Source organism: Lepisosteus oculatus, chromosome 20 (genome assembly GCF_040954835.1).
Source record: "Lepisosteus oculatus isolate fLepOcu1 chromosome 20, fLepOcu1.hap2, whole genome shotgun sequence".
NCBI lineage: Eukaryota > Metazoa > Chordata > Actinopteri > Semionotiformes > Lepisosteidae > Lepisosteus > Lepisosteus oculatus.
In genome coordinates this window covers 16019563-16225741 of record NC_090715.1, presented here as the reverse complement: position 1 = coordinate 16225741, position 206179 = coordinate 16019563, and the positions used below count along the sequence as shown (strand labels likewise).

The following is a 206179-nucleotide window of genomic DNA, read 5'->3' as shown; positions in this document are numbered from 1 at the left end:
GAATGCACACGTTATGTATTAGACAGAGGCAACACCAGTCTTCAAGGTCTGTTCTGGTTGTACAGCAGCTGCTTCAGACCAAGAAAAAAAAACATTTCATGGTACAAGTTATCTAAATAAGTAGTTAATTAAGAAATTAGGATTGGAGTTATAATTAAAATGAGAAGACCCTCTAGCTCTGAGCTACCCTTCTTAATATATCTCTACTGCAATATACTGCATAATGCTTTTATTAACTAGCTAAATACATCAAATGTGAATTAACTGCCGGTTGTTAAAATGCAAATACTTTGAGGACTTGTCATTGAGGCTACTGTTAGAATACACATGTACTGTGTTCAAGTGGGGAGCTGTCAGCTGCAAAGGAACTAGGAAAGCTTCATTCCACACTGGGAAATAGAAAAGAAAAACGACTGGGCTGTGGAGTTGAGCCGTCTTCAGGCTTATGATGTAGCGATGTAGTTTGCTACATATTGAAATGAGCCCCGAGTAACTAGTTTCTCAGAACAGCGGACGTATATTTAAGCGAGAGCTAAATTGTCTCAGTATGTCTGTTATTTATGTCCAAGGTGGGGCCATCTGCTTCCTCTGCTGGCGTTAGTGGCCCCTCCTCCACCGCGGCAGCGTTTCCCAGCCCTGCTCCTGGAGAACCTGTCTCTGCTGGTCTTCACTCTCCAGTGCTGCCCGAGGGCTTCCCGGAGCCGCCCGCGCAGATCCACCTTGATTGCTCCGTCCCGAGTGTCAGAAATACCCAACTTATAGAGGGAACAAGGTGGGGCAGGAGAAGAGAAAAAGAAGGAGAAATGAGTGCCGCTGGAGGGTCTTCCCCTTGCGGGGGTCTGCTCGCCCCTCCGGCCGGTGCCCGGTCGCGAAGGCAACGCGTCGCCCTTCCTGCAGGGCTCCGCCTCCACACTGGACACGCCCCGGCACAGGGCCACACTTTTTTTTTTAATGTGACCCCTAAAAAAATCTGAATTCGATGGACTTGTTACTAAGATCTCGGGCAGAACGAACAGCAGAAGACACGGTGGTCCTCCGGGAGCAGAGATGGAAGCCATTACAGAATTCACTTCTCCACCACGCTGTCATAATGCAGCTCTTTGAACAGGTATCCAACTTCAGCAGTATCCTGTGCAGGCATACACTTGAAATGGAAGGGTACAAATGCACCTGTCAACATTTAAAACAAATTAATATATTCAATATCCAGTCATTCTCTAACCGCTGTATCCTGCCCAGGGCTGCGGAAAAGCCGAAGCCTATCCCAGCAAGCACCCGGCGCAAGGGGAGGTGCACCTTGTACAAGACTGCAGTCTATCACATACAGTATATATCAAATATAAATTTAAAAAGCTAATTACAACTCCTAGAAGGTTGCGCTACGGTACACTCAGGTGTCCGGTTAATTGCATCTGCTTGTACGCGTGAAACGGTTTACTTCTCTTCTGGATCTGATAGATTGCTCCCCAACACATTAATTATTTTCCTCTTTTTTCACTCTATTATGTATTCTAATTTTTAGCTGCTTCCATTATAAGTAGCTAGTTGTTGCACCAGTTTGCAAGATTGAATCTGATAACACTTAATGAAAAACGGTACAATGAGAGACAGGCTTGTCCCGGCTGCCTATCGACTCTAGGTTCTTCTTATTTTAAAAGAAGGCATGTTTAGCGGACACATTTCACCGTCGAAAAAAAGTTAACGTGTATTTATTTCTACGGCAAATCTTTATAGGTATCTCAAATAACAGGCCAATCTATGAGCTCGAGCTGAGATCCGTTGAAAAGTCAGAAGTCTCGGGTCTGCTATCTCACCGTTCATTAGCTCTTGATGTGTGCAAACAAGAGGTCATCAGCCGCGCAAGAGTGGACGAGATTGTACAGATTCACTACCAGCTTCAGTGACGGTAGCTGTGCCGCCTCCGAATCGGCTCTGAACAGGTGACCCAGGCCAGCCTGCCAGAGATGGTTTCACATCGAAACTGCTGCGTTCCCGGTCTGAAAAAGACGAAGACGGCAGGGCCTGAATCTGAAACAGCGATATGCTCATTTATTCTTTCACTTTCATTCTACCCCAAAAAAAAGTATTTCACGCTAAGCAACTTTGTGTAATTATTGTATTTCCCCTCATTAAGAAGACTGCCTCACAGCGATGCTGTTTTTGAGCTGGGGGGAGTCGAGAGTGGCGCTCCTCATGTGTGGGACTCTTGAACGGAGGGAATTGCACAGCAAGCCCAGTAACACTGGCAGCGCGACGAGACAGTCGGGACGCCCCGTTTCCTCTCTGCAAAGTGCGGTTCGGTTAAATGTTTTGAATTTGATTTTAAGAGAGGGTCGGAGGGAACATTTGTACGAGCATGTGTGTGTGTAGGGGAACGGGGAAATAAGGATGTAGAAATAAATAAATAAACGAGCCTCTCAAGGACGTCATATCTTAATTAAAAATGACAGCTTTAATTAAAATGTAATCATTTTATTCGTTTTCTAATTAAAACGGAGGCAGCTGATAGTTTGTCTCATTAACTTCAAAGAGTGCAGCAACTCGGCTGCTGGTTTTATCAGGAAGGATAATAGCTGAGGAATTCTCTGAGCAGAACCGCGGAGGAGGAGAGTGAGGGTTTTATCAGCCGGAGCTCAGCTTCCCAGCAGCGCAGTACAGTTGGACTGTGAGAGACCGGGTTGTTCTTTCCCTCTCCCTCAGTGGCGGTGGCAATAGCGAGTCTTTTATTCTGCCACAGCGACACAGGAAACAGCATCCGAAACTTTATGACTTCCTTTACCATGGTAATGAAACAAGACTTAAAATAGCATAGAATAATCTGTGACTGAACAACCTAACTGTGAGTAAAGGGGTGGTTACAGTTTTAAAAAAATGTCATATGGACAGCAGCCATATCACCTTGCAGCTCACCACTGGCAGCCCACTGAAGCTCAGCAGGTGTGAGCCTGGTCAGTACCTGGATAGGAGACTCCTGGGAAAGCTAAGTTTTCTGCTGGAAGAGGTGTCTGCGGGGCCATCTAGGTGGGGCCAGTAGGGGGTGCTCACCCTGCAGTCTGTGTGGATCCTAATGCCCCAGTATAGTGATGGAGACACTATACTGTAAAAAGCTTGTGTCCTCTGGATGAAACATTAAACTGAAGTCCTGACTCTCTGTGGTCATTAAGTGTACCAGGGTGTTTCTTGAAAAGAGAAGGGGTGCTACCCTGGTGTCCTGACCTTTATCAGTCATGGCCTCCTAATGATCCCCATCCCTGAAATGGCTTCATCACTCTGTACTCTACTGAGAGCTGGTGTGTGAGGAGTGTTCTGGCGCACTCTGGCTGCCGTCAGATCATCTAGGTGGGGCTGCGCACTGGTGGTGGTGGAGAATCCCCATTCCCTGTAAAGCGCTTTGAGTGGAGCGTAGGTAATTATTATTATTATTATTTACAAAAGAAGTAGCTATCCAGGGAGCTTACCACATACAGTTCTGAATCAGGCTTTTGAGAAAACCCAAGCTGTGTGGAACAGCTCACAGACAGTTCCAAAGACTAATTGCTAGATCATGAGCACTAGGTTGAGTACCCAGCCACTGCTGGTCCGTGACAAACAGATCCCAAGTGCATCTGAATGAGGAACAAATCCAGTAGCAGACAGCTGGAGCTAATCTTATACAATAAAAGTCTCCACTCGGGACAAATCTGCTCTCTAACCTACAGCTAAACTGAAGGGAACTTTTCTCCCTTCACCAAAGAAACACGAGACAATACAACAAGGGAAGGGTTTCTTTTGTGTAGTGAACACCACAAAAAGGAACAGAAACGTTTCCACAATATACCAACACAGCCTCCTTTCCTAAACTGAAATTTGGCCTCTGCAGATCTAAAAATATCTGGATATCTGTTTCTTGAGGAGCAGCGCTGGACGTGTGGCCCATATAAGACACGACGAATGAAGCTTAATTCCATGCTGAAACGTCAGGAGAAGAAACACAACGTTTCTGCTGTTGAGTCTTCTTCAGGGATCGCCTCATTCCGCTCTGTGTTTCGTCTTGCCCCTCGCCCCTAACCTTCGCTCGCTCGTTTGCAGCCAACACGTGCTGATGCAGCATTTGAACCTGAGTGAGATCATTCCCACTGTGACTGTCCAGGCACGAAAGAGAGATGGATGAAGGTACATCAATACTCTTGTGCAGCAGTCATTCACACCACCTATCGGCTCACAGTTTCCATCTTTCACACAGGTCTCCCCTCATCACACACCTCTCACTCACAGAGGGGACTAATGTAACTGTGTGCAGCCTCCTGTACCTCAGTCTAGGCCTGAGCAGCTACAGCCTACTCTAGCATCTCTGGATCCTTGATACAGCCCTGTCATCTAACAGCAGGGCAGCTAGATTTGATATCCAAGATTTGTCAGTGTTTGGTGCGATGTGACATTTACCATGTTTGTTTTCTTTTCCAAAAAATGTACAAAGGCTTTAAAATATCTTTAATATTTCAGATAATATAAGAGTTACGTCAGTATCAATGAGATAAGGCAGCAGGCTGGCACCTTGTTTAGCATTGCTGCCCCTCTGAACTGGGGCCCTGGGTTCAATTCTGGACCTGGGGTGCTGTCTGTGTGGAGTTTTCATGTTCTGCCTGTATTCCTGTGGGTTTTACTCCGGGTGCTCCGGTTTCCTCCTGCCGTTCTAGGACATACTGGGGGGTTCAAGTAATTAGCCTCTGAGAGGTGTGTGTGTCTGCCTGGTCTGTGATGGACTGGAGTCCTGTCCAGGCTGTACCACACCTCGTGGCCCTTGCTTGCTGGGATCGGCTCTGGCTCATCCGCGACCTGGAATCGGATGAAGTGGTTAGAAAACGGGATGTATGGATGGTTCACTCACAAAATAATAATCAAAAGTCATCCTAAAATCTGAATTACGTCGGGCACGTGTGCAATTGGAAAGAAACTATTCCAGACTGCATGTTCATTGTGGTAGCCTGTATTGACAGAAATATCAGGCCACAGATGAGCTGCAGTCCGGAATAATAAGAGCTCTGTCCTGCAGGGATGGATGATTGCACGGCTTTGTGTTAAAGGGGGGGGGGTACGGCTGGGAGGGGGCTGATCAAAATCCTCTGTGGGGTTAGGGGGAGTCTGGAGGGGCCCGGGGCAGTTCTGTCATCTCCCAGCAGGGGGCAGCACTAGGATGAACAGAAGAGCTGCAGGCTGGCTCTGCCTGGTTCAGACAGCCTGCACCACAGGTGGTGTCTTTCAAAGACCTGCTCTGGCTCTGAAGTCACCCACAATCAGGCCTCGGGCCCCCAGCAGCACACATGCATTGTCAGTGCAAGAAGCACCCCAGAAGAGAGCTGGCTCTTCTTTTCTTCTTTGTTGATCCCAGGAGGAAGGTATTAAAATGCTTGACTTGGTTAGTCATTAGTTTTAAGTGAGTCCTCTTCAGACGAGAAGACCTTGGTCTGTAAAAAGAAACATGTCTACACTGATATTCAACTTACTTTTCCTAAAAAGTCTGCAAACTCTAGTTGATCTTTCCTAATTATATGATGTAGAAATTTACATGGGAGATTTTTCAAATTGCTCCAGAGGTAAGGTTTCCAAAAGGCATTCCAAAACGTTGAGTGCACAATGGAGGTCACAGGGAAGTAGTAGAAATAAAAGCTATATTCTGTTCTTTGTTTCGGACCAGGTGCCTTGTCAAATTACGTGGCGTTTGTTTTGGTGTTGCTGCTGGAGAATATTGCTGTTTCTTTTCTGAGAATGTTAAAGAATAAACTCTGAGACTGTAAGGGCAGGACTCCTGCACCATGTCCACCTCAGCAGCACACAAACCCGGAAAGTGTGGCTGTCAGCTTCTTTTTCCAGCACCAAGCCAGAATCAATTGGCTGCAAGCATGATTATTAGGATGGGATCTGTGGGAGATTAAAGAGCCCTTTGTTTTATTGAAGTGATACTCCCTTCAATTTGGATATAACACACGAGACAATGCTGAAAATCGAAGGGGTGTGCTGCTCATTTCAAATACTGATCATCAGGCAGGCAGCTGTGTCCACTCTGTATCTGACCTATTTAAATGTCGCCTCCCTGTTTAAAACTGTACATCCATCCATTTTCTTACTGCTGTATTCAATGCAGGGTCACAGGGATCAAAGCAATGGGACACACACTCACACACTACAGCACATGAAGTGTGTCTTAGAACTGCAGGAGGAAACCAGAGCACGTGCAGTAAACCCACAGGAACACAGGCAGAACATGCAAACTCCACACAGTCAGCACCCCAGGACCAGAATTGAACCCAGGGCCCCAGCACTGCAAGGCAGCAATACGCCACTGTGCCAGCCAGCTGTGGTCCAATAAAGAGGATATGCAGACCTGCAGTAGGCAGTGAAAATAGTTCATTATTTGTGGACACTCACAACAGAGGCATAAGCTCTTCTAGACCATGAGGGAAATGGAAAAACGCAACACAGGATATTGCTTAAACAATCAATTAAAATGATGTTGTCACAGCAACAAGCACAATCATTAACTCATACCTCTGGCAGTCTGTAAACAATATTTTCTCAAATTTATAATTGTGACCATGAGGAATCTCTTTGTTTTTTACAAAGATGTCAAAAGAGAATATTTTCCTTGTGTATCTGCAGAAATTTATTTTTTGGTCTACGTCCTGGGCACTATACAGGACATAAAGGTATTTGAATAGAAACATCATAAATTACTATGTGTTTTATATTCAGAAATACATTCAACTTTTGTGTGTGTGCCTTTTTTAAAGAGAGTGAAACCTTTGGTGGAACAGAAAGAAATGATTTTTTTTACATCTCAGGAGAAGATAATTACTTTTTAATGGCAGCAGCAAATTGGACTGATAAGGAGCCAAATTTTTTTCCACCCACTTTGGAAAACAATTTTCCCGCTGATTATATTAGAGGGCTGAGGGTCTGTCCTCTAATGAGATAGCGGCGGTGTCCTTCTGAAGGAAAATCTGAATGCAGGATCAGATAATTAAGGCACGACTGAGAATTAAACCTATTTTGTTTTTTAAGGCTAAGCCCCTGCTTCACTGTTACCTCTGTTTCAATTTCATAATTAAAAAAAACATTAACTACAGAGATAGTTCATCTACAGAGATATTGCTATGTGAATGTAGGTACTTATTCTGTATTTATTACTTTAAAAGCTTTGAGGAAAGAAGGATTTAAAAGATTGCTGGGAACAACATTCAACATTCCCGAAGAAGAAGGCCCTCTTGCCCACTTACAGCTGTGGCTCACCTGAACCGTGTTCCAGAGCAGGAAGAAAGGTACCTCTGTGACGTTCTCTAGCAGGTGTTTCAAATTTCAGGTAGGTAACTCCAAGGTCTTTGACTGCCTCAAGGGCTGGGCTCATCATGCTCAACAGCGCTCAGGTTGCCACATTTGTGAAACTGGTGTTGGGAGCCTATGAGTGTCACCTCATCTCATCTCTTTGCTACCAAAATCTGTGTACCTGAGTCTCAATATCGGACAGGTGTCTTTATAGCGCAGACAGTAGCGGTAGTCGCTGATCTGGTGTAAATAAGTATCATCAGCACAGCAGTAAAACCCAAGTGCGTTAGGGTAAATAATCTCCCCAAGAGGCATTGTACCACATATGACCAATAGCAGGAGGTCCCAGCAGAGACCTCTGTGGAACACCCCGAGTATGTGGGATGGCAACAGATTTACAACTGTGAAGATTTATTAATTGGCTCCTAGTAGCCTAAGCAAGCAAGAAAGACAGGCACCAGTGATCTCTGGGTAGTGTCCTCTATAACCCAGTAGGATGCTGTGATTGACAGTATCAGAAGCTGCACTTCTTCCAAAAGAAGAAGAATATCCAGGTGCCCAGAGTGAGAAGTCATCATTAACTACTTTAACAAGGGCTGTTCGGCGCTGTGTCTCTCTGTAAGCACCAACTGAGTCAGTTCAAAGAGCTCATTAGGTGCAAGATGAGATTGTAATTGAGCTGCCAGTGCCTGTTCCAGACTTTCAGTGAGGAAAGGGAAATTGGAAATAGGACACTAGTTGTCAAGTACTTGGGGGTCTAGACTTTGTATTCCTCACACAGGAGGGATAGCAGCCGCCCTTAAGAAGGGAATTTTAATTTATGAGACCAGATTTCAGGGACTCTGATGAGGTTATTATAAAAACAAAGAGCAGATACGCTGGCATTGAGCAGAGGCATAGGAATAGGAGAGTTCTGAAACTTAAGGAGGCATCACTATAATGAATAAATAGTGAATTGTACACAAAACTGAGTTATCTCTTTGCTATATTGAATATTAAATATTCAATATTAAATTGCATCTCCCTGCACACAGCAGAGAGTACTCAAGGTATTACAATTTATGGCAAACGAAAGATAAGCAGCAACAACTTCTAGTGGAAATGGTCACTCAGATAAAAAGGTATGACCGGTGTATCAGTCCCCACAATTCTTGTTTGATCTGATCCTGGACTCCACTGCCTGCTGGTTAGCTAACACTCTGGTTCTGGAAAGGTATCGGCCTCTGTCAGCCAGCTTCTCCTCAGTCTGAATTCACTTGTGTCAGAGTTGATACCACATATGGCAATAGCAGCCTGAGCCCAGCATCTAAAGCTTCAATGTGCAGCTGAATTTGGATGCTGCGTTTGGAGATAACTGGACCCCTTCACACAATGTGTATGCCAAAAAAAGAAAGAAAGTGGCTATGATAATGTATGAGCTTTGAGTTTCCGGCGAAGCATGTGCAATTGTGATGTGCAGCAGTGCAGTTAAAGTGAAGATTAATATGTCAGGCTGGAGTAATACCTCTGTGGACGTGTGCCGGTGTGTCTGCGGCTCTGCTGGCATGAAGCTGGGGCCGTCAGCAGGGAGACGGGCTGGCTGGCTGGCTGCTGACAGCCCCTGCCATTGGAACTGATTTCCCTGCTGATGAGGATGGATGTCTCCCGAGCAGGAGGGTGATATTCCGTTTGCACCCAGCGTCCCCTCCCTGCTCCGCTCCGCTCCCCGCCCTCGCTCTTCGACTGGCCTTCCCAAGAACTCCGTTCGGTTTCCCCGGATAGATTTCCCCCGGAGATAACTCGCTGAAATAAGTAACGGCCACAGATTCATCCCCAGCAGTGCACCAGCGGCACCTGAATATCTTAGGCGCCATCTGGAGTTCTGCCTCAGAGTGTGTGTGAGGTTGGGGATCGACTGGGTTTATTGTAAGAGCTGAGGCAGGACGAGAGTTAGGCTCGATTAGTGTGATTAACTTCAGGATGAAGAAACAGTACATGTTATTCCTCTGATGATCTGGAAGTTATAACAATAACAAATTGCATTTACTATAGATAACGCTATAATACTGCTTATTATACTACTGCCCTGTCTCTCTCACACCTGAAGAAGGCTCCACGGCCGAAATGTTGTGTTCTCTTTCTTCTTTTTTTCAGCATGGAATAAACCTATTGCTTTTTCCTTTGCAGCCTACGCATGCTGACGCAGCTCCCCACCTGAACTACTACAAGCTACAGACTGGATGGGATGCCAGTCCACCACAGGGCAGACACACTCACACCAGGGCCAGTTGTCCCAGAAGCCAATTAACCTACCACTACTGTATCTCTTTTGAACGTGGCAGGAAACCTATAAAAACGCCGGGAAAACATTCAAACTCCACACAGTCAGCACCCCCGGTCTGGAATCAAACCCAGGGCCCCAGTGCTACAAGGCAGCAATGCTGAGCACTGCAACACTGCGCTGCAAAATGGCGAGCCACTGAATCCATTAACATGGGGCTTGGATTGATTTGGATGATTGGAGCACCTTCAATAAAGAATTCAGGTTTCAGACGCCAGCTGCTCTTAATGCTACACTGTGTTGTTTAAGAATTCCTAGTGGAAGATCACTTGAGATTGTTGACTGCTGTTTACAATGATGTCAAAAGATAAAGGGGTCACCTGAACACTTGCATAGGTCATTCACAGGAGTTTTAGATCGCTTTACCTCCACCTGTGCCTGGTTCTGACATTTTAGCTGTGCCTTATTTGGAAACAGAGAGAGTGAACACGTTTTGCTACAAAGAAAATGCGAGTCGTTCTGTTTCGATTTCTCCCTCCTTTGCGGGTTGAACTAAACGTTTTGATTTTCGTCTTCTTTTGAAATCCCGTGTCGGCCCTGTGTCGAATTGGCGAAAACTTTTAATTGTGCGCCGCGGCGGAGAGACGGGATCGAGGGGATCTGTTTATTTTTAATTAAGAAGGAAAACGAGGCCGTGTTCTTCCTGCTGGTTTTGTGTGCAAGGGTTTTCAATAGCTCTAATTTTCGTTTGTTTTTGGTTGCTCACCTGTGAACTAACAAACCGGCTTAATTCGTGTTTTAGCAGTCCTGTCGCGGCGCCGCCAGGTGATTAGTGATTAGCGGTGTTTGTCTCCGCGGTCTATTTTTAGAGTGTCGCTTCAAACAGTCAGGGTAATTACAGCGACTATCATGGCTCTTTCAGAAGATGAGATGGGGTTTATTAATAATACTTTCTTAATTGATTTTCTTTGATTTTACAGCCACGTTACTCACTTTCCAAGAGCTTCGCCGAAACAAAGCAGAATGCCACCTAACATCTCCTCTGCTAACCGTTATTAATGTGGCCTCCCGGGGGCTCGGAATCCACCTAATTGAAAAAGATGGCGAAAAGGACATAAAGCGTATTTGTAGGCAGCTATGGCGTAAAGACGCGCACGGCTCTCGTCTGAACCATCTGATCCGCCACAAACTTGTCCATAATCTGCATTCCCCGCTCCCCAAGGCCACCAACGCGGTAAATAACCTGTCCCAACCAAAATGTACGGGCACTCGTATGAAAATTAATTTTCACGTAAAATCTTTCACGGACCACTCGCGCGTATCACCCACGGCTGCCGAGAGGAGCCCTCTGCACGCAGCCGCACTCGCGCAGCGCGTTTGAAACCCCAGGTACTGCTCCACGCCGGCATGGTCCGCTTTCCACGAGTGTAGGATCCCCGGAATTACAGGACACTGTAAAACGTAAGGAAACTCTTTAAGATTGTACGACTTGTTAACTTCATGATGTGGATTTCCGCGTTACGTGTGCGTCTTTTTCCACAGTAGACTTTGATTGGCATTCCTGAAGAACAATCCATTGTGCTAATGGGAGCAGGGCAAGGAGAAATATTTTAAAAGCTGCAAGAGGGGGTATTGTCTCAGTACGCTGAGCTCGGCCGCACTGCCGGCGGCGTGGGACGCCTGTGCTCTGGGTCGTGGACGGCTGTCCCACTCCTCGTCCAGCGTGTTCGAGTCTCTGCTAATGGAAGTCGAAAGATCACATTTGAATACCGCAGTTTTGTTTTTACATTTTCCCCTGCTTATCCGTTAAACGTTCGAGTCGAAAATAATGTAAGTTCTGCTAAAATATGACACAAAGTAGTTTTTCCCCACAGTATCATATCTTGGGTGTTCAGCGGGAAATGAAATACGCTTTTTGACAATAAAAAACAGTCTGCGTTTAACACCTATACAGCATATTTTTCGATGAGCAGACTGTTTTTCTAGTTTTTTGGAATGCAGTGCTGTAGGATGCAGTGTTATTTTACTAAGAATTTGGATTTATTTTGTATGTGTGTTCGCTAATGTGCTACAAAGTTATTAAATTCACAAGATACTGAAAACTGTATCGTGCAATGCTTTAACAGAAGAAAAGCTTTTCTTCTAAAATGACTTCAAATGACTGGTCACCCAGTGTCACGTGACTCGCTGTGGGCTGGGGCAGCGTCCCTGTTGTTTACTCCGATTTCTTGAGTCCTCAACGCTTCGAAAAAGTTTGTTTTTGAGGGAGTAGTGAGAAATTCAAGTAGGGAAAACTATGAACCTTTAACCCATTTTCATCAGTGTGACTCAACAATGCGTCATGTCGGGGAAATTAATTTTGCAGTCAATTAGGAGGCAGATTAATTTCATACTCTACCTCCTTACTTTTACTATTTTCATGCAAGGTTAGGAATTTTGCAATACGAAAAAAAACAGTTTTTATTTTAGAGGGGCTCCTTTGTTTACTAAGAGCGAGTGAAGGCTGTTAAAATGCTCCTCCCTGTTTCTTCTCATTGCTTATAGATTTCTTTAAATTTGCAATGAATTGCTCCTCTGACTTATTAGAGCATTGTTGCACTGCTTTCTAAGCAAACAGGTTGCCAGTTTCAAACCATCCCCAGTAGTGCCCAGTCCTTCTGCAGGCCCCTGCTGGCTTTCAGTGAAATCCAGGTCCTCAGATCCCATCACTGAGCTGCTCTGCCTCTGCCTGGCCTGCAGTTTTCTCTCGAGATGCTTCTCTTCCTGTTCTGGCTGGGAGAGCCCTCAGCACAGACTGGATTGGATTTCTGTGACGCTCAGGGCTGGATTCCTTCGGCTGCGAGACTCGGCAAGACACTCGGTTCTAAAGCAAATCCAGCAGCACGGTTCCCCTTCCTCACCCCCCTCTCTTGCTTCGGTGGCTCCCTCCCTGCTTGCATTTCGTACAATGGGAGGGCCCTGTACCCCCCCTCTGCAGCTGAGAGATGGTACGCCCTGCTGGTACAGTCTTCAGAGCACTGTCATTGATTCAGTAGTAATAGAGCAGTGTGCTCTCTGGGGTAGTTGCTCTCCGTGTGTGTGTGTGTGATAGCGGAAGAGAAAGGAGAGAGAGAGAGAAAGCAGGAGTGAGACTCCAGTTGCCTCCTGTCTCTAGCTCGAGGTGTCTCCAGCTGTCTCTAGTGCTTCCATCCCTGCTATGACCCTGTTCAAGAGTGAACATCGCAGCCCGAGATGTGAGTATAACATGGTCTCTGCCTCTCTCTCTGTCTCCCGTCATTGTCTCAGTGGATCAAAGCAGCATGGCAGCAGGCACCCCCGGGAAAGCAGTGCCTGACCGGTGGCAGCGCAGCGGGCTGGAAGAGTTCAGCAGTCAGAGAGGGGATGACCGCTCCCCTGCTGTTTACTCACCTCACGCTCGTGCAGCGTGCTTTTGGGAAGCAGACAGTCTGCTGTGGTCATGCAGGCAGGGTGGGAGGGAGGGATCGGGGGTGCATGGGGAGGGTTCAGAGCTCTTAAGTGTCCGATCGCTTTCTCAGTCGCGGGAATCTGTCATTGTCTGGCTGAGTAACCGTGCACCTGACACGGAGGGCAGGGAGCTGTGCAGGAAGAGTGCAGCTCTCTGGAGCGAGGTCAGACCCACACAGCCCAGGCGCCTGGGAGAAGGTAGTTTTAGACCTGATGGAGTTGGCCGTGTAGTGGCGTAAGATGGTCCTGGATTTTTTTAAGTGGAAACTGGTACTCGCCCAATTACTAAATGCTGTAGCATTTCAGCTGTCACTCTTTGCCTGTTGCCTGAGACAGGGCAAAACTCTTGTGAGCAGCTGGTGCTGGTGATGCTTTTTTCCCCATTCTCTTCAGCTGTGCAGACAGACAGAGGAATGCACCTTGATCCCTTAATAAAAGAAGACAAGTCTTTCCTGTCAGGTTTGTAGCAGCTGAGTTACCTGCCTGTGATCCCAGCAGTGTGCTTTCTCAGTGTGCCAGGCAGTGTGACAGTTCACAGTCCCCTAAGAAGGCAGAGGCTGTGATTTGCTGTCTTCCACTGTTTCAAATACAGCACTATACTCTCTATACTCTGTGTAAAATGTGACTCACCTGTGCTGGTCACTTGTACGAACATATGGGGTTTTGCAGGTGAATGATTTGAATCCGTAACACAAGGGAGATGTTTTCTCACTTTACCTATTCGTTTTTCCTCTTTTCACATACCTAATTTCAGACATATGGTCAGCATCACAAGAAATTTTCCATGAAGAGAATACTTTAGCTATCTTCTCAGCAACTAAGGATTGCTGAATAGTTTTACCGTCTTTACAATGGGAGAAATACTATAAAATAGTTAAACAATTGCTTTAATACCAACTGCTTTGCGGGGTTTTGAAAATCAAACTGCATTCGCAAATTTCTTTTGCCAATTTGGATTTTTCAAGGTCTTTCATTTCTGTCAAGAAACGTTGTCGTAGTTTGAGGTGAACAGTAGGGTGAATACTGTGATCACGAGGCTTGGAGCATTCTTTGCGATTAGAAATGTTTTTAGTGAGTATTTTAAGAACCTGGGGGATCTGAAAAGAATCCAAGTAAAGGTTTATCGTATGAACCAAAATAATAAATATGAAATATTGTAACTTGTATGAAGAATTCCAGGGAAGGTGAGAAACTTTCACCTTTTGTGGATCAAGCTGAATGCGGATACACGTTCCGCCCTACACTCTTCTCTCTTGCTCAGTCTCAGGCCTCTTCCAGTCAACACTAGTGAACTGCACTGTAGTTTCGTGATAAACAGTAAATTGCCAGTGGGTGTTGGTGGGAGCTGCGGTGCTCATTTCCCTGACAAAGCAAGTCTGATCCTCATCTGGCCATTCAAAGATGAAAGGCGATGGAATTAAGCTACTAACCTGGGCTGCTGATAATCTGAAATGGGCAGGCTGTGCAGTGGAGGTGATTGACACTCGTGTATTCGCTGTCCGTCTGAGTGGTGCTTAGTGAAGCCTTATGAAATCCCAAGTTGTTCTCTCAGTAATAGTCCTGTGCTACATAAGAACCGCGGCAGTCCATTCTCTGTAAGAATATTCCCGTTGAAATAACGTTTAATTCTTCTTGGCTATTATTGTTGCCACTCAGTGAATGCAATTTCCCTTCCCTCTACAACCGGTACTGCTGGGAAACAGGCTTGGAACAGCCCCATATTTTAAATGTCTAGCTATGCTGTTGGAGACTGCAAATGTTATGTGCTACACGGCATTTTCCAGTTGGCAGAAAAGAATGTCACACGGCTAGTAACTCATCTCCATACGAGATAGAAGCACTGACAAAGTCTGTGCACTGACCAAAATCCCTGCCAATGGATTTCAGTGGGAATCGCAGCAGACTGGCTTTGTCTGTCCAAGGAATGGGAGAACAGCATGCTGCATGGGGAAAGACTGTTTGGAATTTCTCTGGAATTATTCTGGCCAAAGTAAGATTCCGAGATTAGCTTTTATTACTTCCATGAAAGGTATTTTTTATATACATGTTATCGCTAACAACTCTTGTTGTTAAGGGAAGAGCAACCACACCTCCCCATCTTAATGTCCGTAGTCATCTAGGTATTAAAAGGCAGTTTCGCTGCTGACAGTTGGAGGTGAATGGGCTGGACTACTCCTCAAGTGATGCATGGTTTATTCTGTGAGCAAGCTCCGCTCATGCTTGTGTGTGGCCCGACAACGATATTGATCTCGGCCGATGGAGTATTGGAAACCTCCGTGCTGCAAACAGATGGTTGTTATTCATAAAACCCCCCTACCGAAAGGACAACAAGCATTCTGACAGCAGCTTGCTTTCACAGAAAGGCAGCCCGCTCCGTCGCCGCAGCGGGACTCCAGTGTGGATTGGCTGGACAGGCCCTGCTTGCGGTGCAGTATTGTCACAGCCCCTGTTTGGATGTCCACCTGACAGCTTTGTGGAGAATGAACCATTCAGATCTAGCAAGGCTTTGGTCTTCAAAGTTTTACATTACCGGCATTCTTCTAACCTTTATGCAGTTGGATGTAATACAAAATGGTATCAGATCTCGTCAGATATTTAACTAATAATCAACATCAGTTATGTCCCAGGAAAACTTTAAGTAACGTACCAAACAAGTTACTTCTGCACCTTTTTGGCACAAGGAGGAACTACAGAGACGTACTTCACTGCCTCTCTGCTGAGGCGGTCTGCTCACATATTGTACATTGCTCCATGTTCTGAAACACAGTGCTGTGGAACAGAGGTCAAGCCCTTTGCTTTGCACAGATGTTGCTTTGAGAAATGTCTTAAAACACTGAAGTTCACAATTTTGTGCTGAATTTAGAATTTGTATTTTTCTTCCGATCATGTCAATTAATTTATTTTGTTACCGAGATTTATTTACTGAAATTGGGACTGCAGTTCCCCTTTAAATTTGAGTCGCATTAAACAGAGATTGAGGTGTTTTCTAGTGTTTCTCTTCCATTGTTGAAAACCAGACCACATGTCTTAAACAGCTCGATTTTTATAACACAGCACGTTTTTCTCCTTTTTGATAGAACTGTGTATTATGTGGATATTTCAGTAGAAAAAAGCACCGACAATAGGGTTTAACAGGAGTGTCGCACTGCTGTGATTCTTGCGTTAATGACAAGGTTGTGCATGGCAGAAATCAATTATTACTGGTTACGCAACAATTCAGTGAGATGTCAAATGCCCCTTTGTTCCTTTTGCAGGTACTTTGACTAGCTGTTTAGGATTAGTCGGATATCATACTTCTTTGCAAAAACATCCTAACTGGAATCGGCCTACATCGGTAATCTGCTCCACGCCACCATTACCTAAATGTCAGGTTGCAGCCAGCAAGGAGCATAAAGACATAGTGGGAGAAAACAGCAGGCCCCTGGGTCTTGTTAAGATGATGTGCGAAAGCAGTAATAGTCTTGAAAAGCTCAAGTCAACTGCCAGGCTTGTTCAGCCTGACACCACTAAGTGTCATTTAGGTGATTAAAAACAGCAGCTTAAGTTGCAGATTGTTTTATTGGCACTGCTATGGAGTCAGGTCGTTTATCAGAATTCCCTCGATCTTGCTGATTAGGATTCACGTCTGTCCCCGGCATTATAGTAACTAATTTGCCCAAGGCCTTGTTTCTTTTTGTAACGGACATTATTCCTTAGCTGTGCTCTGGACCCTCTGATGAGAGAATCTGCCTGCAAACACGACACAGTGACCCCCAGCAATTAGGACCTGTCTGCCCTCAGCCAATTACACGTTTCAGACGAGTCCTAATTGCGTGTGGTATCTGTTGGAGACTTTTCATTAGAGCTTCCTCCACTGGAAGCTTATAGTTCTGCATTTCCCCATTAAATGAAAGACTCAAGTTCTTCCTACTGAATGAGTCAACCTCTAAATTAGCTCCTTGGCATGTCCAGATCAGCTAGAGACATAACAGCAGTCCCAGGAACACAGTGGCGTGCTTCCAGATGAGACATCCCAGCTGGGCTGTTCCTTTCCGTACCTTACTCAGTCAGATTAACTGCAGATTCTGACTTTCGTGTAGCTTCATTTTTTCCTCAAAGTGGAGGAAAGTTCAAACCTCTTCTGTGGTGTGGGACACACTGACACTCAACGCAGGGCAAAAGAATAGCTCATTACCCCACTTACAATGTACAAGATGTTTTTTCTCTTAAATTGCCCTACCTTTATCACACAAAGAGCTGCTTCCTGCAGTGAAGAAACTGGATCTTCTAATTCTAATTCTTTCTTGATGAGAAACTCTCTTCACTTAATGCAGGATTGCAAAAGTAAAAAGCCGACGTGCTAGATATGACAGGACCAGTCACCCAAAAGCTTTGAGACTTTGAGACGGACTTGGGTCTGAGGTGCGAGCAAGGCTGCTGGGGACCTGCAGACGAGAGCCCATTTCGGAAGCTTTTGTCTGAATTATGTGCCTTAGGCACAGTTTTGTTGTCATGGAAAAATAAGTTCCTGCTAGGCAGCAACACTGATGTCCAAGGATCTTTGGCATATCTAGTGCTTTCCCTTGTCTTTAGTTCCTGGCTCTGTATCTGTCCTGCCACTGAGCACTCCATTTAGGAAATACTTAGTTTATGATACCAGCACATCATCAGGTATTGATTCTAGTGGGAAGAACGTGATCTGTTGACTTCATGTAGCAGTGTCCAACAGGGTTGCGTTTATATGCAGAGGTTGCTGCCTCTGATAGAGTTTTTCTTAGCTTGACAGGGCTGACGGATCAATCTGTCTGTCACACGCTTTCCCAGAAATCAATAGCTCTTCCGCTGCATCTGTCAGGGGGGCCCGACGGCTCTCTTCCTCTGGGGGGGGGTTTGTCTGTGGCTCTCTCGCCCTGAAGGCAGCCGCCGCTGTCGTGAGGAAGTCCTGCAAATCTCCCGACACCCTGGCTGTGCGGCTGCTGCTCAGGTGACTAGCAACTTCCGAGCATCATAATTACCTCTCGTTCAGAGAATGCGGCGGGGGATCCAGCCGAGAAGCTCATTCGCATGCAAAAAGCGGGCCTTTAGTTTAGAGTCTCAGTCACTGGAAGGGAGGTGAACAGGTTCGTGGATAACACAAGGGGAACGAAGAGGCACTGCGGTCAGAGCAATCTGAGCTCACTGTGGGCCTGTGGTCAGAGCCGAGACCCCCGGAGACGGGCAGTGAGGGCCTGTGGTCAGAGCCGAGACCCCCGGAGACGGGCAGTGAGGGCCTGTGGTCAGAGCCGAGACCCCCGGAGACGGGCAGTGAGGGCCTGTGGTCTATTGGCCAGAAGTGAACTAGCAGGGGTGAAAAAAGTCTATTTCTGTCTCCAGCCGATCTGTATTTCTGCTGTTCTGTAGTTAGACAAAGCCCCCCTGTTGACCTCATCTCTTCTTTGACTGTGCGGCGCAGTGGTGCTCCAGCATCATAATGAATTTCCAAGGCGCAGAGCAGTTGTCGGGCAGATGCCGCGGTTAATGAAAATCCACAAATGTGAGAAGGAGAGAAACTTGGGCCAAGACTGCGAGTGAGAGGCAGGATTTGATATGGAAGCCCAGCCCCAGCTGGTGCTCCAGAGGGATGGGCGAGGGTCAGGCCGGCGCGGACAGCAGGTGTGTGCGTGAGGAGGCTCGTTAGGGAACGGAGAAGCAGAACGGTGTGGGGGTGAAGAGGAGGGGGAGGGAGCAGGAAATGTTGGGCTTTTCAAGGGTTGTGGAGAACTGATAAATGGGAGTGGAAAGCAATTAATTTCCTGCTGGCAGATGGAGGGCAATTAGATAGGAAAGCACTTCGTTTATCTGTCCCTTTTGTCCCTCAGCATCTCAGTGGCTCAGAGAAGGGTCAAGCTGTCTCTGGCAGTCGGGGCCCCTGTCTGTCTCCTCTCTCCAGGCTGGGGGGCTGCCTGGCCCTCAGGTGACGTGAAGGAGACCGCGGCCTGGCAGGCTGTGTGGCACGAGTCTTGCACGAGTCTCTGTCTCCGACAGAGAGCACAGCTTCGTGCAGTCCGGCCCCAAAGGGGATCAAAATGTTTTTGGCCACCTCAAACTGACGTAGCTGTGAGCTTGATTAATGGCCTCCTGAGCCTATTGGTGATACGCTTTAGTTTCTGTCTCTGTTGTGATGGAGCTGGCAGATGTATTCTCCCCCTTTTAAACACTTTGTCCACCTTGCTGAGGTACAGGTGTCTACGCATTTTTAAAGTGTTGCTTGATTGATCTCAAACCGGACATCTTTATGGTTGAAAGGAGTTACGTCAGCAAGAACTGCAATGAAAACCCAAAGGCGAAAATATATTGATGGCAAAGGCATTCATCCTCCTGAGCACTTCTGGCAGTAATTAATCTGAGTCTTTTTCCAGACGTTTCTACCGACTTTGCACACCAGAATGTCCGTTCTTTTGAAAGACAATGTATCCGAGGTATTGACAGCTGTTTGGAGTAATTTGTTCATTTCTGAAAATGGGGACATATTAACTATATAACTTTAAAGTGAACAATTTCACTATATTTCTTAATCATTTTAGAAAGTGTACTTACCCATCAGGTTACCAAAGGTAAGATGAGACAAAAAGTTTCATTCTGGGGGGATTGTGAATTTATTATTTGAAACTGGGGACCCAAATTCGTGTTGGCTTGTACTTAGTACTGTAGCTACTGTTCACTACAGAGAAGAGACCGGCCTTCCCAGTGCTGCACTGACTTCTTTCTTTTCCAGATATAAGCATGGCCGGGGAGCTGAAGTCTAGCCGTTCCAGGGCGGGGCCGAAGAGGCCAGGCCGCACAGTGTACGGGTGAGTACAGGACCTGTTTTGTTGGCTCGGGGGGTAATGGTGGTAGATACCTCGCTAAACACCACAGGTCACCATGTTCCCTCGGCCACTTTTCTCTTGTTTTGTCTCTGAGAGGAACATGAAAGGTTCACAGTGCTGAACTGTCCGCTGTCTTCAGTCACTCTTCTCCTTCTCCTCCTGCTTTTGAGTCATTCATTTCTGGCCACTGGAGCAGCCTCTCAGCCCGGCTGGTTGAAACGGCTCTCTAAATCGTATATTAACTCCTCAAGTCTCTGCTGTGCTTCCCCCAGGATCACCAAGCGCACAGTTCCTCCCACACAGCCGCTCAGAATAAATGCAGGCACACTGTTTTATCCGTGGGCTCAGAAAGGGTTTAAATGTTTCCTCTCGTCCGCTGTTCCTGCCTCGGCTCTGACTGGCAGAGCTGCTGCCCTCCTCCTCTCTATGGGTAGAGGCCATCGTGTCTCCCCTCTCCAGAGTCTCTGACCCGGGGCTCTGGGGGCACTGCCTCAGTCTGAGGTGTGCGGAGCGCCAGCGATGGGCGCCTGTGTGTGGCCGCTCGTCTCTGCGTTTGATTGTATGCAAGACGCTGAGGTCATTCGACAGCTAAGGGCGGCTGTGCTGAAGCTCAGCAGCCATTTAACATTTGCAGAAGGTCAGAGCTCAGGGGAGGTGAGAGCTGGAGGAGTCAAGGCTAATTATAGTATCCCGAGCTCGTGTTCAGACAGGGAGGGGGCAGTGGGGAGAACTGGGCACGGCTCCTCGGCAGGCTCCGTTTTCCAGAATTCGGAAGATGTGTTTTCAAAACACGGATGAAGACGGCACAAGTATTGCAGAACTCACCCGAAATAACTCTGATTTTATCTTGGTATCAGAGGCCCAGAAATAGCCACAGGATGACCTCTCCTCACCATGTGTTTATTCTAAAAACAGCATGATGAATCAGATTGCTCCACATATTTAGAGTGCTTCCAATAACTATTTAACTCATTTTTTTTTATTATTTAAGAGCTTACGTTTGTAGTTTAATACTTTGTATCTGTACTTTTAGACTTCATCGTGCAGTGCATGACCTCTTAATACGGTCTTTGCACCAAAATGAAGCTTTTGTTGTGGGTTAATGGATGTTTGTAAAGCCACTTCAAGAGCATACAAAAACAAAAGGCTACTCAATGCCTCTATGGCTGTATGATATTCAAGATGAATCAAGATTTCTTTCCTTCCTCTTGTTACATTATCCTCTAGTGTGCTCACACTACACCTGCGCTGTATGTGCTGCAGGTAGACTGCACGACCTGTACCACACAGGCAGCAAGCACCCACAGTGAAAGGAATGGAGGAATTGTGCTGGCCTTACTGCCTGTATGTTAATTAGCAGTGCTTACTATGAGACTTCCCAGCTAACAAGATAAAGACTTGGCACACATTTCTTATCCGTGTGATGTTTTGTACCTCATCTCCCCTCTGACACCTCTTGACCTTGAGCAGAGTGTGTCTTATACGTGCAGCTGGAGAGCTGGCCGTGGAGTATCTGAGACGACACTATAGTGACAAAAGTGCTGGACTGGGCTGTCCCCCACCTTTTTAGAACAGGAAATGGGCCGTCAGTCTGTCCTGTTAGGACAGGAAATGTGGAGGAAGACCCTTTTTCCTTGGGATGTCCTGTTTTTTTTTGTATTATCTATTTAGTTTGGTAAGGGTTATTATTTACAGATGCTTTCACCTAAAACATTTTATGCTACCATCCTAAAACACAGAATCAGCTCTTTAAACGAGAACTGTGCAAAGTCACAGAAATGTAACGTGCTTGTAAAATGCAAGAGATTACAAAATGCAAGAGGTTATGTTGCACAAGATGCAGTGTAGAAGAGGTAATATACACAAAAAAAAGGCAAAAAATATCTCGTATGCGAGTAGAGTAAAATAGGACAAAAGTATGTGCAGATCAACACAATAGTCAGTAGGAACAAAGTAGACAAGTGGACTATGGGATTTACAAGTATATTCTAAACTTTTGTGGTATCTTGCCAGGAAACGTTTTCCTATGCACCTAAGATCTAGTTTCATCCTGACTATACCTAACCGTATAAGAATTCCTTTGTTTACTGTGCTGTGCAAAGCCGTCAGTGCACCATGCCAGCACAAATTCTTTACCGTGGTAATCACAGGGGCTCAGCTGTTGTGACGGTTGAGGTGACAATCGCTTGGTTTGCATATCCTGGATGCCGTCCAGGAGCTGGGGCTGTCTGTCCCAGCTGGGGATTACAGCACAAGGATCACTGCTGATTTATGGGGAAACAGCAAAAAATGCCAGGGCCAAGGTCTCTCCCCCCTCTGTATGGGAGTTTGGATGAGTGATGAAAGGCCAGGTGAGAAGACAGAAAGCCTCCTCTTCCTGCACGCTTTGTACAAACCATTTAACTTGTGTAAACTGTCATATAGGGCAAGTACATTTCAATCACCCTCTTCGCTATCCAACGCCAGTAATGATGTGATCTGCTGTGTTCAGTACAGAGCAAAGCAGGGAAGGGTTGGGGCTGCGTAATTGAAAAATGAAAGGTTACCCTATACTGTTTGTTCTGAAATCACACAGCTTCTGCGGTGACAAGGCTATAACTGTTTTTAAAAAATGAAACCACGTGGCAGACATGTGGGTCTCAGATCCCACAGTCCAGCACAATGGTGAAGATACTCCTTTTTAAATAAGGTCTCGGGTGTAATGAGATGTTGAAGACTGAATCATCACTGTCGGAGACAAAGACAGCTTTTAGCAAAAGACTTAAAAGTGAGAAAACATTTCATTTTTCATTCGAGTATATAAAAGGTTCCCCACTCAGAAGTGAAAGAAAACAAAGCTGAGCGAGCCTCTAGATTGTGAAAAAGTGAAGTCTAGTGTTCCTGCAGCTCTTTTCTGTGGTGCAGGTGGAGGCCTGAGTCAGGCAGGGAGTGCTGGACCAGAGCGCCGATATATAAGTCATGGAACTGTGCATCCTGGGAGGTATAAAATGTAAGAAGCTGAAATAAAATAGGGGGAAATGTTTATATTGCAAATCATTACGGAATAAAACAGTGAAGAGTGAAGAGCATCTGCTGAGCACATCAGCGGGAACGTTGTTTGTGTCCATGAATATCTGCTGTGCCTAACAGTTTGGCTCGACTGTGTTCCAGCTGTTTGGGTCCTGAAGAGACCGTTGTGGCTGCAGTGGGCTGATGAGCACACCTGCTTCCCTGTGGAAAGCCCTGAGGCTTCTGCTTTCTATCTGGCCATTGGGCAGGGTGGAATTCTCTGACTGATATAAGCTGCAAATTATACATGTGAAAGATGGTTGTATAAGCTTTCTCCCACTTGCAATTTATTTTACAGCCACATTTGAGTGGTAACATCTCGCAGTCTTGGGAGAAAGCCAGGGCACTAGGGCCATTGGACATTATATTACTCTGTGCCGAAACTGTCAAACATCTTTTCCTCCAGCACATTTACGATCATTTTTTTTTCTCTGTGTGTGCTCCATGATTGTGCTATTCTGTCATCTGCTGTATTACTGTGAGGGAGGCGGTAGGGCAGTAAAGTTCCAGGGCTGGAATAATAGCAAAGGTCCATCTGGTGTGCCTGAATGTGGCCAGGCTTCTGGAGTGGGAGAGTTCTCATCTGCAGCGTCTCGGACCCAAACAGCCATGCAGCTCTGGAGCCCAGAGGTGAGGCAGCACCTAAGAGGACCTGGAGAGGAGACTCTTAACTCTGAAGTAGTCCAGCGGGATGGCGATCAGAGAGCATCTTTTCAAACCAGCTCCCCTTGATTAAATGAAGTGGCACTCTGCATAGATCACTGTTAGTTTTAAATAGATTGAACTCTGAAGCACGTAAGACTTGTCTGATTGACGTAGTAATGATCAAGCATTTAATCATTAAAGGTTCCACTTTTGTAAGGTCAAAGCATTTGGTGGTATTATGCTGTTACACTGAGTGTTAAATCGGGCTTTAATATTCAGTTAACCCGTAATCCGAAGTACTACTGAATGTAGATCAAAGGCCAGTGGCTATGCAATGTAAGTGATATCTGAACACTGTGATGGAAGGTTGAACGCACCTCATGCTCTCTTTCTTTTGTTGTTTACACTTTGATGGGGAAAAATGAAACACCTCAATCTACACTACACAGCCTTTAGATGTGTGGTGTAATTTGCCAGTTTCTGGGTTAAATGAAGATGCATTAAATCCATAATTAAAAGACAGAATATAGAGGTTGCCCCCAAAAGCTATGAACAGCAGTAAGTAATTAAACAGGAAATGAAAATGGAAATGAAAGGAGATTTCCTAGCATAATCACGGGCTGCCACATTTTGGAAGAGAGCTCACACACAGGGACGTTTTCTGGTAATTTAGATTTCTCGCAACATTCAGTTTGTGTCTTGGTGTGAATCCCAGCCTAGGCCTGGATTCAATCAAAATGCAAGGACTTGTCCATAAAATGCAAATGATAAACCTGGTGTTCGATGTTCGATGTGTGGTAGGAGTAAGACGCCATTAGGCAAGCAAAAATGTGCCATCCAGTGCTGAGCTTTTAATATGCAGCTGGAAAATGGGATGGAGGTTCTGATGTGATCCTTGCACAAGTAAATCTGTTATTTTCAGTAATTGTAATACCTTCCATTACCTTCCCTTGAAGATATTGATGTGGACTTATCTGCCGTGCTCTGCAGGGTGCTGTTGCAGTACAAGGCCTGCTAAAACAATAGTTTTTTATAGTATATTATGCTTCACCAGGCAGGGGCTGTTTTTTGCGATTGCATGGCAGGATGATCCGTTATTACTTAAAAAAGGCAGACTGTCTGCAAGCACTGGTGGACTGGTGGAGGTTAAGAGAACAAGATGGGAAATCCAGCCCTGAAAGCATACTGAATCCTTACTAACTCAGAGTCAGACATCCCAGAGTCAGGAATGAGAAAAGTCCATAGCACACTAGTGTACAGAGGTATTTCAGGCTCGGGATCAAGTCGGATCGGAGGGTTGGGGTTCAAATCCCTGGCAGGACATTGATTAAAGCACCCCACTCAGGTTGCTCCAGGAAATAGCTCCTCACTATAGACAGATAACACTCCCAGTCATCATTGGAAAAGCATTTGTCCTCAGTTGTTATATCTAACTGCAGAAAGGATCCAATTAGGTATTTGTCTTTTGGCAGAGGTCCTAGCTTGTGCTGGCCTCTTGGCTGTCAAACCTCAGCAGTTTATAGCCCCTCGTGTCCTGTATAAGGAGAATCAAAGCAGATCGAGATATTTAGTTGTAGTGTGAAAAGTACTGATTTGAGTAAAAGTATTGTGAAGTTACTTGGATAAATGTAATTCGTTAAAGGTACAATTTCTTGAAAATATTTAAAGCAGCTAATCTTAACATAACTCAAATAGAAGACGTAATAATAATAATAATAATAATAATAATAATAAACTTTATTTTATATAGCGCCTTTAAAGGTGGCTTCTCAAAGCGCTTTACAGGATGACAATAACAATAAATAAGAAGACTACAACAATAAATAAGAAAATTTCACAAGACAGGACACAATTATAATTACAACAATACAACAATAACAATAGAGGAGACCGTGGAAGATGGTATTAAGAAGAGCAGAGGGGTGAAGAATGGAAGCAGTTAAGTAAAGGCTTTTCTGAAAAGGAGGGTTTTGAGTCTGGATTTGAAGGAGTTTAGAGAAGGTGACTCTCTAATATCCTTGGGCAAGGAGTTCCAGAGCTTGGGGGCATAGCAGGAGAAGGCCCTGTCGCCCATACAATGTAGACGGGCTTGGGGGACAGTAAGGAGGGCAGAATTTGAAGAGCGGAGGTTGCGAGGTGGGGAGTAGGGCGATAAAAGTTCAGACAGGTATTGAGGTGCCAAGCCATGTAAAGCCTTGTAGGTGAGCATGAGGATTTTAAAGTCTACGCGGAATTTGACCGGAAGCCAGTGCAAGGACTCCAGGATAGGAGTAATGTGAACACTTGCACTAGATCTGGTCAGGATTCTGGCTGCTGAATTTTGGACATACTGCAGCTTGTTCAGAGTAGATTTAGATACCCCAGGGAGCAGAGCATTGCAGTAGTCAATTCGAGAGAATACAAATATGTTGATCAGCTTTTCAGCCACAGTTAATGATAGCATAGGGCGTAGTCTTGCGATATTTCTAAGGTGAAAAAAAGATGTTTTGACAGTATGCTGTACATGTGGGTCGAATGTTAAGCCAGCAGCCATATCACCCTGCAACTCACAACTGGCAACCCACTGAAGCTAAGCAGGTGTGAGCCTGGTCAGTACCTGGATGGGAGACCTCCTGGGAAAAACTAAGGTTGCTGCTGGAAGAGGTGTTAGTGGGGCCAGCAGGGGGCGCTCACCCTGTGGTCCATGTGGGTCCTAATGCCCCAGTATAGTGATGGGGACACTATACTGTAAACAGGCGCCGTCCTTCGGATGAGACGTAAAACCGAGGTCCTGACTCTCTGTGGTCATTAAAAATCCCAGGGCTCTTCTCGAAAAGAGTAGGGGTGTAACCCCGGTGTCCTGGCCAAATTTCCAATTGGCCCTTACTAATCATGGCCTCCTAATAATCCCCCTCTATGAATTGGCTTCATTACTCTGCTCTCCTCCCCACTGATAGCTGATGTGTGGTGAGCGTTCTGGCGCACTATGGCTGCCGTCGCATCATCCAGGTGGATGCTGCACATTGGTGGTGGTGGAGGGGAGTCCCCATTACCTGTAAAGCGCTTTGAGTGGAGTGTCCAGAAAAGCGCTATATAAGTGTAAGCAATTATTATTATTATTATAACCCCAAAGTTTTTCAATTTTGATTGGAGCTCAAGTACAGAGCCATCTACAGACAGGGATGCTAATAAAACTAGCATCCCTTAAATTTTATACACATATATTTCTATATATACTGCATATTGAAATCTCACAGGTTAGGGATACAAATTTCAGTCACATCTTTTTTCCATTAAAACGCATCAATCTCCAAACAAGTTCTTGGATCAAATTTACAGACGTCAGCTCTTTTGAGAATGCTTGTAAGCTGTGTTGGTGTATTTTGTGTGCTTTTGTGCAAGGCAATGTAATTACAGCTATTGTGTTCTGTGTCAAACGCCCTGATGCTCGTGCTATCAGGCTTTTGATATTTAAACACATTTCCGGATTAAGTAGTTACTTTGAAATGGTAAAATGAAGGAGGGGGTGGGGGTGGTGAAGTACAGGAAACTGCACTTGTGATGAGGTTACAAGTTAATTCTGATGGTCTTGTCAAATAGATACGAACATCCCGCCTCATCGCGGCCAGACCGACCATTACAACCATGAAGACTTAAATCCAAGTTAAATATTTATGAAACAAGATGACTGAGAATTGTTAACTAGAGAGGGTGTGTGAAGAGTGTATTTTATCCCCTGTGTACGTAATACTAACTGGGACGTTTACCTTTCCCTGCTTTTATCTTATCTGTATGTAGACGCTGATGCCTGTGCTGATGGAGTCATTCCTCCCCCCTTTTCTTATTTTGCGATGCTATCAGGAAAAGAGCAGTGCGGGGTGCAGCTCGCCACAGGCACGAGCGATCCATCTCAAATTGATCTAACAACTCCCTCCTTCCAGGCATTAAAAATCAATCTCAAATTGATCTCCCTGCCAGGGGTCGGGGAAAACTAGCAGCGGACCTTATCAAAAAATATTGCAGCATTCGGCGAATGTGACAGGGAAACTTATCAGAGAGGCACTGTTGAAATCGGTGTGGGTGCCCTGGGCGGGCCAGCAGGGCCTGTGCTCTGCTGCGATCTGCAGCCCTGGTCCCACAGCCAGGCCACATCTGTCTTGACGTGCCTCGCTGCCGTGGAGGGGCTCCGGTCTGGAAACGCAAACAGACTCTTTCAAGATCCTAATGTTCGTTCTCAGGAGCCTTATTACTGTAACTGCTTTCTGCAAACTCGCCCAGGAAGCCTTGTTAAAGTGGTGCCTGTGAGAGGGGAAGGAAGGAGCACTCAGTAGTTGAAAGGCCAGTGTTGGTATACCTCTCTGCTTGAAGAAGGCAGAAATGTGCTGTGCCTTGTGGACCTTACAGATGCTTTTCATCCATTCTATAAACTGTTATGACTTCAGGGCTTGTTATAGAAAAGCCTGGAGTTAAAGCTATTTCTTAGCACAGCAATAGCTTTATAGCAATAGCTAGAAAGATAAAAAACACCACATGTATTGAAAAATAAAGAAATATATATACTCACACGACGACATTGTCACGACAGGATGAACTTACAGGAATGAGTGCCAGGGCAGGTCCCAGGACCTGACTAATGTGGAGCCATGCAGTTAGGTTGCAATCAGTGGGTAAAGACCGAGTTCTGTAGCAACTAATCACTCCTGCCTAGAACAGTAGACTTGGACCTCTCCATGGAGTGGTTTTTCTTTGATACACAAGAATTTTTCTTTGATGCACGAGAACCAGTGTATCATTCTGCACTCCTGCAACACTTGCTGACATCCATCAGGATGGCCGACAAAAAACATAACTCATCTCTAATGGCTCCACTGCTGTTGAGTCCTTCTGAGGTGCTGTTCCAACACAAAAATGGCACAAAGGCCTTGTTCTCTTGATAAGCATGGAATATTGGTTCACTTCTGTGCTTTTCCTTCTTTTTCACTAGGCTTGACATCCAACATGTTAAATCACAACACCTGAGCCCAATCAACTCTCTGCCAGCTCTCTGCCTAATGAGCTGATTTAGGGCTTAAGCAGCAGTCAAAGTCATTCTGTGTATCACACTCATTCTGTTGCTCCAAATAGCACCATAAAATTTCAAAATCTGCATGCATTATTTTTCTAAAACTATACATAGGGGTATACATTTATTTGGTTCTCAGTATATCTTCTATCTTAACAAAGAAAGAGACCAATGTTTTGTTTAGTTTCAGATATTCATTAGGATGTCAAAGCATGAAGTTCAACAATCACACAAAGATAATTGCCCATAATTAGAAATGGCTGATCTAAATAAACTTACTCCAATGAAGCATAAAAACATTGCATCATGTGTATCTCTAAATGCATGGCATTGTTTTATAAAAAAAAAACAAATACTGTCATGATGAATACTCACCATTGCAAAACCTAGCAACGCTAGGTGTGAACATGAGCAGGAGGACCTACTGTACAAGCTGTGCCAGACAGGAAGAGCTCCTGTACTTGTTCAGAGGGACTGGCTGTACTGTACAGGAGGTTGAAGACTCGATGCAGTAGGACAGGGTGCTGAGCTGTGTATCTTCGGGACATATGTACCATAGATTCAGCTTCTCCTTTCCTATCCAGTGCATAGCTGCTCGTAATCCAGAGTTCAGTGAAGTGCGAACGCAGTTTCTGTGCGTCAGCATTCAGTGGGACAGGAGACTGCTATGGGTTGCTTTTGAAAAGCTGTGAAATCAGCAAGATTACTATAAAGAGTCAAACTGTGGTATGCAGGCTTTTTATGGGGATCTGAGATGACCACAATTCCAGCATGCAACACAGTCCTCATCATTAGCTTGTTTTGGAATAGCCATGACCAAGACTCTCCGGAGCATTTCTTACTGACCTGTGACAGTGATGGAGATTTGCACTTGTAGCGGAGCTGGTCTGGGCACGGTGACGTCATCGCCCTCCCTGCGCGTAGCAGGGACCTCAGCCGCCTGGGCCGAGGGAGGTCTCCTTTAGCTCGTGGGGCTGGTTCCCTGGTGCGTTGCGCCGGAGACCCGGGTTCGCACCCAGGTGTTGTGGGACGAACCGGCGGGGTGGAGCTGCTATATATATAACTGCTGCTATAGTTCTCTGTTGCATTAGCACAGTGATATAAATGATATAGAAGAAGCTTTGCTGGCCTTTGTTGGAAGAGTTTATTTCTTTTGTAAAAGAGGTTAAGAGTCCTGCAGATGAGATATAAAGCTGAAATCATGACTAGGTAGCCCATTGAGCACTTCATAATCTCTGTGTTATTTAGGATAAAGCATCATTGATTCATCACTATGAAGATGATTGTTATAGTATGTAGGGGAATTAAATGTATAATATTCTGGCAAAACAATTTATCTGGCAAAATATTTTTTCTAGAGAAAGTTAAATGGCCTCAAAATCTCCTTCCAAGCCATATAAAATGCTAAAGGTGTAGAAAAATATCCTGGTTCCAAAGACAGAAACACGCTGTATAAATACATTGGCTTCACTAGGTACTCACACGGTTGATATAATCTCAAACCAGAGTGCAATTGCTGCTGATTTATTTGCTCTATTTATTTTTATTATTTGGCTGATGCTTTTATCAAAGCGACATATAGAGGTTTATTGTTGAGCAGTGTTTGTACGCGTTGTATGAATTTCATTTTTGGTACCGGTGGGTATTGCTGAGTTTGCGGGAAGTAGCTCGCTCGTGACTCTGCGTGACTCGGGAGTCCAGAGCCGTAAGCTCTACTCCACGGTTCGGTGCAAATCGAACCCCACAGCCCTCTCATCCCTGCCCTGGCGCTTGCATGCCTGCTTTCCCCGAGTGAGGGCTGGGCGGGAGCCTGTTTCTGGATTTCGCTGGCATAGGGAGCAGCTGAATGGAAATCTGCAGTCGGAATGAGCTCCAGCTCGGCGCAGAGTCCCACCTGTTTTCAGATTTCCTTAATCTGCATACATTTTCCGCGGTTGTTCTCGAAAGGTCAGGGAACGAGGGGACTGACCTTTTCGGAGTGTCGGCCCGCGTATCGAGCCTGACAGCTGGGCTATGCCATTAAAATACAAGGTGTGATTAACTTTCACTCGGCCCTTATTGATCCTGGCCCTCTCTTCCTCCCCACCGTTTCCCTTCCTCTCACACCTCATAAAGCACCCTTCCACTCTGCCTGACTGGGCCTCCCTCCCAGGGCTGGGGCTTACCTCCTCACTCCATTAAACCCCATTTACTACCTTGAAGACCTGAGCTGCCTGCTAACAAACACGAGCCGGCCTCTCGGGAGGCACAGTACCTGCTACAGTATGTGCTTGTCCAAAACAAGAAGAACGGTAAGGTGCTCTGCAGTAGTAAAAGGAGAGCGGTGCTGGAGCAGCTCAGGGTGAACAGGGTCATCGTGGTGTAGCAGAGAGACGTGCTGACAAACTTGAAGCCATGAGGAATCACACACATGGAGCAAGATAGACTTGCATAAGGAAGCACTAGCTGAAATCCCATCACTTATCTCAGCTCACTCCTTTTTTTCCCCAACATGAAACATGTAGTTTCCTGCATGGACTGTGTGTTTCTCTTAACTGCAATGTTGAACTGAAATTGTTTTGTTTTTTTCCCCATGGTTGCTTTTCCGGAAGAAGGGGCTTCATCTCTTCATTGGCATTGTTTCTTTGGTCTTGCTCTGCTCTCTGAGCCAGTGAGTCAGGGGTCTGGATAACAATTCAGAATGAAAGATGCTGCTCTTTTTTTCCATGCGATCGGGATGTTTCTCTTGAATTTTGAAATGCGCCGCTCAAGGAGCTTCTCCTTTTAAAACGGAGAAGCTCCCTTCCCTTGTAAATTTCCCCATGGGCAAGGCGCACTTCCCAATAGTTTTGCAAAGCATCCACTTGGTCTCGACTCCGATCTGATTGTGACTCTCGCCTCTGTTTCACAATTCCCTTGCCAGTTCCGTTATGAGCATCATAGCTTGGAGACCGAAGAAGAGGAGAAGTTAGAGGTACCGCTTTCCTCTAGTGCTCTGTGCCTCTGGCCGCTGGGGTGCTGGAGGGCCGGATCGGGCTGCAGACCTGTGTCTGTGCGAGTGCCCTAGTGGGGGAGTGGCGTCCCTGCTGACCGAGCCGCGCCGCATGCTCGCGGGCAGGGATGCGAGAGGAGGGCGGTGGATGAGGGCCGTGGTGTGGATCACATGGTGCTGTGTGAGCTGAGGGGGGGAGGGGGGTCCAGGCCTTTATTGAACTCTCCCTGTGGAGGCCACAGGCCGGCTCTGGAGGCGGCTGAGCAAATATCAGGCCTGTCAATCGCAGACACACCCCAGCTCCCCCTCCAGAGACTGCCCTGAGCCACACACGGCTCTTCCTCCGCAGCACTGGGTTTTCCCCTTCTTTCTCTTGATCTTAAAGGGGAGGATCAGCAGGTGGAAGAGACTGGACAACGGCTAACTCTGCGTTTTCTTTTAGCGAAGAGAGAATCCACAATGTGTATTGTGTACCGCAGCCCAGCTCCAAATCTAGTGTTTTATTACAGTGTGACATGGTAGAAAAATCGTTAAAAATCATTGCTTTATTAGCTTCAGAAAACACAAAGGATAGAATTCATTGAAATTCAGAGCCAGTTTAACTTTCAGCCAGGATATATTTATATATAGAGTGTATAAAGAACTACTTATAACATAATTATGGGAAATTCAGGTAGGGTCTATAAACTCCGTAGTGAATGTCACTGATATTCACAGTTAATTATTCACTCATGCACGGTTCAAAATTAAACCCTGCTTTATTACTAACTCTTATAGAAAATGTCTCCTCAGCCTGTGGTCCATATTAATCTAGTATTAAATATATCAGAAAATATTTACACTTGGTTTCATATTAGTTTGGCCAAAGCAAGTTTGTAAAATTGGTTTTAGATCTATTATTTCTGTCAAGATTGAACAGTTTACCATGTTCTCATAAAAGCACTGTAGCACAGGCTTACTCTGAATTTCAGGAGCAGATATCTGTGACGGTATTAGTTTTTAATCCCAGCTTTTTAGGACTTCTGTCGCAGGCTTCTGACAAATACTGAGGGGAAGGGATTAAAGGTGCATTGTTAACAGCAGTCACAGGAATCTTCGGTTTATGAAAATGATTAGTAACCTGAGAATATGCAACCCTGTTTTCCCATTTGTCCCTTTCTAAAGCCACCTGCCTTTTCAAACTTTTAATTAAAAACAGACCTGGTGAGAGGTAGATTAAAGATTATTTTTCAGCAAGAGGTTCCTATTTGCAGGGTCCCTGATTTTATTAAGTATATGGTATTCATCTTTTGGGGTCCTGCATGAGGAACACTGATCATATTACAGACACACACTGTCAATAACAGGTTTCAATATCTCATATTAATTGCATAGGATGCTTGATGCTGGGGAGCCCAGTATTTCATTAATAGTTTTTAATTGTCAGCAGACAATTCAATGCAGAGTGCATGTGTGGTCTGGATCCAGAAAACTGTACCTCTTTAAGGTCAAACGATTCCCTATAGGAAAGGTAAGAATATCGATATGAGTCAGTTTCTATGTGTGGTCTTATAGCACCTCTTCCCTGCAGCAGATCGTGAGATCATCTCAGCTGCAGTGGAATTTGAATATGCTGGGCACTGGAGTGCGAATGGCGATCATCTCGGAATAGAAAGACATTGTTAGGACTCGGATGGAGTCACTTTTGCTCCGGCCTGTTCTATCAGCAAGTAAATGCCTTTGTAGTGCTTCACTAATGACATACTGTACTCTGCAACAGCTCAGGCTGGAGCAGCAGTGAGGTCCTCTACATTCACAGGACTTTTCTCTGCAGCGACACGCCTGCCTGTAGATCTCAAGACAAGCGAATTCGCATGTTTGGAAATCCCTTTACAAATGGCAAAACAGTGCACAACATTTTGCAGAAGCATAACAGAACATAAAGAGAGATGGAAATTGGGGGGAAGATTAGTATTAATTATCCAGTATGGTGCAGCAATTTGACTGTTACTGGGGTAGAAAAATCTGACTTAAGTCTATCCGTCCATTTTTTAACCACTTGATCCAATTCTGGGTCGCAGGAGAGCCAGAGCTCATCCCAGCAAGCAATAGGTGCAAGGTGGGGTACACCCTTCATGGGGGACCAGTCCATCACAGGGCACCCACTCACCCACCAGGACCAGTTTTCTCAGTATGACTTTGGACTGTGGGAAGAAAATGGAACATCCAGAGAAAACCCTTTGAGAGCATGCAAACCCCAAGACCCCAGGACTGCGAGGCACCAATGCTAACCACTGTGCCACCTCTCTGCTCAAACTGTTATGCAACCTTCTGCACATACCATATATATCTGCACATAATTCGTGCATTCTCACATTGGAACCACTTGTCTGGGCAGTTATCTCTCGTACACCTGAACTTGTACTTCACAGAGATCTGTCTCCACTTCAACACACAAAAAGTCTTCAAATGTCCTTCAGGACCAATAAATCATATCTGTCCCCTGACTCAAAGAATTAACTACACATTTCATCAATACAGTCTTGAATTTAGACACAAATGGTTGAGCATGGAGTATTTTCATTACTGAAGAAGACTGAAAATAGTAAATGTTTCAAAACCTTGAATAAGTCCATGAAATTGCACATACAAAAAAGGTTAGGTTTCAGAATGGAGAGAAATTAATATGTTCACAGCTGTTTAAAAACACACTCTATCTTAGGGTTTAGAATAGACTCACAGTTTGCTTCCCCTGCATTGGCTGTGATTTACTGTATAATGTCACCTGAATCTCCAATAAAATGCACTGGGTTCCTCATAAAGTCTCACAATTACGAGCTGGTGTGGAGTGTACTACTGCAAGCTGATGCATATTTCATACCAGTTCAGTATGAGATTCAATGTGGGGGGGATGCTACTTCATGCATTGTAATAAGTATCATTAATTTAAAATGGAGCTACTTTTTCTCTGAGAATTTCAGCCGACCTCGCTGAGCACCAGAAGGGAACAGTGGGGTTTGGATCCTGTAAAAGAAGTGGGGCGAGACTGTGTGAAATTGTTCCTCCCAAGAAACGACTGCTCAACGTGTGCGGACGTTTAGAGTTTGTTTACTGTGTGCTATATCGCTGTAAACCCGGTAATTATGCTGCTGTCTATGGGAAGCCTAGACTCAGAAAACGCCAGAGAGCTCTTATCCAATTTATCCTCTCAGCAGGGATAATGTACTACAGTGCTCCAATCCAGTCTCCTTCAGCACTGACATTTGGTGGGGCTGAAGTTCCGCGACCAAGCCTGCTAAAATTATCCTTAAAGAAATGGATTTCGAAAGCTGTGCGGTAGACATTTCGGCTTTGCGCGGATTTTTTTTTTTTAAATAATAATTTCCTTTTGTTTCTTTTTGAAATGTCTGTCCAGTAAGTTGTGCCTCTGTCACGCCCCCTTCCCGATGCCCCCAGATACGGCGGAGGCTGGAGGAAATTCAGGTCCTCCTCCCGCTCCTTGCCGTATGCTAGGAGGCAAACCAGCCGGCCCTTTTCCAAGGAGCGTTCGCTTTTATTAATCCAAATCGGAGGCAGCCACTAAATACCTGTCATCTCCTCCCCGGCGTTTATTGTTTCAAATCGCTGCTTCAGAAGGTCAGGCGCCTGTTGGAGAGGACGCCTGGTGCCGGAGCTGCCGCGTTGCTGCTGTTTGAACGAGGCCGTCTTCTGTTGGGTATTTCAGCCTAAATTGCGTTTCCAAAATACTCTGGGGTCTGGGAGCCTGGCTAATCCCGTGTTCAGGGTTTTGAGTTTTTCCCCGGACCTATTTGATCGTAATTTTCCCAGCTTTAAATTTCCCCTTTTTGTGCTCTACTCGCATTTTGTATTTACATTTCCGTCCGCTATGCCTCGGCCGGGCTGTGTATATACCGCATCCACAAAACAGGGAGCAGCTGAAGGTTCATTCGACGTGGATAGTGAAGGACACAAACGCAACGTTTCGGCTCAGCAGCCTTCTTCAGGCGGCTCAACGACCGAAGCGTAGCGTTTCCTCTTCTGCAGCCTAGGCGTGCTGACAGCAGTTCGCTTCGAGCGCCTCTAGAGAGGAGACGTTTTAAAACAATTCCCCGACTGCCTGCGGAGAAAGTGGCTGTATGTCATTGACATATGGACAGGGCTGAGCAGTGGCCTCAAGTGATGTACTGCGTTTGATATGAGACGCCAGACTATTGTCTTTCGGCGCAACACCGCTAATACCGAAGAGCTGAGCAGCAGAGCCTGCTGTCCGGCCGAGCACTGATGACCGTCAGCCACGGTCCGCGTCTCCGGACGCTCCTCACTGCAAGTCCGTGCTTGTACCGATAACCTCACAACCTCACAACCTCAACTGTCTGTAGCAACTCCTAGAGGGAGGCATCCCCGGCACTGACCTACCCGTGCTCGCCAGTTTTTCAGGTGTTCTTGCAGCCCTTCTGTGTAGTCCAGTATTAGCTTTAGGAATAAAATAGCTCAGCTGTTAATTTCTTCACGTGGGTTTTCAATCTCGACTGAGACAATATCTTACGGTGTTTTTTTTATAGACATCTGTGCCTTCGGTGCTGGATAAAAAATGGTAAAGATTTCATAGGGCACATCACCTGTCCGAATTTACACAGATATTCAAATTTGCGACATCTGTAAGCAGGCCTCTTCTCTGCCTTCTTACATGCATTTCTAATTTCGTTAGCCTCTTGCGTTCGGTGCATTGATCACTTGAATGTGATGCAGTGCACCTATGGGGTTGTACAGGAAATAACGTCTCTATAGGAAAATAGCAATTTTAAAAATAGGAATTTGAGTGTTGCAAAAGAAATGACTGAGTAATAATTCAAAAACGTGTCCTCTTGCACACATCTCTAACTTGACAGTCTGTCCTGATTAGCCTGTGAAGGAGAAACTCAGCAGGCATCTTGCTAAAACCATCTACTGAGCATTTTAATTTACCAGGGTCTTAGTTTTATGTGACTTTATTCCTGCATTTTGTATTTTATTTTTCGTTTCATGAAATTCAGCTGAATGTGCAGAATGCTTCAGTTCATGCTGATAATACCCTTTAGAGATGTGTGGATGGGAATGAATATTAGTCTCAACACCTCCAGTTTCAATTACAGTAAGAACTGTAGTATCAAATATACCAACTTGAAGTTATGAGATGGAATACAAGTTATTCTTGTTACAATCTTCTTCCCTATCTCACCTTGTCCTGTTTTTCAGTGAAGGTACCTCAACTTAAGAAAATAAAGGTGTTAAATTTAATTTTTTCACACGTCAGAATCAGATATTGCATATTTGAAAACTCTGCTGTATCTACAGAAAAAAAAATCTGTTTTTCCTGAGTGCTGATAATAACTGTAGTTCACTTGTAGTTGCAGCATGGAGAAATAGAAAATGGAAATGCCATTTAACGGTGGTTACAATTTTTGTTAAAGGCTTGTTTTGAAGACCAAAATGTAAAAACTCTTAAAAGCTATCAAAGTGATACACAACTCTGAAAAAACAACCACCGGAACAGGAAGATTTTGTTATAGCGATGAGTGGACTCATGTAACCTGGGCAGCTCTATAATTCTTTTTCTTTTATGTGTTTTGGAGATGCTCCCCAGCACGTGAACAATGCTCTTATTGTCTCCGAGCTCTGGCCTGCTCTGCTTGCTTTCGTCATTGTTGGCTTTCTTCAGAGGCTGATACATATTCCGAGGGCAGAAGACACTTCGAAGTTTAATGCATTTAATTGCCTGTCTTTTAAAGGCCTGATAGTATGCATGCCTTTGCATTCACGTGATAAAATTATATGAATCACCAAAGCAGCAAATTCTGTCATTATCTTTTTCCCAGACACAAGGTGGGTGAGCTGGGCTCGGGTGATGTAACTTATCCGTCATTTATTAAAAAGCTGCTTATTTGGTTGGGGTTGTGTCATCCTGGAGTCTAAACCAGAATTACAGGGAGCAGGGCAGGACTACACCACAGATAGGTCTCCAGGCCTCTGAAAGGCACACACACACACACACACACACACAAGGTCTCCAGGTTCACGCACTCTATACAGCACATCAGCAGTGTTTTAGATCTAGGGTCAGGGTTAAAATGAGTTTGTGGGGAAGGATTGGTGTAACAGTGAAGTGCAGTGGAGTGTCTTTGTGTACAGTATGTTGGTGTAGGTGAAACTTAACGTCTACTGCCTTATGTTCACATAAAGTGTAATGAATTTTATATTAATCTTAATGATTGCAATTCTGTCTGCTTGTGGTTAAATAGATTTCAAGATTTCAAGCCAAGGGAAGCTCCTCTTGTCAGTTTTTTCCCAAGTTTCCCAAGTCACTCCTCCGTTGTCAGGCCTCAGGCCCCAGTCTTTCATGGGAAAACCAGAATTAATGCAGAACAAAAGCAAAGTTATCTTAAGCAGACTCAGCACCTAACTTTCTACAAATTCCTGCTTGGTAAGTTAAGGCTAGTCCGTGTGGTTTGTATAACTCTAAATGCTGTTTTCTCTTACCGCAGTAAAGAACCCTATAAGACCAAGTAAGTAAATAACCTTATGAAGGATTAAATACATCTCCCACTTTGAAATATGGCAGCGTTTAGGTCCCCTGGTGTTCCAGTCAATGAGACTGTGGCCGGTGAACTTAGGTAAACTGTTTGGTATTATGGGTCTGTCTGTGCAACACGATCAACGCATCTCTCAGTCTATAAAACACAATCAATCGTCGCGTCTCTCAGACCGGCAGCGGAGATCAATGAAAAAGAGGCGGGAGGGGAAACGGGCGTCACGCGTGCTGTGTGTTCCCCGCGCGTCGCTGGGGTCGGACTCGTCTTCCTGTCCCGAAGGACGGTCTCTAAGCGCTGTGAACCCCGGTGCCCTTAGCTGATGTGAGCGAGGCGCTAGCCGCTTCTCTCCGCAGCTCAGGGTGATAATGGATTTCCGAGGATGTGTGCTGGCTCAGCACTGCGTGCGTGAGCGGAAAGGGCTGGATGTGTCCATTTACCTTTCTAATTTATTTTGAGCTCTAATCTCCCTCTCTCCGAAATGAGCCTGCCTACCAGACTCAGGCCTGATGTGGAATAGCAGTGGATCAAGCTGAATGTTTCTGGTAAACGTTTGGATAGGTTTGGTATATTACAAGCCCCTTTGACGTGACTTAAGAAAAGAGAGTTTTCTTTCGGCTGTAGTGTACTGCTCGTGTTTTCTCAGGCGTTTGTAATGCTCAAATCCCAGTGCTGTAAGCCATTTATTTCCTGTTTCTGAGCACGTGAATTGTAGCTGATCTACGATGAAATTTAGGATTTCTTAACCCATGCTTCATCTCAAGCAGCGTCATTTAATATTAGTGAAGGCTGTTGTTCAAGGAAGTCAGGCGATCCAGAGGTTGAAGGAAGCAGTTTGCTATCAGGCTGAAGTCCAAGCCCAGCTCTTGATTTCTAATTTGATACCTAGAACAGGTTAACTGAACCTCTTCCTCTGTCCTTCGGGTCAATTCGGGAGGGTTCAGTACACAGAACCATCGAGAATAGTCAAATTCGCATCTAAAGCCCTATACCACCACACGATGTACTGCAGCATGTAGTCTGTATGGTTAACAGGCACAAGTAACACCTCCTTATGAGATAATTCAAGTACTAATGCATTGGCTTCAAGTCAATTATAATAACATTAATCTCTGAACAACTGAACAACAGTTAACACAAACTAATAGTAATCATCCTTAAAACTGCCAGAGAGCCCGTACAGTCGTCTCCAGTCTGTCATTCCTCACTCTGCTGACACAGGACCTGGAGTGTGCGTTGCAATAGTGAAACAAGCCCACGCTGAGCTGCGGGGGTGGGCAGAGGGTAACTGGGCAGCGGAGAGGGAGAGGCTCACTCACTCGCTGGATTCGTCTCACCAGTCTGTTGCGCCACTGACTTGAAAGTTGCTGTTAACGACCTTTGGCTCGGTTTCATCCCGCCCTGCTCTCCTTACATCCAAGACTCCGTCTGCACCGAAAGAGGCGCTGCAGAGGCAGGTTCTGATGCGTACTTCGCTCCCCTTAGTGTGAGTCAGGCAGACAGGGACACACGTGTTCAGTCCTATTCCGTCTGAATATCCGCCAGGATGGGAGAGGACATCGGAGAGTAGTTTTTAGTTTGGACTGTTTTGAGGTGCCTGGGGAGCTGTGATTCTTGCTGCTCCTTGTCCCTGGCCTCCTTGTTCTCTCATCCCCAGGCTCTGTGTGGAAGAGGGCCAGGAAGGGGCAGATTTCAGTAGCAGGCAAGCTCAAGCCAGCTCACGAGGCTCCTGAGGGAGCTGATGAAGAGGCCACAGTGGATGAGAGCTGGGACTCCCCCTGCAGGGGGCAGGGGGGTGGAAATAGTACAGCTCTGTCAGTCCCACACCGTTCTGCTCCGGTCCTTCCACCCGGGATCAGGCCAGGATTCACTCAGGAACTACTCCCCTGTTCTGCCTTGGTCCCTGTCTTCCCCCTGCCAGCTCCCTGCTTCGCTACAAACAATGTGCGCCCTGCCCTGGATTTAAAGTATCACACGGCTCTAGTTCATCAGCTGCTTGTGCTGCCTGTGACGCAGAGCTCTTTTCACTATAAATATCATATATATTTTTGAAAATATACGGTCTATCAAGGTGGCACAGTGGTGCAGTGGTCAACATTTCTGCCTCGCAGTGCTGGGGTCCTGGGTTCAATCCAGTCCTGGGGTGCTGTCTGTGTGGAGTTTGTATGTTCTTTTCGTGTTTGTGTGGGTTTTTTTTCTGGGTGCTCCGGTTTCCTTCCACAGTCCAAAGACCTGCTGGATGGTTAATTGGCTTCTGAGAAAACTGACCCTGGTGTGAGTGTGTGTGTTTGCATGCCCTGTGATGGACTGGCATCCGGGGTGTACCCTGCCTTGTGCCTACTATCTGCTGGGAAAGGCTCTGTTGACCACGAAGTGGTCAGCAAAGGCAAAGGAAGCAGCTCCTTCATTTGGTTATCCTATATTCTACAGTGTAATGACTTCAGTTCGTCTTCGAAAAAAAATTGGATGCAGAGGTTTTCGAGAGAGTGAATTGAACTGAACTCTGAACCTCATTGATCTGGGTTGTACGTTCGGAGCAGTGATCCGGACTGTGGGCTCGTGACCAGAAAGTTGTGGGTTTAAATCCCAAAGGGATTCTGTGCTGTTGTATCTTTGCACAAGATTCTGTACTCCAGTTGCTCCAGTAAAATGCCCAGTATCTTATAAGTGGCAGCAAATGCAAGTTGAATATTGTCAGCCAAATAGTTAAAATCGACATGAATGGGCTGGTGGAACTACTGTATACTGTATGTACAGCTTGTGCCACTCATGGGTAAGATGGAGAAGTAATTGAGGTCTGTAGCATCTTGAAAGGCATGCACAAGTGTAAATGCTTTTTAATGCACCCAGGAATTAATCCAAGGCTTAGGGAAAAGAGTTCAGGATTTTTCAAGGGCTTAGTCATCTTGTTGGTTACACTCCCCAATGATCTTCCAGTGCTTTGTCCTTCATGCTCAACCCTGGGCTTATTCTCAAGAAAGAAAAGCTTTTGACGCATCGTGAAATAAAAACCCTGCTCATTCATAGCTCAAAATCCGGAGAAATAAGAATAGGGTTTGCAACTGACCAGAAATGAACTGGCACTGAAGGAAGGTTCTGACTTCTGTCTCATTTTACAAAAGAACAGAGACTTTGAAATTTAAGTGAGAACCCAGCTTCTCTATGTTTTCTGCATGTCAAGGAAGAAGATGAATAGGTTGTTTTTTTACCAGCCTCACTCAAAGACTTGCACTGTGATGGATGAGAATGGCAGATTACTGATTGCCAAAATGAAACCACTTTGCTCCCAGTTTTATACAGAAAGGATTCTTTGCATTATTCCATGAAAATCCCAGCTTGGAATACTAGACAAGCTCGTCTTGGGACCTGGCCTGGATACAGTTTTTGTGTTATGAAGACTTAAGTCTCTATTTTAAACTGTGGGCGAGCTGCCCATTCTGCTGTCAATGAATTAAATGGGCAATTTGCCCACAGTCGAAAATCAGGCCCTTATTTTTTACTTCTGACTATGAGTGAGATTAAGATGCATGGCTCTCTTTCACCTTGACAGGTGGTTGCAGACAGTCTGCCAGTTTTCATCCACATTATTCCCACAGCACAAGTCACAGGGCACCTGTTACTGACTTTCATCTTCAATATACAGGATCCAACATCTTCTTGAGTAGCCAAATTGCCATTATTTTGCAACTACAAACAAATATATTCTTCTTTATTCTTCTCTTTTGTGGCAAATGCTTTTTTATATGTAGTGTATGTGTACTCCAATATAAACGTGAGGGTGTTGGTATTAGAGTGTGGAGCAGTGGTGAGGGCTCTTGACTTGTTTCTGGAAGGCTGAGGGTTCAAATCTCAGGTGAGAGTAAAAGACCCAGCTGTGCAAATGGGTCCAGATCATCTGCTTTTGATCAGATTTGATTAATACCAAGTAAAAGCATCAGTGGCACCTGACTTGAATCCAGTCTCGATATTTTGAAAGTTAAATATTTGAAGTGATGTATTCCACAGCACCCTTAGTGAGATCAAGGAGATCTTTCACTGAGGTACTCAAGAAAAAGGGAAGATAAAGTAAAATAAAATATTTTCTCCAGAAGAAAGTAACAACCCTGCGAGAGATTAGGAACGACATTAAATTGAAGATGTTCGTATTATGCTAGCATATGTTAATGCCATTGATAAATGAATGAATATTAGTCACCTATGGATCTGTTCCCATACTGAGGTGAAACAGCAGCTTTCTATATGAAATTGCTGTCTTGCTAAAGTTGGTTGTGCTGAATCTCACTGGCGTGGGGCTGGTTCTCCTGTCTTCAGGGTGGGGATGTGAGCTGTGCCAACGCTTGCCAGGCGCTTTACGCTGTCCCTGTCCCTGTCCCTGTCCCTGTCCCTGTCCTGAGTGTTTGAGCTGGGCTGGACGGCCGCATGCCCACCTGCTCTGTGCCTCTGTGCAATAACAGCACAACTCAACCAACGGGCTCCTCTGAGACATGCATTTGCAAAAATCAGAAGGTTCAGCAAAAACCAGAAAAAACAGCCATGTAATAGTTTTGAAGTGGCCCTTTAGAAAAAAAAGGAAAACTATTAAACCTCTGTGTTGCTGCAGGCAGTGGCAGTTGTTTTAATGGAATGTGCTGCCTATTTAAATTGATGTGGACCAGCCTCTTGATCAATGCTGTAGGCAGGGTAGCATCTAATTTAATATCGTAATCATAGTCTGGTTGTGCAAAACACCAGCACAAAAAGGCTCCCTTCATCATAGTAAACTGTATCAATAGACCCCGGACACAGCTGAGCAGCGCAGTATTAATTTTAGTGCTGATTGCTGCTCTTTGTTCTTCATGGAGGAGAACGGAAGCACAGCCCTGAAAATATTTCACATCCCTGTCCTGGTGTATCCTGGTGTCTTCTGTTTTTTGTTCTGAGCTCAATGTTCTGAATCATTGAGTCTAACTGATCCCTGTAATTGAACTTCCTACTTGATCAAACCTTTCTGACCTCTTTCTGCACTTGGGGCTGTGTTTCAAAAAGACTGTGCTGCTGCTGCGCTGGCATCTAAGTAGAGGTGGGAATGACACGATATCAGACATCCCAACTAAATAGCGCTACAATCACTTATATTCCGTGCACCTGAAAGAACGATGTGATATGCAGAAATAAGTTCCAGATTCTTAAGAGCTTGTAATAGTCTTAATCTGCTAGAAATAAATTAGCCTAATTGATTAAGAGCTCTAATACAATGAAAACTGGAAGACATAGAGGTAGTCTAGGACAAGGCTATGGAGAATAAAATTACCTGTGTGAAGTTTTGCTGCCTTGTCTTCAGTCAGTCAAAAGCAGGCCTTTGGATTATGTCGTGTTTCATATAGACTGGTGGTTTCATTCTCTAGTTGTTCACTGCAATGCGAGGACTACAGTGTTGGAAGAGTCAGTGTTGCTTAGTCTTGAACAAAAAAGGTCATGGGTATTCAAAATCCTCCAAAGTACAGAAAAGTCAACCCCAGAGTCAGTTAAACATGAGCCAAAGGACATGACTGGGGAATAAGCAGAAACTCATTCAGGACTGAGAAAAGCATTTCTTTTCACAAAGGCTTATAGCTGATCACTTAGCTAACAGCCACCAAACAAGTAAGATCCCATTTGTAACCTTTCTTATGTTTCTTGTGTTTTTAAAAGCACACCAGGCTACATGAGACAGTGAGGTATTTAGAAATTAAAATAGATAACTATCATGGGAGATGACAGTGTCGACTGCAGTCAGATGGAATATTTTAGTGGCCTCGAGACATCGTGTTATATGAGAATTGCTCAGTAACAGAATTCCTAGGAGCACTTGTTTCATTTCAGGTAATCCCTCTGAAAAGCATGGAAATTTAAAATTGAAGTTTATGGAGCATGTAAACATCTCAGTATTTAAATGGTGTTTTTATTTTATAGCATTTCTTTTTATGTTATTTTTTCATATTTTTGCTCTTTTTGTTTTATCGGCACATCGGGGTGAATTGACTGACTCTTTGGTGCCATATTCCCTTCTGCTCCAACAGCTCTGCTCCGTTAGGAATTACAGCATTGTGTTCTGCTAATGGCCCAGTGTGTGTGTGTGTGTGTGTGTGTTCTACACCCCTTCTGTGTGTGCCATCAGCCCCACTCCTTGTGTAGTGTCTTCTACACTAACTCCTGTGCGTGTGTGTGTCTTCGCCAGCCCCACTCCTTCTTGTTTGAACGATGAGCAGAGACATGTGTGCTTGTCCATAGGCATTGATTTGACTGGACTAGTTTGAATTGCTTGAAAATGGGCCCAGTAATTTGAAGTATTTGAAAAGACAATGGACGAGACCCGTCGGGAGTGTGCTGGTACAGTACATGCTTGTGTCTCTGGGCAGCCTGGTCTGTGGTGAGGGCGGTGGAGTCTGAGGCCACCGCCTCCTGGGCTGTGCGCCCCATGGTGGTGTGGGGTGTGGCGGTGTGGGAGTGTACTCACAGGGCAGGGGCTGAAGTGTGCCCGTGGCTGGGAATATGTATGCATCTTATTGTGTGCATGTGTGTGTCTATGTGACTGTCAGCGGTTGTAATTCAGCATTAATCTCACTCCCTTCGATTTGAGAACAGCTGAAGTGGCAGGAAATCAAATTTCCAGCCCATTAACCCCCGTCACGGTGCGCGAGCCTGATTTATTACATTGCAGCGCAGTTTTGAGTGTGAACATTATCTCAGAATAAATCAATCTGTAGCAGGGAAAGGATGGGGGCAGGGGGCTGGCGGGGGGTGCGTGCGTGCGGAGAGACGGGGGCTGTTTGTTCGTGAGGCGGAGAAAGACTGACCCTGCCGTGAATGAGGGGCAGGGAGCAGGGGTCAGCTGGGAAACGAGCGGACGGCCCTCCGAGCGGCCGACCTTCGCTCTCCAGAGAGAGAGCGCGGCCGTGCAGAGGGAGGGCTCGCAGGCTCTGTGTAATGGTTTTGGAAATAACTGCGCCATTTCACCTTCGAGGCCTCTGCTCAGCCAGATGAAAAATATACTAGCCTGGCAAAAAATATATATATCTGGAAAGGCATTGCTCATTATAAGTAATAGCTTTTTTTTTTACAAAGGTGCGCTATATTTTTGCTACATTGTGTTGTTCATTTTGTTTCCCTTTATGGGCTGACCAGTGCAGTGAAACTGGAGCAGAATGAAACTGCCCTCATTGCAGCTGGTTAAGTTACAGACTTCAATTCTGACGTGATCTTAAAGCATTCTGAGGATTCAGGGTATAATCATTCCGTGGATGATGAAGAGCCTCTTTCAAAGGGTTTTAAAGCTAAAATAAATTGACCGCTCCAAAATGCAGATGTTTTTAGAAGGAAGGCACAATCCTGATTGCGATGGCGATATTATTTAAGCAGCATATGATGTCTGAAAAGAAATAAAAAATGATTTCTGTTTTTGTTTGGAGTTTAATTGGTAATCAACGGCACTGAGTAGCTATAAGACATCCATTCCTTTGAAGGCTTCATCACACGAAGATCAATAATAATGCCTAACGAGCATCATTACACTGATGAAGATAAATGCATGTTGCAGATTTTACATCCAGGGTTCCGGACAGCTCACCAAGCACTTGTGCATCACAGATTCTTTCTGTGAATTGATATGTATTTCATAATTATGTATTGTAAGGGGGTTCCAGTAACTGGGTGGCATGGCGGTGTAGTGGTCAGCACTGCCACCTCGCAGCGCCGGGGCCCTGGGTTCTGTTACAGGGGTGCTGTCTGTGTGGAGTTTGCATGTTCTGCTCATGTTCCTGTGGGTTTACTCCAGGAGCTCTGGTTTCCTCCCACAGTCCAAAGACACGCTTCTGGGAAAATTGGCTCTGGTGTGTGTGTCGGTGTCTGTGTGTGCCCTGCGATGGACCAGCGTCCTGTCCAGGATATGGCCTGTCTGGCACCTACTGCTGGCCAGTACAGGCTCCAGCTCCCCTGTGACCATGAACTGGATGAAGTGGTTAGAAAATGGATGGATGGATTCCAGCAAATCTGACTGCTAGTACTAAAAGTGGATTATACCCTGTTTTAGTTAGAGAGTGCCTGTGAAGTTAAAGTCAAGGGCCGTTTTAGTTTTGATTCGTATTATTAATTTAAAGTATTCTTCTGTTTAAGTTATACTATATGCTTTTAAATTGCTCTTCTACTGATGTAGTGCTGAGCAGCCTTAAGTGGCACTGGGAAGTTTACGGCTTGCACTGGCTTGTAAAACAGATCTATTGTGCTTTTAGCCCATAAAATGTGCTCTTAAGCCACATTTATATATTCAGGACACGGTTCTTTCTCCTAGAGATAGATCGTCCCTTCATTTGATCGTCCTTTCATTTAACACTGATATAATTACAAAGTGGAACTGCTGGTTTTAGAATTTCGGCATCTGAGGAAACAGTTTGGAACTGCTGAGTCCAGTTACCTTCCATTCTGTATTGATGGATTGGAAGGGAAATGTTTTGATCTGTTTGACTGGCTGGATAACGAAGCACTGAAACAAACCATTACAAATGTATTTTCTTCTTCCGAGTGTCCACTGACGGACTGCGGCTCTGGCTTTGTGAGCGTGCTCTGTAGACCGCCAGAGAGAGGTCAAGAGGTTGGGGGTCGGGGGTCAGGGCTGGGCGGAACAGCCCGGTCAGCTGCTCTGTCCTGCCTGCCTCCCTGCCTGCAGCGGCAGCACAGCCGAAAGCCTGGCTGCACCCCTCCGCCAGCCCCCTCCGAGACCTGCGGGAATGAAGTGATTTATAATGAGCCGTGTCTAATGGATTGCCCTCGCACAAGCGGAATTATGGAAAAAATTTAATTAGCCTTTAGCGACCCCGCTGTCCGATGCAGGCCGTGTGTGGATCCTGCACAATCGCCACATCTCTCCCCGGGAGGTGTGGAGGGGGAGGGGTAGTGTGTGTGTGTGTGTGTGTGTGTGTGTGTGTGTGTGTGTGTGTGTGTGGGGGGAGGCGGTCATGTTGGGGTGACAGCTCCCTGGCCCCCCAGCCCCCCACTGACACCCGCTAGCATGTCATGGAGGTAATTAGAATTTAAATCAGCAGCAGTTGTTATAGCAAAACCCTGACATTCCCATTAGAGAGGCTCTGGGATGCTTCTAGGTGCAGTCAGCGTGGGCCATGAAACAGTCCTTCATCACCTGCTCCGTCCGCACGTCTGGAGGGGAGTATCTGTGGAGTCCAAAAGCCGACAGCCCAGGCTGCTGGGTACCGGAGCCAGGAATTGATGCCTGTCTAGGAGCTGGAGATCCTTCATTTGAAGATGTTTATGAGGAAAATGGTCTCTGCCTGGTTGCTGGTATCAGACATTCTCTGCAGCCATTCTCCATTTCAGACTTAATGGCACATTTCTGCCTCCATCAGACCTGTCACCACAAGCACCGTTCCTGTCCAGCTCTGTCACCAGTAATGCACGTTATCCACACGACTTTTACCTCCTAAGTGTATGCAAAATATCACTTTGCTGCTCTTTCCTGAGAGCTTCGCAAAGTATTATTATTTTCTTTCATTTTGGCTAAAGACTCTTGTGGAAATACTAAACCAGCTATTTGCAGAGTGGACTGGAGAGGCTTCTGCTGCTTGTTGAGTTCAGTCCGAACCAAGCTAATGGATAGGTGTGCGCTCACAAACAAAGAACGTATCTCAAAGCGCCGCGCTGAGTAGAAAGTTGAGGTGAGGAAGAACACTCCATGAGGACAAGGTCAGCAATCAGGTGCTGTGTGTGCAGTTGTAATGATTGTAAAGCTCAAACTGCACTCACAATCATAAAAGAAGAACAGATTAGAAAGTGTTATAATGGTCTTGTCCACAGCGTTTCTCAAAAGATGGGGTTTGATTACTAGCAAGTGTGGTGATTTTACTGCTGTATAATTACTGCACTTTGTGCCGTTACAGTTACAGTGCTTTTCACAGCTGGACATGTTTTAGGAAACTAAGGAAGGAAACAAACAAAGGGTTTTTAGGAAGTTTATGTCTACAGTTCTACACTAGTTTTTCCGTTTGCATTCTTATGAAGTAACTTTCTTGTGGTTCTTTGCTGTATTTTAGAAGTCAAAATAATTGCTAAAAAATGGCAGCAAGATAAAAGGGCGACTTTAACTGGCACCTTTGATGCAAAGAGCAAGAGAAGAAAGCAGAATTGATTTGCATGGAAGGATTGAAGGTGTGACCAGACATTTTGGTTTCTGCTCATCGCAAGCTGTGCTTCTTTAAGCCTGCAAGCTAAGCTTTGCTTTTAAAGACAGAGCAACTCAGAAAAAGGATGGATGTGCTCTGGGCAGTAAAAGAAAATAGATTTTGTTCTGTCTTTCCTGCTGCAAACCTGCTCCAGCCTCTACTCACACACTGGTCCGGTTTATGAAACGCTTGCCATTAAATGAATTTTATTTCTTCAAAACCAAGATTGCATTTTTCATCTCCCTGAGCAAATAAAACCATTATTCAAGAGCTAATCTGCCTCAGTGACTTATCATGACATGTTTACAGAACATGTAGCCATCCCAGAGGCGGTAGGGCGAAACTGGGCGATCGGTCCCCTCAGTCTCTCTTCAGATGTCACTGCGAGGGTTTGTAACATGCCAACTTGTTTGAATTCTCCAGCCACCGCAAGGACCAAGGAAATCTTCACAGACCAAGGAAATCTGACCAAGGGACATTCCACCCCTGTTTTTACTGTCACTTGGTAGATTTTTGTTTTTTCTGCACAAAAAACAGGGTAAATCATACCCTTTCCTTCCATGGTGGGAGTACCACCTCCATTTTATTTTTTTTTATACAACAGGAATTGTATTTGATGGGTTTCAATTAGTTACAACCGCAAAACGCACTGACAGGCGTCAATTTATGCATCTGTTGCGCAATGATGAGAATTTTCATCCACTGCTCTGCAAATTGCGCTTATGAACCCCATGTTTCTAGCAATATTCCATGACAGTTGCTGTGCTTTGCTTTCTTGTGTGATTTTAACACAAAGAAGCAACTTTCCGTTGAGTAAAAACAAAAAGCACTGTCTCTTTTCTCTGCCTGCGCTGCTGTGCAGTGGGGCTGCTGGTTCATGTCACCCAGATCGGCTAGTACTTCAGGGATACAGTGAGTTTGTGAAACATCTTGGAATTCCATTGGGATGGAGAGAGTGACTGGCATATAAATGCATGGACCTTTTATTATTTTATCTCCCTTTAACATTTCTCGCAGTTGCACTGAGAAAAAAATAGCCCATATCTGCAACACATGAGGTCTACAGTGAGCTTTCTCTGACTGCTGGTGAAAGGCACAGTGGGGTTGCTGCGCTGTGGTGCTCGACGCGACATTCCCAGAAGTCCCAGACAACACGTGGTGCACAGCGTGTGCTGCTCTCGGGGCTCCGTCAGGATGGGGGTGCCGACACTGCGGGAACACAATACGATTGAGCTCTGCAGGGTGGGGGTCTGGGGCTCACACAGCTTGGCAGCCCGCGTGTTAACAGCCGATGTCAGGCTGCCCTTTATAGCCTCTCTGGTGCCCTTCTATTATGTGGAGTTTCTAATTCAGGACACAGATATTTAAGTTATTCTAACTGTATCGGAGCCATCCACACCCCCTGCAGCAGTCCCACTGTGAATGCCAACCATACCCTGGCACTACCCAGCAGATCTGAGTGAGAAGCTTCGAACATGAAGCATGGTGCCCAGTTTGTCATTCTGGGTACCGCAGTCTGAGCCTTCTATGACCTCACTCTCAGGGGCCCAACTCAACAGAACAAGAGGCTTCTTCAGATCAAATGGTTATTTTTGGGATTTCTTATTAAACAACTAACTAGACAACCGAAGAGGGACAAGAGCCAAACTGCTTTTTATAATCTCATGAAATGGATTTTATTAACTTGTTCTTCATTTTCCTCTTAATAGTTCACACTTGGATCAAGTTCAATCGGACGGGTCGAGGCAATTCATCCTTCCTGTGCGACTTGATTGCACATGCCCAGCACAATCTCTTGCCAGTTGCAGGAGCTGTGATCTGAGCTGTGAAAACCGTTCCTACTGGTGTCTCCATTGTAGGTGACAGTGCTTTGACCTGAACAATGTGTATCAGTGGCCTAAACAGTTCATTTGGCCCCAACTGTTCCCAGGTTTGCAATATGTGATCGGTAGCATTTCAAATGCATGTTTCAAGCAGATGCATAAACACGTTTCTATATATTTTGCTGTTAATACTATGAATAGCATAGTAGTAATAGCACAGTGTAGTAGCTTGGTGCATAGTGAATGCGAAACCACCATATCGACATACCTCATTTAAACACTTGTGTTTTCCCTGATTATTTTTTCCATTAGTAGGAGTAAGGCTTGAACATCCTCACAGCTCCTTCCCAGGCCCTCTCAGCTTGCTGTATTCCAGTCTGGCGACTTTTCTTCATTAGCAAGCCTTCACACTTCCCCTCCATGCTCAGCACTCTGACGACAGTTATCCAGTGTACCGCTGTACCGCTGTCTCACTGCCACATTCGATTCTTCTGATGGCAGGGCCACAAAGAGGTGCACACAGACTGAATGTCAAGGGCAGATTAGATTGAAGGGTCCTGCTCTGCATGGCTGCCCACTGGCCTGATTCTAATCCTGTACCTGGGAGCAGGCAAGCTGCACAGACAAATTAGCCTCAAACTGCTGCAAACTAGTAAACTGGATCTGTTTAACTGTGGACAGTTGCTGCATTACAGGAGGCGCAGAATAAATGGGTGGAGACCTGCATCTGCTACTTAGTTGAATGTCTCCCTGTCCTTTATAAATTGTCATTGTTCTTAGCTGGAAAGGAGTTTAAAGGTTCATGCTTCTCTTGTAAAATTCAAATACAGAAACCTATCTAAACTATTCACCTTCTTTCAATGATGCCCCATTTTGCTGAACTGCAAATAATGTATGCACATTTTGTTAAAGTGAATATTTTAAATCAAAACTTGAATGTTCAAACTGAACTTCTTTATGGGTGAAAGAAGTTAAATGTCTGCAAAACCTACGGAAAGAATCAAAAAACTAAAATATGCTGATTGCCTGTGTATTCACCCCCTGTGCTATGGCAAACCTAAATTAGTTCGAGTGAACAAAATTACTTTGACAAGTCTCACCATCAGTCAAATGGCCTCTGGCTGTGTGCAATATCGGTGCGTCATGTGATTTCAGAATAAATACACCTGTCTTTGAAAGGTCCCTCAGTGAATTTCAAGCAAAGATTCAACCATGAAGGGGCGGTCAAGACAACTTAGAGATAAAGCTGTAGAAAGTCACGGATCAGGAACAGGGCATTAAAAACTTAAAAGTCTGTGAATATCCCTTTAAGCATGGTGATGTGCATTTTTAACAAGTCACTCAACAAAGCTGGTCTTTATGGTAGAGTGGCAAACCCACCTGAAACACCACATGGAGTCTGTAACAAAGTCCTGATGTGATTCCTATTGAGAGTCTTCAGCATAACTTGAACATTTTAGTCCATCACAGGGAAGACAGACACAAAAACGTACACAGACATGCATGCACTTGCATCTAGGGACAATTTTCCCGTAAGCCAGTTAACATACCAGTAGGTTTTTGGATTATGGGAGCAAATCCGAGAACCTGGAGGAAACGCACGCAAACCTGGGGAGAACATACAAACTCCAAACAGACAGCACCCTACATATGGGCTTGAAACTAGGGCCACAGCACTGCTAACCACTGCCCCTGCTACTGTCTACTGTATACATACCAGTGTCCCAGCACTGCAGCAACGTCCACGTGGCAGGTTGACAATCACACTAAACCCTCCCTGATCCTGTCTGAGCTCAGTACTGTGTACAGGGAGGTGCTACAGGTTGAGGAAAGAAATGCTGCCGGTGGGGATTCTGCAGGGCTCCGCTCTCTTCCTGCTGGGGAGTCACTGGAAAGGGCATGGCTCTCGGCCGCACTTGACTCCTGCTTGAGGGAAACAAGCAGAGAGGAAAGAAGTGGTGAGGTCTGCACAGTGAGAGGCAAAGTGATGGATTGCTTAGCCCTCCGAGCTGTGAAAACCTCAAATTGGATGCTACGCAAGGAGGGGTCTCTTTGTCAGGATCTTTTACAGCCCGCTTGAAATTGCAAATGAAACGATTTCTTCCAATGGCCAGCATCCTGGAAGATTGTCTTACGTGTGTGTGGCTCATTTTACCATCTGTGCCATGTTTTCTGACTGTTTTCTGGTCTCATTGATTTTTCTGAGAGTTAGTCCAGCTGCGAAAATGACAAGATGTTCGTGTTTTGAGAAGACCTCTGGTTGGTTTTGGTAGTTCTGGGGGGGGAGGAAAGGAAATGAAAACGGCCCAAGTCTGCAGTCTGTAAGTGCAAGAGGTTTCAGGAGTGTTGTTGTTATTCCTTGTTTTAGTGTGGTAGAATGCACTCCAGAAGCTATACTGTATCTCTAAAACTGTATCTCTAACTGTACTGTATCTCTAAAAATCCAAACCACATGGCACTATGTAGCAGAGACAATGGTACATTTTATTGTTGTGGGACTTTACTATGTGTCAGGAACTTACTATGTATTTATTCCTCCTCCTTGCACCTGAAGCCTTAAATAATGATAGCACTTAACTTCTTTGTACTTCAGTCTTGTCTCCTTACTGCACCTGACAGCCATCCCAAAAAGCCACATGACTGCACAATTTTAACTGAAGAATGCGCTCAGTGGGAAAAAAAATGCTCCCTTCAAAACACACTTCGACGTCAGAACCCCGTCGCTCTGACAGAAAGTGTGCAATTTCATCACCATGGAGAACAGCCTCTTCTCATGTGGTGGCTAATTTGTGGCAGAAAGGTGCACACTGCAGGCACACCTCAGAGCACGGGCACACTGTTAGAGACATGAGGGACATTAGAAGCTCTTTTAGCGGCCTTCTAAGACTTGTTTCACTCACAACCTGGCAGACTCCTTAAAAGAAAATGTGTGCGTGTTTTCACACCTACATTCTTAGGCCTGTGCATAATTACAATGTCTCCCTGTCTTTCAGCTAAGATAGAGCTTTCCACTAGGTTGCTTACACGGCAGTTATCAGTCTGTGAGCAGGAACAACACAGCGCAGCAATGCACACTGTGTTAATCGGCATGCACAATAAATTAGCAATAAAATAACAGGAAACTATATGTTAACTGCTTTAAATCTGTAATCTCTTCTACTTATCTACCAGTTGGCCTTATTCATGCCAGATCAGCAGTTCCAAAACACTGCATCCAGCTCTGACACAGTAATGCTAAAAACATGTGGTTTGAGCCCTGGTGGCCCAGATTATTCCCAAGTGCTTTTTAATAAACACCCCACCGGTAGCTGTTAGCATGTACCCAGGGGCTACAGCAAGGTAACATTCTACAGAGGCATTTGGGATTGAAGAATCTGTCCCGTCCTCATCTGGCTGGATGTGTGTGTACAGCCAAGTGAATAGATAAGTGATAAGTCAGTATGCGCGTGTGATCAGTGATGGTTTTGGCAGGCAGGGTTTGAATGCAAAAGGAAGAATTCCTTCCTCTCGGTCCCACACTGACACCTGTCATCTCTCTGCCCAGCCCTTTCTCTTCCTCTGCTGACAGCGATCCTGTTCTTTTCCCCACAGATCTGACTTTGATCTGGACTACGACTGCTACCACGATGACTTCTATGACAGGTACTGTCTATCACTTTACACACCAAATATTTTCTCTTAGCAAAGCCTTTTATAAATGGAGGGGGGTTAAAATGTCAAGAAAAAAAGCAGCAATCATCATCTGCTTGTCTTTTAGGACGGCATTGTGCTATGGTAATTAGCACCACTAACTGAGTTCTAGCCTGGGCTGGTGGATCTTTTTTGTGGAGTTTACATGATCTTCCTGTGTCTACATTGGCTTATCACACAGATTTGCCATGATATTCCCATGGTAAAGTGTAGTAAACCACAAATTCAAGGTGCAACATTGTGAAACGTGTCAATATCCTGAGGTAAAATAATCACAGAAGAATCCCACAGGCATTCATATCTACGAACACCTCTGTTTTCTTGGTAATATTTAAAAACATACAGGTGTTACTGATTCTCTTTACAGTGGTGTCAAGTCCTGATTTTCAGCTGTTATGCCAACCATAAAAAACAATGGTCAAAGATCATTTCGGCATGTTACACGGAGGAAGGAATGAAAGACTGTAAAATTGCTCTGTCAGTTCAACAGATTTAAATTCTTTTGTGTGATTGCCCGAAGTGCAGAAGAATGAATTTCCTTTAAGAAACTGTCAGTATAATCTCCGCAGCGGAATTCTTTTCAAAGACGACTTTGCAGGCTCCTTGGCTTCGCTGGAATATCTGAAGGTCAAACAGCTTGGCAAATCAGGAAGGCGGCTGTGCGCAGGGCTCACATCTTCTAATTGTGTGATTGTGCTGAAGGAGGATGTTAGTTGCATGTAAGAGCTAATGTGATTCATTGAATTTCTCTGTTCACCTCTAATTGCACGTTTCTTCAAAAGCTTGCCAGAGCCTCCATATGGCACCTTTCCTGCATTTTTGGGCAATTCAGCCCTATAACTGCTGTGTCAGGCTGCTCGGTACAATTGTAAGACAGGATTTCAAATGCTTTTAGATGGGCTACAAAAAGCTTCAAAGCGCGGACATCTGATTTTCTGAAATCACTCGCTCACATAAGGGGATTCATTTTCCACACACAAAGAGGCACAGAGGCAGGCTAATAGCACATTGATTAGGATTGATTAAAAGGGACTGGGAGGTGAGCAGTGTGAGTTTTTAAAAGCACTGAAGGTCAGGGGAGGAGACAGTGGGGACTGGTGTTGGCAGCTGAGCTCCAAGGGAGTGTAGACTAATGGACGGTGCTGATTGCTGGAGTGGGAGGATGAATAGGCCACTGGGTCTTGTGTAGAGACTGGAGGGGAGAGAGGCAGTTCGATACTTGTGGCGAGGGAGCAGGCGAGTGCAAACATTTAGATAAGACATTTATAGCATGACAGCTTTTAGAACCGTATTTTTTCCAACATAAAGACAAAATCTATTCCACATTTCCAACGTCAAAGGTAAGCCTTAAGGTTCCACTCCGTTATTTTCTTTCTTTCGGGTCTCGCCTTTGTCTCCCGCTCAGCTTGAGCTTTTCTTAGAGTCGCTTTTTTTTTTCCCCCTTTGAGGCAGTAAGTTTGGGAAAGTTACCCTGCAAGTAACTTGGCAGGGAGTGAGGAAAGAGGGGGTTTGTACTGGTGAGCGCCGAAGGACTGGGAGGGACATGGTGCATTTAGACAATACGAGCCTGCTTCCACGTTCTGTTTCCCAGCACAAAAGACCTTATCACCTGTCTCGTAATGCTAATAATTACTTGGGAAGGGGATTGTGTGTATGAAACAGATTGAAGGTGACAAGGCCTATTTATAAGCCTGGGGCTCAATGGGAACTGGTGAAAGAATGCACTATTGGCGTCTTTCTCAGGCATCCAAGGGACATTTAGTGCACTTAAAAAGGTCAATGGCTTCACTTTAGCATTAACTGGGAGCTTTTATAATTCACGGCAAATCACATCGGTTAATAAGGCGAAGAATTGGGTATACAGAAAAATCAGCAGAGGCCAGAGAAGACAGCCGTGTCACCCTGATCAGCATTTGGCTCAGAGATGAAAAAGGAAGACGGTCCTCTGATCTGCTGGCTGGAGCTTCGTGTGCCTCGTGTGCCTCTTGGCCTGAGCTGTGCAGGGCCTGAGATCTTCATTAGGAGTAGGCAGGGGCCTCTCAAGCAGCAATTTGCTTTGACAAGTGCCTGTCAGGAGGGGAAAAACAAGTCAGATTGTCACTTGTCAGTGAAAACGTCTGAGTGATACTGAAATGACCCAGTGAAGTGTTCATGGCCTGAAAAAATGGCATTTTGGAACTTAACTTGAAAGCTAAACACGTTTGAAGTGATTGGGTTACTTTTTCTCTACCTTTTGATAGCAGGCTTTATAGACTTTGACGTTTGTCCAGAATTTAGAATTAGAATGATGATGATCTATAATATATTGAGCATCAAAAAGAAACTCACCCCTTGACCTTGTAACTGCAACAAATGCATCACATTATTATGAGGAATATGGCTGTTTTGTAGCAGATGAACTGCTATTTTATTGAACAAGACATAAGGTAGGTGAATTCATTATGCTGATGAATATTCATCATGGCCAGGGTTGATCGGCAGGGGTCTGTGTGAAGGTCACAGGCTAGCAGAATGTGTGGCCACAGCTGGAAGCCGGAGCAGTACAAGCTGCACATCAGAGACACAGGCTTTGCACCATCCATCCCTGTGCTGTAGGATTTTCTGTAATTCCTCTTGTAGAGCCTGGAAAAACATGGAAAACCATGTGCCTGTTAATTGGTCTTGGAGATTTAGTTTGAAGTGTGTTTTCACGTCATAATACAACCTTGTAATTAATTGACTTACAATGGCTTGAATTCTCCAACTCTTGATCTCCCTGACACTTTTCTCAACGAGCTGCAGTATGTCCACAGCTCTGCAGCTGGACCAGTTACTCACACCAGACCCCGGCAGCACATCACTGCTACACTCAGGTCTCCACACTGGTTGCCTACAAAGTCACATATCCAATATAAGATCTTTGTTACTGACTTTCAAGGCTCTAAACAATCTGGCTCCATCATACATCTCTGTGCTCCTCCACGTTCAGACTCCCTCCTGTAGGCTCCGCTCAGCTGAGGCTGGTCCCTGGCTCATTGTACCCAAATCTTGGACTATCAGTGTCCGTGACTTCCTTTCATCTTTACCCAGGTCTATGCCTGTTTGCCTGTCTGTATAAACATGTACGCTGTTGTTTATTTTTCTTTAACTTTTTATTGTACTTTTGTATAATTATTATTGACCCTCTTTCACTAGAATGGCAGAGAGTTGTTGAGATGTTGAGACATCAGTCTCAAAACACTCGGACTCCCCGATTGATGCTGGAGAAGTGTTGTTGTCTCCTGGATTGTGGTCATTGATAGCTGGGGTCTGGCTGGCTGTGAACACCTCAGATACCAAGTGATAGTGCACTGACATAGTCCATCTTTCAACATACCAATGACACAAAGGCACTATTCTCTTTATAAACAGAGAATATTTGTTCCTCTCTGTGTTTTTGTCCTGATTTTCACCAGGCTTGAAATTCAATAAGTTAAATCACTCCAACACCTGTGCTCAATCACCTTTCTCACTAATGAGGTGATTATACAGCAAAGTCACTTCTGTATCACAGTCAGCCATGAATGATCGATTAATTAAAATGACATCAGAAACATGTAATAAAGATCAAATTTGTATTGCTCTAATTTATTCTTCTAAAAAGATGCAGTACATGCATGGAGTGATATTTTTTTAAGCTCAGTATATATAGTTTTCTTTATAGATAAGCAAACAATCTACCTTAGTTTTCCCAATTCCAGTTACAGAAATTCTTTCAGCGTGAGAGAAACTTCTCTGTCAGTTTTTCAACATTAGGATCCCCTCTCAATGCACATCTGAGGCACGGTATAACTCTCTTCCTTTTCTCTCCAATGTTTCCCAGCTCTTATCATGATGTGAAATGTCAAGTTACAGATCCATCTGTCCTCTTAATACCCCATTAGCCTTCACCACTGACCACCGTTCAGAAGTGTTTCTTCTGCATTGTGAATAAAGATGTAAGAATGGCGTTTAGTTCATTTCCTCAGAATCCGGCAATGTGTCCATGAGACGCATCAGGGTGCTTTAGATTTCCCATCCTCGTCTGCTGTTTAAGACCGATATCAGCATAAGACAATTTGCATTACAGCCCCCTGTGTGTTTCTCTAAGAGAAGGTTCTGAATGCACTTCCCCTTAGTTTTCCTTTGTGTCTTCTGGTTTACTGCATTACTGATGTCTCAGAAGATGTCCAGTGTTTTAACTTTGTCAGTGTCTTTGATTCTGAAAGCAATGTGACCCTCACGGACAGTGAAGCTGAACCAGCAGTAGAAATGTAGTTCCAGCTACAATACAACACTAATGTGTGTCTCTGTATCCTGTGTATCTGTATACTGTCTGTATTGATTAGGGGCCTTCAGCTACTCTGGCATTGTGTAATCAGATTTACTAGGGAGAATATTTGTTTGAGCACAGCTAATATGTCTAATTAGCTAAGTGTTCACCATTTAAGGGCTATCTGACAAGACAGTTCCAACTATGTGGAGACCAGGTGGCGCCACAACCTTTGAGACTGGCATGTCTCAGAGCTGAGCAACCCAATTCGTGTGACCAACAGTACTGTAAATGATAAGGCCACAAAAAGTGAATAAAGGATATAACAGCAGAGAAAAAGTAGGGAAGTAAGAGATAAAGTTTCTTGCTTTGCAGATAAACATTTACACACACTTGGCCCTCATTGATGAACCAGGTATTGGGCATTGAAAAAGCACATCTTTACATTAAGGAGCTGTATTCTTCTGTATTTGTAGGAATATTTAATTTTCCTTTCAAATTCAGTCAAAATGTATCACTATTGGTTATGTTTGTGTAACAGGGCTCAGTACACCAATCATGTTAGAGAAGTGACATCACTCTGTTGAAGCCTAGACAGTGTAGAAGCCTGTTAGCCTGTAAGCCTACAGAAGACCCTGTCTATAGGCTCAGCGGGGTCTGTTGCTGTCTGGGGAGTGATGCTGTCTCTGCTCTGAGCCCACAAGGGACCATGTTTGAATGCTGCCAGGGGCAGTTTGTACAGAGGAGAAGTATTTTCTCTATGAAAACTGTCACCTTTTACCAGAAAAAGATCTGTGTGGCACCTGGGTGCTTTAGGGCCGGTCAGTGGGAGTGTCCTGTTGAGTGGAGAGGGCCGAATGTCGTGTTTTGTTTTATAGAACTCAGTCACACTGCAGTTACATAGTCTTTAAAATACCAGTTTGTGTCTTTCTGGTTTCATTAATGGTCTTTTAAAGTATTGCCCCATTTATTTCTCTACCATGAAATTGCTCCTGGACCATGGAAGAAGGCACGTTTGTATTTGCCTGTATGTGCATGGGCTTCCTCCAGGTGCTCTGGTTTCCTCCCTCAGTTGAAAGACATGCTGGTAGATTAATTGGTTTCTGGGACAATTGGCTGTGGTGTGTGTGCCCTGTGATGGACTGGTGCCCCCTACAGGGTGTACCCTCCCATGGCACTGAGTCAAAAAGGTAAAACAAATTCACCTTAACCTGCTAACGTGGGCTGGCAAACAGATGTGTCCACTAGATCTCCAGTTGGCTGAACTTTGCTAGCTAAGCAATTCCTCAGACTAACCGATGAAAGACTGGAGCCCTATAGCAATCTTACATAACTTCCCATGCTTTAAAAGTGATATTGTGAAAAGGCACTGTTCTCAAAAGATACAATCCTTTATGAAATACAGTCGTCTCTCTCGGGCGTTCCTTGAGGTCCTGGTGCTCCAAACCTCACATTTTCTTCTTTTCCAAACGTCTGTCCTCCATTGAGGTGCCTTTCTCCACACTCATGTTCTCCATCCTCCAGCTTTGGAAAAACAGTATCCCAAAGACGCTGCTTCTGCTGCACGGGGAGGAAGTGGGAAGGAAGCCAGCGCTGTCACCCTGAACCTCAACAAGCACTTTCAGCTCTTTTATTTGCAGCTATTACTGCAGCAGGGCTTGCTCTCTCCCAGCAGTAATGAAGCGTGGCGGCTAATACCGTCATGCGGGGTGGAGGGGGGGTTGTGGCTGTGTGTCTGACTGTCGGCCTCTGGGGTTCAGACACTGGGGGAGCTGACCCAGCCAGTCACCCCGAATCCTGGGCCTTCACCCCAATCTGCTCTCCCTCCATCGCTGCAGCTGCCCGCAGAGACCAGGCCTCAACTGGCCTCCCCTCCTCCCTCCCAGCTGCTGCTGCCGCCCCAGAGCACGCGCGCAAGGGTCCCCACTTCAGCCTGGTTCAGCCTGGGGTCACTCCGAAACTGCTGAGCACCGCTTCTCACGGCTGAGGACCGAGGCTGTGCGTCACACACAGAGGAGGAGAACCAAGCTTCTCCCAGCCAGCTCCCACAGAACCAGGTTGGGCTGGGAGGGGGGCAGGGGAGAGCACGTTAGAGAGGAAATGGCTGACAGCATGAAAAACGAGCCTTTCAGTTCTCACCCTCAATCACCATGAGGAGCTAATTCAGCTGCTCCAAACTGATCAGCGATAAGCAGCTCGCTGCCTGCCTCTTCACTTTTTCTTCTTTGCCTACCAGTGCGCTGGGGTGAATTTGCACTGTAATCTCTCTATGCTTTGCTACACACACACGGAGAGCATTTACAATCATTTTCAATTTGCCTTGCCTACAACACAACCCCTGCCACGCTTGACCACATTCCCCTGCCCCAGCTCTGTGTGAGCGTGGGTGCGTGCGCTTTACAATAAAGCAGTTTCCTCAAACAAGGCCTCCAAGTGTAATCATTCTCTTTTTGTGTTACGTGTTAAGACAGCTCTTTTTGCGTTCGCTCACTCATGTCCACCTGATTTAACTTGGTCTTAAAATGCCATAAATCTCCTGGAAGTGTTTAAGTTTGTTCTTTTGTGTGGATTTGGCCAGTATCTTTGTCCCCATGAAGAAGAGACTCTATGCTTCCATTTTCTTGACCCAGTATCAGGCAAGGGTCTGTTTACTTAGGTCTAAGGGTACTTAGGTTACTTTAATATTTTTGTTTTAGAGTTGACATAGGTGTTCCAATCATTTGTGGAGCTGCAGTAATGCAATTACATTAAAACAATGTAAAAAAGCCAGTGACTGTTCAAGACCTGTGAAGGGACAGTGTTCACAATCCTCAAAGGCACCAGCAGTGTCGACTTCTTGACAATTGACGCTCTTCAAAACCCATCATGAAGCATGAACCAGAGGTCACAGCTGGAAACCAAGAGGAAGTGTATTTAAATCTGACAATAGAAGGCGCTTCTTTATACAAAGGGGTGTAGGAGTATGGAACAAGCTATGCAGCTACCCATTGTTGAAACCCTGGCTTCTTTCAAGAAGGCTGGATGGAACCCCTTGAACAATTAGCTAGTAATTACCAAACGAGGGAAATGGGCCTCCTGTTGTTTCTTACCTTTCTTGTCTTCTCATGGCTGGAAACAGGGGCATTGTTAGATCCACCCGTTTCTCACCGCTTTATTCAGTACAGGGCCGCGGAGGAGCTGGAACCTCTCCTCCTGGGGAAGCTGAGGTTGCTGCTGGAAGAGGTGTTAGTGGGACCAGTAGGGGGCGCTCACCCTGCAGCCTGTGTGGGTCCTAATGCACTGGTACACTATAGTGACGGGTTTGATTATTATTATAGTATCCCAGCAAGCAATGGGCGCAAGGCTGGATACACCCCGGATGGGCACACACAAACACAGACACGCACACACTCATACCAGGGCCCGTCTTGCCCATAAGCCAATTAACGCACCAGGATGTCTTGGAACTGTGGGAGGAAATCGGGAGGAAACCCATGTGACCAAGGAGAGAACATTCCAACTCCACACAGACAGCACCCCTGGGCTGGAGCTGAACACGGCACCGTAGCTCTTCGAGACAGCCACGCCGACCCCTGCACTGCTGCGCTGTCCCAATGTTATCCAAGATTTCTATCCAAGATTTCAAGGGCTGTGAAGATTAAAGATCTCTCCAAGCCCATTGTTTCTCATTTCACCTCTGACGGCCACGACCACACTAATCTCTCCGTCTGTGTTCTCAAAGACGGTTTTCCGAACTCATACATCAGAAAGACCACCGAAACTAAAATTATTCTGCAGCTAGGATCACACATTCTCCCTTCCCTTAACGACAGACTACTGTTCTTTTAAATTTTCTCCATTCGTTGGAAGTTTCATTTCACACCTCTCTGCACCCATTCTGACTTCACACCTCTTAATTGGCCTCTCTTTCTGTCCCCTGCTCCCGCCTCTCACTCCTCCTCCCTCCCAACCTTTGTTCTCCCGCTACTTTACCTTTGCCTACTGCCCTGTCTCTCTCACACCTGAAGAAGGCTCCACGGCCGAAACGTTGTGTTCTCTTTCTTCTTTTTTTCAGCATGGAATAAACCTATTACTTGTTCCTTTGCAGCCTACGCATGCTGACGCAGCTCCCCACCTGAACTACAAGATTTCTAAATTATGTGTATCTTATTTCCAGCTACCAGAGTGGAACCAAAGTATAATTGTTTACCCGCATTCATGTATTTAAGTGAGGATTAAAAGCTCATGGACTCTTCCTTTGTAATCATCAGTACACTGTGGCTCTTCCATCCAAGAGAAACTCTTGCAGGCGGTGCCCGGGTGGATGTACTGCATGTGCAACACAGGTGCACGTTTAAAGCTGAGTGACATCTCTGTGGAAAGTTCCTTTCACGGTCGTAAGCTGGTGAAAACAAACCTCACTGGCAGCTTTTCTGCGGTATTTGTTCCTTCCTTTGATTCTTGAGCCCGCTGGACACACGCTGCTTCTGTGGCAACTGAGCGCAGCAGGAGGCCTGGCTACCCATGAGATAAATGCCAAAGCGAGCCGAAACACTCGAGGCTAACCGGCATTTATTTCAAAGGGGTGTAGTCTTCCCAGCTCCTTTTTTATTGTTTTCCCCCAAAAAATCTCTCCTTGATGTCTTGTTTCTGTTTCTCTGACGTTTGCATTTGGCTCCTTTTTGGTGCGACTTTAAAACGCACCTCAGAGGAGCCCAGCTCAGAGCCACAGAGACAGCTCCTCAGGAGAACGAATCCAGTGGCTCATGATTCAGGATCACCAGCCCTCCTCACTGTCAGTCCTGCTGGCTTTGTCCCTGTCTGTGCGCTGGCGATGACGCCTGTCTCACTCACACGCGGAAGGTACTGTATTTTTTTCTCTACGGCTGTCCTGCCCCAGCCCTCGATCTGATTGATTGGCTCTTTGTTTATCTTGGCTCTGTGAAAGTGATCAATGCCACTTTTAATTAAGACGACTTAATTCACCCTTTTGGTGGTCAGAACAGTAGAATGGAACTGTCGGGCCCCTGTCCATCTGTTTGGAAATGCGTCTCTCAATTGCACAGAGTCTATCCAGCACGTCGGGAGAGTCTGAAAGACTGGTTCCCCAGCTGCCATTAGAAGCAATGAGATGCAGACTTGAAGTCCCTCTGAGTCCAGGGAGTGTTATGAAAAAACTTTCGATTCTCTCTGACACCATCTGTTTGAATTACGGACAGAGAGAAGCTGTCCTGCTTGGATCACTCTCAAGAGCAAGCAGAGATGAGCAAGAGGCTGTTTTCAGTCAAGAGCACAGTAATAAAACAATGATAAAGATCTGATGTTGTTCTTGTGCACCAGTCTTTTCCTGCTGTGCAATGTTTAGATTGTTTAACAGTTTATGAATCATGCTAAAGAAATCACCCAGTCTCAGAAAATCCCTGTATCTCTTGTGCTTAAAAGTAAACTCTCACACACAACCCTCATTATTTACAATAAAAAATACAGAGCATTTACATCTTTTAATTCCATCCTTGGTCAAATACGAATCTTATTAGTTTGTATTTTGCATCAGTTATTAAAGAAATAATGCAAATATGTTAAAAATGATATTTCTTAACAGATCAAACTCAAGTCTACTAATACAGTATGTCCAAATAACTAAGGAGAACCTGAGAATAAAGGTATTGTGACACATATTTCTATTTGCTGCTTTGCACAGGAGGTTTCAAAACATGTCTCCAGCAGTTTGAAAGTATAACTGTTTATATACAGTATAATGAACCATCTGTATATAGATATAGGTATTACTTTTGTGATTGTAGTATTTGGAAGTGTACAGAAACAATAGAATTAGTATGTAAAGTTACATTTAATGAAAAATCTTTACAGGAAAAGTTGTGGGGGTCTGGAACAGGCTGTACAGTCTTGTAGTTGTTGCTGATACTTCTGCTTCTTTCAAGAAGCAGCTGGATGAGATCAATTGACTGCTAACTAGTGAATGGGCTGGGTTGGCCACATGCCTGTCTCATTCGTCACCTGTCATATGTTCTTGTGTGTCGTGTGTATGGTGTCTTCAGTGACGTAAGAGATGTGTTTCTCCGTGGAGTCGGTCTCACAAATGTACTCCTTGCAGTGTCCTCACTTGAAACACAGGACACACTGTTTCTCCCCAGCACTACGGCTCTCATCTGTGATGGACATGCTTGCACAGCAAAGACGCCACAGGGCCAAGCCAAAATCAGATTCTTCGACTCAGCAGGCATTGGATATTGACACAAGGCATTAAGATTTGGGACTAATCCTAAGGCTACCACTTCTTAAAAGCAACATAATCAGAAAATCACCCAGCTTTTCCAGATCCTGCTTACTTATTGATTAGCCTTGCAGGGAATTTCCTCCAGAAACAAAAATCTGTTTTGCTTTCTGATTCTTGGCATTTGAAAATTAGTTTTTGGTTGTTTTCACACAATTCCTCTAACTGGTCCTCTAACATTTCCTCTTAACTGGTTTATAAAATCACATATTGCTTTGGACCAATCAACACAACTAGATAGCATGTAGGATACACTCTACAAATATTATGGTATTTCTCCAAATTCCTTATGTATGGAAATTAGCGCACTTTGCAATTCACACACAATACATGTACTATAAAGGTACAACAATGTTGAACTTAGTGTTACTGGATTTCTCTTTATACTTTTATTCAAGCCTGCAATATAGTATGAAAATAACGCCATCATTAGAGAGTACACTGCCAGTGAAATTTCAGATAGAGAGACAGGCATCTCTGATACATTTATTCTGACACTCATGTTCCACAGTGCTGCGTGAAGATCATTCCAGATTGTTTTCCTGCTCAGATAAGGGGCTGAACGATGTTTGTCAGAGTGCAGCATTAATTTCTGTAACCTGAATGTCTGGCCAAGCTGTGTTGATATCCTAGTCTCTGCAGAGATGGTTGCTTTAAGAGCTCTGTCTCTCTTGCTTCAACTGGTGACAGTCTACAGGTTAATTTAGAGTTTCTGTACTTCTCTGCTGCATGTTCATGACCTGATGGCTTTCTGGATTGTGATCCAGCAGAGCAGTTGGTGACTTGATCAGAGTCACCTTTATGTACTGTAATTACCTCAGCTAAGAGCTCAATTCAAAGACTGAAGGACTGGGAAACAGAACAGCAAGGGCTTTTATTTTTGTGCAAGGATTGTTTTGGAACATGTGCCAGAACTTATTGGAGGATGGGAAAAGTGGGGCACATCCTGCTCTGCAGCGAAACAGAGGCTTGGGAGAGGGCCGGTTGGCATCGCTGTGCCCCCCGGTGGGGCCGAGGAGCCGGGCGGAAACTGACTCTGGATTTTCTCCTGCAGGGTGTACGACTACCAGCGCGTCCCGGCGTCCCTGCCCCCCGCCCCCCGCGGCCCCAGCCTGCCCAAGCGCTCGCGCCAGTGCTCGTCCAGCCTGCGGAGGAGCAGGGACAGCCTGGCGCCCAGGAGCGGCAGCCGGCCCAGCAGCTCCTCCGGCAACGCGACCAGAGCCAAGTGTGAGGGGGACGGGGGAGAGCAGGCGGGGGGAGGGGGTCAGTCTCACTGTGAGCTGTGTGTGTAGCTACAGTAGGCCAGCTCATGGAAAGCAGGTACGAAATGGCACCACAATGGCAGAACTCCAATGTCAGACACTTGCAAAATTAGAATTGCCCTTGACAGCTGTAAGACATGTTTGGAGTGCTTGGCAAGCATTCTGCAAGTGCAAGGTGCTGACAGTCCGGTCAATTTATTAACAGTTATACCGCTAACAAAGCACAGGCAGAGACGTATTTAAGCTGTCTACACCTAATTGACAAGACTACACAAAAAGAACCACAGGTGTTGAGGGTTCACTTAGGTGAAAGGATTATATTTGAGGGCTGTTATACGCACAGTTACACACACACCATCACAGCTGTCTTCTCACTGGCTGCAGTGAGACCGTGAGCGTGGGGTGTCAGTGCTGGCTCTCTGCGACTAGTTTGTCTTTTTTGTTGTACAGAGTAAGGACACTGGTTCACCTTTTGCTTGGGGACACAGCAAAATGACAATGGTGCCGCAGATGCCAGTGAAATCATGAGGCTGTAGTTGTAGGGGTAGATGAGGTCAGTGCTGTGTTCTGCCAGGAGGTCTGTCTGCTGGCCTTGACCGCTGGGCTCCCACCTCCGTGCCTGGACAGTGCACTGTGCCCACTCTCATCTGCGCAGAGGGCGATCGCGCTGAGTGATGAGCCTCACATAACGGGAAGCTCTGCACAGTATCACAAGGGCTCTCATCACCTGTCACCTGTCTCCTCGGTGTGAAGTGACAAGAGTGCTAATGTATTGGTGGAGCAGAGAGCTCTTGTGTCTGAGGCCGTAGGTGCCAGGGATATTGAGGGAGTTGTAATCACTTAGACTGCAGAAAGTTGGCTTGCAGTGGAGTTCCAGGGATTTGATTGCCTGATGGCTGTGTGTGTCGTGCCTTTCTCCCTCCCTCGGTAATGGGGCGCTTCTCTGGGAGCACTGTAGTAACAGCTCCAGGGCACAGCGAGAGGCACCAGATGGTACCTTCATTAAAAGCTTCTCTACTGCAGGCCGTTTTTTTTCCAATCGTGCAGAGCCTATCAGGGCATGCAATTATACCAAATTAATAGTGCATAACAAATAAGAATTGTTTATACGGGTTTATTATGAACCTTAATAGTTTTTACTGCCAGCACATGGGAGCCGAATTAGTTTGCCTTTTGTTGCTCAGAGGTCAAAAGCTTCCAATCACATTTTATGGATTTTTTTCCGTCTCTTTCTCTACAGTAAACGTGACAGGGCAGGCAAGCTAAATGCAGAATTAAATGCAGGTCGGTTGAGCTGTGAATACCATGTGCTCTATTGTGTGTTCAGGAGGCAGTTCTGAGGAGCTGAGAATGGGCTGTTTGAAACCCGTTGTCTGTCTGGGCGGTAGAGAAGCTCTTGCCGAAGGGTGTCATTATTTTGAAGTGATGGGATTGTTATTTTCTTGTCGGCAGCCGGAGCCTGCAGTACTCTTCCGAGTCTGTGGGTTCTGTTTCCCTGAGTGGCAGCTGTAAGGTTAAGGTGACAGTCCTGCGCAGGTGAGGAGGGGGTGAGTTAAGGCAGAACCTTCGAGGGGAGCTGCAGAAGAGCTGATACTGGAAGCTCCTGAGCGCTTGTTAGGAAAGGAAGGGGGCAGAACTGGGAAAGGATGGGAGCCCTTAGCCCTCAGTGCCGTGGCCGAACCTCTCTCTTTCTCTCTCTCTCTCTTGCGAAGCAGTGAAGGCTGAGGAGCTGCGCACGATAAAGCGGGAGCTGACCTTGATCAAAGTGCAGATCGACGGCCTGCTGGAGAGCCTGGACAGGATGGACAGGCAGAGGGGCGATCGCACAGGTGGGGCCTTCGGTTTCACGCCCCTCGCCAGAATAAACTAAAAGTATTGACCCGCAGACTGCAGCCCAGGTGCCGTCCTGATGGCAGCCTTGCAGCTGGTGGGAGCAGGAATCATCGGACAGACGACAAGCTTCTGTCAGGAAGTACCTGGGTTTGACAAGGCCAATAGTGCTTAAGGCAGAACTTGTGACTCAGTTGAGGTCCTAGTGTGTAAACTGTCATGGGTGACCTGGGTGTCTCAGACCAACAGCATTCATGTCTGAAGGGAGGCTTGGCCACAGGGGAGGGCTGCAGCGTTTGTGAGTTTTTATTCCATCTCTGTGTCTGATGACCTCGTTGTGCTGATCATTACTTTGAGTGGCCCAATTTAACAATTTGCAAAAGGCCTCAGCTGTTGCCGATTTCAAGACGCACAGAAAGCCTGCTGGAGTCCGGATTGCTGGATTGGTTGCTGTGCACCTGCACTGTGGCGAGACAGTTATAACGTCAGCATCTGTGCTGACCTGTGGCTTCGATCTGAAGTGGCTCTGTCTTGTTTCGCTCATCCCTGCACCTGGGAACTTTCCATTTCTTTGTTGTTATTGTCATGCTTCTTCTTTTCGAATTTCCACATTCATTTATTTCCTCTGCAGCTCTCCTTAATTACACCCGCCTTTCAATACCCAAGCAATCGATTCTCTGTGATACCACCATTGATGGACAATCAATGTTGTGAATCAGATTGCCAGCTTACATTTTAATGACCTCAAGAAACAAATGTGAGTCTAGACAAAGGACTGGGACCTACTAGTATTGCCATCACTGGGGCTGCATTTAGAAGGAACAATCCAAAATCTTTTTGAAACAGAATGCTTTGAAATGTGTTAAGTATTAACATCCTAAGTGGTTCAACAGGTAAAACTCTAGCAAGCTAGTATAGCAGTTAGAGCTCTATGATTGTGGACTCGAGCCTGTGTGGTGTCAGAAACCACATGTAGGGCAGTGCTGTCTGTGAGGGGCATGTCTCTCTCCTCTGGTCACAATGTGAGTGGCTTGAAGGTGGGGGGTCAGAGGAGTCTGACTAAGGTGCTGGTGTGGTTGATTAGCTGGATTCATAAATAAATTAAACATTTTAACAATAAAATAATAATTTAATTAATAAAATAAAAATGCATCTTTGCTTTTGCAAATGCATTACTGTTGAAACACTGTGTGAAATGAGGACTGGTGGATTAATACACATACTGTAAACCTTGTGCTGATTATAATTGCACTGCAGAGTCTATCTGAAATCGATTGTTTTTGTGGATCATGTTATTTGCCACACATATTCATTTTTCTTTGATTTTTTCCAAGGGTGTAGACATTGTTGTGCAATGTGCATCGAAACATTTCTAAATAGTGCTGGAAATATTTATATAAACAAAATAAAAAATGAGTACCGAATGCACATTTCACATTATTTATAGAAAAATCAAATTTACCTAGTACTGTACATGACCATTCTGACTTTCTGCAGTGTCATTGGCTGTCAGTTGGCCATCAGGGACATTGCCTCCAGCCCTGTGTAAGCAGAGGCAGTGACAACCCTGGAGCGTTTTAATGCCTTTGCTGAGGCGAGGAAGTTTTTTATACCCACAATTTCCTCTGTTTCCATACTTGTTTCTAATACTGAATGTGCCCTGCATATACCTTTCAGCATGCCCGCTGTGTGGACTGCAGCTGCAACCTGTAGCTTAGCTTCTCCGGCTCTGAACCGGCGTGTTGAGTCACATGTCACACGCGGTGTTGTTCTTGGCGTCTTGCACGGTCGCGTTGCCCAGGGAACCCCTCTCTCTAACGGCCGGCCTCTCTCCTGCCAGGATCCCCCCCGGTCAGGGACGACAGCACTGGGGGCTCCCCCTGCCGCCTCTCGGCCAGCAGCCCCGAGGGCTCTCAGGGCAGCCACAGCCCACACCGCCGGGCCCGGAGGGAGAGAGTGGGGGACGAGAGCCCCGAGCTGGGAGAGGCCAGCGAGGATGACCGGCACACGGTAACCATAGCAACCGCGCCCCTGCCTGGGGGCCTCGTACCTCAGGAAAACACAGCTTCCCAAAGAGCCAGACTGGGAGGAGGACGTCCTCCTCTTGAGAGCCCACGTCAGAATTCCTGTCGCGTTATTTTCACATCCTCCGCATCCCCCGATTTCATAAAAAAAAACTCTTTTCACGTTGTCCTGACGCCGCTCCTCGTGAGAGGTTGCCACATTTCTGTTTGGCTTTTCTCCGGCTTGTCCGATGAATGTAAGCTGCTCTTCCCTGGAATTAGCAGGTCTCTGTGAGCTTCCTCATGCCTTCGCTGCACCTTAAGTGAAGGGGATGGGGGAGTGTAGCTGTTAACGCTGCTGACTCACAGGTCATGATTCCCGGGTTATATTCTGAGCTCTGTACTCTCGGTGTGGAGTTTGCATGTTGTCGCTGTGATCACCCCACCTCCCAGAGACATGCAGGTTATGTTTTCATTGACTATTTATGCTGTGCCCTGCCCCTCCAGGGCTAATCCTCTGGTCCCAGATCGTCACCCGGACTTCTCGTGGTATGCTATCTCCCGGTCACAGCAGGCCAGAGACCAGCTGTCCTTTATTACACTTAGCTAGGCTTTTAATGAAGTATACCACGATAAAGGTTCAATAAAGTTTCAGAAACAGCTTCACCCACGCTGCAGGCCCTTGACGTTTCTAACTTAAATCTGTTATTTTCTTCCCCATTTAGACATAAAACAAATGTGGCTAAGCTGCGGAGGTAAATGGGTTTGAACATTCTCCCCAGATGTGTGCTAAAGCAGAGATAAGCTTAATAAGGAGACACAGCAGTTTGGTAAATTACACTGAAAAACTTGTATATCAAGTTCCAGTGTTGCTGAACAGGCATTACTTTTTTCAAAGAAGCTGTTTTTTTTCCCCTTTACTTAGACACTTCATTAGGCACAGAGAAATACATGTGCATACTATACAGACACACTGCATGTTCCTGGTATAAATGCAAAACACAACACAGTGCTCCCCTGGCTGCAACAACATGAACGCACACACATGCACAAACACCCATATTCACTCATACCAGACACACTCATGTTTCTGTGCGTTGTTCTTGTTCTCTCTCTGTCTCACACACACGCTGGTAATGAGATGGAGTTTTTCTCTGGGGTTGTCCTAGAGTAACAGGATCTAATCTAGCCTTGTTCCAGACCAGCGAAGTGAGAACTGTCTTGTGAGACACTGAGAGAAAAGAAGAAAATAAAAGGAATAAACAACAAAAGCAAGCATTTTTCTTGTCAGGCTGGGGGTGAGAGAGAGAAGGAGGGGGGGTTATATATAGAGTGTTATTATTCCTTGAAACAGGAGGGTAATTATCTGTAATTACTTTCAAGTGTGTGCCTACCTGGGTGACACATTAAGTACCTTCCATTACAACTATCTCTCTGAACAAAGCAAGGCATCAATTACCCTGCTGAACTGCTGTGTGCTACCTGAATTGGGGTTCCCAGTCAGCTCTCACTAATATGGGGGCCTATTGTTTAACTGGAGGATGCCAGTGGATTTATACTGAGCAAGGAGAAAGTGCTCTACAGGAATGAGTCAAAACAGTAACAAGTCTACCATCCCCTTTTCTCCTGCTCGGATCCAGGTTCCTTTTTCTTGTGCTGAAAATGATCATAGAGAATGCTCATCCCTTTATGAAGCTCCTCCAAGAGTGCACTAGACCCCAGTCATTCTGGGAGACTGGAGAATTCCGCCTGGAACTACGGGAAATCCAATTTTACCTCTGCGCTTTCACAAGACTGCGTGTTGTCATGCATGAGTAAGATACAGAGAGTGGCGCAAGAGCACTGTCTCTATTAGTAGTGCACAGTCATGGAGCCATCAGCACATGCCATGATCTCCATTCATACTGTACTCGCTGCTGTCAGTCTGGAGATGAACCTGTCCGAACGCACACTGACTCTCCTGCCCTCAGTATCCCACTGGCCTCTTTCCTCCTACCTTGTGCCAGTCATGTGTTCCCCAGCTTTTCGAACCCATGGTCACGGGCGCAGTGACACGTGAACACTGCCACAATCACACGCACACCTGCATGTCTGCACATGATTGTAACATTTCATTTTCAAATCATTTTTACTTAAAATTAGTGAATATACTGTATATGTCTGGGGAAATAGTGGAATCTGCGTCATTTCTTGATTCTAGAATCGCCCATTATTTTTTTGTCATATGCTTCTGGTGACCTAGCACAAGCTGAATGGATTTCGTTAATTGCTTGTTTTTCAAGGGAAGTGAATTAAGTGATTTTCACTGATAATTTGGTAATGTATACTTATGGGGAAATTTGCAATCAGTGGTATTGAAAATGAGCATTTCATTGGCTCATCGTGAATATGGGATGCTGGACTGTTTGCGGTACACTAATTCATGATGTTCTGGCAGGACAATGGATATTTTCAAAAATGTCCTGTGCAGTATAAGAACGAAACCAAGTGCGCTGTCTGTTTGCGGAGAGGTCCAGGCAGGGCTGACTGCAATGTGTTTGTTCTCCACACAGATTAACAATCACAGCTCTGACCTGGAGGACGACATGTGAGGAGACTGAGAGCAGGTACAGCACAGAGCGCCCCACTAACAACACAGCCCTCACGCCTCTCAGGAACTATTGCGATCTTCCTGAAACTGGTCAGGCCTGGTCTAGCCTAAGAGTCCAGGATGAGCAGAGCTTCAGAGCTCTGGGCCTAGACTGGGTTAAGGAGTAACTGAGTCATTTCAAGGTTGAGAAGTTTTGAATCTGGCCAGAGTAGTTTTGAATGGTGCAGGAACAGTGGTCAAAATAGTTTGCCATGCACTGTGAGCTTGCTGTGTTATTAATGAGATCTGTGATGGACTGGTGTCCCATCCAGGGTGTAGTCCCACTTGGCAACCTGTGCATCTAGGAAAGCCTCTGAGCTGCTCCAGCCCTCACCAACAGTAAGTGGCCATTGGATCAGTCCTCCATCTGATGCTTTAGCTCTGCTGTTGGCACAGTGTGAAAAGATGCAGACAGTCACATGTTTTGGAGAGTGTGTCTTCATCTTCAAAAGTATGGACAAACCATAGAGCACACTGAGCAGGCCTGTGGGAAGAGTAAACTTACAGTAATCACCCGACCTTAACACAACGGACTTACCGGAGATAGAATACTGCAGTTTTAAAGACACTAGTCACTTACTGATCCATTTGGAAGGACCTTGCTGTAAAGAGTTAGAGGGGCTAGCTACAGTACGTGAAGACCTGGATTGACTTAAAAAAACAGAGTTCTGAGCTGATGCATAAACAGAGTATGCATGAACTCACTGATGAACTTCGTATTGATTTCGTGTATCTTCATAGGACTGTGAGCATCGGAGCGAGGACAAGAGAATTCTCATTGTAATTGCTGTCCAACAGCACATGCACAGCTGTATGCAGTGGAAATCAGTCTGCGGGCAGGTGTTGACGCGGCTTGTTTTGCAGGTGAGACAGGAGTCCAGCTCCAGTGCAGAGGGAGAGAGCACTATACGTGGGGGTGACCCCTCCCCTCCCTCCCATACCACCAGCCCAGCAGCCCTGCGCCAGAGGACCCGCCTCCCTCCCCCAATGTCAGCTCCTCCACTGTGGACAGCCTTGGACCTGCTCACAGTATCGCCTCCGAAACAGCGTCCACAGTCTTTCGGTTTCCTCGCAGTCTCTGCTCTCGGTTTGTGCAGCCTCGCCCGGGGCCAGCAGGTCCCAGCTTCATGAGCACAGCACGCAGGCCAGGTTTCGGAAGGGCAAGATTTTCTTTGTCACTGCTCTTTTATTTACAGAGTCTTGGCAGTGCAGTTCTAGAGCTGTGGTCCTCTGTTCCGCTTTCAGCCAGGACCAGGAGAAGCATAAGCATAACTGGTGCAGGAAAATCACGGAGAACAGTAGAAAAAATAAACCTCAAAAATAAGATTGTAGTTATTCTTCAGGACCAGGGTTGTAGGCCCCCTGTTGTGTCAGTCCCCCAATAAAACTGACCTCCTATACAAACTTTGCTTTGCTTCAAAACGCTCTCAGCACCCTGTGCATGGTTCACATATTCTTTCCTATGATAAGAGTATGCAGAAAATCACATTCTAATGATAAATTAGTCAGAAAAACCATTAGCACCTATAAATGAAAAAGCAAAATGACATTTAGCAATACTTGCTTTTTTACCTGCAGACAAAACTTGCCCTTTCCCCAAATCAAGTGTGTAATCTGTCAGCCTGGTCTAAATTAAAAATTCCAATTGTTTTTTTTTTCAAATGACGTTCAGAAATCCGATTGCCTAATGCAGCACTTCGCCCTTTGTGCTCTGATGTAGCTAGAACAATTTAGATGCACCACCAGTGTTTCCCTGTGCTGCTTTTATCAGCTCCATCCACCCACATTAGTGTCGTCAGAGAAGACCTTGACAGTGTGACAACAGCTGTCGACATGTCGCTGTCGTGAAGCTGGTAATCAGATTGCTTCTGAATGCATGCCTGCTGGGATCAACAAAGTTTCCCGTTATTTAGTATATAAATACAGCACCTTGTTGCTATGTGCTTTATTGTTCACATTAATTTTGTGGAGCTCAGATATGAAGATACCTTTTGTTAATGACTGGGCTGTTCCAGTAGATTACACTGCAACGTGTATTAAGCACCTGCATTAGCACCATGAAACCCAAACCAGGCTTAGATTTGATGAAAACTCAGGTGACAGCATACATTACATAGAGGTGAGTATGTTTGTCACTGTTCATTTGTTCAGGCTCAATGAATACAAGGTATAGCAATAAGAGCATCAAGGCTGAGAGTCATTCCAGGCTTTTAATGATCTTAATGAGATCCTTTTCAAACAGGGAACTGCGCAATTCTCAGTATGTTATTAAGATTTTATTTTAAGTCTGGGATGTCTGTCAGTGTTACCCAGTGGGACTGTTGTTTTCTTTTCTGAATACTCAAAGCTTCTACTCATTCTGTTCTTCTTAAATATGTATATATTTGACAGATCTCTGAACGTCTTGTAACAGTACTTCATAATAAGAGTTATGATTAAGAACCAGCCTAGCTGCAGGCTTTCCGAACTGGTACTAGTTCCTCTTAGAACAAGAACCAGCTGTGCTCATGTTCAGAATGGTAATTTCCTGTAGATATCTGGCATCAGGCAGGTGTATTGGGCTGCTTTTCACATGCTGACAAGCATATATTCCACTCACGTTTGATTTCAGCCTGATACCTGATGGCATCTGGGCTGTGCTACAGCATCTTGAGTCGTGACCAGAGAGACCACTCTCTCCTGGAAAATACACTTGAGGACTCCTGTGAGCAGTTGTTCCTGCTAGCCATTCTGTGAAACAGGCTGCTGTACCACAAAGTGATGCTTGCTCAAGAGGATGCAGACAGTGGGTGCAATGGCTTTTAACATGTTGTTGTCAGCTGCCTCCTAAAGATGTAAAATGAAACCCCACCTTTCCTAAAACAAAAGAGAGCCTGCCCTGCCACAGCAGATCCAGTATATATTGTACATGCAGAAGTATCAGTGAGAGGGCTGTTCAGAGTCTGGTGCATTGCACTTGTAGACTAAATAAGAGTCTACAAGATCTTGGAGAGACGAGTTTGCAGTACATCTGATGATGTGTGGTCACACCAGACGGGCTGTCTGTCCAATGGTGGGAGGCCTTTCTGCAGTACATGCACATACTGTATGCCTCTAGAATGAAGATGTACAGTCACACTACTGCAGGATCTGCCCATTCCTTTCTTGAAAAACCTGACAGGAAATCAATTCAACTTAATATCTGAATGGATTCTTCATGCATTCAGATAAAGAGTTCAGTACACACCCATCTCTGCCAGAGCGACCAATATAATAGTCTGTGATATCTTAATAATTAATTCACCTCCATGTATAAGAGTTTCTGGATTGACTGTACTGGCTGGGCTAAAGTGTAATATTGTGTAATATTGTAAACTTTCTTGTACTTTGTCAACTCGATCTGATTTTATCTTGCATTTGTTTTGGGTTTTTTTTATTTGGAAAATTTTTGTTATACTTTGATTCCAGTGCTGTTGTTAGATTTCTCTCTTTTGGTTTTCTTATGTCATAAAATGGTGGAGTGAAAACAGAAGTGCTTAGTTAACAGTAGTAAAGTTATTTTCTTATTGATTATAAAGGTCTTGGAGTGCGTTACTTTGATAGCTTCAAGAAAAATGTCACCTTTTGCACTCTCTGTCTTTCGACATCTTGCACTTGGGTAATGAGCATCTATATTTTGTGTAAAACAAAGGAGAAACAAAACTAAGATACCAGTCATAAAATTACACACAAAATCCTTCACTGACTCCACAACATGCCTTGCAGAATCTGGGGACTACTTTGGACACTTGAACTGAACTCAGTAATGATGAGCAACGGTATGGGACCTGGAGCAGGAACAAACACATGACAGGTGGTCAGTCACCCCTGGGGTAGCGTTGGAACCCACCTGTCCTTACTTAGATGAGGGTGCAGGACTAATGACCTTGCTGTCAGCATCACAGATCAAGGCTCCCGGAGGACAGACCCCAAGCAGATTAACTGGGCTTCTTCCACCTTGCCCTTTACAGTCCCTTGACATGCTGGTCTATGGTACAGCCATATTTAACAAATTAACAATTGATCCAAATGAGAAAACAATTACTCCAATTAAGCAATTAAGAGCTCAAGGGAAAGGAAGAATAGAAGACTACTGAGAGGGTGGACTTCTGGGGCAGAAAACGCGGACCAGTGAGGCTGCAGACTGAGGAGGGCCGATGTGTCTGGGGGTTTCATTCCAACTTGCCTTTTAATGACCATCGTTGGCTTGACCGCACACATTTAAACATCCCCCACCACGGGTTCTTCCGGGGTAAAGAGATGGGACAACCAGCAGAAACAGCCGCTTCCCGGGATGAGGACTGGACAGCCCTGGATCAGAGAGACACAGGAGCAGGGCTCTGTTGAGGAGACACACCACACCATTGGAGCACTCTGCGTTCAGTCGCAGGGTGACCAGAAGATCTTCTGAGCAAAATGCATCACGAAAGAGAAGAAAAGAAACAGGTTTTGGGTGTCACACCTGAAGAAGGCCCCACAGCCGAAACGTTGTGTTTCTTTTCTTCTCTTTTCGGCAGGGAATAAACCTTGCTTTGTTCCTTTGCAGCCTGTGCATGCTGACGCAGCTCCCTGCTTGAACTAAAACGCATCACTGTTGAGATGCACAAAGTTGTACTTGTAGTGATGGCAAATTTTTTCCATGACGATAGAATGGCCGTGCTCTGCTGGCCAGACATGGGGCAAAGAGTATTTTATCAGTCACTTTCATGTGCCTGTGCTTTTCAGACCCACACTCCAGATCAGACACGTTCATTAAACGAGATCCTGTACTGCTTTATTAAATCAAGTAGCACTAGTTATTATTAGCTGTTAAGTGTTTTGCATGCGTGTAATCACAAATTAGACTAGAAGCGGTTTTACGCTTGAACAGAGGCTGACGGAAATGAAGTTATGAAAACGCAGCAGGGAGCCCTGTCGATCAGCGAACGGAGCCCGAAAGCCTCTGTCACACACAACCCAAACACACCCAGCTCCAAATAAGGTGACCTAGCTCTCCCAGTACTGGTGTTACGAATAAGCTAAAGCCCTTAGTTTCACATGCTCAATGTCAACAGTGATATAACTTCATGTCTTAAAACAGAGGTACTGCAAATGAAAAATATGTCTTGGAACAGCAGTAGACGTTTCTCTTTTCTGTGTGTCCCTGCTATTGTCCGACATGGCCACTGGGTGGCGGTAAAGCCTTTGCTGTGAAGCGAGGGGCCGTGTCTGCCAGAGCTGCCTTTGACGCACACTAACAGGTATGGATACATTTTGGTGCTCGACTACGTGGATTGCAGATGGACGGATCATACTGACGAGATCAGCTTTGTACAACTGACTCGTATTTCCTGTCGTTAGGCTGTTCTTGTAAACCCAGTCGTACTTCTTGTATGGTAATACATGCCTCTAGTCTGTCTGAGTTGTGTACATATTCTCAGACCGGCGACGTCTTTTAAGTAGATTACGTAGTAGACTAAAGTTTTGTGATTTAAAGTTTAAATTGGCTCCCTCACCCTGCAATAGTTAACTCATGTAAAAAATGACATCGGACATAGGCGTATACCGTGCACAGTATTTTATTTCGTTTCATACAAATGTTATACACATAAATGCAACTCTAGTGACAGACTATGGCTGCAGCTACTTTCTTGCAGCACTGTGTGTGACACAGCGACCGGCGATTACGAGTCAAGCACACTCAACCTCACGAAGCGAAAATCAATACCCGGCATCAGAGTGGTGTTCTGGACAGGGGGGAGAGACACAGCGGCTGTTGACCTCTCACAGTGTACCCGCCCGGGCGCAGGTCCGCTTGGAGAGAAATTCCGGGAAAAATGTGCTCGACACTGAACCGGCCAGCGCTGGGCAGGCGCTCAGACATACTTCACGGACACGCCTTGAAGCAGGTTTTAAAACTGAACCACGATGCAAATATTGTCGGTTCGAAAAAACACCGCGGGTGTCAGTTTCTAGGGAGTGCGGAGCATTTGTGGTTTACAACGCCTCTCCAAAAACAACGGAGCCCGAAGAGCTGCTGGTCGAGACTCTGTCATCATAATAGTCCACTTTCAAAAGATCTGCACAGAAAAAAGGTGATTTTCCTTGATACAAGATCCAGAAATCTTCCATTCATAACAATGCGTTTTTAAAAACGATGAGTGATCTTATTGAGCTGCTCAGCACGTATTTGTCCCTGTTGGCTTTGTATTCTCTGCGCGTGTGCCGCGGGCACAGTTTCAGGTCGTACAGGTCTCGTTTATAGCGAATGTCTCTGTGACAGAGGAAAGAAAGTTGTTAAAAATCGCAACAGGGGGCACCGCCGCAGACTGGAGGCGTCATTCAGGGCGGGGTACGCCGAGGCCGAGGCGCACAGGGGGGCGACGCGTCTGCGCCTCCTTGGGGATCACCTGCAGACGGAAGCACAGGTAAGACGAGCGCCTCCCTGGCGTTTTAAAACTGTGGAGGCGGGGACCAGCGCTCATGGTAGTGGTTTCCGGTGTTGGAACTGGAACGCATTTGGCAAACCCACTAAAAATGATTGTATTATTTGCTTTGGTGCTAGCAGTTAATTAAGACCAATTTACCTTTTCCTACGTCGAAGCTTTTATCAGAAAAGCTGATATCTTCGGAAATTTCGAAGAAAAAAACAGCTCTATTTTTAGCTTCATATAAAGTATATTTTCCATTCCTAAAACTTTAGCTTTTTCTTATTTTACATAGTCTTTGTTTTTTTTTCTTCTAGAAAATACACGTTCTTTATTCTACAAATAAATGTTTACCCACTTGTAGTAGATCGGCTAACATATTCGTGTTACAAAGATTTGCACGTTACCTTTTACCCCAAAACAACATGTAATATTAGTGTTTTGTTGTTTTGTAATTGTTATGTAATATTAGTGTTTGTGTTAGGCGCCTGTTTAGCTTGGTGCTGTATTGTATACTGTAGCTTACATTAGAATCAAAATGTTATTAAAATCACCTGTATCAATATGGTATAACTTGCATTAGAACATGGATCTTTACTTATAATACGTATCTGTGGATGAAATTAAACGCAATGGCTATTGTTAATCATAAAACATGATACGACTACACTACCAGCAGAGGAATAGTAACACGATATACAGGACATGGCTGGTTCCTCTCGGTCCTGTCCGTGTCCGAGTGGGCCACCCTGGCTGTTCGCAGCGCAGACCCGCTGACACCGGGCCCCTGTGGTTCCCTAACCCCTCCCCTCGACAGCTCGTGGGGATGGACAGGCCTCCGGGGAGCCCTCTGACCACACACGTGCTGGACACAGCCCGAGGAGTTCCTGCTGCCCGCCTGCCCCTCGGCCTGTACAGACTGGACTCCGGAGCGGCAGGGTGGACCCTGGTGACCTCGGGGTAAGACTTGCCCCCGGGCGTGCCCACTGTACCTCCTTGACTGCCCCTGACGGGAAATGTGCTTTGCAGGCAGGCCAAGACAAACACGGTACAGAATGCACTTGACGCAGCATGAATCCGTTAACAAGGGCGGCGCAGTGGTGCTTCCCAGCGCTGAGACCCTGGGCTCATTTTCAGACCTGGGGATCTGTCTGTGTGGAGTTTGCATGTTCTCCCCGTGTTTGTGTGCGTTTCCTCCAGGTGCTCCGGTTTTCCTCCCACTGTCCAAAGGCATGTTTGACCTCAGTTTTTAAGAAATTTATTTTTAGTGTCGCGAATAAATACAGATTAAACACAGAAACTGTACAATATTATATGTACCTAAAACAATATAAATATATATTGTATGCACACATTAAGAGAATAATACAAAAACAATATTTTGCTCAGGTCAGGAGAAAAATCAATCATTTTGTGAATCATATAAATAAATACAAGATTGCTTCTTTTAAATACAAGATTACTGTTTTTTTATAAACAAATATTTTTCTCTTACATCAATTCTCTATTAGTAAAACAGTTTTGAAATGTGACCTTTTGGTCTCCATTTTTCACAGATCTTCCTCCTGCCGTAGTCTCCCCGGATCTCTCACATAATTAATTTCTTAATCACATATGGGTGGGTTAATTGGCTTCTGGGAAAATTGGCCCTGGTGTGTGTGTTTGTGTGCCCTGTGGTGGGCTAGATTCAAGTCCAAGGTGTACCCTGCTTTGTGCCTGTTGCTGCTGTGATGGGCTTTAATACACAAAGCTTTAAATAATCCTGATAGATCAAAAGACAGAAAAAAAGTTTGTTGTCAGCGAGTGAAATAGATACCTATAGATACATACATGACTAAATTAAAATATAAAAACCAGTTACTTGTTAAAGCTGATAAAATGGATGAAAGTGATTATCTTGGATGCTCCAGAGCTGTGCAGAACTGCTTCCGCAGTGGGAAATGGGACTTTTCACTGTAACCAGGAATCCTGTGGCTCCCAAATCCTGCTACATGTTTAATTGTTTTAGTGGTTTTCTGATGCGCGATTCACAGCTCAAAACCTCCACCAGGTGTGGATGTTGAGTGGCCTAAGGTTCAGAATACAAGGCCAGTGTCTTAAGAAACTGAAGAACTCCTGGGTGAAAGTGACCTGACGTGCTTGTTGTTTCAGAGCCACCAATGACGATGGACGATGTCCAGGCCTGATAACGAGGGATGCTTTCCTGTCTGGGATGTACAAGATGCGTTTTGAAACCGGGCAGTACTGGGCAGGTCTAGGAGAGACTGGTTTTTATCCATATGTGGAGGTAAGTCATGTTAGAAAATTCCCTCCTGGAATCTGGCATCACTACTGGAAATTAGACTCTCATTGAGAAACGCACAACTGACATAATGAAATGTTATGTTTCTTGTCAAGGTTTTCCTGAAGTTACAGAGATACAGAGCAGCCCTCTCATGTGAATTTCATTAATGTCATCTGTCTGACCCAAAGAGTCGCTTGGAAACAGTTAAGAAATTCCCATTTTCTAGTCCATGCATGTTAGGGAATCAGTTAATTCAGATTAGGTTATTAGATGCTGTTCATGGAGGTGAACTAATTTTAATCCACACCACCTGTTCAGTGAGCTAGATTTCTATTTTATATACTGGAGGAAGTTCAGTTTTAATCTTGCAGAACACGTTTTCTAATCAAAAAACCTTTAGTGAAAAATTGGTTGCATTAAAATGTAAAATGGAAGGTTTTTTACAAGGCACAATTATGCTTCTCAATCTTTGGATGGAAATGGAATTCACAAAATGAACCAAAGTCCACTGTGTGGTGATTTTTCATCACTGTAGTCCAAGTCGAGATACCTTTTGATGCGGACCAAATGAATTTCTTGACATGAGACAGGCAGTGCTCACGATTAGAAGCCCTTTATTCCAAGATGTTTCGACAGCCACTTCTGATTTATGTAGCTCCTTTGTGTCAGTCCACTGCATTTGCAGGGAATAAATGATCACAGCCAATTCATCATTGCTAATGGTGGAGTTGTGAATTAAGTGGTAAAGCAGAACTAATAGGAATAAAAGAAGAAGAAGTCGTTACTCCCCCTCAAAAGAATCAGGCAGATTTGCTTTGCTCATTTTTTTCAGTGTTGTAGTAATTTAATCCTCATCCTCACAAGAGTGTGTGTGTGGGCATGTTTGTGAGCACGTGATGAATAGACAAGTACAAGGCACAAGGCCAGACCACTACATGCAGCTGAGAGACAGCTCTTGATGCGACAGTGTATCTTTGGGCTGTGGGAAGAGACTGTCAGATTACTGACGTACTGGTAGGTCAGTTGGCTTCTTTGAATGGTGTGTCCGTGTGTCTGCCCGGCAGTGGACTGGTGTCCTGTCCAGGGTGTATGTGTCTGTGTGTCTGAATGGCAGTGGACTGGTGTCCTGTCCAGGGTGTGTGTGTCTGTGTGTCTGCCCGGCAGTGGACTGGTGTCCTGTCCAGGGTGTGTGTGTCTGTGTGTCTGCCCGGCAGTGGACTGGTGTCCTGTCCAGGGTGTGTGTGTCTGTGTGTCTGCCCAGCAGTGGACTGGTGTCCTGTCCAGGGTGTGTGTGTCTGTGTGTCTGAATGGCAGTGGACTGGTGTCCTGTCCAGGGTGTGTGTGTCTGTGTGTCTGAATGGCAGTGGACTGGTGTCCTGTCCAGGGTGTGTGTGTCTGTGTGTCTGCCCGGCAGTGGACTGGTGTCCTGTCCAGGGTGTGTGTGTCTGTGTGTCTGAATGGCAGTGGACTGGTGTCCTGTCCAGGGTGTGTGTGTCTGTGTGTCTGCCCAGCAGTGGACTGGTGTCCTGTCCAGGGTGTGTGTGTCTGTGTGTCTGAATGGCAGTGGACTGGTGTCCTGTCCAGGGTGTGCGCTGCCTTTGCACCCAATGCTTTTTTAGCTGGATAAGCGGTTATTGAAAGTGAAGGTGAATGATATAGGTTGCAGCACAAAACTGTTTAAAAAACAGGTAATTAGCAATGGAAAGATGAATCGCCCACTTATTACTTATTACAGGCCGCACTCTTTGAGCGGGAGCTAGAGTCTGATTTAAATTTCCTCAGGTTGCGCTGTTTTTTTTTCACTGCAGGTTGTCTTCAGTATCACAGACCCGTCTCAGAAGTACCACGTGCCCCTGCTCCTCAGCCCATTCTCATATAGCACCTACCGAGGGAGCTGACAGGACCACCCCTCTCTCCACCCCTGCAAAGAACAGGAAATCTGTGAAGCAAGAAGTTTTTCCTTTTATTGTCACTTGACATGACTGTAGTCCGGCTGAATACTTTCTGTGAATCATATTAAACAATGAGAAAATGTACAGTGTCTGTCAAAAGTATTCACCCCCTTGGACTTGTTCCACATTTTATTGTGTTACAATGTATAATCCCAATTTATTTAATTGGGATTGTTTGCCATCGATAGTGTTTTGTGTCGATCATTGGCAAACAATCCCAGTTAAATACGTTATGATTCTATAGTGTAACAGAATAAAATGTGATAAGGTCCAGGAGGTGAATATTTTTTACTTTAGACACTTTCGCTCTGCTTCTTTGGCATTTTGCTGCATTTGGCCACAGATCAGGTTGCAGTAGCACTGTTTTTCTGACACTACTGTTTATTTGACACTTAAGCTTAAAAGATGTTTTTAGGAAATATACTAACGTGTGTCTCATGGAGAGCAAGTTGGGGGTATGCGAAAAGACAAATTCTTAATACAAGAAATTGTATATGGCCAATAAAGTGATCTCTTAAAACATGTATTTCATGTTTCTATAATATATCCATGAGCTTTTTGCTCTCCCCAGTTCTGGCTATGAAAAAGCCCAGCTGTGTTTCTCCAAATATATTTTATTTGGTTTGTGGTTACCATTACCACGCAACATTTAAACGGTATTATTCCGTGTACAAGCTACAGATTGTAAGAACTATCTTACGTGGTTCCGACTACCACGACATGTTTATTCAGAAGATGAAAATGTGTTTTCTTATACTGTGTGAGTGACGTTACTCGTAATAAATCAATACAAAAATAAACTCTTGGTCTTGTTGCTTTGAAACAATTAAAATTTGTCCTCCTTACAGATCTCGCATGAAAAACAGAGGTTACAAGATTGTAAAAAGAAGGCCTAGTCTTTAGAGCATGTTAGCGCAGTCGTTGAATTTATTTCTGTAAATACAGCATTTGTTGCTGCCTGGAAAGACAGTCTACTCTCCCTCGAGCGACATCAGAGTAGAACGATGTTGGTAATATGCGATTGCTTTGGTCTGGCTGTGCGCCATCGATAGTTCTGAATTAGATGTAGTGCGCCTGGAGTGGGCCTCCCTTGCTGTGCTCTCCGGCATCGCACATTAGCCGAACAAGTTTTGGGTGTTGGTAGTGGTGGGACAGGCACTATGGCAGACGAGGAATTGGAAGCTATCAGGCAGCAAAGGATGGCTGAACTGCAAGCCAGACAAGGGGTAAGAAGAAAATGAGAGGCGTGTAAACGTCTCCTTATGCGGGGAGGGGCAGCTCATTCATACCCATCACAGGCATGCTTATCGCGCAGGCCTAAGCAGAATGAGCACCGGGTTGAGTATTCCGTGCAAAATAATAATAAAAAAAAACTTTCCGTTTTTCAATGCGGCTGCACTGCATCATGCCACGGGCTGAACAGATAGACTGTAATCCCAATGGCGTAACTGCCCCGAAGAAACAGGTTTATCTGCAGAAAAGGGATACAGAGCCGCAACAAAGAATATCGTAGTTATATCAGGCTTTTAGATGTTGGAAACGTCATGGTTAGAAAGCACCATCGCTTTTATTTCCCCCCCATCTATTTTATTGTGTGTCATTTTCGAAAAAGAAATGAATACATTTAGAAAAAAATGTTTGAAAAGAAGTTTGGTCAGTTGAGTAGCAAGTGGGTGTGTGCTCGGAATCGCCACACGCTGCGCTTAGGTCTGTGGACGAGCCGGAGCCCCTGACCAGTTTTAGATGCCTACGGTAAAAAGCACTGGGACAGTGAAGTGAAATTTGTCATTTTATCCGTGCAAAGAAGTCTGTATTTCACATATAGGCTAGTAAGGTTAGTAACAGCAGAAGTGTAGAATTTCAGCTACTGTGCTTGAACAGGCAGTGTGCGCTGAGCCGTGTTCTGAGCATACGCGTTGGGACAGATGGCTGACATATCAAGAAGCAAACGAGATGTGATTCTGGCTTCCCTGGTGTGTTCAGTCAGCGAACTGCCCCCTGTCAGGTCCTGTGCCCAGGGGATATGGTAAGAGCAGGTCAGAGCACAGCTAGGCTTCCTCAGTGGGCTTTGGACAGTGGTGTCCCCCTGCTGTTCATCACCAGAGATCCTCAACACATGAGTGGAGTTGGGTCTGCAGGGGAGGAGCGTGGAAGCTGGGTATCTGTCTGACCTCGTCCAGGGCTCGAGTTATTGGACTTCTGTGGACTTCACAGAACCTTGCTGGTTTCCCCTTTTGAAGGGCACTTGGGAATAAAATTGCCAGCGGTCCTCCATTGTAGATTCCCATGCTGTGTAGAAGGGAAGGATTATGGAAGAATGTCCAAAGGCTAGGCTTCGGGCAGCAGTCTTTATCAGTGAGGATCTGCCTGCCAGTATTTTAATGAGAATTAAATGAGTTTATATGATAGGAGCTTTTCTGATCCCCAGAGGTTCATCTGTTACTCTTCAGTGTGATGCAGCGGCCAACCACAACTGAGCTCCGAAGATGCTGAATATTGTTTTGATGCATCACCCACTCATTACCAGGTGTATTGAAATAGATTGTCAGTAAGCTTGTTGCCAGATTGCTTTGTATTGCAAGAGCTCATATTGCTGTGTAGCAGGTGGTTTGTGCATCTGAAAGTGTGGCAGTATTAGAGTAAAGGACTCCAGCTCATTTAAAATGACTTTATTAAAGCTAATTGTACCTTTCTTTGGTGGGCACTTACCCACATTGTGGGCATTGTATTGGAGCCACTTGAGTGAAGCAGCTAGCTTGACAACTGCTGTGTCCCCCCCTACCAAAGGATTTGAACCTGCAGCCTTAACCACAACTTCACTGCTTGTACATGTTGGCTGATCTTGGCTGTGTAAGGTGCTGTATGGTCTTGCACAGGTGGCACTATTTTTTCTTTGAGTGAACTGTGTTAAGCCAAGAATCCCTTCTTTGTTCCCCAGGATTCATCCGGCAATCAGCAGAACCAGCAGGAAGCTAAGCAGAGGTAAAAAAAAGCTTCTCACCCCACCGTACAGAACCTGGTTTTGCACAAATAAATACATGTTCCGTTGGCATGAGCTTGTTTCATTGATTCTCTCTAGTACTTTGCATCTCAAGCTCCTGGTACAGGGAAGTGATGGGGATTCAGTGTGGCTAGCGATCGGTGTTGAAAATGTCAGAACTGTGTCTATTCTATTTGTTTCCGAGCCAGAGTAAGCGCCATGAACCTTCCATCTTCCCTTCATACGGAGCAGAGTAAGGTGGGAAATTGGAAAAGTGCTGATGGCATTCTTAACTATCCTAAAAAAGTAGAGTAAGCAGGGTTGTTCAGTTGTTGAACAGGGAAGGCAATTATAATGGTATAGATGGTATAGAATCCCTGTTTTTTTTCCATAGTGCTTATTTTTAAATTCAGGAAGAGGAAAATAAGCATGATTACATTTTTAGACTACTTAGAATGATGGAACCTTTGTCAACTCAAGTAATTTAAAGAACCTCTTGGGCTTGTATACTGTCTTTTCGGTATCCTGTTTATTCTTTTCTTTTTATTTCTGTCATGAAACAGTGGTCAGTGTTCTGGTCAGGTTTCTGGTACTGCCTTATCCATCCGTTAGCATGAGTGGCCCGCATGAGATTTTATATGATGTAACTTTTTTCAGAACAGTCCCAACTGTCTTGGTCAGACACTTTAAAACCTTTCAGAAGTTTTTACAACAGTTCATTGGAAAACTGAGCTCTGGGTCGGAGTGCTGGTTTGTTCTTTTGGGTTTTATTTCCGACTGCATTTGTTTGCACTGGCTGTTAATTTTTTAAAAAGGACATTATGTTTAAAGCAATTACTTTCAGATCCACAGAGCATTTTCTAATTTGCCTTCAAGGAACGATGTATGATATAGTATTTAGTGCAGAATAAGTGTACTCTTTCATTTATTAATTTTTTCCCCACAGAGAGGCTGACATGAGAAACTCCATTCTTGCTCAAGTATTGGATCAGTCTGCCCGGGCCAGATGTAAGTAGAAATGTGAGATTTTTTGCAACCATATTTTTTCATCTTTCTGACACTGGAAATGTTATGGCTGGCAGAAAATAAATTGGGAAATAAAATCTGTTCATAAGGTCACGCTGAGTCATCTGAGGAGCTGAGCTGAAGTATGGATAAATTTGAAAATGCAGCAGTTTAAAAGTGGTGACTGATTGATGCCTTTCAGGAATGTTAGAGATTATCAGTCGGCACTGATACCTGCTTCTGAACTATAGGGCAGAGAAAATGTGCTGTACTGGCTTTTCTTCATCATGCTCCTTTCTTCTATTGTAAACTAACACAGTAGGGCTCCCAGATGTCTCAACTGGTAAAACCTTTCAGAAGGAAGGTGCTGGTGTACGTTTGAGCACTGATCCAGGTGTCACGGGTTCGAGACTTAAACATGTCACTAGCCAACTGTGACTGTGTGGGATTAGTGACCCAAATTTGGTTTTGAACTTTAGGGTTAATTTTACATGAAAATATAATGTTTGATTTAAGATATTCATTTTCGTAGCCGGTGCTTTGTTCTGATGAAAAATGTCCCTGCAAACTTTTTATTTTTTAACCTTTTCTTGTCCTGTAATGCCAGATTTCATTGGCTTTGTTTTTGGATATTTGCCTTTTCCTAGAAATTACTACGTCTTGAAATAAAATCTTGCATCCAAGAAAATAATAGTGGAAATACTGAAAGACATTAAATCATTTTAGAGTAACTGTCACGGAGGGTTTACAGGGCCTTATTATCTGAAAACTATTAATTTGTTGGGACCAGGTGGGGTTTTTCCCATCATCATTGAAAATAGAAATCAGGTTATTCATAGGCCATTAACTAAGATTCACCAACGATTGCAGCTATACTTACAGATCAGAGAATTGCAGATGTAAAACCAATTCATAAAAATGTAGACAGTACTGACCAAACTGATTTGAGCTGTAGAAAACTGTAGAACGATTATTCTTCTATTACTAGGGAGGTGCTGAATTACAAGAAAGATTCCAAAGAGTTTGAAGAGATTGCCAGAATAGAAAGTCCTTCAACTTACCTGACTTCCTAGAACAAGCAGTATGGATAGTTAATGAGATCATTTGAAATTTTAAGAAATCTCTGATGAGATCTCTAGAGAAACCTGATTGGTCAAATTTAAAGCTATAGGATTCTAAAGTAATTTGTGATTGGAGATGATGGCTTAATGTCTTGACTGGACAGATGTAAGCAGTGGTGTGCACGGATCCTTTTTATGCCTGTTGTTCTTCTTGATTTATATCAGTGATTTATTCACTTGTATAGTCGGCAAGCTAGTTATATCTGCAGATGCTATGGGAATAGAGGAGTGGCCTGGGAAGGAAGTTACAGCAAGACCCAAGAGCGTAGATTGGGAATGGTCTCCACACAGTAGGAGCAACGTAGGAACTTAAACGGTCTGTATGCATGGCTCAGTGCCGTAGAGGCTGCACATGAAAGGCATCAGGGTGTTTAATGTGAAGAGCCTTCTTGGTTCTTGTCAAGGCTGTGGAGTCAAGCCATAAAAAAAGTCTCGGCTCTGTTCCTGCAGTGAGTAACCTGGCCCTGGTCAAGCCGGAGAAAGCCAAGGCTGTGGAGAATTACCTCATTCAGATGGCTCGGTTCGGACAGCTCGGGGGAAAGGTAAGAGGGGATGACAATCTCCACAACTAGCCGTTCCCCCTCGTTGTGGTCATGGAAGCTCTCAAGTGACGTCCGGGAGGGGTGCAGGGTGCACAGTGTACAGGGCACATAGGCACAGAAACACACACACTCACACCAGGGCCAGATATCCCAGAAGCCTGCCAGCATGTCGTGGGACTGTGGGAGGAAACCCACACGAACCTGGGGAGAACATACAAACTCCACACAGACCGCTCTCCAGGTTTGGAGTTGAACGCAGGGCCAGGTGCCACTATGCAGCTTCTTGTATGCTGTACAAGTGTCAGTCCCATTTTACAGGAGGCTGAGTTTCCACACTAACCCTTTCCCCGTGGTTGGTGGCTGTTGTGACTTTTTGCATGTGTGTTGTCAGATTTCAGAGACAGGATTGATTGAGATCCTGGAGAAGGTCAGTCAGCAGACAGAGAAGAAGACCACTGTCAAGGTAAGGACTGAAGGACTGCTGGCCTTTATGTGCTCATGTGGGAAATTCTCGCTTCTGGTACAGTAGCAGTGATTAGGTTTGCAGCCATTTGTACATGGTCTTGAATGACCTGCAATCTGACGGTCTAGGTCAGGGGTGGTCAGCCTTTGAATGTCTGGTCTGTGCCATTGCAGGACGTCGAGCCTTCCAATTCATTGTTTTCTAAGCTGATCCTCAATTGCATAATCAACTGTTCGTGGTCAGGAGTGGGATCCTGATGTATGTGCAGTTTGACCGTGGTGAATGCAAGACTTGGCCTTGACCTCCGCAGAGAGCACTGCTTTGTGTTGATGGGCTTCCTCCTCGTTTTCAGTTCAACAGGAGGAGGGTGATGGACTCGGACGAGGAGGATGACGAGTGAAGAGTGGCACTGAGGCCAGGAGACACACGGTTAGCTGACGCACCTCTCTGGCTGCAGGCTGAGGCAGGTTCCCTGCTAACACAGCACATACTGGAAGAGGGCACTCTGCTCTGTTGAGTGGGATTTGGAAACTTGTTCCCAATTAAACTTTTTTTTGCTTTCTTCACAGTGGTTGAATGATTTGCTGTGAATTAAATGCAGGATCTATTTGTTCTGCAGAAATTTTATAGACACTGTAAAGAGTCAATACTACTATTTATTTGAGTGAGTATACAGTCACAATAGGCCCTTATTCATCTTTTCTCCAAAGCTGTTCATTTGATTTTATATTCTTTATTAAATAAGTTGTACCTGCAATATATCAATTGACATAATAAAATGCCTTAAAGTTTTGAGAGCTGGCAACCTGACCTACCAATCCAAAATGCAATGACCATATCTCTCTCAAACTGTGCCAATGTGTTATTTTCTGCTATCCATTTATGAGGTTCATCAGCTGCTAGGCCATTTAAAATAAACGTATTGCAGAAAGAATTTATGGCAACACATTACTTTTTACAGCTTAAGGAAGCAATAAAATTAAATTGTAATCCTGGTACTTGTTTAATGTTCTAATTCATTGGATAATGAGTTATCTGAAGTGGAAGCAGTTTCCTCTCCCTTTTACCAAGACTTGTGGGCTTGGGTCATGGGCACCTCTAATGTGCCCCCGTGTGAGAGAGTGCAGCAGTGGACATGGGGCCTGTCCAGGCTGCGGTCCTGACCTGTGTGACAGGGCTCTTGATTGCTGCAGACCCTTTTTCTTTTTGGAAATGAACTGATGTCCTTTTTTTAGAATTAAGCACCAACAAATTAATTTTAAAACAGTACAAGAGCATTCATTTTCTAACTGCTTCTTCCGGTTCAGAGGTTGTTGGGGAGCAGGCAAGCAGTGGGTGAAGGATACACCCTGGACAGGCCAGTCCATCACTGGGCACCCACGAGGGCCAGTTTTCCCAGAAGCAAGTTGCCCTACCAGTATGTTCTTGGACTATGAGAGGAAACCTCACAACTGGGAAGAATTTACAAACAGCACCCCAGGTCTGGAATTGAACCCAGGGCCCAGCTCTGTGAGGCAGCAGTGTTAACCACTGTGCCACCATGCTGCCTGCATCCCATAGTTTTAATTTAAAAATGCATTGTTTTGGAGACATACTGTAAAAAAACTATACATATTTTGGTTTTAGAGTGTGGCCAATCAGTTGTTTTTTTTTGGTTATGTTAGAACAGCACTGAAGTAAACCTCTATAGACAAATGCTGCCATTGCATCTTAATATTGAATGGAAATGTACATTGATTTGTCCTTACCCCTGCTATACCAAGATGAGTGGGGTATGCATATATATATATGTAAGTAACACACCTTAAAAAATATTTTTGTTAAGAAAAGCATTGCGTCTATCAATAGTTGATCTCAGATAAACTGGCTAGCATACAGATGGGGGAAAAATGACTTGGATTTTTAGATTCTATTAAGTCCCCTAATAAAGTATTTCACTGCTACTGTCAGTCCTGTTCTCTCACAGCCTTTCCTCAGTTACAGCTGCCTGGTACGATTATTACTAACTTGAATATGAGGTTTAGCCAAGGCGTGATTATTGCTAGTTGAAACTAATACATTGTTCAAAGTGTGTGGAAGGTGCTGCTCCATTGCAGCCACTTCAACTTGTTTAAGAACAGGAGGTGGACACAGGAGTAGGCATGAAGAGGTTCAGACAGCAGGGTAAGGATGTCAGATCCATGCATGTTGTGATAGAAAGGCAAAGTGATGAAAACATCTTAAACTTGCAAGGCATTGACAATGGCAGCTCCCCTTTGCTTTATCCTCTCCGGCAGAAATCTGTGCCCACAGTCCCCTCCTTGGTCTTCCCTCCTCCCACCCACACTGCCGCCTGGGACCAGCCCCTGCCTCTTTCCCCCTTATGTCATCTCCCGATGGCTTTCCCCTCCTGCTACTGTCTCAGAAAAGCACGTGGGAGCTGGTTCACGGGCGGTGCTCTTCCACTCAACTGCTCGCCGAGCTCTCGAGCTGCGTGGATTTATGGCTGATAGAAGATCAAGTTATTGTATTGTCAGAAGTTATGTGAATCTATATTATATACTGACCATCTAAAGAAACATTAGATTTAAACATAAGAACAAAGCCGGTTTCATTTTTCCCGGTGGCGCAATTACATTTTATTGCACAGCCGTGACGCAGGTAAATGTATTATGCTCAATGTGTAATTCACATTGGTCTCCAACAGGATCGGCTACGAATTCTCTCGGTACAGATTCAGATTGCCCTCATGGTAACATTGAGATGCTCCTGAACGTTATACTTCAACCGCCCCATCAACTGGTTAGCAATAGAGAACAGTTAATGTATTCTTCTGTGCCACAATATTGAAATTAATTATATTAAGTATTATAGAAAGCTGTGCAGTGGTTTACATTGCTGCCTTGTAGCACTGGCGACCTGGGTTCAATTCCAGACCTGGGGTGCTGTCTGTGTGGAGTTCATGTGTTCTCCCCCCATTCACATGGGTGTCCTCTTGAGGCCTGTTTCCTTCTACAGTCCAAGGACACACTGGTATTGACTTCTGGGACAATTGGCCCTGGTGGGTGTGTGCTCTGCAATGGCCTGGCATCCTGCCCAGGTCTTCCCTGCCTTAGGCCAGTTTGTTGCTAGGATAGGCTCTGGCTCCCCCGCCACCGAATTGAATAAAATGGAATAATATATGTTCTATATAGTTCTTTACAATTACGATACTATACCTATCTGTGCCCGTGATGTTCATCAGGGTGGTCTGCAGAAAAGGGCGCTTCACTCATACAGAGCACTTCTTGCCCCTGATGGCAAGTCCTGCAGAGCTGCTGGTCCCAGAGGCCATTGCTATGAAGGCAATGGCCGGTTCACAAGCTTGGCTTTACCAGATGGTGGGTCCTTTCACCTGTAGTGCTTATGCAAAACCATCACCTTGAGTGCATTGCAGAGAGTCATGTATATTCTGTTAATCTAAATACCCTCAAAACCAGTTACTCCACATCCAGCCTTTTAGACAGATCTTAAAACATACATGCATAGTGTGTTCAATTTCTTTCTGCGTTCAGCACATCTACATAAGAGACCTGTATAATTACAGTAAGTTTGTTACTTTAGGGTGTGAGGTTGTTCTTGATCTTGGGGGGAGAGGATGAAAGGTTAATTAAGGGTCCTGCTCCTAATGTGCTACCCAATGCAGAGGATTGTTTAACTCGTGGTTAACTCAGTCCTTCAGCTCTGGGGCTGACCCATTCCAAGTCTACTGACATAGGTTAATGAGCCTGGCCCGCTGAACAAGTATTGCACACAGGGCAAATTATTTGAGGGCAGCTTGTGTATATCAGTCACACCTCTCTGCATTCCCTGACATTTCCCGTTAATTACAACACCCTGCCCTTTTCAATGTTAGAAAAATAACCACCTCATCCAACTGACCATCCACTACTATTTCACCGAATGGAGCTGTAATCGTGCATTGAATTAACAATGAGTAATTAGCAGGCTGTAGAGGTGTTGTAACAGATGCCAGTTAATTGCTTATAGAGCAATATATTTAAATAACAAATGCTTTGATGGATGATGGAATTGTAGCCACTTTCTTTCCAGTTTTGATCTTCTGCTTGCCTTACTTGTCACAGTCCTTACTTGGGCCCCAGTAAAGAGACAAAGGCACAGTGCGTCTGTTAGGTAAGTGCTGTAGGACACAGAGCAGACGTGTCAAGCACAGCTCCTGGATAGCCAAGTGTCTGCTGGCGGTTGGTTACACCTGACCTCTCAGCTACATAGTGGCTCTAATTAACTGCTTTAACTGTAATACTTTAAACCCTGGGGGGGTCACTTTCAGAGTGAAGCGAATGTATTGATTTTTCAACAGTAAAAGACCACAAGGACCCTCCCATAGTTGTCTAGGAAGTAAGAAGATAATTAGGGTTAACTGATTCATTGACAAATCAGGTGGGAAATGAACAGGAAGACACCAGGCCCTCTGGAAGTCTGGCCCTGGTATAGCAGCTGTGCACTAACAACCTTGATGGCTCATTGATGTGGAGGATTACCATACAGGCAGTGTGGACTCAGGTGATCCAGCACCACACCAGAGAGCAGATAATGGCCTTTCCAGTCAGGTTCACCTTTTTTACTCATTTACATGGCATTAATGTGCACACAGCATTTACCAATCAATCTTTTCAAAAGTTAAACACATTTAATCGATTTCTATCGGGACAAGAATGAAGCACAGCACAAAGAATGTGCAAGAAAGCACTTACCGTTTCCCGGCTGACGAGACTAACACTCACAGCCTTCTGCAGGTCAAAGGGGTAAAGACCATCTATGAGACTGATGATAATCAGTCATAATGTGAAAGCCAACCTGTGAACCACTAAAATGCTTGTGAGTTCAGTTCAAGTATGAAGAAACTGGAATGTACAGTATCTGATTACAGTTACACTCCTTCATCACTTTATTGTGTGTGTTACATTTTGGCACAAATTAAATAAGGCACGTTCACCACGTTAGGAAATTAGGTTTGCAAAAGCAAAACACAGCAACAACAAAAGTACACTGTAGAAAAATAACTCCATCCTGATTTAGATTTGGAAAGGATACCTTCAGTTACACCACAAGAACATGGTGATCAAAACTATATTCGTGAACCACCTTGTAATAAAACTGCTCGTGTGAAATCAAAACTATAGCTCCTTCCTTTTTTAACAACAGCTGAAATGAACAAAACCACCCAGGTCTTTCTTGTGCTGCCCTTGTTAAAAATGAGGTCCGCTGAAGAAGTGGTAGTCATGATAAAATTCTACATCACACACTGTGAAACCTAATTTTAGACCAATCCATCTCTGCACACAAACGTGGTGGTAAAACCCTGTTTGAAAGAGGGCTTTGCTGCGCAGGTCTTGAGCGGCGAGATGAACAGAAAAGGGGTCGTTCAGAGAAGGTGTGCTGCTCTAATGTCCTGTCTGCACCACTCCTAGCCCGAGCCAGCTGGGGAACTGGACAGGGCTACCTGTCTGGTGTGTGAGCTGGATCTAGACACGGGTCGAGCTGGACAGGAAGAAACGGATCTTGGTTTACGAGCGTCACACCCCCATCTCCCTAGGGTGCGCCAACACAAGGCCAGTTACTCGCAGCACCCGCCTGGCTTGCAATTCCTTTGGCGTCACATAAACACCGAAAGAAAGCGTCACCTCGCCCTATTATTGCATCTTCTCCAAAACCTTAAAAAATACCCAACAATTCGTGAAACACGGAACCACAAAATTAGAATGACAACTGTTCTGAACTATTAGACATTCAAGGAAACAAAATAGTTTACAAAAATAGTAAAATAATAATTTGCTTTACACAGTAACCAAGATGATCAGATTTGTTACATCATTCCTTGTTGTCCGGTCTTTTCAGAGCCTATAGGTACTGCAAACCCTCATCAAAACCCACCTCGTCTACAATTCCAAAGCTGATGTTGGAGGGACCAGTAATTACTCCTGTCAGTCCATCAGGACTCTAGACTCTGGCCTTTGTATCTGAAAAGGATCAGTGCACCTAAGCTACCACAGACATCAGGCCCTCAGGTGCTCCTACAGTGTGGAAAATAATTCTAAACAGCAACCAAACAGGTTTGAGTCTGTCAGATGTGCATTTCCCTTTATATGGAGGATCGAGAGGATCAAATTAGATGATTTCTCTTTTAAAAGAAGTCAGTAAAACAGCTATTGCCACAACTTGGCTAAAGTGTGTCGGCGTCTCCCCAAGAGGTCTTTTGCGGGTCCCTCTCTTTTTGCAAACAGTCCTGAAAAACTCAGCAGCCGGACTCTTCAGGTGAACTCGCACTCGCTGCCCTCGCCGCCCTCGCCGCAGGGCTGGAGCCCTGGAGACCTCCCACCGGCAGTGGCCAGCGAGCGAATCGCAGCCTCTCGGCCCGCGCGGGGCAGGTTTACAGTGCTTTTGAGGACAGCTCCTCCATTTCTCGGGGCTCAGCTCTAGCCGGCTGACTCCCGGGCCTGGCGCTGGGCTGTGGGGGGGCTCCCTGCCCGCCCTCCGCTGCGGCGGCGCCGTTCACCTCAAAGGCCGAGTCGCAGAGGTCAGCGTGCGGGCCGGGCCGCGGTCGCTCTGCGCCGCGGTCGTGGTCCAGGTCGACCGTGTGTCGCCGACCCAGGCTCTTGGCGCGAGTGCCTTCCGGCGCCGTCGGGGAACGGTCCGCCTGGTCAGGGGGGGGCGTCAGGGAGCCACTCGGGCAAAGGGTCTCCGCACGCTTCAGCCGGCCTCTCTCGGCCCTCTGGACCGGCACCTGCAAGGCAGGGCAGCCTGCTGAGCGCGCACACACAGCCGAGTCCGCCGGGCCGTTCGCACGGCGCTCACAGCACCAGCACACATATCCGCTCCGAAATATACACTGCACGTTTTATACAATATACATATCTAATCTAAAGTTCATCTAAAGAGAACTTGCACTACCGCCTTTGTTCAATTAAAAACATTTACGGTCAAAAACTGCTTTGCTTTGATTTTGCTGGAGACAGGTGACACAGTGGTGAGCATTACTTCCCCGAAACACTGGGCCCTGTGTTTAGTTCTTGGGTGCTGTCTGTCTGGAGACTGTGTTCTCTCCCCGTGCTCACTGGGATTCCTACCGGCGCTCCGGTTTCCTCCCACAGTCCAAAAACACAAGAGGCTTCTGGGAAACCTGGCCCTGGTGTGAGTGTTTGTGTCCGTCTGTGCTCTGCAATGGACTGGCGTCCCGTCCACGGTGTACCCTGCCTCGAGCCCGCTGCTTGTCTGGATAAGCTCCTGCTCCCCCACGACACTGTACTGGTTAAAGTGGTAAGAGAACGGATGATTGTACAGATTTAAAAACCCCGTCAAGTTCCCCCAGGTGTAATTCTGGACTACGCCGATTGGGAAGTGTTGAATGTGGATTTTAAAAGGACTGAAAGGAAAGTGCACGGGCACCAGACAGCAGAACAATTTCCGCGCTCCAGCTCTGTTCAGCAGAAGTTTACCCACAGTACCTGACACTGGCTGGAGTCAAACGATGGCACACTCGTGTCCCGAGGCACGGACTTCCGCCACTGCAGGTGTCTGAAACAAAATACCTCATCAGCGACTTGGCATCCCATCGTGAAAAGGCATGATGACCCCCAGGGGTGGATGGAGTGGGTCCCCAGCTACACGTGAAGCACCTCAAGATGAAAGGAGGACCCCAGTGCCTGTAATTATCTCTGAAGACTCCAATTTCCTCCTCAGTAAAGCCATGAAGAGCTGTGGCACGGAGGTCACCAGGACCAGGACTGGACAGTTCGCTGTTCACACTCAGCTTGCTGCTCCAGCCCTTAAACAGCCTAGAGACAGAAACTACCATCTTCTTCTTCTGTTTAATGTCTGAAAGGTGTGGAATCAGAAATCAGGGGTGCCTCTTCAATTGTAAAATTGAAGTCTACAATAATCCATGTCCCAGTTCAGCAAATAATTAAAATCCTTAAATAAGCAAATCTCTTTCATACTTGGTTCATTATGTAAACAAAGGTGTAAACCCATTCTGTGATTGTTCCGAGATTGTTTTATAACCAAGGATCATTACATTCATTATCAACAGCCTCGTCTAAAATCAAGTGAATTCCTGTATTTATTCAATCAAACATTTAGAGATAGAGGCATCTTACGCTGTGCTGTAGGGTTCCTGTCAAGACACGACCGTACTGCTGGAGGTCATCATCTAAAACAGTGCTCTCCTATCACTGATGCACAGCTCATATTAAGGTTCAATGAGCATTTTTCAGGACATGCTTTACAGGGATTAATCGGAGTCTGAATTGTTCCAAAGTTAAATCTTGAAACCAATCATGAAATTGAAAGCCGTTCTAAAATAATCCAATAACAAGAGTACTTTCTGGTGTTCAACGTGCCTTTAAATGTACATCCTCTGGGTAAGCAGACAAGTGAAAAAATGATGCTTTTTTTTTTTTGAGAGTGTGTTTTTATATGAAGCTGGTCTGTCTTCGTCCTGACCTTCACAGGGATACATTAAATCCTGCATCAAAAGAACTTGACTGGTGTGTCGCAGTGCTGTGTTGTCTGTCAGCACCACAGGGGGGCACTCAAGAGCCTCACAGAACCTTCAGTATGGGGAGAAAATGTATTGTGACTGTGCGGATGTAATGGACGGATGTAAACAGATTATTGAACCCTTTAAAACTTTTAAATCCAAGCCATTTGAGAAAAAACTCTTGAGCTCTGACGTAATGTTGTGTATGTTGGTGCTATCACGTTTCCATTCTCTCTAGATTTGTATCCTCTGCAGGTGAGTTCTTTTTAACAACACTAGCGAGCTTGAGAAAAAAAAATCCTTCCCTTAAAAACGATAAAAATATAATTTTTGCTAGATGTGGATTTTTACTTCTCATATCCCTCTCCAGCCAGGTACTACCCACCCAGTGCCTGTGCCCACACCGCCCCTCCCTGCCCCCCCACTCACAAGTACCTGTGCAGCGACTGAACCACCTCCAGCTCTCCGCGATGGGGCTCGTCCAGGGCTCTGAGCTGCTTCACTAACGATGCTGCTGCGACACAAGAGAGTGTGAGACACAGGGGCAACAGAGCTGGGTTTCCCTGCAGTGGCCACTGGCCTCCAGGGGACAGTGCAGCTCAGCACGGGCAGCTGATGCCCCCTGGACCAGACCGAGCTCTGCAGAGAGGGTGCAAGAGTTGCCTTAGAAAAAAAGACCACAGTTCACTCACTCTTGCCCAGGTGGGCTCTGGGAAGGACTGGCAGGGTTGCAGCAGTCTCTTCTGGGGAATGACCAGACGCTTTCTGAAGGATCTTCGCAATCTCGGAGTTCTGCGACAAAGACACTTGAGAGTTTTAAAGTGCTACGGCACTTCCTCAGAGTTTAGGATAGCAAGCCTGAGCCCACAGATGATAGGAAGAAGGAGAGGAGATGACGGAAAGGACAGAAAAGACAAAAAGAGGGGCCTGGCGGAGGTGTGGGGCCTTGTCTTCTCTCCCCTCTCAGCCTGCTGAGACTAACGGTGCTTCTGAAGTACTGTATCTGCCCTCACAGGTGCTCCTGCTGCATCCAGCCTGCAGATAGACCCCGGGCAGACTCGCGTCTGATTTAAAGTGTCCGCTGGAAAAACGTCTGCAGCAATCCAGAAAGACGAGTAAGGGCTGAGTGGAAAGGTTTGCAATTCGCTTTTCCCTGGTGACATTCTTAATTAAAACAAGGACACAGGTGGCTTCTAAGCAGTCAGTGAAATGGGTATGAAAAAGCAATTCCCAAACGGCCTGGAATGCAATTTTACATAATGATCATTTAATCACCTTAAAATGGAACACTGCTTTTTTCTATATAATAATTTCATAAGGGAAAAATGATTATTGTGCAATTACACAACGATAAAGCTTTCTCTCAGGACTACATTTAAAACTGCATCATAAATTTGATCATTTGGTGGCAATGGTTACAGGTCACCAGTGTGGGACTAAAGCGAAGATGACATATCTTACTGCAAGACTTGTTTTGCAGGAAACCAAAAAGATATCGGCAATAATCACAAAGAGTTTCAGTGAGGCTCGAACACGGGGCAAGGAATGCAGTTCTGATCCGACAGGCTCATTAAAAAAACGGAGAATGGTTGTTCCAGAAAAATTGTGGATCTTCAGGGCAAAGGTTGCGAGATCAAAAAGGTGAATCCTACAAATGGAAAAGTTAATACTCTAACAACATTCATTTCAAAGCTACTTGATTGTCTCCAATTTAGCACCACAGCATAAATGAAAATCAAGAGTAAACACCAAAGTAACAATTTGTGCACGTTGCTTTGCTAATTGGAAATGAAACAGACAGCGAGCACTACAGTCTTGAAAACACATCTCTTCTTCTGATTAATGGCAAACGCAATCACTGCACTTACAGAGCCCTGCATCTCAACATCCTCCTGCAACTCAACACTGCACTCAGAATCATAAATAAGCGTGACAGTATTGTTAACAACCCAAACAGTTCAGAGAGTGGCAAGAGAAGATTCTAACATGCACTAACACTTGAGATCACTGCGTGTTGAGCTGGGGTTTACCTGCACTGCTCTCCTGCTAAGCATGGAGACTAAGAAGGTGGCCTGTGAGCAAGAGAGGCAGACGAACTGGGTATTAGGCACTGGATCCCTAAAGAATTCTCCAGGACAAGACATTTCAGCCTGTTGTTCATTTGCAGAAAGAAAATTCGCCGTACAGTTTCAGAAAGAGTATTCCCTGAGTTACAGACAGATCTACACAGGAAGACTATGCTTCCCATGGTTCACTGGGCTATGGGAGATATAGGCTTGCTTTTCACAGGAAGGAACCTGAATCAGAGAAGACACATTTTTACTAATGCCGAATGATTTCCAGACCGCTGAGAGAAACGGAGAGTGAGCTCCTGGGGTACCTACCTTGCCCCCCGCATCCAGGGTACAGTCGAGGGGCGTCCTCTGACGCTTGTTCCTCAGATGGACGGACGCCCCATACTGGAGCAGCAGCTCCACCAGGGCCTGGTGTCCCCCTCTCACTGCTTCGTGCAGGGCTGTGTTGCCTTGGTTATTGGCCAGGTTCACGGAGGCCCCACTCTGCAGGGCACAGAGCAGTCAGACTGGGGCTCCAATCTCTCATGGTACAGCTGCAGAGACGTGCCACTTTTAAAATAACTTTTACATTATCAGGACTATTTTTCATTCTCATTTTTTAAAATGTTTTGTTCCTTTCATAACCGCTGTACGTGTTTATGTTTCTATGTACATGTACATATACATGTGGATGGCACGGTGGTGCAGTGGTTATCATTACTGTCTCTCAGTTCCTGGGGTGATAATAGTGTGTTTGTGTTGGTTTCCTCCAGGTGCTCCAGTTCCCTCCCACAGTCTACTCTAAAGACATGTTGGTGGGTTTTATTGGCTTCTGGAAAAACTGGCACTGGTGTGTAAGTGTGTGTCAGTCATCTGATGGACTGGTGTCCTGTCCAGGGTGTATCCTGCCTCCCACCCACTGCTTGCTCCAGCTCTCCAGTGACTCTGGACTGGAAGAAGCGGTCAGAAAATGGATGGAAACAGTATATAAATGTAGGAATGACAGATACACATACACGCACGTCCCTTTTCCCCCAGGAGTACACTGTCAGTGATGAAACCGCCAGTTCAGGGGTTAAGCACCTGCAGTAAGGTTGTGGCCGTGTCCAGGTGTCCTCGCAGGCAGGCGTGGATCAGTGGGGTATTTCCAAAATGGTCTTTCTTGTTCGCTTTGGCATTGCACTCGAGCAGAACTGTCACCACCTGTCACGGACGCAACCTGAGTCACTGTACAGCACTACGCAGACGATTCAGAAAAAAACCTTCAGTGTAGCTCCGAGCACTACCCCTTCAGACCACATCACAACAGTGTGAGAAACATGTTTAAATCTCGTTTTTTAAGTTTAATGCCACTAACTACACTCTCTCATGACTGACCATGAGATCAGACTGTCCAAACGCAGCGCAAAGGTTTATTAAACTATAGTTATCACCCCAGAAATGAGAAATCTGAACAGCAAACTGTTAGCGCTAGCTGCGCCGCCGAGCTTCTCTCCAGCCTCTCGGGATGCAGTGAAGGAGCGTCAGCGCGCCCTGCTCCCCCAGGGCAGTGCGAGAGACGGGCACGGGCATGGGCACCTGTAGGTGGCTGTTCTGGCAGGCGAGGTGCAACGGGGTGGCACTCTGCCCGTTCCTGGCGTTGATGTTGGCGCCGCGGCGCGTGAGCAGGGACACCAGGGGGGCGTGCCCGTGCAGGGCGGCCACGTGCAGCGGAGTAAAGCCGTCCTGGTTACCGCTGTTCACGCCCAGCCCGCTCGCCTGCAGGCAGGACAGCTTCTGTGCACACGAGAGGAGACGCCTGGTCAGAGCACGCACGCACCGGCCTGGGATGCCTGAGATAGGCACTGCATGATCTTCAGATCTGGCTGCTGAATATTCATGTGATTGTAACTCCTCCCTTTTGTGCCTGGTACTGTGTAAAGGGGAGGCAGATTCAACAGATGCCACAAAAGCCGTTGCTGGAGGCTGTAGTACACCTGTGTTTTCTACTGTACTGTATATCTCAGCCACAGAGCTCCTTAGGTCTGTCAGTGTAGAGTTTGCATGTTCTTCTCATGTACAGACTACACACAGGAACAATATTGGACTGTCAGATATACACCATTTCAACATGTGTTCATACCGTAAATTGTCAATATTTCTTATACCATCAAACATTTAATGACAGCACAGCGCTTGGGCTTTGGACTTGTGTCCATGTATTGAAGGTAAAGCACACTTGCAGAAGGGGAGATAAATGAGGAAGTCTGCCTGCACGCACTTGGCACACACCACGGGTCAGCAGCTGAGCTCAGGCCTGTACAGCACTGACCTTCTGTGTGGGCGCACACTTGGCGCACTGGCAGAGCGGGTGGCAGAAGTCGGACTCCAGCAGCGGTCTCGGCCCTTCCTCCTCGTCATCGGGCTCCTCATCCAGCCATTCCAGCAGGTATCGCACCTACGGGACAGCGCACGCCTGAGCGAGGCCCGGGCCAAGCTGGAAGAGCGCCCCATCCCATCCCTACTGTACACAACAACGACAACGACAGCACCCCGCAAGAAAAACAAACGATGGGGAAAAGGGTTACTCCCACTGCACTGCAGGTTCTACAAGCCTCAGCTAATTTACTCATCTTATGAAGCAGGACTGCATGCATTTTACCCACGACTGGCTTTGCAGATTCTCTTCCAAGAAGGTTACAAGCCCAGTGCTGCCTGGGGGGTATAAGCCTGTAACTTGCAAAACACGGCATGGCTCAAACGGCTATGGAGTGAGAGTTTAAGACAACATCCAAGAGTCTAGGTGGGGTGTATCTCGGAAGGCGGGGGCCTGGTCCGCAGCAGAGGGGCCCGAGCTGGGCATCGCTGGCGGAGCTGCGTGACAGCGGCCCCTCCGGCCGCCTGTGCCACCCGCCGCAGCCTAATTAGAGCTGGGAGCCTGCTGTTGGAAGCCCAGCGGAGCCAGGACAGTGAATGACAATGCTGTAAATTATAAATGACTTCCCGCTGCCTAATCTCGGCTCGCTTCTCCCTCCCTCTCCAAATCCAAGCTCAAGCCCATTAAGGGGGATTTTCCGAGATCTCCTGAAGGCAGCGACGCCGGCTTTGTAGACGGGTAATGGCATGAGGAAAGGTCAGAGAAGCCCTCCTCCGACAGCCCCACTCCTCCTCTCCTGGCGTTGGTTTGAAGCCAGTGACAGAGGGGTAACTCGTCCTCGTGTGCAGCTCCACAATCCCCCACGACCAGGAAGAATGTGTCCCAGATCTGCCTACATACACAGAAACCCCAATGGCTTCCTCGGAGTTACTTGCAATGAACTATGTCTGTGGAATGTTCACTCCGAGTAAAATACAGTTCAGACATCATGGATGAAGTGGTTTACAAAATGACATCTTTAACTCCAGAGTAAACAAAAGGCTTGTTATATTTGTTTCCCCGTGTTGCTCTCCCTTCCTCTCAGAGTTAGCGGGGAGAGCAGGAGTCCTCTGTGGTGTGAGGAGCGCCACCTTCCTGCTGCAGCATGCCCACACTCCCTCCCAGCTCGTTCAAATCGCCAGCAGAACTTCCTCTTATAAAACCCTCCGATCTGAAAGCACCTATTGCTTATCGCTTATCCCTGGATCCTTTGTTCAATAAAGCACCAGCGATCGAAGAAGAGTCTCGTGTTCTAACTCCCTGCCCTTCACAGCCACATCAACTTTAGGCAGCATTAGGCAAGCTTAGCACTTACCACATTTGGGGAATGTGAATAAAACAGCTGTGAAATGTGTAGGGAGACGAGAGAGACTAGTCTCAGAACAACGTGACTGTGGGCATCTGCCAGGCCCACATGGACACGGCCTGCAAGTGGAGGCTGTGAGGCATTTTCCCACTTCCCATCTCTCACAGTGGCTCAGGGGTGATGGGATTAGGTCTAAGCCTGGTGAAACCAGATGCCCTGGCTCCATTAAGATTATCTTAGTTTAGCCTGGAAAGCTCATAACACAGCAGAAGAGGCTTATTTTAAATTTGGCCGGGATAGGCACCAGTGATGTAAATGGCGCCCTGCACTGCTCTGCAGGCGGTGCAGCTCTGGATCTCTGCAGGGAACTGTGGAGGGGAGGGCCTGCCTTGCGTCTCTCATAAGCAGCTTTTGGCAGGGCTCAGACTGATGACTGATCTCTTCCAGAGCAAGGGGCAGCGATCGCCGCAACATTCCAGTCTTGCACTACTTCTCCAATCACACACAACCGATAGACGTCTGGCATTGTGACGCGGCATGTTTTGGTGGGCAGTGTATGAGCAGACAGTTTCAAGAAACTTCATGGCACTTACTGGGCCACTAACACCTCTTCTAGCAGAAACCCTAGCTCTCCCAGGAGTCTCCCATCCAGGTACTGACCAGGCTCACACCTGCTGAGCTGCAGGGTGATATGGCTGCTGGCTACATCTGTTATGCTTTCAAAAACTTTAGGGCACCACTTAACAGTGTTTGCGCAACACCAAATGGTAGTCACGCGACCTCTGTGCCAAGTGACAAGCAGAGTTCCAGACTGACCTGAAACGGAGCACAAGGCATAGCTCCCACACGTTCGAAGGCTTACCATCTCCACATCGCCATCCGCCACCGCGCGCAGCAGCTTCTCCACCTAAGGAGGAGAAAAGACAAGGCATGACGGCTTCCGTTACTGTGCTGATCCCGAGGCCCTGATCGGCCTGGCAAGATGCTGCTCCCCGATTCCTGAGGGGCCGGAAGGCGAGACCCCCGGCCAGCTGGTCCCGCGGCGCAGAGAAGGTCTCGCAGGCCGCCGCTTCGTGTGTAAACACCAAGCAGGGCCCTCATACCCAGCAGATGTTTCATTGATATTTGAACTGCTCTACGTGTTTGTGCTCCCAGCGTGGTCCGGAGGCCAGACCTCCTTCAGCACGCACAGGGCCAGGAAAAGGGGCAGCGGACTCCACTTCCGACCAGCCGCCAGCCTCCCCCGAGCTCCCGCTCGGACTCCGGAGACCACAAGATATTTTCTATATTGCTATTTAGTACTGCATAAGTTCCCAGGGCTGGTGCAGTGGTCGGCTTCAATTCCAGACCAGGGAGGCGTCTCTGTGGAGCCTGCATGTTCTCCCCATGTTCGTGTAGATTTCCTCTGGGTGCTCTACTTTCCTCCCACAGTTCAAACACATATTGGTAGGTTAACGGGCTTCTAGACAAATTGTCCCTGGAGTGAGATGGACCGGTGTCCTGTCCAGGGTGTGACTCCGGCTCCCCACAACTGATTGATGAAGCTGTTTGAAAAATGGCTGCAGGTAATGGATTCATTTTTCAAAGGAACTTTTCCCAGCACAGAGGGCGATTTAAGCAGCAAAGCGGTTAAAGACTGACCACCACCTTGGGTCAGCACGGGCGCTGCGAGGGCGGAGGCCGGCTCACCTCTTTGAGCGCCCCCCTGTCGCCGTCGGGCTTGATGTCCGTGCTGAGGGAGGAGGTGCTGGAGATCGAGGAGTGGCGGCTGGCGGGCTCTGCGGAGGGCTGGGGGGACCTCCGGGGAGACTGTGGGGAGAACAGGACAGCCTTACAGTGACACAGCGCCCCACAGCCACACCTGTGCCAACTGCGCCTCGACCCTGCTCTCTGGTGCAACAGGACAATACAAAACTGGCCCTGGAGGGGGCGCTAGTTCATTTGAGGTTTACTACCCAGCAAAGCTCCTCGTGTCTCTTCCATGAGGATATTACAGCTGTCACAGCATCTGGAACTTGAACCGTGAGCCCCAGTAGGTACAGTACATTACTATATGCTGTCCCACAAGACATGTCTTCTAAGTGAAAAGTGTCCTGCAAGTTTTAATGTCCAGAATTGGCACAGGAAAATAGTTTAACATTGCTTCTGAGAGCCTGTTGATAATACAGCTACTGCTAGTAACTTATGAGTGCTCTCACTTAAAAATGCAGAAATGCCACAAAGTATACAAACTGCTTGAGAAGATGAGCCAACACATCTAGAGCCTGAGAGTTTGGTAACAACAGTCCCACTCTACTGTGTGAGACTGCTGTGTGTTTCAGTGAAAAGGTCTGTGCAGAAACAAACTGGAGAATTATCAACGGTCAAATCCCTTGTACTGGGCCTCAAGACATCACAGTGAAGGAATGAAATCGGGGAACAGTCCTACCTCACCAGCACTCTGCCTCCCCTCAAACCCATTGTTTGTCAGCTCCAGGAGGGACAAGATCTGCAACACGACAAAACATAAAAGTCAGATTTTTTTAGAGACACCTTGACTTAGAGGAAAAAAGGGCATTTAAGAATAACATTTGCCAGAGCAATGATGTACAAAGGGATATCAGATCCCTTCCTTCATTTTCCTCTTATCGCTGTTTTTCAAAAAAGAAAGAAGAGAGAAAGAAAGAAGGAATAGGTACCTCAAAGGACAGCAAACCATCTATGCACTGACATCGACATCAGTGACACAGCTGTCCTTACAGGAACCTGAGTCTTGTGGCATTTGCCCTCTTAAAATGCTCGTATAAAATCATGACACAGTCACCTGACTCCTGCTGGAGGAGAGAGGCAGGGGGCGTGAGAGAAGAGGTGGAAATCAGACGACCACAGCACAGGAATCTGAGGATTTATGAGCTACTGCTACTGCAGAAGAGTAGGGGTGTTTACGGGGGTCCTGGCCACATTTCCCCCTGGCCTTTAGCAGTCATGGCCTCCTAACGATCCCCGTCTCTGAACTGGCTTCATCACTCTGCTCTCCTCCCCCCTGAGAGCTGGTGTGTGGGGAGCGGACTGGAGTATCATCCAGGTGGGGCTGTACACTGGTGGTGGAGGAGGGGATCCCCATTACCTGTAAAGCGCTTTGAGTGCAGTGTCCAGAAAAGTGCTATATAAGTGTTAGCAGTTATCTTTAATCTGAGGGGCTGCGGGGGACAGTGTTGACGCACGAGCTGGCCAGCGTACCCGCGTGTTGAGTGCACACTGGAAAGGGGTCTCCTTGGCTCTGTTCTCCAGGGAGGTGCTGGCGCCGTTCTCCAGCAGCACCTCGATGATGCCCTCGTAGCCCCAGCGCGCAGCGATGTGCAAGGGGGTGTCCCCCTTGTCGTTCTGGATGTCCAGCTGGCAGGAGAGGACGTCGTAGTACACGAGCGCCTTCACACACTGGACCGCAGGGCACCGGCGTTTTAACGGGCAGGCAGGGATATGAAACGAAAGAGGCGTGTGCATTAGGGATATCAGAAACGCACAGCGTTGTTGAAAGGGCAAAGGCTTTTCTGGAGCATCTGTGTCTGTTAGCGAGAGGGCATGATCACAAGTTCAGCACAGAGCCACAGACAGATTTTCTTCCAGCACGTTACTGAATGAGGTTGTAATTGAGTACAGAGGGCAAATCAGAGCTAGCGAAGAACACACCCACATGAACACTATCACCACAATCCCACATTGCTTTCTGAAGTGCTTCTTGCGAGATGGTCCCCGTTAAAGTTCGATAACTGCTTATTCCAATACAAGGCTGCGGTGAGCTGGAGACTAACCCAGCAGGCACTGGGCTCAGGGCAGGATACACCCTGGGTGGGACGCTTGTCCTTCATAACACATGAATGCCAGGAATCGAACCCAGGACCCAAGAGCCTTGGGTGCCTTCGAAGGGTTTGAGGCTGGCGATGGTTAACCCAGTGCAAACCAGAAGCTAAGTGCAAACACGGAGAGCTCAAAGGGGGGGCTGGCAGGGCCTTACGTCTTCGTGTCCATACATGCAGGCCAGATGGAGGGGGGTGTTCCCGTTGTTGTCCTGTACGGAAGTCCTGGCTTTGTAGTGCAGGAGCAGCAACTGGGGAAGAAGAGAGACACAGACTCTGCTTATCAACACCAGAACACAAGTCAGGACAGTTAAATAAAATGTGCAGGCTGGAAACTGATGCTTCACTTTCTGAAAGTAGGAGAAAAAGACCCCATGGTCATAACTGACCGACACTATATCAGCAATGATTATGAACGTGTGACCTCACCTCCCATACTCTCTCTGTTTTCTGGGTTGAGTGCCCATTGTAATCCAAAGAGAGAGCATTTAAAAGGAGCTGCAGCCACCATTTCTAGATCTCATTTAGATTCTGAATGCAGCTACGGCCTTCTGAAGGCAGGAAGAACAAATTAGCAAGGATGAAAATCTCGAGAATTTACCTCAAAGGCTTAATCGATAGCAGTAAGTGAATACTATTTGAAATAGCAAGGATTTTCTAATACGTTTACCGTTTTCACTATGTCAGAGAAGATATGAAAATATAATTTGTTAATGGTACAATTTATTGTTACAAACACATCAAGGGTCTCTAAACTGAACATTCTTAAAACCAATATTGGAATAAAGTAGAGCAACATTGCAGCCAGGGTTTGCGATGCTGTTTACTGATGTGTTGAATGTATGTCATTATACTGTATATAAAGACATGTGGCGTTGTTGTCTTACCGTCACGCCCTGGTAGCCCTTCTGACAGGACAGGTGAAGGGGCGTGAGGGCGTGGTAGTCTGTGGCGTTGACCACTGCCCCCTTGGACACCAGCACGTCGATCAGCAACGTCTGACCTTTGAGGAGGCAGAAAGGGGAAGGAGTTAGCAGGGTCTGGGAGGAGACTGCGTGTTTCAGGCACTCAGCACCTTCGTCGCCCGGAAGAAGGTTCTTCACAGACTACTGAAGAGCACGAGGCAGGAGAAAACCACAAGCAAACACCCAGGCAAGCGCAGACTTATTGTTCCGCAGTACAAAGAAATCCGCTCACCACAAATAGCAGCAATGTGGAGTGGCGTGTAGCCCCTGTCATCGCGGGAGAAAGGAGTGACAATGGATGGGTCATTCAGCCTCCTACAGAGAGAAACTCACTCTAATGAGATTGCTTAAAGGGAAAAAAAAGAACTCAAGGCAGAAGAACTCAAAACAGGAAGGCTAGACATTTTTTCTCAGTGATTTCTAAAGTGCGAATAGCTAAACAATATTTCCTTGCCAATTGATTTCGGTGCAATCATCTCCATGTTCGCAGGTAACAAGGCTAAGAGACACTGCCACTTCTTTGCTGCTGTGGTGCTTTCCATAGCAACAGGATTCAAAACCAGTCTTAAAACGTAATACGATCTGATGTCTTCAAAGGTTTGGAAAAGAATGCAACAAAAAGAAAATGAACAACAGGTTAATAAGCAGTTGTGGCAACATGTGAACATATTTAATTATATTTTCAGAACACTACTGAAGTGTTGGCAAACCACTTAGCAATGTTTAATAAAACACAAGAAATTTCCCAAGAGGACTAACACACTTTGCAAATGCATGGTGAGAGAAAAACACAGTAAAACACTCACAGGGCAGAGCAGGAGCGGATGTTTCATGTCGAGCTTATTAAGGGTATTTATCAGCAATGCTCAGTAGTTTCAGGTTTTGGTTTGGCACAAATTTAGTCCCAGTCCTAGCCTCATTCTAAAATCTTTATCACTCCTCCTCAGCTGAAAGCTTTCTTTTCATTTTTGCAGCACTTGCCTAAGAAAAACAAAGACAATGGTGGAGCAGGCCAAATCTGTTTTATGTTGCCTTATTAAATTTGTGGAGAGAATCCCAGGTTTCTGAAAGAAGGCGTACAGCTTCAGGCTTAGTGAAGAAGCCACTTGTAACGCTATCAGATTGCTCCTAGCAATTCAACCCACTTCGCACACAGTACAAGCATCTTTGTATTTCCAAGCAAGTGCTCCTGCTGTTTGCAAAGCAGTTCATTAGCATTTAAAAGAGCATGAGAATCCTAGGCCTTTATGGAACAGCCTGGGGTAAAGGAGTCTGAAACCGATCTGCTGTTTACCCTCACAGGATGAGAGCACTCTGGTTCAAGTCCAAGCATTGTGTCAGGCAGGAAAGCAAAATGCCCCCACAGCCTTTAAAGATAAACCCCACCACTGCTACCTGCCCTACGGAGAGTCCAGGCAGACTAAATAAGACAGAATAAAAAGGTCTGGATGGCAAGTTGTTGAAACATCAGAAGTCAGCGCCTCACAGCTGCCTGGCATTTACTGTCCTTGAACTACAGAATGTAACATCAGTGACCGCAGAACTGCCCCTTTCATTTCACCAGTGGTGTCCACAGCCACCGGAACCCACTCAGCACCGCACCGCCAACCCACAGGAGTGACACCGTCCCCACCCCGACGCCTGTCCCTCACAGCGCTCACAGGACTGACACTGTCCTCACCCCGACGCCTGTCCCTCACAGCACTCACAGGAGTGACACTGTCCTCACCCCGACGCCTGTCCCTCACAGCGCTCACAGGAGTGACACTGTCCTCACCCCGACGCCTGTCCCTCACAGCGCTCACAGGAGTGACACTGTCCTCACCCCGACGCCTGTCCCTCACAGCGCTCACAGGACTGACACTGTCCTCACCCCGACGCCTGTCCCTCACAGCGCTCACAGGAGTGACACTGTCCTCACCCTGACGTCTGCCCCTCACAGCGCTCACAGGAGTGACACTGTCCTCACCCCGACGCCTGTCCCTCACAGCGCTCACAGGAGTGACACTGTCCTCACCCCGACGCCTGTCCCTCACAGCGCTCACAGGACTGACACTGTCCTCACCCCGACGCCTGTCCCTCACAGCGCTCACAGGAGTGACACTGTCCTCACCCTGACGTCTGCCCCTCACAGCGCTCACAGGAGTGACACTGTCCTCACCCCGACGCCTGTCCCTCACAGCGCTCACAGGACTGACACTGTCCTCACCCCGACGCCTGTCCCTCACAGCGCTCACAGGAGTGACACTGTCCTCACCCTGACGTCTGCCCCTCACAGCGCTCACAGGAGTGACACTGTCCTCACCCTGACGCCTGTCCCTCACAGCGCTCACAGGACTGACACTGTCCTCACCCCGACGCCTGTCTCTCACAGCGCTCACAGGAGTGACACTGTCCTCACCCCGACGCCTGTCCCTCACAGCGCTCACAGGAGTGACACTGTCCCCACCCCGACGCCTGTCCCTCACAGCGCTCACAGGAGTGACACTGTCCCCACCCTGACGCCTGCCCCTCACAGCGCTCACAGGAGTGACACCGTCCTCACCCTGACGCCTGTCCCTCACAGCGCTCACAGGACTGACACTGTCCTCACCCTGACGCCTGTCCCTCACAGCGCTCACAGGACTGACACTGTCCTCACCCTGACGCCTGTCTCTCACAGCGCTCACAGGACTGACACTGTCCTCACCCTGACGCCTGTCTCTCACAGCGCTCACAGGACTGACACTGTCCTCACCCTGACGCCTGTCCCTCACAGCGCTCACAGGACTGACACTGTCCTCACCCTGACGCCTGTCCCTCACAGCGCTCACAGGAGTGACACTGTCCTCACCCTGACGCCTGTCCCTCACAGCGCTCACAGGAGTGACACTGTCCTCACCCTGACGCCTGCCCCTCACAGCGCTCACAGGAGTGACACTGTCCTCACCCTGACGCCTGCCCCTCACAGCGCTCACAGGAGTGACACTGTCCTCACCCTGACGCCTGCCCCTCACAACACTCACAGGAGTGACACTGTCCTCACCCTGACGCCTGCCTCTCACAGCGCTCACAGGAGCACAGGGGATGGCACATCTCCAAGCCTTCCTCTTCACTCTCGGCCTCGCTCAGCAGCCGCCTCACCTCTGCCTCGTTCCCGTTGGCGATGTGCTGAAGGAGACACAGACACATGACATTCGCCAGTCCCCCCAGCCTTATATTCTTCATGTTGCTCATTCTTCCTCCCCCACCATCAGGCTCTTCTAGTAAATTTAATGATAAAACTAAAAATAAAGCATCTGTAGGAAGAATGCACAGGCTGACCTCAAACAGACAGTCTGTCGGGGTAGCTGAATTCTGGGAGAGCAGGTTCACTTTCTGTCTGAAGAACAGCTTGTCGTTCAGTTCGCCAGACCCCTAAGAATAGAGAGGAATGAAGATGTTACAAACAGATAAGGTGTGTCCCCCTCTTTCACACACCTTTCTGAATAAACTACCCCCAGTTCAGTTCGGGAACTGAAGGCTTTCAAACACGTGTAACCAAAGTCGTGCCTTAACTTGACTGTCACCTGGGCACTTAACTTGGCACCAGGTCCACTGATTGCTACAAAATCCTTGCACATTTTTCTCATCCTCTCGGTGTGTACCTATCTATCTGTAGTAATTAACAGACCACATCAGTTTCTTCAGGGAAACAAGAAGCCCAACCTGGTCACACAGGAGAGTTCATTAACAATACTAATCACAGAGAACATAAGTCATATCAGCCCTTTCGCCTGACCTGAACTGAGTCCTCTCATCTCTCTGCAGGTAGTAAACTAGTGGAGGAAGAATATTAGGAAATGTAGCCTCTAAACAACCACTCCAGTAGAGGGCTGTTTGAAGAGCCTCGAGGATTGCATGTCTCAGATTCAAGTTATGGCATGATGGCCAGGTCCACAAATTTCCCTTTTATGGAAATTAAAAACCGTTTTTTGTAGGAAACCTGGAATCTCGGTGTATCCCAGTAACAAAAAAGCTTAATCTTAAATTAATAGAGCACTTATGACTAGGCTCTGATAAGGACAATGGTGCCTAGAGCTGGTCTACTTACTACAAATGGCTCAAGAGCTTGCTTAATTAATTATAATGTCATAATAATTATGGCATGACTTATAATATTTTATAATAATTATTAGTCATAAGGGCATGATGTCTTATTAATAATGCCCTCATGGCATAATTATGCCATTGATACAAATGCATACACGGTGAAAGTGAGAAAGATGTTTGAGCTCCTACAATACAGTGTATGTAGGAAGGGAAGAGTAAATACTACGTAAAGGTACTACCAGTTCCTCATCTCTGGGCATTACTGAGAGCGCTGTCCTCAACAGACCCCGAGTCCTCTCTCACTGGCTCTCCATTAAAAACGTTGTGCTTTCCACAGAACCCATCAGCTGGTTCTTTTCTGTGATTAACTCCCCTGGAACTGCCAGCACTAAGTGGTAAGCTACATGATGTTCAACCCACAAAGGTTCTCCTTAGGTGACCTTTTGGTGAAGAAAACAATCCTCCTTCACACACCCCTGTGAGATTGAAAATGTGACCCACGTGGTTTCAGTGTGGAGCACAGATGGCTTCCTGACACAGACTGCACTGGCCATAGAAGTCACCCTAGTGAGGTGAAGTCAGCTGGATTAAGAGGTGAAGAGGAGCTGGGTGACTTGATCAGTTTAATACCGAAGAAGCCTGGACTACAGGGTAAACGCAGAGCCCTCTCGACTTTATCGTGTCCTTGTTTGTCGATTACTGTGTTAAACTGCAACGCTGAAATCCCCACTGTGCTTCTGGTGTGATCCTACAAGACAATCCTGCAATCCTGGCCTGAGTTTCGATGCTTTCTGTGCATGAATCTGCTTAACAGTCCTTCAGGAACCCTTTTCTCAAAGCAGATAAACACACAGCTGAACCGAACTGAAAAGCTGAAAACTAAGCTCCTAGAGCTCGACAGAGCCACAGCCTGCACTGTATTTACAGCTCGGCGTATCTCGGGGACCCCCCGGAAAAGTGAAGGCAAGATCAATCTAGAAACACGATGTACTGAGTGGAAGGTACTGTAAGTGGAGAACCAGTAACCGAGACAATGTATCAATGTCGCCTCCAGACGCCCAGCCTCCTTGGCAGACGGGGCGCAGTCTACCAGACTGTGACTCTGGGCTCTGGGCAGGATGCTTCCAGCGCACTGCCTGCATGAGCGCCAGCAGCAGGGAGGCAAGGGGCAGCGTGGCGTGCAAAGAGGCGCCCTCAATAATTCATGCGACGATGTTACATGAAACACTTAGAGACGGCAGCAAGTCGCATACTTTGGACTGCGGGCTAATGAGCTCCGGGTTTTCAGCTGCTGAGAGTGAGAGTGTGACTGGGTATATACCCTACCACCAGCCCATTCTCCCGTCTGCCCGGTCTGCCACACAGCCGTGCACTTCAAACAGAAGGGGGTGGAGGCAAGTCTTGTCCAAAGTCATAAAGACCGATCAGTGTCGGAGGTACAACAAGCCATCCAGTCCACAGGGCTCAAAGAGCCTTTTAAGCAAAAGAGCTTCTCAATTCCCCCCTCTACCAGAGTTACTTAGAGGTTGCATTTCCTAATTTTGCTCCCAACTGTTTTCCAAACTACAGAGGGCTCATTTCAGGTCAGGGAAAGGGGTCTTTCTCAAAAACACAAATGAAACATCATATTACTCTGAAAGGTAACAGGCACAACAAGCTGAAGAACACAGTGTGAGGCCACTCTAGTACACAATATCTGTACACAAGTAATTCATGGTCACAAGGTCAGAAGAGTAGCTGCAAATATGGACTTATCAGGAAGAGACGAGACTGGGTGGATGCCTCTATCATTTTAAGTCAATAAAAGCTAAGCTTCTAAAGCAGGCTATCAAACAAGCTCTTAATGCTACAGCAAATGAAACATTATGAGGAGGTTCTACTTCAGCGCTGCCAGTAAACAAACGGGATGTTGACTGCTTTAATTTATCTGTCACGTCGTGCTGTGGGCAGACACAGCAGCTCTTCATAGGAAATCAATACAGAAATCCCATTTGATGCTGCTGTCATGATGATAGTTTGGATGGTGGCTGGTGTGGGTCTCTGTGGGGTGTTAAAAGATTCCCCTCAGAGCACAGGACCCGAATCCTCGGATGGATTTGCGTGGGTGGCCCATCGCTGTGGGCGTCAGTGGGGCGGCCCTTTACCGTCTGCCCCAGGGTGAGGTTGCCCTGGCTGATGTACTCCACCGCGGCCTCGAACGACGTCAGGCAGTAGCTCAGCTCGTCCTTTGAAGAGTGGCAGAACCGGAAGTTCTTGATGTAGCTGAGGTTGGCCATCCTGAAAAACACACGGGTACGACCCACTAGCACACGGCCAAGACCGACGCCGCAGTCCCCCTGCGCGATCCCGCTGGGAGCAACAGCAGCAGCCAGCTGGGGGCCAAGCCATTCGATCTCCGTCTGACCGAAAGGCACGGCCCAACTACGACAATCCTTTCTCAGCACGCACGTACAGAGCCCTTCTCTGCTTCCCTGATCAAGCCACAAGCACGCAGTCCGTTTTGTTCACATAAAGAACTTCCCAACGCTCTGAGAACAATGTTCGGGAAGATTCTGGTATTCCTACTTCAGGCATTAAGCATGGCGTCTGTGGCCTGGCCTCGTGGTAAGATCCTGCAGAAATTTCTGCTCAATGAGAAGAGCTGCCACCTGTAGATTTACATTTGCTTTGTCAATTTTAGAATAAACAAAAAACCCAAAAGATTATAGGGGTATCTACCTACCAGTTGGGTACTTCTGTTTTCACCAATAAATACAACAGCACAGACAGGAGGTCATCGGCACACATGGCCTCTATGTTCACTGCCAAAAAAATAAAAGAGAAAATTGTTTTATTGGAAAAAGAGAAGGTAATCACAAATCATTACCATTACCAGAGTCATTTATTACCATTAACACTGAGAAAGGAAACATGATCAACTATTAATTGCCAGCCTGGTGTTCCTGTGCTCAAAGCCAACAGGGCACTTTCAAGTGGAGCAATGTTTTTCCTTCTACTCATTCTCAGTTCTGATTTACTGACAAGCGGCAGACGGGTGTCCTGACACTAAGCGCGTCTCACTTAATGAGGAAAGCAAGAGTGTTGAAATTCAATCTCACAGAGCAGATATCTACAGTCCGGGCAGGAGTAACTGGAAATCAAAGACTCCGTGTGAATGATGGAAACAAACTACTGAAAACCTCATGGTGTTGCCATTTATACTGTATATATTATCTTTCACACCTGAACACTAATGGCATGGGGAAAAACACAAAACTAATAAAACTCTCTTGTAGATATGTGGGTAGCTACAGAACACTGTTATTGCAATGAAGAATTATTATGAAAGTATTGCACTTACATACAATACTTCAACAACGCTCACGATTTTGAGCGAAGTGAAAGTTGTAAAAATATTCTATGCCGTCCATGAATTTATTTGGTTACCGAGTTATAATAACCGGTCTCAGAAATTGGGACTGCTGTTCCTCTTTAACGATGGCTCGGATCTTTGCACCAAGTGGCCTTGATGAAAGAGACAGAAGCACATCTTCACTTGTTTCAGTTAAAGATAAGACGCTGTGATAGAAGGGGTTATTTAGTCTGCAACACCGAGTCGCTTTGCGGTAGCGAAAGCAGGGCGGCTGACGTCTCCTCTCGGCAGTCTTCACTCAACAGCCCCTGCGCTCCTGCGGCGGCGGGCCGGCGGGCGGGGGTACGCACCTCTGCGGCTGGGGGGCTGCACGATGGCCAGGGCCACCTTGCGGAGGCACAGCAGCTTCTGCAGGGGAGAGGTGCAGCGGTTCAGCTGGCCCAGCTCCCGCTTGGCCCGCGGCACGTTGATGCTGGAAAGGAGGAAGACAGGAAGCGCGGGTCTGTGCTCTGGGGTCTGTGCTCTGGGGTCTGGGGTCCATGCGGTGCGGCGTGCACGGACACACACTCACATAGCACATAACCCTGCTTGGGGAGTTCACGGCACATTTAATTCCACTTCTCACACATCAGGAAAGAAAGCTCGATGCATACAGTATTAAACAGGCCTGGTGTTTTGTGACATGATTCAAGAGTCCCTGGCTAAATTTCAAAAGAAAATCCTATATTTAATCCTAGATTAAATGATCAAAGTCCTACCACAAGGCCAGCAGCTCACAGTTTTTAGAGATTATCCCACTCATGGCAACATTACGGAGACTATACAAGACCGCCGCCCTTGTGGGGATGCAAGTCAATAACAGATTAACGTGTCACAAAATGCAGCTCTAGATTAATGCTCACTGGTTCACTGAAGCCATCTCTCCATCCATTTCCTGCTGCTTCTTCCAGTTCACGGTCACGGGGGAGCTGGAGTCTGTCCCTGCACAAGGCAGGGAACAGCCTGGGCGCCAGTCCATTACAGGGCACACACACACACTCATCAGGACCAATTTACCAGAAAGCCAATTAACCTGCCAATATGTCTTCAGACTGTGGGAGGAAACTGGAGCACCTGGAGGAGACCCATTGGAACATGGGGAGAGAATACTCACTCACTCAGAGTAGCACCCCAGGAACTGAACCCAGGGCCCCAGCACTGCAAGGCAGTATTAACCCCTGCGCCACCTCACCACCCTGGACTGAAGCCACTGGAGTAAAACTGCTCGAAGAGCCACAGGAGTGGCCATGCAGAGCTAAGCCCTAAGCACTATTCCACACAGCCCACAAGACCTCAGACCCCAAAGAAACTAATAATAACACTTTATCTCATGCAGGAGAACAAGGGAATTCAAATGAAAATTTAAGAAAAAGATCTGTAACTTCTAATATTAAAACAAGTGTTCCCAAAGTGAATAATCTGTTTATTTCTGGCGTTAATGTTCATGCTGCATGAACGACGCTCCCCAAGCAGTGTAGGCTGCTGTGCTGTCACAGGCGTGTGCATCGGGCATGCTGCACAGTCACGCGTGAGACCCAGACTCGGCTCTGTCACTTCTCCAGCCCTCCCCTTCCAGACCCTCAAGCTTTAACAAAAGATGCATTTTGTTGGCTGCAATGTTTTAGCATCTTGACATGCTGAAGCGAGACGATGCAAAAAGTAACATCTGGCATAGCTTCGCTATAATCTACTCAGATATTAAAGAAACAGCATGACAGACATGTTGCCCTTCTCCCTATTCCTCTCAATACACCTGGGCTCACCTAAATTCAGATTTAACTCCCAAGTCTTTTTGCTGAAGGTCCTGTAGACGTCTGGTAGTCTTGTTAAATGCAGCATCCTGAAACAAATGTTTCAAAAACAGCCTGTGAGGGGCAGTGGGTTCAGAAAAGTCTCCATCTTGCCTGAACCTCCTGCCCTCTCTCACATGTCTTGACATCTTTAAGGGAGGGATATACAGTGCAGTAGCAAAACACTGACTAATCTTTATTCGACTAAGGTCTTACAAAAAAACAAGTGTGCTGTGATATTCAAGTAAGCCTCTAGTTTCAAACGAAAGATGCAGGAAGAAAGGTCCTGTGTCATACCTGGAAGGCTTCAATGGTCCCCACATACTTAAAGATTAAATCATGGATACCATGGTGTATATACATCTGGGGAGAGAAAATGCTGATTCAGCACCAAGTATGGACATTTTAGTGCTAAAACACATTCAGAGTCAAAAGTTCAAATTAATTTGAACTTGAATTATACAGTATTACCCCTCAGACAAATTTACTTTGCATTACAGAATCCCTGATAAGCACAAAATACACAGTCATTTGCATGTCCTGACAGCACTATACTATTCAAGGTAGACTCTCTCAACCCCTGCAATGTTAGAGGAAACCGGTCCTTACTTGGCCCTTTCAATAAGAAACTTTCATTCTATCCTGGGAGTGATGAATAAGTAAATACAGAACACTAAATAATAAACTGCCTGGGGCAGAAGAAGTAATGGCTCTTTACTCCCTTTCAAGAGTGTTTGAAATATAAAATAAAGCAGCACAGAAACTCTTCCATGTACTAAGAACTGAAAACAAAACATTGGAAAACATACAATAAACCTATACTGAGCAACAAACAATACTCTAATTCTCAATTCGTGTTCATCATTTGGATGTTGCTTTAATGTTTCTGCCATCATCTTGATAAACTGATCAGTCATGACTGACCACAGTACAGTAGTAAGTCTGACTGTCCCATCAGCACAAAACCACGTCATTAGTGATAGAGTTGCTTGTGCAAAAGGCCATGAGGTGATTTAGCCTATTGAAAGCCAAGCCTGGTGAAAATCAAGGAAAAGATACAGGAAGGAACCAAGTTGCCCTGGTTATTGACAGAGCAATGCCTTAATGCCAGCAGCATGTTGAAGACGCACTTCAGGTGGTCCTGGAAGCAGTGGAGTCAAGTCCTCGCACGTGATGAATCAAGGTTTTCTGCTAACCACCTTGATGGACGTCAGCAACTATGATGTAGCCGTAAAAACGATTGTGACCGGATTGATGAGACAGGCCAGGTGTCTTTATAGCTGCTTGTGATTGATGTCAATCTGACTACATGACACTACATTGATGAAATCATGAACGTCAGTTCCTGTCCACCCAGCAGGCTCATATCCTGATGTGACAACATCCCAACAGGACAACGCAATGTCCTTATGCGACAAGGTCTCTCAGATGTGCTGTGGAGGCTCTTCCCAGCAGACCGGAGCCCCACTGACCCACTGGGGGATGAGCTGGGACAACAAGTGGCTTCCAGGGATCAGAGACCAGTAAACAGTCATAAACAGGACTTCTTCAGGCTCAGAGACAGGAATGGGACAGAATTCCACAAGACGGTATCTACAAGTTGCAACAGTGGCCACACATCTTACCAGCCTGTGACTCACAAATTTCACACACGGCAAAACCCAGGTTCCACCAAACAGTGGTGATGCCAATACTCCCCATAGAGGCTTGTTTACTTTTCGGGGGTATGTGTTGGGGAGGGTGGTCACATTGTCCATTTCTGCCGACTGAGGGTTCTCCTCAAACCTTCTCCTCTACATTTCTTTCCCTCCAGTGGCCCGGGAATAGTTTAGGGAAGGAGGCTGTACTCATCACTGCCACTCAGACACTTGCAAGGCGACACGCCTGAGCTCTTCACACACTCTCCCCCGGCCTCACCTCCACTGCTTGCTTGAGAAGAGTCATCTGGAGCTCCTGCTTGGACAGTACCTTCTGCACATGCAAAAACACATGACAGGAGTCAGGGCAACCCAGCAGAACCCGAACCGGCACACAGAACGATGCAGGATTTAAACAAAGTTTTTGAAAGGGACTTACTAGTCGTGAGTCTCTGAGCAAGCACTGAAGACATCTTGTGTAAAGTGCGTTCACAGAATCCTGAATTTAAAGAAAGCAGGTGCACAAATTACACCTCAGTCCGCAACAGCACCATTTCCATCAAAAACACTGAAGACCCATTTTTCAAGAACTGCTCACTGAACTGAACCTGCGATAAAAGCAGGCTTACAACTCCTAGCCTGGAAACTATAGAAAGACCAGGTCAAAGTTCTACAGATTTTTGAAAAACTGTAAAAAGAGCAAGTAAACAGGATAAAGGCATCACTTAACCCCCCTCTAAAGTTTTCCATATCCTTAAGGACCTTTAAATGACCAACTGCTTAACGACCGTTAGTTTTTTTTTAATTAGGCAAATAATTATTTCACTTACTAAGCGGATTCCCCTCAGAGCACAGAGCCCTCATGCACAGGATCAGGAGAACCAGATATACTGTACTGCTCAGTAATTAGAGCAGGGCTGTTAAGCACCAGCTCCAAGAAGCTGCAGGCTTCTTCTGCCTTGTTTCCTGAGCTCTCAATGATTTAACAGCTCTAATGATGTGTTCATGGGGGCAAATGTGATATTTTCATACCTTGCAGTAGTAAGGCAACATTCCAGGCAGAGGCTGAGATAGTTTCGTAGCCATCTATAAATCATGAAGTGCTTAAAACCAAGGGAAGAGACTGTTCAATTAGTCCCAATAAGGGGATAATTGGGACAATTAAGGATGTATAATAACAACTAATGAATCAATTATATGACACAGGCACTGGACAATAACGCAAGTATACAAAAAGAGACACAAATTAAAACGGCAAACAAGTTAAAAGCTAGAATATAAGACAGAGTTTTAAGATAAGATCTGGAAAGTGCCGATTTGTACGATCCGATATGGGAGTTATTTCACCGTCTTGGAGCAACAGAACAGAAACAGAGCCTCATGCTGGGAAGTGAAAGACGACCAGAGTCCCAACAGCTCAAAACGACGTGTGGGTGCGTCTGGGGCAACAGGTCAGGAGCAAAGTGCTCAGAACCTTAAGGGTCAGCAGCAGTATCTTCAAAATACTCACACATTTCAGTTTAGGCTAAAATCAGAGCAGCTGGATTCTGAGAGTTCTGAGAGCTCTGTGCTCTGAGGGGTCATGCAAATGTTGAAACAGAGGGTCCTGTTCTGTGAAACAATATAAAAATCTTCCTTTTTTTAAAGAAAATCAGGGGGCTCCTCATGGTATGTTTTCCACACCAACGACAGTAAATCTGTGCTCTCCTGGCGCAGCGCTGGGCCCTCAGCCAGACATGTGCTAGGAGCAATTATTCATGCTCAATTGGCACGGCTTCTTCAGTTGGTACTTGAAAGCGAAGAGTGCAAAATGTTTTAATTGATAAAAGGCAGCTCCTGTAATTAGCTTAACGCAATCACTTTAATGCGAACAATTGTTTAGGCTAAAAAACAAACAACATAACATCAATTAAGTCCTTCACACCAGAGGTGTGAAACTCAGTTTTCCTCCACACAGCAGAAGGACATGCGACTCTGCTGGGATAAAGCCTTTCCCTTCTGCTGCAGATGAAGAGTTAGGGCGAGAGTGTACACACATCAGTTTATACCAATAGTTGAATCTCCCACAGGCCTAAGCTTTTAATTTTTAATCATCTAATTGGATAGAAGCTTAATTGGACCACTTCAACACTTTTTCCAGAGCCTAAGCTTTTGGTGATTTAGAGAGACACGTCCAAGCTGCTGGACAGAGGCCCTCAAGCACCTGAACTGTGCGCCTGTAGATTTGGGTAATCTGAGGACATCAGTGTGGCACAAATGAAGGAAATGTACTAAAATAAACTAAGCTCCAGGCCTCAAGGATATCTGTGTCTACGTGCAGCTGCCTGTTCTGTTACCAGGTCTTTCATTTCTAGGGAACACTTTGCTGCACAGCCTAGCACCTGCCTCACAGCTCCAGGATCCTGGGTTTGATTTCAGCTTCAAGCGTCTGACTGAAAGCTGCACATTCATCAAGCATTTGCTTGGGTGTTTTCTGTGCACTCCGGTTTCCGCCTTCCTCACAAAAACATACTGTATGTGACTGACTGTTCTATATTGTCACTTTCTCTCTGGCTCTGCAGCGGAGGAGGAGAGCAGTTTCCTTATATACAAACACAAATCTACGACAAATTTCTTCTAACATGTTTGCCAATTGGCTTAAAACAGTTCATACTTACAAATCTGAAAAACCTTTGAGAATATAAAAAGTAGCCTTTTAGCTTCATGGATGATTAGAGAGGAACAAATTATATTAATGATGAGAAACAGCGTTCAATGAGCTAATTTAGATTTGGTTGGCAATTAGACACTGGATTAGACACTAAAATGTACCACCATACCTAGTCATGCACAGTATGGGTTTGCATCAAGTTGCAAGTTATTGAAGAATCTGATCAATCTGAATTAAAGACTGCAAAATGTCAAGCTTGGTTTCTTCTCATCCATACGAAACAAAACTGTATAAATAAGAATCAAATTTGGGCAACATTTGATTTGAATGAGGCTAAGAAATACCATAACTCTTTCATAATCACTACACAACATATTACAGTGCTGTCAGAGCTGCCCTTAAATAGCCTGATTCACCTGACTGACACAGCCAGGTAGTCACAGCACACAGGTGAATCAAACTTCCCGTCTGATTACATCTCCATGACAACTGGCACCACTGTGCAGGAAAGAAGGGGTGTGGCAGGCTGCCATGTCAATGCTAGCTTGCTTCACAGCACCCCAGCAGGGGCAGGGGTGAGCAGGACCACAGGAACACGATTATTCACAGCTCTGAATGACAGACACTTTCAATTGAAAGCTAAGAGGTGTTTTGATGAGCTGTTTTTTTTATTATTGAAATAATGTTAACAGCAGGTTGGCAGGTGTCCTTTCAGAAAGGGTTCTTTTAGAATAAAGATAGACTGCTCCCAAGAAGAGCTACACAATTCACCAGGCTCTCAGCTCTAGCTTTTTAGAAACATCCATCATTCCAGAAGTCTTTTACCTGCGCACATGAGGTTAATCTTTTCGATGAAAACTTACTATTTGGTGGCGGAGCCCTTTCCTTTCGTGCTCCTTGAAAGTATTCCGAAAAGCGGCGACGAACTTGTCCAGCTTTTCTGCATGCCGACCCAAGAACTCCTTGACGTCCTCCACGTTTTTCAAACAGTATGGAGCTGTCGGAGCAACTATTTCCACTGGGGGAGAGAGCGAGCGAGAGGGACGCAGAAACGATAAGGAAAAGAATAATCAGATTTACTGAACCAATGATTTCTAAAAGACACGGGGAGAACACACAAACTCCATCCACATGCACCCTGGGCCTGGAACTGAACCCCAGCGATGGCAAGGTATTCTGAAAAGAACCAGTACATATTTTATAATACAGCAAGAATGGGACAGACAGTCTAGACATAAAGATATCCTTATAGGTAGGGCTGCATGAAACTGTATTTCCTTCTTACTTTAAGCAAAGTATTTCAGCAGGCCTGAATCATGCTAAATAACACCGGCACACACAAGACACGGCACTCTTTAGACTCGGAGGAGTACCTGGGCTATGGGCGGTTTCTACAGGGCGAGCAATGCACAGGATGCTGTAGCACTGCTCTTTTTCATTGTAGAAGGTCTCCTCGAACAGAACGGGAACAGTGGGCGGTGTGTTGAAGCCAGCTCCCAGCTTGACCAGGCTGTCCTGAATGACCACCTCCTGAAAGGCAAGCGATCGTGGCCACTCATGAGTCTACAGCACGCCCATGACATCATCCAACAGCGAGATGTTCCAGGGGCCTGTTCGGATGAGCTCAACCCGAACACCTTCTTCGGGAAACAAGCACAGGAGACTTGAGGGCACTGCTGGTCCCTCTGCCTTCCTGAGTCTGAGCCTAGCTGCTGATCTGGTTTCACAAGACTTCTAATACTTGTAAATGTTCCATTTTTTTTAATAGTTAAAATAAAAAGTTGATCACAAACAAAACTGGTACCCTCCTGACAATCATAATTGGCAGGCTACCAACAAACACAACAAAAACCCCACCATCAGATTCACCAGTTAGGCTGTAAGGGGCTGGAAAACTTAAACTAGGCCACGCTGCTCTGTGAGTATGTTGTGTATAATTTAAAATATATATTGAATCTTACTTCAGTTCTTTCTTTTTTATACCATAATTGATTTTCCTTGCTCTTTTATTTTATACCCTTTTTATAAACCTGTTCTCCTCTGCTGTGTAGTAAGTAGTTGCAAAGGGCACCATATTGAATAAAGGAAGACAGATTAAGTGGTATTTTCAGAATCTTTAAATAGTTTAGTACCCTTTTTTCTGTGTGTTATATACAGTATGCATGTATTTCCCTTTTTCAAAATAGAGACAAAAATGTGCTAGAAAAGTACTTCTGAATTCTGCAAGGATCCACAAAAATATCTATTTGCAATGTTTTTTTTTATTTTTTTAATGAATTAAAGGCAAAAATAAGTCAAAGCAAGTGCATACTTAAAATAATAACACTCACCATTCCATACTTTACAAACCAAAGGTGTAGCCTATCCTGTAAACTGCAGAAGTTCTACACTTATTGGTCAAATATTAGGAGCCCATAGCAAATGATATGAGAGAGCTGCACCAACAGCTCGACCAGACTTTGCCATGTACAGTATTCCATAAGGTTTTTAAAAAATCATATGCAAATCCCATCCCAGGAAAGCAGGCCTGCCTTGAGTTGGCTCCTCATGTCAAGTACATGTACAGCTGAAAGAGTCTGGACATTTGACTGGAAGCTCCTAACAATCTGACCATGTGTACAATATGAGGCAACCAAAATAAACTGACGTAGAAATTTTGAAAATTAAAAAAGCACACCACAAAGACTTGACAGTGAAGGTAATGGGCACTTTCAACTACTTTATTAAACACTAATGAACGTTACTAACGAAAAGCCATTATTTAAAGTGGAAGGTTGAGAGATAAGCGTGTACTGTACATGCCAAAGTAAATCATCCAGCATTAATAAAATATTTAAAACATCATCTCTGCAGAACAAGTGGAGTTAAAGAACAAAAGAAGTACTGCAAAGTAAAGACAATTATTCGGTTTTAAGTTTAAGTTGAATAATCATCTCTTCTTTTAAAAAAATGTTTCAAATTTTTTAAATTGGTAAATTTTCTTAGGATTTTCCCAGCCAGTCCTGGGAATTTACAACATATCATATGTTTACTTTTTACAAGTTACTGTATGGTCTTTGAAAAAAAACATTTTTCTTTTTTTTCAGAGAATGATGATACACAACACATTATTGCCACCGCAAGCTCAAATCTCAGACACCATGACAGACAGGTCTTTGTTTATAGCAGATGTTTATCCCCTTGAAATTGTGTCATGTGCATGTATGTAAAATTAATGCACTTGTCCATTTTAGGCATTCTGGTTAAATGCAAAACTCTGGCCACCAGGGACAGGAACTGGGAAACCATTTCAGACAGTACACAGCAGGGAAAGGCTTTTAAATAAAAGATTAGGAGCTGGATGGATCAAATGCAAACAGAATTGCTTTCCAGTTAAATAAGCCGCATCCTGTTTCTGTATTTTCCACTGCTATGACATGGAGAGAAACCTGCATTATGGTCAGCTGCGGCAGAGTTTTTAAAACGATTGCAGGAAAAACGCGGATCAGTCACACAGAGAGCACTTCTGACCCCACTGGCTCACGGTACCTTTCCACTGAGAGTCCGGTAGCCTCCCTCCACAGGCAGCAGGATGTAGCTCTCAAACAGGGCCGGGTCATAGCTTCTGGCAGGCAGACTTCCGCAGCACGGCACCAGGACCTAGCGGGAAGCACAGGCAGACAGGGTGAGGGGGAGCCCAGGGGTCAGTGTGCCGTCTGCTGATTCAGGGGTCCCCGGTCAGCTCCTGTGTCACTCCTGGGAAATTCCCCTGTCTCACTGCCACTGCCTGCAGCTCTGTAATGGAGAACTGAGCAGGGCTGGGAAGCAGAGAAGACTGAGGCAGCGCAGGACCAGGAGTAGAGGGCTCGAGCTCCCAGTGCCAGCGCAGAGCTAGGAGACTGGCTGTGTTTGCTGGCTTCAGGTGCCGCATGGCACACAGCCCGCCGAGCGCGACAGGACAGGGAGCCACCTTCACCCCCAAAGCAAGCACAGGACGATCCAGACTCTGACTCGTCAAAACAGAAAAGCAAATGTGGTTCACAACTCTGCGAGTCTCTAGCGCAGCACCGCGGCTCTTTTTTAAAAAAAAAAAGCTTTTAAAGAAGGGTCTTCTAAAAACCAGAAGGTTCGGATGTGCAATCTGAAGTAACTAGTGGAGGCCCAGGGAAGCGTTAAGGATTTTGTGTTGGGTCCGGCCGACCGTATGTGCTCTGATGAAGTAACCTGGAGGACCTGAAGGCCAGTTTTAGAGACGGAGCCTCTCAAGGAAAGAGGCGGAAGGCCGACGAAGCCCCAGTCAGGCACAGTGACTGGATTCTTGCGCCTCAGCTGACAGGGATGAAGCAAAATTGAATTAAGCCCAATCAGAGTCAATTTCAGATGGAATAAACAGATTGTGGCACTATGGAAACTAGCTAAGGAATCAACAAAACTAAATCTGGACACAAACCAGCCATAACTAAACTGTGTACCGAGGCAATTAGCCCCTCAGCAGAGGACAAGGCCGGTTTCAGCGCAGTGCACGGAGGAGAGCGATCACATGGAGGCCGAGGTCAAGCCAGCGGGAGGAGATTAAAGCAGCGCTCCCCAGTCCCCAGCCTCCCCACACAACTTCCCACAGGCCCCACTAGTTTCCCACAGCCAGCAGCCATATCACCCTGCAACTCACAACTGGCAGCCCACTGGAGCTCAGCAGGTGTGAGCCTGGCCAGTACCTGGATGGGAGACTCCTGAGACAAACTAAGGCTGCTGCTGGAAGTGGTGTCAGTGGGGCCAGCAGGGGGCGCTCACCCTACGGTCCATGTGGGTCTTTATGCCCCAGTATACTGATGGGGACATTATACAGTAAACAGGCACCGTCCATCGGATGAGACGTAAAACTGAGGTCCTGACTTTCTGTGGTCATTAAAAATCCCAGGGCGCTTCTCAAAAAGAGTAGGGGTGCAACCCCGGCGTCCTGGCCAAATTTCCCATTAGCCCTTACCAATCATGGCCTCCTTATAATCCCCATCTATGAACTGGCTTCATTACTCTGCTCTCCTCCCCACATTATAATATACTGAAACAAAGCTTCTTGTTATTCTTTGGACATGTACGCTTTTTTTTTCCTTTTTTTTTTTTGAGTCAAGCAGATTAACATCAAGAAGGTCAAGCAACCTGCTAAATCAAAACGGCCACTTGCTAAAACTAAGAACTACACCGAAGGATAAAAAGCCACCAGCTAAAATTCTAGCTTAGTACAGCATTGAAACAGGCAAAGTACAGCTAAGAGGTGATATTAGTGCTCTAACGGGTTTTAAAAATGTAAGCAGAGCTGCAAAGTTTCAGGCACTCCAGAAACAAAAGGCTGAGGCTTGAAAAGGTAGTTCTTGTGTTCTTGAACTCTTTCGCACTTGGAAAATGGACGCGCTTTTCATAATGCTCATTCACAATCAGAATGAGTTTCTGTCCACGGAGCCACCTGCACAATGCTTGCTTTACAATGACACAAGGGTGCGCTGTTAAAGCAGGTGAGGGCTCTAATGCAAGCGAACAGCAAATGACGCGGTTTTCAAGTGCGCACGAGACAGAAATGGAACCTAAAAAAAGAAAATCTCAATCAATTCGCCATCGGGAGCCCTTTCAGCCTGCTGCACATTAATTAGGCGAGCAGTCTGAGCTGTAAGAGCATGTTGTTTTGATAAAGGTTAGGTTTGCTTGGGCCGAGCACCCTGCCGAGCGCCATGATTGTCACCTGTGGGTTTAATGATGAGTTAAGAGCTCATTAATCAGCCCTCAAGCAACACATCTCAGGCAGGTTGCCTTATTGTTACTTCTTTCTCTGGTGTTTGAAGGAGCCACTGTTTTTGCTACATGGCCTGAGGCTTTTCTTTCCCTCCGGCTACTTATTCCAGACACTGCAGTCCCTCCCTGACATCACACAATCCATGCTTCCTGGTTGCTCCAACGCACTGACATACTGTACAACCGCTGCTGTGCTCCTCTACCGTGGACTTCTCCGGGTTCAGTTCCTGGGGAGCTATGTGTGTGATGTTTGCATGTTCCTCCGGGTGCTCCAGTTTCCTCACAAATCCAAAGACATGCTCACAGGTTAATTGGCTCCTGGGAAAACTGGCCCTGGTGTGACTGTGTCTGCATGCCCGGTGACAGTCTGGCATCCCATCCAGGGGGTATCCTGCCTTGCGCCCACTGCTTTCTGGGATAGGCTCCGGCTGGCAAGCTATCTGTGCAAGGCTGGATACACGCACACCAGCACGAGGTGCAGAGTAGCAGGTTCTTGCAGGAGAGACCAGTGTAAAACGAACACTTACAACACCATGGGCTTCTGCGACTCTGCTGCACAGCTCTGGGCGCTGCTTTTCCAGTGCCAGGTAAAAAGGGTTCTTCAGGATGTCCTCATCATACACAGCCATATGGAAGTCCGACGGGCGCACCTGGGCAGGTAAAGAGACAAAAGAACTTCAACAATAGCACCTGTTCACGTCTGCAGCAAAGACCTTCACCCTTCCCTCCTGACATTGTTAATGTCTCTGTAGGTCTTTAACAATCATCCTGTAAGACAGATGTCAGAGAAAGAGAATTTTGCACATTTAAATTTGAGTAACAGACGGGGTCAAACCGTTACCGGCTAAAGGCACAAGTCACCCCCGACTGGCTGAAATTCATCACGGTGTCATTAAGCCACTGATTAGCTCAAAGAAGAATACAATAGCTCAGATGAAAAGGAAACGATCTTTTCATCAGACAGAATGGAGTTTTGAAACATTTCTGTCATTTAACTGACAGCAGGTTGCGTGTCAGAAACGTTCGGGGCTCAGTCGCGAGACGCGTCACTGGGAAACTCGCTCTCCAGACTCGTGCTAGAAACCGCTCCCAAACACTTCACATGCTGTGTGAAAGAACTGTTGAAGTAGGGGTCAACTGGTTAAGAGGCTCACCTGAACACAGGTTGCGGTCTAAGACTCAAGAGTGCATTTGAACCCGGGTCTTGTGCCCAGCTGACACAAGGTCCGCTGTCCCTGCAGCACAGTGGACTTGTGACCTTTCACCTGCAGGCCTGAGGTGGAGGAAGTGACTTGTTCAATTACAAGGGGCCTGAAGGAGGGCGAGTGGGAGGAGCACATCTGTACTCGCTCATCTCTCCTGTGTGAGGTTGCAGGTTTGAGAGCACAAAAAAACAAAACTGGAGATTCCCAGCAGGTGGCTACAGAACTGAAACAACGGATCACTCTATAATGCAAAATAAGGATTAAAACAGAAGCACATCTTCACAACCACAGGTATTTTAGAAAATACTACTATTCTCTGACTATTTAAAATACAAAGTCGACACGGAGGCATGCCCTGCAGTTAAGCCTGGTGTTGACCTGGAGGACAGGCCCTGGCACATGGATGTAGAAAACACTCTTGGATTGTGTGGATTTCGCTACTTCTTCACGTCAACGTCTCCGATCCAAAACCCTTCAAAACAACAGTGTTTTGTTCCTATATTTCTGCTACTCGGTGTTGTAGCCAGCTGCCTCTCAGCTGAGCACATTAACTGGAAAACAGGGAATGACGAGGAACAGATCATTCACAGCTGAGGAACAGTGGCCTCACATTGCTTCTCCGTGAATAGCTATTCAAACTTCTGGTCTTCTTACAAAACCATACATTGTTTTTGGGCAAAGAGTGACTAAATTGTACAATGTGAGTGCAATGTTTGTGCAACATTCTAAAGTATACAAAATATCTTATCTGTACATCTCCTCAAGGATTATCAGAGAAGATGAACAGATCCACAGACCAGGAAACATTGCTCCTTGCTTCCTGTTTCCCACTATCCAATATGTTCTTCAAAAGAGGTTTCCTGCAACGTGTTGTGGCCATCTCTCCAAGAACCTATATTGTCGTCAGAGATTTTAAAAGATTTGACACGTACTGACCTAATAACTGAAGTCTACTGAACCATAATGCTATTCTTCTGGAGCGAGACTGTTAGATCCCACATGTGCAACACGCAGCTTGTGTTCCTAACCAATGCAGTTACAGTACATGTTCCTTTTCCAGGACTGGCTACTGTCAGTATCCAGGGATGCTATCAATGCTTGGTCCCTGACAATTGCTCAATGTGACCATGTTTTTCCTATATTATTCAAGATTTCCATCAGGAAATTTGTATTTGCATTATGCTCATTTGGTACTTCAGTTAGTTTGATAGTATGGAATTTTCAGCCCGGATACAATCATCTCTAAATTCTGAAATTCATCTAACAGATGTCAGAGGGTCACAGACTTACAAACCTCCCGTGCATGAGGTATTCCTGTAACGATAACCTGACTGGCACCCGGGCTGCATCATTCCTGCTGCAAGGAAGAAAGTTCAACTTTTCTAAGCTTCACCTTACTGGAACTGGCTGCGTTCTCTCTCTTTCCAGATAATATAGTGGTAAACTTTATGCAGCCATCTGACAGTTAGCCTGCCAACTCCTACATTTTCAAATGAGTATGTAAGAACTGATGTTCAGCCAAGCAATAGAGAGCATCCTACTGGAGCAAAGGGAGATAAAGAAACACTCAGCAACAGGCCCCGGGCTCCACTGCCTCCACCTATTGCCCTATGGATAAAGCAGGGGCAATATCCTTTCTATGTGAAATGCATTTATCACACCTGGTTTGTACTAAATAACAGATTTCATGCCAACTCGGATTTTGGCAAAATACTCCAAAGTTCAAACTTGCATGCGAGAGAAAAATCACTAGATACAGCCCAAACACTAAATGATAGTCGTACCCCTGGGATTTCTCAGACATACGTTGACATCATTACCAATGTGCTTTAGTGGGGTCAGATCATTTCAAAACAGAGTGCCCATGTGGCGAAAGGTCGAAAGGTCAGCTGCAAGACCTTCCTACAAGAGCTGCGGCCCTCGTACGGGGTTTTTTGGGGTGGCACGTTTAAAACAACGTCTCGCAGTCTCTACATCGGATTGAATCAATACCTCCTGAAAGAACCCATAAAAAACCACGGCTAATTCTTCTGATGCAGAAGGGTGCTAGGTGCAGAACAACCCCAGCGAGATGTGATGCCACCACTGCAGGCTTCTCAGTGCTACTGGCCCCTCAGCAATGCCCCCGACCTTAAAGAAAGTCCTCAGAGAAAAGCCTATTAGACAGTTGTACGCAGCCGGTTTCCACTCACTGCCTGCAGGACCAGTCCTGCTTTCTTAACCACCCATCCATTTTCTCACCCAATTTCTAATCTGTCCAACTCAAGGTCACAGCAGCCGAAGTCTATCCCAGCAAGCTGTGGGTGAAGGTGAGCTACATCCTGGACAGGACATGCAAAATGTTTACTTAATTTTTACCTTTTGCGTTAGATTCTTAAAAATGACCAGCACGTCTCGCCTTCAAGCCCAGTGCTTCTTCATGTTAAAAGCAGCACTAAGTGCAGTTCTTGGCAGTGTTTAATGACCCCTGTATGAAATGCTGATGTAGAACTTTTGCAAAGCCAACAGTTGTGAATCAATAATTCCGTGCTACAGGAAATACTGACATTTAATACCACCTCTGAACGGTTTTGCTTTTATGCTAGCACTGCATAATTTTAGAATAGAAGCTAAAACCTCTTAAACTCAGAACGGTTGGGCATGCTATGCATTATTCAAGTCAAAAGACCTATTTCTTGCAATGACCCTTACAAAGGAAGCAAAACTCTGAACTCGTGAAAACAATGATACTACTGTTACCAAACATAACAGTGCAAAAAATAGGAACTAGTCACGCTCCAGTTTTATTTTCAAAAAGAAAGGGAACAATGTCTTTTAAAAAGAGGTCTATGCCTGAATGTGCGTTAGGTCCGAGGCTTCAACAACAGGGACACAAGTACAGTACACAGCAAGACGCCAGGAGGAATGATACGAACATGTAAGATTTGTACTCACTTTCTGGTGCTGCTCCACAGAGATCTGGGCAGTGCACAGAAGTCTCAAGTTACTGAACGTGAAGTGAAAAGGCAGGGATGTACATACTCTCAAGCTGTTATCTAGCCTGAGGGGAGGATATCTTGCAAAAATTCCAAGTAGATTAGTGCTGCTCTTTTGAAATGTGAAACATTTTGGGAGAGTAAAAAAAAAGAAGGAAAAGGGAAAAAAATCATAAATCAGTTTAGACAAGGCTCCACATGATCAAGGCCACACATCACACATGTGCTTTCCCTCAGCCCCTGGGCAAAGAGCCATATCGCCGCAGCCGCTGAGCAGTGCCTGTGTCTCACCACTGCGCTGTATCGCCAGTCAGAACATTTCCAGCTGCTCCAAGAACATCTGGCCCATCCAGCAGCTGATGAGCCAGAGGCAACGATCCACAAGCAATCTACAGTCCGCCTTCAATTATTAACAAGGGCTGCTGTGCTGGACGTCCCTTCCCATCATGAATAATAGACCTCGGTGTTTAGAGTTCAGTGATTTTGTGTATTCGAAACTCTTTCCTCCTCTTCTGGCTCTTTGTGGCTACTGCGGTACATCATGTCTTAATGGCACACTCCCCTTTAGGGCATTCAGGAGTTTGGATTCTGGTCACAGGAGTGGTGCTGGTACTTGTTACGCATCCCCATAAATGACATTGTCTCTTGTAGTAGACAGTATGTTCCCAGGCTAACTGCCTACAAAGCATAACCGAGTTTCAAGACATACTGACAGGAAATGGAATGGGGAAGAATATAAGTGAAACACCATAACGATTCGTCAAATGGCAAAAGGCTGGTATTTGCTACACCTGCTACACAAGCACTGAATGCTGGTGCTATTGATAGTTCTGACGTGTGTCTGATTTTTATACTGCTGCATCGAGGCTTTGGGGATGCATTAGAAAGGCACACATGGGGAAGCAAATGTGTGTTGCACGTCAATACCCGTCAACTTCGAGAAAAGTTGGAGAAACAGTGTCGTTTCTTAGCATCATCTGGAAAATAATAAAAAGGTACAAATACAGATTTACACGTGAATAAAGAAGTATGAGGGAGTAAAGAAGCGCCGTTGAGGTCTGTTCAGTCTCACTGATCTCAGCTTGCGTGTCTTCCAGGTGAGTCACTGATCTCCGTGCAGCCTCAGCCAGTGCAGGCCCTGCTCTTGTGCACTGGGTCCAGCAGAGGTGCATCACAGCGAGAGAATTTCCATTTGCAAGACTGACAGGAGAGACCTGTAACTCCGCCTGTCTAAACCTGAAACTTTGCTCAAAAGCCATTTTATTACTACAATGAGCAGAATGCCATCAGAAGCTGAGGTCAAGGCTGAACTCACTGATTTTTTTTCTTCGAATGCTGCTCGAAATAGCACCTCCCCAGCTTATCCCACTGAGGGACTGTGAGCAGGGCCTCTGGGTCAACACCTGCTTTTGCTCCAAAAGGTGAAAAGGTAGTGAAAGGTGGCTTCGCGAGGAAGGAATTAACGACGTCATGAGGAATCAACCCCCTCCTTCGGGCAAATTAAGAGGCTTAGAAGGACAGCTAGGAGGAAAGGGTTTTCAGGCTGTGTCCAGACTCCAGCCTGGAAGTAGGGAAAGTGGGGAGCTGTGGGACTCACAGGCGCTGGACAGACAAGATGACTGGGAGCACACTGGCAGGCTCAAGGGGACTGAAATGCACTGCCGAGGAGCAGGGTGGGCCAGCCGAACCAGGATGATGGGCAGGGCCGGCGCAACCCATACTTGGGCCCGGGTGCAAGTAATGAGCTCTTAGGAGAGCTCAGAGAGCGAGAGAGAGCGACAAAACCGGCTGCTGCTGTGTCAGGGACATACATGTTGATAACAGAGATGCATCCCTGGCCAAACAGGGTAAGACAGGGAGAGTCAGTAACAATCCGGACAGCTAGGGGCTGTTAATGAAGACCTAGTGCTTGGTGAAGTGCAAGAGCTCAGCTGAAAGAGTAGAGGAAAGCCTTGAGCTGGAGTGATTATTTTAGTGACCATTAAGTGTGGGTGACACAGAGTTCATCTCATTGAGTACTCCAGAGCCTGGTGACTAATGAAGACCTAGAGGAGGGTCAGTGAGTAGATCTACTGACAAGTGAAGACCAGCCTGGAAGGAAGAAGACTGTGCAGTCTTCCCTGAAAGGGGAATAATGAGACACCACTTAAAACATAAAAACCTAAGGTGACTTGTGTGTGTGTGTCAGCTGTGGAGTGTCTTGTGTGTGTCAGCAGTAGTCACAGAGGCAGGAAAAGGAGCTGCAAGAACTTTACTCTTTGAACAAAGGACAAAATAACTAATAATGAATAAATAATAATGAGTATCACTTAGGCTAATTTAATCCTTTAAGATAATGGTAAAATAGATAAAGGATGATATGAAAGCAGTACTTGCAATCGAAACTCCTGAGGAACAGCTGACAACAGAAGATTACATAAACAAGCATAGCAGTAAAGTTTCACAGACTATTTTGAGTTTCACATGCCACACAGGGTAAACTCTCAGTTCTCCCAAACAAGACAAATGGCAGGAACCAGGTCCCGAAACTCCAACTGACAGAGAACAGCCGCTACACAAAGTGCTGCAAACTTGGCTTGACATCAGTGTAAGAGAAAAGGCTTTCAGCAAGGTCTGAAAAAAAGGATGAGGTTTGAAAAATGTCAAAAACAGCCTTTTCATAGTTCCTGCACTGAGACACCACACAACCCCTCACGTGCTTTAGCACAGCGGCAGTGTGCTTGTATTTTCAATCAATCAATCAAAACGTATTTATCAAACGCACAACCATACAGTGTATTTCAATCCACAATTGTGTTGACCAAGATCCATCTTTCCCCTCTTCAGTGTGATGCCACTGCCAACTGAGATTTTATCGCCAAGCATGAATGCAGTAGTGAGAACTGTGGCCTGCTGCCTTCAAACTATAAAATACATCTTAGGAAAATAAAGTGGTTAACCCTTTATGTCCATAACATCTGTGCTGATGAAATAAGGATTATAATTTGTATGCTGTTCTGAATTTCCCAAGTTCCTATGATTATTTTTTCAGGTTCTTCAAGAAAACCATCCTCAGAACCCCAATAATTCTGTAGGTGTTTTGCAGTTGTCCTGCTCCAGCGTTACCTTGCTGTACTGTAGAATCCACATATCGGCCTTTACGTTTGAAACAAATACTGAAAGAAGGGCCAAATGAGAACACTTTTGCTTTGAAAGCAGTTTGTGAAATACAGACTCAGGCGCGCTCTCAGCTGCCAGTCGCAGCAGGCCAGACGACTGGCTCAGCCCGAGTGAGACAACGATCTCTGCACTTGTCTGGAGCAGTTTCTACCCCACTGGCACACTCGCCCAGTACCTCAACCATCACCGAACACAGGTGGCGTCTGAGCCGTGAAGCACGGCACTCGGCTTCCTCTGCAGCCTGCTCCGCAAACAAGCGCCGCGGAGATCCGTTCTGCCTCGCTGATCTCCGCTGGCGAGTCACAGCCTCTGTGTAGCCCCCGGCCCTGGTACAAGCCCCACTCCGCCATGCTGCCCTAACCACTTCGAAGGGCGTCCTTCATCTTTCTCTGATGAAGAGGAGAGGGCGGAGGCGACACTGCCAGTCAGCCACCGTGTGCACTGATACACCAGGGAAACCTCAGTCTCTCTCAAAAAACCTTCTGCTGGGCAGTGTGCAATGAGGCTCCAGATACAGACTCATTCTTCATTCGCCAATGTGAATCTTCCACAGCAGACAAAGGCTGATCAGCCATGGCTACTACTTCCTGTTAAGAGCTGTGTAACAGGTGGGGAGGCGGATCTACATCTAGAAATAAACAGTTAGGATTCCTCATATTGAAGAGGTGAACCTACCAGTGTGCTGCCCTACAGACACCACACTATAGTACCTCTGCAACAACTGCTCCAGCACCATTTCTTGAAGGGACGATTAAGAATGCATTAATGGAACATTTTATTCCCTCTTTCATGCCTTGTACACCTTTCCTTAAAGCTGCAGCTTACTGACTGATTAAGCGATCGAGAGCTCGTATCCGGCGCTGTCTGCTGACTGTAAATGATCACACATTTCTGTCACTTAACTAGGGCTCTCCGATGGAGTTTTACATTGCTGCAAGGTTCTCCTTGCCTTCATCTGATGCCTCTTCCGGGGCTGAAATCTGCTCCTCAGGAGGTACCCACACAGCCACGCTCACGGCGAAGGCTGAAAACAGGCACTGTGCTCCAGATACACCTGGTTTGTGCAGAATCAAAAAGCCTGACAACAGGATCAAGCCAGTTTCAGTTCTGTAGCCCACAACAAGAGAAGTCAGAGTACTTAAAGCCCAACTGTAGTGGTTAGAAACTGCTCAGCGCTGGAGACTAACGTGACTCTAAGGCAAAGCAAACCATGATAAAACCCAGAGCTCAGCACAGCAGTCAGCAGTGGGGGTGTCTCCAGTCTTGATATGTCATGGGAATGCTTTATACTTCAGCTGTTTACCCTGTGGCAAGAACAGGCCACTGTAACTCAGTATATACTGCACATTTCCACTGCCCTGAAGATGCATAACCTGTCTGTTGGCAGCTAGACAGAGCTTTCACTTCCGAAAACCCAGCTATGGATTCAATCAAACCATCTTTGTTTTTTTGAGGCAAGATCAGTTCATACTGGAAGCTCAACTTCTCTTTTCATCTCACAGGAGCAACTTTTTTCTCAATTATTTTGATACACCAGATCAGAAGCATATTTTAATTTAAAAGGGCAGCTCCAGAGAAGCTTTACACCTTAAAGCTGCTTTAGAACATAGTGCCCAAAATGTAATGACTGTTGTATAATACATGGAGTGTTTCAATCATCTCTTTTTGTATTCCATACAAGGCTTACTTCATTACTTTTGGGAATAAATCCAGGTCCCTCCCAAATAAGAAAATTTACACTGACCAAACAAAATCTGCTACCAATACTAGACTTTTCCATTAACCTAAAATTTGGAATCGTGTTATCACAAAACAGCCTACATCTCAACACAATCACACAGGCCTATGTGGTTTCCCAGTCAGACAAAACCCATGGATTATTTTATTGTCGTGCCCTAGATAGTTTTAACACCCGCATTCATCCTGATACAAATTTAAACCGTCTGCGGGTTACATCTGTCTGTCCAAAGCGCAGGCTCTGTATATGTGTCAGAGGTACAGGCATGTACCTCTGACGGGCATGTCCCCGCTGTACCATTTATTCTTGCTAGTGTCTGGTCGTGCGTCGCCGGATAAGGCAGAGTTTTTAGAAGAAAAACTGTTCTCAAGAACCATTTCCGCATGTACAACACTTACTGCGACGAAAACATTTCCGATCCCTCTGCTGCAGAAACCGCAAACTCATACCCCATCTTGTAGGTTTGTGTTATGCACCGGTATTTTACCAGTTCCCCAAGCCAGTAAACATGAAGGGGTCACTGGGTCAGATTTTATTGAAACTTTTATTCTGAAATTCGCTATCAACCCTTCACCACCACCAAAGGATAACTCGTGATAATAGGAGACACGACACTTGAACAGAAAAGATGACCCGGTTAATTCCACTTTATATGATGTCGCTTCGCCTAATGACAATTTAAAACAGCAACCGACTCAGGGACGCGATAAAATCAGCGACCTGCAAATACGTGAACAATACAATAAATAAGAACAATGTTAACGATCCCCTTGCGTGTTATTTATTAAAGGATACTTGAAGCATACGGGAGTAGCTACCGCACAAATCCGTTTCCTAACACCGGTCTATAGCAAAGTGACAGTCACCTTCCCCGAAAAAAAGACGGCGACCACCCCGGATTCCTCTGAATATTAAGAAATGGACGTGACTTACCAATTTACACACGCCAGGCTGACATTGCAAATCTCAACTTCTCAACGAAAACTCAGACAAACACCATTCCGAATCCACCGTCAGCACTACCGGTCCGTTTTTGCACAGGGAGTGGACTCCATCTTGAGTGAGGGCAGAATCCGGCCAATCGTATGCCGCTCTCCGGCCCGACAGCTAGAAGCCAACCAATCAGCACGGAGCTGTGTCGGACTCGAGACTTGAACGCTGAAGCTACTGCCTGCCCCTGAGTGGTTACTTCCTGTTGTGTGCGCCATGTGACTGGACTGGGCGCTCAGCTGTATTTAAAGCTCGTCTGCTCTGCTGCTGTAGTGGACAGCTCCCAAGCTAGCAATGTGTTAACGACGGGCTGCTTGTAGGCAGCTTTCTATGGCATTACCTGACGATTTTCTTTCTTTAACCTAGTATTTGGTTTCCACTGCGTTTATTTTTCCCCACTTCTGTCTTGTATTAAACTGGATTTAACGCATCCTATTTTGTTACTTCATTTGGCAATTTTTTGTACCATTTTCTGCGTTTTGTCGTTAATATGAGCGCACTTCTCGCGTTTTAAAGGAGTTCGGATCTCGCTGGTGAAGCGCCTATAGCGGAACATGCTTCTTTGGTCATGTTGCATTGTTTTGCAAAGCTGCAACTACGACGGCAAACGACGTTTTCAGTAAATAACAGAGCGGCGGGGGTGCTTTTACTTCTCGCTTAATTCGTGTCCAGCAGGATTGGATTTAGGAGCGAGAGCGGGGTCATTTGTTGCCAAGCGTGTCATCCTGCAGAACACAGGACTCGCTGACATGGATGGAGAGGAATTTGCAGCGGAGAGATCGCTGTGTGAATGTGAAAGGCTGCGCATCTGCTCTGGAATCTGAAAGCACAGGGAATCGAGACTGCACGCCAGCCCCTCCTCCCCGCAAATCATCTCCTTTTCGGCTTTTCCTTCCTTCGTAAATCTTCCATAACCCGGTGCGGCGAAGGAACGGTTCCTCGCACACACAAATATGGGAAAAGAGGAATGCAAAACACTATTGGATGCGCTGAACAAAGTGACCGCCTGTTACAGACACCTGGTGGTCGCTGTCGGGGGCACCTCGGACTCCCAGAACCTGCGGGAAGAGCTGAAGAGGACCCGGAAGAAAGCGCAGGACCTCGCCGTGGCCAACAGGAACAAACTGACCGCTTTGCTCAAGGATAAGACGATCAACAAGGAGGACCGCGCCGAGTACGAGCGCCTGTGGGTGATATTTTCGACAAGCATGGAACTGCTGGAGCTCGATATGAAGAAGGCGCTGGAAATCGGGCAGGAGTTTCCTCTCCACGTCCCCAAGAGACACCTCATCCAGACGGGGATGTGTGGTAGTACGTCCGGAGTCGCTGCCCGCGCCATGAGCACGCAGAACATGAAGTACGAAGCGGACAGCAATATCGACGTAGTGGACTTGAAAGAGCTGGAGCATGAGATCAGCCAGGTGGGCGAGATGATGGAGGAGATGGAGATGAAGGTAAACGTTGCCCACTGGATGGTGGAAGCGAAGCAGGACCCCGGGGCCGAGCTGAAGTCTACGATCAGCGTCGGGGCGTCGTCCATCGGGGTGATTTCGGTCAACGAGGAAAACAAGTCCCCGTGCGACCCCACCAAAATCCTGGCAGGGGTGGTATTCACCGCTGTCTTGTTCGTTGCAATTGTTTTGGCGCTTTGTGTCATTAAACTCTCATAAAAAGGCTTTTCATTGTCCATCACGGGGGGCTTGAAAACCACACTGGTGTAGGTAAGGAGGGCGCACTTCGCTGACAGTTGCTTTATGCGAGATCTGCATGTCGCCAGGCCAAGGAATGAGCTTCTGCGAACTTAAAGACGACTGGTTCTGAATGTAAAAACAAAACTTCAGAAGCTTTCCAAAGAACCAACGGATTTATCGCTAATAATAATTTGGATATGTTCATACATTTCAAGGTCTCTCTGATTCTTTAATAGTCGTGGAATGTGAGTGATACTGAAATGAATGTTAAAATAGTGTTTTTTGATAATACCATGTTTCGAAGAAAGCAAGGTCTGGGGGCGAGTAAAGAATTGTAGCCTGTACTGTATACTGTATACGTGCAACTTACAAGCGAATGGACTCGCAGCTCCAAAAAATTAAATCGTTTCTGAGGGGAAAAAACAAACGCTGGTAGCAGCCGATCTTAACGTTTTATAACGTGGAAATTATCGGAGTATTAGCCGGTAGGATTAGCCTAAGCCGATCTATAAATAAATGTCTGTTTCTGCATAAAGCCTCTAACTTATATATAGGAATAATAGGTTTATTCCATGCTGAAAAAAAGAAGAAAAACAACGTCTCGGGCGTGGAGTCTTCTTCAGGTGTGAGCAAACTTGTATATAGGCTGTGGAAACTGCTAGTTCACTTATTGCGACGGGTTGTGCACAGAATGGATAATTTGGCGTCTTTGTTGCATAACTAAATCCAACCATCTTAACTGCGCGAATTCCCATTCCTGTACTTCATTTCCATGCCGAGAATAAGATATTAGTTATTTTTTACTTTTTCAGTATTCCCAAGTATAATTCACAGTGTGTTTTCAACACTGTATACCTTTTCATATCATGAACGCACAGGTGTGATCACTTAACTGCTCATAACTGAAAGACTTGTATACAGAATTTGTACATAATATATTCCTGTATTAAACACTGTACATACAACGAAGTATATTTATAATAAACAATATTGAATATCACAACCCGCTGATTATATATCGTTCGTCTCCATTTAAACCCATCCTATAAGTGTAATGAAGTAGTTTGTGACGTTAAAATGACCTGGATATGAATCTTGTTTATAAACACTAATCAAACATACCCTTGCTAAAGCTATAGCGAGTGTTGACAATATTATTAAACTGTAGAATAAAGGAGACATTTGTACCATAGTTATTTTGTCATTTAAGCAGTTAAAAAGCTGGGGGTTTGCTGTAATATCCTGCTGCAGTAGGAATCCCAGTCCATTATAATTAAGGATTAAGTGGGGGTGATGAAAAAATACTCTTTTCATGCCCCCACAAGATTCAAGCTGTACTGGTTGAAACCCCAGAACCAAATCTTGTACCTTAAAGCTATACTTTCCCTGTTTGCAATAACAGCAGCCAAGATATTTCAAAACAAAAGTTAACCCTAGCTTTCTCACAGCAGTCTTCTTGTTCTGAATTTAAGAGGGGTCACATAAGACTCAAGAAAGGCAGTTGCATGGTACAGTAGAACAGGGGTTGGTACAGCAGCTGGCAGTGAGTTTCCTTCTGTCCCTCTCGGATTACTCGACTCGAAGACGGAGAGGTGTTTGGTCTTCAGAAGCCACCAAATGCAAATGGTTCTTGGGTCCTGAGAACTATGTTGACTTCAGCCGAGATGAAAACAAGTGAATTGGTTCTAGAACTCTACACCTGAATAGAACACTGCAGAAGTTACATAAAATATAGTTCGGGTCTATAATCCAGAGGCCTGTTCGAAGATGGGCGTCGAGAGCGTGAAAGGTAGATGAAGACGAAGCAAAAGATACAGCTTCCCTTGCTGCCGTTAGAGATGCGGAGCTTTCTTGCCGCGTCAGTAAAACGAACGCCAGGGGCGATGCCGGCAACGACAGCCAGGGGGTGCGGCGTCTGTTCCCCAGGGCTGAAGACATACTGTACTGCTTCCATTCCTCCACAGCAGCTGCCTTGCGCCGGTCCGCATTGATCCTGTGGCACCAGGCATGAGCCAGGGGGCAGGGGTCATGCCACTGCTGCATCACCCAGACCTACCTGCCTGGAGCTGCACAGATCCCCGCCTGTCCCGTATTGTTTTTATATAAGGCAAAAAAGCATGTTAAGTCCTCCTAATCCCTCAAAGATACCCATTACATAAAAAGCATGATCAAAATTCATTTGGGATTTAGAAGCCTCTCCACGATTTGTCTCCTACCATGATTATGGGCTGGTCTAAAATGCTGCTGGGTTTTAATTGCTACAGCATTTGGGATTTTTTTGCTGGGGGGGGGTTGAGCAGATGCAGACAGTGATCGATAGTGTGAAAGTAATGATGAGCAGAAAGGAGTTCAGGGAATGATAAAGGCTCAGAGGTGGATTAACAGGTCACCACAAGAGCTGTGCTGGAGTAGATCACTGGGCAGACGGACTAGATGTCTTCCCATTACCTCACCCCCTCAAGCGGATCAATTCAGAAACGGTCAGCTCTGTAAAACACGTGAAAGTGAAACTTGCCCCTAGTTGTCTTCTAAGTGCTGCTCGAGGTGAAAGGTAATGGACAAAGCAGGCTAACCCCGTTCAATGCAATGGCCTAGTTAAGGGGAAAGGCTCTAGATTCACGACTCCTGCTGGAGCTCAGGCTGTTTCTGCTGTTGCCACTTTTGTTTCTCAATTAAAACTTGAAAAGGTCCACAAGCAACCCAGGAGAGACTGTAGAGAACCACGACGCATCGAGGCGTATGTTTGGTTATACTGCTCGTTTGGAAGTAATTAAAACTTGTTAAAAAACAAACTGTTTTTAGACCACACAAGCATCATTGTTTTGCTTTTCTTGAGTGAATTAGATTTATCTCAAAGAAACCTACCCTCTGATTGAGAATTTTACTGACTTCAGCGTGCCTGTTCTCAACGCACTGAAATACATTCTTAATAGATGCAAGTGTAATTTATAAATAAGAACAAACTGAAAATTTACAGGAAAAGGCATTTGCCATTAACAGAAAATCTCTAACTCAGAAATTGGAAAGCAAGTTAAGATCACAGACAACAAAATGTTTCTCCCTTTCAAAGATCTGTGTCCTTCAGCATTTCCAAACCTCCTCTTCCTGGCACCAGAGCTGGGAACCTTGATATAAAACTAATTCACAGCAACTGTGTGGAGAGGAAGCAAATTTAACTTCCTTAAGCCAGCAAATCCCAAATAAATGTTCACACCACCAAGAGGAACCTGGAAATGATTCCCCTGGAAAATCTTTGGAATGCTGTGGGTTCAATGGCCAGGTCTGACACTGATGTAGTTACATCCTTGAGCGAGCCACTTCACTCATATGCTCCCATAAATGGGTAAAACTGTGCTTTGCTCTGTGGGGTAAAAGTGTCAGCCAAATTAATAAGAAATGTTTCAACACCTGTGTACACTATGTGCCACTTACTGTGTCAAACACAGGTCAGCGTGATTAATGTTTTAGATCAACAAGATTTCTGTCCACTGCTCTACAGCCACATTGCCATTCTGTTTACAGGGTTTAAAAGTCAACGTAATGTTTATCGTCTGACCAATTTTTCCTAATTTGTGTTGTTCTAAAGCATTTGCTAAAACAAGCAGCAATCACAGCCTGTCAGAGAAGCTCAGACAGATCTTTACACCACCTACTGGGTTTCGTGACAATATTTTATAGTGCTGCGAAGAGATACAGGCATCCTCTCCATCACCACATAGCAAGAACACCCACACAGCGTCTGGATCTGCATGAACAGCCTCCCTTATGAGGACAGATATGAACTTCCAGTGGATACAAATGACTCATCCCAAAAGTAAATCAAGGACTAGAGAGCAGTGGCCCAAACCCAAAAAACAAGAAAAGTCACTTTCTAAAACAATTAGAAGCCCAGGATTCAGTTAAAGAAAAGGACTACTATGAATAGCGAGCACACATGAAAAAGGATTGTAGAATTTCCATGATAAAGAATACCACAATGAATTGTTTTTTTTAGTCATATATTACATCAACAAGACTAGGAAAGGGTGAAAAGTCTTAGAAATAACAACAGAAAGTTCTCCGACAATGAAAAGGTATACAACTATGAACTAAGTAGAAATTTAAGATCTCTACCATGGACAAAACTAAACAAAATAAATAAAATTCAGAAGGATATGAGACTATTGGAGAAGGGGCAGAAGTGTCACAGGCAACAGAAGCACTTACGATTATATTGAATATCCAGAGGCAGATAGGAGTTCTGTGCTGAAGGAAATGAGAGATGCTATCTGCAGCCCATTAGCAAAGTCTTCCTTCAGTCACGCTACAGAGGTGATGCCCGCTGACATGCAACTGACCACTGCAGCTCCCATCCATAAAAAGATGGCCAAAATGAACCGGGTAATTACAGACCAACGAGTCTTGTGTTTGTCTCGTGTAAGACCTTAAAAACAAGTTGGAACTAAACAAAAGGATGGAGCTGTGGAAGTATTGCCGTTTTGACCTCTTGACCTCAGAGAGAGTGATATTGCAAAGAGCATTCTCAGGAATAAAGCTTATGTTACAAGGTGGCAAGTCTGGACTGTGCACAAAACCACACTGGCAGTGAAAGATGCACGGTGCAATGCTGTGACTTCATGCATCAGGGTCACCGCTGGCTGCCTGTGGTGGATTCAAAACTCAGGATCACACATCAAAGCTGTAGACAGCTCTGACTCTTTAAACCACAGGCCTGGAAGCACTCTGTGGTCTGAGATTCTCATCCCACATAGTTCCTCTGTTGGTGGCTCGCTAGATTCTGTCGGCACGGCCGTTAATGATTAGCGAAGATCCTACAAGATTTGCAGTTTCACAAAATGTTTGTCACCGGAGAAACTGAAATGGAGGATCTCTGTAATTGTAGTATCTTCTTCTCTAAAATACAGAAATACTAATACAAACACTAATCCATTCATATCTACATGTAAAAACATTTTCAAGGTTACATGACCACAACCCGTGTAAATGTGAAGACTCGTCCAGCTTTTTTAATCAGGAAATCAATCCATGGCATTCTTTTATCTTACAACTAGACACTATATCCTAGTAATTCCATCCTTGCTTTTTTCCCCAAAGTATTAAGGCTTGATCTCGCAATCTCTACACAAGTCTGGATAAATCACTCCCAAACAAACCACCACATTGCCTGTGCAAAGCCTTCACACATCATAATTTCCAAATGAGTTTTTGCTCTTCCTGGAACAATACTAACACTAATACTACTAGGGCAATAAAATGAGAGGTGAGATTGGATCAGAGCTTTAGTTTTTAAAACCAGTTCAGACAGAATGGACCTAAATAGAAAGACATCTTGCAAGTATTACTAAGTTCTCAGACAAACCGGGAGTAACACCAAATATACTGTAAATGATGCTACGAGCATTAACAAGTCCCAGATAGTGCTTTCTACCATTACAGCATACTACTTTGCACTTTGGTTTTCTTTTGGCCCAATCTAAACTGTACTTACAATCTTGTCCATTAGCATTCTTTAATTGACAGAGAAGAATCTTCAAATGCTAGATCACAACAGCCCAGAGAAAACGAATGTATATAGTTCTACATACAAGAGCAGTCAATATCAAGTGTTGTACTAGCTAACCCATCACATTCACCAGTAAAATCTAACTGACACATTGTCAGCTGTTCCTCATCATTATCATCACTTGTATCTCTGAATTTGCATTGAACAAAAAGGCTACCTCCTGTACTACAAAATCCATTAGGATTAAGGGTCATCTTAAAGCAAAATGGCTAATAACAGTTAAGATAGACTGCATAAAGAAGGAAAAACTGTGATGAGTCCACAAAATGTCCTAAGACTTTTGCACAGCAGTGTCTTGGTATTAGGTGATCATGAGCCTTTTATTGTCCTGCCCTGTTGCAGTGAATATAATGTATTGTTCAGACATCCCTTAAATCATCTTTTTAACAAACTGTGAAAGAGCCTGATTAATACCCACCATTAGAAGGAGGAAAACAGTTTCAAAAGAACTTTGTTTTTGAAAGCTGCTCTATTCAAGAAATTGCTTTTGCAAAAGCCCAAAATGCATTCACTACAAACTACTTCAGCATTTTAAAAGACCTTAAAAAGCTTGGCAGGACTGTAAATGTAAAAGACTTCAAAACCAAGTCCCCAGCATGAGCAAATTCAAAATCTTTCACACTTCTGCGTTTTCATATAGTATTACATCATTTCATTTCTGGGGTCAGACTTTTTTTTTTAACCAGTTGAAAGTGACACCTTCTCCACTTACAGTCCTACAAGATGTAAAGAATTTACTTGTACCCTCACTACGTAATCAGACGTTGCTGCTCATTTTCGCCTTCAAAACCTGGCACCCATCCACCTCATGCTTTTTGGGGACGGAGAGCTGTGTTTATCCCAAATCAATATATTCCATTAGAACCCTCTGCTCCCAGAAGCGAGGCCACGTCCCTATGTAATCCCACACAACGACACAGCCTTTAAACTCAGACTCATCCTGCTTCATGCTCCAAGGTCACCTCGTATTCGAGGGACCCATCCTGGAGTCTTTCGAGAGCCGCTGAACTCATCTGTGCCCACTTCATGACCGCCTGTAAGTGACTCAAAATCAAACAGCCCTAGAGAGGCTGGCGTTGCAAATTGGAAAGAAAAATCCTGTTATTCTTAAAAAAAATGGGGGCAACACTTTTGTAATCAAACACTGTAAAAACAAGGAAAATTGAAACCGGTACAGAAAGAGGTTACTAATTAGGGAAGACCATGAAAAGTTTAAGTTCAAGCCTTTAAACACATGGCTCTACTGATGCAGCTGCTGCACTCTGCTTCATCAGGAAATGAAATAACGAAACAAAAAAAGAGCAGGTCTAATTTTTTGGCATCCAGTGGAGAAGGGCATCTTTAAAGTATGATGCAAAACACGTACAGCTTTGGCACACTCTTTACCAGAGAGGAGGACCGACAAAACTGGATAGGCTGCGCAGTGTGGCTTCAGCCTCGTTGCCACGGTTACACCCACTGGCCCTTACAGACTGTCTGTCCATGATGCCTCCTTCTGACAGAGGGTGACCCTTCCCAGCAGGCAGCTGAGCAGCCCAGCTGTGCCAAGAGTGGCGCAAGATGGGACAGATCACAGATCAGCAACAAAAACCATCAGATTCTGCAAGTCCAGTATAATACCTTTTAAACCACTATATATATAACCTGCGTGGGTTGCAGGATTCATGTACAGCTGTAGACTTGCTGACTCCCCTTAAACTCACACTTCAGTCTTCATACGTCTGAAAGAAACCTTTGCAAGAACTTTAAACACCATTAGCAGAAAAGCAGCAGTGAAGTGTCCATATTAAAAAAGTATAAACTTGACAAATGTCCAGAGGATAAAACAGTTCAAATTGATTCTAAAATCACATTCATGCAGCCGAGAGTTTATTAAAAACACTACACCGTATATATTGAAGCAAGATGTTTCTATTCTACTGTGCTTTCACACCCTCTACTGGTGAAGAAATATTTAATAACCCCTTTAGTCTGGTGTAAAGTTAATTAAACAACGTACATGCAGTAAGTAACAGCTAGACATGTGAGAATGCTGGGTCAAATGTTGACAAAACTGAATGAAAACAAGTGACTACTGAGAAGATGCAGACTAGGAATGGCGCAATGTGGATGACCGAGTGAGATGAGCTCTTGAGAAAGTTCCAGACTGTGCACACGAAGTTTTCTATTTGCACTCAACTGTCTTTCTGCAGCTAGAGCCTGTAATTTTTCACACCTGTGAAACTAGACATTGCAAGATGCCAAACAGGAATATTCCATCCCATTTTGTTTTTCAGACACTGTATTTGAAACACTTCTGTGAGTGTCCTGTCTTGTGTGATCCTTTGATATGTTAACATCTCCCTACAGTTAATGTATAAAAGGGAAAGTAAGTTCAGCCAAACAAGCATGTGCCCTGATTGCTAGGGAAAACCCTTTCTCTGTGGTATGCTCCCCTTCAGCTGACTGAATAGAAGATCTGTTTGACCAGCTCCTACCCCAAGTAAAGACTGAGTTTTCTTCGGTACCATCTTGAATAAATCTGTTGGTGTCATCTTCTTAAGAAACAATGGAGTAAAGAAAACAACGACTCGTGTTTTTTCTCAGGTCCAACTTTAACTAACAGACCCTCTTTCAGTTATAGGAAATGGTTCAAGATCAAACACCGAACATTTCCAAAAGCATCAGTCAGTCATTTTTAGGAATATTTCCAGTAAACAATTTTCCATAACAAATCTTTTGAAATATGAAAACTGAAAAATGGTTGAAAAAAATGTACCATAAAAAAGGCAGAACAAAATCAAAACATTTAACCTCTAGAATGTTGCCAACAACTGCAACAGTGAACATCTGAATTTAATTCCAATATTACTTTTCACACTGCAGCACAGGCTGTATTTTATCTTCCAACTAATTCATTGTAAGAAATAAAATGTTTAATGTTCAAAAGAGTAATATAAACTGGATGGCCAAGAACTTCAAAACCCACTAACAGATAAGGACATAAGCTTTGGCTACTTCTTCCATGTTCACATTATGTGTAGTCCAACACAAGCCCTAATTGATTTATGGTCATATCATTTTCATACTTGCAGCAGGAACACAGCAGCGTTAAACAAGCAAAAAAGGTGATCACCGCACAGTGAAAGATCTATTACTCCAACCAGTGATGCAAAAGGCAGATTAATCACAGAAAATATGTGAACGGCAGAAGCACTGCATACCTTCCTCGCTCTATATAATATGCAGGTCCACAATGCAGGTCAACAGCAGCCATCACCACTACACACACAAAAAGGCAGATTCAGTCAGCAGGACCGGTTCTACCAGCACTGACTTCTCGGGTCTGCAGTAAGCCGCAGAAGCGAGACCTGCTCTTGTGTGGAGTCGGCAGCTGTACTGTACAGCACAGCTGGCGGCTGCCCCGCGCAGAGCCGCGCAGGCCTCTCGTGGTGTGAAAGGCATCAGGCCATGTGGTCGAGAAGAACGACCCGTCGTACGGCAGGAACTGCATGCTGGGGAAAAATGCGTACTGTATTAATGTTGAAAACGGTTTTGAAAAGGACAGACAACTGACTTGTGATGAATAATACTACAGATGAACAGTGACTGCAAGGACAGTGTGGACAGGATTGACAGACCACCAAAAGCCCTTCTAACTTCCCCTGTGACATCTCTAACTGAGAAATTTTAATGCTGCCGGTATAGGGGCAAACACATCTGCAACACAAACTAGCTTCTTCATCATACACAGTAGTGAAAGTCACCCTTCAACACCACGTACTGTACACACATCTGCCAACTGTGGCTGCGCTGCAAGAAAGAAGCCTCTTCTTACAACAAGAGGCAACTGGTTCATCAGACATGTTCCCAACAATCATTCAAATGGAGATTGCCAGTCAGCCCTCCCCTTCTGGACAAGCCCATCAGGTTCACCTTTATGCCAACCATAATGCTGAGGTCTGAATAATCACCCCTAATATGAAACATGCTCTTGAACTCCATTTCAAGGCAGCATGGTTCCACGGTGGTGAGCACTGCAGCCTTGACGTGCAGATGGCCCCTGGGTTCAGGGGTGTTGTCTGTGTGGAGTTTATATGTTCTCCCCCCCCCCCCACCTTTGTTCACATGGGTCTCCTCCAGGTGCTCCAGTTTCCTCCCACAGTCCAAAGACATGCTGGTGGGTTAAACTGGCCCTGATGTGAGTGATGTGCATGGTTTTGTATGCATCGGTCCTGTGATGAACTGGGGTCCCCTCCAGGATGCATCTTGCCTTGCGCAGAAGACTTCAAAAATCAGTGAAATCAATCCCTTCGAGCACCTCCTTGAGATTCGCCTGTGCAGACTGCAACCCTTCTGTAGGTACTACCATCATTCTGCTTGCTTTCAAGCCTATCACCACCAGAACGTCACGCTCTGACGCCACCTATAGCACAATATCACCAGCATCTCGTCTTTTTCCTGCACATTAAGTTCAATGGTCAAACAGTGAGCTTCAGCCCATCTCATTTTCTGAAGCTGCCACCATCAAATCTTGATTTCAGTCAACATGTTTGTACTAATAATTTAATATACGTGCTCCTGTTGGCCATCTGATAGATCACAAGCTGCACAGCACCCGGCAGGAAAGCTAGCACTGATGTGTGGAGCAGCGTGACCGAGTGACATCACTGCACGAGTCGGCGGTGAGAGCCATGGCGGCATGGGCACGTTGGTCTACTACCCTTGGCCAAGAGCCTTCAGGATAGGGCTGGCCCACTGCGCCACTGCCACTTCAGGAATCCTTGAGCAGCGACACCACTTGTTCGAACCCAAGTCAAGTCTGGCCATAGGACCTCAGCCTGCAACCCCAGCCTGCTCTGAGCCACATGGTTACCCCAACCATACCCAACAGTTAGGACAGACTCAATTTAGTACTTTAACTTGGTGAGTGTGCATCCACCCCCAACACCCTGGCCAGTCTGGAAGCACACGACCGCGCTCCATCTGGACAAGACGTCAGCCCCTAGAAGACCAACCGAGAGGAACGATCCAGGACAGCCAGCGACTCCTTGGCCACCACGCCTGTGGGTGGGAGCGAGAAACCGGAGACCCTAAGGAAAACTGAGAACATGCAAACTCCCTCCAGGAAGTAGTCCAATAACGGGAAGAGGAGTGAAGAGTGGACTGGGGGAGCAGCTCGCCCTCAGACCCGAGACAGCACAGCAGCTCCCAGGCCCTCAGTCGCTCTCGCTGTCCGAGTACACATAGCTTCCTTCCTCCAGGGGCACCGCCGAGAAATATTTGGTCTCCGTACTGCAACCTAGAAACAGAACAAACGTGTGCTTGTGATATTTCCCGGGGTCCGCGGCCCCACACGACCTGCTGGTTTTTGTTCCAGCTGACCCAACACTCGACTCTAAAGAAATATATATTTGCAAGTTGGGAGATTGTAAGTTAACAAAGAAACACACATGGGTCCTATGAATAGGTTAATTAAGGGTTCAGCTCTGTAACTGAGCAAACAGCAGCTACGAGCAGGGCTGTGAACCTGCCTCAAACTATACAGTACATTAAATACCTTGAATGAGGTATCTCATTCCCCTACAGTTAAAACAAAAATCAGATATAGCTGAAAGTATCCTCTCATGTAATAGTAACACACCTAAGCTGACCTTCAAGAAAAAGGGTTAGTGATAGCAATCTCCATTGGTGGCAATCTTTTTCCGATTTCAAGTCATAAATGCATTAGTGTACTAGCAACGGGTATAGAAATGTCAAATGAATATGATAATGTACACTTATTGAACAGACTCAGCAGACGGTACTGCTGGTGCCAGACAGAGAGCCTAAGTACATGCCTTTATAACCATTCTGTGAAGTCCCAGACTTGATCAATGTTCTACAGGAATTGCAAACCATCACTATCACAGTAATTAATGCCCAGCAGACTTGCAGTCCCCTGGCTTACTGCCTGGAAATGTCACCAGACCGAGCTTTTTTCGCATTCCACATTCATTAATTGACAAGTTACTCTAGAAACAGGGAGGAGCAAAACCATAGACCAAGAGCTTGTTTAAACTGGAAAATCTCCACAACATTTAACACTGATAATAAATCACAACATACAGTACAACCTCCCCTGGTCAATCTTAGGTGGTCACTGCATAGGCAAGGAGATTATCAATTTAAACTTGATCTCAAAGGATCCCAAAAGGGTTTTACAAACAAGAGGGGACCCACTTCATCCCCCACTCAGGAGCCACCAGTGAGAGCCACCTTAAACCGCCACCAGCCCCACTACTCAGATCAGATTGAGAAGTGAGGCTCCGCCTCAAAACCCATATTAGGAGGGGGCCCACAGGCAGGCCCAACTGTACAAGCTCACAGTGGAACTCGGCCAGGACACTGGGGTTAACACCCCTCCTCTTTCAAACAGCACCATGGGATGTTTAACGCCTAAGAAAATCAGAACCCAGGTTTGAAACCTCATCCAAAGCCAGCAGTGTCACCTGGAAACTTAGGTTCTGAAGACAATAGTCTACGGAGATTCATTCCGCTCCTGAACCAGTAAGAGCTCTTTAAGATTTGACTTCTATGATTAAGTGGAGTGCAGGAAAATTAGGCGTATAATCTTGTTCCTCTGTAAAACAGGCCCAATGTAGTGCATTCATGTCTGCGGTTTCCTTGTACCGAGAGACATCAGTGCACACATGTGTAGTGATGATACACAGCTGTTCAATAATGAAATAAAGATACTCTAAAAAACCTCACCGCTGACAAGATTATCTTCATCTTCAGAGTCAACGAAGTGTTCGAAGTCCAAGCTAACGAAAGCATTCTGTTGGAGGAATTACAATTATGATTCCCAGGAAATATGCATTGGAATAGATACATCACTATAAAGAGAAGATATAAAATATGTAGGGCACTCAGACCAGCACCAATTTCCCCAGAAGCCAATTAACCTACCAGTGTGACTTTGGAGAACATACAAAATCCACACAGACAGCACCTCAGGTCTGGAACTGAACCCAGGACACAGTGCTACGACCCACCAATGCCGACCACAGTGCCGTGGCGCTGCCCGGAGATTTAAAGCATACACAGTACTTTTATAATTGATCATTTTGTTCTTTGGTTTCAGAATTTGAGTATTTGATTAGCAGTAGGGCTACATGTTCTAATGGCTTGCAGACTGCTACTGTAAAAGATCTGTGGGGGAAAAAAAAGATAATAAAAATAATTAAAAGACTGGTTTTATAGCAAGATCCTGCAAAAAACTTACTTTGTGTTTCAGAAGCTTTGGCCATTCTCCTTTGCTTTCCTTGAGGAGTGTCATCACTGGCTCGTTGCACTTGATATCTACAGAGCACTTGTCTTCAACAACATTGCCATAAAGTTCCAAGTCTGCATAATAGTATTTTTCATCGACACAGGCGCTGGAAAGGATTTTTAAAAGTTACTAGACCCTTCATAAGAAATGCAAGATTAAATAACATTAAGTCTTTGTGTGACAATTCATTGAAAAAAAACTTCCATATAAAATTTATTAAACGCAATGCATCATTTACAGGCCTATGATTCTAAGGCAAAAAAACTGCTAAAACCTCAGTAATGCTGGATTCTCATGCATAAAGGCAACAATTGTGGCCTTTGATATTTTAAAGGGCAGGAAGGAAAGTGAATTTAAAAAATGTAATCAAGAAATAATTTAATTTGACCACAAAGCGCACTACTCGCACTAAGCAAGCTGAAGGCCAGATGCCAGCAGTGGCCTCCCGATTTTACAAAGGGCAGCAAATTTTGTACAGTGCCGACACTCCAATTACAAAGAACGATCTTACAAATATGACTCACTGAAATTGTTTTGCCTTTTGACATTTTTTCCTTAAATTAAACCCAACCTTGAGTTTTAAAAAGACGAAGCTTTGAGATTTAAAAATTTAGAGATCTACTCAATACCCAAATTTGTCCCACATACTAGAAACAATTCGCAATATTGCCAGTACATGTGAGCTCCTGTCTAGTTACAGCATGTTCTTCGTGCTCTTGGATATGCTGGAAGTGAGTTCTATAGGAAACCAACCCTTTCGAAAACTGTATGACAAATTTTATCTCCATTAAAAGATCTTAACAGACATTCCCCCCAAAATTAGATTTCATGTTAAAACCTGCTTAATTAATAACAGCCCTCCATGACTTATCACAATCAACATGTAATTGGGTAAAAAAAGCATCTCTAACCTAACATATGAAAGCCAAACTCTTAAATTCCATTTCACAGTTTTTCATAGCAGGATGGGCAAAAACACCAGACCACAACAAGCAATTGTAAATGTACCTGTATGTCACTTTGTCATGATGAAATGTATACTGCTGTGCTCTTGGATTTAGGAGCTTAAACTTTAATGTAACAGAGTCTTCTCTCTGAAACCATTTAATTTCTGGATGAAGTCTAGAAAAAAATGAAAAGTTAAACAATTGGCAACAGTTAAAAAACTGAATCTAAGGTTACCGATGTATACAGCTTTTTTCATTTGCATGCAGCTTTTGGAAAAAACAAAGCTTTTTCATTTTAGACAGAAATGTGGTGTGTATCCACAGATTCATTTAGTTATACCACTTGTTTCAATTGATTTGTCATGGTAAAGTTTTGACTAGAATCTTGCATGGACATCGGTTGAGTTGTATTAATAAAACAAAGGCATGAGATCTTCAATGATCAAGCTAAAAACATTTAGTAAGAGGGATAGGATGCTCACACTGTAACTAAAAATCACACCTACAAAACAGCATACCCAAAATAAGCACATTGTTTTTTAAAGCAAATCAAGACACCAAAAAAAAGTTTGCAATACCGTTTGTTAGGTGCAACATCTTGGAGAACATGGCCTGTTTGCGGCAGACCTATATTTTTAGAAATTAGGGGGGAAAAGGTTGATTTGTAAAACTTTAAGAGGTAAAAAAAAGACTGCAAAGATAATAAGAGGAAATTACACAATAATATAAGCTTAATCAATGGAGCAATATTTGGACAGATTTCAAACCAACTTCTATTGATTACACTTAACACTGGCCAATAACCGATTTGCTTTTAACATGACAGCACAACTGGCAGGACTGTCATGTTATTTATTCTGGGAGTGATTTATAAACAAAGTAAAAAAAAAACTGAGTTTTAACATGACAATATTAGATTGCGTCATTTCTGTTCCCAGGTTAACCCCTGGGTCCAAGTCCAAACTGCCTTACCATCCTCCACACGGAGATCCTGGAGAGCCCGGACAGAGTTGCCTCTTTGTAGATGCACACTGCCGAGAGATCCACAGCAAGGTTAGAAGATCGCACTCGCCTTATCGTTCCTTTCTGCTATTTACTGTGAACTATCCAGTCAGGTTTCCAAGACAACGGTCAGGATGAAACCACAACTGGCAGCAAACCCACCACCCACCCCTGCGAGCACCCGCGCTGCGCAGTGGAACTGAATGTGGAGAAGCTCTTATTCTTTCAGCTACAACCACCTAGAGATTTCAAATCACATTTTAGAATCGGAATCTGCAATGTTTATCATAAAGAACGATCAACAAGCATTAAACAAATTACTCAGTTCAACTGAGGGTTTAATTGAGGAGCAGAGGACTCAGCTGGAGTGAATTCAGACATTGGGATGGCAAAAAAACCGAGGAAAAGAGGGCAATACAGAAGCTGTGTTATTTCAGCTCAGCAGCTGTTTTGCGGCGGCCCAATTCAGTCAGTGACAAGCATCTGATTAAAGAAGCTCTGTCTTTAAAACGCAGTTTCATATGTTGCTGATAAAAGAAGAGAGGCTGTTCATCAGCAATCAGACGTGAAGCGTGTACAAAACGTCTGTTAGGAACTGTTCAAGACATTTCACAGTAATTGTAAACTGTTTTTGCACGAGCTGTTTTAGAAACAATGGGGAATTCTGCCTGACAGTTTTGCATTTTGTTTCTGCACCACAGGTGGTGCTGATAAGCTTAGTGGGGGGGGAGAATCTGCATCACTTCCATTGTGAGTGATGTATCCACATTATTTCTGCACTGGCACCTTTCCGCAGGCTTCCTCAGGAACCCACGGCCACCCCCTGAAGTTTGTGGGTCCCTTTTACACAACAAACATCTACACCCAATAGAGGACTGTGGGAAAGCTATTTTAGACACACACAGCAGAAGAAACATGAGCTGGACTGCCCAGTCCGTGCTCTTGGAAGATGAGCGTTTTGGGAGGAAGTAACACGTACCCCTCCCCTGGGCCTTCCAGCCCCTCCTGAGAGCAGGGCTCAGGGATGTCGGGTGACCCCTCGGCGACCCCTTCCTCCAGGACCTGCGGAGCGGACTGCAGCCTGACCAACACAAAGCAGACAAGGGGTGCAGCCTCCTGTTAGGATTCCGCCGGCTAAGCAGCCCTCATTTGTCAGACTTGGTAAAACTCAAGGCTGGACTGGCTGCCCACTGCACGCTTCACCAGCAGCTGACCAATGAGGAAGCTCGAGGGGGGGGGGCGTGGCAAGACTGGCTCAGGAAGTTCGGAAAAGCAGACCCTCCCCCGTCACTCACTGCATGGGCTGACCCGGCTGCTCCTGGCCGGACAAGCCTCGGTCTTGGCACATCCGTTTCAACCTCTCCAGGTGCTCCGGGTTGTCCACCCCCATTCCAGTAGCTAGAATTTCCGAGCGAAGGCTGTAGTCATTTACATGCATCTTCAATGCAGGAAGCCAAGTAACATGGACCTTTGAAAGAGCAGGGGAGAAACATGACTAATTCTGCAACTGTTCACCCGCAAAAGAATCAGTCATTGTCATGAAGATTTACAACAGCCTTGATACTTCCAACCAAATGAAAGCCAAGAAAGCTGTTGCCACCTAATCCTTTGTACTTGCCTGCCCATCACAGGCAGAAGGGTTTTACTGTCAACTGTGGAGGTAGACATGAACCAAGCTCAACCTTGCAGCTGCAAGAATACAAGACTTCAGACTGCTTTCGACATAAGAATGCAAATAAAATTAATACTTACCACCGGATCAACCCATACTGTTTTTTCCAGACACAGAGCAACTTTAGCTTCATGTTGAACACGTTTAATCTTCTGACTGATGCGTCTCGTCACCTAGACGCAAAGGCACATTCAATAAGGTTCTGCACAAGAATGTCTTTTCTGTACAAATTAAAAGGCCAACTAGTCTGACTAGCAAAGAATATGAACTACCCGAGAACAGGCTTCTCATGAAAACCTGCTTTCAGAAGGTCTTACCTTTGGGTGCCACTCCGTTTCACTGTCTATGGGCTTCACACGGCACAAGATGAACTCCACTGCCTGGGGGGGCAGACTGTGAAACTGGCTGGGCAGCACCAGCAGCTGATGGGCTTTCACCTCCTCCGTCCTGCCCTCGTCTATGAACCTCACACAAACCCTGTAGAAGAGGCAGCCCACCTTCTCGGGCAAGGACAGCACCTGTACCCTTTAAAACGGACCAGAAGCGCAAAAGAGGGTTAAGCTTAGAGGCTCAGAGGGCTAGAGACATCACAGCTTCTACAGCATGCATTTGCTCCATTGCAAAATAACCCTTAGTGAGAGGCACATGGACAGCTGAGTGACCAATCAGGAAGAGCCATCTCACTCAAGGTCACTACAACTGTTGCACTGTAGACTCGAACCCCTGCCCGACTGATACCGGACCCACAGTCCTCTTCTTTACTCCTGCCACTTACAAAAACCCAGAACACATTAACTGAGGGCTTCCAAAACTGAACGGGTTAAGGTTCATTCCAGGCCAAAACCAACATGTCACTTTTTTTTTTAACCTTCCAACACAGAATAAACCTTTACCTGTTCCTTTGTGGCCTACGCATGCCGACACAGCTCCCTACTCAAGCAGCTGAAACTGAAGATTTGGGGCAAATTCAGATATCGAACCCACATTACACTTCAACTGCATGAGGCGTTTGTTACCTGTGTAAGACAGTCTCCTCTTGCACTCCATAGAGCCCACCCTTTTCCACATTCACTGCACTGCGCTTATGGTTCACATAGTACTCTGCCATCTCTGCTGCCAGTCTCTCGTAGCAATCGTCCTTCTTGCGCACTATCCGACCAAAGAAGCAGGAAGCACTCTCTACATGCAAGGGCAGAATCTGAAAGATATGAAGAACACACCTGAAGTATTCAACACTGACATTCGCAGAGTCATCTCTTACTGACTGGTGCTGCAATAATAACCGGCAACCCTAAAAAACAAGTACAAGACTCGTCTTTATCAGGGTGTAATGAAATGAGTGCTTCAGCACTGCAGCAGTAGCAACAGATTCTCCGAGTGAAATAAACTCTTCTTTACAATTTATATTAGAAGGCCATGACTCCTATGAAAACTCATGTCACACTCACAAACGTATCTAAAATTAACCTTCCCCCCCCCGACATCTCCTTCCAAATTTCCTTCTTGTACTGGAGTGACTGACATTGTGTGCACATCCAAGTCTAACCTCTTTTTCCCTTCCTTGTCCTCACCCTCTCAAAACCACCACCCTCATCCTCCCATTCCGTCAAGAACCTTGGAATTATCCTCTAGTCCTCCCTCTTCCGCCAGCATTTCTCGGTCACTTCCCTGGCTGCTGTCCTCCTCTTCCGAGCCCCTCTACTCTAAGATCTGGGACTTCTCCGATGCCCCTTCACTCTCGTCACAGATTGTCTTGCACCTGCTAACCATCCTGTCCACATCATCCAAGATTCTGCTGCTCCGGTGGGCTTTCCCTCCCCGGTCTCCCACGACTACCCAACCTCAACTGGTTTAACCAAAAAAATATAAAACCGATTCTCACTTACTGCTTTCTCAATTCTCCCGAATGTCCAGATTATTGATCCCTATACACATGCCGACAAGCCTTGTCTGGAGGTACCTATCACCTTTCCAGCTGGTCCTGCCATCTTCCTCCACTGTACAAAACTCATGCCTTCAGTTGAGTTTGGGACAGTATGGGCACTTTGGGTTCAATCAATCTATTATTGCTCATACCACTATTATACTGCTAATGTATGTGTACCATCCTAATTTTGTACTATTGAAAATACTGTACTTGTGCACTATACAGTATACAAAATATAGATGAGCTGCCCTGGTAACAGCATTTGCTCGTGTCCATGCGTTGTGCTATATAATCATGTTGGCACATTTCAGATTGTTGGTTATTAAACTGATGCAATCTAAATGCCTTCTCAAAACACTTCGAAGACAAATGCATGAACTGCTGCAGCAGACTTTATGCAGTATTAACAGTTTAAATGTGTCACCAGTGACAGTTTCAGCAGCAGAGTTTAACTCCCTTTTACACACTGAACTGTGCTTTTCGGTTTATTAGCAGAACGAACAAAGCATGATGCTTAATGGTAATACAGATCAGTTAATCAAAAATAGAGAAAGTATTCTTTTGTATTGCAATTTCTGCAAGATAAAGGCAATATGTGAGTGTCTTCACCTGAGCACAAAGACTAGAAGTAATTTATCAAAGTTTTCATTAATACATGTATTGCATTATTATTTCTTAAGTCTCCTAATAGCAAGAAACCTAACAGTGTGTGTAGAGCAGCCAGTTTTTGTCTTGGTTTACAGTGCGTGGGTCCTTGAGTACTTGCACAGACTTGTTCATTTTGCCACTTCCTCCAAGATTCTGCTGTTACACTTCTCCATGTGTGGCCAATTGAATGACACTTGCCAGTCTCTGTAAGTTTAACCGGTTAACATGACATCCAGAAAAGGGCATCTTGGAATAACTCTTGTACAAGTCTACCAATCCTAAAAAAAGCTCACCGTTATACATCCGGAGTCTGGGATCTGCAGGGCATCCAAGTCCGGGTTAAAGGTGTGACGGTCTGGACAAGTCCTTTCATTTCTTGAATGAAACGCATGCAGTTAAGTTTTGCTTTTTATAAAAAAAGGGGAAAAAATAAACATTTCAGTGCTCTATCCTGTCTATCCTCTTAAATTGAGAAATGGACAGAAGTAAAAAAAAAAGCGTGAACACGAACAAGATGAAAACAATAAGGTTCCAACCTGCAAAAACCAAAGCATTTCAAAGAGCTGCAGAGTGGTCTTCTAGATTTCTGGTCCTCTCTTGCCTTCAACACCCCCTCGGCAAAGTGGATGAGCTCCGGTGGCACTACTGCCCCAGCACGCTCAAAATACCGCAGGACTCCCACCACATGCCCGGTGTTCCTTTCCGAGAGCAGCAGGACAGACTTGGTCTTCTGGGCCTGCTGCTCCACCGCGTCCTTTCAAACAGAAAGAAAACCCATCAAACACAGCAGCACAGAGCCTTTCAGTCAACAACCTTGATCCTGACACGGTCAACACTGGGAAAGGGTCAGAGACCTAGGAGCTGGCTTTAAACTGGTTCTGCGGGGCAGAAGGAAAAAAACAAAGATGATACTAAGAAACAATGAAAAAAATGCCCCTAGCTAAAAATAATCGCGCTGAAAAGGTAACAAAAAAACCACTCATACCATTTCAGCTAGGTTCTGAAAGTGATCTGACATACAATGCAGCCGACTTCCAAACAGCTTTGAACACCTGGGAAACCCATAGTGCACCACACAGGTGGCATCTGTAATCCCCAGGGCGTTTATGCACTCATTGGTCAAAACTAAAAGACAAAAATCAGAAAGCACACAGCCATTAAACACAACAATAATTAAGGTACGATACAAACTAAGTTCCTCTACAGCAAGCGTATGAAAAATAGTTCAAGATAAGCGGGTCTAAACAAGCTATATATAAAGGTCCTAGAGAAGAATGCATGCAGAATTTTGCAGCTACTTTAGGACTATAAAATAAACGAGATGCTTTAATTTTTAGAACATTTATATTAGAACTGCAGAGAAGCCTATATTCACCCAGAGCAACACTTGTCCCTGGAGAGATGTCCTTCCTCCACTGCTCAATGACAAAGTTAAACTCGTACGTCAGGCCCTGGTGAGCTTTCATGCAGAATGCAGACGTTCTACACACGGCCTGAGAATAAAAGCAAAATGCCCAGGGTAACTAGCAAATTCTGTTTATCATTCCAGAAAAAAAAGGTTCTCGATTTGCAGTCAAATCAAATCTTGAAGAAATTCAGGTCTTTAGGCCGACAGCTTGGATCCCCCACCCTGGAGTGCTGGTGTAGCCACAGGTTTTCAGTCCAGCTGAGCTCATGACTCGAGTCAGCTCTTTGGAATAACTGGAGCTGTGAAAACAGTTGCCCCCAGCTTGTCAGGCACTGCTGCTTTAAAGTAACCTTGAAAACCCACAGAAGCACCAGCTCTCCAGGAGCAGAACTGGGGATTCCTGACCCGCAGTGGGACAGGAAAAAGAATCCTTATTTTTGAGGGGATATCCACAAAAATATCCATGTACACATGACTTCGTTTATTAATGTAAAACCTTGGCCAGGGTTTCATTACTCCTTTAGGAGCCTGCCAAGTAGGCAAATCCTACATCCCCTTTCATGGTCAAGATCTCTGACAAGGTTTTTAAGACATCAATGTTTCTTCCCAAACATTTCTTCTGTATCTGCGTAAACATCATGGGAAGATGGAACGTTCCCATGGATGCTGGATTGCCTGCCTGCCAAAAGAAGACGGGAATGCTGAAATGGCAAACACACAGGGATTTATGTTTTAAAAAAGGCATCACACACAAGGTTATGATTGGATTTCTTGTAGTGCAATGGAGGAATCTCCTAATGAAGGCCAAACGGCACAAAAGAAATTGGAAGGGCCCCAGTTTTGAAGTCACACAAACACTATGCTCCAGCACACAGCCTGGACAGATCATCCAGTGCCCATGACTGATGGGACACTTGCTGCAGGACACTGTCTAGCTCATTTCAAACACAGAGGCAGGAACAGGCAGCTTGCAAACCAACACATCTGACACTTTTGTCACATCAGGATCTTCTAACCTGAGAAATGCATCCATCGAGATCATGAAGTCAACACCGCGGGTGTAGTGGCAGCAGCGAACCCAAGCAACAAAGTGGCACATGACAGTAGATCGAGAGAGGAAATGAAATGCTGATCATTTTAATACCCACTGTCAAAATCAGGACTATAAACTTTCATTTTAAGCCACAAGTCCTTGACATTCTCTGAGTCACTGAGCCAAAATATTAAGAACTCTGTAGAATAAACTGCGTTACTTCCTAAACGCATTCTTTTTAATAACCTCAGGCATTTTACCTTATACACATGTTCCACTTCTTCAACGGAGTCAGCAAAGATTAAGATCTTTTGAGGAACATCAGGAACAAAGTCCAAGGTGCTGAGCATCACACTGAGCTTATAACAGTCCAGACAGAGCAGGATCACCTGTTTCAGACAACATCACTTTCCATAAGCATGAGAGAAATTCTGCTGCATCACAATGACAATTTGTCAGTTTATCGAAACATTTCCACGAGTGGATATGTACTGTATAAAGTGCAACAGAAAGCTGGCCTTCAAGTCTAGGTTGAAAAGCGAGAAAAAAATAAAGCAACCTTAAATGAACCATTCTGTACACAAAAAAAAAAGATTCAACTGCACCTCTGCCAGATATTGGACATTTTAATCCATTCCACACATGATACAGGTTGAAAACAACTTTCTCTAAAGCTCCACGAATCTGTGCCAAGTGCTTGTTTTCAACACTATGGGACAGTGAAGGAAAGTGGCTTGTCAACCAGCAGCGACGACACAAACAGCTGGCTTGCCAGCCCTGTTTATCTGCAAAGGCACTGCAATCCCATTCCTACAGCACTCACCTGCTGCACATTCCCATACAGGGCAGCCTCCTCCCTTGCTGTAAGGATAATGGAGGGGTTGCTCATGTGCTCTCTCACCAGGCTCTCCATCTGCCTGCTCCACTGGCCTCCAACAGCGATGAGCTGGTGGGGAACCACGCCCCACTCTTTGTATGCCAAGATCTTTTTGAAATGCTGCAGGACTGCGGACATCTGCAAAACGAAAAACATGCCCACCACTTTAGTTATGCTTATAGGAGAGGGGCTGAAATGAGGAAATGCACCTGTTTTCTAACCGCTTCTTCCAATTCGGAGTCATGGGGGAGGCCGGAGCCCATCCCGCCAAGCAACAGGCGCAAAGCAGGATACTCCCTGGACGGGACGCCAGGCCATGGCAGGAAACGAAGAAATATGCATTTGAAACAAAAGCTGGATACTTGGTTTTTAGTTTTAGAACCAATCTGCTCTGTAAGCCTGAGTTTGTTCGCTGCAGAGGTTGTTAACTTCTTTTCACTTAGAAAATCAACAAAACGTAATTTGGCCAGGGTTGCCCAAACTTTTGCACAAAACTAAGTAACCATTTTTTTTGGAAAGCTCTCCGTGAGCCGACACGTTTTTGGCAACTCACAGAAGTTCAGAGTAGGTGCAGTAGGTGAACATAATTCAAGCACATGGCTTGCGTGGACATGAGAGCACCCTCCCTGCAAACACTGCAGCTCTGCTTTCGCTCACAAAAACGCTCAAGAGTGAACTGGGAGTGAAAAGTCCCAGTAAGGGACGTGACTCAATTCAGAGCAGGGGGCACAGGGGGCACTCGCCTCTTCTGGGGCTCGAGAGAAGAGCACGTCAACCTCATCCAGGACGAGGTGGCACAGCCGGAGGAACTTGAAGCAGTGGAACTCCATCAGTCTGAGGAGGCCGAAGGGCGTAGTGACCACGATCAGGCCTGCACCGAGGAATTAACAGCATCATGAGAAGCAGAGGAGCACGCTTCAAGAGGAGGAGAACCTCTTTGAACAAACCCAGAAGGGTGCAAGGTCATTCCACTCTTAATTCAACTGAAAGGGCAAAGCTGGAGAGGTCTGACAATATAATGAAGAACCCAGCACAACAGAGACGATGGCTAGTCACATCCAATTTGTCGCAATGACACCTAAGCAAGGTAAACATTTACAGGCTAAAATGCCCAAAAAGGCAACAATCAAGGAAGTCTTACATGCTTTTTTAATCCTGACAGCTTTTGCCTCTTCTTTCTGAAGTCCCACAAGGATCAGCATGGGATTCCAGGGCTGGCGCACACTGCACTCCTCCAGCGTGTCAAACACAAGCTGTGCCCTTTCCCATCCCGGGCACAGAACCACCGCTATGGGCTGCAACATAAGGAACACAGTCTGTTGAGCGTGAAGGATTAAACACTGACAGAGCCACTGCACGTGTTCCAGCAGCTATCTCACCCTGCAGCTCACCACTGGCAGCCCACTGAAGCTCTGCAGGGGTGAGCCTGGCCAGTACCTGGATGGGCGACTCCTGGGAAAGCCAAGGTTGCTGCTGGAAAAGGTGTTAATGTGGCCAGTAGGGGGCGCTCACTCTGCAGTCTGTGTGGGTCCTAATGCCACAGTATGGTGACTGGGACACTAGACTATAAAAAAAAAGGTGCCGTCCTTCGGGTGAGATGTAAAACCGATTAAAAATCCCAGGGCGTTTCTTGAAAAGAGTAGGGGTGTGACCCTGGCCAGATTTGCCATTGGTCTTTACCAATTATGGCCTCCTAATTATCCCCATCTCTGAACTGGTTTTCATCACTCTGCTCTCTGTGTGGAGCGTTCAGGTCACCCATCCATGAAAACGCTTCATGTTGTCATCAAAGAGCTGAGAGAGATGAGCAGAAAATCCTTCCTCTAAACCTTCTGCACAGGAGGGTGGACATTAACCACCCTTGGGAGGCTGACCCTAGGGAGGGAAACCCCTTTGGAAATCTTTGTCCCCAGAAGAATTTTGCAGAAGGATTCAACAGCCACATGTTGGCACATCTAGATAACCCTCAGACAATTAAACCTGCGTATTTGAACAGGGTATTGAACTGCTCAGCAGTGCATGACATTACCCCATTGCTCGTTGTTGGTGCCATGTGCACGGTGCACAGCTGCATGAAGGTGAGTAAAGGAGGAATATAGACGAGAGGGTCCTTCCAACCGCGGGATACGAGCAGAGTGTCGCCCCCCTGCGCCACAGCCGGCCAGCAGTACATCGCCGCCACGTCTGGGCCTGGGTATTTCCGCCTCGCAAGAGCCTGAAAGTAAGGCACGTTAAAAAAAACAATCAGGTTTAACATGCCTCATTCCAAAAGATTTTATACAGAAAAACCAAAACCGCCAATAGATGAGACGTTACAAATAGTGAGCATTTGCAGATTAAGTATCCCGTAAAATCACCCGAAACAAAACGGCTCCATTCAAGGGGCAAAGTTCTCTTAATTGATCAACAACCTGTTACGTGTTCCCCACCTTTAAGAACCACAGGAAATGTTCAGCGAAGTAGGAACAAGTAGCTTTTTCTAGAATACTCCAACATGTCCATTAAAACATTTCTGAACCATGGCTTTGCAGGCACATGGGCAATTCAGAGCCGTGTCCGCACCCCACCTCTCTCAGGCCGGGAGTCAAGAGCGCCTTCGCCAGACTCCTGCAGGGGCTGATGGGCAGGGGCGAATGCACCAGCACTCCACTCTCGCTGGGATCGCAATGGAGGCTCTGGGGAGGGAAAAAAACCCACACAATTCCTTCCGTAACCAGTATTTACAGCTAAACATTAAATTTTGGAAGGACGTAAGAATTTCTGTGCATAGAAAATCTAAAGCACTAAAGGCAATAAGACTTTGAGCTGTAACACAGAACATCAAGCTGCAACCTGTATGTTGATTTTCAATTACAGAACAAAGACGAGGCTTCCCCATGTGTGCCCTTACCACAGGGTCCTCCGATTCACTTCCTGAGTTCAGAGGATCGGGGTTCAAAAACTGCAACAGCCTGGCAAAACAGACATTATTAAGGAAACTTAGTATCCCCCTTCGCACGTTTCTGTAATGTTCCTATTTTTTAAAATAACAATCAAGGCTCAAGTTCTATAGCAAGCATGAAGAAAACATGTAAAAATACAAAAAACGTTATATAAGCAGTCATTAACCTACCTAGCACAGGCAAGTTCATCCAAGTCCTGCTGCCTGGTGTCAGCTGATCCCTGCCTTACCTCTGCACTGAGGGCAACACTGCAGACGGAACAAAATATTTATCTTGAAATAAACTGCTTCTGTGAGAGACTCCATTACATCTGTTGGCAATTTCTGTATTTTGCATAAGTAACAAATCTCTTAAATTCAAAACCTTAAAGGGCTGGATTTTTGGCATATGTGAAGAGAACATCCAGAGATGAAAAATTAAACCATTAAAACAAAGACCAAAATACCCACTGCACATTTAAACTACAGAGCACCCTGAAAAAGAAAGTTCTTTTTCTAGGAAAAAGAAACTTCTTTATACAACATTAAGATCAAAATCCAAAATAAACAGCAGCACAACACAGGCTCTTAATTAAAATCAACTCCAAAGTTTAATTCTTTTAAAGAGCTGGTACAAACTGGAGAGAATGTTACCATTACATTCTGTTATAATTATATGCTCTCAAACACCCCTTACTTTCTAAACTGCAATTTAATTTGTTTCATGTGTTATTAAAATAAAGGTCCATTCCACACTAAATTTAACCACACCCCCAAGGAAACTACATGCAAAATTTTTCCTTTCTGCTTCTCAGCCTAGAATTCACCTTTACCGATTCCTTTACAGCCAACACATACAGACGGACTCCCACTCAAACCATTGGGAAAAAAAGCTTCCCTGCTCAGAAGCTGAAAAAAAATACCTTGACTGAAAACAATGGAGCTCAGCTTCTGGACTATCTTCCTCAGTACTGTGAAAACAAACTTTAGGGTTTCATAGTCTGACACAAAAGATCATTTCTGCAATCCAGCCATCATCTTTAATCACCAAGGCTGCATTTACAAAGGATACACTCAACCTTTCCCCCGTGTTCAGTGCTACCAGCTGAGCACAAGAAAACTCAAGTATACTGTAACCTCCAGATTTATACCTACCCTTGATGAATTGAGAAAGTAAAACAAAGCTTTAAGGACTGGATAATTTTGCTTGATGAAAATTAAGTTACTGTAATCTTAATAGCATTGCACAGAGCAAAGCTATATTTCTTATAATTAGTCCAGAAAACATGAGGGCCACACCTGTTGCTTGAATTTTGTAAATTGTAGATTACACTGACAAGACGCATCCTACAATGCGTTACGAGATTCTGCCAAACCCGAAGGAGACATTGACTTTCCCTTTCAGGCATAGTTATTCTTAGTTCAGGTGGGTAGCTGCGTCAGCATGCGTAGGCTGCAAAGGAACAAGTAATAGGTTTATTCCATACTGAAAAAAAGAAGAAAGAGAACACAACGTTTCGGCCGTGGAGCCTTCTTCAGGTGTGAGAGAGACAGGGCAGTAGGCAAAGGTAAAGTAGCGGGAGAACAAAGGTTGGGAGGGAGGAGGAGTGAGAGGCGGGAGCAGGGGACAGAAAGAGAGGCCAATCAAGAGGTGTAGTTATTCTTAGTTGTTCTGTGTATGTACGTTTCGGATAGAAACACCAGAATGTCCATTTTCGTCTAAGCTTCAGTTTCTTGGCAGAGAGAACCAAGTGTTAAGCCACAACATCCTGGCAGGTGTTGGAGTTCATGATCCCCCCCCAGACTACTGCCGAGTGATAGGGCTGTCACTACAGCACTAGCTGTAGAGTTGGCAATCACGGATACAACCAGGAAAAGGGGCAGAATTGGCTTTTTATGGCTTCTCGTATAGCCACAGTCCACAGTCCACAGTCCACAGTCCACAGTCCACAGTCCACAGTCCACAGTCCACAGTCCACAGTCCACAGTCCACAGTCCACAGTCCACAGTCCACAGTCCACAGTCCACAGTGCCTTCGGCAGGGTCCCGCAGGGGCTCATGGGCCGGGGCGAAGGCCGGCAACCTCCAGAGAGAGACTGACCTCACTTCGACGACGAAGCCCACGACTGACTGATTGGCATCAGCTTCCTCTGCTCCCCGGGGATAACAGGAAACCTTTGGTGGGCTCTACATTGGAAGCTCTGGAGCAACGAGCACACGACTGTCCATTGGTTCTCAATGGATTTTATTCAAAGGAATTTTTAGAAGCGGGAATAAAGGGGACCTTTGTTTTTTTTCAGAATTCAATTATGATAAATAACTTTGCTCTGCACAATGCTATTATGATTACAGCATAACTATTAGAATTTAAGTCCCATCCATATCTCATCGTATTGTGTTAATTTCCTATTTTTTCTAGTGGTATACAGAAATCTAGAGGGCAATGAATTGTTATCTAAACACTTATGTAAAACTTGCATCTGTGCAATGAAGTGCAGTCCTACCGCTCGTCACACTCGTCTGTTCCACTGTTCTTCCCTCTCTCTGGGGCCGCACTAATCACATCGGGGTTGTGAGCATGCCCGGTCCTGTCCCCTGCACCTTCCCGAGAAACATCCTGGGCAGCCTGCAAGAACAATTACATACTGCTCCCACTTGTGTCTAACTGCGTCATTTGAAATAACTGTGCACATCCACAAACGGATAAAGGGGAAGCAAACGTCAGTCTGCAGTCAACCGAAAGACATCTTACCTCCTGAACTACCCGCTTGCTTCCTGCATTCTCCTCAGGATTCAAAAACTTCAGCAGACTGTTGGTATGAGTGCAGCCAGATTAAAGCTCAACATATAAGCAATCAGTCGTATCATCGCTATCTAATAGCTGAAAGCATGAGCCCTGGGACAGCAGTGCCTCAGGTCTCCACAGCGCCCCCTGTCCTGGCCGTGGTGTTACTGCAGCCACACTGCAGCAGAATGTCAGTCAGTGTCGTGTGCGCAAGCCAGACAGCAGCACCTAGAGCTCACTGGGCGTCCTGCTGCCACCTGTGCCAAAGGCAGGAAACACTGAAGACCGTGCCAGCGAGCGTTACTGTCTGGCCGGGGGCGCGTCTATTAACACCCTCCCCCGGGGAGGGGCCCCAGCCCAGCCTGTCCGGTGAGGCGCAGGTCCTCGTCAGTCAGGCTGGAGCAGGGACGGCGGACGTGGTTAATCCTAGCAAATTCTTACGATGTATCGGTGCACAGCAACATTTTATGCATTTCTTGTTTCACTACAATTTAAAAGTCTCCCTTCTGCGATGAAAATATCTGTACTGCCAAAGCAGCATAACTGTTATTCAAAGCACTGTTCTCAGGGGTTTTCATGCTAAGTGAGTAAACTGGCTTCTTCAATACAGTTTAGAAATTAACAAGCTGGCACAAATTTGCTGCCTGTATCAAGACCACTACAGAAAGCATCTCCTTCTTGGCCTAGCTTAAAAGGTAAATAGTATCAGAACACCCTTTTATCAAAGAGACCTAGAACGATGCAATTTTATGTTTCTCTCACTTCTTGGCATTTATTGGAGGCAAAAAAAAAAATTAGATCCCTTAGATAAGTATTTATAGAATAAAAGGGCAAGTTTTTGAACAGGGAAGGAGTATCTTTTCAGGGTCCCAACAGGGATGCATATCCACTGCGTGTCGCTCAGAACGGCCCGATGCTCTTCTGCAAATCCTGACTCACCTGCTACAGTCAAGCTCGCCGACTGACGCTTGTGCCAGCAAAGAGCTGGTCTCAACATTTCTAAGACTCGAGGGACAAAAGCAGAGTGCAATTAATGAATCTAGTACCAATGACAAAATAGGCACAGAAACACTCTGAAAGGGCTCTACAGCATGCCCAATTAAATATTTCAAAGCAACATGTGCATATCAAGAACCCCACCCCTTCGTAACCTTTAAAAGTGCTCCACAATAGACACTCATTTGTAAAAAGCTGAATTGGAGGGGAAAAAAGGCCACAAGTGGGGTAAAAACTGCACAAACATACACAACTATGGCACTGACCTTTATATGCAAAGGCTCCATCTAAGTGGTTTGCATCTCTGAGACACATTAGAGATGTATTTATCATGAGTTTTATAAAAACATTGTTAAAAATAACAAGGAGAGGTTGTTTAATGCAGTGAAGAAAAACATGAATCAATGTCTGTTATGCTTCACAACATAAGGAGGTTACAAATGAGGAAACCCTTGAAGCTACCGAGCGTTTTCTAGACGCTTACTGATGAGAGGTTCTCTCCCGGCTGCTTACTGTTATTGCCTCTGGTGGATACTCCAGACACACCGCTCTGTAAGAAACGCTTCCTGTCCTAGTCACACTCTCAGTGTGCTGCCCTCTGCATGTTTCAGGGCTGAACACAAGAACAATCGGGCACAACACACTCTCTCTACAGAAGCTGGCAGCCCTACTTTTTGTCTTGCAGTTCTTCTGCTGCCTCTGCTGCTCCCAAGTCACACACGGCAGCACCTCTCTGTGTCACCATCGCCACATCCCCTCGGGCTTCCTTCATTACACCGGTCTGCCAAAGCACACAGGGTGGTATACTTACCATTCTACAAAGAACATAGCAATAAAATAGGACCTAAACCATAACTTTTCTCCTATCAATTATAAAACACCCTCAGATCAAAGTATAGTCTTCTGTACAGCATTTTTATTGACCTTTATCTTCAAGACTGATATAATCAAGCATCTTCTGAACACAGCAAATTGTTTGACTATGGTAGCCAAAGATGTGTTAAATAATGTGATGTTGAAAAGATGTGCTAGTAATTAACTTTTAAATATATTCAGCGACAACACAAAATGTCATGACGTGTTCAGATTTTATATCTCCTGTCAGCTTGTAGTTTGAACCATTACTCAGATTGGTGGATAGCCAATTGTGACACGGGTGTATTCAAAAACTTTTAAAACACCAATTTAGACCAACTTACCATAGAACCAATCTGTGTGCCAAGGCTATGATCATTTGTTTTAGGCTCTTTAAAATGAAGAGTTACATTAGACTTCACCACTTGGACCTCCTCTGCATCCATAGGTTTATTTTCAAGAGTAGAAGAGAAAAAAAAAGACATCAGAAAAAGTAAGAATGACAGTCAAAGCTGCCCGAGTCCGATTACCACTGGTCTTCCTTTGCCCTGGCACTGATTAAAGACAAACAGCATGACCGAAGAACTCTAAAGTGTTTGTACCAGGATCTCATCACCCCTTCTCTTTCAAGGTTATACCTCAAGACTGGTCACATCTGCTAACCTTTTCTTTACACTACATGTCAATACAAAATGCATACAGAAATAGAACAGATTTTCTTTTAAAAAAAGAAAAACAAGATTGAGACAGTCCAGCAACTCTCATCAGACCATTTAGTTTCTTTCCTCAAATTTATAGCTATGCTCAAAGCTCAAAAGCAGGGCTCAATAGAGCCAGTTGCATCGTTCCCTTGGCTGATTATAAGGGCACACCAGTGCCATTTTTAATGAAGAATTACAGTAGAATATACTCAACTCCTAAAACGATCTCATAATTTTTGTTAAGCACTAAAGGGCTACTACACACAAATGTATACTTGTGTCATTTATGTAGTGTTAACACTAAAATGAGGTTTTAAAACAACAGCAGAAACCCAACACGAGACCCAGCAAACTAGACTCTTACTCGGTGAAGCTTCATCTGAGCTCTTCGCTTGCAAAAGTGATGTTGCAGGAGTCCGATCAGCACTGCTGCCCTCAGGACTGGCTTGGAATTGTTCGATCGACGAAGAGTAACATGCAAACTTTTCAGTCACCAGGACATCATTAACACATACCTGCAGAGGCCAATAATATAGGCATAAAACAGTGATCAAGAACCTACATCCTCGGCGAACAATAAATGCACTTCTACATCTCGCCAGTTATAAGGATTAACTAGTGTCAGTGATTCACTGTAACTGAACTGTGCAAATGTGGCATAGTGTGGGTGCCGTGTATATTGCTCAAATAAACCTGCATCAAACTTGTGGGCTCACCCACGTGAAGGGAGAGGCTCAGTGTTCAGGTGTGACACCAGTAAGAGCAGACTAGGCCTTGGCAATGGAGATCGGCAACAGGGGCATGGGAGGGCACTTCTCTGGCAGAGGAGCAGGTGAAACAGAAGGGAACAATGGCAACACCTACTGGGACAACAAGTGAGAAATGGTCTCCCAACATGAACCTGATCTGAGCGGTATTAGACTCTAGCTATTAGTTATGGACCATCATGAGAAGTGGCTGATGAGCCAATTCACAGTCGTACAGCTGGACTTAAAGCCACAAGCTCTGAACGCTCTGGTGACGAACCAGAAGGGCAAGACTGCAGAAAGAAGCTTCTGCCACAAAGGCTGCTCAAAATATTTTCCTCTAAATGGCAGGAAGCTCGGCTATCGGACAGAGCCACGGAGCAGAGTGGTTGCAGGTATGGAGAACTCTCCCCCCCCAGGGGGATTTTGAGAAGCCCTGTACAGGGCTCATGTCCCCCTGGGTAGAGACCTCAAGGTCATCCCAGGAACGCTGGAATGGCAGCATCGCTTGGACAACCTGCGAATCCCCAAGGAGGCAAACGGAGGAAAAAGATGTCCGGTCCTCCTTTCCGAAATGCTGCCAATACAACCCTCACCAGCGCAAGAGGAATCAACAAGAAAAAGAACAGATAGATGCAGCTAAAAAAAAAAGTAAACCTCTGAATTCACTGAGCGATTCAAAAACCAAAACGTTAAAGCTTGTGACGTTTCAGTCCAGGAGGCTGAACAGGCCATGGAGGGATGCTTAACGCTGTCACACTGTCAATTCTTTCAGGACGTTCACCCAGGCGGGCAACACGCCAGGCTCACCTTCATCTTCTCTATTGTCAGGTACAGCTCGACCTCAAGACAGTTCCCCTCAACACCACACAGCACAGCCTGGGCGAGAGTGGACGCTTCAGAGAGAAAGTGGTAGAGGGAGTTAAAACCCAGTATTTTCTTTAGCTAGCTAGGGCAAAAATGGCATCTCATCTCTCTTATCTCATTCATCTCTATGCTACTTTGGCTCTTTGCAGAGCATTTATCATAGTTACTAAATTAAACAAATATAAATCCTTAAAACGTTGTGAGAAGTTTTGGTGCCCTGCTGAAAACCAATAACCTCAAGAAAATCTGAACAAAGACTGAATGCAACTAGGAAGCAGTGGGAAAGAAACTCAAGATGGTAAACTGTGAAAATGTGCTGCCAAAATAAAATACCTTGGACAAGTTTATTGAAATAGATCACAGAAGAAACATCCCAGAAGTTCTTAGGTCTGAAAGACAAATGTTCATACTTGTTTGGTCAGGTCAGTGAGAAAAAAAAGTATACATGAAAAGAAAAAAAATCTCTATCACTTCAAATGATTTTCCAGCTGTTCGTACTATTTAGGAGACACTAGAGTTCTAGGGGAATATCCTAACTGCTCCAAGGGTATTTTAGTAAATGGTATACATCTGTAAAGATACACACATGCACAGACAATAGTAACAAATAAGAACCATAGTGTATTACACAAATTTCGTTTCTTCCCGTAAGAGGTCAACACGCAGAGCCAATGGGTGGATATGAGCAAGACTGAACTTCTGTGCCAGGAAAGGCAGCTGGAAGAACTTCTCCAAAGGTATCCGGACTCTAAAAGAGAAATTAACATTACTGGTGCACTTTCCTTACATGCATAAAGGTGCCATAAAGCTGACTTGCTTTAGCAGCCCCAGTGACTAACCCGAACCCATATATAGGTTTTGTGGAATAACCGAACTGCAGTGCTGCAGATTCACTGGGGAACCTCATGTGGTGCGAGTCATGTCGTTCAAGTCTGAGAAAAAGAGGGAGGGCCTGACCAAGGGCTCTGTGTTTCACTGTCTGATTCCTGCCAGGGTCAGACGACTATCCATGTCGAAGCAGACTTATCTTCAACACTGAATAAGATGAAACTATTAGAGATAAGGTGCTCGGGCCAGTGACAGGTGTAGGTGGAGGGAGGCAGCTCTGTGCTCAACGTGCTGCAATATTCATATTTATGGAAGTCTTTTTTAGGACACAATGGCTGAAACTTTCAACTTGCTTCACTGGTCAGTTCTGAGTGTCAACAATAATCCACTTCAAGGGTACATTTTCCAGCTGCTTCAGCACAGAAAAACCTTATCCAGCCTCTCCTGGGCTTCCTTCCCATTATTTGACTGTTATTCACAAAACAGTGCATACTAGCTGATCGCGTGAGGATGAACAGACACCGCTGGGAACGACTCCATCACTCTCGCTCACCAGCGTGAGCGTTTTCTTCGGTAAAAGAAGGACCAACTACACACCCCATCTGACCTCTTAAAAACCCATGTCCCGCTGGCTCCACCAAAAACCTGAGATCAGCTTAGTTCCTCATGACACCCAGTGGTGTGAAAACTGGGGTGTTCTGGGAATCCCTGGTTTACGTGTCTTTGTAAATGACAGGAGTGGCGATAATGGACAGACTAACTGCAGAACTTCACCAGAAACCAGTAAAACAGAAATCTGCTTAGGTAACCAGAAGCAAAAGACCCAGTGACATAAATGACTTCTTTCAAATTAAAAACAAAATAGAACACTAACAATACCTTTAAATGGAGAACTGTTAGCATATCGACAGATTAAAGAACGGCAGTTTTTAAGCTTAATTCAGCTACTCACTCATCTGCGCTAACGATGATGTGCTTGGCATGGTCAACCAGGAAACACTGGACCCGCTGCCCCTCGGAGCTGAGGAAGAGACACTCCACAAAGGCCCTGCACCAGCTCTTCAGGCTGGGAGAGTACACCACACAGACCTACAGCACACAGCACAGGGGATACCCGATGCATCACTTCCAGCCATTAAAAGGCCAGCTGCGGTGACAGTGAATCATGTTAAATAAACCAATGACTTGTTTTCTGTGTTATTGCGCGACGTAGCTGCATTGAATGGGGTTTAATGAGCAAGTAAAGCTCATCGATACAGCAAAGCATCAGAACAGAATCAATTCACGAAGTGAACATTTTCATTAGTTGCTTAACCGTTTCATTTTTTTTGTTTTAAATGAGCAGATTTTCCCAAATTCAGTGTGAAATAGTTAAAACATTGGCAACTGTTTTTATACATCTGTCTCGTTCTTAATACTGCTTTATTATTGAAGGGCAAACAATTTCACAGCACCACTTAAGTGTAGCAGTTAAATCTACACACTGACCGCTGAGGCGACATCTACCTAAGCTGGTACCAATTAACTGGCTGGTCTACCTTGTAAACATGTTCACTGTTAATATACTGCACGATCACCTTTAGAAAGCCAGTCACTGAACACATTGTAAACGTGCGTTGATTAACTAGCAAATGATAAGAAGGAAGTGACCCTACACCCTACAGCATGAAGCACAACTCGTGCTCGTCACCTGTTCCTGCTCCAGCGAAGGGGCTTTCAGCTGTTGCACGTCCAGCTTCACATTATGATAGAAGAGGTTCATCTCGTCCTGTAACTTCTCATGCACCTTTGGACTTTCTATATTAACCCCATCTCCCTTGAGAATCTTCCCCCAGAAACAACCGGGATCCTCGATCTGCAGAGCACACACACACACAGACACAGAGTGCAGAGTTTGACATCAAGCAGGGAAAATGGCCTCATGTGCACAGATGCCTGGAGCACCTGAGAGGAGCGACAGACCGACCCCTGAGGGAGGGATCACAAGACAGCCTGGCTCTGACTAAAAAGCTGAAAAGGATGAGCGAGTACCATTAGAATGGATATTTCCATCATTCTTTACACGACGCTTCCTCCTGAAAAAAAAAGATGAAAGGCAAATCAGAAAAAAAGCTCTCTTACAAACATAGGAGACTTCCGGTCTCTTCAATCTGTCTAAAATAAGGGTGTTCAGCCCCACACATGGGGAGTCCCAGGGCCATGTACTGTACACAAGTTCATATCGTGTTAAGCTCACCTCTGCTAGTTTGGAGAAAGAAAAGGCCAACTGCTAACAATCCAGAATCAAATCAAAAGGCTGCAGCTTGTAATAATCAGAATCCAGACATTTTTCATGCCATCTTCCCATTAGGGAAAAGAGCTGTGGTTCAATGACTAATGAACGTGGCCCAAAATGTATTCCGATTTTAATTCCAGCTGAGCTCCGAATTACTTAAATCGGAAGATGTTAACTTTTCTAGACCTCAAGATTTCAAGCAATCTTTTATAGCCTGCAGGATCTTCTGCTCTGCAGGCTGGACGCCCTTGTTTTCTAATGCAGAATTAGTTGACAAGAGCCAAGGGATTTTGTGACTGCTGTTGCCATATTGGGTCTCAGCTGCAGAACCGTTTGTGATGGAAAAGCAGACCTTCAAGATAATTTTGTTGTCAAAGGTTTGAAAGAAAAATAAGAGACGTTTATAACACAGTACTTGCTTCTGAAAGCTGTCTTACAATCTTATGGCATCACATATCCTACTGTGAATCAAACGTTATCTACAAATGTGCAAAGCCCCTATGCCTAAGTTCTTTTATTAGTCTCAACTGTTCAATGAAACCCCCTCCTTACCACAATCGAGAGATTCCCGCATAAATAATGGAAAAGCACGTATAATTTGGCATTTAATCAAACAAATTAAATTGAAAAATCCATTAGCAGCGCATGTGAAAAGAATAATTTGCATAAAAACAGTTCCACGCGCGAAATATATGCAAACACATTTGAATGGCTTTTTAAGTAGGGAGTAAGCTATTCCTAAATACATGCGCATTTTCAACGACCTGCTAAGCAATTAAGCTAGCAAACAAGCCCTCTTCCTCATGTACGCCCGTTTTCTACGCTACCCTGTGAATATACAAAACAAGCAATAAACACGGGTATATTTTTGCACGTTTTAAACTCCAGCCCTGTTTGTTTTATTACAAACTTAGCCTGAAGAACACAGACACGTGCAACGACTCCTTCTTAGAGAAAACAGTAGTACTGTACTCAAAGGTTGTAAAGTAACGTAGTAAATCGAGACTGTCGAAAAAATAACGAGACTTCGCTTTGTAAAAGGTTTGAATGCGTTTAAAGTTTTGGCTATATACAGTAGGTAATTTTATGTCAATATACAGTGTAACTTATTGCACTACAATTAACACATATTCAATTTGATTTTTGCTGTTACAGTATCACCATAAAATAAAATGTGGTTTTACGGTTCTTGCAAAATAATTTTTACAAATAATCGACAACAAAAAAACACGCCCCACTTTTTTCCCCCGTTACAAATGCGGTAGGTTAAACGCAAAATTTTACAGCTTTTTACATGTACAAATTTTGGGGAATGTGCGAAAGTCGCACTTTGAGTTAAAAAAAACGTGGGAAACGACAGCCTCCGATGAGCCGTGTTAAAACAGCTCCCGCAAAATCCACGCCCGACCGCACCTGCTCACGTCGCGACCCACGCCAGGCCTGCCGCGCCTGCGCACATCGCGCCTCCCTCCGGCGCGCCGGCGAACCGCTTCTAAATCACCGCGCGACGGGCGACGCCCTTCCGGTTACCCATTCAATTCAAACTTTATTGGCACATTGAGGGCGAATTTGTTACACAGCACAACCCCATACTCAAGGCCAGGCGGCAGCAAAGGGACCTCACCTCAGCCGGGGGCCACTTTAACCCTCCGGTGTGTTTCTCAACTTGTCGAATCTGCAACTTTTACCACCTACCGTGACTCTTGACTCAAGTCCACAGCTGTGGAAAAAACGTCCCGCTTTCAGTGCTGAATCTACCCTTCTTTAGGAGTTTCAAAATGCCCGCCTTAATCTTCCCGTCATATTATTCTTTACATTAAAATATTTGTTTTACCCCTCTTCCCAAACAAGGAGGGGGCCTCACAGCGTGAAATGGCCTCATCCGAGCTCTCGGAGGGCCAGTTTAAGGCAATCTGACCTACCCTCAATTAGCCCCCATGGGTTCATGTGGGTTTCCTCCCTCCATCCAAAGACGTAATGGCAGGTTAATTGACTCCTGGGAGAATTGGCCCAGGTGTAACTGTGTGTGTCTGCCCTGCAACGGACTGGTGTCCCATCTAGAGTGTACCCTGCCTTGTGCCTGTTGCTTGCTGGGATAGGCTCTGGCTCTAGAAAATGAAGAGATGTTTAAACGACCTGTGGCAACACAGAGATCATTCTGCACCAGGAACCCCACTATAGAGCAGAGGAAGGGAGGGAGGTAGAAATTTCTCCAATGACTTCAGGTGGAGCCTGAACATGTAAACTCAAGGTGGAATTTAACCAGGACACCCAATTAAAACCTCTACTCTAATCCACGTTAAGGATTCATTGTTTAGCGCAGTGATGCTGCTGTACTTGTGTAACCAATATGTTTCTATGATGCTTAATCACTTAAAAACATGCAGAGAAAACACAGCACCATTTGGTGAACATACGGAGTCAGATCAAGTCATTAAGTGTCTAGGGAGCAAATACAAACAGGAACGTGGTAGTCATCCAGGACCAGTAGAGAATATTTGTGGTTTAATGTTTCATATCAAGGAAATTATAATCCAGACAACAGAGGATCCAACTGGGAGTGATGGTAAATTTCACTACTGCGGACAACAAAAGTAAAAACTACCAAGGAGTTTAAAAAATTAGCCACTTTATAGTGTTTATTGTGTTTATTGTACACAATTGTACACAATAAACAGATCTCAGTCTTTTATTGGGGCTCAACCACACAAACTCAAGTTAGAATCTATCAATTCATTCTGATAGACAGAGAGCACACCATGGGATAAAAGATGCCACCCAGTATTGAGTCAATGAAGCTGCATTCCTGTGCCTAAAAGTGAGAAAAACTACAAAAATATAATAATTATATTATATTTAAAGGTATTTGTCCTTATCACTTGCATATATTATTATTTTGTTGTAGTAAACAAATTCCTTTGTTTAAAACAAATGTGAGTCACTTCTATTTAGAATTTCTGCGATCTGAAGGAACTCAAAATTAAACAGTTCTCCAGGATATAATTCTGCAGTGGACAGTGGTGTCATTTAGCAGAGCCGAGCTCAGAGTCACAGGTGGCTGCTGGGTTTGACGTCTGAGCCCTGGATGGGCTGGGTGATGGGGAGGAGGTGTTTGTACTTCGGTGTGATGTTGGCATGGATTGAGATGTCAAACAGGCTGTGCATAACGATGCGGTGAAATCGAGAGCTCTCCTGCAGCTCCTTCAGCGACTTCTTCTTGGTCACTTCCGCACTGCCGAGACCTGACCAGTCCGGGTTCTCAGGATACAGGTCATCGCCTGAGAGAAACACAAACATACACACACACACTTATACAGATGAATACTAGATTGAGCATGGATGCAGCGGTGCCTTTTTTCCTGTGTTTTTTTTTAAGTCGGGTGTGTCTTCCACCTCGCAGCTCTGGACCCCATGACCTCACACTGGGGAGAACGAGGAAATGGAGACGGACTGATCCTCCCCGCCAACTCCGAGCCACTCTGCTCCAGCACGTGCCCCGCCCCCGAATCACAGCTTCCGCACCGACCGGAGAGACTGGAGGAGGGGCCTGCAAGGGCCCGAGAGGCCACAGAGGGCGCAGTGAGATCCCTAGCCAACTCACCCCACCCTGCCCTCAGTGAACAATTCTGCGTGGCTCTTGGGGGAAACCCAGTCACAGTCAGCTAGTGCCATGACCCTGGCTCGAACCCGTGACTGTGCAGTTGAGCCTGCACGCGGTGAGGGCCTTCAACAGTAAAGGGGGCTACGAGAGCTGTGCTTCTTAATTTACTTGTGCTTCTCAATAAGCCTTCTTTGTTCATTGCTTAAGGAGTTGCGGAAAGCTCGCCTTTTTCAGCTTCAAAGGAAAAGTAACTTGACTGAGAATAAATGGTTGACAGAAGACAACCAAACTGATTTAATTCATTCAATTTAATTCAAAGTGGTGCAAATGGCAGATTTAGACTGGTCTTCAGCTGAGACTGATCTACACTTCTACAAACTCCAAGCGAAACCAGATTCAAATTTAAATCTCAGCGGAAACCTCTAGGACGCACGCACACAAATAGCATTACCTGGCAGAAGACTGACGTTACCATCGCTGCAAGCAAGACTGATGGGCAGCCAGCGCTCACAGCCCTCTGCAGCTCGCTCTGCGGCGAAGCTGTGCAGGTCCTGCACCTTCGGGAGGCGACTTATTCTGCTGAGCTCGTAAAACTGCGGTGGCGCTACCCAGATCTCCCGGGCCTGGAACTGGCACACAATCTCCGAGGGCGTGGACCACTGCAGAGACAGGTCAGCACAGGGCAGAGCGTGATCCAGCTGCACAACTGCACACTCCTGCACGTCTCTCAGGCAACAGGTAATGGCTCTTGTAGTGGTTAAGAAGATCAGAAGGGTTACAAGCCAGAGGAAACAATTCAATCACTTGGTAGTTAGCAGCTAATTTAAGGATCTCATCCTGCTTTTTCTTGAAATTAGCCAGAGTATCAGCTCCAACAACATGTGGAAGCCACAATCCTTATATAACTATTTACTGCACTAAGCTCCACTGTTAGTTCTTCCGAAGCCAAAGGCAGTGTAAACTTTACATTTTAAAGTGTATAAAGATCGATAACAGCTCACAACAAAGATGAAAACCTGATTCCCACCACACAGCGGTTTGACCACGCTCTTGTGAAATGTCAATCATCCAGCAGAAAATCATGTTATTTAAACTGCAAGTGCATCCAAGCAACTTATTCGAAGCAACAGGCTCAAAACAGTGGCTACTGTTAATTTACATGCATGTGCCTCCAGGATCTGTAACGAAAGACTGGTTTTCCATCTGTTGTTACACTGCAAAGACTCAAATGAAATTCACTGCGCCGTTAATGTTATCATCCAATTTATCAAACAATTAGCAATACAATTTGACTGCAGTATTCCAATGTGCCTGCAGGCAGAGATGGGGCTTTCAGTCTAGTCCCACAATAGTCAGGCTGTCTCTCTCTTAGGCTCCTTGCTACAAGCAAGATACACAGGGCACACAGGGTAGAAAAAGACCATTTAGTCAACAACAACAAGAGGCAGCAACATGCCTCCCCATGAGATTAGCTCGCAATGTGGAAATAACAGGTGTGTCATCAAAACTGCTCATTTTATAATATCAGCACTGCTGGGGATCAGATTCCAGCGCTTTGTCTTTGACCGAACACATATTTATTGCGGGACACAGGAAGTACAGCGGTAACTGCTTCCTGTATACAGTATACTTCATACTGCACAGCTCCACAGAGCATTTAATACTGGGGTGGCCGAGGTAGACACACACACACTCCCTTACTCTCTAATATTCCGAGCTGTGAATAACAAAATAATCATTAGCCAAGGTCAGTAGATGAACAAATGTTTTCATATCGCGAGTTGCATAACAGTTCGCACATATATTTCTCAAAATAAAGAAGAGTGTCTTTCCGAGCGACTAAAAGACTCATCACCTTAAAATGCACGATCTCCTTCTCGTCCTGCGCGGTGTGGGGCACCCCCTGCAAGCAGCACACGAAGAAGGCCGTGTCGTATCTCCTGCCCGGCGCGAAGGTGCCCGTGGGTGTCAGCCAGTTCCCCCACTCGTGCAGCGCCCAGATGTTGGGCACGCACCCCAGCTCCTTGCACATCTGGATGAAGTTACACGGATCTGCGAGCACCCGCTGCCTCCACTGGGCGAGCTGGCGTCTGCCGCAGAGCTCGGGTACCTGGGCCAGACTGTTGCCCCTGGGGTAGCCTTCATCTCCCTCCTTCGGGATGGCCAGCAATATCCCGGACTCCTCGAAGGTTTCCCTCACGGCACAGATCCTAAACGCCACCTCGCCCGGGATGGGGGAGCCCAGCTCGGCCCTGTCCGCGGCGAACAGAGGGGGTCGCGTCTGCGGCGGCTGCCTGACCGCCCCCAGGCCGAAAGCCGGCGAGAGGCGGGGGGACGCGAAGACGTCCAGCCATTCGCTGGAGAAGTCGGAGGAGTCCACCAGCCCCCCGGGGAAAACGTAGGCGTTGGGCATGAACCCGCTCTTCCCGCTCCGTTTCAGCAACAGCACCTCGTAGTCGAAGGCGGAGTGGGGAGGCCAGGGGGCTCCCCCGCCGCCCGGGGAGCGGGGGTCCCCGGCCTGCAGACGCACGTCCGCCGCGGCCCTGCGCCTCGTCCCCGCCGCCAGGATCACCGTCGCCGCCTCCTTCCAGTGCCGGAGCCCCGCGTTCATGGCGTGCGGCTGACAAAAGCACGACACGACATGTTTCGAGGACTAAATCGTTTGCCGGTGGATCTTTTGGGCCGTGTCGGTTTTCAGTAGTTCACGACGTGCGCGTACATCGGACATGAACAGGTACCGTAGCGCCCTCGCCCGGCGGTGAGGGGGGAGCGCACCCAGTCGCTGAGGGTCTCATCAGCGCCGGCTGGGGGTTGTAGCCGAGGGGTCCGAGGGTCCGTAAGATGACCAGCAACTGACCCTGCTTATGTCAACAGACCTGTGCTAGCTAAAGTGTCCTCTGAAGATTAGTGTCCCGCAAGTGTGCAGAGTCTGTTAAAGAGTTACCACCCTAAACCTGGGTACGCGCTCCGTCTTTTTTCCTGTCAAAGAGAGCAAAAGCAGGTGCTTGTGTACCTACTGCGTCTCCTCTTGTCCTTGTCCGAATGAACCCGTAGTCGTTACTGTACGTTGATTTAGATTAAAGGGCAGAACAAGCATTTTATAAGGTAGAGCTAAATAGCGGAGTTCCTCAATAAAGGGAACGAATGCTAGCGTACAAGCTAACCGCAGCTGGTGGTGCGATTGATCTATATAATTGATTAATAGCGTATTATTTTATCATGCTTTTAATAATGCTTCGCATACAGATGAACTAATATCAAAATGATACGCTGCTTGTATACAGGGGCAGATTCGTAGCGTAGACTGTAATTATGTAAATATATTCCAACATGAAATAAAAATCGCCGAGATAATTCACTTCACATTTGCCCCTACCAGAAGTGTAATCCGTTTTAAAACGAAACAAAAATGGTTCTGCCTCCATGTTTCTTTCTCATTTTTTCAGTTTTTAACATCTTCTAAAACGAAATTAGGGACTTCCATGGATGAATGTAACCGCGCTTTATTCTGTAACACGGCTACAACAAAAGTTAAGTGTTTTGCTTTGCTGACAACTGTAAATACATTAAAGGCGGGTAAGGCGTTTAGGTTGACTTTGTTGCACAAGTCCTAAATTACCTACGCACAGGTGACGATGCAATTCCTCCTGCTGGACGTCAAAGCCTGGTGAAAAATAAGGAAAGAAAAACCACAGAAAGGATCTGACCTGGCCCACTTTTCCAGACAACAAGAGGTGCGAGAGGTGTCTAGGTTCACTCGCCACAGGTGGCCTCGCCAGCGGTGAAAACGACTGGCACAGATACGCAAACCATCATCTAATCGTTTTGTAGGGTGGAGGACTAATAGGTGGTGGCACTATGCACTGGGCTGCTAATCACATTGTTTAAAAATACTGCCAATTTTTTATTGCTAATCATACATCTTCACAGCTTAGTACTCCGCCTCGTTATATCCAGAGCTCCATGTGCTCTCTCGTGGTGCGGATTGCTTTTTAAAAACATTTACCATTAGACCCGCAAAATCCGATATCGTTGAGTTTTCAAATTAACGAACCTAGACTCATTTAAAGTACATAAAGCAAAGTACAAAGTTATTAAATAGTGTCTTTTTTTTAAGATTTAAAGTGGTGATTTGTGTAGAGGCAAGGTTTGTGTATGTGTGAATGTTATGTTTGTGACTTTCACAGAAAACCCCTCTGTCGATCTGCCCCGTTTTTCAGCTTCCTCATCTCATGTCTGTTCAACAACAGATAAGTGCACCTGTTACATAAAGCTTTTGCCGATAATAATTTTGTGAATGTGTTGTGGCTGTAAGTGCTGTGTTTGTTCTGATGCCCAGTCTACACAGACATTTGTGCGTCGTTTAAAGAAATTCAGAATGATTGTGATGTGCTGTTTCTCATTATGCTTGTAAGGCAGGAGAGAGAAAAATGAAAACAAGCACACAGGCATACCTGTAACAGCGATAAAAATATATGGGAGTCTCTAAGCTCTATTCAAGTGAACAGGGTGAAGGCCAAGAGATTATTACTTTGGTTACTATGCACGTTTTATGTTGTTGTTATTTATTAACTTGACTGTTCTGTCCTGTGAAAAGGTATTAAGAAACAGATAAGAGACTTTCACCCGGAGCTAGAGGCTGGATTGAACACAGATCGATTTCTTCTCAAGCGTCACATGTTCAATGCATAAACAGTTTTATCTGAACAGGAAAATTTACACAAATTAAACAGGAATTTAACCTTTGAATACATTACTTTTTGCTGATGATTTTTTTTTTGTCATTTAATCAGCTGTAGACACTCATTTAATCATGGCAAACTATTCACATAGTTATTACATATGGTCAGTAATCTAAAACAGTGTTTCCCTATCCCGATCCTTGAATGCTCCTGCGTTTTGCTGATCAAATTTTTAATTAAATCATTAAAAAAACATTAAATCATTTATTTTGCATGAAAGGGTTAGAAATTAACATGAACCCTGAGTCAGATGCTCTCATTAAGCTTACTGTTTAAACAGCCAGGCAGATTTTAACAAATGACTCATTATGTCATCAGAAATGCTCATTATGTCAGTTTCATTCCCACCTGCTTCTGTACATCATTAATTGCGATTGATTAAATATGTCACTGCTGCATTATTCATGTTGTAATATTGCAACATCACATCAAAATAAATAATGTCCTAATGTGTGGATATTTTTACACAGTAAAACAAAGCAGGTGAAATTGTGAAATCGTAATAAAAACAAAATGGTCAGCCCACTTGTAAACATCCATCAAATTTCAGTTACCACTTCATCCTTAGAGCGGTCAGCTGGAACCACAGCCAGCAGGCACAGGGAACAGCATGAGCTTGCAGCCAGGACAGAACACCAGTCCATCACAGGGCATGCACACACACTCCCTCACACACACTCCTCCTCACACACACACACTACCCATCACACACACGTGTTCAGGGCCCAGTTAGCCAAGATAGCATGGATCACAAGCACTCACACACTTACACACACCCTCCCTCACACACACACACTCCCCATCACACACACGTGTTCAGGGCCCAGTTAGCCAAGATAGCATGCATATTGCAGGAGAAAGCTGGAGAACCTGGTGCTGAAGACTGGCAGTGGAATGGAAGAGGCAAGGCTGGTGACCCCGATAAGTCTTGTTTGATTGTGAGGAGCCCCCCAGTAACAATCCCAGTAATCTGATCTGATCTGTTCCTCGTTTACAACTGTGTCAGTGTGGTGTGTCCCAAACAGTTTTCCTAAAGCAGGGATTTTCCATATGGAATACAGAAATAACTTCATGTTAATGAATTCGAAAGCGTAAACAGTCACATTTCTAAGACTCAGCTGTGCTCTAGATAACGCCTTCTTACACTGTGCAAGAAATTAATCAGCTCAGCAGAGCCTAGCTCACAATCTCATACACCAACCAGGATTGACTTTGTTATAAAAACATACACACAATCGCATTCCTTTTAACACTCATTTTATTTTTTGCCAGTAAAATCAAAATCAGTCAAATGGGGCTGTAGACTCCCACCTGTAACCTATAGGTTTTTTAGCTATTGACTGTCTTTATCCCTTATATTACATATAAAAACAATAATGCCTTCGATAGGGAGGCAGCATGGGGGCATGACAGCAAGTACTGCTGTCTGGGTTCGAGTCTGGCCTGAGGTGCCTTCATGCAACTTGCATGTCCCCTCCGGCCATGTGGGTCTTCTCCAGGTGCTCAGTGCTGTCTAGATTAGCAGTACTTTCTAAACTGTTGTGTGTGTGCCCTTTAGCAGACTGCTGCTCCATCCAGAATGTAACCTGCCTTGTACCCACTGGCTGTTAAGTTAAACTCCATCTTACCATGAACCCATAGGCGACTAAACATTTATTGAAAATGGATGGATGTTTAAAATCCCTTGTGAGTTGTTTCCAGTTCCTACTGAGACTAGGCAGAGAATCCCTTGTCGATACGAAACTGTCCAGTGCCTTAGAGCTGACTGAACAGAACACCAGTCGAGAAGCCTTTCCCAGGCAAAGAGGAAGGACATCGATGTCTGGTCAGAGGAAAATAGAGAGACGTCGTCTCACACAGAATCAAAGTTGCTGGAGGTGCAGCAAAGGAAGGCGATCGAGCCAAGCAAGTCCAGGAGGATGGATTTTCCCCAGCAGGTGCGTTCTTTCAACAATCAGCAGCCCCAACAGCATTTCTGTAGTTACTGTAACATGACACCACGCAGACAGCAAGTCCCGCAGCGTTCTTCTTAATCCACTTTTTCTGGTGGAACCACCTCCATCAACAGCTGGAGGTGCATAGTGAGTGGTCCTGTCGAAAGAAAAGACGCAAGCAGTCAAACAAGAACGTGAAGCAAACAACTACGTTCAAATGACACTTTTGAGATAATCAGCTTAGCTCAGACCATAATCCATCCAGCCGTTTTTTTAAGCCCTTTGTCCAAGACGGGGTCACAGGGGAGCTGGGGCTTATCCCAGCACACAATGGGCAAAAGGCGGGGTACACCCTGGACAGGACATCAGTCCATCACAGAGCACACACAGACACAAACACACACACACTATTGCCAATGTTCCAGAAGCCCCCACAAACATGCAAACTCCACACAGACAGCACCCCAGGAATTGAACGCAGGGCCCCAGCACGGTGTGACAAACCACTGTGCCACCTGGCTGCTCGAAGATCATCATATTTTTCCCATAATACACAAATTCAAGGAGGTGGGCTGGACCTTCATTACATCGCATATCAACTGCGTGCAATGAAATGGTGCACAGCCCTTTAAAAATGGGAGCGCTGCGGCCAGCAGTGTGTATTAACACTGACGGTCACACTCACTCATGATCTTCCGAGACCAGCTGAACTTGTGGTGAACGAAGGGGAAGTACAGCAGCAGGCCGCCCAGAATGAAGAGGGTGCAGTACAGATACTCCCACGCGGGTTTGTCAATGATGGGCGCCAACACCAGGTAGGCGGACACTATGACCACGATGGCGGCGATGAAGACTGGCACCTGCGTACGACAGGGGAAACACAGGAGTCAGCTCGAGGCAAACCCCGCCATCGTCCGGGCCCGGCCGGCTGGCTGCCAAACAAGCAGGGCGAGCTGTATGGCCTCCTTTTTCTTTCCAGACTCCCATGCAAGACTCCCGCGATCTACTGCATGAAACTGCTTAATCCAGGGGCTCTGAACCTTTACTGCAGCAGCACCCCTTTGGTTCTCAAAACACGTGCTTGGAGCCCTCATCAAAAATCACTGAAGCCAGTCAGTTCTTTAGACCTAAGATATATCAGAACTAGAGAACGGAAGAGACAGAATTCTATATAAACATGACATTTTTTACACATATTTGATATATTTTTAATTCATAGTAACCTTAGAATACATGAAAAATCACATACTCTTGTATGTTTACCTTTAAATACAGAGGTTTGGTTACACAAAGTAGTTGTCCGTACACGCCTGAGCTTAACTGGTGTTTTCAATGGCTCACCATCATAAAAAACCTGCCCTGTCTCTCACCCCCAGGGGGTGTGGGTACCCCAGGTGAAGACCCGCTGCCTTTGGGTTTGTGGCAGCAGACGGAGACCCTGGGTTCTCACAGTGCTCAGGGTCTCTCTTGGTCAAAGCTCACCTTCACCGGCCGGTCCAGCTCCTTCCTCGTGAACCTCATGACGATCAGAGCCGAGGCCGTCAAGCCATAGAAAGCCCACTGAGCAAAGCTGAAGTAGTTAATGAGGGTCTCGATGTCTGCGGGGATTATGTAAATGATACTCAGAAACCCCTAAAAGCCAAGAATAAAGAGATCAGCTGTGGACAAGACTGCTTCCTCATCTGCAGCTCTGCTACAGCGTAGTGTACAGTATCTCAGGACGGATCAGCCGAGCTGCACCGACAGGGAAGTCCTGGGGCCTTACATTAAACATAAGTGCCGGTGAGGGAGAGTAGTACTTCAGGCTGATGTAGGACAAGATCTTCACCATGTGACCTTCTCGCCCTGCCACATACGTCAATCTGAAAAGAAGACAACACCACCCACTCACGTAAGGAACAGGGACATTTAAGTACATTAGGCTCTGCATTCTCACACACACCTTTTAGACTTTTAGGACTGTGTAAGTGAATTTGCTTTCTGGTCTCTGGTTGGTTTTATGCTCTGCAGGCATGAGCTCAGACATAACGTAAGAGGGCAGTAAAAACTGAGACCTTCGTCTGAACCGCTCTCCTCAGAATGCCCTAAAGAATGAGCTGTTGGCCTCATCTGAGACAACGGCTGGTCAGGTGGCAGTTTAAAAACCTGGAACCAGACGGCATTTGGTATAATCTACTGTCTGAGGACAAATTCACCAGAGGCAAGAAGGAGGTGAAGGAAGCAGACATCTACAACAAGTACCACATCTTGTGGAAGACTTCACACAGGCTGTGGGCTGGAGAACAGTGCGCTCTTGTGGCCACTTGTTGAAACTGAAAAGATGGAAGGTAGAAAAACACCTTTCCCAAGGCTCAGGAATAATAATTCTTTCCTCAAAGCAGAAACCCAGGGATGCAGCTGCTATTTCTGGAGCTACAAGAACAGCAGAGCAATGGAAATGACTTGCTGAGCTCTGAACGAAGAGATTCCCAGGCCCTGGACTGGGCCACCAGAGAGACTGAGAGAAAACGGGAGAGTACTGAGCTGGAGAAACTGCTTCGCGTGTGCACTTAGTGGACTATTGTGCTGAAGGAGAAGGGGGACTCCCTGCAGGCAGAACAGTAGCAGCAGAAAGGCCTGAACACTAGCAGGGCTAACCTGTAAGACAGAACAGCGAGTCGGAGAGTGAGAGGGGAAAACCAGCCCTGGTGTGAGTGAGTGGGCCTCTGAGCCTGTGTGTGCGTCTGTGTGCCCCCCAATGGACTGGCATCCCACCCAGGGTGTATCCTGCCTTGTGCCGCTGCTTGCTGGCTCCCCCGCGACCCTGAATTGAATTGAGCGATAAGCAGATGGACGGATCTTCATTTCTTAAGCTACAGCTGATGACATGAAAAAAAATGTCTTCTCTCTGGAAAGCTGTTTGATTTTCCCAGGAATTCTTACCTTCCAGCAGTGAAGCAGCTCCCATTGGCAGCTCCGAAGGTTGAAAACACCACAAACAGGGGAACTATCCAAGACACAGGGTAGAGGACTCTGTCCCCAAAGGTCTAGGGGAAGGAAGGTTGATACACAGGGGAAACATTTCTGTGTAAAAAGTAAATGTACAAAAGTGCTATAGGACAGGAGACTCTCCTTATTTTTAATCAACAAAAGGTTTTTCTTTAGCCTCAGAAACCTGCACCATACAGCATAGTGTCAGACACCATGATGCTTGGCTTTGTCCAGGCTCAGACAGGAATATAACTGTATCAGAGGAACTTTAATGACAAAAAGATTTTGCACCCAGATGTACTATAATTGTGGTGTAGGAGGCTTCATCTTTAGAAGCCTTGAAGTTTTGAATTTGTAGCTACAACCTCAAATGATTGTGTTGGAGTGCTTTGAGAGACTAATTCTGTGAACATGTTCGAGAGCCCCAGATCCAGGCACAGATCCAGGCCCACGGTCCTCACCACAGCCACGGCCTCTGACTGCAGCAGCTCAGTGGGAGACATGGCGGTGAAGTAGGCAATATTGACCAGGACGTAGCAGACCGTCACCAGGGGAATTCCAATGATAATGGCCAGGGGCAGGTTTCTGCCGTGAAGAGAGTGAGGAGAAGATCAGGCCAAGTGCTGTAAAGTTGGCACATAGCACAGCTGCAGTATACTGCAGCACATTGTATCCCATCAGCCCACACGACTTCATTTATACTAGATCCTTAATTTGTTTCTTTGAAAGGCTGCCATCTGTTGACAAATGGCCGTGAAAGGATTTGACTGTAGCAAAGTTTTTAAATAGAACGGCTGGACTAGGATGCATGTTGAAATTCAGGTATTCCTCCTGCAGCTTGAAGACAGCCTGTGAATGTTCTCTTTTCATTTCTCTATACAAATCAAATACCTGGGGCTTCACCTTTAAGAGAGCAACAGCACTGATCAGAGCTTTCCAAGCCCGTCTTGCAGAAGTGTTTTAAACAAATTACAAGGGAATCTAATCTCCTCCTGCTGTGTGTGGCTAAGAGGACTGCCACACAGCCAACTTAATGCATTTCCTGTCTAGAAACTGGAACTGGATCCTACTAAGTCCCAAGCAAAAGATTATCCATCTGTCAGATGGGACCTCACCTGTATGGGTCCTTCAGCTCCTCTGTGATGAAGTTCAATTGATTCCTGCAAAACCGAAACAGGAAATACTACTGATATTGTTTCAAGTTCCTGTACAAAGAAGAATGATCATTTAGAAACAGACATCACTGACTGCTTCAAGTGTGAAGCACCCTATATTATACATAGATATACGAAAAACTGTTTTATTTTAAATCCAACACATACAGATATAAAACATCTGAAGTATATCAAATTCTATATCCATCTAGTAAGATGACTCACTCATATTGCAGTAAATCATTGGTATTTTTTAAATGCATCGCTTTTTCATTCAAAAACTATACTGGTGTCTGGTGTATTTTTCGTATTATTGGCACATTATCTCATTGTAATCTGAATAGATGTGATAAAATAAAGACCATTGGAATTCAATGGCTTTGATAAGAAATGTCTCCAGTTCCATCAGATACAGGACAGCAGGACATCTGATGACTAGATTTGTTCAAGGGTTTTTTGTTAAGTGGGAAATGTTAATGTTATGTAGGGATGTTTCTACTTCTGGGGTATGGTCTTTGTCTTCTATGGATACCAATGAAATGATCACTTTTCTTCAAATAAATCCCCTAGTGCTTGATTCAGGAGTTAGACTGTTTAACAGTCAATGAAGATGTCTTACTATGAGAGAAGACCAAAGTTTTCATTTAATCTGGGTGGACGTGTCTGTAACCCCACAACGCAAACCAGAGGTTAGAAGTGGGAATTATGTGGACGAAATGTGTTGAAATGATACACTGCATCCTTCAGGAAACAGCTGGATGAGATCCTAGGATCAATGACCTACTAACTACCAAATTGGCTTCCTGTCATCTGTAACTATTCTCATATATTTTTAAAGAAAAATAAAAGGTGAAGTTACCATCCATCATATGCCCAGAGGCCGTTGTAAAATGCCAAGCCTATGGTGCCGAAGGATGTTTGCGCCCCGTCGAATGAGTTTGAGATATTCTGTGTGTTTCCTGAAAGCAGAAATGTAGCATGTAAATTACATCTGTGACAGAGAGAAACTCAAAGTGTATGAGCATTCTTGCAGAAAGACAACAACATCAAAAACTAAGCTGTCTGCATTCTGTCAGTACTCCTGTCTGCACCGAATGAGGAGTACACAGTGCACATTACAGGACCACAGGGCTCTGACACATTCTGATAGTTTACACGTTACTTCTGGAATGTGTAGAGGACCATCAAGACAACTAGAGTCCTGTGATATTCAGCAGCATATTAAGACTCTGAGCCTTCAATCCGAGTTCACCTGGGATGGTAAGAGAAGACCAGGAGCTTCTGTTTCCTACTGCCCTTTTTGTTTTGATATCCCGCTATTCTGCTTTGAATTGTATTTGCATTGTCAATCTAAGAGAGATGGCAGGGATGTGGAATGGGCTGGTTCTTCTCCCACTGTTACTCCAGTAGAACTGGATCCTCCTTGGATTCTCCTGTGCCAGCACTCCGCAGGCCGGACAGCACTGCTTGTGCAAGCGGAGACACCAGAGGTGAGCTCATGCACTGCTGCGTGGATGTGTCATGTTCTCTGTTTCGCGTGCCAGCTATCCAGCAAATAAGTCTTGACACTGTGTTTGATCTTGGGGGGCACAAAGGGTAGAGAAAAATGTACTTTACATTCACACAGCAAAGCTGGACAGTCTGGGGCGTAAGGCTAGTGAGCTGGAGGGCTGCTGCTGCCATGACAACACTCGTGTACAGTAGCATGTTTCTAGGTCTCGCCAGGAGGAAGTGAGGGTGAAGATCCAGACAGTTACTGGATGCAACAAAGCATCAGGAACCTCTGCACTGTGGTCGGGGGAGATGAACTAGGGATATTGGCCTAGGGCCCATTTGGAAATTAATACAGCAGGTAAAAAAAATATAGTTTTTTTAGTTTTTGCCCCTAAAAGCAAGGTAGTAGTGGTTCTCGGGCTGCCCCAATCAATGCCCTCTTACCTTGGGCTAGAAGGACAATCCCAGCCACCACAATGATGAAGATGATGATGAGCTTGGCTGCCGTGAAGACATTCTGTACGTAGCTGGCCACCTTGACACTGAGGCAGTTCACCAGCACGATCAGAACTGGGGGAAACAGATGAGAGCACGAAGGTCATCCAGCCATCTCTGTCTGCCCTGCGACGCGGCTCAAGTGATTTTGGAGACAACCAGATGCTGAATAGAGAAACTCTGAACTGTTGCATGTGGCTCTGATGAAAATGGTATTTTCAAATGAGCACATTCTCATGTCACATACCAGCTCTGAGCTGTGTGGCGGAGTACAGGAATCTGGAGTGGCGAGCTCAGGTGGAGCAGAGAGTAAGGTCTCCAGAAGCCAAGAAACTACTCAGTGGTTATAGGAGAAATCCACAGCACCTGTAGTTAGCTGATTTCTATCCCTACGGAAGTGAACTAAAGCAGAAAGCGTCTCCCAAGGAATTAGAACCGTCTCAGATGTGACACATCATAGGTTACTATGAGAGACTGTAGCTGTTCAAGTAATAAAGGCAATTTAAAACACACCAAAGGTTGCTGTGTCAGATTCTTAAAAGACTATCGATTTAAGTTTCAACTTCTGGCCAAACAGGATCCGCCAGTGATTTAAAAATTACTTTCAGATCCAAAGCAGGAAAGTTAAACGGTGAGGTTTCAGGATCAAACTCTGGAGCAAAGGTTTAAACACCTGGTTGTTCTGACCCAAGCTCAGTAGCCATTTCCCGTGTTCCAGAGAGAAACTGGTTTATGTACACATATCCTCCACATCCTCACTGCTCGAAAGGAGCATTGATGGTTGTTCTATGTAAAAAATGCCAATTTTAGAGCTCAGGCTGTAAAGGTGATCTCTCTGAAAGTAGAGCTCTATGTCCCTGGACATCACTGCCAGCTAAGTCCTGGATTCTCACAATGTGCTCCCAGGGGGAAGGGCTGGGATCAGTCCGGACTGGTGGAAGCCCTTGCTTTCACTATACTCAGTGTCCTTTATTTACCCTCATTTACCCAACTGTTTTGATTTTTCTGGTCCACTACATGTCCTTCTCCGGATAGGTGCAAAAGTAAATTCAATGGAAACATCTCCAAAGTAAATTAGTAAGAATAGTACAGTTCCCTCAGGAAAGGATGTGACATGCTTATGGGTGCCAGATTGCTAATGTAGGTGTTAAGTACAATACTTTCCTACGCACTTATGCAATACTTTAGTGGAACATTACACATAAGCCCCAGGACAGCCACAGAGCCAGAGACTGTGGCACCAGTTCCCCACACTCACTGATGGCAACAGCAGCCAGACTCTTGGTGACAACATCAGGAGGTGAGCATCCTGGGTAGAACGGAGTGGCCGCGTACTTTGCAAAGCTGAGCGAGATGATGGCGAAGGAAGATGGCTTAAGCACAATGATGCAGGTCCAGGAGTACAGGTAGGCTGGGATTGGGCCGAAGGCCTCCATCAGGTAAGGGTACTCCCCTCCTGACTTGGTAATCATGGTGCCGAGCTCGGCGTAGCACAGCGCTCCTGGAAACACAGACACACACAGTTGAGGCACAGGGGCAGGGCTGCAACTCACCTGCCCCCAGGGACAAAACTGTCACTTTTCATAGATCTCTGGGGTTCGAGGAGTTTGTATTATCAGGAAAACTGTAAAAGCAGCTAATTCAACTATTTTCCCCTCTTGGAATGAGGCTGGAGATTTTGCATTGCACTGAGAAAGTGTGAACCTGCAGCACTGGGCTGTACAGTATTTAGAGCTACTGTACATAAGGAGCTAGACTGTTTCAGATATAACTTACCACGTTCAGACATACATACACAGCCAAAAAGCAAAACTCTGGTGCTAATGTGAACATCCAGTAAGGGACTGCATTGGGGAAGATATATCTCAGGACACAGGAATATCAGAGGCTCCTTAACTGGTTTTCACTGCCCAGAGCAGATTTCTATCTCCAAACCTGAAGGGTTTTACAACTGCAGCTCAATAGCTTTTGTTTTCCAGACCCTGTGCTATCTGCACACTAGTGGAAGTTATTGGATGTTGAGCCTGTATTCTTGAAAGCCCCTCTTTCCAACACGTACCCCTATCTTAACTTACCGAGAGTGGACAGAACGCCGCAGGCTGCCCACACACACAGACAGGGGCCCACAGCGCCAGTGCTCTCCAGCACTGCTTTGGGAGAGATGAAGATGCCAGAGCCAATCATGGTCCCCACAATCAGGCAGATGCCACTGACCAGCCCCACCTGGCAGAGAGAGGGAGCAGGGGTTACTATGACACACTGCCACGGGCCTGCAGACACTCTCTCGTCCTTGACCACCAGGCAACAGCAGCTCAAGCTGTGTCAGCAGGTGATGCCCACAAAACTCACATAGAGTGAGTTCTACATCACTGCTACAGCCCCATTAACGAATTCTCCACTTTATGTTACACTCAGTTCTGAGTGAGTGTATAAAAACCAAACCAATCAAGCAAATGTGGTACAGAGATAAGAAAGGCCATTAAGTCCTTTTAGCCCTTTTGGTGGTTAGTAGTCAATTGATCTAAGGATTTCATCCAGACTTTTAATGAGTGATGTCAGCGGACAGGCTTAAACAACATGTCTGGGAAAGCTTGTTCCAGACTCCCGCATCCCTTTGTGTAAAGAACTGCTATTATCCTATCCCGTTCTCATTGCTTTTAACTGCAGTTCCATGCAGTTTCCCCTTGTGTCCTCTGGTTCATGTTTCACTGTTCATTTTGAAGAAGTCCTCTGGGTTGACGCTGTCAGTGCCCTTATAAATTGTGATCACTCCCATCAAGCATTCAAAGTACACATGGAATGAACTACATTTTTCCAACAAGTACAGTATTTTAACTGATCACATCGACCTATTAATTCTTATTTCAGAAACTACAGATGACACGTTGGTATTAATTAGCTACCAGCAAACAGATTATTAAGGATGGGCCACTAAATCTCAAACAGAGTTGTGTTGTTATCAAACAATATTCCTTATTACCAAGCCCCATGGAGTGATACTCCAGCAGTGAGCTGGAGTCACAGTAATGAAATCTCTCGGCAAACCTGACAATATCTTATCTCTGTTTGCTTACAAATTCATTTTTATGCTTCATTTGCCTTCTCATTTATTCAGTCCTGTGTGTCCTTTTGAAATGACTTACTACAGTTTGCATCTTATTTGCATCAACAGGTCAGCAAAGTGCTAAACGTTTGCAATTGTTTCAAGGGTGAAAACTCCTTAGCCTTCAACAGCTGCTCTCAAACACATACATTTTCTCATCTCAAGAATTACAGTAAGGTATCAACATGCACTAGGGTTCGGTTCAGGGAATCATCACGAATAGCCAAATTTACATATAACCAGGACCACCCCTATACTGTCGTATAGTGTACTGCAGTATATAAGATGTATGGTTAAAGGCCATAAGTAACTCTTCCTTATAATAATTAAAGTACTAATGCTTTGGCTTTAATTTAATTGAAATAACATTGTCCAAGTAAAACAATCAACAGTTATCACAAACGTATAGTAATCAGCTGAAGAAATCAACATGAATCCCTGCTCTGTGTCCCACGGTTTCCTGCACTTTCTCTCCCTGCTCCCATGATCGTCACACCCCACGGGAACGAAGGTGGAATAGAACTGTCAGTGGGCCCGTGCAGCTGCCGCTCCAGAGCCGTTCCCCACACAGGACCTGAGCGCTCGCTCCAGAGTGAAAACTAGACGAGCTGAGCTGCAGGAGCTGGGAGAGGCTCCCTCACTCGCTGGATTGACAGCTGGGAACAAACAGTTCGAGTTAATCTTATTATGAAGTCAGTGAAGGGTTTGCTTGTGTAACTCAGGGCTCTCGGCTGGAACAAAAACCAACAGGTGTGCGGGTCACAGGGACCAGAACGGGGAACCACTGCTTTCGGGTGTCACAGCTACTGTATATAGATATTAAGCTTAAAATAAAAAAAAACACATCTGGCTTTCAAATGCTTCTCTTCAGGGGAAAAAAGTCCCAGTTGTCTTTTTAACAAGTGTTTTACAGCATCTACATAATATAAAGAGTGAAAAAACAGCATGTGTATAGGATCGCCATCATGCTTTGTCAGTAGCAGAGCTGGGGACTGATAGGGGCTGTGAAAGGTCAAAAGTCAATGTGACCTGGTGAGGCTGTCCTTCCAGTAGCACTGCAGTTTCATTGCTGGGTTATAAAAGAACAAAATTCTGCATGGATGATTTTACTGGTGTTTTGCTATAACTCTGGTAATGGCTCATTTTTATTTAAAATTGTTGGTAGACCAGGTGCGTGTTCTGTTACTCCATCTGTGGTGGTGTATGAGCTCCAGAAACCATGTACTGTATGTTTCCATTCTTTTATTCTGAAGATTAACCTACACATCAACAGCAGCTGCCTTGTTAATAGCTAAGCCTAAAAACCCAGTGAAGGGGTATTAAAATTAATCTGAAAAACCAAGTCTGCAAATCTGCCTTTGACCAGAAATCAAATTTTGTGGCTTAATCTGATTTGACAGTGGTGGGCACAAATGCTTGAAAGTACTAAATGCTTTCAGAAGTACCTCTAGAACAAAGACACAGATGCTAAAATCCTCCATCCACAGCCTTTTTAATGATCGTGAGAAACACATTATTGTGCCAGTATGAATGTTCTCAAGAAAGAGCTCTAACTCGCCAACGGGCTTATACACAGGTGTACTCACAGGAGCACACAGATATACACACACAGGTGTACTCACAGGAACACACAGATATACACACACAGGTGTACTCACAGGAGCACACAGATATACACACACAGGTGTACTCACAGGAGCACACAGATATACACACACAGGTGTACTCACAGGAGCACACAGATATACACACACAGGTGTACTCACAGGAACACACAGATATACACACACAGGTGTACTCACAGGAGCACACAGATATAAACACACAGGTGTACTCACAGGAGCACACAGATATACACACACAGGTGTACTCACAGGAACACACAGATATACAGTACACACACAGGTGTACTCACAGGAGCACACAGATATACACACACAGATATACACACACAGGTGTACTCACAGGAGCACACAGATATACACACACAGGTGTACTCACAGGAGCACACAGATATACACACACAGGTATACACACACAGGTGTGCTCACAGAGCTGTGCTCACACACACAGGTGTACTCACACACACAGGTGTACTCACACACACACAGGTGTGCTCACAGAGCTGTGCTCACACACACAGGTGTACTCACACACACAGGTGTGCTCACTCACACACAGGTGTACTCACTCACACACAGGTGTACTCACTCACACAGGTGTACACACACAGGTGTACTCACTCACACAGGTGTGCTCACACACACAGGTGTACTCACTCACACACAGGTGTACTCACTCACACAGGTGTACACACACAGGTGTACTCACTCACACAGGTGTACTCACTCACACAGGTGTACTCACACACACAGGTGTGCTCACTCACACACAGGCTTGCTTCACCACACTCACGTCTTTCTGCAGGACTGTAGCTTTCACTTCCTCTTCAGTGTGCAGGGACTTGCTGTCTGCCCTCTGGCTCAGGGCTTCCCTTCTCTTCTCCAGACTTTTATCCTCCATTTCTTCCCGCCAGCCGATTTCTCAGGGAAAACAAGAGACCGGGCGTTATCAGCGGGCCAGGGAGCCCACGCCTGAGCTACTCCAGACTACAGTTTACTGCAACAGCCCCAAAGTGGGCCCTCACTGTACCAACCCTCCAAACGCACCGAGTCAAACTGCTCCCGTGTGTTTGTATATCTGAGCTGCTTACGCAATTCAAACCACTTTGTTCCTGTTGTTAAACATCATTTGGCACCAACATTGTATCCGCACCGGTTGTCATATTGGTTCTCCGTAACGATCCTTTGCCATTCCTTCTCCACCTCTCCCATAGCCAAGAGGTGGTGGTTCCTTAGCAACCAATGAAGTAGTGCCTAAAATTCTCTAGATGTCTATAAAAAAAGTAGGTCTATTTAACAAATCGGTCAAAAAGAGCATTGTGTTTGTAGCCTACTGGAGCAAAACCAATTTTATATGGTGCAAAAATTGATTTTTTATCTTCAAATATGATGTGATACAGTGGCACAGGGAGATGTGTTTCCTGTATACCACCTGGTTCTTGTCAATGACTGAGCGTTCAAGAACACACAGGCAAGGCCTTTCAGCTCCTCACTGGGCACATTTGGTTGTTGACAACTTGAAAGGACGTTGCCCAGCTATTTCTTGGTGGATTGCAGTGTAGTGGTTTCAGCAACAAGACAGCAGCTTCACAATCCTTTGTGCATAAATTTCCAACATGTGGAATATATTTGAGTTTATTAATGATTCAATGGGATCAAGCAAAATGACTTTTTGGACTTTGTGTACCGTTTCCTTGCAGACAGCAGCACGGAGCCTGTTTCTATGATGTTTATAATGCCGATGGGTGAGCCTGCAGCCTTGCGGCGCCTGGCACTCCGTCCTCAGGACAGAGCTGGTGGAGCTGGTGGAGAGTCACAGCTGGGTCCAGGCACCGGGGGGCAGCGTCAAGGCACTCCGGAAAACGGGGAAAACCAACACACCCGGTTTTTCAGTGGACTGGCGTCACCTTGTCAAAGCCAGTTTTTCCTCTGTGAGGCTTCAGTGAGGTTACGACCATGGTCATCTCAGGTACTGCTGGACCCTCACCATCAGGGGGGCAGTGAGGAACGGAGCCCCACTGTCACGATCGCTAACCCCTCCTCTTAAGGGAGCTCCAGCTCTTCCTCGTTCCCTCCCATTGTTTGCACCTGATCCCTATTCCCGTTCCCCCTTAAAAGCCAGGCGCTGACGCTCATCCGGGCTCTGCATCTGATTTCCATATGGTGCGAGTCCAGGACCTGGAAGCGCCTGGTCCCGTTAAGGTTTTAATCTCGGTTCCCGTTCCCGTTCCTGTTCCCTGTCCGCCGGTTCCGACCCGGCCTTCGTGTTTTAATTCCCTTCTTTCGATGGATCGATGGTTTTTGGATACTCTTAGGATTACTCTCTGGGATTGTTCGCCTCGGCCACGCCTCCCCCATGCACCAACGCACCTTGGACACGCCCCCCTGTCTTCAGCCCCGTTTTCCTGCATGATGTTTCCCCAGTGTTTCCCCACTCCGTCGGACTGTGTCGTCCGCATAGGGTCCAGAAAGAACTGTTCGTTACACCCACGGGGAGACCCCAGAAGGGGGCCTGCTCCAGCAGCACCCCCGGAGGGTACTGGCACATTGGAAATGTGAGTGCGTCTCCCGGCGAGGCTCCTGGTTCTCTGGGTCTCCCGGGGAGACCTGTGAACCGTGAATTGTGCGGTCTCGAGGCGAGACTCCAGCGAGGCCGGGGTTCAGCAGAGCCCTGTGCCGAGGTTCTGGGTTCGTGCGGCTCTGCGGTGCGGCTGCAGGCGAGACCTTCAGGGGACTGAGAGCTGGGGACGGCTCTCCTTCAGGCGCCGCCTTCGTGGCGGCCATGACGGCTCGCCAGCGAAAAGGAGGCTGTAGGGGCGAGACCGTCCAGAAGGAACCGACCGAGCGAGGAAGGTCTCTACCGCTTCTGCTCTTTGGGACAAGAAGGTTATATGTGCCAGTGATGATCTAGTCACTATCTCATCAAGATGAAACGGGTGTTAATGTGTCTAGGTTGCTCACCTATCTGTCACAGTTACATAACTTTATTAACTCAAACACTGCTCTTCTGCCCAGTCCCTGTAAGAGACCATGCCATCTTCTTGGACTTCCACTGCCTGGATTCTGACACCGAGCAGACAGAGCACATAACAAATTAGAGTCCATACGGTGCAATTACATGAAAAGTCAGACGGATCTAAAGTCTGTTTCTTGTTCTTCACCACGACGGCCAAAACATTCACCCACAAACAGACACAGATGTCTCTACATTTGAACTATTTAAGCTAGGATGTATCTCCATGATATTTTCAGAAACATAGCTGACAAGCAGAACTTTTCTTTCTGCTTTTTGGTGTGGAGTCCAGCCTCCACTTGTGCCAGGAAAACAAGAGATGCCAGAATCCTCATTTCAAGAAGTCCCAGTGAGTGTAGCTGAGCCTGACAGTAACAAAGCTAAACAAATTTAGATAAGCAATTGAATATATTTCATTAGAGTTTATCTGTTAGCCAGCTGTCCGAGACACCAATGAGATCATTCAATTTGATATGTCAAGTTCCTTAAACATTATCAGCAGCACATTACAAATACTGTATATTCATATGCAGGAAAGCAATAAAGAACCCGCATGTGGGGGAGGGAGTGATACTCATGTAAGAGGCACACTGAAGGACATTAGGACACCGGGATTTCACCACTGTATTGCAGACGGGGATCTCTGGTGCCGAGGACAAATTAAACTGGGGCCCAACAAGCTGTGCTGACCTCTGAGGTTCAAATTTCAAAATAGTTCTGTTCTGACCAAAATACCCACAGGTGCATAAAGGAACATTCAGAGCCAGAGCTGTGTGACACACTACCCCCCCACTCCCCAGATCTGTCTGTCCTCACACCATAATAAAGGGCAATGAGGCAGAGAGCCACATTTAATGACTCAGCCTCCCAGTCATTGCCCTCTCATCAATAAACTCAACATCGCATGGCTCTCTGCCAATGAGCTGTCTCTCTCTCAAGGCACAGAATCCATAAGAACAAAGGTCCTGGAGCTCAGCGAAAGGTGTGGCACTAATACACACACATCAGAGCAGGATTAACATGATGCACAGCTCATGATGGACAACCCTTGGCAGAAGGGCTTCTCCCACGCTTTACAGACAAAAGACCGGTAACACGCTATCAGTGATTGTGCAGAAGAAAACCGATGTCTGCAATAACCCAGTCTTCAGCTTGTGCTTCTAGGATGTTTTGTGATTTAGGTGGCTGTCTCCTCCCCCAGCCCCATTACCTGCATGATGGTAAGACAAGGTAAAGCATTTTAACAAAAACATATTATATTAAACATGCATTAAAAGAGCTAGTGTAGATTAAGGCATTACTAGAAATAAACTATGAATGATAAACCACCTTCTGGTCACACTCAGTGACTTTCTGACACCAGTAATGGATCACCACATTGCATTACACTGATGCGCGGAAATTCTTTCATCTTTGTGATCACACGATTGCATTTATTACAATCACTAATTCTATTACAAAATAACAGAGCAGCTATTATCAATATTTTCTGCTATATAGTGTGCAAAGAACAAACATTTACGCTAAATCATTTTAGTTCTCCTGTCAGATAATTCCATTTTACACTTACAGGGTGCGAAAAACTTCATTTTATGATTTTCTGTTATACATAATAAAAAGGGAATGCAAAATTGAGTGTTTGAGAGTAAATAATAATAATTCTATTGACTATTCAAAGCAGTCAAAAGGTGATGCTCCTTAATGATCCGGGAAAATAAATGCTTACTGAATTTTAATGGAGCCAATAAAGATTACCATGACCATAAACCCTTATTGCTAAACACCAGGATTGAGAATACTTAGGAAATTTCTTCATGCTTTAATCAGACAGATCAATCCACCTCTCTATTGGGTATTTAGTGACAAAGCAGCGTGTGTGTGTGTGTGTGTCTCCTCAAGGTTCCTGCAAGCTATCGGCAAAGGAGAGGAAGTAAAGCAGCATAATGATAAACAAGTTAATCGCTTGTTTTGCTCCAGCAATATGAACGTCAACAAGGTCCGTTCATGAAGACAGTGCAGGGTGGCCGCCCGGAGAGCCAGGGCACACAGCGTGCACCTGGTGTGCTCAAGCTGTCCGGGCAGGCGGGCCCCCTCTCACCTGAGCAAACACACCTGAACAATGGCGCCACTGTGCAACCCGAGTGCGCGGCACGGTCCGGGGCAGCCCGGCCTCTCGGAAGAGGCTTAGCAATTCCAGTGGGGCTTAATGACACAGTGTGTGCTTTCCCCATGACCGGCCCGGACAGGACGCTCCCCTCCAGCAGAAAACCAGCCGGCCGCACGTCCCGACCGCGGCTCACCGCCACGCTCACAAGTGAGGCGCTTGACAAACACCCGCCTCAAGCAGTCCATCTCCGCACGCTGGGCGCGCAGGGCTGCGTGTTCCCCGGAGCTGAAGCGCGACTGCGTTTCTCAGGCCGTGAGCGGGGCGTGGGCGCCGCACCAGGTGGGGTTGACACAAGGCAGTTTTATCTTTCAAGGGATTTCTCCAAAAGGCTGAACAAAAGCAGGCACTTGCGCTCTTGAGTCTGTAGCCCCCAAAAGACGTGCACTGCCACGCAGTGATGGACTGCCCCGGCATTTAAAACTCATCGGCTCAGATTCGGTCTTCGCAAGCAGGGAGAATTTAGGAAAGAACCCAATCTTGGCGGTCGTCAAATGCACATTTTTTGTCTGAATATTTCACCCCCTGTGCTTTGTAGGTGTCTTCGTGTTATACAACAACGGATAATTCATTGAGAGACAACCTATCAGTACGAAAGGGTATGATAGCGTATGCTTCACTCTTTTGCGCAAATATATTCTCTTAAAAGATTCCTAAACTACACAGAAGGTGACACTCATTAAATCTCTCGGGTTTCATTCACACATTGGTTTTCAGCCCTGTAAACTGTACTCGTTACACATTCTTCCCTGATGAAATCCTAGTGTTACAAGTCGAGAAAGAGATTGCTTTACTGAAAATGGAAAAACTCACGTTATGTCCGAGACTAGCATCAGAATCTGTAATGATTTTGATTAGGGAGATAACAGTTAAAATAAACTCCACGATAACGTTATAAACGTCTGTCCAGAATTGTTAATGCTGAAAACCGCTCTGGAAACATTTCATCACATCTGATCCTGTTGGCAGACATCCCACATTGAGTTTCTCAACTATTAAATTACTGAAATGCAAGTGACTTGTTCTTGCAATTTAAGAACAAAGAAATGTTTATGTTTCTCATGTAATTAAAGTTTAGACTTTAAACAAGTGCGCATCCATCTATCCATATGTGCATATATAGACATAAAAAGCACATTTAAGTCTGCAGTAAAGCAAAAGTTGTTTTATTAATGTAAAGGTCCCAGCAGAAACATGCGATAGAGAGGAGATCCGAGTCAGTAACGTTTAGAAACCCAAAGAAACACGCAAGAGCCGAACAGGTTTTATTTTAAGTAACTGGGGGGAAAAGACTGAGAAAAATGATGCCAGTAAATCGCCTCGTGCTACAAGGTTAATAATTACGCGTCGGAGATCATGCTGTTAGTAAGGCTGTTTATTCTAATATAATGTAACGAAACAAACGCGTTTCGCACTTCAAAGCGGGGTATTATTAAAGACCTAGAGTAGGGTTCCACTTACCCAGTTATTTTATGTCAAAGGACAGTTGAGCGCAGATCTCCCCCGATGTGAGACTGGCCCGGTCAGGTGCCGAGAGCTCTGGGGAGCGTGTCTTTCACGGGCTGCAAACTTTGCTCCAGGTCTGGTCACACTCCTTCAGGCACCAAGAAGATGCTGACAGCAGGAAAGTGCCGGAGGGCGTGTTGGTCGTGTGAAGTAATGATTAAGCTTGCTAAAAAAGAGAGGCGCAGGAATAAAGAATCGTTCAGAACCCAGTTTTCTGTCTCCGAGGTAGAATTTTGAAAAGTCTTACTTTTCTGTGCCCTTGTTATGAAGGAAGTTTGATATCAATGTGTGGCTGGGTAAAACCGAAAACAGAGAGTACTGCGGTATTTTGGATGCACTTACAGTATGTAGTAGGTTATTCTTCAAATTTGTAATTGTATTCCTTTTTACTTGCGCTTTTACTCTGTTGTGAATATGATATGGCATCTTGTTAATTATATTTACCTCTGATGGTTTGTCTATCGTGCTTTTTAAAGTGCAGGAGATCTGTGCCAATAATTGGGTTAAAAACAAGCTTTATCGGTTATTGTTCTGGAAGCAAAACCGACGGGTCTGGTATGGAAGTCATCGCTGTGCAACAGCAGTTTAATAGTGTCGACTACGACCAGCCAACGACGTTAAAATATGTAATATATTCATTCATGGGGGAAAAAACTTTTATTAGCTCCACAATGATCGAATCCTGCTGAATTCTAGCGCTATTGGTTCTTGCTACGCAAACAAAACGTGACTCGTATGAGGTCTGCGAACAGGAGCTGCTATAAATGCTTCGAAGAGCACATTAGCATTTAAGTTGGCCGGTGTGTGTGGTAAATTAGGCCGACGTCAGCGCACATTCACCGTTTTTGTTTTGTTGGGGGAAATGAGGCATCCATGAATTTATGACGGGGCTGCCCAGCCTCGTGTGCCGTCTGTCCTGACAGACCTTTACACTGCCCGAAGGGACAGCAGGACAGAAGGAGTCCGTCCGCACCTCACCCTACAGTCCTTATTGCTCAGTGTTCACGGTGAGGACGAGGACGTGGACTCTTGCACCCAGCAGCAATCATAATTATAATAATAACAACAGGAGCTCTCGTCAGTTGGCAGAATCTAAATCAACTCACGGCAATCATGAGGCGATAACACGTCAATAAAATCTCATTCACCAAAGAATCTGACAGCTCTGACAAGTCCAGAACTGAGGGAGGTTACAGTATGCAATGCTCTCGGTAGTATTGATTCCCAAGTCTCCCATAACCTCAGGGTTACCTCCTGTAGGCTGAATGCTGCAGAAACAAGGGCAGGCGGATCTTCAGGACTGTCATGGCTGGTCTGTCCAGAAGTCCTCTTCACAGGATTTGCTGGTTGGGACGGCGGCAGTCATTTGTAAATTTTGTGTCATTTACAAGAAATATTAAGCAGAACTTGTTTTTAAATGGTTTAACTTATTGTTGATTAAGGATTTAATCAGCACAGATTTGTAGTTATGTTCTAACATTATTTCATTATTTAAGAACTGAAATGGTTTTAACATTACTGACGAATGGTTAAGTGTAAGTGCAACTCCAACTAACGTAATTCACAGTAAAAACCAGAAGAGTGATGAGAGAGTATTTCACGGTTATTGTGCGTCCTCTATCGGTGGCCGTCGTCATTGCATCTCTTGTGCATTAAGAGGCTGCACTACCCTGCCGCCCAAAATACAGAATTCAAAAACACATCCCTTGAGCTGGATCCACTATGTTTTAAACCTGGCTGTTGCACAGTGAGCCCCACCCGGATGGTTTCCATTATCTTTATTTTAATCACTTGATTGTGTTACCAAGGAAGGTCGTCTACCTTCCTGTACACATGAGAAACATCGCAGTGCATCCTGTCGGAAGTGGGTGAATTTTCACTAATGCTGGTTTAATTTTCATTAAAACAGTCCGAGCCGATGCTGCTAGCTTCTCGCTACTCTTTACCCAGCTAATAAAGGATGTTATCAGGCAGCAATTGCGCTTCCGTGATTATCCATGTTTCACATGAAACAAAATCAACTTTCGTTTCGCACAACACAGGTATTCACAGGTATGCACTTGACAACACAGGTATTCTCACGTGTGTCTTTCTCCGGTATTAGACTAGATCGCACGGTAGCTTTTACTGGAGAGGGGTCTTCTACTCCGTGTTGCTTAAATGCCACATTCAACCTCAGCTCCAACCCCAGCCGAAACCCCTTTCCTTTCCCCCACCACTAATGCGAAACATCCCCCGTCCTAACCCAGGGCGAATGGAAACTCAGACCGTAATATAACGCTGGTGCGGAGGAACTGTCGCTAGATGGCAGTGTTGGCCATCCTCGATAATGGGAGCTTCGTTAATCCGCTTTGTTCATTTCAGCTGATTGGAAGATTGTGTTCTGTAAAGAGAACAGAAAATAGAAGAAACCTAAGAAACGATTTTAAACGAATTCATGATCTGGCTCGCTCTAAATAATGAAAAAGGCAAACAAACCAAACGGCCTATTTCCAGTCCAGGATACTAAAGTTAAGCTTTTGAAACCTGGGCTCTTTGGAGGAAACCTGAGCTATGAATATAAGTCTGTTACAGCCTATAGTTACCGATTTAAAGTTTAATACAAACATGTAATAAGGCACCAGTTGAACTGATAGAAGCAGAACTATGCTCAACTATGTTTCTCCACAGAAAATGCTCAACATTTCTTTCAATATCTACGTGCAGAACAGAGAATACTGGTCTTGTTTTTGTTTCGTACTGTATGTCCCTGTGCCGACGGAGCCGCAGGCCTGTGACGGATCTTTAACTCACAGCGCCTCAAGGTGGGGCAGATGGATGTGCCGGGCTGTGTTCGCTGCTGTCAGGGAAATGGCATCATGTGTCACTTGGATGTGTTTTGAGGAATGCCGATCGCCTGCCCGCCTGGGGCCTCCGTGATTCCCACAGTAAGACAAAGCCGCACAGGGAGCGGGGAAAAGCTCTGCTTCTTCCCTGGAAAAGGCACAGGGATGGATCGACAAGTTAAAACCTCAAATACTGTGGACTGGGGTTGATTGCCCTTGTCTTTACAATCTAAAAGGTGGCGCACTTTGTCGTTCTGTAAGGCTCTGTAGCTGACGGCTGACCTTCAAGAGGCTGCGTTTATGAGAGCAGATCAAGACCTCGATGAGGCTGGCTCAGTGTGGTCTTGTGATTTTGTCCCCAGTATTTGCCAGTTACTATCATTTTCATCATTCCTTTCTACGTGTCAGCGTGTTTTCGCTGTGTCTTATAATACCCTGGTATACAGCAGTAGATTTGCCTAAAACTGTTTTTCTGCTTTTTACTATACAAAAGAACAAAACATTTTTTTGTTTTTGTTTTAGTGCGAACCTTGTGTTTCCCTGGGAAATCCAAAAGGCATTTATTATAAAAATTAGCAGAGCAAATATTGTTGGTCAATAGAAACGATTGTGAAGCTTACAAGTTGTCCACTAATCTGGAAAGCTGTGGGTATCCCAGGTAATAAGAAATGAGGCGAGGGAAATACACAAACAGCAAACAGGAAACAGGCCAGGTAATCATAGAATCCCTCTGAATGTATCCAAAGGTCAGTCCTGGTTAAACAAACATCCCAGCTTCTTCCTTCTCAGGGGAATATTCTCCTCTGCTTCACGGAATACACAGGACATCCAGGTCAAGTTACTGGTACAGCGCCTTCCCTGAAAATTGAAAACAGAAGGAAAAGTGCTGGGTGTAGGGGTGTTATTGCACACACCAAAAGCACGAATTCTAATTCTCCAAACCAGTAGAGCAAACATTCTAAAGACACTGGTTTCTTTAGAGAGTGCTTTTATATGCAGTATACAGCCTTAAAGCCCTTACAGTTTTATATATTTCATTTCGACCTGTGCAAAATAGAATACCTTGTAAATATTCTTTAAAGGGGAGTCAGCACAGCACGTTGAAGATCATTGCTGACCCTGTGTTACGACCATTTGCCTGTTGCTTGTTATCCCACATTTATACTGGTGGAATCTTTAAATTTGTCCATTGTTTGCAACCAGTCAGCACTCCTAACACTCAGAATAGAAAATAGCA

At 45.5% G+C, this 206179-nt stretch overlaps 8 protein-coding genes across 19 annotated transcripts; 4 read left to right on the top strand and 4 right to left on the bottom strand.

Annotated features, from left to right (window-relative positions):
- Positions 1-10649: 10649 nt before the first annotated feature.
- On the top strand, positions 10650-75625 carry LOC102689501 (RNA-binding Raly-like protein). 5 transcript variants are annotated; one of them, XM_015368170.2, is made up of 8 exons: positions 12584-12792; positions 19758-19833; positions 53703-53753; positions 65400-65572; positions 67320-67436; positions 69278-69447; positions 71993-72046; positions 72934-73020. In XM_015368170.2, the coding sequence occupies exons 1-7, from the start codon at positions 12756-12758 to the stop codon at positions 72029-72031; spliced, it is 663 nt and encodes a 220-aa protein (XP_015223656.1). In that variant the 5' UTR covers positions 12584-12755; the 3' UTR covers positions 72032-72046; positions 72934-73020. The 5 variants fall into 5 exon arrangements, with proteins under 5 accessions (XP_069037509.1, XP_069037507.1, XP_015223656.1 ...); XM_015368171.2 differs by having other exon boundaries at positions 12585-12792; positions 67323-67436; XM_069181408.1 differs by lacking the exons at positions 12584-12792; positions 71993-72046 and adding an exon at positions 10650-11020 and having other exon boundaries at positions 72934-75625.
- Positions 75626-77363: 1738 nt separating this feature from the next.
- Positions 77364-83530, top strand: LOC102689701 (5-hydroxyisourate hydrolase-like). The gene is made up of 4 exons (XM_015368173.2): positions 77364-78494; positions 79312-79454; positions 80646-80781; positions 82587-83530. Exons 2-4 carry the CDS (start codon positions 79321-79323, stop codon positions 82674-82676), a joined length of 360 nt encoding a protein of 119 aa, XP_015223659.1. The 5' UTR covers positions 77364-78494; positions 79312-79320; the 3' UTR covers positions 82677-83530.
- Positions 83531-83788: 258 nt separating this feature from the next.
- Positions 83789-89405, top strand: pdcd5 (programmed cell death 5). The gene is made up of 6 exons (XM_006641151.3): positions 83789-83956; positions 85669-85712; positions 86657-86718; positions 88287-88378; positions 88770-88841; positions 89194-89405. The coding sequence occupies exons 1-6, from the start codon at positions 83891-83893 to the stop codon at positions 89239-89241; spliced, it is 384 nt and encodes a 127-aa protein (XP_006641214.1). The 5' UTR covers positions 83789-83890; the 3' UTR covers positions 89242-89405.
- Positions 89406-93744: 4339 nt separating this feature from the next.
- Positions 93745-137467, bottom strand: ankrd27 (ankyrin repeat domain 27 (VPS9 domain)). Of its 5 annotated transcripts, none has more exons than XM_015368039.2 (30): positions 137228-137467; positions 127745-127867; positions 124983-125093; positions 122828-122984; positions 122318-122472; positions 119244-119303; positions 119085-119138; positions 117465-117530; positions 117141-117217; positions 115689-115810; positions 114709-114787; positions 114131-114263; positions 111219-111311; positions 110941-111065; positions 108370-108504; positions 108148-108230; positions 107838-107953; positions 107109-107201; positions 106334-106531; positions 105543-105602; positions 104804-104923; positions 103977-104021; positions 101725-101850; positions 100992-101189; positions 100497-100616; positions 99744-99917; positions 98052-98151; positions 97795-97870; positions 96326-96395; positions 93745-95604 (listed from the first exon to the last, which is right to left on the bottom strand). In XM_015368039.2, the coding sequence occupies exons 2-30, from the start codon at positions 127844-127846 to the stop codon at positions 95251-95253; spliced, it is 3402 nt and encodes a 1133-aa protein (XP_015223525.2). In that variant the 5' UTR covers positions 127847-127867; positions 137228-137467; the 3' UTR covers positions 93745-95250. The 5 variants fall into 5 exon arrangements, with proteins under 5 accessions (XP_015223525.2, XP_015223526.2, XP_069037319.1 ...); XM_015368040.2 differs by lacking the exon at positions 137228-137467 and adding an exon at positions 131357-131458; XM_069181218.1 differs by lacking the exon at positions 100497-100616.
- A 91-nt stretch (positions 137468-137558) lies between these two features.
- Positions 137559-139978, top strand: LOC102688001 (regulator of G protein signaling 9 binding protein). Its single transcript, XM_015368044.2, has one exon. The coding sequence runs from the start codon at positions 138238-138240 to the stop codon at positions 138952-138954; it is 717 nt and encodes a 238-aa protein (XP_015223530.1). The 5' UTR covers positions 137559-138237; the 3' UTR covers positions 138955-139978.
- On the bottom strand, positions 139964-176826 carry tdrd12 (tudor domain containing 12). Of its 4 annotated transcripts, XR_011182815.1 has the most exons (38): positions 175733-176826; positions 174076-174119; positions 173735-173899; positions 172997-173133; positions 171845-171964; positions 171550-171605; positions 171160-171245; positions 169968-170118; positions 169247-169338; positions 168719-168828; positions 167991-168056; positions 167019-167076; positions 166771-166892; positions 165190-165237; positions 164459-164536; positions 164237-164297; positions 163914-164021; positions 163376-163561; positions 162488-162641; positions 162090-162217; positions 161293-161484; positions 160730-160858; positions 159404-159521; positions 159014-159153; positions 158565-158782; positions 158322-158403; positions 156470-156651; positions 155771-155978; positions 155534-155626; positions 155077-155249; positions 154761-154862; positions 153752-153810; positions 153358-153406; positions 152841-152954; positions 151785-151938; positions 151271-151337; positions 148636-149819; positions 139964-148032 (listed from the first exon to the last, which is right to left on the bottom strand). XR_011182815.1 is itself a non-coding variant. In XM_015368036.2 (37 exons), the coding sequence occupies exons 2-37, from the start codon at positions 174097-174099 to the stop codon at positions 149737-149739; spliced, it is 4113 nt and encodes a 1370-aa protein (XP_015223522.2). In that variant the 5' UTR covers positions 174100-174119; positions 174281-176826; the 3' UTR covers positions 139965-149736. The 4 variants fall into 4 exon arrangements, 3 of the variants coding, with proteins under 3 accessions (XP_015223522.2, XP_015223521.2, XP_015223523.2); XM_015368036.2 differs by having other exon boundaries at positions 139965-149819; positions 174281-176826; XM_015368035.2 differs by having other exon boundaries at positions 139965-149819.
- A 102-nt stretch (positions 176827-176928) lies between these two features.
- On the bottom strand, positions 176929-181002 carry nudt19 (nudix (nucleoside diphosphate linked moiety X)-type motif 19). Its single transcript, XM_006641252.3, has 3 exons — positions 179776-181002; positions 178372-178579; positions 176929-177597 (listed from the first exon to the last, which is right to left on the bottom strand). Exons 1-3 carry the CDS (start codon positions 180529-180531, stop codon positions 177368-177370), a joined length of 1194 nt encoding a protein of 397 aa, XP_006641315.1. The 5' UTR covers positions 180532-181002; the 3' UTR covers positions 176929-177367.
- Positions 181003-183902: 2900 nt separating this feature from the next.
- slc7a9 (solute carrier family 7 member 9) lies at positions 183903-202230 on the bottom strand. Its single transcript, XM_069181219.1, has 13 exons — positions 202073-202230; positions 196228-196355; positions 192785-192932; positions 191968-192210; positions 190659-190784; positions 189580-189679; positions 188682-188726; positions 188028-188151; positions 187519-187622; positions 186362-186458; positions 186079-186228; positions 185282-185456; positions 183903-184753 (listed from the first exon to the last, which is right to left on the bottom strand). Exons 2-13 carry the CDS (start codon positions 196333-196335, stop codon positions 184692-184694), a joined length of 1482 nt encoding a protein of 493 aa, XP_069037320.1. The 5' UTR covers positions 196336-196355; positions 202073-202230; the 3' UTR covers positions 183903-184691.
- Between the last annotated feature and the right edge of the window lie 3949 nt (positions 202231-206179).

Coding starts and splice junctions, on each gene's coding strand:
- LOC102689501 (XM_069181406.1), top strand. CDS start 12,756: ATGACCCTGTTCAAGAGTGAACATCGCAGCCCGAGAT. Junction 67,437..69,277: donor GCAGAGGGGCGATCGCACAG/GTGGGGCCTTCG, acceptor CTCTCCTGCCAG/GATCCCCCCCGGTCAGGGAC. Junction 69,448..72,933: donor GCGAGGATGACCGGCACACG/GTAACCATAGCA, acceptor CTTGTTTTGCAG/GTGAGACAGGAGTCCAGCTC.
- LOC102689701 (XM_015368173.2), top strand. CDS start 79,321: ATGGACAGGCCTCCGGGGAGCCCTCTGACCACACACGTGCTGGACACA. Junction 79,455..80,645: donor TGGACCCTGGTGACCTCGGG/GTAAGACTTGCC, acceptor TTGTTGTTTCAG/AGCCACCAATGACGATGGAC. Junction 80,782..82,586: donor GTTTTTATCCATATGTGGAG/GTAAGTCATGTT, acceptor TTTTCACTGCAG/GTTGTCTTCAGTATCACAGA.
- pdcd5 (XM_006641151.3), top strand. CDS start 83,891: ATGGCAGACGAGGAATTGGAAGCTATCAGGCAGCAAAGGATGGCTGAA. Junction 83,957..85,668: donor AACTGCAAGCCAGACAAGGG/GTAAGAAGAAAA, acceptor TTTGTTCCCCAG/GATTCATCCGGCAATCAGCA. Junction 86,719..88,286: donor TCAGTCTGCCCGGGCCAGAT/GTAAGTAGAAAT, acceptor CTGTTCCTGCAG/TGAGTAACCTGGCCCTGGTC.
- ankrd27 (XM_015368039.2), bottom strand. CDS start 127,846: ATGGCTGTGTATGATGAGGACATCCTGAAGAACCCTTTTTACCTGGCA. Junction 114,264..114,708: donor AAAACAGAAGTACCCAACTG/GTAGGTAGATAC, acceptor TGTGTTTTTCAG/GATGGCCAACCTCAGCTACA. Junction 104,924..105,542: donor GGAGGCAGAGTGCTGGTGAG/GTAGGACTGTTC, acceptor TTCTCCCCACAG/TCTCCCCGGAGGTCCCCCCA.
- LOC102688001 (XM_015368044.2), top strand. CDS start 138,238: ATGGGAAAAGAGGAATGCAAAACACTATTGGATGCGCTGAACAAAGTG.
- tdrd12 (XM_015368036.2), bottom strand. CDS start 174,099: ATGATGGAAATATCCATTCTAATG. Junction 159,154..159,403: donor AGGGACAAGTGTTGCTCTGG/GTGAATATAGGC, acceptor TTTGTCTTTTAG/TTTTGACCAATGAGTGCATA. Junction 154,863..155,076: donor CAGCCGGGTCAGCCCATGCA/GTGAGTGACGGG, acceptor TGTGTTGGTCAG/GCTGCAGTCCGCTCCGCAGG.
- nudt19 (XM_006641252.3), bottom strand. CDS start 180,531: ATGAACGCGGGGCTCCGGCACTGGAAGGAGGCGGCGACGGTGATCCTG. Junction 178,580..179,775: donor AGGAGATCGTGCATTTTAAG/GTGATGAGTCTT, acceptor CTGTCTCTGCAG/TGGTCCACGCCCTCGGAGAT. Junction 177,598..178,371: donor TAACGTCAGTCTTCTGCCAG/GTAATGCTATTT, acceptor TGTTTCTCTCAG/GCGATGACCTGTATCCTGAG.
- slc7a9 (XM_069181219.1), bottom strand. CDS start 196,335: ATGGAGGATAAAAGTCTGGAGAAGAGAAGGGAAGCCCTGAGCCAGAGG. Junction 187,623..188,027: donor AGTCAGAGGCCGTGGCTGTG/GTGAGGACCGTG, acceptor TCCTTCCCCTAG/ACCTTTGGGGACAGAGTCCT. Junction 184,754..185,281: donor CTGGTCTCGGAAGATCATGA/GTGAGTGTGACC, acceptor TTCTTTCGACAG/GACCACTCACTATGCACCTC.